Below are 288,358 nucleotides of genomic sequence, written 5' to 3'. Positions count from 1 at the left end.
GTTGTAGTTCGTCCCTGGCCCTGGTCGGGGTCGTGCAGGAGGCAACCAGTTGATGTGGCTCTATCACATCGATGTTTCTTTCTGTCTCTCTTTCTCCCTCCCTCCCACTTTATTTGATGATAAATATAAAAGTATCCTTGGGTGAGGAATTAAGAAGGAAGGAAGGAAGGAAGGAAGGAAGGAAGGAAGGAAGGAAGGAAGGAAGGAAGGAAGGAAGGAAGAAAGAAAGAAAGAAAGAGAGAGAGAGAGAAAGAGAGAAAGAGAAAGAAAAGAAAAGAAAAGAAAAGAAAAGAAAAGAAAAGAAAAGAAAAGAAAAGAAAAGAAAAGAAAAGAAACCTCAGAGAACAAAGCTGTTGCTAAGAGAACTATGGTGCATACCTTAGTGTTGCTGAAATGATTAATGTACATAGTCCATGTGAAGGGGTACTTAGTCAATAGCAGCCTACCCTAGGCACATGTTTTACCTTGCTTTCCATCTTTCTGACCCCTTTTACTCTGATTTCAGGGGTGACCCAACAATTTTATCTCAATAGATTTGGGTAGTGGAAGAAGCAAATTTCAGCTAATAGAATCTTGTATACGATGTGGATTACCTTAAACGTAGCAAATCCCCTGCTGAATATGTAAAGCAGCTTTATTATTATTTGCACCCATTTGCCTGTTTTTTGTGTGTGTGTTGTTTTGTTTGTTTTTGCAGAAGTCTCCTTTAGGTCTTTGTGTGGAGAAAGAGTAATTTAGGCCGAAGTAGAATTCAGATATTCCACAGTCCCCTTTCAAAATTAAATTATAATCCACTAACACTGTATTATCATGCTAATTTCTAATAGCTACTTCTGTATGGAAAACCAAGAAAATAAATAAGTATCATTTCATTTAAATGTATAAATACATATCAATATATTTTTGGCATACAAAAGCAAAAGGGAGAGAAAAGAGCTTCCTGGTAAAGAGGAAAGGAGATAAGATTATGTGCTCTATTGATGGTGGTCACATCTTCGAGGGATATTACTCCTGGCATTTCAAAGGTGTGTCAATGCACGAGAAAAATGGACAAGGCTGGCTCAAGAACCATTATTCACTAAAGAAGTTAGAGAGAGAAAAAATGGTGGCGGAGTGAATGGAAGCTACACAGATGACCTCCCAGGACCAAACGAGAATTACAACTAAAATAAAGACAAATCACTAGAAAAAAGCAACAGAAAAGCAGCGGGACAGGACCATATAACCAGGGACACTGGTAGGATCTGTGGAGGAATGAGAGGGTGGTGGGCTGGGAGCCCACGGACAGCAGAGGTCTTAGCTATCAGCAGTGCCCTCGGGGATAAAATACCAAGCCTGCTCCACAGTGCAGAGAGCCAGAACAGAGCACTGAATTGGCTGCAGCCACTCACCTGGGGCTCCAGCAGAGAAAGGTGGACTGGACTAGAATTCTGTGGGGACGCCCGGGGTTTGGAAGGTGCTCAGAGTTTTTGCTGAGTCTCAGCCACAAAGGATGGTGGTCAGCTTGCTCCTTCTCAGAGCTGTGCGGAAAAGCAGCAGCCCCTCCCTTGAAGATTCAGCCCCTTTCAGGTCAGGCAAAGATATGCAAATTGAGGCTCATTAACAACCAGCATCCTTCCCACACTCTAGAAATCCTCTTACACAGAAAACCAGGGCTACATTCCAAGGCGCTGAGTAACTGAGACTAATAGCCTCCAGAGAAGAAGCTAGAGAATAACTGAACCTTTTCTGGGCTTGCAAATCTACCCAGGAAAGTAAGATTTGACAGTGGTGTTTAACAAGGGTCCACACAGGCTCATCGGAACCCAGTAGAGGGAGCCACAAACTGCAGAACACCAACACCCACAGGGAAAATTTGGCAGGCTCCAAAACACACTGAGATAGTCAAAATGGTGAAACAAAGAAACAAATCCCAAATGAAAGAACAAGAGAACTCTATTGAAGATGAGATAACTAAAATGCAGTTAAGCAAATTATCAGAGGTAGGGTTCAGACCATGATCTTGAGGGAGCTCAACAGCATGAGTAAGGTCACCAACACCATGAGTAAAGATATAGAAACATTGAAAACCAACCAAGTGGAAATGAAGAATGACATAGCAGAAATAAAGAACACATTGGAAGGACTAACCTGCAGAATAGAGGAAGCTGAGGACTGGATCAGTGAATTAGAAGACAGGGTAGGAAAAATCAACCAATCAGAAAACCAAAAGGAAATAACAATTAAAAAACAGGAAGACAGCTTAAGAGAACTGTGGGACAACTGGAAACATAATAACATTTGCATCATAGGAGTCCCCAAAGAAGAAGAAAATGAGCAAGGTTTAGAGAATATATCTGAAGAAACAGTGACAGAAAACTTTTCTAACTTGATCATAAGGCTATCATCTGACTTCTCAACAGAAACACTACAGGCCAGAAGGGAATGGCATGAGGTAATTAAGGTCATGAAAAACAAGAATCTGAATCCAAGACTACTCTACCCTGCAAGGCTATCATTCAAAACAGAAGGTCAAATAAAGAGCTTCTCAGACAAAAAAAGGCTAAGGGAATATATTAGCACCAAGTCAGTATTGCAAGAAATGTTAAAAGGACTGCTGTAATTAGTAGAAGAAATAGGAAGAAAAATAGAACCACACTAAACAAAAATGGCAATAAATAAGTACATATCAATTATCACCTTAAATGTAAATTGCTTAAATGCTCCTATAAAAAGACAAAGAGTAGCTGACTGAATAAGAAAGTATGACTCACATACATGTTGTTTACAAGAGACCCAGCTCACAACAAAAACTCACATAGGTTAAAAGTGAAGGGATGAAAAAAAAAATTTTCCAAACAAACAGAAAGGAAAAAAAAAAAGCTGGAGTAGCAGTATGCATATCTGATAAATTATATTTCAAGTTGAAGGCCATAACTCGAGAAAAAGAAGGCCACTACATAATATTGAAAGGATCTATTCAACAGGAATATATAACCTTGGTAAACATATATCCACCCAATATAGGAGCACAAACATATATTAAAAATCTTCTGGAGGACTTCAAAGGGGAAATTGACATCAATACAATCATAGCAGGGGACTTCAACACCCCATTGACATCACTGGATAGATCCTCTAGACAAAAAATTAACAAGGAAACAGAGACTGTAAATAAAGCACTAGGTCAAATGGATTTAATAGATATCTACAGAGAATTATACCCCAAAACTATAGAATTCACATTCTTCTCAAGTGCACATGGGACATTCTCAAAGATAGACCACAGGTTAGGGTACAAACGAAGTCCCTACAAGTTCAAGAAGATTGAAATCATATCAAGCATCTTCTCAGATCACAATAGCATTAAGCTAGAAATCAATTGCAACAAGAGCATGCAAAGACATTTGAAAACATGGAGACTAAATAGCATGTTACTGAACAATGACTGGGTTACCATGGAGATCAAGGAAGAAATTTAAAATTTTCTGGAAACCAATGAAAATGAACACACAACAACATAAAATCTATAGGATGCAGTGAAAGCAGTTCTGAGAGGGAAGTTCATAGCACTACAGGCCTACCTCAAGAAACAAGAAAAATTTCTAATTCACTACCTAACCTCACAATTTAAAGAACTAGAAAGCAAACAAAAAGAAAACCCCAGAGCAAGTAGAAGGAAGAAAATAGTTAAGATCAGAGCAGAAATAAATGACATGGAGACCAAAAGAACAATTCAAAGGATCAATGAAACAAAAAGCTGGTTTTCTGAAAAGATAAACAAGATTTTGGACCCTTAGCTAGACTCACCAAGAAACAAAGAGAGAGAACCCAAATACACAAAATCAGAAATGAAAGAGAAGAAATAATAACTGACACCACAGAAGTACAAAAGATTGTTAACAAATATTATGAACAATTATACGGCAACAAATTCAACAATCTAAGCGAAATGGACAAATTTCTAGAAACACATAGTCTCCCAAAACTGGACCTGGAAAAGATGGAAAACTTAAACAGACCAATAACAATGGAAGAAATTTAAGATGTAATCATGACTCTCCCAGGAAACAAAAGCCCAGGCCAGGATGGCTTTATGGGGGAGTTTTACAGAGCATTCAAAGAAGAACTAATACCCATTCTCCTCAAGCTATTCCAAAAAATTCAAGAAGAAGGAAGACTTCCAAACTCATTTTATGAGGCCAGCATAATTCTAATTCCAAAACCAGAAAAAGACACTACAAACAAAGAAAACTACAGGCCAATATCCCTGATGAACATAAATGCCAAAATCCTGAACAAAATACTAGAAAATAGAAACCAGCAATACATCAAAAAATTATCCACCATGACCAGTGGGATTCATCCCAGGGATGCAAGGCTGGTACAATATTTGCAAATCAATAAATGTGATACACCACATAAACAAAATGAAAGATAAAAACCGCATGGTCATATCAATAGATGTTGTAAAAGCATTTGACAAAATCCAGCACCCATTTCTGAGAAAATGCTCAGCAATGTGGGAATAGAGGGATCATATCTCGACATAATAAAGGCCATATATGAAAGACCTACAGCCAACATCATACTCAGTGGGCAAAAACTAAAAACATTTTCTTAAGAACAGAAACAAGACAAGGATGTCTACTTTTGCCACTCTTATTTAACATAATACTGGAAGTCTTAGCCACAGTAATAAGACATGAAGAAAAAATAAAAAGGATCCAAATTGAAAAGGAGGAAGTGACACTGTCATTATTTGCAGATGACATGATGATATACATAGAAAACCCTAAAGACTCCATCAAAAATCTACTAGACTTAATAAATGAATCTGGCAAAGTAGCAGGATACAAAATTAACATCAATAAATTGATGACATTCTTATACACCAATGATAAACTCACAGAAAGAGAAACTAAAAAAGCAATCCCATTATCATCACAGCAACAAAATTAAGATACCTAGGAATAACTTAACCAAAGAAGTAAAGAACTTACTTGTAGAAAACTACAGGACATTAAAAAAGTAATAGAGCAAGATATAAAAAAGTAGAAGTACATACTTTGTTCATAGATTGGAAGAATTAGCATTATTAAAATGTCCATACTACTCAAAGCAATTTATAGATTCAATGCAATATTCATCAAAATATCAACAACATACTTCACAGAACTAGAACAAATACTTCAAAAGTTCATATGGAACCAAATAAGACCCCGATAGCCACAGCAATCTTGAAAAAGAAGAACAAAGTTGGCAGGATTACAATACCAGATACTAGATTATACTACAAAGCTACTGTAATCAAAACACCCTGGTACAGGCACAAAACAGGCACATAGATCAATGGAATAGAACAGAGAAACCAGCAATAGACCCAAAACATTATGCTCAATTAATATTTGACAAAGGTGTAAAGAGCATATAGTGGAGTAAAGACAGCCACTTTAATAAATGGTGCTGGGAAAATTGAACAGCTACATGCAAAATAATTAAACTAGACCATCAACTTACACCATACACAAGAATAAGCTCAAAATGGATAAAAGACTTAAATGTGACTCATGAATCCATAAAAATCCTAGAAGAAAATGTAGGCAACAAAATTTCAGACATCATATGCAGCAGAATTTTCACTGATACATCACCTAAAGCAACAGAAACAAAGGAGAAAATGAACATATGGGACTACATGAAACCCAAAACTTCTGAACAACAAAAGAAACAACCACCAAAATAGAAAGGCTAGCCACTGTATGGGAGAGCATAATTGCCAATGATACATCAGATAAGGGGTTAATTTCCAAAATATATAGAGTGCTCACACAGCTCAACAAAAGGAAGACAAAGAACCCAATTAAAAAATTGGCAGAGGAACTAAATAGACAACTTTCCAAACAGGACATACAAATGGCTAAGAGACATATGAAGAAATGCTCAACATCACCAATCATCAGAGAGATGCAAATTAAAACAACAATGAGGTATCACCTCACACTGGTCAGAATGGCCACCATCAAAAAAATCATCAAACAAGTGTTGGCAAGGGTGTGGAAAAAAGGGGACTCTAGTACACTGCTGGTGGGAATGCAGACTGGTGCAGCCACTATGGAAAACAATATGGTGTTACCTCAAAAAATTAAAAATTGAACTGCCATTTGACCCAGTGATCCCACTTCTAGGAATACACCCTAAGACTCCTGAAACACCAATCCAAAAGAATATATGTACCCGCATGTTCATAGCAGCACTATTTACAATTGCTAAGATCTGGAAACAGCCCAAATGTCCATCAGTAGACAAATGGATAAAAAAGCTGTGGTACATGTACACAATGGAGTACTATGCAGCTATAAGAAAGAAAGATCTTTTATCCTTTGAGACGACATGCAGGGACCTAGAAAGTATTATCCTAAGCAAAACAAGCCAAGTAGAGAAAGACAAGTATCATATAATCTCACTTATTTGTGGAATATAATGACATAACAGTCTGAAGAACAGGGTAGTCCCAGAGATGTGGAAGTAGGGTACAGACTGACAATCCCCAGAAGAGGGGGTGGAGTGTGAGAACTAAACCACAGAACTTATATGCATGTACACATAACCAATGGACATGGACAACAAAGCTGGGGACAGGGTGGGAGGGAGTGAGAGGAGGGTTTCAATGGGGGAAAAAGGAGAAACATCTGTAACAAAAATAAATAAAAATAAATAAATACATAAATAAATAAATAAAAGAGAAAAGGAAAAAATGCCTTCTTTATAAATGCAGTAAAGTACAAAGTTAAATGCTACTGCTGGAGAATAATTTGACTCAAAATATTTTCCAAATACAAAAACAAACCACCCACCCTTTAGAACTGTTCTCTCCCAAAAAGCAAAACCAACCTTAATTATTAACAGCCCAGTAGATGTTGTTTGGGAAGTGAAAAGGTGCTATGTTGGTTTATCATTTTGTAACACACAATATGGTAAAAACCTCTCTGGGTCTAAAGAGTCTGTCCTTTTTTTGTTTTCCAAAGTTGTATATCCCAAGATATTTACAGGGTGTTAGCCACAGTGCCATGGGACAGATTAGGTCTACATACAAAGCTCTTTCTCCCTTCGTGTATGTAAAAGGAGAGAACTAATCATTCAAGTAGTCATTTCAATCATATGAAAGAAAGAAGAGGGTAGAAGGATAGTGATTAATGAAAACACCATCAGCCAGGAAAGTAAAGGTTTTATTTTAATATGAAAGGACTAGAAACTTATAAAAGTGTATTCGTTAAAAAAAAAGACATTTTTCCATGCATATAAAGTTACTATAAATTTTCCTTAAAAGTGAGCCCCAAAATATGCTTCTCTTTAGCTATGCATACAGAACACAGGGACTATTTCATGGAGCATTTATTCAAATGAGATTTCAGAAAAGTGCACATTAAAAGTTATTTTTCTCCTATTTATACGGTTCAAAACAACAAAGGTGATTATTCTTTAACCTTTAGCCAGGGTTTGGGTGCCCTGTGGACTTAGTTATAGACTCCGCAATTATGGGATCAAAGACAAACACTTGACTTGTATTCTATGAAAATTCTTATGGCCCCTGCTATGAGAATATTTATCCATTCATGCCTTTCAATCATTGTCAACACAAACCACCTTTGGAAGGTGGTAATGATGAATCTAAATGTTTGCAATACTCTGCAGAGGCATCTTGAGCTATAGCCATGTAAGTACAGAGTATTGTGAAAATGTAGGGTCACACAAACTAGGACTGAACTCAAAGCTCTGATGCAAACATCTGTGTGATCTTGTCATGGAAACAAGATCTCCATGTGTTTTTGTCTGTTGTTGACTTTTCATAGCAATGTAATAATACCATGTGTGGACTTCGGTAACTGGCTTCTTTTACATAGGATGATGTTTGCAAGGTTCATCCATTTTTAGAGCAAGCTCTGAGTCAGGTCAAATAAAGAGGAGCCCTGGGAAGGAAGCTTTCCCAGGGAGCTTCCAGAAAGGTACAATAGTCATAGTTCTCTGGGGATGGAGTTTCTTGGAGAGCACTAAACCTGGCCTGCGCTTTACATCAGTATTTATTTATTTTTTAAATACTTACCCAATGATATTTTCCCATTTATTTTCAGACAGAGTGGGAGGAAAGGAGAGAAAGTGAGAGAGAGAAACATCGATGTGAGAGAGACACACTGACTGGTTGCCTCCCACACGACTCCCACTAGGGTAGGGGATAGACCGCAACCAAGGTATTACCACATACCTTTGAAGACAAGAACGATTCGGCTACTTAGAGCAATTCTTTAAATTATGAGCTAAAGTTTTATTAGAATTCCTCTACATATGAAATTTTATTTCCTCCTCAAGCCCTGGTTAGCATCTCCAGTCTGCACTTAAGCTAAATGTACAAGTGTTGGTGGCTCCGTGTGTGTGTGTGTGTGTGTGTGTTCAAGTAACTAGTAGAGTGTTGGTGCCAGTGACAGTTAAATTTTTAACATTTTTTTCCTAGCCTGTTTGTTTTCAGATGACATAAAACAAATGTTCTATTTTCCATTTCCTATCTAGAGTCTTTTTTTTTCTTTTCCTTCAGTTGTAGAAAAATAGAAAATAAATTCTGCTAGCTAGAAAATCTACTTACTTCCAAATACTGTAAATTGTTGTCTGAACTAAAGTTAGACTAATCTCACTCAAAGATTCAGAGCTTAAAGGATTTTCTGTGCTTTTAATGAAGAGAGGGCAATGTTATAGTAATTTTTCACATTTCTATTGCCAAATGTTTTATACAGGACAATTATAATAGGGAAATAAAACTATTCCATGGTTTCATTAATAATTTGATTAATACTTGGTAAATCTTTCTACCTTTTTTTAATGGAGACAAGAAATGATTGATAGAGAGGAGAAGGTGATTGAGAAGGATAGAAGTCACTTTTGGCACTAAAATCTTTTTCTCTATGCTTTGTCTTTGTATCTTAATAAGTATAATGATATAACTTCCATTTTTAGCTTAGAAAAGCCATTTAAGTTGCAAAAAATACAAAGGATATCTCTAGGGGGTAGGGCAAAAGTAGGCTTATAGTTGTGAGTATGCAAAACAGAGTTTATTCTCATATTATTATTTATTAATTATTATATTATTTTCCATACAAACAACTGTACACCTACTTTTGCTACATCCTGTCTGTCTATCTATCTATCTATCTATCTATCTATCTATCTACCTACCTACCTACCTATCTATCATCTATCTATCATCCATCCATCCATCCATCCATCCATCCATCCATCCATCTCTCTCTCTATCTGAAATAAACTATTAAGCATAAGACAGACATCCTCTATGTACTCCCTGTCACCTTATTAACCTTCTTCTCTTCCCAGGGACAACCAGTGTAATAAAGTTAGTACTTATTCATGTTTATTTTTACTCTATTTCTCTTTCCAGGAAAAATACATAGTATTGTTTCTTGTTTTTATAATTTACAGAAAGGTTATATTATAGATGTATATATATATCTTTCTGCAATTTGCTTTACATTTGTTTCCAACTCCATGTGGAAAATGAGAAAGGGAGACACATAAACCATGAATATAAAATTACTCATTCTGTATGAAAAGTAATAAAACTGAATTCAAATTATACCTAGGAGCCCTGCAGAGAAGCGTATTAAAGTTGTATACACCAAAGGCCAGGGAAGGCAGAGATGGACAGGCAGAGCTCATAATTCACATTTACCATCTCAGGAAAAGAAGGAACATACCTGACTCCAGTCAGCAACATTCCACACTAAGAAGTTGATTTGTTTGTCTTGCACAAAAATAGGAGAACACCAAAAAGCATAATCTTTTAGTGTCCAGCATGTGTTTATTATTAATATTTATTTTCCAGGATATTTATTGGAGGAAATTATTCCATTAGTATTGGGTGAATAAATAGCTTATCTGCATATAAACTGATGAACTAAAACATATTTTGAATGTTTATTTATTCTAAAACATACTATGTGATAGTTTTATTTCTCAAACCCATAAAAACTAATGCATATTTCTTGAGCACCTGTTATTTGCTAATAACTAAACAATAAGAATGCGACAGTGAACAAAATGTAATAAAACAAGCAACGCTAACAGAGTTAATATGTTAATGGGATAAGGGTGATAACAAACAAATAAATATAATTTCGCCCTGGCTGGTTTGGCTCAGCAGTTAGAGCGGCGGCCTGCGGTCCAGAGAGACCCGGGTTTGGTTCCAGCTAAGGGCACGTACCTCGGTTGCAGTTTGTCCCCGGCCCTGGTTGGGTCATGAAGGTGGCAACCACTTGATGTGTCCCTTTCACATCAATGTTTCTCTCTCTCTCTCTCTCTCTCTCTCTCTCTCTCTCTCTCTCTCCCTCCCTCCCTCCCTCCCTCCCTCCCTCCCACTCTATCTGAACAAAAAATATAAAAATGTCCTCGGGTGAGGATAAAAAAAAAATCACAAATAAATATAATTTCTCAGTTGGTGCCACTTACTACCAAGTAAAATAAATCAGAATGAGAAGGCTAAAGAGTTAAGTGCCCTGTTAAAGATGGGATGGTTGACCAAGGAAGATCATTCAGATAAGCAGTGTTTCCATTTGAGACTTAAGGAATCAGGCCATGTGTATAACCACATATGCAAATACAAACATACATACAGATTTAAAAGAGAAAATAGAAATATTACTGCCCTGGCCTGTTTTGCTCAGTGGTTAGAGCTTCGACCTATGGTCCAGGGAGACCTGGGTTTGGTTCCTGCTAAGGGCATGTACCTCGGTTGCAGTTTGTTCCCGGCCCTGGTTGGGTCGTGTGTCCCTTTCACATCGATGTTTCTCTCTCTCCCTCCCACTCTATCTAAACAAAAAATGAAAAAATGTCCTTGGGTGAGGATAAAGAAAAAGAAATATTGCTAAGACAGGTAACATAGAAATCTTGGGGTGAGAAAAATTCTTAGACTTAGAAAAACAAAATCCACTTTTTTTTTAATGTTCAAACCATTTAAGTTGCAAAAAAATACTTATGAGAATTGGTAGATTATGTGTACTAATTTATTTGGAATTCTACTGGCTTAGTTCCTCTTCCTATAATTCATGTGACGTATGGAAAATAATTGGTGGTTACATCTGGATTGAATCTGAGAACAACATTTTGTAGATATAGAATCAATATCATCACTTTACCAAAAAAACAAAACAAAACAAAAAAAAACAAACACAAAAAACAACCAGAACTGAGGTTGTATTGGTTTAGATCAATGGCCTCAGTTCTCAGAACTCATAAGAGACAGAGCAGGTAACCAAACCAAGGCTGGCTGGCTCTGGAAAAAGAGATCTTCTCACTTCTATGAAGCAAAGTCTCACTCAGTCTGGGATGACTTGCTTCTTGGTTGTTCCACCAAGTGTTGTCTTATTTCTTGCCCTGGTGCTACCCCCCGCCCCCAAGGTGCCCCTTGCCTGACCGTCTCACCACCACCAGTGAATTTATCCATACGCCAGTCTCAGTCTCCCCCACTGTCATTCCTGACCATGCTCCTTCATGGGTCCCCTTCTGTGGCCAGTCTTCCCCATGGGAATGCATTGGAATACTCCCCTAAGTCCCACTATGTTTATAATCTTAAACTTCATGTGTGATTGTGATAGTATATTGTATGTAGTACTTCACATTATCCCAAATCTTTGGATAGCTTTGGTTTTACCTTAAAAATAGATATATATGGAGTGATTATTTTATGAAGACAATAAAAGATTACCAGATTGTGATAGAGTTCAATAGTCAATGGTTAGGACCTCTGGTTAGGACCTTGCCTTATCTCTAGATCCTGAAACTTTGGGAAGCACTTAATTTTCTGAGTTTTAACCCAACAAAGCTCACTCCAAACCCTTATGACTCTTCCCTCTTCATTTTTTTTACACCCACAACACCAATAATAATACTCTATATGATCAATTTGGCAGAGACAGGTGTAGAGTTATGCACATATAATTTATTTGAGTTAGATCAAACTTCAATATTCATTTCCAATGGAAAAACTCAGCTTTTCATTTTTAATGCTCTACTTTTATTTTTGCAGTTACAACATCTTGTTGGTCATTATTTAACATTTAAAATGCTAACTTATCAGTATAATAAATGGTGAGTCTCTTATGCAGTTTTCCCACAAAATAAAAGTTAAATTTTTATTTGCAATAAGAGTTTCAGTTTTTATATTGTTATATTTTATATAAAGAATATAAATATTTTATATTAAGAATTTGAGTTAATATATTATATTAAGTTTAATTTATTGATGCTAATTTGGAAAGCATGTTCAGCTTTTAGATTTACTATATTATACTGATGCTTTTATTAAAATGTGTTTTTCATTAAAATTAGTAAAAGGTTCAGAACTTTTATTATAGTTGCTAGTTTTCTGAATAATGCTTACATTTAAATAGCAAATAATTATTTGTATAGTTATAATCTAGATTTTATACCATTGCTTAAGAAAAAAATGTGTTGAATACAAATTTAACCTGATCATTAGAAATGTTCAAAATTTTCTAATCTTTTTATTTAGCCATTTTATAAACATTTTAGCTACTTGGAAAATAAAATTATCCCCCTAAGAGTAATGATTGGGGTGTCCATACTAGTTAAGCTTTTTAATTAGCAAAGACTTCATGTCTGTCTTTAGTAGTGAGCTGTGGCCAAAACAATACAATTTATTTTTTTTTTTATTTTTTTTTTTATTGATTAATTTTTGTTACAAATGATTCTCCTTTTTTCCCCCAGTGGTTCCCCCCTCCCCCTTCCCTCCCCGCCCCTTCCCCCGATTGTTGTCCATGTCCACTGTTCATGCCTATATGCATATAAATTCTGTTGTTCATCCCTCTCTCAGCTCCCCACTCCTTAGGGGATTGTCCTCAAACTGTTATGTTCATTATATTCCAGAAATCAGTGAGATCATATGAAATTTGTCTTTCTCTGCTTGGCTTGTTTCACTCAGGATGATACTTTCCAGGTCCCTCCATGTAGTCTCAAAGGACAAGAGATCTTTCTTTCTTACCGCTGCGTAGTACTCCATTGTGTATATGTACCACAGCTTTTTAAGCCATTCGTCTACTGATGGGCACTTGGGCTGTTTCCAGATCTTAGCGATTGTAAATAGTGCTGCTACAAAGATGGGGGTACATATATTCTTTCTGATTGGTGCAAAACAATACAATTTAAATATACTTGTATACATTACTGAATATTTTACTACAAAAGTATTCAAGCATAGAATTACTGTTTGCACATATGCATGGATGTTGCACTGATGCATGGAAGGAAGAAAGGAGAAGTGATATTCAAAATACACAGCAATTATTATGATACCAGCACCATCAACAGACACTGGACAGCCATCAACGACCAGTACGCCTTACCGATACGGATGCCTGCTGAAAATGAGCTAGAATGAATGAGGACACAAATATCAAAATGCAAATTAGAGGTACATGTTTTCTTTTATACAGTATTGTATATAGTACTTCACACTGTTCTGAATCTTTGGATATCTTTGGTTTTACCTTAAAAATAGACATATATGGAATAATTATTTTATGAAGACCATAAAGTATTACCAGAATACATTTACTTATTTATATGATTATTTTACATAGACTTTTTTTACTCTTGAGAAAAGAATCATGACTCTACCTCCAATGCTTTCCCTTACAAGCAGCATCTGGCCTGTGCTACATAATTCTGTTGGTAAAGGACAGTTTGAGATTACATGCTGAGTATATGCATCACACAGCCCTAGAATGAACTTCATTTCAAACGTCCCCCAATATGAGGTGGCGCTGATTTTACTCTTTTTGAGTCATGACCCCTTTGATACATGCCATTTTTAATGATTCCCCCCATCAAGCCTATGACTGCATATTACTGAGAGTCAGAGAGTTTGAGGTCTGGCCCTATGTCATACAGAAAGGTCAGAGTAGAGTCTGAATGAAAATCCAGCCCTTCTTAACCTTAGCTGTCTAAAACAGACAAGGCCTAGGTCAGCCCTAGTACTGAATTCACTGGGATAATAGAAAATCATGTTTTGATCAAGTTATCAATTCAAGAATATACCCATCTAGTGGGATGTTATTTTTTACTATCCCGAGACCAATGTAACTTTCCCACATTCTCATCTACTCAAGGGATAACTCCTCCTTCTAGCTCTGGCTCCTCTTGATACATCCTCAGAAAATAGGAATGAATTTTAATTATATTCATTAAATCATTAAAAACTATTTGTTTACAGCCTAAAAGCACAAGCCGCTGGACTAATGCCTATTAGAGTAAAACCTAATGAGGGCCATAAATCCCTGGCAACAAGAATACCAACCATAAAATCATTATATTCAACTTCCCTATTTGCCCAAATCAGTGGACTAGCTTACACCAGTCGACTGGTGACTCAGATTATCTAGTCTCAGAATAAACAGTTTGTTTTATCCATGGGAGGCCCTCGATGGAGCAGAACCGAATCGTAGTTGACCTTCATTGGATTCGGGGACTGCCGTCACTGCTGAATCAGTTACTCATAAGCATTTTTCATTTGTCTGCATTGTTTCTAAATCACAAGCAAGTCAAAGATCAACAATTATTCAGTACTTTGGGCTTTAATCAAAACAAGCCCAATGGAGTATATCAATCACATCTCATCTCACAACCTTCTATTTCATTGTACTCTCGATAATAGTTGCTCCAACATAGCGGATGAGTTTCTCTGAGATAATTTCTCTTTCTTACTTATCTACAGTCACAAAGACCACATTTCACTGCAGATGATCCCTTCATCACCAGCTTGTGACTCCCCCCCACCCCTTCATGTATGAAGGACTTAAGAAGAAATCAGAAAATAAAAGGTAAGCATTCTAGATAAAAGAACACCCTATTGATTTACTGCCTAATCTTATAAAATGCCTCGCTTTTCTAGAATGTCTCTCCTCTCCTTTTAAATATCAACAAGAAAATGACCTTTGCATGATTTCAAACTAAATTATGCATCATGGTATTATAATATTGTTTTATAAAAGGTCAAGAAAACAGTTTTCAATGCAAAGATTGCTGGTCTACAGGGTAACAAATTTTTTAAGTTTTACTGCTTCAAATTAATGAATGTATATATGATTATCTATGTTATACATTATATGTATGTAATGTATATATTTATGTGTGTATATATACATGAGTATATATGTATATATGTCAACACTTCATATGTTCATAGGCAAGATGATTTTTCTTTTTGAAATACCACCTGCTATGACTTTGCAATAACTGAAAAACACCTAAATTTCTTAAGGGTGTTATCTGAGTCTTCTATCTTTTGTATTCTTTCTAGCACACATATATTGGAGACAAGAATATGAAGGAATTACAATGAAAAGGATTATTCAGTAATGGTTTACTAACTACATATAAAAGAAAATTTAAAGAATCTATTGTCCACAGAATACAACTACTTAACATTGACAATTCTTACAGGCTTATATAAAAACATTAATGTCGAATAGCACAATATAATTATAGTAATAATTATAAGTAAAATAGTACAAATATTATACATTATACAATATATTTTAAATACCAATATTACATAAGATTCAATATCAGATAAAATCCAAAGTTCTAAGTACTGGGATAATACTAAAAAATTGTCTAAATATTGGGATAATACTAAAAAATTGTCTAAATATATTTTTGTTCTTCCACATATATAGTTCCTGTACAAAGTGTTTAAAAGGCTGCTAAAGATACAGACAAGACTTAGTTACATCTCAGATAAATTTGCAAAATGTCTATTTTTCTTAACTGCAGATTATAGAAAGAAGAGCAAGGTATTATTACATCATGACCTTTCAGGGAAGTAAAAATATTTCTTCAGGATCACATGCTAAAAGTTCCTTATTATCTACATTATCTTTCTCAGTAAATAAGTTCTTTGAGATGCAAAAGTAAGTGCTTTGGATCAAATATCTGGGCTTTCCAGGGAAAGACATTTAAGTGAAATACAGCAGAGCTAAGGGGAGGTCATTCCAACCATCAGAGCATCAGGAATCTCTGCGTGTGAGAGATTCAACCTATTAAATAGTGAAAGTACCTGACTGTGTATCAGTTAAGACAGGTTTCCTGGCAAGCAGCAGATACCAACTCTGTCAGCTGCAAGCCAATGAATGGCTATCTATTTGAGCAATAGTATGAGTTCAAAGAGCTCATGGGAGTATGGAGAGTCAGGCTTAGAAAACAACGATGCCTGTTAGGGTGGATAGCTACTGAACAGAAAACACAGATTTTTTCTTTTGAAGAAAAAATGTTGGGCACCATTCTCTAGCTGATGCAGTAAGTGACTTCTAACAGTATTTTACTACATCTTTGCAATATTGATCAATATTAAAAATTCTGGATAGGAGTATCCAATTAGCAGCGAATACCTCTTTCCATGCCCTGGCTCTCAGGTTGGAGTGAGGGAGCATCTGATCACTCTAGCTTTGGATCTAGAACATGAAGCACAGCCTCTCACTAAAGCTTCTTGAGATGCAGAATTTCTCCTTTGTAGGAAGAAGGGTGTGAATACTGGACAGGTTTCTTTTTAAAGCAATATTCACTATACTTAGACATGGCAGTGAGAAATTATATCCTCCATTCTATATACAGATCATTTTATAATTATCTTCCAAGGTTATATTCTTTATTTACTTACACTTGACTTTCTTATTGTCATTTTCAATGGCTCAAGAATAGGTCCCACAGGAACCAGGATGTGTCCCTCTTGTTCAATGCTTTATACCCACCACCTAGATCAGATACTTACAGTCAACACATAGGTGATCAATAAATATTTGTTAAATCAATTGATTAATAAAGAAAAGAACACTGTGATGTGTGGAAAATACTATTTCCCCAATTTTTTTTTTTTTGCCCAATTTAATTCTTTTGAGTCATTTATAACACAACTTTGTAACCTACTGACAATCACAAAGATTTGTTTTCACATAGGTTTGACTAAAGGAAACATGGACATTTCCCACTGTGTCTTACACAGACTTAGAAGTTTTGTCTCTACACCCCCTTGTAGAAAGTGACTCTTTGACCTACTTTCTCTGATGGACAGTGTGCTGGAGTGAATTATGAGCTTGCGATGATGATGAATTAAGTGTGAAGCAGCTGCTTCCTCCTGGTCCCTCTGAAGTTGTTTCAAGCTTCGAAAAAAAAAATCTAATTATCAGTGGAATCTGCAAGGTAAATGTCAACTGGACTTCTTGGGGGAGCTTTCAGATTGAGAAGTTTCTAACATCTAATTCAGAAATAAGAGTCGAAGAAAATAATAATAAAGATTTGAAAAGAGTGATGATAATTTCTATGACCAAAAAAAGTATCAGAAATGTATAGTTTATTTATTTTTCTGTGGGACTCCTTCACCCTCTGCCTCCTCCCTGCCTTGAATGATCCTCTCTCAGAAATTCCCACAGCACTCCCCACTTCATCCAATCCTGATCAAAGGCCATTTGTTTCAGAGGCTCTTTGTGACTACTTGGTTCAAAATCACCCCACCATGCACCCACTTCACAATGTTAAGGTTTCCTTCCTAGAACCAATCATTACTGTTTGCTAGTAATAGAATCTTTGGTTTATTTTTGGCTTATTATCCATCTGAGCTATTGCAAAGTAAGTTCCGTGGGGGCAGAAACAACATCTGAACTGTTCTATATCTCAAGAACCTAACGGCAATGCTTAGTGAGCTGGGGCTCCCATAAATATTTAAGGAATATGAATGAATAATGCTTTAAGCATGTCAGTTTTTGCTGTTGAGCTCAGAATATTATCAGTTCCCCCCTTTTTCAGTATTATTTTCTTATTATCAGGAATTAGCAAGAATCCAACTAAGACTGAAGATTTTGTACATTATATAAGCTGGAATTGTTGGGATTATGGTAGCGTTCTTCACAATAATTGATTAATACTACCAATGCAACTGTTTAAGTTATAGAAGTTCAAGCTAGCTTCTGTTAGCAATTAAAGATGTAGTAAGATGTTTTCTTCCCTGCATCTGCCAGCTTTTTGAAACTATATCCAAAGAGCTTGTGCCCTCTTGTTGAACATGCTCAGAGTCCAAGACATCTGACCCCTCAGGGTAGCTTGCTTGTTAGCCCATCAGCTTTAGAAATGATATCAATCCTATACCTCACTCTTTTCCTTTTGTAGTTTCCAATTAATCAGTTATTTCTTTTTATTATTAATATTGATTTTCAGAGAAAGAGAAACATCGATGTGAGAGAGAAACATCGATTGGTTGCCTCCCGCACTTGCTCCAACTGGGGATCAAAATCACAACCTGGGTATGTCCCCAGATCAGGAATCGAACCCGACACCTTTTGGTGTGCGGAATGACACCCCAACCCCCCAAGGAAGACGATGGTCACAAAACACCTTGAAACCTAATTAAAAATGCTAGGAGTCAGGTCGTCTCATGAAGAAATATGGAATCACTGATGCAGCTCAATAAACACAGAGAGTCAAATAGCAACACCATCAACCAAAATTTGGAGAAAGCTGTGAAGGGAGCACTTGAACTCTGCACCGAAATGTTATCACTTGCCAAAGGTAGCCACCCAGGTAAGCCCAGCCTAAAGCCGAATGACAGAGGGCTGGCCACAGGACACCAGCATGGCTCAGTTCACAGCGAGAGGATCACCCGGGAGACAGAAAGGGAAGCTGTCAGGATGTATGAGGACCATGGTGGAAAGAGACAGCATTGGGTCAGGGAGTCGCGGAGGAGAAGCGTTAAGTTGATCAGCCAGCAGCATGATGGGGTCAGAAGGAACCGAGGTAGGTTCCTGGCAGGCCCTGAGCTCAGCTGGAGGCAGCAGGAAGAGCTGCCAGGGAGGGAGGCGGGAGCAGCTAATCAAACCGTCTGAGGGGCTGATTAGACGAGCGGTGGGACCCGCCAGCAGGGCCAGGAGATTCAGCTGCAGGAGGATCAGAAGGGTGAGTGAAGCAAAGACAGAACAAGGTCAGTCAAGGGTCCAGGTGCGAGGAGAAGTTGATTGGGCAGCGGCGTCTGACCAGCCAGCTGTGACAGCTCAGAAGGTCCCAGAGCCAGGGGAGGAGGAGCGAGGAGGGCTGAGGGGATGGAGCAATTTATAGAGCCGAGGAATCGGAGGCAGGAGAGCTAATCGAAGCTGACAGCTGCTCGGAGAGCTGGGGGTGGGGCGAGCAGGGAGTCTGCAGCCGGTGCCTTTGTCCAAGGGTTTATTTTTCACACCACAAGCTGAGCATGCTGCTCAGCTGCTTTCTCTGCTGTCCCAAGGCTCAGGGGACTGTGATTTTGAAGTCTCCTTGACAAAGTAGGGCAGAGGCCACCTGTCTCAGCTCCATCAATATGGCAACCTGGACCAGGGGTGAGGTCTGCTCTGGAACCCTGGCCAGCCTGACTCAGCCAAGCAGAGAAATATGCAGACATGCCTCTTCTTTCTGTCTTTCTCTCATGTCTCCTCCCACCACCACCACCCTCCCCTTTTAAAAACAATACCTGCGTGGTGGGAAGAGTTGCACAAAATATTCCGAATGTAAGGGTTTAGGTCAAATAATAATATATTTAAAATATGTCAGAAATGTCTGCCTCTTCTTTATTAAACTTCAGGTACAATCACTCCCGACACTTAAGTATTATGTTTCCTCCTACACTCCACCCCCCAATCAAACTTCTTTAATTTTTTTTTTTTTTTTTTGATAATACACGTACAAAGACACACAATTAAGTATTTTGAAGTCGCATTCCTGGGAAGCAATTTATAGAATGGATTTTGTAAAAGCAGAAAATACATATAAAGCTTGAACAGCAAAATGCCTCTGTATGTGCTTCCTGTTACTGTTTCCCGACTTTCTCAGAGGAGTGCATCAAACCCAACGCAAATGTCAGAGGACCGGGTGCTTTTCTCTACCCTGCGTTCTCCTCGTCTGTGACAGCTGGGACTCCAAAGGCATATAATAATCACAATAAAAGTTACCTTGTTTGAGTACTTGCTAGGAAAAATGATGTGAGTCAGAAACGATTCCTATCCCTACTTTATGGGACATGATGCTCAAAAGGTTAAGAAGTTTTACCAAACTTACACCCTAGGGAGTGGGTTAACTGGAACTCAGCTGCTAGTCCACGCATGGCCTTGCGTGTTTCTAACAAAATGAAGATGTCAGATGAAAACTAGCATAGGATTGTAGCCCTCTTCCCACTTTCGGTTTCTTTATGAAATGGACTAAGGAAAGCTTCCCATCGAGGCTTACACTTTCTGTGTGTTATGAAAAAGTATCCACATGTATTTAGAACGCAACAGGTAAAGCTCTTTCAAGAAGTGCGTTGCTATGTTGGGAAGGTGTTGCAGCAGGTGTGAATTGAGCATGTCCTTCTCATACCCCTTTCTGACCCCCTGCGTCATCTGGATAAGGACGTGGGCCAAGAAAGCCATTAAAAGTGTGATTTTAATGTATGAAGTAATTTGTTCCATATCAAGTGGGCTTGAAACTGCAATAATTAAAACAATGTGGTACTAGAACAAGAGTAGACAGATTGATCAATGAACCCAAATAGAAAAGTTAGATTTAAGTAAGTATAGGATTTAAATTCGTTATAAAGGTGACATTTCAGATTGCTGAAGGAAAGACAAATTTCCTAATAGTTCTGGGTTAATTTCTTGACTATCAAAAATGATAAGATCCTTGTGTTACAAAAAATACCAAACGGAATTCCAGATGGATTAAATTTAAAGTTGGTAGAATCTATGTTAGAATATACCTTATCCAACATGTACAAAAATTTTATAATATGCTTCCCTTTTGACCACTTTTACTTTTAGTAGATGTCCATCACATCACTGTTTAGTCCAATAAAAATAAAAGATTAATGCTAAAATAAATATCAAACAATAGGGAAATCATATAAATAACATACAGTGTACACATATAAAAATGGGCTTCTACACTATCATTATTAATGATCAGTGCAGCAAGACTCATATATTACTTTTGCAACTAGACAATAAACAAGACCAGTGTTTCATTATCACACTCCTAAAATCATTCCATAATTTTCCAAAGTTAATTTGAAAACATCTTTGTGTCATCATGATCCTGTTTGACAATGACTACGTAAATGCTTATAAGCTCATCCTTTAGCTCGGGCCAATGTGGTTCAGTTGGTTGGAGCAATGTCCTGTGCACCAGATCAATGCCTCTCTCTCACTCCCTCCTCCCCATTCCTCCCTTTCTAAAATCTTTTTTTTTTTTTTTTAAAGCTAATCATGAAATATTTTTTCCTAATTGTTATTTGAATCTTAATGTTTTAATACTATATTATAAACTGCTTCCTGTCCCATTGCAAACCTATGAATCCGAATGACTAATGCAAAGCAAGAAACACGGGGTGATTCTCTAATCTCTCTCTTCCCCAGCTAATGTCCAAGCAGCATTTCTTCCCATGTGAGCTTTGGGAGGATTTGTTGTTATTCTAAGCTTAGCTCTAAGTGAAGAATAAGACTCTGTGTTATTCTGTTCCATTATATATGAGTCTTTCAATGAAATAATACATTTTTATCTGTCTGCTCTCTCTCCAGGAGATGGAGGAAAAAACAGATATAATCATTCCTTACTAGTTACGTGACATGAATTATTATGATTATATTGGTCAGTGCTTCAATAACCAAAGCATATCTCTGTAAGAGTCATACTTAAACAAACACAAAATTAATAGAAATAAAAGAAAAATGCCCACTGTTCTAAAAAACACATTGATTTAATTGCTTTGAAACATGAATGCGATCGGTAATTATTAATAGTAATTCACAGTCAACACAAAGAAAACTTGGTCAAACCCATTTAATTATAAGCAGTGTGCTCATTTCTAAAAAATATTGATCAGTAGAAGTAATATGATTTGGTAATCTAATCTTGAGTATATCTGGCTCAGGAGAAAGTTAATTTGTAATTGCATAATGGTAGTTCTAAGGACGGAAGATCATCATCAACATGGCAGATTCTTTCAGTTAATATTTGTTTGCTTGTTATTTTGTCATTATTACTATGTTTCACTATGGAGGATCAAATGGTGTTGAGGAAGTTTATGCATTTATAATAGTGATGGTTTAGGAACATAATGCAAAGACATGGATCAGATAGAAAATAATTGATTGATTCTGGGATTGAATCCAAATTCTCATTAAACCAAATGGGCTAACCCATTAGACGTAAAATATACAAATCCATAGTTTGGTTAATGGAGGAATATCTAGAGCAGAAATGGCAGACTCAAGTATTTCCAGGGCTAGGAAGGTATCACAAATAAGAATGTTGAGTTGCAATCATAATAGGATGGTAAAATTCAATTAAAATAACCATGTTAGGGAGTGGGGAAGAATACCTAAGGCCACTTGCAGTCCAGAGGTTTTCAGTACTGATCTGGCAAAATGACTAGTTTACATAAATGCCTCCCCAGTTTGAGAGACCCAAATACTAGAATCTGTGACAACCAAGTCTGTGATCAGCTATCATTTATCCTTTACTCAAGAGACTGGGCATTTCACTTGCTGAGAAAAGAGGAATAACATACAGTCCTACTTCCCCAGAAGCTAATACTTTGGGGAGTTTATAAGTTAATATATAATAAATGGCAAGTAATTATGAGAAGTGCTATAATAAATGAAAGTACAGAGAAGAGGGGCAGCTACTGAAAATAGATCGAGTGGCATCTGTGTTGAATCATTAAGTATAAACAGAACTTATTCAGCAATGAATGTGAGAAGGACCTCCCAAGTGGGAAAACAGCATAGTACACATATCAGTGATTATCCCTCTCTACCATTCTCTTACATTCCTCAACCTATGATAGATAGGATAGATAGATGGATGATAGATGATAGATAGATAGATAGATAGATAGATAGATAGATAGATAGATACTCACTGAATAAATAGGTATTACAGTGGGCAGCATAAATTGATAGCCACACCTGTTTTCAAAACTTTTGGAGGCAGCTAGAGCTGGAAATCTGATTCTCCTTTCTGAGTATACTAGTTGTGTGACCTCCATTATGTCACTGACTGACTAGGCATGTTTCCTTATCTGTGTAGAGAAGATAACAATACCAACCCAGCTTCTACAACATAAAAATCACATAACATTTAAAATGTTTTAATTATCAAGGAAAATAAAACTCAATATCGAGAGTTGGACCAAGAAAACTGACAGCAAAGGAAGCATATGAACTCATCCACATCATTACTCCAGGCCACATCGGGTTCTGCGAGGTGACCCCTGGATGCCAGCGCTGGGCCCAGGGTGAGGGCTTCAGGACAGGGACACTGGTGAATTGCTAGCAAGACTCAGTGGGAGGGTTCCCACGTTCCAGTGAGCTGTGTGTTCAGAAACAGAGCCAGCTGTTTCTGTGCTGTGGTTTTGATCTACGAAATGTGGGCTGAGATGAGAGGGTTGGGGTTTCCTGTGCTGTCCTTCATCAGAGCCCTGACACACCTCCTGATCACCTGCACTCATCTGCCACGTGGTCATTTTTTGTTGTTGTTGCATCATTTAAAATTAGAGCCTTGATTTTCCCCTTGGATGAATAATTCAGAAGATTACAGTTTTAGTTTACACACACACACACACACATATATATATATATATATATATTTCTTATTAAATATTACCTTCCATCAGGCTTGCATAAAATAACTTTAGAAAATTTTAAGACTCAAAGATAGAGATAAGTTTCTGGGCGACCAATTTATGCTTACTTTTTAGGGAACTTAAGATAGAAACACAAATCTTTCATTTAGTGTGGCCATTCCTTTTTTTTTTTAATCCTCACCTGAGGATATTTTTTTGCATTTATCTTTAGATAGAGTAGGAGGGAGAAAGGAAGGAAGAGAGAAACACATAAGAGAGACACATCGAGTGGTTGTCACCCACCCACACAACCCCAACCGGGGCCGGGGCCAAATTGCAACCAAGGTACATGCCCATAGCAGGAACTGAACTGGGGACACTGGTCCACAGGCCGACGCTCAAACCACTGAGCCAAACCAGCCAGGGCTAGTTTGGCCCTTCTTTAAACCTAAAAGTGAATGCCGTGTGCATAGGCAGTGTTCAATAAGTGCAATTCTGTGTTCATTACAATGGAATGAAAGGGTTTTTCTTGCTTCCTCCTCCTTGCGTCCAGCAAACTAAACTGTGCCAACTTAGTAATAAAATAAATGATTTACTCATTTCTGTTGAATTTGGGCTAGAAGTATCAATTTTAAGAAGATCATGCTACCCACATAATTTTTCATCTAACTGAGATCACTAGCATTTTCCCATTATGTCTAGAATACTTTGGCCTCCTCAATTCTTTTGTAAGTAGCAGGGGGTAAAATGCTACTAATAGGTCGTATAATTATCTTTCTATTGAGCAATAAAAAATCCAAAGACTAAAAATAAAATTTGCCTTTGTATCCAAACTCTGATACTTATAGTGTGGCCCTGGTGTGCATTTGAACTTTACTTGTTCCGGATCCTAATCTAAGTACTGCCCTCACCTAAATTCATCTCTTTTAAAAATGGGCATAAAATTTACGAGGTCAAGTACGGTTCACTGGGACAACACAAATGTGTGCTTTTAATTGGAAAATTATATAGAGAATGATAAATTTGTCAACGCATTCATTTTATCCGTCCATCCTCTGAACTGTGCACATTGTAAGGCAAAAACAGTCCCCTGCCTTCTGAAAGATGGACATGACAATTGTTTTCCAAAACCTCCTTTGTAGCCATCAGTCAGGCTCAGGAGCTAAACTGTATCATCTAAATGAGCAGACCCCAAAGTCACAGGAGCCAGGAATGATTTTGCTCTTCTAGTGGTAAGTGTGAAGGGACTGGGTTCCTGAGGGGTCAGTGACAAGTGGTGCTCCTGGCCATGTAGAGTGTGCTGAGCCCCAGGCTCAGTGTGACATCCTCCAGGGACCAGGACTTCATGATCACGGTGCTCCCCCAGCTAGCTCTGCACTGGCCCAGGGCACAGTCCCAAACTTTATCCTTCAACCTCCTCAGTAATTCTCTAAGCTTTTCAACATCCCTTCAGTGTATTTGTTCTCTGTGTTAATCAGACACAGTATTCCTGACTATTATAATGGGAGTACGTAAGTCTTTGATCATTTTAAAGGACTCCTACAGCTATGAATGATGCCATAGAGTACCATCCTGGACCCAAGAGCAAATAACAAAAGAGCCCTCCACTCCCTGCAGAAATTTTCTGATCTCTTCGCAATGACAATGGGCAGTATCATTCTGACTTTCCATCTTTTTATGGTGAGTCTCCAGGACAGCAAAAAGCAAGTCAGGAGATAGAAGAAAGTAATGGGAAATAGTCCTAGGTGTGTTCTAAGAAAACTGATTTCCATGAGATGCCACCCCATGAATAAACAGCTCAGTGATCAAATAACTTTAGAAGATGGCACATACCATGCCTTCTTTTGGAAATATGCAAAACAGATAGACAAAATCTCTCTGAAAGGAAGTGGTAAAGAGGTATTTGTAACATTTTACCGTGTACCTAAAGTTACTTTGAGTACACTGTTAACACTCTGCCATCCAGCACTGTGCGGAGCACATTTTTAGGCATGAGTCTAAAAGTCTTCTCATCTAGTCATCTTGGATGAGGTCATCCCAGAAGTATGCTATGCATGGTAGCCGGAGAAGGAGCACGGAAGTGAGATGCGTTTGCACACCACGAGCTAGGAACACAGTCTTAGGGATACCAAGGCATGCTTCTGAGACTTCATTCCCTCTTCTGTAGAATGCTGTTGACAACCCCTTTTTACCAGCCAGGGCTATAGTAAGGAGCCACTAAAATAATTTATATAAAACTCTTAGCACATTGTCTAGCACACAGAGGACAATTTGTGTTATAAAAATTAAATGGGACCCAGCCTGTGTGGCTCAGTGGGTTGAGCATCATCCCATGAACTGAGAGGTCCCAGTTTGGGCTCAAGCCCCAGTAGGGGGTGGGCAGAAGGCAGCCAATTGATGTTTCTCTCCCACATCGATGTTTCTTATCTCTCCCTTTCTTTCTCTCTAAACAATAATATATATATATATATATATATATATATATTAAATCAATGTTTTATCATGGTCTTAGAAAAATGATCCAAATTATTAGTTTATTTTGTAAGGTCCCAGTCTGACACCATCTATAATAGATGAGTTAGGCTGTGTTGTGCTACAATAATAAACAACCCCCAAACATCAATATCCTAATGAAGCAAATTTGTATTTTTTATTTACGTGACGTTTGCCACAATGCCACTCAACCAGACTCCCAGATCAATTGTTCTCCAGACAGTGACCTACATCCCGGCTGCTTAGTTTTGGAGGATTTGCCAATACAATACAAGATGTCCTCATTCATCACAGAAGGACTAGATAATTGTGCATAAGCTTTAAGTCCCTCAGCCCAAATGCAACATTATTCACAAAGCTCACCCAACTGAAAGGGAGGAGAGACATGTACGTGAGTAAATGAACATTTGAGGAGCAACCCTGTCCATTCTTCACCTTAGCTGTTCATCTCTTCCCTCAACCGCTCTCCAAACTGCTCTGAGCTCTTAGCTGTACATGGTTTCTTTAATAAGTCATGCTCCCTCCTTCCGTGGGGCATTTGCACGTTTACCTGTGTGGAGAATATTCTGCCTGTCCCTCTCCCCAATCCCTCTGCCTCTGGATCTTAATTTTCTTGTAATCTCTGCTAAGCATCACTTTCTCAGGGAACTCTTCTCCGAACTGCTCCCCTCCCGCAAAGACCATTACAGGGACGTTTCCTTCAGAAGACTTATTACTCGGTGCAGATCTGTTTCCCGGTGTGACTATTTGACTAAGACTTGCCTATGCCACTAGAATAATGACTGCAAGAGGTCATGAACTCTAGTGATTTTGATCAGCTTTATATTACCCCAGCACATAGAAAAATAATTGGTATATAATACGAATTCAATAACTATTTGTTATATGAGTAAATGATGAAGACTTTGATGCTGAGATTATAGTTTATGACTAAACACACAACAAATTAATGGCAAAGCCAAGCCTCACACCTGGGTGCTCTGACTCTTAATCCCATTCCCTTTGCATGGCCCCAACGAGGCTAAATTTGAAAATGGGCAGATCCTTGGAAGGAGGTGACATCTCCCAGAGCGCCTTTACTGTCAGAAAGGGGGAAAGAGATATATGTTCACCATCTGCTTTCACAGAACCCACAAGTCCCTGGACCTGGACATCTTTGGGTGTATACATTAATTACAAAGTAACCTCTGTCAGCTTGAAAGGGAAAAGGAAGCTACTGTTGATGTCAGCCAGGAGAGCCTTCAAACTTTGAAGACAAAATAAGTGCTTCTTTCTGCTGCCCCTCCACATTTATTTTCAGACTGTGGGGACAGACAAATCACATTCCTTATCATGAGTCACCCTTTCTAAACACGGAACTCTGTTCGCATGAACCATCGTTATCATTCCAGCTCAGTGGTCAGGAAGGCTAAAAACCAATTCAGGTGAGTGAAAAGCTTTTTCTGTTCCTATGGATCACCTAAAACGAGATGAAATTTCACTATGAGCTAGTTAGGGAAAGCAAACAAACACTGTTGTCTAAAAGCAGATGCACAGTGGAAAAATATTTTTAAAGTACAAGGAATAAACTAAATTTCACTTGAAATCCTGCCTCCCAAACACCATCCTCACAGCTGAGATTTGGGAAAACATCCTTGCATACAGCTATCCCTCCACACCCTGTACCTTTAAAGAGTTGGATGGTTTCAGACACACAACCAAATATTAGCTAATGCAGGGCTGCAGTAAAGAGCCTTGGGTTTGAATAATAATTCTGCCACCTACTAGCTGTGTGACCTGGGACACTTACTTAATGTCTTCAACTTGTACTTTCTCCACTTGTAAAATTGTATATTTGCTTTGCAGGATGGTTATGAAGACAAAATGAGATGAGTTATGTAAACACCAGGGACAATGCCAGCCATGCTCAGGCATCCGGAGGGAAAGGGAAACACAACTGCATTTTCCCCGTGGACTGTGGAAGGGAGACTAAGCAACGCTTGCTGCACGGTGCACGGGAAGGTGGGCGGCGCAGCCCGGACGTCCTGCAGGGAGACTGCAAGGCCAGCGCCTCCGCTGCCGTTTGATTAGGAATAATGAGAGCTGAGTCTGAGCGCTTCTGGACAGCTCGGAGGCTTCAGTTTCCTGAAATTATCTGCACAATAATTCTCTGCCAAAATAAATTGTCCATCTTTGTGTGAAGACAGAACTATCAGTTACTGAGCAAAGTATAAGGCAAGGGATTATAATGGGTCCTTTATATTCATCATTCTATTGACTCCTCTCAACAATACAAAGAGGTAATTGCCGTTATTAACCACTTTTTATATATTAAAAAAAAAAAAAAAAGTAACCCGAGCAAGTTTAGGTGAGTTACTCAAGGATTTACATGTAATAATAGAGGACCTCAGATAGGATCCTATGGTCTGGCTGGCTACAAATTTGAAGTCCTAAACCACTGGATAGTACTGTTTTGCCAGGCATTGGAACATCTGCATTTATTTTTTAAAGCCTATAAAAATGTGCTTATAAAATATGTTACTATTTGAAAAGCAAAATATAATGTCTACTTCATAGACAATTAACTTAAGAAAATAGTGACAATCACACCACACATCTAAATTGTACAATAGAGTCTTTCAAACATCACATGATCCTTGCAACAGTGTTTCAATCTGGAGAGCAGACACTAACTACCACACCTGTTTCGTGTATAGAAGAGGTTAGATCACAGATTCACTTAGTATTAGAAGATACATCTAGACTTCCATACTTTAAAATCAGTCTTGTCTTTACAATACCATTTTCTTTCTCCTGAAAATAACCTAAACATATTTTTAAACTCCTTAAAATACATGTCCTGGAGGAAAAAAAAAATCCAGAACATTTAAAAATAGTTTGTACATTAGCTAAGGAAATTCTCTGGTTTGAGACAACACCATGTGCTCCTCCAATTGCTCTGCCTAAGGATTTATCGGGTAAGATCCTGAATAAGATTTATGACAAGGTTTCCCTGGGGTAGGTACAGCCTTCCTGGATGAGGAAGAACTTTTCCTACTAATTTTGTGAGATCTATACTTGAAGCTATTAGGGACTATTTTTGTGAGAAATCAAAATGACTGCCTTCATCACAATGAATGATATTTGACTTTAGAAAGAAAATGTAATTAACTGACTCGCAGTACAATCACTCTAAATTAGTCAAGAGTAGACAGACATTAATTCAGAAGGGGAAAATCCATCAAGAGCCAACCGAGTTAAACACTGTGGAATCATTAATATCCATTTCACGAGACGCATGCCATTGGCTCCAGTCAGCCAACAGCCTGGTACGCTCACCTTCCCTTCTCTCTGCCTCTGGTCTGTGGGAAAACACAGCTTACTGGGTTTGTTTTCTAACAACCTAATTTGTTTCTCATTAAAGGGTTTTATGGATGGTCACAATGGATTGGTGCTTAAAGGAGAAGAATTTAATAAACTAAAAAAGTTTTTCATTGAAAATATTTAACCTTACTATATACTTCAATTTTGATCAGAACTTATTTAAACCTTTATGCCTAGCTTGATTTACTGAAAGAAATACTGAGAGTTGACTACAACATTCCAGTAGTTAAGGACCCTATTCAACCCAGCCTTGTGGAGCAACCATAGTGTAGCTAAAAACCAAACCTGGAATAAAATGAAAATTCTACCATCCTTCAACTATATGTCATGAGCAACTCACTTGTCCTCTGGAGTGTCAGTTCCTTCATCTGCAAGATCTGGTGACTATCTACATACCAGGAAGTTGGGAGGCTTAGATGAAATAATGCGTTGAATTGTTTTGTAAACTTTAAAATATATGCTAATGAAGTTTTTGAGAAAGAGAACCATTGATACAAATCTTAGTTCCTGCAGCCTATTGGCTATGTGGTCTTGGGTTAAAGATATGTGGTCTATAAAAGGATAAGAATAACTCCTTGCAAGATTGTCGTGTAAAATAGAAATAAAGAACCAAATGTAACATATAGTTATCACTCAATAAAAGTAATCGTTGTTGTTGTTGTTGTTGTTGTATGTTCATGTTTAGAACGTTGATAGACTTCTCCAAGCCCAGCATTATGGGATTCTTAGACAACAGCATTTGGGATGATCATAATAGAAGGTACAAGATATAATACAAGAAATTTCGGGCAGAAAACAAAAAAAAGGCATAGCAGATTTGAGAGAGAGGAGCTTTCTCTGCTAGGTTGGAGATTATTTGCAGCACATAGATTTCATATTTGAAAAATTTTGTGAAGCATTCAGTCAGGCATGCAAAAGAATGTTAGACAAACCCTTGCTGCTGGAGAGAGCTTAATATCTAGTTAGAAAACTGCATAGATGTAGACGTTTATATTTTTATGTGCACATACATATGGATGCACATATTATCTGCACATGTGTTACATACATATATGCAGTTAATATATATTTATACGTTTGTATACACACTAAATTACATTTTTGTTTAAAAATTTACCAATAATATGTCACAAGACAGTATATAGGGACATGAAATAACCATGCCATACAAATAGTGCTCAAGTACAGGACCAAAACCTGCTCTTCATTGTATTGAGTGAATTCTTTCACCCACAGTGTTTTTCAAATATATCATTTACATAAATGAATCTATCAGTGCAGGGTTCATTCCAAAAACTGGATTCTGAGGACTGGAGTTGAGCTTTACGCCTTTGTTATTCTCCTGTTTTTCCTGCTTACCTGAAATAAAACTCAGGGCGAGTTCCTACCTAAGCCTACCAGTAAACATCAGCCAATCGGACATCACTCTTTAGCTTAAAGTCCTCCAATGTCACCCCCTTGGTATATGAAAAGGCAGAAGGGCTTCTTCTCCTGCTCCCTGGTGAGCCCCTACTTAGCTTCTGATGTGAATTCTTCTTCCACTTCGAACTTGCCTCAGGCCCTACTCTAGGAAAATGAAACACTGATTCCCTTGTTGACATCATGAATTACCATATTCCGATGATCTGGTTACCCGTCTATCTTCTCCACTAGATAGATTTTAAAAACAGGGACTGGATTTTTTTGTTCTCTCTCTCTCTCTCTCTCTCTCTCTCTCTCTCTCTCTCTCTCCCCAGGGCTGTCTGGTAGCAAGTACTTTAAAATTAAATCAGCAGTCAATGCTTCCCAATAACCTTTGTCTTCAGTAGGTCTTGATTTACAAGACATTAGAAAGAAAACATGTGTGTTGAGTAATGTCGGCTCCTATTATTGAGGACTTATTATATGACAGGTGTGATGTTGTTATTAAACCCATCTTATAAATGAAAGTCCCAAAGCCAGAGAGGTAACGAGACTGATCCCAGGTTATTCTAGCTGTCTGTGTGAGACAGAGCTGGGATTCAATCACTGGCCTGGCAACTCTGAAACACGCGGTCAAGTGAGGACTAATTTAGGATGATCTGCTCAGCTATCATTATGCTCAGAAAAGGGCACCAATTGGTGATTCAGAACTGTGGAAGCTGCAAAGCTTAACACAAGTTGAGAAGAAAATAAAGGTGTACAGAACCACCCACATTGCTGCTCAAACAAAACATGTGCTTGTTTATTAAAGAAAATGCAAATGAGTTTGCTCTATTTGGCAAGGTTAAGACAATCTGGTTCATAGAAATGAAGATGCTGTTCTGCTGGTTTCACAGAAAAGAGCTAAAATAGAACTTTTGACTGCTAACACAGTTGTATAAGGGAGATCATTATTTTCGTTAAATGTCACTAATAACTAATGGAGAAAATTTCATTTTTGCTAAACATGGAAAAATATGTGACTAATCGCTGTGTGACAAAGGCACTTAATCATCACTTATCAACTGGTGACTTTTAAAGCCACAGCTACACCTCTTTTATTTTTTTATTTGTAAAAAAGAAACATATGTTTAAAAATAAAGGCAGAGTTCTGTCAGAAAGGACAATGAAGAAAGCCCACAGCCTAGACTGTTCTTTGTGAGTAAACAGAGAAAAAACACAGGCCCTCCAAGAGCACTGAAGACGTCACCAGGAATTCCCTCCTTTCTTTCCTTGCACCTCGTATTTCCATGTGGAGAGAGTGTGTTCTCACCCTCAGAGTTTCTGCTGGACCATCTCAGGCGGGGGAAGCATCAGAAAAGTCATTGACTTCGTGAAACACTGTAGCTAACGGCTTTGAACTGTGGCTGTCCAACAACTTTGCAAAGCATATCTGTATGTCTGTTTTGGAACTGAGCTTCCCTTTCTTTGGAATAACAACACTGCAGAGGTGGCCAGTGACAAGAGAAGCAACAGCTAAGGATGTGCAGCCTACATTATTTGCTCAAATGCTTAAATACCTGTACATGTGCGTATTCACTTGAACACACACACACACACAGTATGCTTGTTCTAGAATTCCTACTCAGCAAACTACCATCAGATGGTATGAGTTGAACTGATTTCTTGTTGTTTTTTTATTTTTGTTACAGATGTTTCTCCTTCTTTTCTCCATTGACACCCTCCTCCCCATCCCCCGCACCCCGTCCCCGGCTTTGTTGTCCATGTCCACTGATTATGCGTACATGCATATAAGTTCTGTGGTTTATCTCTTCCCTCCCCCCACCACCCCCTCTTCTGAGGGTTGTCAGTCTGTACCCTACTTCCACGTCTCTGGGTCTACCCTATTCCTCAGACTGTCATGTTCGTTATATTCCACAAATAAGTAAGATCATGTGGTATTTGTCTTTTTCTGCAGAACTGATTTCTTAAGGATGATCTTTCTTGTTATTGAAAAGACTGGCTGGATGCTCACTGGTCCCATTTCGTCTTTGTGGGAACATAGGAAGACTACATTTCCCAGTCTCCTATCACTGCACCAAGCCTTCCCGCCTAACCTGCCTGGTGGGTTACACTCGCCTGACCTTGAAGCCTCAGCACCAGAGGCATAAGACATGAACGGCTTGGGTACTAGCACCACCTGCCTCAGACTGAGGAACAAATAAGCTTTTCTGATAAGCCACTGAGCCTTTAGAATTTATCTCAGTCCACTACAGACTGCCTACTCTAGACCGGAACATAATATGGCCTCACAGTGATGAAATCTCTCATGTATGTTTCTAGGATTTAGAACAAGGCGCGATCCATACCAAAGGACGCATTGACATCATGTGCCATATGCGGGGTGAGAAACCTCTCCGGGAAGGGGAAGAGCTGTGTTTTGGTACGGACAGGGTATTTCATACCAAAAAATCTTGGAGTATTTTATGGAGAAGAGAAGTAAGATATTTCTTCTGCTTAAAAATTTTTTCTAATTTGTCTTTAGGCCCAAATTTGTAACGACTTTTCTATTATTAACTATGAAGAAACCATAAACTGTAATGGAAAACCTTTTAGAAGGACATTTTAAAAGATGTGCTTATAATAGTTGACTTTTAAAACTAAAGGACTCGCCCTGGCCAGTTTGGCTCAGTGGTTAGAGAGTCGGCCTGCGAACTAGAGAGTCCCGGGCTCGGTTCCCACTAAGGGCACGTACCTTGGTTGCAGTTGGTCCCAGGCCCTGGTTGGAGTCGTATGTGTGGCAGCCACTCGATGTGTCCCTCTCACATTGATGTTTCTTTCTCTCTCTTACTCCTGTCTCTCTCCCACTCTATTTGAAGTGCAAAAATGTCCTTGGGTGAGGATAAAACACACACGCACACACACACACACACACACAAAACTAAAGGACTCATATTAAAAAAAGTGTTGGATACCTCCATTCAACGAACTTCCAATGTATTCAAATCTTTGATATGTTAATATGTCTTATGAATCTCCAAGAGTTGTCTGTTGTATGTTGCATTAGCCTTATTGATTTTACCTCTGAAATGTCCCCCCTCAGCCCTCCTCCACCTCATATGCAGGGGAGTATTTGTATTCTGCAGAATGTACTTTGAAAAGGAATGATTTAGAATCATAGCAAATTTACACCATTATGATGAATATTGGACTATATCCTAATAGGAAGTTACCAGTCTAGTCTTAAAAAGAATTAGGTGATTGGAATCGTTGAACTCTTGAAAAATCATCTACAACTTTATGTTTGGAATAGGAAGACTTTATTTGGAAAATGTAAAATGTATGTTCAATAGAACTTCCTGGTTAACCTCTTTATTCAGTGCAACTTTTCTCTGACATGGTTGTTCTTGCAGGAATAAAGAACATTTTCTCTGAAATGCTGCTCACTGTGCACACACGTGCTAGCTAAGCTTCCCGTTATATAGTTTGAAAACTACAGAACTTCACCTACCGCAAATCTTCAAAGTCACTGCCATACGAGTTGCCACAATGTCAACACAATTTGTGGGAGGTGAAGTTGCCTCTGACTAATTCTTCTAAGCAGAAGAAAAGTAGAAGAAAAGAAAAATATATTTTTTTCACATCTGTACTTTTGAGGACAATGACAGGTGTTTTAAAACCCATCTTTGATTAGTAATGTAGGAAGCTGGTGTTGGTTCTGACTAACAGCTGGTTAATTAAAGTGCTTATCAACTAAATTGATCATTAAAATGTAAAATTTAATCAGCTTCTATTAGACAGCAAAATAAATCTCCAATGAATCGAGGCTAAATCAAAATAAGTTCTTCTCCTTTCTATCAAAACTGCAGCATCACCTTGGAGAAAATGTCACAAATTCTAAGGAAATGTGGCACTGTTTTAATTTGAACTGGCTGACATCGGAATGGAATAATTCCCTGTGGCTACATGATACTGAACCCCATGACACTGTGTCCTCCTATGATTCTCGGGGATGTGTGATTAAGGCGACGCGGGGAGAAAGCCATGGATCCTATAGAGCAGTGGTTCCCAGCCTTCCCAATGCCGTGACCCTTTAATACAGTTCCTCATGTTGTGGTGACCCCCAACCATAACATTATTTTCGTTGCTAATTCATAACTGTAATTTTGCTACTGTTATGTCTTAGGCGACCCCTGTGAAAGGGTTGTTTGATCCCCAACGGGGTCACGACCCACAGGTTGAGACCCGCTGCTCTAGAGCATGCAGAACAAAACCAAAACAAACAAAAAACTCCCCTAAACACAGTGATGGGCAAACTCCAAACAGGATCACTAAGCTCAAGTCTTCTCATAACCTTGTACACACCACTTCCGTCAGCACTCCCAACCACCCCCCCAACAGCACGAATAACAGCAAATGAGCACTTTTTCCTACAAAGCTGCTCTTGTGTTCATTTAATAGAATGGTCGTTCAAGTGAAGCATGTACCCAAATCATCTGGAGTACATATGAAAACACGGGTTTCTGGGTCCCACCCTTAGGGTTTTGGGGATGGGTCACAAGAAATGTTATTTCTAACCAGTTCCCAGATGATGTTGGTGTGGTTGGTTTGGAAACACACACTTGGAGAGAAACATTTAAAACATGTGAATAGGATTTCACTCACTGAAATTTCGTGTGCACTTTATGATGATGCAAATAACAGTTATTCTAAGTAGTCTTATTTTTCAAAATTCAAAATAGAAAAGTATGACAATTAAATGTGATAAGAGAGAGAAACAACTACATTATATTGAATGTTAGATGATTGCCATGTCATACTGGACTTATCCCTGACAATGTTTGACTTGGCATCCTGGTAGGCATGCTTGGTGAATTAAACCAAACAACCCCCGATTTGCTAGTAGTACTTATGACCATATTTATTTTTCTCCTTCTTTCATATAATTATATGATTCTTCCTTTGTCTGAAATACACATCTTCAACCCATCACATGGCTAACTCTTATAGTGCTTTTTTTTTTATTATTGACTTTTTAGAGAGAGAGGAAGGGAGAGGGAGAGAGATGGAAACATCAATGACAGAGAACATTGATTGGCTGCCTTCTGCATGCCCCCTACTGGGGATTTGGGCCACAACCTGGGCATGTGCCCCCTGCCGGGATCGATGCAATGCAATGAACTACAAGCACAGGCTTGTTGGAGTGAGAGGGAGCTTTGCAAGGGAGCAAATGCTCCAGACCTTTGGACGCAGTCCCATTTATTTGCAGATTGGTTCCCCCAGGTTACAAGTGGATTTATGTAAATTATTTCCTTTAGATCGCATCTCTGCAAACCATACAGCCTAGCCTTGTCTCTCGTTTTTTATGGAGGAAAGAGACTTTAAAGCTAAAAAATAACAAACCCAGCCACAATTGGGCCTACGGCTCGGCTCATTATCTTGCCGAGTGGTCTTCCAATTCTTTGTCATGCAAACCTTATCTATTCACATATATACAACACACTCAGTTCAGACAGGGTGGTGTTCCTACCCTTTAGGCAAACCTTGTCTATCTACACGCATACTTTTGATCCTAGGCTGGCCAGGTTGCAAGAATGCATATCACAAGGTTACAAATCATCCATCCAACCCCCGCATCCCCACTTGTGCCCTAATGGAGAATCCAACTGGCGACCTCTTGGTGCATGGGTTGACTGCTCAACCACTGAGCCACACCAGCTGGGCTAATTCCTATAGTACATAAGAGTTAATCTTAAAGATCACCTTTCCAGGTCTGTCTTAAAGTATTTCTGCTCTCCTTTTTCCCAGTGATAGCATGCTGTGGTCATCTCTACCATAGTCCTTAGCAGAGCACATTGTAACTTTCTGTTTAAGTATCTCTCTCTTGCCTGAGAATGTGAGCTCCTGAAGAAAAAGGACCTGATCTTCCTGGTGTTTGTATTTCCAGCCATCAGAAGAAGCCTTTTGCAATATATTAAATTGTTTTGAAAATGTTTTTACCATTCTCAAGCTAAACCTGGAGATTTTGTTTTATTTTCTTTGTGGCTTCAATTAAGTAGCTTTGGAATATAAATGTATTTGTTGGTTCATTCAAATTTTAATGGAATTATCCCTATGTGCCAAACACAGTAGATACATTGGTAAAGACCATGAGATTTCTATGCTGATACATTTCTACACTTGGTGGGGATGTAGATTAATAAAAAGACAATTACCAAGTAGTGTGACAAAGGCTTTGACTGAGCTAGTAAAGACTCTGACAAAATTATAAATGAGGACCAATAAAACCTACTGGGGATAGAAAAGGATTTGTGGAAAAAAGTAATTTCTAAACTAGGGGTTATTGTGATAATGTTTTCCTTGGGTGTTTTATACATTAGTTTTCTATGGTCACATCAAGCATACCAATTATCTATGGGTCCATTGTTTGAGCATCCAGAAAGTTGTACTTGATAGAAAATAAGAATCAGAAAGAAGGAATTCATAAGCTAATTATGTATATCAGACATTTAACTCTTTTACATAAATACTTTCGGTCCCTTGTATTTGGAATTTTAAAATATTTACCATTTTCCCCACCCAAGATTTTTATCCACTCATTTTGCATGCAAATTGGAGAAGTTAATTGCTTTCATTACGTTTAACTGTCAAACCATGCTATTTTAAATTTTGAAGGATAAGACTACTCAGAACAACTATATTTGCATTACAAGAAGGCACACGTTAATAATCAGATGATTCATTACTCTATGAATATCACCTTTACTTCCAATTGTCACTTTAAAGTTCAGGTGTCACAGAGTGGTCTTCTATGCCCAGGGTATTGGTATTTAAGAGATTTATCTAAAATTAGGCAGTGGACAAAGGCATAAGAAAGGATGAAGATCATAAACTCAAAGAGTAAAATAAAAAGATTGAATCCACATTGTGTCAATAATTCACAAATACCAAACTGGTATTTGAAATTTCTCCCATCACCACCCATTTTCCTCACTTAGGACTTCTTTTTTGTCAGTCTACCTCACATCATGTATATCTACCAGGAACCAAGTAAAAACATATTAAAGAGGAGATTTTATATCCTCAGGCACAAAGAAATACACATATAATTATTAAAGTGAGGCATATTTGACAAGTATAAAAGGTTAAGTCTTCCTGATGCCTCTGGCTCATTTTTATTTCTCTCTGGTCTAAGAAACAATGCTCTATTTTGATTTCCATCCCTGGCTGAATGTAAGTATCACATGGTGAGGCAGGCGTAATGGCCACCAAAGATGTCTACATCCCTGTGAATATGACAGGTTGCATAGTAAAGAAAAATTAAGGTTGCCGATGGAATTCATATTGCTAATTAGCGAACATTAAAATAGGGAGATTATCCTGAAATATGTGGGTAGGCCCAGTGTAATCACAAGAACCCTTAAAAGCAGCAGAGTGATTATGTAAAAAGAACCAGAGAGATGACAGTATCAACGTAAGAAAAGTCCAAACCTGTAAGAATTTCTATGAGTTTATTTGAACCAAACTGATGACAATTACCCTGAAGCAAAAATCTCAAGGGACTGAGAAAATACTCCAGAAAATGGCAGTTTTGCACCTTACCTCATACGTTACAATCAAAGGAGGAGGCGAGAAGACAGAGCTTCATGAGATCCACTGGTGCTAGATTAGGAGGACAGGAGAAAGCAACGTGGAAAATCTGTGGGGTTGGATAAAGAATAAAATGAAACGAATACTTTACATGGGTGAGTATAGGATAGTTAACAATGAACATTTATAGCACATAGACACGGTAAGTGGGGGAACAAAATCATAGAAAAAGGTTTCCTGGTCTTGCCCTCTGATGGGAGATTGTGCCCTGAGAGGTCTGGAAAAGATCACTCAGACATGCCAAAGGTATGTTATCTTAGATGCAAAAAGACAATAGACAGGCTCAGTTAAGGTAACGAGTGACCTTTGTCAAGGAAGATATGGGTCTAGGACATGACTACCCACCATGACTCATTCTTAGTTAAAAAGCTTTTATTTCAGACTCATTCTTAGTTAAGAAGCTTTTATTTCAGACTCATTCTTAGTTAAGAAGCTTTTATTTCAGACCATCCTAGGTTTCTTTCATTGTCTGAGTCTCGACGTCTGCCATGCATGTCTACCCTGAGCTTGTCAGGTGTAGAATGTGGCCCGTTTTTCGTCCACAGCAGCATAAGGAAGACTTGGTCTGACTTATTACTGGTTTTGAAGTGGGCCATCAGTCAGGGAAAGTGAGCAGCCTCTAGAAACTGAAAATGGCAAGGAAATGAGATTTCCCCTAGAAACTCCAGAAAGGAATGTATCCTTCTGACACCTTAATCTCAGCCCAGCGAGATCTCGGTCAGATTTATGATCCACTGAACCGTAAGATAATACATTTGTAAATTTGTGTGTTTTAAGCCACTGAGCTTGTGGTCATTTGTCACAGAAGCAACAGAAACTTAGCCCGGGGACCTTTTAAAGACCCTGAAGCTCAGATCACACCCCACATCAACTACATTAAAATATCCAGGGGATGTACGGGGAAAGGATGAGATCCACTCATCAATAATTTGGAAGCTCCCAGAAGATTTCAATGTGCAGCCATATTTCAGAGCTGTGGCTCTAAGCATATTCACTGGTCTCCACAAAGAACTGAAATGCCTCAGAATGAACTTCTCACCGGTAGTGAGGCTGGATCCAGCGACATCATGTCACTCTCGTGTCGTTCTAGGGCACCAATGTCATCTTGGAGCTTGTTAGACACATACGATCTGCACCCCAACCTGACCGAGTCCGAATCTGTATTTTAGTATCCAAACAAGGTGCTTTTGTACACACTTTAAAATTTAAGAACCAAATAATGTGCATTGGCAGTTGCCTTACTAATGTAAAATGTTTCTGCTACGTGCAATAATTTTTAAATAATTACCTAAATAAAAATAAACTTTAAAGCTGGCCCTCAAAGCTATGGGTTTCTTGAAGAAAGAAAGTCTGTTTCTCTTCTTTCTTTCTTTCTTTCTTTCTTTCTTTCTTTCTTTCTTTCTCTCTCTCTCTCTTTCTCTCTCTCCCCCTTCTTCCCTCCCTCTTTCTCTCTTTGCTTATCCTCAGTGCCCAAGACACATCATTTCTAATTAATAATAATTATAACTGCAGTAATGATAATAACTCACTGAAATGCACGCTACTGTGAAATAAAAATATAACTTAAAATTCCAGAAAAAAAATTCTACATTTTAATTTAGACTCAGTGGTCTGTTTCTTTTTATCCCACACTAAATTCTCTTAGAGTCTAGAGATGGCGATTGATATTTACTAGCTTACTCTTAAAATTCCCAAATCATTCCAAACTTCTCTTGGGATTTCATTCCCATGAGCAAATAGTTGCAATAATCAGAAATCTCTTATCACATCAACTTTAAATTCCTCTGATCATAAATATATAATATTTTTAAATTCAGCTACCTTAAAAAGAAGCATCCTGTATTAGAATTGTATTATCTTTTGTTTAAAATTTTCCCCCAGTCTGGGGTTGGAGACACATGGCAGAGTCAGAGTTGAAGTTGAGAAATATGAAACCGCACACTGTACTGTCTCCCTCATCCTGTGCCCGTGGAAACATCCCCAGTCCACCAGCATCCCTCCTATGCAGAGCCCAACACTCTTATTTGAAATCTTCTCAACATTGTACTTTAGAAACCACCTACGTACTAAGCTAAACAAACAAACAAACAAACAAACACAACTGTTTTTCTTTAAATGATTTGACCTTAATCCTTTCCACTTAAGCCCTAGAACAAGCCAAAGAGCTAGCTGTTATGATTCCCATTTTACGAACGAAGTCACTGAAGTCTAGAGGGCCTCGGTAACCTATCCAAGGTCACGCAGTAGACATAGGTGGAGACAAGATTTGAGTTGAGGTTTGTCTGGTTCCAAGGCCCATGCTGTTAAAACAGTGCCTGCAGTTATATAGTATGATGTGTTGATCATGGAAATGACAGGAAGCCACATAGTAAAAGACTTTCCCTTGAGAGGTCTTAGAAAGAACCCCAATGGGTCACATTGACCATATGTTTCTTTTCCAAGTAGTAGAGTATTTGTAAAATGGTGCTATTTAAGTTCAATGAAGAAGATCAGTTATGCAACAGATTCCCACTCTAGACATAGTCAGGGCAGAGCATGGTGAGGCACTGCTTAAGTGACAGCCCACACTGAGAAACAAACCATGTTGGCCCGGGCAGTGTGGCTCAGTGGTTGAGCATCGACCCATGCACCAAGAAGTCACTGGTTCAATTCCTGGTCAGGGCACATGCCCAGGTTGTGGGCCAAATCCCCAGTGGGGGGCATGCAGGAGGTGGCCACTCGATGTTCTCTCTCCTCCCTTCCTCTTTCTCTAAAATCAATAAAGAAAAAAGAAATAAACCATGCTGGTTTCAGACCACTGGTCGGTCAGGCTGAATTCCAGGTATTTGCTAAAAGCACACAAGTGATTTCTAGTCACACAGGGAATCATCATAACGTATTTACATATATTTTGCCACCTGCTATTTTTCATAGCATCCAGTATCATTAAGATGCTGAAACAAATAACATGAGGCATTATCCAAATATTCGCCGTCTATCTGTTATCGTGGAGAAAGGGAAAATTCATGGAGACAGCCTGCTGCACTTAATATGCAGGTATGGATAAGTGGGTTCTGCTCTGAAATCATCAGCTAACACTGCTCCTCAAAAATAGGTCTGTCTCTCAGCTAGTTGGCAATGATGTCTGTCTCCCATCAAGGGAGGCTGTTTCTGCAGGAAATGTCAGGCATGCTTGCTGGTCTTGCTCATAGCCACTGGGTGTTAGAACTCACACCCCTGACTATGAGTATGTGACAGTATCTGATGAGACAGAAAGATGCTTTTGGTCCAACATGCCACTGATTCTTAAGATCCCCCAAACAGGGAAAGCAGAAGTTAACGATCACTGCCAGTTATGCATTAATTAATTTAAAATAGTTTTATTGCAAGGACTGAAATTAAAATGCAGGAACGCCAAGCTTTGGATCAGGTTCCACCAGCACTGGTTTTGTGACATTGGTAAAGTTATGTAACAGCTGTGTATCTCAACGTCTCCTTCAACGAAATGGAATAATACCTACATTTCAGGGTTATTACCAAAGGAAGTTAATATATGCCAAGGGCTTAGCACGCTGATTGGAGCAGAGTAGACCCTCAGAAAACAGTATCCTCCTTAGCACTTCCTTTTCTGGAGCCAGAACTTCAGATTATTTCCTTCACATCCTCAGTTGTATATACTTTGTGCCCTATAAGTCAAAGTGTTCAAGGTAATGTATTTTCACTGGGTACCTCAAGGAGTACATATTCCCATTTACATTTAATGTGTAATGTACTTAGCCACAGGGAACAAGAGATTAACAAGCCTTAAACAAGAGATTGGTGCTGCCACATATATGATAAAATACATTTCATTCAAGGGTGACCAAGTCCCTTTGAGTTTCTACTATAAGACAGTTTCTTTGTAAAGTAATAGGGGAAAAAATAAAAAAATCTCTGCTTTCGAGACACTTAAAACCTAGCATAGAAATCACATTAATTGAAAATATATCCCACAGAGTCAAACAAAAATGAATGTAAATAACAGAGGCGTGATCAGGAAATGAACCTAGGCAAGGTAGTATTTCAGATGAGCGTTGAATAATAAAGAGGATTTTAATAGAAAGATAGGAAAGTAAGGGATACATCAGGCACTTAACTTGGAGACAGACTATAAGGAACCCAGAATCCCAACATTTAAGTGTTTAATATTTTGACTGGCAGAACTTAATAAACTACATAAAGTAGGAGAGTGACAGAAGTATATCAAGAGAAATAGTTGATAAAGATGAAAGGCTACACTTTGCCCTCATACCCAACTTTCTATCCTGCAAATATTAGTGTGTAGAGGCTGCCAGATATTTTCCTACTCGTCTGTAAGCGTATGTGGGTATATATACATTATACATGCATGTCTATGCATGATTTGCTCATATGCAAAGATTTATATAGGACGAAGGACTTCTGAAATGTCAATGTAAGGAGCTCTGAGGACACTCTTCTCAGCAAAACAAAAATTATATTGTTCAAATTATAAAAACACAATTATTTAAAGTCTCTAGAAATTGTCCTAATGGCAAATGAAGATGCAGTCACATGAAAAACCTACTAAATCTCAGTATGAAAAGAGAGTCTGTAGTATTTGAATCATGACCTTCTCTTTCTCCTCCCATCCAGCTCAGTATGATAAAGACTCCATTGCAGACTGGTGCAGCCAAGAAATAGGGCTTACCATTCTCCTCCCCCCGCCAGAGCTGCTGCTGCTGCTGCTGCTGTTGTTGTTATCATTATTATTATTGCTACTATCATCATTATTATTGTTGGAACAGAGCATAGAGAACTCCATGACTAAGATAATTATTGAAGAAGAGGGGTATCTTAGCAGAGAGTAATTAAGAGTGGATGGGAGCTCCATCATACAATGTATAAGGCAAAGCAGCAGAGAGCCAGAATGATAAAAGATAGAATCAGGAAAGAGAGAGCCAAGAAGAGTGCTCCTGGAATCATGGTCAGCCCTGGAGTTCAGAAAGGTTGGGCATGTGCACTGGGAGCTATAAGGTCAGACCGTGGGCAGATGCGAAAGTGTTCTCCAAGCCACATGCACACCCATCAACACAAAGTACACTTCATTGGCACAAAGTGCTTAAATTCAACTTCTGACCAGCCCCTGGCTGAAAAATAAGCTTCCTTGACCCAAATGTTCCTCCTAGGAAACAAGGTTTAAAAATATATCATATCCATTACTGGCAGGCTGCATGACCAATGCTCTACCCTCCCAGTACAAGTAGAGAGGTAATTGTAGCCAAGTTACTAGTTCCAAGCTGAACGAGTTTCAAAAAAAATATAAGCATCCTGAACAGTAGTAGTAGGCTACAAACTACATGCATATCTAATAGCATAGGGTAAAATTCGTACTAGCTAAGAGAGTGTAGGCAAATGGTTTACAGTGATAATGGCTGAGTTCTAAGCAGCCTAACCAAAAGATTAAAGCAAAGAAAGAAATCATCTGAGCAAGAATATCAGAGACTGCACATTGCAGGGTAAATAGACTTTACAGAATTTGTCACTAAACAAATTAAAAATGTGGCAAATCAAATAGCAACAATAACCCTCTCTGCTGTAGGGCATGTATATCCAGACTCGCTACAACACATTGTTTACAAGGTATGGGTTTCAATAAAAAGCTCTGACATGGAAAGAACATGTATATGGCCCATACACGGGAAAAGGCAATATACACTACCTTTGAAGGGATCCATATTATACACATGTTCAAAGAGCTAAAGGAAACTATGCTTAAATAAGTAAATATAGATGTGGAAATCCTTAAAAATAAGCAAAATAAATATAGTAACATGTAAAATGGCCTATATAGCAACACTGAGTAGGATTTACCCCAAGAATGTATGGTTAGTTTAACATCCAGAATCAATTAATATAAAATACCATATCAATTGAATAAAGGACAAAAAACTATATAATCATCTCAGTAAATGCACAAAATGTATTTGACAAAAATCCATATTTCTTCATGACTGGAAAAAAAAACTACATATGAAAAAAAAACAAAAAAAAAACTACCATCAAACCTAATGGTGAAATACTAAATGCTCTCTCTGAAGATCATGAGAAGTTAAGGATGTCTACTCTGGTTTCTATTTAACATTGTACTGGGGGTTCTAGTCAGGATAATTAGGCAAGAAAAAAAATGAAAGTATCGAGATTTAAAAAAAGGAAATAAAACTATATTTGTAGATTACACGATTGGTATGTAGTTTAATCCTCACCCAAAGATATGGGTTTTTTTTTTAATTGATTTTAATCCACTGGAGATTAAACCCAAAACCTAGGTATGTGTCCTGACCAGGAATCGCACCCTGAACCTTTTGGTGTACAGGATGATGCTCCAACTAACTGAGTCACCTGGCCACAGCATTATGTAAAATATTCTAAGGAATAGACACATAAACACACAATTAGAACAATAAACAAGTACAGCAGGACCACAGAATACAAGGTCAATATGCAAAAAAAATTCATTATATTTATGTACACTGGTAATGAACATTTCAAAAATGAAATTAAGAAAGCAATTTTATTTAAAATAGCTCAAAAAGAACAAAATACTTAGTCAAACATTCATAAAATAACCATTAAGACTTTTGTACTGTAAACTACAAAACATTGTTGAAAGAAATGAAAGATCTAAAAAGATTGAAAGACTTCTATGTTCATGTACCAGAAGACTGAATACTTCAAGATGGCTATGGTATTCAAATTGATATACAGATTCAGTACAGTCACTATCAAAATCCCAGCTGTTTTTTTTGCAGACATTGACAAACTCATCCTAAGATTTACATGAAAATGTAAGTAACAAGAAATAGCCAAAACATCCTTGAAAAAGAAGACCAAAGTTGGAGGACTCACGTTTCCCAATTTTAAAACTTCCTACAGATCTGTAATAATAAAAACAATGCAATATTGACATCAAGATAGACTTTAAGATTGACATTAAGATCAAGGGAATGGAATTAAGAGTTAAAAAAATGAATTAATATGGAGGGGTGGGTGGAGCAGGGAGGAGAGTATCAATGAGGGGGAAAAAGAGACATCTGTAATACTTTCAACAATAAAAATAAAATTTTTTTAAAATGAACTCACACATCTATCTATGGCCAGTTGGTTTTAGATAAGAGTGACAAGACAATTAAATGGGGAAAGAATAGTCTTTCACAAATGTGCTGGGCCAACTGGATATTCACATACTAAAGAGTCGGCTGAAATCCCACCTCACATCATAGGCAGAACTTAACCTTGAATGGATCATAGATTGAACTGTATGCAGTGAAAATATATAATTCTTAGAGAAAAACATAGAATAAATTTCTTTTTTTCCTTGGGTTAAACAATGGTTTCTTAGATACGGCACCAAAAGCGCAAATGACATACATCAGATTATATAAAATTAAAAAATTCTGTGCTGCAAACATGAATTTGAAAAGGTGGAAAAAAACAACAATCCATAGAATGGAAGAAACTATTCAAAAATCATGTATCTCATAGGGATCATGTATTTTACAACTAATGATAAGCAAATAATAAAATGTAAAAATGATCAAACCATCTAAATAAACATTTCCCCAAATACAATATACAAATGCCAATAAACACACAAAACAACATTCAACATTAGTCATTGGGTGAATAAAAATCAAAACCATGATGAGCTATCTTTTTGTACAAACTAGATGGGTACACATAAAAAGCTTAAAGCATTAAGTGTTGATCAGAACACAGAAAGAAACATTGCTGACTGAAATGTAAACTGGTACAGCCACTTTGGAAAACATCTTGATCACTTCTCAAATTATTAAATATAGAGTTACTGTATGATCAAGCATTTTCACTATGAGATCTATAACCAAGACGATTAATCATTAGTCCAAACAAAACTTGTATACAAGGTCTATAGCAGCCTTATTCATAGGAGCCAAAACCAACCCCTATGTCAATAAACTGATGGATAAATAAATAGATGCATATCTATGCACTTTAATGTTAATTATTAATAAAACAAGTGTGGAACTTATCCTACAACACAAATGAACCCTAAAATATGCTGAATAAAAGAACCCACTCACAAAAGGCTACACATGACAGATGTGTGGAATGGTTTCTCAAGAAGGAATACCGTATTCTCTGTAGCAGACCACCTTCTGCAACGCGATGCCTTAAAACTGTTAGTAAGTGGGAGGGCTCCCTATTAGTTTGCCCGAGAGAAGAGCAGAAAAGGCGTCTAGGCATTCGCACAGTTCTCTCTCTCTATGTTTATTTTCATCTTGTTCCTGCGTTCCGGTCACTATTTTCTTCTCTTCTTTTGCTGCTGCATTTGTAGTCGCCGTTAACGCAACGCCATCTGCTTTTCATCTTCCCTCCACCGCTGGAGAAAACCCAAAGGTTTGAAGAAAGTCATTTGAAGTCATGATCAATAAAGAGATGCTCGCTACATATTGTATGGGTTATTTAGACACCTGAGAATATTATATTATCATTAAGCCAATGCCATAGAATGACAATGGTTTGCTTCTTGGGAAATCAAGTTAAAGGTGTTGTGCCGTAGGTTCCATATTTGTATCTTGTCTAGAAGCAGATGCCAGCATGACTTGGAGGTTTTCCAGGTGTAAAGACGATAAACTTTATCAGGAATCCTCAAGCAAAGACAGTTGCTTCCTCTCTACCATCTGTGCAGCAGCGCGATGCCATCGAGAAACCAAGCCAGCGTATGGTAATTATGCTACGATAGATTGGTGCCCTAAAGGACATCAGTTAGTTAGCATAATGAAACCTAATCCTTTTTATTTATTTTCTAATGTTGAAGAGTATATCTGAGCAAACTTTGATTCAGATCGGGCAGTGCCGCACGGAACGTGGTTGAGAATGCTCCACCAGCAGGGAGCTCCGGGAAAGGATTTTGTAGAGAAGACACGGAAGCGAGGCAAGAAAACAATTCGATTGGCTGCAGCTTAAGGTTACCTCGTCTGGGAAAGCCGACTTGGTTGTCTGTGATTGGTTGTTCTTAAGTTTTGATTTCTAAAACTGAGGCATTCTATTTCTTATACTGGGGCTTTGACTCTGGCTGAAGACTTCTTCAGTTTGCTTACAGAAACTTCCAAGGAGTCATCTGGTTTCGTGGCTTTGTCCAGTTGCTTTCACATTATTCACTTCTGGTATCACTGATTCTTAGGTAATGTTTGCATTATTCAATTTCCATGAATTATTTGTATTTTAAGAATACTTCTCTTTTATAATATCGTGGCATATGTTTTTTTTTCAAATGTTTTATGTCTTCTAACGTCATATTTTTGATAAACAGAAGTTCTAAACATTAAACTATTTTATAATATATTGAAAATTTTCTTAGTTCTATCAGTTTTATGGTTAGGAAGCATTTCTACTTTCAGAAATAAGATACTCTTTTTAACTTTTTTATATTTTAAATGTTATACTCTTATATAAATTTTTGACAGCAACTTAAAATATATCTCAGTATTGCCTTGCCAGAGTGGCTCAGTGGATTGAGCATCATCCATGGACTGAGAGGTCCTGTTTTGATCCAGATCAGGACACATGCCCAGGTCATGGGCTCAATCCCCAACAGAAGGCATGCAGGAGGCAGCCGATCCATGTTTTTCACATCAATGTTTCTATCTCTTTCTCTCCCATCCTCTCTAAAAAATCAATTTAAAAAATTAAATATATATATCAGTATCTGGGGTGATAAATCTCAATAATTGTATCTACATACAAAGTTAGTTTTATCAGTGACATAATTTGAATATTTCATTCCTTCTCCACTGTTTTATGATGCTTGTTTTATCACATATTATTTCATTTATTAAGGTTTCATGGACTATCTATATTGATTTATCCATTTATTCTTTAAATTATACATTTTCTATTGGCTCTCCTAAATTATGTTTGAAAAATTTATTTATTTATTTATTTTTACTTTTTTTTTAATCCTCATCGGAGGACATTTTTCCATTTTTTGTACAGCAGAGTGGGAGGGAGAGAGAGGAAGAGAGAGAGAGGGAAACATCGAAGTGAAAGGGACACATCGAGTGGCTGCCACCCACACGACCAACCAGGGCCGGGGACAAACTGCAACCGAGGTACATGCCCTCAGCGGAAACCGAAGCCGGGTCTCTCGGGACCGCAGGCCGACGCTCTAACCGCTGAGCCAAACCGGCCAGGGCATGTTTGAAAAATTTAAACATAGATTTCATCAATTGACTTTCAGTCAAGATGGCGGGTAGGTAAACGCGGTATCGCGTCCTCCCACAACCACATCAAAGTTACAACTAAACTACAGAACAACCATCATTCAAAACGGCCTGACATCGAGCTGAATGGAAGTCCTACAACTACGGAATTAAAGCAGCAGCCACATCCAGACTGGTAGGAGGGGCGGAGGCGCGAGGGCCGGTGGCGAGTCGGGCTGGTCCCACAGCCACGTGTGGCGGATAAAAATCAGGAGGACACCTCGGCTGGGAAGGTCCTTCCTGAGGACTGAGGGGTCCCCGTCCCACACCAGGTGCCCCGCTCAGGGTTCCAGTGCCAGGAAGAGAGTCCCCATCACTTCTGGCTGGAAAACCAGCTGGAACTGAGGCTCAGGGAGGCTGAAGCAGCTGGAGCCCCAGGCAGCTCCTTAAAGGGCCCGCGCACGGACTTATCGGACTCTCTCCCTCTAAGCTTGGAGGGGAGGCAGCTCGAGGGCTCCAGAGACATACAGGGAAGACCTGAGCTGTTTGGCGTGGAGAGAGGGCTGGAGAGGGGGCTTTCTCCAGGACAAATGTGCTGTCAGAGGCCTTTGTTCCTTTGGTGAGCCCTTCCCAGCAGACAGCCACCATATCTGGGACTCCAGCAACCTGGCTCACACTGGTAGCCCCGCCCTGCTGACTCCCTGAGGCCCCGCTCCACCCCACCCAACTTTCAAGCCCACCCAAGCTGTTGCCACTTGCTTAATAGGATTGGCCTGTCTGGGATCCTGCTTCTGGTTTTCCCTAAATTCTTTCAAACGAGCAGCATCTGGTCTCAGCTAGCCCCATACCGCTTGTTAAGTAATACACAGAAACAAATGCAGGGAGGCAGCCAAAATGAGGAGACAAAGAAACCCCAAGAAAAGAACTAAGCGAAATGGAGATAAGCAACCTAACAGATGCTGAGTTCAAAATACTGCTCATAAGGATGCTCAATGAACTTAGTGAGAATCTCAGTGAACTTAGTGAGGGCCTGAAGAGCATAAAAAAGGACCAGTCAGAAATGATGGATGCACTGTCAGAAATGAAGGAGGCATTAATTGAAATAAAAAATAATTTACCCAGATTCAATAGTAAAGTACGTAAATCCAAGAAGCAAACCATCGATTTGGAATATAAGGAAGCAAAAAACGCCCAATCAGAACAGCAAAAAGAAACAAGAATCCAAAAAAATGAGGATAGTGTAAGGAGCCTGTGGGACAACTTCAAGCGTGCCAACATTCGCATCTTGGGGGTGCCAGAAGGAGAAGAGTGAGAACAAGACATCAAAAATCTGTTTGAAACAATAATGGCAGAAAACTTTCCTAACTTGGTGAAGGAAACAGACATACAAGTCCAGGAAGCACAGAGAGTCCCAAATAAGATGAACCCCAAGAGGCCCACACCAACACACATCATCATCAAAATGCAAAAGGTTCAAGACAAAGAGAGAATCTTAAAAGCAGCAAGATAAAGGCAGCTAGTTACCTGCAAGGGAGTTCCCATAAGGCTGTCAGCTGATTTCTCAAAAGAAACTTTGCAGGCCAGAAGGGAGTGGCAAGAAATATTCAGAGTGATGAAAAGCAAGAACCTACAACCAAGATTACTGTATCCTGCAAAGCTGTCATTTAGAATCGATGGCCATATAAAAACTTTCCCAGACAAGAAAAAGTTAAGGGAGTTCATCATCACCAAACCATTATTATATGAAATGATGAAGGGTCTTTTTAAAGAAAAAGATAAAATATATGAACAAACAAAATGGCAATGAACACATATCTATCGACAATGGAATCTACAAACAAAATGAACAGGTAGAACAGAAACATTCTCATAGATACAGAGAACATTTTGTTGGTTGCCAGATGGGAGGGGGTTTGGGGGAATGGGTGAAAAAGGTGAAGGGATTAAGAAGTACAAATTCATTGCTAGACTGACAAACCTCAAAGAGAAAGGGGTTGGGGGGGTAGGAAGAAATAAACCAAAGAACTTATATGCATAACCAATGGACACAGACAATAGTGTTTGAAAAGGCAGGAGGGGGGCGGGAGTGGGTAGGAGGGTGTCAATGGGGGGAAAATGAGGAACATCTGTAATACATTCTACATTCAACAATAAAGAGAAAAAAAAGAGAAAAATGTAAACATAAAAGAAGCCAAAGAATAACATAATAATCATTCATATTTCCACTAAGCATTATATTAACATATTTCATATTTTTATTGGTACAAAATTATTTTAGTGATTTAGGTTTTATAATATTTTATCTTTACCGGTAGGGCAAATTTCTCATAAGTCTTTTTTCCTTCCCAATTTTCACTTATAGTTGAATACAAAAAAAAAAATCCTTTCAACTTCAATACCAAAAATAGATTACTGAACTTTTAATGCACTTCTAATTATGAATTTTAAAATAAATGAGACAATATTTGCTTTGGTTTCCATAGAAGTTATGGTTAAGTGCTAAAGATAAGTGAAGAAGGGAGAGAGCAAAGCAACGTTCATGGTTTTCAGAAATAGTCCTGTTTCCTAGCCCCAATTCCGAGTAGAAATGTAGAGCAGCATGTTGAGCCCGGTGACCGCAACACGACTTAAATTTAGAAAGCAAGAGGGTTATTGACCTTTTCTCTTGTCAAAAACTGCAGAGGACGTTTTTATTGTTCTGCCTGTTGAGTAAATTCTATGATAGAAAAGCACGAAAATAGACTTTCATTGAGACAAAGCGGGGAAGGCTGTTTAGCCACAGTAAAGACTGGGCTATAGCTCCTAGGCTGTAAATTGGTCATGGATTCTGGCGTCCATCCGACACAGAGTTAAATGCAGACTCAACCCTTGTTCAGCCACGTGTGTGACCTGAGAAAGTTATGGAATCCCAACTTGTTTTAGGTTCCTTGTTTTTTAACACATAAAATCAAGGACTACCACGTAAAGCTCTCTGGAGGGTTATACCAGGTAACACGTGCAAAGCACACAGCACGGTGCCTGCCATGGGCTGCGCTTTTAACAAAAGGAGCTATTGTTCTTCCATTTTGCATAGTAAATAAGTCTCTGAGACGGGGTAAAGATCCGTTCAACTGCTACATGGACTCTTGCTAGCAAGGCGTGATGTCTGAATTTCCATCTTTTCGCGTAGAAAGGGAAATGGTGTGCACAGACAACGGGATTTCCTTCTGCCTCATACCAAAACCAGGCCTGGGATGTGTAAACTCAAGAACTGTGTCACAAATCAGATGTATCAATTACAACAGAGGTCAGAGATGTAATGTACATTGCTTTGTGGCAATATCTATTTATTAATAAAACCTGGTAAATACTGAATGAATGAATGAATGAATGGCAGCAATGAATAGCCATAGAATGTATAAATGAACTGGGCTCATTCCTAGTCCATAAATCTCAGGTCTGGAAAGAAAAATTTGCTTATAATTTTATATAGAAAAGAAAAACTTTTATATTTGAATAATGATGGAACCTAATTCAAATAATATTCTGAATGTCATCTAAAATTATATAAAAGTCTCATGGATCATGATTATCATTTCATCTTCCTTTACTAGCTATTATGATTCACTCTCATTTTGTATGTCTATTGAAATAATACTACACAAAATTGGATCTTACTGTCCTCCCTGCTCACTTAAAAAAAAATAGGTAACTAAGACAACCCAGAGTGTACATTGTGTATATTTTCTGGAACAGAAAAGATAATGCCTAAAGTGGAAAACTGAACAGTTGGCATCCCATTAGGAGGGGCTTTTCTTACAGTTGCAACACTAACTTGATGAGGTTGCTATTATTTTCCACCTCAACTTGTGTTTATTAAACTGCTTTCAAAGGGCAATGGAGCAGAGAACATGTTGGCAATGAGGCTAAGGGTCTAGCTATTTTAATTCTCTGATGGAAAGAGCAAAGCAGTAAGAAGGGCTTTTTTTTGGTACATGCCAAAATAGATGCACTCAGAATGAAAATCTAAGAAGCCTCTTCTGCACTTAACTAAGCCCTTTCCCCTCCCTCCACGTGGCCACTCAGCGTTGAGCCAGGCATGGTGAAGGCACAAGAAGCACTAAGGTGCCACCACTGTGATATTGGTGACCCTAGAATGGAGTAACAGGAAAGAACCCAAACAACAAGAATGCAATGATAATGTTCACAGTACCGACTCCAGGTTCTATGTAAGACACAGAACTAACACCGCCTCAGCACGTCAGCGGAGGCTTTATGGATGAATATGAGATTCCGTTTGAGTCTTCAAGGATAGGAGAGAGACGGATGTGTAGGAGAGAAAGGAGCCAGGCTTGGAGGGAGACAAACCTGTTTGCCTCTCTGCTCCACTAATGACAAGCTGCAAGGGAAGTTAAGAACCACTCGGTTACTTTACTACGTGTTGGAATTATATGAGGATCTCTCACGTAAGTTTACTGTGGGATTTCGAGAGGATGCCCGTGAAGTGCTTCTCACAGGATGTGCCCTAGAGCAAGTTCTCAGAGAAATAGGAACACTATTTCTGTTCCTTTCATCCAGATTATTATTATTATCATCAACAACAACAACAACACTGACCTCAGAAGATTCATTGTATCAGAAAGCTCCTAACCCAGTAACTAGTTATTATGAATTTAATACAAAATCTTTATTTGCACATGTGTTCAGAGATGAGATAAGCTCAGTGTATTTATGAAATAATGCACAGAAAACCTTAGGAAAGCAAAGCATAGATGCTAAATTCAAGCTCAATGGAACAAAAAAGAAAAAAGATTTAGCACTGATAGATGTCGGTTAAATGTGTTGAGATGGGAGGCCTAGAGGCCTTTTGTTTTAGTATTAGATTAGCAATGTGTTTAAACATTTGTACCAACTGTATTACAATAATATAATGTCCCCCACACGAAGTGCAGACAGAGACTCTGAATATACAAGGTTGCGTACCAGGGTGTAATGGGGACATTATTTCCTTTGGGTAAGATTCCTTTCTCTTCCCCAAAAACATCTAGTGCTTTTTGTTTCACATTTCGATATTTCTAGTGGAAATAATTTATGTTAATACAGGCAGATAGCACAGAGCACATAAGGAACTAAAATAAATTTGATTCTCAAATGAGAAACATTGGAGTGTTGACAATAGCGAGATAGTTCTTTGGTAAGGAAGCAGGTCTCATTATTTTTTTCGCACAGTCAACAAGGGACTTAGTGGTAAGTGACTGAAGTTTTAGTTTTGACTTCCTCCACCTCCCCTGAGACGAGGATTGCCAGGGTCGATTAGTCTTCTCAGATTCATAGATAAAATTCCATGCAGTTGACCCCTTAAGGTATTATTAGAACAAGCCTCAAATAACACAGCTTGAGAAGGGCATTCAGAGAGTCCATGCCATATTGTCTTGTGGCTTTAGTTTCATCTTCTCTTTTTGCTTTCCTGGGTTGGATGTCACTTGAAATTAAAATAGAGAATGTGGAAAACACTTTTGCAAATTACATATTTTGAGTCATATATGATTAATAAAGTTTGAACTCTAATTGAGCTAAACTAATGTCAATATAATTTAGATAGAAAGATATCTTGACGTTCAAGTTCTATTTTCACTTACATAATCAATTTGTATTCCTATATCATTATCAAGATGTAAAAATGGTTGATTTCAATGAATTAGAACAACTGAAAAAGGTGATTCTAAAATTATTCTGAATATATACTATAATCTTCCTTCAAACCAAGAGATTTGATTTTAAATAGAGGAAAAACATTTCTGTAGACATTTCTCATTGTTCTGATCCTGACTTAAGAAGGAATCAATCCTAACAAGAGTGTCTAAGACCAGGCACACACTCCACAGGTATCTCTACACCATGGAAAACAGACATCACTAGTTGTTCATGGAACAATTAATCCTTTTGAGTCTGGATCCCAGGCACAGAAACTGTTTCAACCCAGGACTCAAGTCAGTTCCCACCATTCATCCCTTTACACCTATTGCCACTCTCTGCTTTGCAAAAACGATCTTCAAATCAGAGTAGAATGACACAAATGGTCATTATAAGAATGAATAAGCCCTCATAATTCTCGGCCAAAGAACAAAATAAAGTTGGACACCACGCATTTCCTCTTGACAGGTTTAGAAATTTGTTTTTAGGCAGATGCCCATCTGAATGCTTGTCCTGATTAAGCGAGCACTATCCCTGATCTGTGAAGATGGAATGATGTGACTTCACATTGTTTTGTGATACTCATTACAAGCAAGTCAGTGTGCCCCTAAGCAGTCTTTGAAGAAAAACACACGTATGCTCAGTTGCTGATTCTGTGACAAATACATCCAGTGCTAAAAGTGCGTTGTCTTTGGGGCATGGGGTGGGGATCTGAAATGCTCCATATGTCTAATAGCAAATGCTTCTAGATGCATGTTCTTCCCGAATCCCTCACAGCATCCTGTCAGCATTGAGATACAGACTGAAAGAGATTTCAAGGGAACCACTCATGCCTGGGAACAACTGAGAACTACTATCATTGCATAAACTGAATTTTTAAAATGTTACCTTTTCAGAGAAGTTTTAAGTTCACAGCAAAATTGAGAGGAAGCGACAAAGATTTCCCACATACCCCCTACCTCTACACATGCACAGTCTCCCCTTTTGTCAATAGCCCCACCAGAGTAGCACCTTTGTTACAACTGCTGAGCCTACAGTGATCCATCGTAATCACTCCAAGTCCGTAGTTCACATTACGGTTCACTCTTGGTGTGCGCTCTGTGGGTTTGGACAAATGTGTGATGGCAGGAATTATCAATACATTGTCTTACACAGTATTTTCACCGGCCTAAAAGGACTCATTTTGTAGAAGGCTATAAAAGATGATTATCATAAAGGGTCTGGAAGGAAAAACATCAACAATTCTCTGCCAAATAATTACTCACCACCCTTAATAAATACCATGAGGATATGGTGGACGCAGTGGAGATGCTGGTGATGAGACACCTGAGGAAGCAGAATTCCTTTGGCCTTGCTCTTCTATCTTACACAGCAAGAGGCTCTCAGAATCTTTTTATTTTGCAAGATAGATAAATAAAAAAGGGGGGGGGGTGAGGGGAGCATGACAGATCAAAAGGGGCCAAGCCTGGGAAATGAGAATTGATTGCAAAAAAAGAAATGTTATACTCATATAATGAAAGATGTTTTAGCAATTACAGGGAACAAAATATTGATAAATGCTGGGTTAAGAGCTCTCTAGATGTCAATTTGATGAAGATTTTTAAATGATCAAGTCTTCTATATCTGTACATTTTTATTTGCTTCACACTCAAAAGTGATGTCATAATACAGTAGTTTTAGTGACTATTTTCTTTGTGTTTTTGAAGCTATTTATCAGGTTCAAACAAGATAAAATTGTTATATTTCCCTTGGAAAGTGTACCGTTATCATGACTACCTATATTTCTATTGATGATTTTTCCTGATAAATTTTCTTCTTTTGGATATTAATGAAGCTGGTCAAACTTTATTTTATCATTTTCCTATGATATTTATTCTCCATCCTTGTACATTCAATATTCTGTCCTTATGTTTTAGATTAATCTCTTACAAGCAACATAGAATTGTATTTTTATCATTTTTATTGTTGAAAGTATTACAGATGCCCCCCCTTTTATCCCCATTGACCCCCTCCTTCCCACTCCCACCCTCCTCCTGCCTTCCCCAACCTAATGTCTGTGTCCACTGGTTGTACATATATGAAATTCTTGGTATATAACTAATGAATATATTCCCATGACAACTGTTGTGATTATGGGTGAGCTGATTTGTTCCTAATGTAATTTGTGGGTTTTTTGTTGCTGTTTGATTTTCTCTACATTTCCCCCTGCATGCCTTCTTTTCAATGACTTAAGATTTTAATTTGTTCTAATTTTTATTCTCTACTAACTTAGACAGTTTAAAATATGAGAAGTGTTTAACTTAAAATTGTTTACAGGTACACTTCACAAATTTTAAAGTTGTTCAGTATCTTAATTTTCTATACAGATGAGATACAATTTAGACATTTTAACTATATCTTTATACCAACTCACATAGTATTTTTGCCCAATATCTTAGTTACTTTAGTGTGTATCACCGTAAAATTAAGCATTATAAGTATTGTTTCACCAAAAGATGATTTGTTCATATTTGTCCAATGTTCACCAGTTGCTCTATTTATTTTTCCTCTTTGCAGCTCTGACTTCGTTCTCAAGTTATTTTCCCTCTGCCTGAAGGTTTCTTCAGTGAGACTCTGTTGTTGTTCAGAGTCTCAATTTTTGTTCATCTGATAATGTCTTTATCTTCATTCTTAAAAGATATCTTACCTAGTTACACAGTTCTAGCTTGACCAGTTCTTGCTTTTACAAATTTTATTATATTATTTCAGTACTTAATTGCTTCCATTATTTTCAGCTAATGACCTAGATGACTTTGTTGTCAGAAACAGTTATTTCATATTATAATCTGTTTTGGCCTGGTGTTTTCTAGAATAAGTTTTATAATTATGGTTAGGTATAGGCCAAGTGATTTTGTTACAGGTTTTAAAAAAATTTTTTAATGATTTGATATTAGTAATGCATACCTTCTGAATTGTAGTCCCTACACAAAATGCATATAATTTAATGTCTGATTGTTAAAGAATGTGTAGAGCAATCCAGACTGTCTTCAAAATCTAGAACATGTCTCATTCCATATAAAGTAGAGGCAGCTTACATGTGGAAAGAAGAGATGGGGAACAAATATTTACTGAATTATTTCTTGAGCTACATACAAAGCTACATGCTCTATACACAAAACTTCCCCCAAAACAAGATATGAGGTTGGTATTATCATTCCTGTGTTACAGATGAGGAATACGAGGCTCTAAAACCAAGGTTCAGACCCCGAGGAGATGGGAAGGGATGAGCAGGCCGCGGCTGAAGAGGCTGTGACCAAGGAGGAACTTCGGGTGAAGGGACTGCTGCCGCTCCTGAGTCACAGCCCTCAGTCCGAGGTTGCAGTGGGTCCAAAGGCCAGCAGGTCCCCGGCCTGCCATCCAGAGGTGCCCCGTTGAAGAGCACTCAGCCTGCCCCCGGGACTCGTGGACTAGGCCACCGAGAGGATTTTTAAAAATCTTATTAGAGAGGAAAAATGGCGGCGGCGTGAACGGAGCTACACAGACCGTCTCCCAGAACCAAACTGGAATTACAACTACAACACAGACAAATCGACGGGAAAACCAACAGAAAAGCAGCTTGGAGGACCATACAACGAGGGACACTGACTCCATCCCCGTAGGCTTGTGAAGGCGCGAGACGGGGCTGGGAGCCCACGGTCGGCAGCTCGGCAGCGGCCTCAGCTTGGAGCAGGGCCCTCGGGTCACACTCCCAGGCGGCTCCACAGCGCAGAGTTGGGACAGAGGCTAAAACAGCCACAGCCACTCACCTTGGGCTCCGGCAGAGGGAGGGCAGACTGGACTGGAACTGTGTCGGGACACTCGGGTTTGGAGGGCGCTCGGAGCTTTGGCTGAGATGCTGCCACCCAGGACAGTGGCCACATTGCTCCTTCCCAGGGCTCTGAGAGAGGCAGCAGCCCCTCCCTCAGAGATCCAACCCCACCCTGTGGGCCATTGAAGTGCTAATTGAGGCTCACTAACAACCAGCATCTGCCCCACCCTCGGGAAGACCCCTTGTGCTGAGCACCAGAGGGAGCTTTTCAATCAACTGACAACCCAAAACTCATCAAGTAACCTAGACTGCTAGCCTCCAGGCAAAAAGCTAGAGAATAACAGTACTTTTCCTGGGCTGGCAACTTTAACCAGGAAAGTAAGACTTGACAGTGGTGTTCAACGTGGGTCCTCCCTCGCTCATCTAAACACAGGAGAGGGAGCCACAAACAGCAGAACACCAACACCCACAGGGAAAACTTGACAGCCTCCAAAGCCCACAGTGATAGCCAAAATGGTGAAACACAGAAACAGAAGCCAAATGAAAGAGCAAGACACCTCCACCGAAGATTAGATCAATGTGGAGCAATTAGGCATGTTAACAGAGCTAGAATTCAGAGCCATGATCTTGAGGAAGCTGAACAGTATGAGTAAGGACATAGAGACACTGAAAATAAGCCAATTGGAAATTAAAAACCAACAAGAAGACATAAAAAATGACATATCAGAAATGAAAAACACATTGGAAGGTTTAAAAAGCAGAGCAGAGGAAGCTGAGGACCGAATCAGTGAATTAGAAGACAGGGTAGAAAAAATCAACCAATCAGAAAAACAAAAGGAAAAAACTATTAAAAAACAGGAAGACAGCTTAAGAGAACTATGGGACAACTGGAAACGTAATAATATTCACATCATAGGAGTCCCCAAAGAAGAAGAAAATGAGCAAGGGATAGAGAATATATTCAAAAAAATAGTGAGAGAAAACTTCCCTAATTTGGTGAAGGAAGAAGGCATTCAAGTTCAAGAAGCACAGAGAGTCCCAAGTAAGAAGAACCCAAACAGGCCCACACCAAGACACATAGTAATTAAAATGCCACAAATTAAAGACAAAGAGAGAATCCTAAAAGCAGCAAGAGATAAGCAACAGGTTACCTACAAAGGGAACCCCATAAGGCTTTCAGCTGACTTCTCACAAGAAACACTACAGGCCAGAAGAGAATGGCATGAAGTAATCAAAGTCATGAAAAACAAGAATCTGAATCCAAGACTACTCTACCCAGCAAGGCTAACATTCAAAATAGAAGATCAAATAAAGAGCTTCCCAAACAAAAAAAAGGCTAAGGGAATACATTAGCACCAAACCAGCACTGCAAGAAATGTTAAAAGGACTGCTGTAATTAGCAGTAGAAATGAGAAGAAAAATAGAACCACACTAAACAAAAATGGCAATAAATAAGTACATATCAATAATCACCTTAAACGTAAATGGATTGAATGCTCCCATAAAAAGACACAAAGTAGCTGATTGGATAAGAAAGCATGACTCATCTATATGTTGTTTACAGGAGACCCACCTCTCAACAAAAGACTCACATAGGTTGAAAGTGAAGGGATGGAAAAAAATTTTCCAAGCAAATGGAAAGCAAAAAAAAGCTGGGGTAGCAATTCTCATATCTGATAAAATAGATTTCAAAATGAAGACCATAACTAGAGACAAAGACGGCCACTACATAATATTGAAAGGATCTATCCAACAGGAAGATATAACCTTGATAAACATATATGCACCCAATATAGGAGCACCAAAATATATTAAAAATCTTCTGGAGGACTTCCAAGGAGAAATCGACAACAATACAATCATAGCAGGGGACTTCAACACCCCGTTGACAGCACTGGATAGATCCTCTAGGCAAAAAATTAGCAAGGAAACAGAGACTCTAAATGAAGCACTAGACCAAATGGATTTAATAGATATCTATAGAGAATTACACCCCAAAACTACAGAATACACATTCTTCTCAAGTGCATGTGGGACATTCTCAAAGATAGACCACATGATAGGACACAAACTAAATCTCTACAAGTTCAAGAAGATTGAAATCATATCAAGCATCTTCTTAGATCACAATGGCATGAAACTAGAAATCAATTGCAACAAGAACATGCAAAGACATTTCAACAAATGGAGGCTAAATAGCATGTTATTAAACAATGAATGGGTCACCGAGGAGATCAAGGAAGAAATTAAAAACTTCCTGGAAACCAATGAAAATGAACACACAACAACACAAAATCTATGGGATGCAGCGAAAGCAGTTCTGAGAGGGAAGTTCATAGCACTACAGGCCTACCTCAAAAAACAAGAAAAATTTCTAATTGACTGTCTAACCTCACAACTTAAAGAATTAGAAAGCAAACAAAAAGAAAACCCCAGAGCAAGTAGAAGGAAGGAAATAGTAAAGATCAGAGCAGAAATAAATGACATAGAGACCAAAAAAACAATTCAAAGGATCAATGAAACAAAGAGCTGGTTTTTCGAAAAGATAAACAAGATTGATGGACCTTAGCTACACTCACCAAAAACAAAGAGAGAGAACCCAAATACACAAAATCAGAAAAAAAAGAGAAGTAACAACCAACACCACAGAAATACAAAAGATCATTAACAACTACTATGAACAACTATATGGCAACAAATTCTACAATCTAAGCGAAATGGACAAATTTCTAGAAACACACAGTCTCCCAAAACTATTCCCGGAAGAGATAGAAAACTTGAACAGACCAATAACAACTAAGGAAATTGAAGAGGTAATCAAGACTCTCCCAGCAAACAAAAGCCCAGGCCCAGATGGCTTCACGGGGGAGTTTTACCAAACATTCAAAAAAGAACTAACACCCATTCTCCTCAAACTATTTCAAAAAATTCAAGAAGAAGGAAGACTTCCAAACACGTTCTATAAGGCCAGCATAATTCTAATTCCAAAACCAGAAAAAGATACTACGAAGAAAGAAAACTACAGGCCAATATCCCTGATGAACATAGACGCCAAAATCCTGAACAAAATATTAGCAAATCGGATCCAGAAATACATCAAAAAAATTATTCACCATGACCAAGTGGGATTCATTCCAGGGATGCAAGGCTGGTACAATATTCGCAAATCAATAAACGTGATACACCACATAAACAAAATGAAGACTAAAAACCACATGATCATATCGATAGATGCTAAAAAAGCACTCGACAAAATCCAGCATCTACTTCTGATAAAAACGCTCAGCAATCTAGGAATAGAGGGATCATATCTCGACATAATAAAGGCCATATATGAAAGACCTACAGCCAACATCATACTCAATGGGCAGAAACTAAAAACATTTCCATTAAGAACAGGAACAAGACAGGGATGTCCACTTTCGCCACTCTTATTTAACATTGTACTGGAAGTCTTAGCCACAGCAATCGGACATGAAGAAAAAATAAAAGGGATCCAAATTGGAAAGGAGGAAGTGAAACTGTCATTATTTGCAGATGACATGATTTTATACATAGAAAACCCTAAAGACTCCATCAAAAATCTACTAGACTTAAATGAATTTGGCAAAGTAGCAGGATACAAAATTAACGTCAAGAAATCGATGGCATTCTTGTAAACCAATGATGAACTCACAGAACAAGAAACTGAAAAAATAATCCCATTTACAATCGCGCCAAAAAAATTACGATACCTGGGAATAAACTTAACCAAAGAAGTAAAGGACCTATTTGCAGAAAACTACAGGTCATTGAAAAAAGAAATAGAGGAAGATATAAAAAAGTGGAAGCACATACCCTGTTCATGGATTGGAAGAATTAACATCATTAAAATGTCCATACTACCCAAAGCAATCTATAGATTCAATGCAATCCCCATGAAAATACCAATGACATATTTCATAGAACTAGAACAAATACTTCAAAAGTTCATATGGAACCAAAAAAGACCCCGAATAGCCACAGCAATCTTGAAAAAAAAGAACAAAGTAGGTGGGATCACAATACCAGATATCAGGTTATACTACAAAGCGACTGTAACCAAAACAGCCTGTTACTGGCACAAGAACAGGCATATAGACCAGTGGAACAGAACTGAAAACCCAGAAATGGACCCAAGGCAACATGCTCAATTAATATTTGACAAAAGTGGCAAGAGCATACAGTGGAGTAAAGACAGCCTCTTTAATAAATGGTTGGGAAAATTGGACAGCTACATGCAAAAAAATGAAACTAGACCATCAACTTACACCATACACAAAAATAAACTCAAAATGGATAAAAGACTTAAATGTGACCCGTGAATCCATAAAAATTCTAGAAGAAAATGTAGGCAACAAAATTTCGGACATCATATGGAGAATTTTCACTGATACATCACCTAAGGCAGCAGAAATAAAGGAGAAAATGAACACATGGGACTACATCAAACTAAAAAGCTTCTGCACAGCAAAAGAAACAATCATCAAATTGGAAAGGCAACCCACTGTATGGGAGAACATCATTGCCAATGATGTATCAGGTAAGGGGTTAATTTCCAATATATATAGAGTGCTCATACAACTCAACAAAAGTAAGACAAAGAACCCAATTAAAAAATGGGCAGAGGAGCTGAACAGACACCTCTCCAAACAGGACATACAAATGGCCAAAAGACATATGAAGAAATGCTCAACATCACTAATCATCAGAGAGATGCAAATTAAAACAACAATAAGGTATCACCTCACGCCTGTCAGAATGGCCGCCATCAACAAATCATCAAACAAGTGTTGGCGAGGGTGTGGAGAAAAGGGGACTCTAATACACTGCTGGTGGGAATGCAGACTGGTGCAGCTGCTATGGAAAACAATATGGTGCTACCTCAAAAAATTAAAAATTGAACTTCCTTTTGACCCAGTGATCCCACTGCTGGGAATATACCCTAAGAAATCTGAAACACCAATCAGGAAGAATATATGTACCCCCATGTTCATGGCAGCACTATTTACAATAGCTAAGATCTGGAAACAGCCCAAGTGTCCAACAGTAGACAAATGGATAAAAAAGCTGTGGTACATATACACAATGGAGTACTATGCAGCGGTAAGAAAGAAAGATCTCTTATCCTTTGAGACGACATGGAGGGACCTGGAAAGTATTATCCTAAGTGAACGAAGCCAAGCAGAAAAAGACAAATACCACATGATCTCACTTATATACGGAATATAATGAACATAACAGTCTGAGGAATACAGTAGACCCAGACACATGGAAGTAGGGCACAGACTGACATCCCTCAGAAGAGGGGGTGAGGGTGGGGTGGTGGGAAGAGATAAACCACAGAACTTATATGCATATATGCATGACCAATGGGCATGGACAGCTAAGCTGGGGACAGGGCGGAGGTGGGGTGGGGTGGGGGGTGCCAATGGGGTAAAAAGGTAAAATATCTGTAACAAAAATATAAATAAAAAATTCATAAAAAAAATAAAAAATAAAAATAAAAAATAAATAAAAATCTTATTAAAAAGTAAAAAAAAAAAAGAAAATCAAGGTTCATTCTATTTTACCTCTGTGTTATGACAAGATGCTCCGTCAGCCCTTTGAAGAAAAATGCATTGTCTTCTTCATCTTTCTATGTCCAGTACTTAACACTGAGGACAGGATTCATGGTGCTTCCTTCCAAGTTAAGGGAATTCACTTGGTGGGACACTCATGGATTCTTCCCGCCCCTTCCCTCCGTCCTTCGGAGGAATTAAAAGGACTTATCTGGTTGGTAGATTGGAGGAGAATAAACTAGACATGCTCACATTCACCTCTCTTACTCTTTCTCTTACATGAACTTGAGCTGCTGCCTACAGAGATAGAAGTACTTTCCCACTTGTCTTGAATCCCAGTCTAACGCTATCCTGACATGATAAGCAAATCTGCCTGATTTGAGGTTTAATTAACAAGCCCACTTGTTTTTACACAAGCCTACATTATTTAACTTAGTCTACATGAATTAAAATGGTGACATTTGCATCTGATCTCAGCCATCTTCCATTTTGTCTTATTTCTCATTGAAGTCAAAAGCTGGTCGGGGAAAAGGAGTAACCTCAGAAGACCACAATGCACAGTATGCCCCTTGTACATAATGCACTCTCAGTAAATACTACAGCATTACATGTATTAATGGACAGATGTGTCCTCCCATTCCCCTCTGTGTTTCTTTCCTTCAGAATCCTCTGTTGTCATGTAAAACTAAATTCATCCTAATTCAAGGTAGATTTACAGTAAACGTCCATTGAATGTGAATAACTTTGTTTTTCCTCTATCTAGAATTCTCATGTTTATAGATGAAAAGAGTAAAAGACCAAATCTCTTTAAAGATGAAATGTTAGGCATTAGGTAAAGGGCAGTGGGTAGACAATTTCAGGAGTTTCTTGGTGCTCCCAAATCAAATCACAGTAATCACCTTCTGATCTGCCTGAGTATGAGGTTAGCTCTCCTCTACATTCCAAGTGCGTCTGCCATCAATAATCAGCAACATTTAAATTGAAGGATACCTGAAACTTGGAGGAAACAGGAATCTAATTAAATCAACACAGCAGCAGGTGGAAGACAACCGTCATTTATTCCTTGATTACCCAATATTAGTGGGCACAGAGTATGTTTCCAATAACTATTTCTTGAATGATGAATGAATGATTGAATAAATAAATGAGACGGCTGGATAAAAATCCTATTTCATAGAACCAAATAAGATTCTAACACATGAGATAAAAATCATAAAGTACATAGCGTTCAAGCACTGATTTAGGAGTGGTACTCTCAAGTGGAAGCTTAATCTGTAAAGCAGATCAAAATAGCGCTCCACGTTCTCTCCTAAGTCACCTGCAGCTTCCAATCCTCTGTTTATGGGCAGAAAGAATCTGAGACGCGGAGAGGCACTGCCTGTGGCCAGACGCAATGGCACTTTGCTGGACTCTGCTTCTCGCCCTGGTCCAGGGCTTTGCTCTCACACTTTAGCACTGCACGGTGTTACGGGGAAAGCCCTTCAGAGCCTTTCAGTCTGAATGGCTGTTCATGTATATTATTAAAATAGTAAGTATCGCAAGTGATGCCAAGAACCTTTAAAGCCTCCTAGAGAAAATGACTTCTTTCTTTTCATTCTCAGCTGACTTAATATCATAAAAAAGGTGTCTCCAGACCTAACACTCAGCAAAAGTTCTTTATGGACAAAGATATGGAAGTGGGTAAAGAATGACATCACCCTCCTTTTATTTTCTGTGTAAACTCTAAGAGTAGAGGCATTTGCTCTTCAGATTAGGGCATTGAAATAGTCTGGGTTTGACCCATTTTGAAATAGTAAAGGAAAAGACATAAAGAATATACTTTCTTCAATCAATTTTCTTCTACTTCCCCATTATTTCTCCACCCCCATCTCGTGAATATAGGTTGTTATGGGGTTGTGTTTAGAGAGATGAAACAGATGTGAGGGGACTTGAAACATAACTGTAATTTTAGAGTTTATAAAATACTGCAAATGCATTTCTTTTGTGTTAAAGACCTGAATTTTGCTTGGTTCCAATGACATCGAATATATCATAGGAGTGATAAAAACCTTCTAAGTTTCTGTCTGACAAATAATAGTTGTCTTAAATTATGTTCCATTGGAACTTGAGGGTCACAGTCGCAGGGGAAACGTATCCCAGGTAGTTGTTACAATGTCCAAAGCAATAACTTCTGATATGACAATCATTCTGTTTCCAGGGAAATCTGGAGTCCTCTGGCAACAGGAGGAGATAGTCCCGGTCTCAATTTCTTCTGAGATTGAATTGGCACCGTGATGCTTGTCACATTTGTGGAGCTAGGCTATAGATATTCTCACCTTGAATAAAAGGGATGCTGTTAATGCCACAGTCTTTCACTGTTCTTTGCTAGCTTTGGTTCCCATCTTGCTTTATTAAAAGAAACACGGCACAATTTGAGGGTGGCTCCAGCTGGAAAGAGGTAGATTTCCTGGACATTTCTCTGAAGGAACAGGGATATCTGCAGGTGGCAGATTCGACAAATAATTCTTTGCCTTGTATCGTGAGGGTTAAGCACTAAAATATGTGACCCTCTAGCATACTTCACAAGTCTGACAATCTTCTCCTACACACATCGTTATGAATAACACACCCCATGAGCAGCATGGGCATCTTCAGGAATGATTAGGAAGTGAGATCAGTGGGAACTTGGTCTCCAATTAAACATGTTTTCCCTTGTATTCTCAAGTTATATGTATTTTTATGTGCTCCATGCACTTTGCTGCATCTGCCCATGAATGCTGAAAATCCGCTAGATGGCATTTGGTTGTACTAAATTACTTGGCATGAAGACTGATGCTTGGAGGTCCTCCCTCAACAGATCAGACGAAGAGCATATTATACAAATTTTGTATTTCAATTAGAAAGTAAGAAAAAGACAAGTATTCTAAGGAAAAACATGAGTGCAAATTATTACTGTAGTTAATAAATGAAGCATGGCGGGATGCCGTGTCTATGACTGAATCTGATATAAAAGGAGAACTATTAACCAAATTTGGCTTTGCCCTCACTACCCTTTCCCTAGACTCGTATTGCCCAGAATATCCGATTCCAACTGAAACAGCTTTTATAACTGCTCTTTTCCCCCTAGCTATTTTACCGTATAAGTACTGTATAGGACATTCCTATTTTATTTCTAACTGCTTTTACCTGTGATCTGAGTCATGTATAGTGATGCTTTGTGTAATGAATTTCTTGCATGGAGTAAACAATGGCTGTGCAAACTCTATACTGAACTTTGCTTACTCTCTAAATGAGGCAATCTTTTGCATACCCACATGGGTGTGTGAAGTTGTCCAGATACTCAAATATCCATATCTGAATCCCTAAAACCTTTAAATATGTTAGTTACCTACAAAGGGGATTTAAGGTTGCAGGTGAAATTAAGGTTGCTAATTAGCTGACTTAAAGTAGGATTTTCTAGGTAGGTCCTAGGTAACCCAAGGGTCTGAAAAGTTAAAAGAGGGAGACACAAGAGTTGGTGTTAAAGTGATACAGCATGAGAGAGACTCCGCTGACCAGGCTGGGTTTGACGATGAAAAGCAGCAATGAGCAAGAAAATGCACACAGCTGTTTAAAAGCTACAAAAGTTATGAAAACAGACTGTCCCTGAGAGCCTCCAGAAGGAACACAGCTCATCACACCTTTGAGGTCACTGAGACCTATTTCGGACTTCTCGTCTCTAGAGCTGTGAGATAATAAATGTTTGTCTTGAGCTACCAAGTTTGTAGTAGTTTGTTATAGCACGACGAGAAACCAATAAATTCACAGATACGTTTTTCTAGGAACTGATAACACATCCACCTTTCCTTAAGGCTTCCAGACACTTGGTTAAATTTGGGAATTTTGATTGCTTGTATAAAACTCAGTGCTTTATTGCTTCAATGATGGTTTTTTCCTTAGTACCAATTAACACCACCTGAGAGGATTGTGTTTGTTGGTTTATTGCTGTGGTTACTGGCACCATGTAAGTTGTCAGAGGACAGGTCCTTAACTTCTTTTCTTCATTGAGTTCAGTGCCTAGAACAGGACCTATCAAATATTGGGTGCTCCATACATATTTGTTAATAAATGAATTGATTAATAAATGAATGAGTGATAGCCATTCAGTAGTAATGAGTATATAAGTAAATCAATAAATAATAGCTAACTTCATTTGCCTCCATAAGTATGTAAGTGATAATAGAAACTCTGGTTGTTTCCTGATAGATTTCACATACATTTACATTTCCTAGTTTACCTTTCTTGCCTCAAGAGTAAATTTGCTTTTCTATTGACCTGAATATTTTGTATTCATGTGTACCAACCTATGCCTACATAGTCACTTTGTAAATCTAGGCTGACCCTATTTCTGGTAGTCCCAACAAATTCTTTAGAGAGTTTTTAATGTCAATACAGTAAGAAATATGTACAATCAAGGTTTCATGATGAAGAAAAGAGTGACCCCCTGATGAATGAGGATTTCTACAGCCTCTTGTTTTCTTGTGCAATGTCTCCCATGCTAGCAAATTTCTGCACCCTCCTACTTCCCTTGACCCATTAGATGTCCTACTAATCTCTATGTCCTTGAAATAGGCTGCCTGATAAGAGTGCTTTGATAGGTCTGGGGCTTTAGACCATGCTATACTAATTTGACTAGATTAGATGATCCTACAATGTGATTTACAGAATACATGATTTTACTCTAGGAGGATGACAGTCTGAGAAGCTGAAGTCAGTCACGGGGATGCTGCCTGCCTACATGGTTGACTTTCAATAAAAAAAACCCTGGTAACCAAGGCTGGGGTGACGTTCCTGGTAGACAATACTTTTCATGTGTTGTCACACATCCTTGCTGGGAGAGTTAAGTGCATTCCCATGTGACTCCTCTGGGATGGGAAGCTTCATGTCTGGTTTCTCCTAGGCTTCCCCCCATGTGCCTTTTCCCTTTGCTGGTGCTAATCTATATCCTTCCTCTGTCATACACCGTAAGTATTAGAATAGCAGCTTCTCTGAGTCTTATGAGTTCTTCCAGTGATCACTGAGCCTGAAGGTGGTCTTGGAAACTCCCAGCCCAATTCATCGTCTCATTTACCTCTATGACAACCTTTTGAAGTTAGTATAATATTTTATCCCTAGTTCAAAGAGGAGAAAAGCTGAAGCTTAGACTGAGAAATGATTTGGCTCAAGATAAAACGAATCTAAAGAACATCAAAACAATAAGATATAAAATTTGTTTATTTTTGAACCTTTAAATCTTACTGCCTTCAAGATAACAATAAAATCTATAGAGTTGAACATGAGATGGAAGAGAACAAAAGAGAAGTTTATCTTGCCCAGATGAGTTATTCTAATAAACTTCATTTTGAAGCTCTTATAAACCTAAGATACGGTAATCAGGTAGCTTATATTATTATTCTGTCTACGGGAGATGAATGCCAAAGCATCTAGCCTGCAGCTCAAGAGACCCTTAATAAAATCCACATGCAGACTCGATTTGTAACAATTATGTTGTGAACTGTTTCTTCATCTGCTCCCTTTCTTTCCATGTTGCCAATTCTCACGGTGGCAAGTACTGATCAATGTCTGTGTGTACATGACACAATGCATTCTGAATAGTTCACGCATGAGAATTTAAAGGAGGAGTCTTGGAAGGGCTAAAGGAACAGGCTTTCAACAGAGCTTCCAGAAACAGCACCAGGACAGCGCAGGAGACCTCACCCACTTACGCCTGAAGAGAGACTGAGGAAGTAAAGAAGCCACCAGCACCTCTGATGGCTGCACTGCATAACTCTGTTTGGGTTTGAGAATAAGGGGGCTGCCACCAGCAAAATTAATTCCCATGTTCCAACTCTCAGCAGTCACAATTAGGGACTTGGCCCAAGGCATCTCCTATTGCTTCTTCAGAAAACAAAAACAAAACATGTTTCCAAGACTCTGTTTGACAGGAAAAAGCTAAAAGTGTGGTTTCCATGGCATAATATAGAACTTCTACTTTCCAAATCTCACATTGCACTTCTGGGTTTGGATGCTAAATCACATCGATAACCTGGTTACCTCAGATGCTCTCCACCCTCTGAGTACGGAGAAGTAAACTAGAGTGAAGTGGGAGTAGACATTGAATGAGCCAATCCAGAGGATGTATTGTTATCCCCCTTTCTATGCGCTTGAGGTTTGGTCGTATTTTACTAGAAAGAGGGGACAGTGAAATTCAAAGGTCGATGTCAATTACATATTCTTTAACCCTAATGAGTCCCCCCCATCCCTAATTAGGGCTGAAGCAAACTTTCTACCTTCTCTTGCTACATTTTGAACTATTCTAAACTATTTCCAGGAAATAATCTTCTCTTCCATTAACCTAAAACTTTGCTTCAAATCTCATTTTAAGACCTTCCATGGTCATCCCCAGAGACAGTAGTATTTTTCTTATTTGAATCTCTAATTTTCCAGAAGTCTATGGTAAGCTGTCACATACTTAAGGTCCCTGTCTTTTTCTCTTCTAGAATAGTGTCAACTATGTTGAGCTTGGCCTCCCTGTTTAGATGACAAAATAAAAAGGAACCATGGCAGAGATGCATTTCTCCTCTCCGGTTCCAGAGGGGCAGTTTCTTGGATGTTTATATTAATACACAGCTTTAATTTATCTAGATAAAGTCAAGTTTTTCCATTCCTGCTATCTTAACGTACAAGTTAAGTAAATACTCTAGGAATATAAGAAATGGCTTTCTGCCAAAGCAGTGCAGAATACTCCCATTTATCTCCATAAGTATGCTTAACTACTTAGCAACGTTCAACTTACTAACAGAATAGGAAATTCAGTTACTTAACTCATATTTCTTCATCTCTCGTGAAGCTGAAGAAAACAAACAAATAAATAAAATCTATGTTTTCTCTGTTGTTAACTTTATTTTCTATTTTCTCAACCCAACAGCTCTCTTCCTTGCTGTTACTTTTTGATATAAAATAAATGTTGTTGTTTATTATAATCAGAATATGTGATCATTGTAGACATTTGGAAACATAGAAAAGTAGAAAAGAAATAATAAAATCACCCATAATTCAGAGATAAGCTTTATGAGCATATATTATATTCCTTCTGTATTTTATTGCAAAATTAATGGTAATTATAAAGTCTGTGTATCACATATAACTATATCACAATATATTTTTCTTAAATACAAAGAGTTAAATGTTTAGTTTTAAATATCAAAAATTTTCCAGTCTCAGAAATCACTTTTTTTTTGTATGTGCCCCTAGTGGGAATCGAACCCGGGACTCTCTGATCCGCAGGCCAACGCTCCAACAGCTGAGCCAAACTGGCCCGGGCTGAGATCACTTTTTAATAAAGAACATTAAGATTTTAGTATGCTAGCCTTACTTACTAACTTGATTTAAGAGCACGTAGAATTCTTCTACTGCCATATATTACAATTATCCTAACTAGATTAATTCTTTATAGATTGTAAATTCAAACAAATGCTACTGAGCCCCTACCAAAATGTTTGAACTAAATAAAAAGAAAAGTGTTTCTCTCAAACCGAGTATTTTAGTTTCATCTGCATCTTTTATAGTTTACTACATATTTCAGTAACAATTACATTTATGTATGCTAATAATACCTTTGGTTTTATTTTAATTCCCAACACCTTCCAAAAATTTTATTAGATCAATTTTATTAGATTACTTGGTACTAATGCTTCTAAAATTAGGACTGAAACCATTACTCATTTCTCCAGAGCCTGCCTTTATGACTGGGCCAGTATCCTCTTAGCATCCCACTATTTCCTTGGGGATGAGGTGATCATTCTTTGCCTCTGAAGAACCATAAATGTTATTTCTCACCTGAACACAAATCAACTGATACTGAACACTCAATAAATGTTACTTATCATTACTATTTATTGCATAAATGCTATATAGAACTGATTCCTCAATGTTATTGAAAAATATAGCACCAACATCCCCATTTAGTTGTTTATGGTTTTCTGTTAATTCTCAGAGTTTTGGTGCACATTACTTATGATTGTTTAAATAGTTGCATTCCCTCAAAAATTTTAATTTGAACAACCATCACTAAATTTGATGATTCCTCATGCAATAGTCATATGCCTACTATGACAGGCAACCACTGACTTCTTCTCCTAAGAGAAGGAAAAGGTAGATGGATAAGGACCTAAATTCCCTTTTTTTAAAAAAAATTCAGTTCACTAGAGTCAAAAGCCTGGGTTGTTCTTTCCAAAGAACTTTCCACTAAACAAAGAAAGACAAAGCCTATAAATTATGACTAAATCAAAAATTGGTATTTGGATCATGGCATATGTGGAAAGAAAGTTAAAAAAAAAAAAAGAATTTTGTGCATTATCAAACAGACCAGGTGGCAGAAAAAGAGGTCAAAGGCGAAGGTCATATTTTGATTTGTACTATTGTCATCCAGGGAGCATGACATGATGCATCCCAGGGTGGACCAGTTATCTTAAAATCGTTGATAAATATCAGACTTTGGGAATGGGTTGCAGGGAGATTTTTCTCATTCCACCCACCTTTTATGAAAACATCATTTTTCTCTGTTTTATCTTATTTTCCAAGTAAAGTTTCCTTTAAAACTTCAAGCCTCTTAAAATTTTATAAGAGAAAGTAATATTTCAATTTCTCTGCTATGAAAGTTAGCAACTCTCTAGCCAGTGAATAAAGCGAAAGGGCTTTGATTCTACTGATCAGAGGATTATCTAAGGCATTTCTATTTTCTGTGAATCAGGAAAGAGCAGACAAGGTGAGACCACCAAAGACAAAACAAATAGTCTCTAAAGGATTATTCTCAACCGATGAAACCCAAAGCAGAAGATAGCAAATATCCACCATATCTTTTCAGCCACTAATATATACAGTGTGCACATGCCCACGGCAACTGGGAAAGCGAAGTGTTTGCTTGTTTTCTCCCCCAACTCATGCGGCAGAGAGAAGGCAAAGGTGAACAAGAAGTGGAGACCCTGTTTTCAGCTTCATTGTTTTACCTGAACTGAATTTTCAGTTGAATTTAAATATCAAATAAAAAATAAATGTTATATTCAGATTTTTAAAATAATTATGCATTAGGGTAATTTTTAGAATTATTATTTCTTTTGAGTTGGATAATACAGAGATAATATTACATGGAACTGTATGAATTCACAACAAATATTGTCTAAGTACTAATATTACATCAATTACTCAAGTGAGAAAATTATAATACAAAGAAATTATGTATTTCACTCCAAATCATACCACTATGAGTCACAGTCAGTATTCATGACAAACATGTTGGTGTAAATTGATGTCAGGCACATAATACACCCAATTGCCTGCCAGAAATACATGCACATCTTTTTTGAAGGAATATGCTTTCCAACAAGAGTTCAAAGAAGTCTCATAAAGCCCCCACCAAACATAAAATGACAACAACAACAAAAACAAAAATCACAGGACTTACAAGTAAGCAAGGCATTATGATTGAAGGTCAGGAGACAAAACAAATAGCAAAATCACCACAATTTCTAATATTGGATTTATCTGAAATATACTACAACTAAACATGTTTAGTATGTTTAAAATTATTGAAAGGTGATCAATATAAATATTTAAGGAGAGACTATTAAAACTCAAGAGAGCTATTTTCAAAGAATAAAATAAAAATTTTTTGAAATTTAACACTAGCAATGAACTAGTTAGGTCAGATAGCATATTTACCACACCCAGAGAACACAGTGAACTGGAAGACAAATCTGAAGAAATTATCCACAGTTCAATATAAAAAGAGGATAACCATACATTTTCTAAGTTCTAGGAGGACAGGGTAGAATTTGTAATTTATGAAGTTAGGCAGTATTTTTAAAAAGTCATAGTTGAGAAAGTTTTATAATTGGAAAATATGCACCTATAAGTTCTGGGTTGTCAGTGAATCTCAAGCAGCATAAATAAATAAGAATCACACCTAGATGTCTTGCAGAGAATTCTTCAGAACATAAACACATAAAAAGTTCTTCCAAGCAACCAGACAGAAAACAGATTCTCCATCAGCAAATAACAAAATCTGTAAAGGAGTGAAATAATATGTAAATTTAAATTATTGAGAAATAACTATCTGGATTCTACATTTAAGTAAACTTTTCAAGAAAAATAATGAAATAAGGAAAATTTCAAATTACTAATAACAGAGTGTGTTCTGTTAAAAAATGCCCCGAATAAAGAAACTTTAAAAAATACTCCAGAAAGAGGAATATAATAACAAGAAAATAAGTTCTGAAATGCATAAAAAGTAGTAAGCAAAGAAAATAGAACATATGATATCAATACAAACAACTATGGAGTGTAGAATATTTGGACAGCAGACAGATATAGTAGAAACAGGACTTGATGGAATTCTAGATATGACTCTACCAGTGTGAGTGACATGAGTCAAGGAAGGCCAGAGACGGGTCAGTTTCTCCACTGGTCAGATAAAGATATGCACTGCCTCTTATTCCAAGAGTTATCCTGATGAAGACAGAGACCATCAACACTCAAAATCTAGAAAGGGATACTGTAATTCAAGTTAACTATGCTACTTTGTTCAGTTTCTAAATGGAAAAAAAAAATTAAACTAAACCTTTAAAGAATTGCAACCCTTACAAATACTTTGTAAACAAATTCTGTGGTGAGGGAAAGGTATTCAGTCTTATACTTGGTACTAGGAGAATCTCAAAATGATATAATAAATGGAAAATCCTCAACATTTGAACTCAGGAGTATAAAAGAGAAACTCAACAAAATAGGCTAAAAAGGAAAGGGGAGTAAAACGATCAGTAGAAAGAATCAACAGAGAGATTTTCATTTTGAAAGTAAAATAATGTAAACTGAGACATTAATTTTTCCATTTTCTCTCTTTCTGGTTTTAAAACACACTCTGCGTTAAAAAAAAAAAATTGCCACCCCCTGTGGGAATGAAAAGTAAAATTTCCATAGTTTGTAAATAGTCTCTTGGATATCCTGATATTCTTGACAAAACAGGCACACAGAGGCATCTGCTGCTGTGCCTCACTTAGCATTCCATGGTCTCACTTAGCATTCCATGGTCTCACTTAGCATTCCATGGTGAGCTCATAAATTAGCAGGGATATTAAAAATAGGAAATGAGAGCACTAAACCAAAACATCAGAAAACATTTAGCTGCATCAGACCCACTGCCTGAAGTATATACAGTAAGAAGGTGGCTGTGTGTGTTTATGACTAAAATTGGATATGAGGCTGAGTGCTTAACTTTTCTATTTTATATTAAAAGCCATACTATATGCGGCTGAGATTTTAAGAAGCTTAAAATTAATGTGTTTGAGGAAGTTGGAAGGATACAACATTTTAATACCTAATCAACTGCAGAAACTGGGAGTGTGTTAAAATTACACATTACGCCCTGGCCAGTTTGGCTCAGCGGTTAGAGCGTCGGCCTGCAGTCCGGAGAGACCCGGGTTCGGTTCCTGCTAAGGGCACGTACTTTGGTTGCAGTTTGTCCCTGGCCCTGGTTGGTCGTGCGGGTGGCAGCCACTCGATGTGTCCCTTTCACGTCGATGTTTCTCTCTCTCTCTCCCTCCCACTCTATCTGTACAAAAAATGGAAAAATATCCTCGGGTGAGGATAAAAAAAAAATTACACATTACTCTTACCATCTGGTCCGTTTACATAATGTCAGTCCATAACGTCTGTCCATCAAGTGGCATATGAAGTGTTTTTATATTTGAAATTGCTCACCAGCCCCCAGTGAGTTCTTAAAGGAAAACAGAAGACAACTATGTTTTTGTCTTTTAATTTCAGTGAAATTATGACTTTAATTGGACTGTGTTTTTAAAGAATTCTTTACTAATGGGATGCAATCATGATTACACTAGGCTTCTTTGTTATCAATGCATGAATCATTAAAAAATGTGAAAGTTGTACTTGAGACATTGTAAGTAAGATAAAATCTTACATCCCTCACAGTCACTGACATTATTTTATACCATTTTTTGGTCTCTGGTTCTGTTTCCAATTCTCATGCCGTAAATTCATGAGCTTTCTTACACGAAATCATGGAAAATATCTTCAATGCTTTTTACTCTTTGTGATTTTCATTTTTCAAAGTTCCATTTAGTGAATCAACAATCTGGTTGATAGATAGGATGTTTGAGGCAACAACTATGAAACTGGTATAATCAGGGGGAGAATACATAGACACTGTCAGAGACAAAGAGAGAAACTCCCTTTGAGACAGAATTTTTGTGTCCTTTCTGCATATTGAGCAGCTTTGCTCTTTCGAATCAACTCACGGTGTTGAGATGATCACGTGCCCACCCCAGGTGCCCTGAGTGCTTGCCTTGGAGGACTTCTTGTAGCTCAGCAGCCATGTTTCCCGAAGATGCACATTTTCAAGGATGGCTCTGCAGAGCTCAAGAGCAAACATTCTTCAGAACCTCAGGTTCTTCTCATCTGTACTTAGAAACAGTGAGGTCACATTGCAGTGTCAGGAGAAGGTGTCCACCTTCTAACAAGAGCAGAGAATCTATAACTCAATATTCCTACTGGAGATCCCATGATTTCTATCGAGTGAAAGGCCTGGTCACCCTGGATGTAGGGCTGTTTTAATCAAATATTATAGCTAGACATGGGCCCTCAAAACAAAGACTCACTTCATCGACCCAGGACTGTCAATAGACTACTTTCCAGCTTTTATAAAATCTTAAAAGTGTAAGTGTTCAGTGCTTCTCAGGATACAAGTGAAAAATACAGCGACACAATAATTACTACAAGGGCTTTCTCACATACTCTTTCCTCTGCCTGAAACAGTCTTTTAATATCTTTTATTCTCATTCAAGCCAAAAATGTCCTCCGCTTGGAAGTTTCTCTTAGTGGACTCTCCCCCAACAGAAATCTGTTCTTTTCTTATGGAAGGAAGACAAGAAGAAATGAAGCAAGGAAGGGAGGGAGGGAAAAGAAGACATGGATTGTAGGATTTGAAGATAATCAAGCCACTCTGAATTCCAGTGCAGGTAAGGAGACTCATATATACCTGTGCTGAACTTGGATGAGTTAGTACTAGAAGTCTATCTGAAGCTGTGATGGTTACAATTTGGGAAGGTCCTGGCAGGGTGTGAGTGTATTTTGCATGTGGGAGGAAGTTGGATTATTTGGACTAGAGGGCAGACTCTGATCATCAGCATTCCAGATGACCCCGAATTTGTGCACACATTCTTGTCTTGTTCTCTCTCTCTCTCTCCCTTCCCCTCCTTCCTCCCTCTCTCCCCCCTACTCAGACCCCATGCTCTGGAAGAAGCTATGTCACGAACAGCCCTCTGGGGAACCCCACATGGTAAAGAAATGAAACCTTATGACAATGGCCAGGGCAGTGAACTTGGAGAGGGCTCTTCCAGAACCTTCCGAGTGACTGCAGCCTTCTGAGGGCTGCTGAGCCAGAATTACTCAGCTAAGCTCATCCCAGATCCCTGAGCCTAAGAAACCATGTGAAATCATAAGTTTGTGTTGTTTGATCTACTACATTTTGGGTAATTTATTACACAGCAATAAATACTAACTATACCAGACCCTAACTTACATAACCAGAACAGTCTAGAAAGAAAGCATGACTTCTATCCACATACTTATTTCTATGGTATTATTCCTATGAGTGTTTTCAAAATGGATTCGCGAATCAGCCTCCCAAATTGCCGTTCTGTCTGTAAGTATGGTTGCTTCCCGAGCAAAAGGCTTTTCCTAATTTGGTGGCATAATTCCTTCGGTAGGACATGTTTAAGTAGAAGTCTCCGTGCTATTATAATCTATGTGCCAAACAGTTCTGTGCTTCTGTTTGGCCTTTGAGGAATCGGGTAGCTGACGGGAGTGAGGGGCTGTTCTCCCAACTCACCGTTGCCATGCAACACAGAGCCTGGGCTTTATCTTTCATTGTCTTGCATTCTTGTCCATTAACTCTCGATGGCATGCTAGGCTCAGTAGAAATCAGAAACCCGTGGATGCAGATGTTTTCCTGCTTTTCTTGCCGAGTAACAATTTGGGGTTCACGTAAACGGACCTATTTAAATCAGCCTCTGTTGGATAACAAGGTGATTTGAACAGAGTTTGCTTGAAACAGACCTGTGGTTCCTCATCAGCATGAAGTTGCCTTGTGACCTGGTTTAAAACACTCTTTCCTTTGATCCTCCCTCCCCCTCTCTTTTCCTCGTTTCTAATCACAAGTATTAGGACCTATTGCACAGTTTATCAATAATTCTGATATGTGCAGAGGGTTTTAGAATAAGGTGGGTTTTTTCTTCTTCCTCTCACTTTAAATGGGAGTAGAGATGGTTAGCGTGACGCCTCATGCGCTTTTGTTAAAACAGAAAGTCTAAACTAAATTATCTTTCTGGCAGATGGTTCCACAAACTCTTCGTGTTCCACTGGCAGCGTCTGTAAAGACGGGGGATTGTTTCTGGGGACAGAGGAACGGAAGCGCCTCTGTAAGGTGGACACACCAGGGAGGCATTTCCTCCACGAAGCTCTCTGCCACTGATTCAAGCAGGAGAGTAGACTGTGAGATGTTTGTTCATGTGTTCTTATTTGTGTTTTTGAATGTTGCACTATTCTTTCAATAGCAACATTTTATCCTGTGCTTTATGCCTCTCTCCACATATTTTTGTGCCATTGAAGTTCAGAAAAGACATGGACTTATAAATCACTTAACACTTTTTTGCCTATCTTTCCCAGATATATAGTGTATTGACTTGCGCTATACTAAAAGGCTTTCACAGTTTTAGACCAGGAATTACCTGTGTAATTGGCTTTCAGAAAGGGGCAGTTCCATGTTTTTGAAGAGTGAAATGGGGCACTTGAATGTATGTATGTAACTATACAACTATTACATTGTTATTACATTTTATTATTAATAAAATAAACTTTGCATCGCTAGGGGAAACATCTTTCTCTCTCTTGACTTCTGAACACTCTTAGGAAACATGGCTATCTTTATTCCTACTGCATATGGTGTTTAAGACAGAAGGTTGGTGTTTCCTCAAAAAATTAAGAATCGAACTGCCATGTGACCCAGTGGTCCTACTTCTAGGAATATATCCCAAGAAGCCTGAAACACCAATCAAAAAGAATACATGTACACCTATGTTCATAGCAGCACTATTTACAATTGCTAAGATCTGGAAACAGCCCAAATGTCCATCAATGCTGAATGGATAAAAAAGCTGTGGTACATGTACACAGTGGGATACTATGCAGCTGTAAGAAAGAAAGATCTCTTATCCTTTGAGACAACATGGAGGGACCTGGAGAGTATTATGCTAAGTGAAACAAGCCAATCAGAGAAAGACAAATATCACATGATCTCACTTATTTGGGGAAAATAATGAACAAAATAAGGTGAGGAACAAAATAGACCCAGAGACATAGAAGTAGGGTTCAGACTAACAAACTTTAGAGAGCGGGGGGTGGGGGGAGAGATAAACCAAAGAACTTATGCATCTAAGCATAACCAATGGACATAGACAAGAGTGCTGGGGGGGGGGGGGCGTGAACAGGAGGAGGGTATCAATGGGGGAAAAAGGAGAAACATCCATAACAAAAATAAATTTAAAAAAAAAGACAGAAGGTTGGTGGCAGGTAGATGTCAAAAAAAAGTTATAGCATTTTGATACAGAACAGATTTGCTCCTCCTTTCAAAGTATCATGCAAAGGGATGCTGAGGGACAGAGGGAGACAAGGCTCCTGGTCAGGGTAATGCTGCAGACAGCTTTCATTCCATACTTTTCCCTCTTTGATCCCTTTCCAGATCAAATAAAACTGACCATGACTAAGCACATGTTAATACGCACATCTATTCCATAAGGAATTATAGATAATTCTGCAAATCTGTTCCAAATCTTTTCTTCATGCTCTGAGAAACAATGTATGGATGCACTTGGCATATTCTATATGTTAAATGACCACAGCAGTGTTGCTAAGAGAAGAATCCTGAATGCCAAGAAAATCTCTCAGTTCTTCTCAAACTATCGGTGGTAAAAGATCAGTGGGGTTTTTTTGCTTGTTTATGTATTTATTTTTTTATTTTTTTTATTTTTATTTTTTGTTATCCTCACCCGAGGATATTTTTCCACTTTTTGCACAAATAGAGTGGGAGGGAGAGAGAGGAAGGGAGAGAGAGAGAGAAACATCGACGTGAAGGGACACATCGAGTGGCTGCCACCCGCACGACCAACCAGGGCCGGGGACAAACTGCAACCGAAGTACGTGCCCTTAGTGGGAACCGAACCCGGGTCTCTCCGGACCACAGGCCGACGCTCTAACCGCTGAGCCAAACTGGCCAGGGCTGCTTGTTTATTTTTAATACCCAATTCATTGTATATGCATTGAACTAAGGAATATACTTTTTAAAGAATTAGGAGTAAAACAAAACACAGAAAAAAAAACACGCATACAAAAAATCAACAACAAAACACAAGGCTGTCAAGGCAATATCAAATGTGTCTTAAAGTTTCTAAACACTGTCTCTCAATTTCTACATTTACAGCAGAAAGTCAGCGTGGCATTGGTCACAGGAGACACTCTAAGTAGCGTGAACATAACTGATCTAAAATAATGACTCAGCCCAAGCTCCAAATAATTTTTTTTTAACAAGAACAGTTTTTCAAAAGCTGTATCAAGCCCAATATACTTGAGCACAACATACTCCCATGAGCACCATCAGCTTACTAGGGGAGGAAAAATTAGGATCTTTTAGGGCTGTGTGTGAAGTTCAAAAAAGCTCCCACGTAATTCTGGTGGATTTCTCCTTCCCTCACTTAGCATCACTGCAGTAAAGGAATTTAGTAAGGAGCCAGTTTATGGTCCACAAACAAGTACTGAGCTTTTAATCCATAAGAGGCCTTACAAAATACACTTAAAAATATAAAGATATACAAGACCAGGACTTGAGTGCAACATTAAATGAAAGAATGGAGATCATGCAACGATAACTAACAATATAATATAATAACTATATCGAAAGGGAGTTTACGTATCCATATGCAGTTTGAGTAGCCACGTAATTGCACATTTATAATATGTATTTATAATTATAATAGCTAGAATGTACTCATGGCCTTTTTAACATCAGAACTATTCTGAGCATGTTCAATATGTTACCTTATTTAATCCTAAAAAAAATCCTCATTGGTTATGCATCCTATTTATTAATTTTAGAAATCGGGTACCCGAAGGAACCGAGAGGTGACGTCGTCTAAGGACACAGGGCTAGGGAGCAGAAAAGAAAGGGTCCAGACCCAGAGCCTAAACTTTTAACCCTTACCTTGTTCTCCACACTGTAAAGTATGAGAATGATACCTGATTTACACTGTCATCCATATTCTATCCCAGCCTCCAGACCACTACAGGAGTTTTCAGCCACTGACTTATCTAATGATTTTCTGCTATCGTCACCATCTCTGTGTCTCTGAGTGGGTAACCCATAGATAAAAATAGAACGAGAATGTGCAGAACAGAAGGCAACAAGCTAAAGAGGTTTTGATTCGGAAACAGGACCCACGGCAGACAAATCACACCGCAGAAGAGCACGTGCCATCTGGCTGTCGTTCTGATCAAGCGATGGTTTCCCCTTTGGGGATGGTCTGAGTCTCTGAGTCATCTCCAGTCAGCTGTCTGGAATGTCTTTCCGATAAGCAGAGTCCTTCCTGTGCTGAGAAGCGAATCCTATTTTCCTTTCCACACCACTGGATCTTCAAGATGGAGCACACAGCACACTGCATCTTGTTTTCTTAGTTATGTTTTACCCAGTTCTCCCGAGATGTGCAGAGAGGTGATCGGTGGGAGGGATGCACATAATAGTCACAATGTGGAGTCTGGGCCACGACACAAAAATATTTCTAATTAAAGACGATAAAATGCATGGAAACAGCCTTCCCACTTCATTAGTTTATCTCACGGTTTATTCTCATTGGTGCCCTATGGAGCCCATACAGTAGAAGCCTCATTTGACACACACAGCAAATATACTCTGGATCTCTTGCAATAACAATTGTTCACCCTACACTGTCTGTCTCCATTATGCCAACATTAAATAAGCATTATGTCCAGATTAAAAAATAATGACTGCTCTTTATTTCAAATGCCATTGATTCTCTATTTGTTTTTGAAGGAAATGTTATTGCGGGGGGAGGAGGGGAAGCATGCTACCATTGAAACTGGGTGTTCCGGATTTGCAAAGCACTCCTTATATGTTGCCTAAAGAAACTCAGACTTGTAACAGTGATACCCTGAGGGTACTCCGCCCCCAGCCAGAAAGCAGGCTTCCAAATTCGCTCTACCACTTACTAGCTCTGCAACGCTGGCTAATACTGCTAATTCCCAGGCCTTAGTTTCTTTACTGTCTATAATAACACTTCTCTAACCTAGTTCACAAAGTTTTTGTAAGGGTGAAAGGATAAAATGTTTATAAATTCAGGTCATTGGAAATGCAAAATCATTTTTTTTTTTTTTTTAATCCTCACCCAAGGACATTTTTCCATTTTTTTTTTTGTTCAGATAGAGCGGGAGGGAGAGAGAGGAAGAAAGAGAGAGAGAGAGAGAGAAACATCGGCGTGAAGGGACACATCGAGTGGCTGCCACCCGCACGACCAACCAGGGCCAGGGACAAACTGCAACCGAGGTACGTGCCCTTAGCGGGAACCGAACTCGGGTCTCTCTGTACTGCAGGCCGACGCTCCAACTGCTGAGCCAAACCGGCCAGGGCGAAAATCATTTTTTTTAAAATAATTGTTGGCTCATGTTATTTTGTTCATGAAAACTCTTCACATGCAAATTGGCATAGTTTTACAATGTTTCCTAATAATTATGCTTGCTGTCAATGCAGATTGCATTATAATCTTTCTTCTATGATTTTATTCTCACACTGAAGAGCCTCCTAATGGCCTCAGGTAGAATAGTTAGAAAGAACCAATGAAAAGTGAATCTGGCTTCACTTGGAGGTTTGGATTCTTTTCACTGGTGGTGCACAGTGAAAACATTTTGTACAAGAAGGAACATTCTGTAGGCATCAGATAAGTGAGGGCAAAAAGGGAAACTCCACAAAGGGGGGAGATAAATCAGCTGATGTAAATGGTTACGTGCCCGTAGGAGAAACAATGAGAGATTTAGAGCTGGACAGAAGCAAATTCAAATCCTGATCCTGCTACTATATACCTGTGGGAACACAGGGAAGACATGGACCTTAATTTACACCTGTTTCCTCATTGGTTAAGTGGACATAATAGAGATGCCTAGCACCTATTAAGTATTCCCTATGTTCAAAGCACTATAATAAACACACACCATTTAATTTTTATAAAAACACAATAAAGCAAATCTAATATTTCTTACGTTCATTAGGAATTTGAGTCCTCTGGAGTTGCTATTTTTAAAAAAGTGTTGTTTGAAACACATTCCATTAAATTGTTGATTTCTGAATAGACATTTTTCCAAGGAAGATATACAAATGGCCAATAGCACATGAAAAGTCATTCAACATCATTAGCCATCAGGGAAATAAAAATTAGATCACAATGAGATATCACTTTATACCCACCAGGATGGCTCTAATAAAAAAGATGGACAAGGACAAGTGTTGCTGAGAATGTGGAGAAATTGGAACCATCACGTACTGCGGGTGGGAATGTAAAATGATATAGTCACTTCGGGAAAAGTCTGGCAGTGAAATAAAATCTTAACCATAGAGATACCATTTAAGCCAGAATTCCACTCCAGGAGAAATGAAAGCATATGTCTATTCAAAGACTTGCAATTTGCATTACAGCATTATTCATAACAGACAGAAAAGTGGACAGAGCCCAAATGTCTATCAGCTAATGAATGGATAAAGAAAATGTGCTGTTCCCATAAAATGGAATACTATTAAGTGATAAAAATCAATGAAGTACTGATGCATGCTAAAATATGTATTAACTTCGAAAATATTATCTTAAGAGAATGAAACCAGTCACAAAGGATCACATATTGTGTGCTATCATTAGAGGAAGTGTACAGAATAGGCAAATCTACAGAGTGGAAATAGATTAGTGGTTTCCTGTGACTGGGAGAGAGGAACAGATTGAGGGGAGAATGGGTAAGGGATTTCTTTTTGGTGCAATAAAATATTTTAGAATTGACTGTGGTAAGACATGCAAATGTACATGCATAGGATTGGAAAAGCCATTGGATTATATACTTTAAGTGGGTGAATTGTATGGATATGTGGATTATACCCCAATAAAAGCATTAACAAATAAGCAAGGAGGAAAATGTTACATATCAGTAAGAAGGATGCATTCAAAGCCAGAATCATGAACTATGGACTTTATATGGCCCACAAAAGTATCAGAAAGATGATATAAACTACAGGAGTTAAGGCTTCAAAATGCAAATGAGGATAAGAAAGTGGCCTCGGGCTCCCCTTTAAAGGGGCGCAGCTTCTGAAATCCCAGCCTAAATTGAAAGCAGAAGTACCGCCCATTCTATGAGAGTCTAGAAAGTGTCTAACCTACCCTATGATCTACCCTGGAGAATGTCTGTTAGGTCTATTTGTGTATAATGTCACACAGGTCCTCTATTTCCTCATGGTCTTTTGTCTAGATACGCTATCCATTCTTGATAATGAGGTATTTAAATCTCTGACCATTATTGATACATTCTCTATTTCTCTCCTTCGTTCTCTTTGTTTTGGGTTTATGTATTTTGAGACTGTTCTTGCATAAATGGTTTTAATTTTTATGACCTACTCAGTAATTGATCCGTTTTTCATTACAAAATATTGCTTTTTATCTTCAGTAACCTTTTTTAGATCTAAAGCCAATTTTGCCTGATGAAAGTCTAGCCCCTCCAGTATTCTTATGATTGCAATTTGCATGATAACTTTTCCATCATTTACACGCAACCTATTAATATTTATGAATCTAAAATGTGGTTCTAGAGGGCACACAGTTGCATCTGTTCTGTTTTTTTAACCCACTCTGATAATCTCTGCCTTTTGATTAAATTTTTAATTCACTAGCATTTAAAGCTATTATTCATAGAGATGAATTTTTGACTACCATTGTATTTTTTCTTTTTTAAGTTTCATGTATTTTTTCTTTCTCTATTTCTCCTTTATTACTTTCTTTTGAATATTTTCCAGTGTAACATTTTCATTCTTTAATGATATTTTCACTTCTTTTTAGTTATTTTCTGGTGCTTATCATACACAACTTATCTTATCACAATCTACTTCAGATGTATACTAACTTAATTCTAGTGGAACAGAAAGCATTACTCCTATATAGTTCTACTTTCTCTTCCCCCTTTTTGTGCTTTCATTATTAAACACAGAATGCCTAATTTTATTACAAAGCAACATACAGTGTTATACTTATTATTTTGTCTACTAAAGAAGCTAAGACAAGAAAGAAGAGCAATATATATTTTTAGAGTTTGTTATATATAATTTAAGATTATTTTAGGTCAGTTTTAGGTTTACAATAAAGTTGAGAGGGAGGTAGAGATTTCCCAAATACTCCTGGCTTCCACACATGCATCGGCTCCCTCATCACCAACATGACTCTCCAGAATGGTATATATTTTTACCAAGGATGAATCTTGACAAATCATAATCCAGTCCACAGCTGAACTTACGGTTTGCTCTTGTTGTATGTTCTATGAGTCGGGACACAAATATGACATATTCATCTTTGAGTATCACACAGAGTATATTTAAGAGGAGATACTGTCTTTGAGAGTCCTTGTGGACTTTAATTTTCCAATATTTGCTTCAAATAAAGTCAATTCACATTATGAGAGCTTTGTAGTTTCTTTCCTTATTGATTATCTTTCCTCCTGAATAAACTTTCTGAGACGCTAACTGTACTGGTCTCTGGGAGAAACAGTAACCTCTGGTCTCCAAGGGTTGAATCTTCCCGATGAGAACCTTGGCCTTAAGCCTGAGGTGAGGCCATTGTGGCTGGGTTCCAATATTCTCAGCTTCCATGCCTGGAGTCGAGTCCCTGTCCTATGAACAGGGCTGGATGGTGGGAGGGAATTGCATTCCCGATGAATTTAGCCTCTTCATCTCAGGGTTGGAAAAGACAAGAGCTGGCAACCTGCCCTTCCCAGTAAGATACAGTAAACCCTGCTTGGTTGCTGAGGGGAGCTGAATCCCCATCCTCTTGACCACGTCTGCCCACGCACTTGTGTGGAGTGGAGCCTCCATCCAACAGATGGAGGGAGAAGTAGGTAATGGGTCCTGGCCCAAATGCCAGACTCCTGCAGTTCTTCCAGAGTTTTAGTTTATTTTCTCAAATAAGTGTTTCTTCATTTCTGTATGCACTTAATATAATGTCCAGAGACTTTAAATGGTTGTTTGTTTTTTGTTTTTTAAAGTTTCCCCCAGGTTGGCTTGCTTTTTCTGGGGAGGAGGTACATTATCATCCGGAAAGTAAAACCTCCTTCTTTCCTTTTGAACTCAGCTCTCATTTTGGTTCACTTCTTTTTTTCTTTGTCTGATTTAGTATAACATTTATACATATGCAGAGTTGGAGGCTGGGGGCTTCACATATCAGACCAAAAATGGTTTAAAGAGCTTTGCACCCCAGAGTTAATGCTCATAGGCACTCCACACCATAACACGCATTTGTTACTCACTTTTGACAAGAGATGACGGTGAGACAGAACAATCCCCGCCTGCCAAAGGTTAATAGAACTAGTTGATATGGGAGTTAGGGCTAGAACCCAGCAATTCTGACTGCTGGTCCAGCCATAGCCCTTCAACCAATATATTGTTTCTATACTCACGTTAGGAAGGACCCATCAATGATTGCTTTAAGGATTTTAAATAGTCTAGATGTTAAAGATTCAGTCAATTCACAGAGCACAAACTCTGCACAAGGTCTCTTCCTGAAACACTGTCGTCACCTTCATTATCCTGCTACCTTTAGTGTCCCAGCCACCAGCTCTCCACCTATGCCTGACACACAGATTGGAGTTAGGAGGAATTCATGAGCCTTGTAAAGCCTGATTGTGTTTGTATCTCAAGCAAAATCTTGGAAGAGAATACTGAAGGCTCTTACATAAGAGTTCCTCATCTCGTAATTTCTCTACCATTTAAAATACATTCCCTTACCCAGAAGAATTGCAACAGCAGTTTCCTTGTTATAAAACAAAAAGAGACACTTTTATAAAAAGCAGACATCATGGAAATACACAAAATCTCCATTTATGAAGTGTTAAAAACTGGCAAGACAGACATAGCAAACAAATATAGACATTTTTCATGGCCACCATCCAGGTCATCTAAGACACTTGTTCCTCTTCTTGCTGGTTTTTCTTATTCAATTTATTGGGGTTACATTGGCTAATTAAGTAGGTTTTAAGTGTACAATTCCATAATACATCATCCGCATACTATATTGTGTTCACATCCCATAATCTAGTTTCTTTACATCACCATTTATCCCCTCTTGACCCCGTCTACCTGCCCCCATCCTCCTTCCTCTCTGGTAATCACCACACTGATATCTGTGTCTATGAGATTTTTTAAATCCCTTTACTTAATTCACTAACCCCCAACCTCCACCCCTGACAGCTGTCAGTTTGTTCTCTGTCTCTCTGAGTCTGTTTCTATTTTCTTTCTTTCTTTATTTTGTTCATTAGATTCCCCACGTGAGTGAAATCATATGGTATTTCTCTTTCTTTGACGGTCTCATTTCACTGTTGCTGTTTTTAAATACAGTCAGGCTTTCTTCAGAAGCAGCTGCATAGTAAGGAGAATCCCTTCATTGCTGAAACCTAAGATTCCAAATCTTCGAAATGACTCATGTCCATATTTTAAGATTTTCTCTTTAGTATATTAAATATATGCAATACAGTATTCATTTATTTTTAGGTATTCTGTGTAGTATATTCAAAGGTACCATTTGAGATCATTTCTGTCCAATAAGCTTTCCCCATCATTGATTAAGGAATGATCTCAAATTGGAATAGGGTTTGACAGATTGGCTAAATTCTGAAGAGTGCCCTGTCCTAGAATGGACTGATACGTATATATAGATAGCCAAGCCTTCCATAGTAAAGAACATGCCTTTGCACTACTTGTCTGCCAGAGAAATCCTTCTGTCACAGAGGATGATGGCACTCTTCAGTATCAATGTAAAATATCTCTTTTTGGTGGGCAACTGTGGAAGAGAGAGTGGCAATGTTCAGGACAGCACAAATTAGGACAGAGACATTTTCATGGGACTCAAAGTACACATTTAGGTCTTGAAGTTGGTTTAGTATGAAAGATCTTTGATGAATATACACCTTTATATAAAAGAAGCAAAAACTCAGACTCACCAGCTAATATATTAGCAAGAATTCTCCAAGACCGAGGTACTTTGTGAAAGAGTCACAAACAAGCAACCAGAATCAGACGCCCAAAGAGCAGGACCCAGTGATTGGAAAGAGCAATGGTTTTGGAGTCAGGCAGCTCAGCTCTAATCCCCTCCTCTCCCTCACATCAGCTACAGGGTCTTAACAAGTTTGAATGACTTTACTCGAATGCCCCATCTTCAAAATAAAGACTATATGATTTACATTGCAGGACCACTGTGAGGAACTGAATCGATACATGGATAAAGCACTTTTGCCTGGTTTGCTTGCAGTACAGATTCTCTGGTAGAGTAGAGATTCTATTCAATGATACTTTGAATAATAATTAAAATCCTTTTTAATGAAAGCTAGGAAATATCCTGTTTTCTTTTAATGCCAAAAAACCCACAACTCGATAATTTTACAGATGCTAAATTCATGGTGAAAGACACCATTCATCCATCCATGCAATACTTATTCATGCATTAAAAATATGAGCAAAGTAAACTATGTGCCAAATACTGTGCTAGGTCAATCATATTTAAGCAAAATATATAAGTAAATAAATAAATGCCAGTCATTAATTATTAGATGAATGTCAAAAGAAAGTGAGATAGAATGTCAGGGGTAAGAAAAGAGTCCGTAGGGAGGTACAATTTAGATTTGAGTTAATGCCATCTGAAGCAATATATAAAAATAAAGTGTTTTCCAGACCAACAAAGACTGAGAGTAAGACGGTCCTTGACATATGAAGGCAGCAGTGCAGAAGCCAGCTTCAAGTGTCTGCAGAGTTTAGTTCATTAGGGGAACCGAAAGGCCGATAGAACTGTATTGTGAGACGGATATAAATGATCTCAATAAAATTTCCCACTGAGCCTTTGGCTGCCTCACAAATCTTCTCAGCTAACAATCCTCTACCCGTAGGATTGCATTGGCATACCAGATGGCTCCTACTTGTGTTTTTAGTTCCTAATTTTTTTTCCTTTTCTAATTTCTTTAAAAATTCTTATAATACAATAAAATGGAGACTGATAACATTGTACTAGCTGAGAACTAACATAAGGTCACCACTGTAATACAGGCGGTAGTAATAAATTTTTGTCATATGTGTGATTCAAAGAAATGAACAAAGTGAAACTGGGGCAGAATACTGACTATTAAAATGAGGGGAATTGGAAAGCTATGTAAAAAAAGAAAGAAAGAAAGAAAGAAAGAAAAAATAGAACTGCACAGAAGAGAACAAATCATAAACATCAATGAATATAAAATGCTGTTTATAAACGCCCAAGGATGACATACTCCTAGACTAAGACCACCATTAATACAACTTGTATTTATCATAACAAACAATAATACATACTTGGATACGTGTCAGAGATCAGTCATCCTCCTTCCTGTTTCAATTCCATGTAATGATTTCTTAGGAAGTTAAATCATCACTTTTAGTACCCATAAGGTGATAATTTCAAATTGTAGGAGCAATGATTCAGTTTGACTCAATCAGCACATAGATACTAAACATAATACTAGTATTTTGTCTTATTTTTTTTTCATTCATAAATTCTGTACCTTTGATGTGTAAGGTGATTTGCTTACAGCTGGGAATGCAAATATGAAGAAGATACAATCCCTGATCCCTGTCCTAACGTGTCAGCAGGGGAAATCAACAAGAATATTTGCAATGGGGAGTTTGAGATTTGGTATTGTAAAAATGTAGACCAAATATGCTGGTCAAAAGGAGGGAAGGATTTAACTCGAGAAGTCACAGAAGGCATCTCAGAAAACCAGTGGCTTAAGTGACGTCTTAAAAACGCACATGCATTTACAAGGTGGTCGTGTGAATACACAACCGTGATTCTCAGTCTTTAACCTAGACACAGAGGACACAACAGGACTTTATTACATGTTAAATACTGAAATACGTTGGATCAACTACGAAATGTTATTAGACCTCAAGAAAGACAGTAAAAAGTGTGAGCTATTCATATTGAAGAGAGCTTGTAAGAGAAGAACATTTAACCTGTGTCTTGGAAGGTACGCTAGGACACAGAGCTCGAACAGTCCACGGAAAGTTACGTAAGTGACTGAAACGGAAGCATGATTCACAGTCACGGAACAGAGATGACTGAGCCCACATGTTCCCGGCTCCTTCCCGTGATTACAAATGAGCTGTTAGCCTTCTTCTGAAAGCTGGCCCTCCCTTGGGCACCAGATCCCCCTGTCTTTTGCCTCTTCAGGGGCATGGGTCCAGATCTTTCCTCGCATCATTCTGACATGATTTCTACTCGCTCCTAGATACTTTCCTCAGCATATACACACATTGTAATTCTTCCACCACAAAAAACACACCCTATCCTGACCTCATTTTGCCCTCCAGTAACACCTATATTATATCCTCAATGACATCCACACTCTCTGAAAATTCTACGTGCTCCCTTTTACGTGTCTCTTTTATCTGTTCACCGCCAGCCCCCTCCAAACAGTCTGTTGTCTCCAACCCTCCGATACCAGTGCTATTGTCAAAGCGACCAAAGGCATTCTTCTTCTTTTTTAATCAAACAGAATGTCTAACCTTTGACCTCATCATTGTTCAATTTTCTACACACTTAAAATTTCATTCTCATTGAATACTTTCTTCACCTGGTTTGCAGGAAACTACCGACGCCTTCAATTGGATAAGAAAATGACTAAGTTTGAGAAAATGGTGATGTTTTATCCAGCCCAGACTGGAATGTTTACAAAATGATATTGCTTGGGCCTTAGCGTAAAAGTTAAGAAAACAGGATGGATTGACATAAAATAAAACCTCTTTATATGTGTCTCAATCCCTTGAGACACAGCAAGTAGTCTATTAGAATTGGTTAATACATATCTAATTAATGAAACTTGATACTTGAACATCATCTGCACTTTGCTCTTCATTTATTTTTTTCTCCAGTAAAAACCATCACACACACACACACACACACACACACATAATTAGTAGAAAAAGACTCTGAACATCTTCAGAGAAGACACAAGAAGGCATAATTGGTTTAAGATTAAACCTGCTTTTTTTTTTTTTTTAACTTCACTAGTTTTCCTTTCACTACAAGTCAAAGTTCAGTGCCCATAAATTAAAGATCAAAACAAAAGAAAGAACCAAAGTCATGACAAAGGTAACAGTATATGCTCCAAAGTTACGACAAAGATAATAGCACATGGTTTTGCATGTCATTTACAAATGCCAGTCCTGTTTTTTGGGGGGGTGGTTAGGGAGCTTGAACAGTCCCCGAAATGGACAACATTTCTGGATGTCTCCTCTCCACAGCTCCCCTTGGAGATGGATGATTATCATTGTCTCCCTTTTCTCGCTGTGGGCACACTTGCTCTAACCCTTCCTGATACATTTCTCCTTTCGGAATTGCCACCCGCATTGTTCTCCATCCATTGTGCTTCAAAGCCCAAATAAGATCCCGGTTCCTCTTGAAGGCTTCTTAGGTTATTTTAGACACCATTAGTCTCTCTCGCTGAGCTGTTTTTAATACCATTTTCAATCACAAAAGTAAACTTTAGTTATTAACAGGCTGTTTTCTAGCTTTCTGTTGCACAAAATTTGCCATTTATTACATACCGTCTTGTTCACAACAGTCATCAATCATTTTCTGTACCTAGCATGTGCTTTTCAATGGCTGTGGATTGCATTATGGCACTTCTGATCCCCATAAAACTTAGTGCGTGTATATAAAATGCTTACATTGAATAACTATCCAGCTGTGACAGCTCAAATTAACACATCTTTCTATAACATTAAGTAGAATGTTCTGCAAGACTGCACTGGGGTGGGATGCTGCATTTGCCAATTTTAGAACCTCTAGGAAAATAGGGCATGTTCCAGCTTCCATTGATGAGGTCATCGCTGTACCAAATATCAGAGGCTCTGTCTTCCTGGATTTCTAAGTATTATATTATTATTATTAATATTATAGTAAAAGTTACCACTTATTTATATGGTTACTGGATTCCAGACACTTAAGATTTTTACACATATTATGCTGTTTAATCCCCTGATTACTTTGTGAGATAAGTAATGATGACTACCCTGATTTTACAAGTGAGAAAACTGAGACCCATACAGTAGTATTTGATTTGTTATAGCTGTACTTGATCCCATCTTTATCCTCCTTTGCTGCACTTCAGATACTGCTTAGTACCATTTCTTACCAATGTATTTCAAGAGCATTCCCTACTGAGTATAGACCAGTTCCTCCCCATATATTCTATTCCTCATAATCCCTCAACCTGGCATAACACCTAGATTGCCATTTTCCATCTACCTAATCAACCCAACAGTCATTCACTAGATGACCTCTATATAGAAACCATAGTCCTAGCAATTGTGAAAGCCACAGAACGTCATAAAAGAGCTCCTGTCATCATGAAATCTTTGTGTGTTTGGATTTATGAAGGAGTATTAGTTTCCTATTGCTGCTTTAACAAATGATTACAAATTTATTGGCTTAAAACATTAGTGTATTACAGTATAATTTTGGAGTTTAGAAGTCCAATACAGATCTCATTTGGCTAAAATCAAGGGTCATCAGGGCTGTATTCTTCTCTGGAGGCTCTGGGAGAGAATCTATCCCCACGCCTATTCCAGCTTCTAGAGGCTGCCCACATTCCTTGGTTCATGATCCCCTTCCTTTATCTTCAAAACCAGAAACTTTGCATCTCTTTGTCTTTGTCTGTAGTCACATCTCCCAATGACCCTCCTGGTCTACATCCTTCTTCCATTTAAGAACTTTCATGGTTATAGCGGGCTTCCCTAGACAATCCAAGAAAATCTCCCTATCTTAAGGTCAACCAATAAGCAATGTTAATTCTATCTACAACCTTATTTCTACTATGCCATTTAGCCTAACATACTCAGAAATTCCAGGGCTTATGACAAAGACATATTTGGGGGGCTATGTTCCATCTCACCAAAGAAAGGGGAAGGGAAAAAGCATCAAACAAAGATGGGCCCATGGGAAGGAAGGCACAGAGGAGGGAACACTCAGATTACATCCAGGGGTCTTCAATAGAAGCCCCACCCCATGTTACATGTAGACATCTTGAAGATGTTGTAGATAACTTACAAGATTGCAAGAACATATAAGAATTTTTTAAGTTATTTCAATTCATTGGGTAATGTAAGTTATAAAATATTGATAGATAACTATGACAGAGGATGTAGGAGCCAGAAGGAGATGGAGAGAAGAGAGAGGAATCAAATGCTAGTGAGGTTTGCAGATTTATTTTAGCCTAAAATCCCAGTCCTGATCATTAAATTGTCATTTCAGCACTTTGATTCAATTCCTAGAAGGTGGGTTGTCTTCAAGCAATACTGGGGAGGGGGACCCAGAAATGAAGCGCTAGGTTGTAAGATGAAAATTATGGAATTATATGTGATGAGCTATACAGCTGCAGAGTACTTTTGGCAACAAATTATATAATAATTTTGAGATAGAATTAGGCATCTTTAAGAACTAATCTCCCACTATTCACCATGGAGAAAAAGAACTTTGGGGGATTGCTTATAGTTTGATTTTTTTTTTCTTCTCTTTAAAATAAAATCACCTAAATTCTCATCAAACTTGAAGACCCAAGCAAGATTTCTCTTTTTACGAACATTTTCTAAACTTTATTTTTAGTCATATTGCTTATATCTTATTATTTAGCATGTGGCTGTACTTCAACAGCTATTATTCTGTAACTATTTTGTGAGTTTAGGGCATCTTTCCAATTAATTTAATTACATACTAGTCAAAGGCCACTTAAAAAAAGCCCTCATATTTCTAACCACATTAATCAGTATATAATAAATATACGTGAATACAACTGAAGGATCTAGGTCAAAAACATTTCCCTTCATTTAAAAATGCATTTGGATGTTTTTATTGTTGTGACTATTATAGGTATTTATAATTATATATAATATGCTCATGTGTGCTTAAGTTTCAATATAATGATAGTAATAAATGAGAAAAAATAACACTGCCTTTGTCACACAACTATTATGTGCCAGAAACCATTAATTGAAGTATTTTATAGGCATTCGCTCACAGAACGTTCATGAAAGCCCTAGATCACGGACCACTGTACAAATTAAATGAAGGGAATTAAACTATGTCCCAAGCATGGGATCTTACCAGTGACCAGTGAGGAGTAGCAGAAAATACCACTCTAAAATATGACTGGAAGAGTTCAGGACATGCCACCCCAAAACATGCCACTTTGGTATACTGCTTATTTTGGTATATTGATGAGTTTTCTCTGAACTCCCCATATCCGTCTAAAGACAGAGCCTCCAAAAAATAACTCAATTATCATTGTCCCCTCCCTACAGTTTTATCAACCAGAGAAGCTTGACTCTTATCATGGGAGATGAGCCTAGAAGTTGACACCACACCAGACAAAGACTTTCTCACAAATGATCATACTTCCTACCTATCCTTAGGGCCCATTCATCTTTCCTAAAACCCTTTACTTCCTCTCCCCTAAGAGGTCAACATTCCTGGTCCCCTTTCCCTATTAAGTGGAGGAGTTACTCATTTTTTCCCTGGTATCTCCCATGTGCTTAGGAGGTTTACATGATAATATACTCCTATTTGTGCTTCTTTGCTAATTTATCTTTCATTCCAGGGGCCTAAGAATTCAGAAGAGTAGAAGGAAAATCCTTTTTTTCTCCCTTAGAGTCAGCCTTCAAAAACTGTTAGCTACGTTAACATTTTTATATCATTCACCAAACAACTGGAGTACAATAATTTCCATGTCCCATTTTTTAGCACTTAATAAAAATTAATAACCCTTCCCTAACTAAGAAGAGATTATCAACAGCATAATGAGTCACTGTGACCTAGTATGGCACCTTCTCTTGCCCTTATCCTCTTGCCAGACGCACCCGCATTTACCCCGTTTCCCAAAGAGAGTAGACAGCTTGCCTAATTTTGTTCCTGTGGCACCAACATTATTCCGCAACTAGAATTTCTCAGTGAAAGGCCTTGGGTGACTGAGCTATAATGACCAAACATTTCAAAGCATCCACCAAAGCAATCTGAGCCCTGAGAAAAGCTGAGCGCATTAATGAAAGGGCCTCCCTGTGGAGAGAAACACAGAAAGAGCTACATCCTCCTTGTGTTTTTAAAATAAAGCCTATCATTCGCAGAAGTCCAGAACACCGCAGAAGGATGCTGCTCTTTCGTTGGGACGACAGAACAAGTAGGTGGTGGGAGCAGGCTGCGGATCCTTGGGTGACGGCATGGAGAGAGACCTACTTTTGAGTTTGAGGAGGGCGGGCAAATGGCGTGTGTAAAGCTTGAGGCAAATAAGAAATGAGTTTGGGCATCTTTGAAAAATGCTGCATGCCGTAGCAAAACTCAAAAGGAAACAGGCATCTCGTTGATTTTTGGAATTAAGTATAGGAATTGCCATTACGATTTATCAATCATCAAAGCAAGCTTGGAGTGCTGTTCCTCAAAGCGTTTCTCCATTTCTCAGGACTCAGCATTGCCCTTCAGCCAAAGTCACCATACAAGTCCCACCTGCTAGCTCCGTGTAAAGCTAACAAATTAAAGGTGCTGACAAGCAGCATTAATGGCCTTGGGACCGCCATCTCTCCTCTGCTCCCATATTTTGTCATCCAGGGGACTGAGATACTTCAATACCGACGTAAAAAACAGTGCAGGGGGAAGGGTACATTTCTCTACTCCTTTTAAAGCCACACTTTTCATGAAAGGAAAGTGATCAAACTCCTTTGTAGCCCAGATTTTGTTAGGACCCCACCCCCACCCCCGGCTACGTTTCATGCCTTCGATATCTTCACCTGATTTCATCTCGCTCTTCATGGCTCTTCCTCCCTCAGCTCTACAATCTGAGGGCAAAATTTGAGATGCTTATTTTGATACACATTTTTATATGGGAACATGCTCATTTCAACTACTGGGAAAGTCACCTAGGCAGTAAAATACCCAACTTTATATTTTTAAATACACGTCCAAGATGTCGCAGGTTTGGTTCCAGACCACCACAACAAAACAGGCAGCACAATAAAACAGGCCACGGAGGGCCTTGCCTTCAACTTGTGGAAAACCAAAACAACATCTATTAAGCACAATGAAATGAGGTATGCCTGTAATGCTGATCAGTCCTTAGGTGATCAGGGAAGAAATATTTCTCACTTTTTAGACTGTTTATACATTCACTTTTCTTAGTTCTTTCACTAAATTCATAGGTGTGTCAATAATGAAAAATATTGGAAAATGATTCCCTCACTCAAAAGACATAACTAAACCAGTGTGAGTCGGGTGAAGAATGCTGCCCTTCTGTCACGTACAGATTTTATATTTTATTCAACTGTTATCTGTAACATACTAACAATAATAATAACAACAACATTATTGGAAAGCTGTCACGGCATGGTGATGGATAAGCCCTTATTATCCATTTTTTTTGCTTAATCCTCATAGCGAACATTATGGGTTAGAGACCATTATTTTACTAATGAGGACAATGAAGCCCAGTGTGGTGTAAGGTCCTTGCCTAAGGTCACACGAGTGCTTAGCAGTCAAGACTTAATCCTGGGCAGTGTGACAAACAGTGACCACACTCTTATTCATTTTGAAAAGAACTGCCTACCCTATCTCTTTTCTCATATGTGCAAAAGGAATTGGGAGTGGGACCTAATATTTAACGAAGACCAGCTTGTTTCATTCTGGTGCCTCTGTAATTTTTTTGTACAGCAGAAAATCAATGAGGTGCTTCCAAAATGTTGATGTTTCAGAGCTTCCCAATATTAACTTATTTAATCTGTATAATAGCCCGATGAAGTAGATATTGTTATTACACCCATTTTTTTAATTAAAGCATGTTTAGTACAAAGAACTTAAGTAATTTAACCAAGGTTATGTAGCTGGTAAGTGGCAAGATATCTTCATACGTATTTCCCCATATCCAGTGTAAATCCCATTATCTGTTCAATGAAGTGGATGTTCCTGCAACTCAGTGGAGACTCTTTTATTATCACCTGTACCTTAACCAAAAAGAAGCAGAGCTGTTACTGTTAGTAACAGGGCATATCTATTTTCTGTCTTCTGAGGCTCCAATTACACTTTTTCCCCCACAAGGTTCACTGGACTACTTCCATTTTCTCAGATAATTGCTAAATCATTCTTCTTAGTGTCTTCTACAACAGTGTTCCTTGCACATATCTAAACAAAGTAAAGCCAAGCAACCAGAAGTATATGAGGGCAGTGGGGGCCACATGCTTCTCCCGGAGGCTCTGATACCAATTTCTCCAATAGAAAAATCGCTTGAGAAATGATTCTGACAAGTTGCAAAATTCAAAATCATATTCTGTGAAATTCACTATCTGTATGAGCCGCATGACTTAGGAAGACAGGAAGAGTTATTGTTTTTGACCTTCTGAAGCTAGAGATTACAACTGTCTAGTAGAATTTAGTAAGACGTTTATTTTTTTAAATATTGTATTTTTTGTGTGTTTTTAGAACTGATACATATTTATCTGAATTATTTAGTTTGATAATAAAAATTGTGGTCATCGCTGGGAACTATGTTAGTAGTCTCAAAAGGTACAAATAGTCAAATACGCAGGCCAAGGTCACCTACGTGGCAAAGATGCAGCAGAGATGTGGACTATAAAAGTAAAGAGAATTTCCTCATGAAATAAGAACTGCAAGTGTAGTTTCACAGGCCTAATTGGGTCAATAGCCACAGTTAAATAAAGTTGTGCCCACTGACCACATTAAGACAAGGAGACAAAGGAGATGAATTCCTACAAAGTACCTCTCAGCCATTTCTTTCTTTTCTTTCCTTTTTCCTTCTTTCCTCTTTCTTTTATGTTGCCAACAGAGATTAATGAGCAGCTAGTCTTGCCGATGGAAGCAGTCATCTCTTCAGTTTATCTCCAGAAGATTAAGTACTGTTCCAGAAAATTAATCACTTTATACAATCTAAAAATCTACACGTTGCCTAAAATGTTTGATCGGATCATCTCCATGATGAATTTGGGAAAGAGAAAAATAAAGTCTTTTACTGACAATTACTATACTTTGACTTATTTAAACAGACACAAAACCTGACGTATGTGCCGTTGTAATCAGCTCTATAACCACATCATTTCCTGAGAGAGACAAATAGCTTATCAGTAAGAACTGGACCGAGACTTTAAGCTCCAGGAACAAGCATGATGCGTCCTTCCCCACAGCTGTGTTCCTAGCACTCTTACATGGGCTGTTCGTTGTATCTTATGCTTTTTGAAGTTGACTTACCCTTCCATGCAACAGCTCTCTGAAAATGGCCAGGTGTTAGTCAGTAGGGTACCATTTAAGCTTGCCCTGTCAGACTGGCTCAGCAGTTAGAGCATCAGGCCTTGGACCAAGGAGTCGTGGGTTTAATTCCCGGTCAAGGGCACGTACCTTGGTTGTGGGTTCAATCCCCGGCCCTGGGGCCATGCGGGAAGCAACTGATCGATGTGTCTCTTTCACATCAATGTTTCTCCCTCTCCCTTCCTCCCTCTCTCCCATTCAATCTGAAAAAAATAAATGGAAAAAATATCCTTGGGTAAAGATTAAAAACAAAAACAAAAAACATTTAAGCTCATCACTCCTTTCTGTGTAACCACAGAGCTCAGTAGGATGGCAGTCCCAGACACCCGCATCTCGTTTCAAAATCTCGGGAGTACACTCTTTTTCTTCCGAGATCAGACATGACGGGGCGCGTTCAGGGTGGTATGGCCGTAGACAGGAGTACACTCTTTTGAACTCTAGCTCTTATAATTTAGGAAACTTTGAACCCTTCCTTGTGACTTGTGAACTTGCAATCATAAGAAACACTTGTTGGAGGAAGTTATCAGGAGGACATGACTGCGGTTGACTCTCAAACTGGACCTGGGCAGCCAGAGTTTCCTCACCCCCATATTCTTGGAATGTACATTTTACCCCCACCCTTCCCACACTGGAGCTAATTCAAGGATGAAACCTTGAGAGAGTAAGGTGTTGCTGACACCATCTGGGCTGAATACATGACTCAGTCGCATTAAGGCCTCTATATCAACTTTTATGGTTCTGGTGGTCAGGTCTAGAGGTCTACTCATCTACTGCCACCCAAGACCAACCTCATATGTAAGTTCCCTTGCTGGCTACACCTGCCACCTACCAGTCTGGAGGGCTCTGCCTCTTTCTTCAGTCTCTCCTTGTACAGAGCCCAGTTTGCAAACCTAAAACCTCCCCACTGCCTGCTCCATCTCATCCCAACCAGGCCAGTTCACCCACATTTCACATCAATCGGGAAGAATGGGATCAATAGCTGATTCTTGGGAAAACAGTCAGGTATGGTTGTGGGCAATGTCTTATTATGGGTTTGTGCAAAACAGAAACGATTCAGGAGAAAGGGAACTTCCACAACGCCGTGGAAAGAAAACAGAAATTCCTTGTCCGGCCTGAGAATCCCAGGAGCTGTCTGCTCTGCCGTCGTAACCTGGCACAGCAGAGGGAGGTACTAATGATGCCTGTCACTCTGGTCCCGCCTCCGTGGAGCAAGCCCTTGGGCCTGAAATTGCTTCCCATCTGTGGTGGCCGTTCTCTTGCAACAATTTCATCATAGCTGGAGTCTGGGAGGATCCACTTGAACTGTGGAATCCTTATGCAAGTGCAATCTGCATACTGCACACCAAGCGTGTGCGTTCACACCAAAGCCCTGACTCTGTTGTCTTTAGCCTCTGATTTCTAAATCAGCAGTTCTACTCCTCTGATTTCAAGGGAGACCAGAATTCAAAACGTAAGTATAAATAGCACCTCCAGAGCTCGTGCGCCTTACGCATAACAGGATCCCACGGTTCTCCTTCGTGATCTCATGGCCAGAGGTCAGGTACTGAGTCAGTTACGTTCTGCAGGAGCTGCCCAGTGTTCCCCGCAGCCCACGCATCACACCCGCCATCATTTCCCACGGAAAACGTCTCGCCAGAATCACGCGTTCCAAGTGCAGCCTCACCCCCTCTCCTCCAGGGGGAACGAAAATAACTGCGTGCGGAGCCGCTCGCCAAGCGCATGCTCGGGCACGTGTCCACCCGAGACTCTCTGGAAAACAGTCCTCGTGGATTGTAAACAGTGGCATCAACCAATCACCACTGGGAAAAGGCAACACAGAAGCGGAGGGGATTTATTTTCCTAGAGTGACCAAGACAAAGGCTGGCCTATTTCTGCGATAATTAAAAACACATTACAGGCTCCCCGTCTCCTCCTTGGATCTTACGAAGTCAACAGCGCTTTGCTGTCTCTGGGTACCCTGTTTGGTGCGTCTCAACCTGGTTGTTTTTTTTTTTTTATGTCTTAGTTTATTAAAATACATGTTGTACATTCTTGGTGTGCCCCAAAATAAACGATGGCTCATCTTGTGCGTAGGTTGTTTTTTTTTTTTTTTTTTTTTTTCATGACAGCCCAGACTGCTAACAGATTGCTAATATGTTAACAGCTCTATTATAAGACTCTCAAAGATGTAATTTTTTTAGTGTCGTTTGTGAAGTCGAAGTCTCCATGTTAAACAAATATTGCACAGGAATGTTGGGATAGACGCTGGTGGCGCCGATACACTTTCTGCATGCACATGTCCACAGAAGGTGCAACAGGCCCAGCTGGCTGTAAGGTAACGTTCCTGAGGTGTGCTGCTTACCCAGGTGTGCCCACTCTGGGAGCCAGAATGTTGATCTGAAACAGTCACATCGATCTCTGCCTCCCGGTCCAGATCAAAATACAGCAAAACTAAAGGTACTCTCAATGCAGTTTTTGGAAATGATGGAGGTTTAAAAACTGTCAAGAAATACTGGACTCAAAGAGTAAAATTAGATTTTTTTTTCAGTTCCTCTTTCCAAAGATACTGGTAAAAACCTTTTTTTTTTTTTTTTTTTTTTAACAGACAGCTGTCATTGAGATCATCTCTAGTTCTTGTGTGATTCAGATTTTAAAGATATGCACTATTGCCCTGGCCGGTTTGGCTCAGCAGTTAGAGCCTCGGCCGCAGACCACTGAGTCCCGGGTTTGGTTCCCGCTAAAGGCACGTACCTGGGTTGCGGTTTGTCACTGGTCCTGGTTGGGGTCATGTGGGTGGCAGCCAGCCGATGTGTTTCTCTCACATTGATGTTTCTCTCTCTCTTCCTCCCTCTCTCCCTCCCCCTCTATCTGAAGCAAAAATGTCCACGGGTGAGGATAAAACTAAATAAATAAACAAACAAATAAATAAATAATAAAGATATGCACAATTTACATGTGTTAATATTCTTTTATCAATTCTATGCTGCTTGTCCCAGAGTCTTGGCACTGATATTGTCAGTGGGGAGTCTGGCTTTAGCATGGATGGTCCTAGGGTCATGAATATATATCTGATTCATGAAGTGTGCTCCATAAACGTATGCCAGTAAAATTTCTTGGGATGATGGATCCTAACTTGTTCAAAATTATTTGTTCTGTTTCCCAGTTGCTTGTTATTGCTAGGAAAATATTCTGTGGACATCACAGTCCCTCAGTCATGACATGACAGCGTCAGTGAGGTTCACCCATTGATTGAGACTGACACAGATAACAGACCAACAAATCATATTCAGTCCATACTTTCCAGGCACGATCGCAAATATTTTATATGCACACAATTCGTGCAAGAAGAAGATACATATCCTAATCTTATTCTGTGCATTTAGCACTCTTTTAATTAAAAAAAAAAAAAGAGAATTTTTTGTTCATGAAATTGAATCTGTAAGGAACTGGTTTGGCTTTAAGACCAGTAAGATTCAGGTGTCAAATAAAGGGAATGTATGAATTCCCTTTTCTTTCTAGTAGTTTTGTTTTCCACTATGTCAATTTTATTTGAAAGCAAATTTTTTAAAATAAAAATTTAACCACCCTTCCAGATTGGTCATTCTAGTAGATTTTCTTGTAATTCCAACTAAAGATCCTACCACTGTTTCTTGCTCTCTGAGACTCCTTTTGCCATACGAAGGTCATGCGTCTCCCTCTGAACCCACACAGCAGGTTCGGACCACCTGAAGCATAAGCACTGAATCTAAGGGAGGGCGGTTTCCAAAGAAACTCATGGAGCTATTGCTGGAAGAGAGTGGAATGGATGTTATACAGGCTAAAATAACAAGTACCCACTATACCCTCACATTATGAACATTCACATTGAAACTTTGGTGATATGCCAAGTAAGTCGCAATAAAAATCGCACACAAGCCTACTGACTCCAAAGTCACTCTTGACAAATGTACCACACCACCTGCCCATCGGTACCAATTTGACTGGCTCCTGGCACCAATCTTACGGTGGGTTGTTTATTCTCACCCATTCTCTAAACTCCAGTGACTGTAATTCAACAAGTGGCAGTAGATATGTGCTCTTCACAAATATTATCCTAAAACTATTTTTTTTTAATGAAATTCAGGTTTTATATGAATATCAAGTACTTCAGAGGTTTATCACACTAAGAGCCCGACATCCCTTAAGGTCATTTTATAAAGGTCTCGAACTCTCAGAAAACATGAACTATTAGTCAAATGCATTATAATCTCTTGTTGTAGCTTGCAGGTTTTTAAGATTACTTTAAATATAAGTAATGAATTCAAGACTGATCTTCTGTAAGCGTAGCTCTGAAACATGACAGAGAGCTAAGGCAAAAAAAGTAGAGGGTGTTTCAAAGACCTTCCTTTTAGAATTTTTCTCAAAAATCTCTGCTATTCCTAACCCTTTTTTGACCACTGACAATCACGTTTAAAACAGGCTCCTGAGACTGGAAAACGGGTGCAGATTCACAGACCTGGGCATGAGTGTCTGCTCACATAGGACTGGCTGTAGCCTGCCATCCGAGTCCTGTATGTCTTGTGCTCTAAGTCAGCTAACTAGCCTCTTATTACGACTTCTAATAAAAAAGGTTCTCATTATACCACAGCATGCTTGGCGGAGCTCACACTGCTTTGCATAAAGCATCTTCAAAGCGAGGATGAAAACATCATTGTTCCCTCACAGAAGTCATGTTGACTATGATATTATCATTCTCAAGATGAGGAAACATAGGTTAAGTGACTGTGGAAGGTCATACATTTCTTCTGTCTGAAGGAGGGTGACAGTTTGCAAGGTTAGAAGCAGAGGAAACAGCATCATCTGAGCAGTCACAGATCGACAGTCTCTGCACCCTCTGGCTGCAGCACACGATTTATGAGAAATGCATATACCCTCATATATCATGTGTCATTGTTGTTTTGCTCCTGCATGAGTCATTAATTAATCTTCACAATGATGCTTAAATTGTTAGATTTCCTTAGTTTTCATTTCATTTTTTTAAAGTCTATTAATTTTTAATGAACAATGGATTTCAATCGATACTTTTCCAAAGAAGGCACACCAATGGCCAATAAACATACAAAAAGATGCCCAATTGACATCAGTAGACAGTAGGGAAATAAAAATCAAAACCACACTGAGCACCTTACAACCATCAGGATGGCTATAATCCACAAGCGTGACAATAACAAGAGAGAGACTGAATGTCATCATGCATTGCTGGTGGAAACATGAAATGGTTCAGGTGCTATGGGAATGTTTGTATATGATAATGTACAGTTATCACATGATCCAACAATTAAACTCCTAGGTATATGCAAGAGAATGGAAAACATGCACATGCACAAAAAATGTGTACATGAATATTCCTGGCAGCATATTCATATCAGCCAGGGTAGAAACAACCTAAACATCCATCAACTAATGAATGAATAAACCAAAGTTCATATATCCATTCAATTAATGACTCAGCCATACAAAGGAATGGTACAACATATTTGAACCATGGAAATACAATGTTAAGTGAAACAATTCAGATACAAAAAGACCACATATTGCATGATTCAATTTATAGGACATGTCTAGAAGAGGCATACATAGAGAGACAGAAAGTAGAAACAAGTTTAGAGGTTAAAAAAAAATGGGTATGAAGGTAACAACTCTTCCTTTTGGGGATGACTGAAAACATTCTGGAGTTTGGTAGTGGTGATGGTTGTGTAATCTGGTAAATATACTTTAAAACCACATTTTAAACATGGACAACAAAGCTGGGAGTGGAGAGGGGGGGATGGGGAGGGGGGTGTCAATGAGGAAAAAAAGAGAAACATCTGTAACAAAAATAAATTAATAGAAAAATAAATAAATGTAAAGTAAAAGGAAAAAAAAAACCCACATTTTAAAAAGGCAGATTTTACGGTGTGTGAATTAAATCTTGTTTATATATATCTATGAAAGAATCTCTTGGCAGTTTTGTTTCCTTCTGTCTCCTTTGCTCATTGTGTAATTAAATAAGGTTGATGATTCTTTTCAGGGTATGTGATCTAGTTTATAGTTCACTGAAAAATAGTCAATTTATTTGAACGGTGTTAAATTGGTTTCAGAGGAGCAAATGACAGCGAAGAATATGCTGCAGCATTAATTAATTCACTTCTGGCTAGGGCACAAGCCCTTCAGAGCGGTGTGGTCACACAACGATTGATTCGGGAGATGGTGCCCATTGCCGTATAAATGACCCCTGAACAAATGGGAACCCCTCTGAGCTGGGACTGGGTCATACTGTAACTTAAGCAAGAAGAGGCAAGTTAAATATTTGGGTAAAATCTAACTGAAAGTAAACTTAATTTTTAAAGAGCTCAGCAGTATCTTGCTCACAGATAACCAAAAAGCTCTCTGTGTTAAAAACCAAAACTTTATCCTAAAAAATAAATTGTGAGTCCACAAAAGTCATATAACAAAGGCCGGTATACCTAAAAATCTGTAGCCACAGTCATTGGGCCAGATGCTGGCATTAGCTCTCAAATCCTTGCCTTCCTCATGGGCTTGTTAAACAGTAACGTTTGAGGCTGAGAGTTGCTTTGAAAGGATTTCCTGAGCCAAGTGTTAGCCAGAAAGCCCAGGTCCTGGGGCATGCAGTCTAAACCCCCAGCTAGATCACCAGGACTAGAGGAAGACAAATATGTCCACTGTCCTGGGCAGACAGGAGTCTTTTATACAGCAAGTTTGGAGAAGAAAGACTTAAGTTGTTCTGAAAGAACTTACACTGGCTACAGATAAGGAGATTGGGAAGTAAATTGGACAGTTCTGGGACAGGTGCACAGTCTGTAGAAAAAGAAGTACTTGCTGCCTTTGGATTGGTTGTTGGCAGTGGCCCGGAAAGTTCATGTGCAAACAGAATGTGGTGGCGTGTGGTGGTCTCTGTCCTCTAGATAACAGCTGAAGGGCAGCCTGGAAGTTGACTCAGAATTTAAATACATTCAGGAATCTGAACAGTCATTTGTTGGTTTTGGCCCTCGGCTCTGTGACCTGATTAACCTCCCTGCCCTCTCTCCCATTCTCTGACCGGCTGTAATTAATGAGGACATCTCAGAATTTTTCTCTTGTCATATTGCAGAGCCTACCCCAGCTTCCCTCCGTGCCATCTCTCCTCCAGTGACCAGGTTTCAGAGTTTTTCAGAGTTTTCAGCACATTTTACATAAAAAGATTTACATTTAAAGATGCCTCTGCTGCCCGGCCAGTGTGGCTCAGTGGTTGAGCATCAACCCATACACCCAGAGGTTGCTGGTTCAATTCCCAGTCAGGGCACATGCCCAGGCTGTGGGCCTGATCCCCAGTAGGGGGCATGTAGGAGGCAGCCAATTGATGTTCTCTCTCATCGATGTTTTTATCTCTCTCTCCCTCTCTCTTCCTCTCTCTCTAAATTCAATCAATCAATCAATCAATCAATGAATCAATCAATCAAGATGCCTCTCCTAAGTCTGATGAAGCATTGGTGTCTTTATGGTATCTGATAACTGAAATTCTATAACTTCTATTTTTCAGTCATTTAACATATGAGAAAAGATAAAGATATTTAGCTGATTCAATTAGAATCTGGGCCTTTTCAAATTACTTTATGTGTTTTCACTGATTTTTCCATGTCGCAAATCAGAATGTCATCAACAGCAAGCCTACCACATGAATCAAGAAATGGGTTAATGGGAAGAGTGAACTTTTATTATTTGAATCCCAGCTGACACTAATATTTTGATGTAGACTCTCTAATCTGTATAGACTCCATACTCTATAATCATATTAACCTTTTTTTTTTCCCCTAAACTTTTACACTGGCAAACTTTGAACACCTGTTTTCTGATGCTTTATAATATTTCAAGAATACTAAGATGTTTCAACTTTTTTTGTAGGTGGAGGACACAGCTAAATTCTTAAAGAAACCGTCCTTATGTACGAGTTGATCGAGAAGCATTTTTAGAACAGAAAAGACTTCACTCAAGATTATAATCACAAAGTGGCTAATTATTTTTACTCAGAAAATAGCATTGCCTATATGTAAATTAAACCTCATTGTGTTAAACACAAAATAAATTGCATCCATTTCCTGCCTTCATGTAGTTTTCAAGCTAGTGATGTTAGTTAAACATGTGTAAAATCACTTTTAATGCAGCTAACGTGTGATTCCTGTCATAAGAGACACGCTCTTCTACTGAAGTTTAGAATAAAGAGTGGTCCCTTTCCAGTAGGATGGTATGAAAAGGACAGAAAGGGATGACTCTGTGGGAGAGAAAACATCTGGAGAAGACCTTCAGGGGTGGTTACAATTTTTAATGTGGTGAAAAGCAACCAGCATGAAGAGAATAAGACAAGAAGTGGCAAGACATGTAAATGGAACCAAAGCACATAATGGTTGAAATAGAGCTCTACAGAATGAAGCTATATTAGAGACTGCAGATAACTTTTTGAGTTAGTGTTTTTCTTTCCCTTGGATATAATCCCAGATGGGGAAATGCTGGATCATATAGCAATTCTATTCATAGTTTTTTTGAGGACTCTCCATTCTGTTTTCCACAGTGGCTGTACCAATTTACAGTCTCACCAATAGTGCACAGGATTCCCTTTTCTACACATCTACACCAGCATTGGTTATCTATTGTCTTTTTGATCATGGCCATTCTAATAGGCATGAGGTGGTATCTCATGATTTTAGTTTGCATTTCCCTAATGACTAGTGATGTTGAGCATCTTTTCATGGACCTGTTGGTCTTCTGTATATCTTCTTCCAAGAAATGTTTATCTCTGTCCTTAGCCCATTTTTTAATTAGGGTATATGTTTTTTTGCTATTAAGCTATATAAGTTCTTTATATAGACTGAATATTTACCCTTTATCAGATTGAAAAACTTGCAACTATATTCTCACATTCTGTAGGTTGCTTTTCATTGTGTTGATGGTTTCCTTTGCTGTGCAGAAGTTTTTTTTACTTTAATGTAGTCCCAATTGTTTATTTTTGCTTTTGTTGCCTTTGCCTTTTGGTGTCAAATCCAAAATATCATTGCCAAGATGTCAAAGAACCACAGGCCTCAAGCCCTGTTCAATTAGATTAATGAAGTGATAGTTCTTCTTCCCCGAATAACAGGGTTTTATTCCTCAGATTCTCTTTATTTTTTTTTCTGTGATATCAACATATCTTATTTTTTCCATTACAGTTACATTTAATATGATTCTGTATTTTTCATATTGTCTTAACTCCCCAAATTCTGAATCGCAACTTGCTATCACCATCTTAATCATAATCATTGTGATAACTCACATTTGCTGAATTCTCATTATACATCAAGTGCTCTGCTAAGAGCCCTGCATGAATTATCTCATTACATTTCACACAAGTGCTATAATGTTCATTTAAACAACTACTTTTTATGCACATGAAGAAACTGACACCTACAGTTAAGCCACTGACAAGGATGAAGGAACTGAGGATCCCATGTGATACTTGTCCAAGTTCAATGGGAAGTCCCTTGATGAAGACCACTCAACTAGGAAGGTGTGGATTCGAGATTCAATTTACATTTGACTGTGCACTAAACCCTGTCTCTTAATAAATATGCTCTGTTCCCTCTCCAGATCCCCACATTCTGCCCCCAACAACTGGTACATTTCTTTGTTATTTTCAAAGCATGACTTTGGCCAGCTGACCTAGCCATTTGTACAAATCTCCCTGTAAGAAACAAGAACTTGAATCTTCTTGATAGGGCGGTCTTCGAGACAGAGCTTTGTTTGTTTGTTTGTTTTGTTTTTAATTACCCTATGTTAGCATGGCTTGTCAAAGTATCTCTCACTATCTCAAACTTACCAATTCTATTGTACCTCTAAAAACTTCACATAAAATTTGGGTTTAAGGCCTGGCTGGTATGGCTCAGTGGCTGAGCATCAAGAGATCACCAGTTTGATTCCCGGTTAGGGAACATGCCCAGGTTGTGGGCCAAATCCCCAGAGTGGGGCATGCGGGAGGTGGCCAATCAATGATCTCTCTCATCAATGTTTCTAGCTCTTTCCCTCTCCCTTCCTCTCTCTCTAAACTCAATACAGAAGTTTTTTTTTAGAAATTTGGGTTTAGGATCTTCTTTAGTATATCTCAGGCTATGTGGAAAATTATATAAATTATGTATATGAGTGAGAGATTGTTAATATATAGAAATGAAATCCTGAATGCAATACAGCAGCACTTTTTGTCTCCTTAAATATGTTTGTTAACTTCCAGTCTAGGCTCTGCCTCACTGAACCACCACAATTTCATTACATTAGCACCTCAGCTTCTGTTCCAGTTAGCTTATCAGATCAATAAAGTGCAAAAAAATTTGCTGATGAAACTATTTGAAATGGCAGATCAAATACACAGGAAGATTTAAAGGAGATTATGTAGGCTCTAGGCAATCATTTCTGGAGATAAATCTCCAATGGCTTTAGAAAGATGAAAAAAAAAATTGCTTAACATTCTGGAATATCCACTGAAGGACATAACAATGTTTGTAGAATAATCAAGAAAAGATAATGCGAGAAACAAAAATCTATTGTGTAAAAGCACAAGGATTTAGAGCAAATTTTTCCCAGCAAGAAATTCTTTAATCAGATTTATTGGGATGACATTGGTTGTTAATAAGATTATGTGGATTTCAAGTTGTCCATTTCTATGATACATAATCTGTACATTGCATTGTGTGCCCACCACCCAGAGTCAGATCATCTTCTATCACCACCTATTTGGACCCCTTTATCCTTTTCTATCCCCCACCCCTCCCTTCAGGTAACCACAATACTATTGTCTGTGTCTATGAGTTTCAGTTTTACATCCCACAAACAAGGAATATTTTAAAACCCAGTTTACTATGTATGATTTGGGGATAGAAATGACACTTCAATATAAGATGTACATTTACTCTGCAGGTAACACAAGCTCTAGGGTGAAAAAACTAGAAAGCTGATAAATGGAAGTATTTTTCTACTATATCTGAAAGAAAAAAGAAGGTAAGAAAATAAGTCAAATATAATGTAAAACTCCTAACTTGGTTCATTAAGACCAAAGCCACCTGTGGTGTGCTACTGAAAATAACCTCAGCAGCCCTGCGAATGTCTAATGTTTAGATTTTTTTAGGCCAAGAAAAGTTTCCCCCAGTAAACTTGATGTTATTCTGGACACTTTCATTGCAGAAACTCAACTCAGGCTTGCTTTATGCAAAAGATGAATTTGTCGGCTCATGTAACTGAAATTCCTATAGCTTTGGATATGATGTGCCCAGAGGTTCAAATCATCTCTTTATGAGCTGACATTTTTCTTTTTATCATGAAGCTCTGCATTCTTTCTTATTGGATTTGCTCTCCATTAAGCTACCTCTGTGCCACCCTTAAAAGCTTCCAACTCCAATTCCATTTGACAGAGAGATACCTTCTTCCCAAAATTTAGGCAAAAGTTCTGGGTAATAAGTAAATTTCTGAACCAGTCACTTTAGCGAAGAAGGTATGGTTAGCAGAATGGTAGGCAGGCTTGGAGCCAGAGGCAGATTTAGTTGTCAATCAAACCAGCTGGCTAACGGGAAGGCTGGGCCCCATGAAAAAGGGGAAACAATACTTGCGAGGAGAAGCAGGGGTGGGTATAAGAGAGGCCAAACCTACAAATGTAGTATTCCTGTCTCTTGTTTTCTTTCTCTAAATAAAACAGAAACTGATGTCTTTGTCTCTGTTCCTTCTGTATTTACCCTTCACTGTAGCCTACACAACTAAGAGTAGCTTGTTGAATGGATCATAATGTATGAATTCTGAGACTTTGCACACGCCACGTCTTCCTCCCTGAAACACCTGTCTCTCTTTTATTCACTGGGAGTGTTCTTCACTCTATTGCATAACCCATTCCATTAATATTCTATTTAAATGTCAGTTCCTCAAAAAGCCTTGGAGTAAAGGCCCAGAAACTTTGATGTGCCCATTACCCTGTTGGATTATAAACCAAATGAAAACAACCTTTGCACCATTGCTCATGAAAAAGTGCTTGCATCCCTGGAGACCAGGAGTCCAGATCTCGTGAAGGTGCTATATATCAGCATGATCAATACTGAATGAGAACAAAATGTACTGAATATGGAGATGGGCAGAGAGGAACACAATCTGACAAGAGTGAGTTATTATGACTGGAGGGCAATACATAGAAAAGTTTGTTGTTAAGTAAAAAGTTAGGAAGACAGTAATCCCATGTTGGGTCTTTGTATATATTACAGTGTTCTACAGCTACATTGAGCCAAGTATGAGCTGACATTTGAAAATTCGAAAAAACCCAGTAACAACAAAACCACAAAATCAAAACTGACTTACATAACTTAAAGCCCACAATAACAAAATTTTAAATGTAAACAACATTCTGATGACTATCTCTGAAGTACCTTCTCCTCTCTTTTAATAAATAATTTTAAAAAGACAGAGTGGGAAGCAATTTCAGGTTCTTCTCCTAGAAGTTTCCAAGCCATCACTCTTGGTTATATTATGACATTACTAATTAGCATCATGTTCAGCAAAGGCAATGATTTAAAGATTCCTTTTGTTTGTGTTTTGTTTTTGGATTTTTTTTTAGAGCAAAATTCTTGGAATAAAATAAGGTGAATTCTGCTCTTGCTATCTGGTGTGTTCTTCTCCCTGACTTTGCTTAGCTAACTTCCGCTTAACTTCAAGTCTCATCCCAACTGTCCTTTTTCCTAAGAGAGGTTTGCCCAGAGCCATACATAAACATTTTGGTCCATCTGCAATGCACTCTTAGAGCTTATTGCATTTTTTTCCTCATCACATATTTTTACTTGGAGATTATTTGTTTCATGTCTGTCCACCTCCCATGCTCTGAGCTGCATGAAGGCAGTGTCCATGTCTGTTTTGCTCCCCTACAGTGCATCCAGAGTTTAGCCTCGTTCTGTAAAAGTCACTGAACAAATATTCATGGAATGGATAAATTCAGCTCGTCCTCAAGACTCAGCACAAGTACCTGCCACACCAGGTAGCCGTCCTTGATACCGTCAGCCTATAGAGGCCCTTGTTCTCTGTCTCCAGAGAAATCTGTAGATACTACTGTCATAGCACAAATCGCATGGTGCTGACTCCATCATTAACATTCTCTTTCGCCTTCTAGAGGAAGCTAACACAGTGCCTAAAATACAATGAGCACTGGAGTGAGTGTTGTTGCATAAATTAACGTATGAATGAATAAAATAGTGACTGGGCCCTTCATTCACAGCCCCCCAGCCAGCATACTTGATGTCACAACCTGGCTGAGGGTCTAAGGAGCCACTACCCTTCTGAAATGCTCTCTTCACTTGAAAGGGCTATTACCCAGAGAGAAAAGATGCAATTATGACAGCGTTAGCACCTAGAAATATTTTCTAAAGGTTAGCTTTGAGTGTCCTCACTATCTTACACAGTGAGAAAATATTTTCAGCCACTTGACTCTCCATTTTTTCAATGTGACAATGGAACAGTGCCATTAACTGCACTTCCCATCATGTGAATAAGGACGAAACAGCTGACACTTTCCTGGTGGGGCGCTGCAGTCCCAGTATGATTCAGCTGCTTTTCACGACCACAAGGTGCGAGTGATTCACGACACCTGAGGGTCAGCAGCGTGACTCCTCTCGGAAAGAAATGCTAATAGAGATCCAGATAAAGGCCTGCAGGTCCCTTTCAAATAAAAGAGTTGGGGCTATCTAGTCATGAGTACCAAACTCTCTTTTTATTGGGGATCCTTTGCCTTTGACTCTAAGAGAACAGCTTTCATGACTAATAAAATGCACTTTTATTAGCAACTAAGAAATGACACATGTATTGGGTGTGAGGGGAAATGACTGGGTAATATGACGATCTCGTATATATATATATGGCATACACATACAATCTACACATAAATCGTGTATATGTATATATGTATGTATATAATGAACATGAATAGTCAGTCAACAGGTGGTATTGAACACCTACCATGTAGCAATAGCCACTGTTCTAGGCCCTAGGGGTATAGTGATGAGCAGAGCATTGAGAGTTCTTATCTTTATGGAGTAAATATTATAGTAGAGGAAGATATCGTAAACAAATAAAATTTAATAAGTGTTATAAGGGGTTGACCAGAATAATAAGTTAACTAGCAATGTAGAACCACTTTAGGTATTTAGATATACTGATGTCTCAGTGGAAATCTAGCAAATTTTAAAACAAACAAGAATCTAATATTTTCCTTTTTCATGATCCTCTAACTACTTTAGGGTTGTCCCATGTTTAGCATTAAATGGTGATTGTGGGGGGTAGGAGGTTGAGTGGAAATGGAAGAGGATATTGGGGGAATAAATGATGATGAAAGAGAATAAAATAAAATAAAATTCTGAAAATATATTTTCATTAACTCTGCTATATTTTTAAAAATGAGATAATTGCTAAGTGCAGATTTTTGCAAAACTGCAGAATATTAAAATGAAACTACTATTAATATGTTTTTTTAAAGGCATTCCCAAGTGTGGCTCTGACATGAATCAATCTGAGAAACTTTTGTAAAATATGGATTCTAGTTGCCCATTTTCAAATCTACATAATTAAATGTTCATGGATGATACCTAAGAATGTAAGTATTTTAAAAACTCCCAAAGTAATTTTGATAGCTAGCCAGACTGAAGATCTTTTCGATGAGGGCATATCAAGAAAACATTCAGAACAGAGCTTTCCAGATTCAGGTAAGCAAATTGTCCGTGTGGGTAGAAATTCAGCTTATAGTTCCCAGCTCAGGGATTTGGTTCACCAGGTTTAGAGAGCTGTTTCTCCAGCTTTCATGAAATTCCTTGGAGAATGCTGATGTGCAAATATATTTTTGAAAATCATTGTTCTGAAAAAAATATTTTGAACAGAATAAATGCCTACAGGTACAAGTATGGTAATCTTTCAACAAACCTGGGGCAGACTACCAGCAAATTTTCAAATAACTTCTTCCTATGAAAAAAATGCTATAGAACATGTCAACAACAAATGTACTTTCATAAGAAAATGCTGCTTTTGAGAAACGGGGAATAGATGCTCATGATATCTGATAGAAACATATATTTGATTAGCTGGTTTTCATGAGTATCTCTGGTCAGTACATTTAAAGGAGAAAAAAGTTTCTACTTACACGTGAAAAAGGAGCTGCCAGAATTGTTCTGACATTATTCTTTATGATAGTTGTTAAGCATGAAAACTATAACGATGAATTTGACATTCACTCAGACATGAAACTTGGTCTGCTTTGAGTTCTTTTCTCATGTTTCTTTTGTCTTGTTACTTGGAAAAAATAATTCCGCTCTTCATCCTTTCTCTAGTCATCTCGTTTCCTGTTGAATTTTTATTCCTCTCAATGAATGACTCACACCTATTAGAACATCCTGAGCTGGAAATTGTGGGAGAAGAAGGGGTTTGAGTGAGAGGCATCAATGTGGGACCAGGGAGAAGAGATGATAAAGAAAAATGTGCAGATGGTTAGAAAACATGTGACCTCCTTACAGCACTCAGTCAGAACAGGTGTCTGCATGGGAATGTATATCACATGACTCAATGTAAATATATGACCTTGGCCACACCTTGGGCATCAGACTTTGGAATGGGCAGATGAGTGAAGGAGGTTCTACAAAAAGCAAAATGAGACAGAGAGAATGCAGTATACCGTAACTTGACTGGAAAGCAAACACATTATAAACTTATAGTAACGGAAACTGTATGGCACTGAGTAAGAACTGACCTACATACAGCTCAGTGAAAGAAAATAGAGTTTCTAGAAAAATAACTGATTACATATGAAAATAAAGGAAGCATTTCAATTCAACTTAATATTGATTGTTGCAAGAATCAGAAATCAGGTAGGTAAAACACAGCAACAGTTTATGTGATTGCTATTATTAAATATATTATCAAACAGCCTGGCCAGTGTGGCTCAGTGGTTGAGCACTAACCCATGCTTCAAGAGGTCGCCGGTTCAATTCCTGGTCAGGGCACATGCCCAGGTTATGGGCCAAATTCCAGTGAGGGGCATGCAAGAGGTGGCCAATCAATGTTCTCTATCATCGATGTTTCTCTCTCTTTCTCTCTCCCTTCCTCTGTCTCTAAAAATTGATAAAGAAAAAATATTATCAAGCATAATTAGGCCCTGGGGGATGAACCTGGAGAAGGAGTTGGAAATTGTGGGTCCTTATCCCATTTTTTTTTTTTTTTTTTTTTTTTTTTAATCCTGGCTTTGGGACCATACATCTTGAACTCACCAAATAGTTGATAGCTTTGATAGCATCCCCTTACATACCTTTTATTCTTCAGGCTTCATTCTCTCTCCAAAGCTTCATTCTGGGAAGCCATGTCTTTATTCTGGAATCTCTGATTTCCTCACTATAGAACCAAAGAAGAGAAAAAAGATAGAAATTAGAAAAAAAAAAAAATAGAAATACTCTTTCTCATTACACAGTCACTTAAAATTTTTTTTGCATTGACCTCAGGTTGACAATCATTAATACAATCCATCTCAGATTGTAAATCTACCCTAAATTAGGTTAAAAAAAAAAGATTTAAAAAAATAGGATCATGAAATCAAGCATAAAAAATATGCCATAGATATTACCTATTAACATATAGCATGCCAGTTGATATGTATCAACATCATCTTTAGTTTTGCATTTACACTGAGTACAAATGGAACTTGATGTTGTTTAGCTTAAAATATTACAGATTCTTTTGCATATCCAGGGATGCTGAGAATCATTTCCTTCCTCCGACACAGTATCGTGAAACATGGCAGGAGCCTGCTCTGCTAGAGAAAGCAGTTTTAATGGGCACTGGAGCAAGCTCGTAGCCCCTAGTTTCTAGTTTGAGCTGCAGTGAAGCCAGAAACACATGCTTACTATAGGCCACTGCTAAAGGAATAACAGAAAGTAATCCACTGCAAAAAATGAAACAAATTCTCATTATGGTTGCTTATGTTCCTACTGCACCATATCAATGTGTGAAGCCTGACACGTTTAGGTTTACTGGTTTCATCTGAGTACTTACTCTCTCCGGGCACTTATAAATGTGCAAATAGATCAAAGAACAATATTTATCCTATGCTGCTCTGTTTTGTAGCAGATGCAAATACAATAAAATGCAGACATTTTTATAATTTATATTTTGACTTGATTTTAAAAGCACGTGCTCTATTGTTCGTTGCAGACCACTGCTCTTAGCAGTTAATTAAAAAATTGCTCCACCAGAACTGTTTAGAAAAGGTAAATACTACATGAATCTATAACTGATTTTATCCCAGTGGCTTGATGACAAAGGAGAACATGTTTCTAATTAAATAAATAGTTGTTTTGAAAAGAGTTCTTTCTATGTTATTGTTTCTCCGGTTCTAACAAAATTGTTTCCAGCAATATTCCTCTTTAAAATTAATCAACATTGAACTCATCATTCAAATATAATTTCAAACTATTGTCATGTTCCATTTAATCCTCTTATTTTTCTGACTATAAAGGTTGAATGTACTAACCACGTAGTCCTTCTATCTGATATTTCCAACAAGTCAAGCAATCTTCCTAGAAATTTACTTATATATGCAAAAGAATCAAGCCTTCCATTAATTTGTTTAAAGAGATTTAACTTCTACTTGGGAAGCCTTGACAAATATTTTAAATCCTCCTCTATTTTATTTTTTTCTCACTCCTTCAAAACTCCCAAAAGTCTAAGAATAGAAAATGAAAATCAGCTGCATTAACTTATATACATATCAGCTATTACTATCTATACTGGGAACATTGTTTCATCTCTTTTATCTGGTTTGGAATGGATTGAAATTTAATTGAAAAAGTATTTCAAAAGAAAGGTGGTAGTGCAAGGTCAAACTGGTGTTTAAAGATACAAAGTTTCCTAGTTTTATATTGGAACAGATGGGAAATATCTTCTAGTGACTAAAGAACATATGAAACTTCTTATGTAGCTAAAACTTGTTTAAAATGTAGAAGAAGTAGCCCTGGCCAGTTTGGCTCAGCGGTTAGAGCGTCGACCTGCGGTCCAGAGAGACCCGGGTTCAGTTCCTGCTAAGGGCACGTACCTCAGTTGCAGTTTGTCCCCGACCCTAGTTGGGTCGTGCGGGTGGCGACCACTCGATGTGTCCCTTTCACATTGATGTTTCTCTCTCTCTCTCTCTCTCTCTCTCTCTATCTTTCTCTCTCTCTCTCTCTCTCTCTCTCTCTCTCTATCTTTCTCTCTCTCTCTCTCTCTCTCTCTCTCTCTCTCTCTCCCTCCCTCCCTCCCTCCCTCCCTCCCCTCCTCCTACTCTATCTGAACAAAAAATAAAATAAAAAAATGTCCTCGGGTGAGGATTTAAAAAAAAAAAAATGTAGAAGAAGTAAATAAACCTCTGCAGACCCACTCTCCTTAGCAGGATAAGGATCATTTATTCCCCATTGAGCAATAAGGAAACAGTAATTACAGCCTTTAATCCCCTCTATTACACAAACTTGCTTTAAAAATGATCTTCATAGCATTCTCTGCTTATAGACTAGGACCTGCCCTGTTCTTGCCTAGGACCTGCCCTGTTCTTGCCCATGTTTTTCTTTCCATCAATTTTGCCTTCAATTTTGCCTTTTTTTCCTCATCTCCATGTGCACTGACATGTCAAAACCTTTTCTCAGGTGGCCTTCCCACTGCCTAACTGGATGTGCTATCCCCTTGCTGATGCCAAGAGCTTAATCTCTGTGGCATGAAACATGTGTGCCCTACCTATTCATCAGTATGTTAAGCGTCTAAAGCCTAAGATGTATCTGAGTCATTCTTGCAGCTCTTATAATACAATTGTGTTCACAAAGCAAACATGTTGCTTTAAATGATTTGAACACAGCCCCTTAAAACTGTGCAAAGAGCATGAAACTTTGATTAATTGTATCCCGATGCCCTACAGCTACAACCAATCCTAACATATGGCTACCTGCAGAACGAAACTCCAGGGTGAATAAAAATATTCTCAGTTATTGTGATAGAATCAAATGCTGCAGTGTTCCGAGCTATTGTCAAAATCTCACTCAGTGGGATTATAGCTGAATCACCAGGAGAGAAAAAGATAGAGGAAAGAAAAAACGTATCTGAAGTTCATGACAATCTTTTGAAGTGATCTTAAAAGCTATTATACAGTACCACAGAGAGTCTGTGAAAGTCTAGGAAACTACCATGAATAGCTCCCTTCCCAAGAGAACAGTAGCAACGGCGGTGATTACTTCTTCAGTGCTTGCTTAGGACAGACTTGTGCTAAGCAATTAGATTTATAATTTCATTTGTTATACAGTGGTCCTAAATTACTACCTAGCACTAATTTGTGATAATCCTATGCATTATTGTGAGCATGCCTATTTTTTTTTTTTTTTTTATCCCTTCACGTTTTCTCAGATCATGCTCATTTTACAGATACGAAAATGGACAGAAAAACTGCATACTTCTCCCCCATCCCCAATGCACCAGCAGGGAGCAGGGTTCGGCGACTGGTTCTGGACCAGGGACGATGTGTGGAAGGGATGGGTGTCACTTCAAATATTTAAAATGGGTGTGCAGAGTTGGCTAAAGTCCGTCTTCCCCTGGAAGCTCTCTGATGAGACGATGATGTCACAAGATTGAATCCCACTGTCTTGCTGAGCTGTACGTGGAGTCCAGCTGCGGGGAGTAGTCACCGTCTGCATCAGACTAGATGTGCAGGAAAGAACTCATCGTCCTGTTATGCCACTAAAATGTGGGGTTTATTTGTCGCCACAACATAACCTAGCCTATCCTAATGAATACTCTGAGGCTTTGAAATGTTTTGTAGGTTGCAATTTTGAAAGGAAGTTGAGTCGTTTTGAGAAAAGTTCAATTTTATGCCGGAGCTTATACTTTTGCACAGTGTGCTTCTTGCAAGAAAGCAGTTCCAAGTGGTTCCTCCCGAGCAGGACTGCTTTCTTTGGGGAAAGTAGCGAATACCGCCTAAGCCAAAGCCACTCTGTGAGGGCTGGAAGGGGGAAAGCCAGTGTTCTCAGAGGCGGCACCTGACTCCAATCAGATCCTCTCTCTGGGAAGTATAAAGTCCAGGTTCACAGGGAGACACTGACGACGGGAGTTCAGACTTAATTCTTTGAACACTGCTGAGCTCAGGTTCCAGTTCTCCATGAGACCATCTAAGATCCAGAATAAAGTCAGGATACCCTGCTACTTTCCTTTCTGCATGTCCTTATAATAAATCCACGGCAACAAAAATAACCCGGCTTTGCCTTTTCGTAGAAACCATAAGAACCAAAACGATAAAGGTTTCTATGTTTCTTATAAACAGCATACTTTTACTGGCGTGCTCATTAAGCTAGATGTCCTACAAAATTGTAGCCTAAACCTGTTGTACTTTTAAAAATGGTGTTTCACAATCACATCTCTTAGGATGGATATCAATTTATAGTTACTTAGAAAAAGTTATCTCAGTACAAATGACAACCAGTGGATTCGGAAATGTTATGAATTGTGTTGCTTTTCTAACTTCCAAGTTTGTTTGTCTCAGAAACTAAAGCCATCGTTGCTGTCTCTTTTTACAAGAAAGCTCTCTTTATTTTTAAAAGACAGCTTTGTGAGCAAGGAAATTTGCAACTAAAATGACCTAGAAGGACATGTGCTTCTTAGCATGTTAATTGCTTTTGCCATGAGGAGGGAGAAATACCTTGTAGCTGGCTTTGCATTTCCTAAGCTACATATGTAGGCACCCCATATCCAGGAGGGAAATTCACTTAATGTGCCTTGTAACTTTCAGAAATGATTACGCAGTGGACCTTCAGTTACCAGAATGCTTTGGGCATGTAGCTTTGCAACTGCAGTAATTATATATATGACTAATCAATTGAAAAATAAACTGAAAGAAAGGAGGAGAATTCAATGTTTATGGACACAGCAAGCTAGAAAGTTACTAAAATTTTATTTTTCAACTTTTAATTAATACACTTGGTTTCTTAAAACATTCAGATAGAAATTATAGATGCCAAGTCCTCATTGCATAGTGAGTTTACTGGAATCGAGATATAAAGGGATACACACTGGGAAAATCATTAAACATCCAATAGCTTACACTTGTTTTGTTTCTAAAAAAGGTTAGCACCAGCTTCAGAAGATGTGCAAATTTCCTCCTTCTCAGAGAGGGCTTTAAAATCAAGAGTATGGCTGCTCCTCCCATCTGCAAAGGACTGATTTACCCATTCTGCCTGCACAGAATCCATTCCCACTGTTATGGGTAATAGAACATATTTTATTTGGCAACCATCTCCTTCACCTACAGTTATGTAATTTAACTTATCTGACTACCTCTTGCTCGAGGGGGTGGTATGTGACCACAGCCTGTAAATCAGAGCACCAATTTTCCATTAGAAATGATTAGTTCAGGTATAGAAACACAATCCAACTCAGACTAATGGCGCTCAATTCCAGGACATTTGTGGGCATAAAGAAGAAAGACACTATTAAACTGAGAGCTTGGAGAATGGTTTGCCTGAGAGTGAAGCCCACACACACGCAAAAAGCAGAACCAAAAGATGGAGAAACAAATTATTCTTCATACCACTTAAACCCCCAGATTCAGCTACTACTGGACCACCCAGAGATGTTCAGTGACTTGAGGCAATACATCCCCCTGTTTTGTTTAAGTTAGTTTGATTTCAGGTTTAGTCTCTTCTATCTGTGTGTCAATTAGCTGCATGCAATTAAAAAAAAATCTGGCAAATAAAATTATACTTTACTACCACACTTTTTGGTAGAATCTGAAATCAACCTACCATATGTCATGAGATCCATTGCTATTGATAACACTAGTTTCCCCTGGCTTGCCACAAATGGTCTACCTCCTATCTTCATTCATTGAGAAAATATTTGAAGTCTACTACGTGCTAGGTATTTGTGCTGTCACAAGTAGTACAAGTCTATGAAGAACACCAAAATGCCCGGACCCTCACATGATTTCACAATAAAGGGGATTAGACAAGTGTTGTTATGGGAGCACAGAGGAGGGCTCAGAGCTCAAATCCAGGGGTTCTGTGAAGCTTCCTGGAAGAGGCAGCACACAAGATAAAAGGGGTGTATAGAGGTGTCAGAAGTGGACAAAGATACACTCAGCAACTGCATGCACAAGAGAATCTTACTAAGAGAGAAACTTGGAAGAAGCAACAGGCAGGAGAGGAACAATGATATAGCAGAATATCCAAGAATAAGTACTAGGTACTTGGCTCCAGAGTTCTGAAGATAAAGATTTGAGAATCAGCCCTGGCCAGTGTGGCCCAGTGGTTGGAGCATCATCTCATGCACAGAGATTCAATTCCTGGGTAAGGGCACATACCTGGGTTGCAGGTTGAATTCCCAACCCCAGTTGGGGTGTGTGCTGGAGGCAACCAATCAATGTGTCTCTCTCATATCAATGTTTCTCTCTCTCTCCCCCCTCCCTCCATCCCTTCCACTCTCTCCAAAAAAAAAAATCAATGGAAAAAATATCCTTGAGTGAGGATCAACAAAAAACAAAACAGTCCAGCTGGTGTGGCTCAGTGGTTGAGCATTGGCCCATGCACCAAGCAGTTCAATTCCCAGTCAGGGTACATGCCCAGGTTGTGGGCCTGATCCCCAGTGGGAGGCGTGCAGGAGGCGGCCAATTGATTTTTCTCTCTCATCAATGTTTCTATCTCTCTCCCTCTCTTCCTTTCTCTCTCTCTAAAATCAATAAAGGGGAAAAAATTTTTAAAGCAAAATTTGAGGCCCTTAGAAAGTGCAGAGACTTAAAAAATTCATGGTTAGGGCAGATCACAGGGAAATACTACCACTAATACGGTCAGAGGACCTTGAGAAAAACAACGGAAAGAAATATCCACAGCAGGAGACAGAAGAACAGGGAGTCTAGTATCACAGGAGACAAGAGAAAAACATGTTTCAAGGAGGAACCAGTTGTTCTCAAAAAAGTGACAAACAGTGTAGAGAGGTCAAGTACAAGAAGGCCTGAAAAGTGGTCATGACATTTAACATCTAGACAAGTGTTCATATCTTGGTTAAGACGAGTTTCACTGGAGGGGTAACTGCAGAAGACAAATTCGAGTGTGTTGAATGTTAGGTGAGTAGGAGGCGAGCAAATAGATATTCTTGCAAGTAACATGACCCTAGAAGGGAAGAATGAGAGATTCTGGTAATTTGATGGAGGTATTAGATTGGGAAAACTAAATAAGAATATAACCTATTACTTTATATATGTTGAATACATATTTGGGCAGATTTAAATTATTCTTTTAGCAAGAAGTTGGCAGAGGAAGAGGTTTAAGATCTAGGTGAGAAGAGAAAATGTTAATAGATAATTAGGTGGAGATGACCAGATTAGGAGATATGTGAAAACTGATTTATCTTTTCCTTTGTGCTGAAAAATACAGAGCACAGCAATACTGAATCTTCATAGCTCAGCTCATCCCTTCCTTGTACACTTTGTCTTCAAACTTCTTGAAACATTTCGACATCTGATAGTGGAACAGTCATGAATTGAGTAGTTTTACCATCTTCTTAAAAAAAAAAAAAAAAAAAGGAAACAGAGAGAGGCTAGTTAAGCACACACGCCACTCCCTCGTGTACTTTTAGAATTTACAAACAGACACATCTCAGATTTATGGAAAAACAAGCAAGGCAAGAATTCCAAACTGTATGATTTTTACAACTTTGTAAGTGCCTTTAGAAACACACAAACACACCACAGAAAAAATAGTCTCTCTTTCTTTTTCATATTATCTCCCTATCTAGTATTTTCACCCACTTATTTTCTGTTGAGCAAATGTACTGTGATTCTTCTGCATTTTATATGTATGTCCTTGTGTTTCTCCAGTAAATCTGTACACAATATATTTATAAAAATTATCTGATAATATTTTTTTAGTAAAAAAAAAAAAAAAAAGACAACCAGAGGTGGAGCCTTCAGCAGAACTTAAAAAACATATCTGAGGAAGTTATTCTATTAAAAGTACAAATCGGCAGATGTTCTCTGTAATACAAGTATTTGGCTGATTTTGGAAATCTACTTTACTCTTCAGGCAAAACCATTTTTTGGATTCTGCACTAACACGTTCAAGCACAGACAGATTAAATTCAGCAGACAATTAATTAGCTCTCTATACAACTATCTCATATTCCCAACAACAAAATTCTACAGTGCACAGTGGTGAACACTTAATTTATGAATAGCTCATTAATTCCACTGTTGTTTTAATCAGTGCTCAAAAAGAATATTGAAGATATTGCTACCACATGGCTCAAGACCATACGAATCTTCCACATTCAATCCAAATGTGTTATTTTATGACACATGAAGACAAAATGACAGACTTGCAGCAATCTGAACATAACCTTCCAGTTCAGTAAATGTACAAACCATGCTGCCTTAGAATGAAGAATTTTAAGAAGCAACATAGTCATATTGAACTTCCACATGTATCTTTCCTCAAACAGATGAAAGAAAGCCAAATAATCACCAACAATCCATCAACCACATAATGGAGTTTGTGCTCTAACAAATTGACTAAGTAATGGCTCATATTTAGAAAATGGGCTTTCTAAATGGCCTATTTATAGTTCTCATGTATATTTTAAAGATATTCTTTGCAAGGTTTTAAACACTGTGTAATTGCTTTGATAGGCAATGCAATCTATCATGTTTGGCTTTAGGGCAAACAAAACAGGCCTACCGTCTAGTGTAGGAACAAGAACTCCCAAGAAGGATGAGAGAGAAAGAGACTGGGAAATCTAGAAACAAAATAAATCTGGCACATTCCAGCCTCAGGCAGTGAAGGAAACCATCAAGAAAAGCAGAAAAACATAGGACAGTTGGACTCAGTTGTATAGTGACTACAATTGCCCCAACTTCAAGATGAATGTAAATTAAACCTAAAAAAAATTTTTTTTCTTTATTGATTTTAGAGAGAGGAAGGGAAAGGAAGAGAGAGAGAGAAACATCAATGAGAGAGAACTTTGATTTGCTGCCTCCTGCATGCCCCCCACTGGGGATCAGGCCCACAGTGCTTGGGTCGACGCCCAGCCACTGAACCACACTAACCAGGTGTAAATTAAACGTTAAAAGGCACTGCAAGACCAGCCACCATTCCTACAGGCTACTCCATAGGACTGGATTCTTGGAGACACTCTATACTTGACACTACCCTCCTACAGTCAGGGAGGAATGAGACTCAGTATGGCAGAGAATGTGTCCTTGAAAAGAAAATCAGAACGTCGAGTAGTAGCCATCTCTACCATTTTGAAAAAGAAAAGTTTCTTTTGCTTATGAATTAATCTAACGCTTCTACCTTTACAATTGAAGATGTTGACTTCAGCCTTGTTTTATCCCTTATGGCACATTAACCCAGAGAAAATAAACTACAAATCCCATAATTAAAAAATAAATTCTGTGCAAACCATATGCAATCATCTTCCCCTTTGCCTTGAATGTGGAGACTTGACCTCACTCTAGCAGATTCTGGTTTCATTTTCAGCTGCTGACTTTTAAATGACTCACCAAGTTTATCATATATCAGACACTTGTGCAAACACAGTCTTGGCCTTGATTAGCAAGGGTACGATTCAGTAGCACATGTAGTAATTTTTCTGGAAATTAAAGTTTAACATCAACTAACATAACAAATTATTGTTATCTGTTTAGCCACATTTACTGATTAGCAAAACAAAAATATTTCTTATTTTTTCATAAATAGGTCACCTGCCAGAATAAAAATGTTCTGTATTATCTTGCAGAAGCAATCAGTGTGTTCATTTGTTTATAAATATTTTTGTTTGCTTTGAGGCAAAGGGATTAAGAAATCAGTAATATTTTTCTCCATCATGGTTTATATTTATGTACTCTACATTTGGAGAGAAGTTAGTCTACAGTGGAGCTATTGGATAACAATTAAGTAGAAAGCTGCTCTTGTTAGGTAAAGTATAGTTATGCAATAAATTATAAATACACACACACACACACACACACACACACACAATGTCCTAAGTTGCAGACACAGAAAAACTTGGAGACTCTATGGAGCAGAAATAATTAGATAATCATTTTAGGCCAAACTTCTATTTACTACTCAAGATTCAATTTCCAGTAGGAAAACCTGGGCTTGGGGTACATGCCCATCTCTTGGCTGGTTGAGCATAGGTACTTTGTTGAAAAGTCCTCCGGAGATTACCTTAATGAGAATATGTAGCAATGAAGGGAATTTATAACTGGAAAACTGGCCTGAAACTTACGATATCTTTCAATAAATTTATTTCCCACTAAATCATCCATAGTTTATTTTTCTTATAATTTCAAAGACCAACTAACCAGGTTTTATAATCGTAAACCTATATTGTACATGCCTACAATGTATCAGGTAATCATAATATATATTAAGAATTGAAAATTAAATCAAATTAGGTTGTTGAACTCAGGACACTACTGATACAAATAAGTGAGCAACTAGGTTTACAGTGCAATAAGAGACATGCTGCTAGGTGCATATGGCTAGTAGACTTTTTGATGAGGCAACCTGTGATATTCTATAAGAAAGAGACAATAGATCTATAAATAACTGTTATGAGGCCCACCCCATATGCCAGTTTAGCTGCTGACTATAAGAAAGTAATTACTGCTTGTATGTTGACCATAAAGTCAAATTTAAGGCTGGCTACCATCTTTTGTCATAATATTTCTGGTGTATTCACTCCTCTTTGTCAGACTATTCTTCCATCCATTAGAGAAAAGAGGAGAAAGCATGACAGAGAAAACACCACCAACAAAACCAACTCCCTTGAACACTAAAGAAAACAGGAAACTCCCTGTGGAAATATGCCCTCTGAGCATTCTCTGAACTAACCCGTCTATACACAGCCTCTCAACGTTTGCCAAACACAACAGTTAAAACACATGAAATGTTTGAGAATATATTTCTGGACTACATGTTATGAGCAATATTTGGATTCTTAAAGAAGTAATAAATCAATATTTTTAGTGCAATAAAAAAACTCACAGTCTATTACACTTCAAAATTTGCTTCTATTGCAGAGCACCCTCTGTGACTTTTTAAATAAATTGTAATTCATATTTAGAATTAAGAGTAATAAAATAGCAGAGTTCGTTTAAAACACAATAAAAGGCTTATTAAACTTTGGTAAATTGGTTGGGGATTCTTCGGGGAGATTTATTTTCTTCCTCCTGAAAGGGTGATTTCCTTCTCTGCAGTTTCATGAACTTTATCTGCCTTGATGGGGATTAGAATTCCTGCTGCCTCAGTAGAGAACTCCATTCTATGTATTTTTCCGTAGATAACCAGAATCCCAATAGACTAGATTGAAACAATCGCCTTCGGCATCCCAGCAGAATATGGCAGGAGGGGAGTGACTACATCCTACGTGCCATTTGATCATTTATGTCTGCACTGTTTTTCATTCACTCTTGTCATGAAGATTAACACAGCAACAATATATTCTTTTTCTTGGAGGCTCTTGCAAATCCTCTCCTCTGAAAACCATGCACATTTTCATCCTGATGCAGCCAGTTTGCTAATCAGACAAGGTGCATGAAAAAATCAAGTGCAATCAGGTATTAAGAGACAAGTGATTAGGAGAAGTATTTAAGTATCAGAAGCAGAAGTCATATTAAATGTAAATGCTTCTGTCTCTAAACTTAGAAAGTTTTGCTTTGTGACATTTAACTTCTGTCTTGCCTGTATTATCCATCTGCCTTTCTAATTAACATTTAGCATTCACTCTCAAGATCAGCCTCTCTTATTGGTTCATGTCAATATGAAGTTGGTTCCTTTCCAGCAAAGTAGGTCTTGAAGCATTGCTAGTGAATCATAGTGGGGTCTAAAAAGATGGATTTTTTTAGGCACTAATCAATATGCTTTCTGCTCAGTTTCTCAACTGTGAAATAGAAATACTACACTTTTATACATAGCTGCTCAACATGGTCAAATCAAAGTTTATTTTGTGAAAAACTTCTGTTCCAATACCTTTTCATGCTAATATATGGTACTAATGATTAAAACAAATACACTAAAAAACTATTCTCACATCAACCCTTGGGGAATAAATTTGGATCATGGTTATAAATTTGGGGTTCAAAATCGGTGTGTCTCATATGGGGACTTCTCTTTACCATGTCCCTGACAATATAAACCAGACAAATATATAATTTAGCAGCATTGGGAAAGTTGTAAGGATTGCAAAGCCAAATGAAAATTGTTTTGCCCTAAAATAGATTTTCTCAACCTTAATAAAATATGAAAACTCATAGGGAGCTTTTAAAAACATACCTGTGTCTAAACTCCAACCAAAGCAAGCAAACAAAAAAGTCAAGATTTTCTGGAGATGAGACCCAGACTCTGGTATTATGTCAAAGTTATTCAGGTGTTTCCAATGTGCAGCTAGGGTTGGGTTTCCCAACCCAAGAAAGTACACACACACACACACACACACACACACACACACACACACCCCTAAAGTAGTAATTTCAAGTTTTCAGTGAAGAGGGTTAAAATTCATTCTTGGAGTTTCTAAGTGTAATAGATATAGATGCACAGAAGTTATAGTAGCAAAATTTCGCATCCATCTTGCTGAAAAAGAATTGCTTACTAATTTCCTAAGATGCATTAATTGGCTGCTAAATAAAGATGAAAAGGGCAATATCTTCACAGATGACAGAGTTGAGCACACTCATTCCTCAATTTAGACACTGGGTGGGGGGAATCTGAGTAGGTCCTCAAGAACCAAAGAATTTGTGCAGCAGAATTTTATTCTTTAATAACATGGTTGCTTTTATTTATTTATTTATTTTTCTTAACACTTTCAGATATTTTCCAAATATTTGTCAAACTGCTACTTGAAAGCAAATCATTAAACTCTTGGAGAACTGCTGAAATATGTTAAATATTAAATGTATCTTATCATTGAAAGAGAATATTATGTTTCACTTGTTCTTGTTGGATTTTCTTCTTCCAACCTGAATTTGTTATCAAACCAAGGAATTTCCTGGAGGTTATTTTTCTATTAGCTCCATTGATTCTTCATCAGTTTAGAAGAGTTTTTCAACATACTCTCTCTCTTTCGAATGGCTCTCCTTTCTTTAATATTCTTGCTTGTGGCTGTTGCCTTTCTGATTACTATTACCAAAATTCTCTGCAAGGATTTGAAGTCCTACCCCATTGGTTTTTGTATTGAGTTGTTCATGCTTCTTGGTGTGGTTCAGAAAAGCAGGAGTAGTTTCTATTATTCGTGGCAGATCTGCCCCAAAAAACAATGACTGCAGGAATACAGATGAAGACAGTAAGGCCCACTGGCTTTTGATGCTGCTGATGTCTCATTTATTCTTTAGTCCTCATAGTCCATAACAACTCAAGGATCTCTAATTATTAGATGTGCTTTATCTCTGGATCAGCCACAGTGAAGTGCTTTGGGCCCCAATATACTCTAAGTGATTTAAATCTTTTATCTAATAAATCTTCCCCTACCAAGATAAAATTGTTATCATTTTTCTTGATCAGAACCTATCATCAGTCACCATACCATATCCAAAAATCTACTTGCTTTTGAAGCTAATGTTCTGTTGTGAAATTTAGTTTATTGGGTCAGACCATACCATCTCTTACATCCTCTTTGTCATATGATTACCACTGTCTTCCCTCTCCCCAGTCTACAGTACAACAGTTGAACCCTTAGCTGCTTGAACCCTGGTCATTAACACAGGTTGAGTAGTTGTGCCCATGTATGTCCACTCATTGCTGGAGAGTTGGTAAGAGTTGCTTAGTTCCACCTTTAAGTTCTATAAAAGAGAAGATCAGTAGAAGAAATGCAGCTACACATGATTTTCTCCCACACATGATGGAAATTCTTTGAGAACAGGATTTGATCCTCAAAGCTTGACCTCTTACTACACCCCAACAAAGGAATGTGGGATGGTTGCACAAATTAAACATCGTGGGGCTGCTCAGAAGGAGGAAAAAGTTAGGTATATTTGATACACACTCCTATATTCTACAGAATTATTTTTCATGGAGAATCTGCTTGTTTCCCAGGCCTAAAAACATGTCAAAGACATAAAAATAAAAATAAAAAGCCATAAAGTCATCTTTATCCCCCATCACCTCAGCCAGCAGAGAGGGCATTGCTGTTCCTGTTGCCCTGGAAGATCATTTCCCTTGAAACAATTTAGACAGTGTACTCGTCCCAGCAATAAAAGACAAATCAACCCTGCGGAGTAGCAATTCTGCACAAGTAGGGCCACATGGCGTTAACTGGGTCAGAAGAACATGGGAAATGTTGATGTGATTTTTTTATTCAATCTGATTTCTGGGTGCTAAAGCTAATAAACTAACATACTCAGTCTGCCTTCTGAGTAAGCATATGATTCTTTAAGCTATATTCTTGACCCATTCAGGTAGATTTATTCTTCTCACCACCCTCCCAGGGGAGAAGGGGAAATGGTATTTTATGATAGCAGAGACAAAAATAAGTTTTCATTCTTAATATGCTTTACACTTCAACACCCAGCCAAAGTCATTGATGTTTTAAAATTCAGTGCCTAGCACAGTGTGCTCACACTTGTGGCTTTTTTTTCATAAATGTTTATTGAGTTTCTACTGAGTCCTAGCTAAATAAATATTTATAGTACTCATGAACTAAAGTGCTAAAGAAGATAAATAACAGTGTAGAAGAATACATGGAAGGATAATATTACTCACAACACTATGTACTCCTTCAGGATGAGAATCATTTTTAAATACCTAGCAAGGTGGCTGGTACATAATAAGTAATCAATAAAAATGTGTAGAAGTGCCCTGGCCAGTTTGGCTCAGCGGTTAGAGCGTCGGCCTGTGGTCCGGAGAGACCCGGGTTCGGTTCCCGCTAAGGGCACGTACCTCGGTTGCAGTTTGTCCCCGGCCCTGGTCGGTTGTGCGGGTGGCAGCCACTCGATGTGTCCCTTTCACATCGATGTTTCTCTCTCTCTCTCTGTTCCTCTCTCTCCGTCCCACTCTACCTGAACAAAAAGTGGAAAAATGTCCTCGGGTGAGGATAAAAAAAAAAAAAAAAAAAATGTGTAGAAGTGAATTGTGAAGCAATCAGAAAATAGGACTGAAACCAAGAGAGCACACTTAACTTTATTAGGAAATGAGTACAGTATGTCATTAAGGAACAGAAACTTTTGAAGTTAGACGTGGAAGACGCAAGATGTAGCAAGTGCCTACTCTTCTTGGAATTCTGCAGAAACGTGAGAAACTATTCTCTTCTTTTGCTCATCTTATAGTCTAGTCATAGAAGCAAGACGTAAAGGAATATTTGCTTTTGTTAAACAGTGAGCACATTTGCATAGGGAACTGTCAAGGAATTTAAGACCCAGTGCTAAATGAATAATGCAGACAACTTTGAGTATATTGGACTGTTATATTACTGTGGGTTTCATAAAAATGGTCAGACTTGCACTCTTCTTGTTTAATAAATTATCCAATTGTTATTCCTAAATATAGTTTCCTGGTGAACTACCATCTCCAAGAATACTAATAAAACATTCCCCATGAAAGACATCAACTGTGTGTGTGTGTGTGCGTGTGTGTGTGTTTCAGAAGTACCAAGTTTATTTTATGTGTCAATCAGAACTTACTTGCTAACCTGTGGTCAATTTTACAAGACAAGTATATGCTTGCCAAAAATCACCGATTTAAATACTTTGATACAAGTAGACTTATAAAATAGTTGGTAACTTATAAACCAAACTCTAAAATGTTAATCACTCACATTTACTTCACCTATGATTAGACCAAACTATATTGTAAAATATCTGAATATTGACAATATTCGATTTTTTTTTTTTTGCTTCCACACTAGTGTGATGCTTAGAATTTAACTAATTTATATAAATGGGTTAATTGTTGGGCAATCTAAATCTGATATGATATCTAGGTAATCAGATATTAAGAAACTCATCTAGAAAATTCTAAGAATGGAAAGAGACTATTCGTTTTTCTCTAATTAAAATCTCAAAGATTATTTTTTTCATATGTTGGTCTGGAAAAGATTCTAAAAATGTACAGCTTCTGCTGACCTAGAAAACAGGGAAAAAATGATGAACATAAATACTATCATTTAATATTCAGATTCTTGAAAATTACTAGATTATTTTAATCTATGTTCTTAGCAATTAGTTCTTTCAGCATACAAATACTTAGAAAAATCATGTGATTGCTGGTACAATATATTTTTTTTAAAAGCTTTAAGTGTAAGGGAAGCAATACTTAATCTGCTTCACAAACTTGGGGAAAATTAACTTCAAACAAAGGTAGGGTTAAGCACAGAGAGAGGCAGATGTGTCACGTGGCAGTCAACTCAGTCTGGTAGGCAAAGTCAATTATGCAACAATTTCCCTTAAATTACCTCTAAAATAGAGTGCACACAATTCAGTGTACCCAAGCTAGTCCAGAAAATTGTTTGCACATTAAAATTTGAGAAATATTGAAGTAGACCAAGGAAAGAACAAAAGAAAGCCTACAGACAGACATATGAAAAAAAAATCAAACCCAAACCATTCTGCTTTTAATATAATCATGAAATCCCTTGAGGTTAACGGGGGAAGTGGGGATTCTAACGTGTTTACCTCATGTTTCGGTTTAACCTGTTTAACATTAAGTCCTCATATTTTCATTTTAAGGAATTGATTAGCTGTTGTGAGAGGCGAGATTCTAAAGTTAGCACACTGATCTTAAAAGGACCCCCTACCCCTAAACTCTCCCCTGCAGCCATTTCAGTATACCTACCTGATTACCTCACATGTCTTACCAAGGCTGATGATGGTTGGAAGATATCAGTGAAAGTGCAAATGTTGAATAAAAAAGGTAATTGCATGACCTTTGGCAGGCGACCTAATCTCTCGAGATAGCTAAATTCATACTGTCTAGATCTCCATGTATAGTTAGTTCCATTAAGAACATGGTTATTACCTGCACTGTCAAATATGGAAGCCACTAGCCACTTGTGGCCTTTGAAATGAAAATTAATTAAAGATAAATAAGACGTAAAATTAAGTTTCTCCATACCAGCCATATTCCAAGTGCTCAATAGCTACTTATGTCTAGTGGTTACTGTTTGGGACCAAACAGATGAGTATTTTCATCATCACTGAAAGTTTGTTGGGTAGCACTGATATAACCATCAACCTAATTGCCTCATGATAACATTTCTATGAAAAGCTGCACAAATAGTTGAGGTAAATCTTGTAGAACAAAGAGATTAGTAACTTAATTACCTAAAATTTACTTTGAGCCATTTTTTCTCCATAAACATAATATCCATTTACAATAGATAATCTCATTTTGCTGATGAATGAAACATTTTATTTATAGTTCAGAAACAAAGAATTATTATACGATAACATTATGGAAAAAATAAGATACAGTATAGTCTACTAGGCTTCTTAAAACATTTATTTCTATCCTATATTCTTTGAGCGACAGGGGATATTTTCTATTTAATGCATTGTTCTAAAATTGACCAGAGAATTTGAGCCAAGAATAAAATTAAGTATGGTGTCTGCTACTGATGGGAATTACATGACCCTTGATCCTTTATCCTTGGTGGGTATTCATTTCTGGAGTACAAATAGCAATACATGTGAGTCTCTACAACAGAGATTTCATTTTCCAACAAAAAGCTTTCTGGTTTGACTTTCATATGAAATGTTTGGGTTCCAGGAAATAGGAGTACACGAGTAAGAGAGTCTATTGCCTGTTTCCCATCCAACTGCATTTTCACAGGACTCCCTCAGTTGGCTGTTTCCCCACTTGCGTTCAAAGCAAATAAATAAATAATAAATAAATACATAATAGCAGACAAACAAATCCTAAGAAATAAACTAAGTCAGCTTTTCACACCGGCTTCTTTAATGTTCATTCCAGCTCCGGTCCATTCATTCAGTAAATATGACGGGACACACACTGCATGCCAGACACGACTGTAATGGACAAGACAGAGAGGGCCCCTGACCATGGGCTTTAAGTCTATTGGAGCTTGAGTGAATGAAAGGTAAGGAAGACAAGATAGAATATAAACAAATACATACATGATTTCAAAATGTGACAAATTCCGAGGAGAAATTAAAGCAGGCTAGTGGGACAGAAGTGACAAATACAGAGGCTTCTTTTGGTGGGGTGCTCAGAAAAGTCCTCCGTAGGGGGTGATGATTGAGGTGACAACAACACAGGAGCAGAGAATCCCAAGAGGACAAAACAGTAAATGGAAAGTCCCTGCAGGAGAGAGACCCTTGGTGCGCATAAGGAATAATTATTGCTTGTGAAAAGTCTAGGCAGGAGGAGGACAGCGGTAGGGGATGAGTTTGGGTATATGTAGAAGGAGAGATAGCAGAACCTTGAAGCTAAGAATTCTTAGCAGAAGCTAAGAATTTATTCTAATCATAATAAGCCAATTGAAGCATTTTAACCAGGGAAGTGATACGTTCTGATTGTTATTTTTAATAGATCATGAAAGCAACTTTGTGCACAATGGATTATAGGCAAAAAAAAAAAGAAGCAAGAATGTCAACCAGGGAGAAAAGCAGGTTGTTGAGTATTTCCACCAGGTAAAGGTGACATGACTAGAATAACAACAGAGGAAATGGAGAAAATACATCCAGGATCGGTTTTGTACATGGACATGACTTGCTAATGGCTGTGGGCAACAAAAAAGGAGTTGGTTAAAGATGAACCCCAGGTTTTGTTCTGAGCAAGTGAGTGGATGATGGTTCCATAAACTCAAATGCACTTGTCATAATGTTTACTACCCAATTAAATGTACTGGAGGATGACTGGCAATGTCCATGTGTCCCAGCAAACCACAGAAGGTGACTTCTTAGTCACCAATTTGGTCATGGTCAGCAACATCCTCAGATTATAGGTGAAACTTCTTATCAGGATTGATATAAGTAATAAAATAGGACCCAGGGCTGCTGAACTATATATAATTCTATTAGCATAGAAACAACGAAACAACTCTTACCATGAAGATAAGGAAATAGTAAATGCTTATGGGAAAATATTTTCCACCTGAAATGCATTAGGCAATTATCTTCCAGAAGACATTGATAAAAGTCTTTCAATAATATAAAACAATAGTAATAGGTAATTGTATTTATTATAGCCAGTGGCTTTGGTTAGTCTTTGAAGTTAATTTGGTTCTGTCTAATGCTATTTTAATTAAATATGCACTGCAAGTAGGTCAATGTTGTTAGATGTTGGGTCAATATATTTATGAGTCAGTTTATACTTTTAATGATTGTCTTGCTCCTTTCTAGCAAAATTTAATAACCTATAAATTAAAACAATTGAATTGCCTTTTGAAAATAGGACAGAGAATTATTTTCAAAAAAACAATATTCAAAGTAGGCTAGCATACAATGAGTAAAATTATGAGTTGATTTATTTTACATATATGTGTATATTATATATATCACATATATATTTTTTATATATATGATATATATATACATACACACTGTATGTGTGTATGTGTGTGTTTACACTGACCTCAAGTTAGATGAGATCATTTATCAGGGAAAACAAACAAGTTTTTTTTGTTTTGTTTTGTTTTTAATCCTCACCCGAGGATATTTTTCCATTTTTTGTACAGATAGAGTGGGAGGGAGAGAGAGGAAGGGAGAGAGAGAGAGAAACATCGACGTGAAGGGACACATCGAGTGGCTGCCACCCGCACGACCAACCAGGGCCGGGGACAAACTGCAACCGAGGTACATGCCCTTAGCGGGAACCGAACCCGGGTCTCTCTGGACCACAGGCCGACGCTCTAACCGCTGAGCCAAACTGGCCAGGGCAAAACAAACAAGTTTTTAAACAACCCCCCAAGGCTTATGCTTTTTCAGATCAAGAGAGAATACCATCAAAGGTGATAGACATTTGGTGATAATAATGGGTTGAAAATGGACAACCTCAGGAGCCACCAAAGTCATAGATATAAAGACCCCAAAGCATTATTTCACTGCATTTGCAAGGGTCCTGTGACCACCCTCATAGGACCAGAGATTGTATTTACAGATAAGCTTCAAGAAGGTCATACCAACTAAAAAGTTCCATCAACTTAAACCATCAACTTTCAACCCTACATCAAAGGTGAAAGACATTTGGTGATGATAATAAATAAATATTCAGCCAATTACATTATGGCCTCACATTTCTTGTTCATTCAGGAAGACAAATGTTTGGCTGAGGCGGAGCCTGAGTACCCCTTCTTAGTCACCTGTGTCGTAGGGTACACACTCAGATTCTGAAATGGACAAAAATAATAACTTTAGGCTTTGTTTATCAAAGTTATAAACCAATCTCTTTGTGTGGTATGTGAAGTAATAGGAAGCAATCTCTCCCTACACAAATTCCTTTTTCTAAATGTAAAACTGGCTTTTAGATTTACGGAGTCATCTTTCTCCACCACAGGTTTCTATTTGAATAAGTGCAACTCAGATATCTAATGAATAAGCAAATTACCATCTAAAAGATAGCACAATGTCTATAATCTCAGGAAGTAAGTTTCCAGAAATGTGTTTATTTGTAAGTACATTCTGCAGGCCTATATTCTCTCAGGTATTAAGAAGAACTGCAGGAACGATGGCAGTAATGATGCAATGCACTTGAAATAGGAGCGCCTTGCTGTCATGGAACTATCCATTCCAATGGGGAAGATAAGACCTGTACAGCAACTGTGATGGGGAGACATGCATGCTCAGAACTCAGTGGTACAGTGGAACACGAATTTATGTCATGAAGAAGGGAGTCCCCATTAACTTTGCAATCCCCACTTATGCCCCAGATATCCATCACAAATACTTTGCAAACTTGTATTTTGGTATATCAGTCAAATATTTTCTAACTTCTGGTATACACATTTTTTAAAAATGTTAATACTTTCATCAAGAAAGACAATAATATGAGAGGAGGAGAGAGGAAGTTGGTTTAGCTGTCTGTTCTCTAAGGGTGCCAACCTGGAAAAATAGAAAAAATAAAATAAAAATCTCAGTGTTCTACAAATGTCAGTTACTGTGTTTGTGGTTATTATCAGTACTGTTTCTAATATTATTAAGAACCATCCCCAAAACCTGCATTAAGGTATAATTGAGACCTCTACATTCTGAGAAAAGATCAACATTTCCCAAGTGACATTTCTCAGAATACTAATTCTGAAATGTGTATATTGGGGTTATCTTTTAAAAGAAAAGTTTCAGTGTCAAACATGTTGGAAAGACTGGGTTAGTCCTTCAGGGAATATCTGCTGGACTTTTCTGAGCCTTTAATATGATTTCTCCAATTACAGGATGTAGCAAGTGCACAATTTATCTGAGCACAGAATTACTTTGCTCTCAGTTCATTGAAAACTAAATGTTCTAAGATGCACAATCTGAATTCATAAGGGACTACCAGGATAGAATTCACTCAACTGCCATTCCTGACCAGGTCTACTTTAAACCAATAACTATTTTCTGTTTTCTTTCTCTTTTCTTTTTTTCTTTTTCTTTTCTTTCTCTCTTTTCTCTCTCTCTCTCTCTCTCTCTCTCTCTCCTTCCTTCCTTCCTTCCTTCCTTCCTTCCTTCCTTCCTTCCTTCCTTCCTTCCCTCCTTCCCTCCTTCTCTCCCTTCCTCCCTCACACCCTCCCTCTTTCGTTTTTATTCTCTATTTATAAGACTTAGGAGAAAGGCCGATGATGTGGTGCCAGGTTGCTTGAAGTGAGAGTAGTTCGAGTATCCCCAGAGGATCCAGTATTATCGGCACTAATGTCACTCTTCTGAGGACAGACGTGGTCTGAGATGGCTCTAAAGAGGACAGAAGATGACTAAAGGAAGATATGAACTGAGGATTATGTTTACATCCAATATGATCTCCTTTAGTTTGTTTTTCTTTTTGAAATAAAAACATTAAACCAGTGTATTCTATAATATATAGAGACATAGAGAAATATATAATCAAGGAACTAGTTTATACTTGTTTCTGAAGAAGGCAGAGCTGGATTCAAAACAGGCTTGAAGCATGATTTATTAAGAAGTATTTCAATAGGTACCAGACCAAGAATTCAGCCCAGCAGGACACTCTGCTTGTGATGGTTGGAATACTCACCCCACCTTCTTTCCCCTGTCATCCCACCTCAACCTGGCTGTTCTTACGCTGCTGTGAGTCACCCGTATTTTGGTTTGAGTAGCCACCAGGGATGGATTAGGGTAAAGAGGGTGAAGCACTCACCTCATGTACAGAATTTAAGCCAATGCAAAAAAAAATTAAGTAATCAAGGTAAACAATATTTTAATGAATTTTAAAAGTAGAAATCGCCCTGGCCAGTTTGGTTCAGCGGTTAGAGCATCAGCCTGCGGTCCAGAGAGACCCGGGTTCGGTTCCCGCTAAGGGCACGTACCTCGGTTGCAGTTTGTCCCCGGCCCTGGTTGGGTCATGCGGGTGGCAGCCACTCGATGTGTCCCTTTCACGTCGATGTTTCTCTCTCTCTCTCTTCCTCTCTCTCCCTCCCACTCTATCTGAACAAAAAAAAAAAAAAAAAAAAAGAGGAAAAATGTCCACAGGTGAGGATAAAAAAATAAAATAAAATAAAAGTAGAAATCAATGTAAAAATCCCATGATGAACACTGCATCAGAATTCTGAACAAAGGCAGCATCACAACACTAACTTCCTTTGTCTTGGGCTCCAGCAGAGCTCGAAGGAGCGGGTGGTACCTCTTTAAGCAGCATCTCCCGCAGCACTCCGTCGGGTCTGAGGACCTGAGTCTGCAGCAGGTGAGTTTTACGTAACCTCTATGAACAAGCACATTTGAACACAAACAATTTAATCTAGTCATTGAAGGTGTTACTGTGTCAAAAACCATTAAATACTTAGTAGCTAGATTAAATTGATCTTCTTGTCCTCTAAACTTATTTGTGAATAGGCATACCCTATGTGACAAAATCAATGAAAAACATAAACATTGCTTATTCATGTTCTGAGGGAAACTTCAATGCCCAAGAAAGTGAACACAAGGTCAAGGAAAGACTGCCTAATTCTGAAAATCTCTGAGCTGACTTTTCCTCTCTCAGAATAAGCATTTCTTTTTTCCTTGGCAAATAAGAAGCAAAAATCATGACACCAACTTTTCATCTTTTATAAATATGTTAGACCTATTTTGATCATTTTTCTTGATGTTAGAATGAAGGATTTAGTTGGCTTTGTCTAAATAAATTCTATGAACCATTATGCTACTGCCCTCTATTGTAAGCAGTGAATAACAATGTCCTTGAACAGGGTGAAATATAGAGTGAAATATCTTTTACAAATAGGTCATATAGATCTCCCGTCTATATATTTATTGATAACCTAGAGTATTTCGTGGAAGGCAGAATATATGTGGTTTGTTTGGGAAATTCAAAATCCATCAGGAAATATTTTTATTTTGACATACATACTTCAGCACACAATAAAGCATATTATTAAGATTTATTACAATTAGTTTACTTATGTTTTTGTATGTTTTATTGCTATTTTAGAGAAAGAGAGCTCGAAACATCGATGTGAGAGAGAATCATCGATCAGCTGCCTCCTGCATGCCCCCAACTGGGGATCGAGCCCACAACCTGGGCATGTGCCCTGACCAGGTACCAAACAGGGACCTCTTAGTCCACGGGATGATGCTCAGTCCACTGAGCCACACTGGTCAGGCCAAGTGTACTTATTTTTATAAAAAAAACATAGACATGTATTTAAAAATAACTGTGCCATATAGAAATGTACAAAGGCGAGAATAATCCTATTATCCCGGAGCTAAACCTTAGTGATATCTGATGCTATACTTCATCATACAAAATTTTACTTTTAAAAAAATAACAAAAATTCTTAAGTAAACACTTTGTTTTCACGCAGTCTAAATGTATTTTTTCTTTATTTCTTTCTCCTTTTTTCTTTTTCTCTTTCTCTCCTTCCTCCCTCCCTCCCTCTCTCTCTCTCTCTCTCTCTCTCTCTCTCTCTCTCTCTTTCTTTCTTTCTTTCTTTTCCTTTGTCAATTTTAGAGAGGGAGAGAGAAATAGAAACATCGGTGAGAGAGAACATCAACTGGCTGCCTCCTGCATGGCCCCCACTGGGGATTGGGCCCACAACCTGGGCATGTACCCTGACCAGGAATCGAACCGGCGACCACTTGGTGCATGGGTCAATGCTCAACCACCGAGCACACTGGCTGGACTTCTTTCTTTCTTGAATGGTTATTTTTCATAATCTTAAATGTTCAATTGATTAAGCAAATTTTGCATGAGGGCCCATGCTAGAGGCCATGAGGACTTTCAGAAAAACTACAGAACAACCTTGAGCAACATACAACAAGCATACATGAGACAACCTACCAAAGAACACACATGGCAGCGTGACCTTGCAGAAATGACCCGCAACAAAGAAGTGAAATGCAGAGCAGCCAGTGGAGCGTTGCTGACACCGGCTCTCAGGTTGGTTCGAAAGGTTCCTCCCGTTTGGAGGGAGCATGAATGAAGAAGGGACAGGGTGACATTATTGCCTATCTCAGGTGAAAATTGAGTAAAGGTAACGATGGGTTGTACCACAATGTGAATCAGTATGAGTCTTACTGAGAATAGTAAAAAAATAAAACAATAAACAGTACCACAATAACAACAACAACAAAAACCCAGTAATAGTAAAAACACTGACCCGGTTCACTCTAGACTGCAAACTCTGTATGTGCTATAACTACTTCATGGTGCATGTGACATTCTCAGATCAAGATGCTCGAGCAAGAAATGCTAAAGAGAAAGAAGAAAGAAAAATATTATTTTCTTTTGTAATAAAGATATGGAGTGGGAGGGGTAAATGTAGTACAGGAAGGAAAAGGGAAGGAGAGAGATGGAGAGAAGCCAAGATTAGAAAAAAAAAATTAAATAATAAGGATTAGAGGAAGGAAGGGTGGGAGGGTTAGAGAAAGGGAGGGAGGATTACAGGAAATACTGAGAAGTAAAATATTCATATATTCAGATATGTGTGTCGCTTTATTGGATAAAGAACACAAGCTAATAAAAATACCATAAATGCAAAAAATTAAACTTTAAATTCAATCTTTAACACACCCAGGCAGATACTGAATTTTGAGCAGGTGAATGATAGGATGAAAATATAATTTGTCTTCGGGTGATACGTGCAGGTGCACAATAAATAAATGTTGACATTACCTGATCATGAAGAATGGTATTTGTAATAACACATTATTGCTAATGATAATCTTCCCATAATTGTAATGTACAGGATAACATTTCCCACACTTCCCAGCCTACTTAATCTGTCTGCTATGTATTTATCCATTTAGCCATAGAGCAAACATCTATGTATAGCTTAGGTGTGAGAGGCACTGTTCCAAATCTGACAGGAGAGTGAAGGTTATTTCTTTATATATGTATTTGTGTAACACCTTATTCCAAAAAGCATTGAATGCAAGGAAGTATGATGAGTATATGACTGTTTTTCTTAAGAAGGTTAGAGTCTTAGAAGAGACAGGTATGTGTACATAAAAAATCAAAGCAAAATAAAGAAGTTAATCGTTCTTTGGGACCTCCCAGAAGGCTAAGCTGAATTCCAAATTGCCGGATGGCTCTTCCCGGAAGATACGTGTGAGAGACAGGGAGGATGCATCGGATTTTAATAGGCAGAGGTCTCATGCACATACTAGGCACTGCTCATATAACGTGAAGTCCACATGACATTGGATGGTTTTGAGAAACAACAAAACATAAGATGTGGCTACAGCCCCAGAGGAGTGGATGTTGGTAGTGAGTGAAGAATCGGACTGTATGTGCCATTCTGGATAACGTGAAAAAACAGGGCAGGCTCAGATATTGAAAGTTCAAAATAGCATATTAAATTCTGTAAAAAAAAAAAAGAGAGAGAGCCCTGGCCAGTTTGGCTCAGCGGTTAGAGCGTCGGCCTGTGGTCCAGAGAGACCCGGGTTCGGTTCCCGCTAAGGGCACGTACTTCTGTTGCAGTTTGTCCCCGGCCCTGGTTGGTCGTGCGGGTGGCAGCCACTCGATGTGTCCCTTCACGTCGATGTTTCTCTCTCTCTCTCTCCCTTCCTCTCTCTCCCTCCCACTCTATCTGTACAAAAATGGAAAAATATCCTCGGGTGAGGATAAAAAAAAAAAAAAGAGAGAGAGAGAGAGAGATGTCTGGTCAAGGTAGAAGGGATTGATCAGATTAAATAAAGTCATACTAATGGGAATACACAGATCAAAGATAGGTAAAACAGGTGAGAGTCAGAGACCATACAGAATGCTATTGTAATATTCCAAGTGACCATGATCAAGGTATACTTTGGATATTTTTTTTTTTTGTGATGAAAATCAATGCAAAATTGAAAGAATCAACTAGATTTAAAGGCCAATTTTATGAGGGAGAATGAGCATAAGGAGTTGGTAAAATAAGATAGTATTTCTAGCTTTTGTGATCAAGAAATCAGTGGTTTAAGAAGAATATTAATTTAAAAAAGAGAAGGATAAAGAGGAAAAAAAGAACCATAATTAAATTGCTTTTGCTGTTGTAATTTTTTTGGACTACTGGAATACTCAAAAGAAGATATTATGCACAAAACTATAATTAGAGATAAAAGGATATTAGGACTTCAGGTACAGATTTGGAAGTAATCTTCCACAGAGAGATTTTAGGTCAAATCATTGGATTGAAGAATATTTTCCTGGGAGAGGATGCTGAGCTGAAAAAATTAACATTTAAGATACAACCTAGAAATACCTATACTTCAAAGCAAGTAGAGGAAACAGGCATGAAGAAGACGTAAAAAGATGGTCAGACTTGGAGGTACACTTATGATTTCTTGCTGATATGTAGTGTAGGTAATTAAAAGAGACATTTTCATTATATTAGACATATGTATTATATTATTCTATTAGGAACAGATGTGACCTTAAGTAGCTAGCTTGATTTTATGTGTGGGCACTAATATATTCTTTGACCTATGGAGAACTCAGAGAAAATATTGTGGCTTAATTTTTCTAAATGTGTAAATATTTTATTATTTTTAATGAAATTATTGTACAATAAAGTTGACTTTTGGGTCTATTTTTCTATGCATTTTAAAGTACACATTTGTGCAAACATCAGCATCATCAAGATACAGCACAGTTCTATCCCACAGAAACTTCCTCGTGTTACCTCTCTGCAAACATACCTTTCCTCCACCCCAGCCTCTAGTAGTCACTAATCTATTGTCCATCACTCATTTTGTTTTCTTCCAGAAAGTACTGTAAATGGAATCATTTAGTATATGACTGTTTAAGACTGGCATGTTTTACCCAGCATACTGCTTTTGAGATACATGCATGATTTTGCATGCAACAATATTCCACTCTGCTTTATTTCTGAGTAGTATTCCACTGAGTATTGTAATCAATAAAATTCACATTTGTACATAAGCATATGCACTTGCTGTAGAATCAAACAAAATGTTTGACTTTCTAGGACAGACTGGAAAACTGATTGTAGGAAGCAGACCTAAAAGCTTAGGGTAAGAGGTGTCTTGTAAATAAATATTATTATTCCCCCAGGCTCTGAAGAGAGGTTTTGGAACATCAGCCAGAGTTTAATTAGTCTCAGCACTGCTGAAACCCGGCTGCTTGGAGAACTGTCCAGCAAATGAATTGCTGAAAACCAATGTGGCATTTATGCTGTAATTAGTGCAAATAAACCTGCAATATTATGGCAGACCTATGACTTCTACTTCACATTTTCTTCATATCACTGGCTGTTTTAGAGCAATGAACATTTTCCAAAAAGATAATAAATATTAAATGCCAGTGATATGTTTCTTCTATTTTCTCAAAGTGACATCACATATCTTAAATTCTAAAATTCCAGTATCTCAATCTATAAAGGCATTATTTTCTACAGAGCTATAACAGCTTCAAAATTATATATGAATAAATATTAGAACATAGAGCTAAAAATATAAAATGCAAGTCAGAAAACTGAGTTGACATAATAAAATATGTCTTATTCAAATTTTGATATTCTAATACATTCATGTATAATGTTGAAATCATTGTTTACTAGTTATGAATAATAGGAAAGGAGCAAGGAAGCTCAGACAGAGGCATGACATTTGGGCAGCTTCATGAGGAAGCTGCAAGATCACATTCCCCAGGGAACCACCTGCCCATCCCCCACAGATCACTGGGGGAAGGGGTCCCACAAAGGGGAGATAGACACATGTAGTGATGTTGGGGTAACTAGGGAAGGTTACTATCAGTCACACCTGTGAACAGAGATAATTGGCCAGAATGGGCATGGCCATTGCAAACCCAGGAAAATTTGGGAATACACAATCCCCTAAATAAAGGAATTGGCTCTCGTGGCTCACTCTTGGCTTCCTGGTTCCTTTGGTTTTGCTTCTGCTTCCTTGCATTCACCCATGTTTCCTCTATAGCGACGTGGCCCTGCAGAGCCCACACGTAATGGACTGGTGGACAGCAGCAGGGAAGACAAGCTAAGCTAGCCTGATGCTGGATTGGACACTGCTCCTATATGGAACAGAAACTCTGGACACTGACTCTATTCTAGCCCTACTGAAACCACCGCTATACTTCTTACCCGGCAGGACAAGGGGAAATGAGACCTTGGAAACTCAGGGATATAATTCCACAGAAATAAAAATCACTTGTTCTCCCAAGCAAATCCCAGAAAATTCTTTTTCTCGGGATAGAACAAAAATTTCATTCCCATAAGCAATAGGTTGGGATGAAGACTTCTCCCCAAGGTACCAAATTAAGCAATATTTTTAATCAGAACATGATCAGATCTGTATATAACGAAAGACTTCCAAGAAAAAATACAATAGAAATTTAAAACAATGATATGAATTTATGTTTATAAATAAAATTAATGTTATCTTTATTGTACCTGCGTTTTATGTGAAAAATAGAGTACATTTCATTGAATTTATTTAAATTGTATTTACATAGAAAAATGTTTCTGACAGCTTTAAGTCAAACTTTAACTCTGCACCTCTTAAAATACACATCTTAAAAACTGCTTTCTGATATCAATATTTTACATTGAATAAAACCTTAATAAAATGCCCTTTATTAATCAATTTTTAAATAAAAATGCCATTGCCTGTGGCCAAAATTCTGATTCTTCTTACCCATGTTACTATTTGCTGGGGATAATTAGCAAAAGAATGAGATATCATATAGTCCTTAAAATTCACAATGCCCTTCACAAGAATGTCTGCGATGTTTTCCCATGCACTTGAAAGCGTGTGCAGAAATTATTCATTCTCCTCAATTTTCTGGTGATGTTTCATCATTGCAAAGAGGGGGAAAAAAAACAGAACACAATTTGAGCAAGGAGGTAAGGCCTTGCATAATAAACAAAAGAGAGAGAAAGCGAACAAGAAAAAAAAAAAAAAAAGAGTTCTGTTGTTGAGCTCTGAGCTACTGGGCAGGAAAGCAAACCAGGGAGTCAAACAGAGTGAATGATCTCAAGGGCCAGCCCTGATGCTTGCAAAATGTCAGCAGAAGGCAATGAGCAGCGAGGGACATGACATGAGACTTAAAAGGGAGCTGGAGTGACTGCAATCCACAAGATCTGAGGCAGGGACAGCTCCTCTTCCCTTTCTTTTCTTCAAGGACATGGATATGATTATATGTCTACATGCTTCAATGATTATATATATGACTAGGACAATATAACAATAATTACACATGCATCAACTCCATACTCACAAATGTTAGGTGAATACTAAAAACGGTGCTAAATAAGTGGGGAAATGAGATGCCTTGACTATCTCCTCCGAGAAAGCGTCAGTCTTTCAGCGTAATCTTTTGAGATTATTGTTCAGCTCTAGCATTTATCACAGGTCAGCTCGCAAACTCAGCCAGCAGCATCAGCAACACCTGGAAACTTAGAATTGCAAATTTGCCCATTCTCAGGCTCCACCCCAGGCGTACTATTGAATCAGAAAATTTGCATTGGTGAGCTCAGCAACCCGCAACCGAACCAGCCCTGCAGAGGATTCTGGTGCAAGATAAAATGTGAGAACCGAGGGTCTCGATAAAACTGTGACATGTTGGTATAATCCAAAGATAGTTTTCCACTCATTTGTTTATCTGTTTATTAGGTCAGGCACTAGAGACATTGGGAGCAACATAACATGGACCCTGACCTTGTGATGTTTATAATCTAGAGATGACAGACAGGCAGAAGGTAAGCAAATAAACAACATAATTAAAGTTGTGATACAGAGGCTATTATGAAATCAAACAGAGTAGTGGGATAGGAATATTAGGGAGACGACTGCTTTAAACATCAAGATGATGGAAGGTCTTTCTTTCTAAGGAAGTGATATAACTAACAGTCTTGAATGGACATCAGCATTTCTTAGGGGCTTCTTGAAATAGAGAATCTCAGAGCACCCCAGACTTCCTGAATCAGAGACTGCCTTTGAACAAGGTCTTCAGATATGAGGTGATTTGTAGCTACAATAAGAAGCACTCAATGTAAAGTAAAAAACAAACAAACTGACAAACAAAACACATCTAGATTCTAGGTGGTGAAATGGCTTGAAGGAGTCAGGTAAATTTTCATGTGCAAAGGCCCTGTAACCAGAAGAAAGTTCGTGTTGGTTTTAGAATCTCCGTGGGCTCGGACGTTTACTTCCAGGTCACCAGAGATAGTCCCATCAGAAGCAAATGAGAACAGCCACTTCACCTCTTGCTGTGATTAATCAGGTAAAATCATGAGCCATCCCCCTTCAATTTTTTCCTAGTGAATCCCAGGATATCTGTTCTAACAAGTATCTATAAATAAATGTAATTCCCTGACCCTTATTGTGCTTGATGACAAAGCTATGTGGTCATGTTCTGATTACCTTTGTGACTCAGGTTACATAAGACTCTCATGATTAGACTGACTTGTGGTAAGAAAAAATAAATAAATGAACCCGGCCAGTGTGGCTTAGTGATTGAGTGCTGACCCAGGCACCGAGAGGTCGCCAGTTCAATTCCGGGTCAGGGCATATGCACAGGTTGTGGGCCTATTCCCCAGTGGGGGGCATGCAAGAGGCAGCCAATTGTTGTTCTCTCTCATCCACGTTTCTATCTCTCTCTCCCTCTCCCTTTCTGAAATCAATAAAGAAAAATAAATAAATAGAAAGAACCCTGTAAGATTTGTAAAATGTCCCATTTTTTCATGTGTAAATACTAAGAGATTAATGATTTTCTGAGGTTTATACAGTAGAATACAATGATAGGACAATGTGTCAGAGGGTGGGGGTTGGGGGATTGACTGAATGGTGAAATTTAAACTCAAAGCTGTATAACTCCAAAAAACTATCTGAAATACAGTGTTTTCTGAACCTCACACAGTATTGAATTCCTGTTAGAATGTATTGCTATACTCAAATGTAACATACCAGTAATACTTAACTGACATAAATGAATTTCAATTTATATTATTCCCATCAGTGTAAAAAATAAGAATTCGATTGATAGAAAATACACTAACAATAAATTAAACAAAATAATGTTGTTCAATTCTACCTAGACATTCTTGGTTACCTAATTCTGAATGAAGACCAAGAATTCTGAGGATCACTCTAAAAAATGACACCTTGTGTTCAAAGAAGGTAGAGCAATGATCATCAGACTAACGCTTTCTGCTGCGGATAATTCTGGCTGAGCAAGAATAGAAAAGGAATTCACTTTCCCACCTTCACTGTTACGTAATGCCAATTCCGTAAACCTCTAAAATCATCTTCTGTTGTCAGAACTGAGCATCCTATAATCTGAGAATTATAAGATGATACCTTATGTTCACATGTTGTCAGAAAGACTTTTTCTCACTCAACTCCAAGAAACAGACGTATTTCTTAGTTAATAAACACTGTGTCAAATAATTAAATAATTTTAAACATAATGCTTATGAATATTCAGTGTTATATACTCAAATCAATAATATATATTCAGCCCTGGCCGGTTTGGCTCAGCGGTTGGAGCGACGGCCTGCAGTCCTGAGAGACCGGGGTTCGGTTCCCGCTAAGGGCACGTACCTCGGTTGCAGTTTGTCCCCGGCCCTGGACGGTTGTGTGGGTGGCAGCCACTCGATGTGTCCCTTTCACATCGATGTTTCTCTCTCTCTCTCGTTCCTCTCTCTCCCTCCCACTCTACCTGAACAAAAAATGGAAAAATGTCCTCCGGTGAGGATTAAAAATAATAATAATAATAATGATGATAATAATAATATATATTCAGATGAGAGGGTCCTTGTGCTCCGAGCCAGCTTTCACTACCCAGGACACCATTATTGGGCAGTAATATAAAGAGACTGAGGAAGGAGACCTGGGTTCAGTCCTGGTCTGCCACATATCATCAGCTGGGTGGCCTTGGGGAAGAAACAAATTTAAGCCATAGTTGCAAAATGTTAGGAGGATAACTGAAAATAAAAATGCATAATTGAGCCCTGGTTGGTTCGGCTCAGGGGTTGGGGCATTGGCCCACAGACCAGAGAGACCCAGGTTCGGTTCCCGCTAAGGGCACGTACTCAGTTGCAGTTTGTCCCCAGCCCCGTCTGGGGTTATATGGGTGGCAGCCAGTCAATGTGTCTCTCTCATATTGATGTTTCTCTTTCTCTCTTCCTCCCTCTCTCCTTCCAGCTCTATCTGAAGATAAATCAAAAAAATATCCTCGGGTGAGGATAAAAAAAAATGCATAATTGATAGCATTATTGAGAAGTTTAAATGACTAATAACAGGTGAGATTTGGCATGGTACTTACTATATGCTAAGTGCCCAATAAATACCTATTGCCATAAGAATCATTTTTATTATTATTTGCAAATAGTGGGAAAATAGGCAGGGAGAACCAACTTTTTGAATATATGCTATTCTTCTTCTGCAAATTAAACTCTAAAAATGAAAAGGAAGAAAATATTTTCAGTGCTGATTTTTAATATGATTTTCATCAGAAGGGTCACTGTATGTACATGGGTTATTTGTAGGACTATTTTGAAAATGCATGCTGCATTTTCGGAGTAAGTTTAGACCCAAATCAGTTTCAACAATACTTGGAGTTATTTGATCATCTCAGCATAGACTACGGTTTTCTTGTTTTGGTTCCTGCTCCTCACCCTCATAGTACCTCCACTGCCACTGTCATCTCGAATGATAGATTGCTTAAGTTGATCATCACAATGACATGGCTTAAAATCTGTCAAATCTGTCGGTCATAATTTAAAAATTAATTCCAGTGACTAGGACTTATTCAGCAAACCAGAAGAAGAGATTCATTTTGATGAACCTCACAAAATTCCAAAAAGTGGTTTGTTCTGTCACTAGTTGGATTTAATGTAAGGAGCACATTATATTTAAAATTATATATATATATATACTGGGCATGATTCAAATTATGACCATTCGAGTAGGTCTTTATTAACCCAAACAAAACATCCTGAGCTTTTGTCTGCAATGTTCTAGGCTCCAAACTTAGGAATAAATAAAATATTGGGGTAATTATAAAATACAGAATGCATATCTTATTTTGACATTAATTTAAAAATCAGCACTATAAGGAAGGAAAGGCACCATTTCGCTCCGTGATGTAGGAGCTAATATTAAGGAATTACAGTGCTTGGGTCCTCTCCTAAATTATGTTCTATGAATTAACTTAATCTTCTCAGCAAGTCTATAAAGCAAGTAATATGATTCTCTCCATGTTGCAGATGATGAAACCAAGATACAGAGAAGTCCCCAAACCAGCCAAAGTCAGGCAGCTAGCGAGTGGTGGCACTATGTTCAACACATTCTGGTTTAAGCATCTGTGCTCCTAATGACCTCATAATCGTAAACAATAATGTTCACGTTCCCATACATGATTGCATGTATACTTATACCAGTTTTCACAAACAACCTTGTCTGTCTTATTGTTCACAAAGGCCATATATAAATGGAAGACAATTCCGAAATCTATTTTCAAATTTTATCTTTGGCAAGACATGACAAAATATTAAATCTAGCCTGCTTTCATAGTGAGGAAATATTCAAGAAACAAGAGAAAAATTTAAAGTACGATAACGATAACAAGAAAAGGGAAAACAAATGTATTTTCCATACGCCAAATACTCGGCAAAGTGTATTCTACGCACTGTTGTGTCTTGTCTTCACAAAATCCCTCTGCCGTGAGGCCTGAGTGTGCTCCTTTGACAAATAAGAAATCTGAAGTTCAGTGTTTAAGTAGCTGGCCTAATGTAATACAGTTTGTATCAGAACTGAGATATAAACACAGCTCTGTCTGATTTGAGAATAAATGATTCCAACTCTGTAGCCAGTAAACAATAGAATTAAAAGTCTGTAAAAATAAGAGTACATAAGGCTCAGACAAAAATTTGGGTTGATTTTTTAAAAATGGATCATATATTAAAATTATTAGATTAGAGTTAAAGCAGTACCAGTATTTATGTTTTATGTTGCAACAAAGTTAATGGAAAATTATACTCCTGATCAGAAATGCAAATTACACCTTGCAGAGTGATGTGCGGTTGAATGTAAATGAGCCTCACTTTGCAAAGTGCCAATTGAAGAGCTCAGTGTCAGCAGAAGTGAGGTGCTCATCATTGATTAGAAAAGACCTTAACAGTTGCTTTGGATAAAAATAAATGATCAACAAGAGATGAAGTCAGTGCTATGAGGTAAGTTATTTTCCACTACCAGGGTGAAAAATCAAAGTTACTTAAAAAGCCTCCTGAGCAAATACATGAAGATCATCACATTTCTCATATTCTGGATGATGCTGGTTGGTGACTAGAACTCAAACTTGGAAACTATTTTATTAGCAACGATTTAAAAATACTAGTGTGCATTAATGAACTCAACTGTACTTAGGTAAATATCACATCATCATTATTATGTGGTATTGACCTAACTACATTATCATCATCATTATTATTACTATAGCAATCACCTGCACTATTTAAAATTAAGAACCTTTTTACATACAGAGATCTATACAGTTTTCCTAGAGCAAGAGCTACATTGAAAAAACTTTGCCACATCTCAGCAATTTCAAATCATTTTGCAAAACAGGAAGCAAACACAAAATGTTGAATCAGAAAAAAAATGGTCAGATTGGGAGATCTAGCAATGGGCCTTTGACTAATTGTATTAGCCTATGAATGCTTTAGGGACCACCACCAAGTAGAAAAATAAAATCTGCTTTATTCATTAACATAAGAATCCAAGGATGGCAATAGTAGTATGTTTACGTAATTCTCACTGTTCTGTTGTACATGGGAAATAGTATGGTAGGCTGAAAAGTTTGAATCTCCAATTTATCTCTTTCTGACTATCTACATGGCCTGAGACAATTGATGAAGCATTTCTAAACTGGTTTCTCATCTTTCAAATGGGAATAATATGAGAAACTATATCTTTGGGTGTTTGCTACAGTTAAATGAGATACATGGGCACCATGTTTAGCACGTCATTCAATAAATGCTAGACTTTGTTTCTCCATTTCCATTCAAAGTATTTGATACTGTTTAGTAAACTGGAGAGGTGATTTGACTATGTTTTTGATGAAGCTGACTCACCTGGTTAAATCTGTCTCAATAATCTGCGGCTGCAGATTCAGCCTGAGTTGCACATACCCTAATATTTGGTCTCAGTTAGGTCAGATTAATTACAATTTCTGACAGCTACCCTACTGGCTGTTTAAGATCAATGGCTTCATGGCTTTATTCCCACCTTTACACCCTTTTCAGGAGAACTAACTCGTGCAAGAAACTCATGCCACAGTGCTAAATAAAATTAATCTTTGTGAATTCTTCTAAAGACCTAGTATAACGAGCATTTTTCATTTATTTTTTTTGCTTATTTTTGCTGCTCAGTTCTTTGTTTCTAGTTTCTATTTTAGTTTTAATGTATCTCTGGGTAGCCGTGGTCTCAAAGCTTCAGGCCACCAGCACAGAACATTAAGACCTCATTACAACCGGATTTCCAACTAGTTTCTTACTTTCAAACCCTTGTTCATCTGTCTTGAGAGACAATTATTAAAAACAGTCAAGGCATAATCACAAGGATGCTATTTAAGTGATTATTCTCCACAGGGAGGCTATCGAAGTTTTTGAGCAAAAAGAAGAGAAAAAAAAAAAGCTGAAATTCAGGCAGCAGTTCGTGAGTCTACTTGGCGATTCTATCAGAAAAACGTGTGTGAGCACTTCAAGTCACAGCTATTTTTATCTTAGGGACTGTTCCTGCCTAAGAACAGAACTGCCCGAGAGAACCTGTCTTGGGGAGACGGCCTGGAAGAGAAGAGTGGTCAGTGACATTCATCCAGTTTACTTCTGTCTCAGGGAGAAGAGCACAACCGCGACCACTCCCCAAACCAGAGGTCCTGTGACCAAAGCCTGCAGGATGTTGGGGTGTTTTCTCAAGCCCATTATGATTTTTATGCTGCACTGCAGCTGAGCTGCAGGCTACCCTTCCCATTGTGCCTTTTTCTGTCAATACCTTTGACCACTATGCTGCCCTTCTCTTCTTGAGTAGAAATGGAAGTGTTCTTGCTAGTTTCTCTTCCTCATCGTTTTCTCCTGAAACTTGATCCATCGACTCTTCTCACTTTTATCTCTTGCACTCCTCACTCTATCAATAAAAAGACAGACTTATCACTATTCAATCTCTACATAAAGGAGTTTTAAAATTTTGTTACTTATGTCCATTGATTACCAGATTAACCTATTTTACCAACATTTAGCCACCTGTATTAAGCCATATTGGCATAATGTTGTGTACATGAAGGTATACAACATGGAGATTTTATTTATGTATATACTGCAAAATGATTAGTTTAGTTAAAACTCTCATTACCTCACAGTTATAATGTTCTGCATGTGTGTGGTAAGAACTTTTAAAATATACTCTTCTAGTAACTTTCAAATATACAATACAGTATTCTTAATTATAGTCACCATGCTGTCCATTACATCCCAGGAACTTATTTACTGTATAAGGAGAAATTTGTACACTTTGGCCCCCTTCACCCATTTCTCCCACAGGTACCCACCTCTACCACCACCACCAGAAAGAGGTACAGAAAGTCTATTTAAACCTTTTTCAGCAACATTTTTAGACAAAGAAGAAGTATATCTCATAACACATTTTCAATGCCAACAAAAAAAGGGTGGTTTGTGGCAACAACAAAAAAAAAAAAAAAGCCTTTAAAAAGAATTTATTTTTTTGCACACCTTTAGAAAAATAAGTGAAATTTATATTTCACATTGTCTAGAGTTATACGGAGTGTTTTGCCAAGTCACAGCTTTATTCATTTTATTCAAAGCTATGATATTGAAAGGGAAATGCTAGAAGAACAGGAAATGTAATGTGAAGTTTCTGGGCTTAAGGGAAGTGAATAACATTGTATATTTATGCTTTTTGTTATTGATTGGGCAGTTTAATCTAAACAGCAATTTATTTTAAAGCAAATGGAAAGCTCTCAAGGATAGGCAACAGAAAGGAAATGTAAATTTTGTGAAATCTGGAGGATCTGTGCATGCTACCAAGATCTTGAGGAAAAAGGAGATAGGAGGAAGAAGCCTTAAGAAAATTAGGGTGACATGCATTATTTGAAACACAAGAATGAGGAAAGCTAACAACACAAAGAATTTGGCCATAGGGTTATGTCTTAAGTTCAGACTGAGATGCATATATACACTCACATTTTCCTTGCATTATCCCATTTACCAACCTCATAGAGCCATGGCAAGAAACAGAAACAGCCACATTTCAGATCCACCTTGAAAGAAAGTTTGGGGAAAAATCTAGGAATGATTGGTTCCTCTAAATGGGACTGGGAGAATGAAGATAAAAGAAATTTAAGGTGAACACTTGGGGTAGTATCCAATTATCTTTTTTAGACTATGCCAAATCAGTGGTTAAAATCATGTGGTTGCATTTGCTTCTTTCTTTTACTTGGCACCATCTCAGAAATACATTTGAGAAAGGGTATATTCATTTGGATGAGAATCACACTAAAGCTAATTATATCATGACAACTAATAATATTTTAATTCCTTCACAATATGCTTATTTATTATTTGTCTTCTCTCATTGCATGGGCCAGCATTTTTAAAGCAACATTATATAACATGTTAATGGTAGGAAATCTTCATTTTACTTCTTATGTTAGAAATATTCTAGTATTTCATTGTTATATTTGATGTTTTCATTTTATTTAATATAAAAACTGTTTAATAACCTTAAAAATCCTTTTAGAGTAACAAACAAGAAAAATCTGTTCTATTTATTGGCATGATTCACTGGGCAGATGTTAAACCAACATTACATTCTTAAATAAAGCCAACTGAGTCATGCCAAGTTGTCTTATACCACTGAACACATTTTGAAAATAACTTGTCTAGTATATTTATGTCCATATTCAGAAGTGAGCTTATTCTATAATTTCATAGTTCAATGTCACCTTGATTATTTCTCAATGGGCTTCATTTCCCAGTTTTACTATACTCCTTTGTATATCTAGAAGATCATGTTTTATTTTAGGAATATAAGATTGACAGAGTATTTTAGAACCAGAGAAGAGAAAATGCAACAAAAATGATAGTCAAGAAATAGAATGCTAAACAGAGAGTGTGTTGCTACAGGGAGTGACTGTTCATATAATGACACAGGGGAAATCTTTTATTATCTCTCCAGAGTAAAAATTATCAATTATGCAGCATGGTCTGATAACACCTCTGTTTTGTTTTTTTAATCCTCACCGAGGATATTTTTCCATTGTTTTACAGATTGAGTTGGAGGGAGGAAGAGAGAGAGAGAGAAAGAGAGAGAGAGAGAAAAAAAAATCGATATGAGAGAGACACATCTTCTGTTTTTATGTCTACATATTATCACCTATGAAATAAATGAGTGAAATAAGCTTAAGAACAAAGGGCAAGAAAAAACTAAATTTAAATTTCACCTTTTGTGTGTGTGTGTTACCTGCTATTTTAGTACATAGCTTCAACTATTTGAGTGGCCTACTTATGAGACTTTAAAGGAAAAAAATAACTAATGTGATTTTTTCACTCTCAATATACACATTTAACACATTTAGCAGTCTAGATACATTTACCCTAAAATCAATAGAAAGACAAAAACAGAACTGCAAAACAGCTCATTTTTGAAAATTTAGGGCCTATTCAAATAGGCTGCTATGAAAAAATGAAAAGTTAAGAAAGAAATTAAAATGTTCTTTAAAGATCATAAATCTATTAAAAACTGTCAAAACATCTTATAAAATGAATTGTTTAAGCTTCACTGAATCTCAATAAGGTGGACATTTTTTGCCTAAATAACTGCAATTTATCACTTTATAGACAAACAGTTGGAGATTATACAGCAATTTATAATATAGATGTTTTAGTGTAATCCAATTACTTTATGGGAATTAAAAAATTCATGTCTATAAAGTAATGGTACCTATTAAGCCAGAATACATATAAACAAAAAGAAACTCCGTAAACATGTTAACATGGATGTCTGCAATGGGAAGATAAATAGAGGTAGAATTTAGGGATAGAAAACAAAAACAGAAATTTTATAAAAGCATTTCATTATTGACCTACCTCAAGTAAGTAAACTAGATATTTTTAAAAGCCACCTTTAAGCTTTTAGATCATAACTATGTTGCCTAAAACAGTTACCTAGTTATCCTAAATAATACAACCTCTGAATTCAGCTGGTTAAAAAAAAAAAAAGCAAGGAAAAATTAACATTTTAGGATAAGATGCCCTTATTTTGTCCGACTAGAGATATTAGATCATTCTGATTCAGAAATATACAATATATGTATCATGGAAAAAACTCCTCAACCTCCTGTATCCACCTTTTTTTCTCCAAGATAAACTAGAATATGTTGAGTTCATTTTACCTGAATAAAACTCTCTACATAGAGTTTACCAACTGCCAAAGATAGTGTCCTTTATTGAGCCAATTTAATATTAAAAACAAAATTACTATATAATCTAGTAACCCCACTTCTGCATATATATATAAAAAATTTTAAATCAGGATCTCAAAAAGATAAATGCACATTATATTTATTATAGCTTATCTATAATAGCCAACATAAAGAAACAATCCATATATTCACCAACAAATGAATGAGTAAGAAAAATGTGGTACATTCAAGGGGATATAATTCAGCCTTTAAAAAGAAGAAAATTCTGCCATTTGCACCAACCAAAATGAACCTGGAGGACATTATGCTAAATGAAATAATCAGTCACAAAAGACAAATATGATTTAACTTACATGAGTATCTAAAAGAGTCAAACTCAGAGGGACTAAGAGTGAAATGCTGTTTACCCATGGCTGGGAAGAAGGGAACGGGAGATGCTGTTCAATGGGTATAGACTTTCAGTTACGTGAGACAAACAAGTTCCAGAGATCTGTGCAGCCTCGGACCTGCACTTAACAAATGGTACCGTGCACTTTAAAAAATTAACACGGTAGATCTCATATTCAGTGTTCCTACCACATACTGTATTTTTTTAAATTGTAGATGAAGATTTTTATTTCTGGTCTGTCCTTTGGGGAGAGAGGAAGCCATGATACTGTCACCTATGGGCACAATTGGCAGGTGTTGAGTAGAAATTCCTCCTCACCTACCATATCCCCTTCCTGCCATGAAGATGGGAAGGAAGCAGGTAACTGTCACAGAGTCTCCCTCTCTGGTGCCTTCCTAACCCTGAGACGGAGCGTCTCTGCGGTCTTCCTGTGCTTACACTGCTGTTGTTCTAGAATGAGAAGAAATGGGATGTGTTATTTGTCTTCTCGTCTCTGAGTGCAGAAAAATGAATGACAAACTAAAAGGCCTATTCACTATAACTGGAAGAAAACAATTTTCTGCACACAAATGAAGATTCCACCTGGCCAGCTTTAATCGTTACCAGCCTGGCCCATGCAGTTTGGGACCCCTCTTCCATGTAATTGAAGTAAAGCAGATAACTCAAGTAACTACTGACATAATTAGGACTTTCTGTTTTTCATAATGAAATAGAGGATTGAGAATTATTTCTTAAGGTTCCTATAGTATAATATTTCAAACTCCTTTTAGTTTTTGTAAATTGACTAAATTACTCAGTTAAGTGTAAAGCTTTTAAAAAGAAATATTAGCAGCCCTGATAGACTACCCCTAAAATCAGAACCTCTCTGACTGCCTTACATCCATGGCAGCAAAATGTATTTAGTAACTTTAATGTCCATGGCAGAAAAACAGTTACTGAAATATACTTAGTATTATAGAATTGCATACCTGAAACCTATATAACTTTATTGACCAATGTCACCCCACTAAATTCAATAAAAAAGACAGATTCTGATTAAATAAGTAGGGTGAAAAAGTTCCCAAATAGTTATTTTTAATCCAGCATAACATGGCCACTGTTATACACACACAACACTGAAACTGAATAGAAAGTACTTCTTCCCTCAGCAAACATTCATGAAAAGCTATATAATGTTTGGTTGTCAAACCCCAGGAAACCCAAATCCTGTCTCCAACCTTTCCTTCACCTTCTAGCACCAACAGGTTATCTACTTTCCCTTGCAGTCCCTGGAGGTCTCTGCATTGGTGGCGGTTCCTTCCCGCTGCAGGATCCTAGCCCCGGAGGTGAGTCACCGCTCACCCCGCCTCCCACTGCGGCTCTGAAGCCCCCATCCCTCCACTCTCCACGGTGAAACCCCAGCTCTCACTGTGGGACAGGCACACACTCCCCCCACCTGCTGCTGCCGTCTATGCTATCCCCTCAGGATTTTAGCCCCTTTGCTCAAATACTTGCTCACATCACCTTTTCCTACCATTCTGATGTGTGATTTCACCATTGAAAGACAATGCCACCAATAGTTTAATTTTATGACTTCAAATGAATATTCCAATATCCAACCAGTGTCATAAACCCCCACGGGTTCTCCATATCAACAGCACCTGGGAACCATTTTTAATTTTAGTGTTTCAGTTCCAATTACTGGCATAATGTCACGGAATGGGGCTAGGCAACCATGTTCTTTAAAATACCAAATGAAGGAAAGCAGGCAGGCAAAAAAGAAGAAACACGGACAATGAATAGATAGATAAAGAAACAAATAAGTTTCCCAAGGGAGTCTAACGTGAAGTGAGAGTTGAAAAGGAAGCTCTCCTCTAGACCTCCTCACCCAGTAGCGACCCGTCCCTGAGACCCCTCTCTCCACCATGCCCAGTGAATGGGAACCGCCTTTTTTTTCCTCTCCTTTTTCAAAACGTTATAGGATTTCATTCCACCTCACAATGTCAATCCTTTGAAGGCTGGCAATAGAATTAATGTTGTCTACTTGGGGGACTTTATTGCAAACACTGATGTCTTGTGTCCACCTGGACAGAGATGGGAATATGAACTCCCTCACGGATGTCTCTACGGCACACCTTAGAGATGCAGCTACTGGAATACTCATCCACGCAGAATGAGCAACAGATGAAAACTCAATGTTCTAGTATGCCTACTGGAAAGAAAGCAAATAGTGAAATATGCAAAACGATGTCATGTCCGGCTCACGGGCTGTGATGCCCAGCACTTAGATATTCCCGTTAATGTGAACTCCATCCCACAGCAACGGCAGCAGAGGCTACAAGTGGTTTCATTTGCCATCTCCTGACACAAGCGTGAATGGAGTACTTGTCCTTAATGCCATCTGCTAAGTGAGTCAACATGCAGAGGATTTTACTTATGGTCCAATGTCATTTTTTCTCCCATATTTAATGACTTTTAAATGGTCTGTCTTCATTTTACTTGTTAATTATAGTCATGCGCACACTAAAGCTGATAAAAAAACAAAACAAAACACACACAAAAAAACCCTAACTCACTTGTATTCGGACTGTGTGGTATATTTCCAATAATGAGAAGGTATTCTTCCAAGAGAACAAAATAAAATAAAATAAAAAAGAGTTTCAAACCACCAGCTTGGTAGCTTGTTCTCTGAACCACTTCAGTTTGGAAGTCATTACATAGTAACTTCCAATAAGAAAATAAAGAATGGCCCGGCCAGTGTGGCTCAGTGGTTGAGCATCGACCCATGCACCAAGATTCCCAGTCAGGGCACATGCCCAGGTTGTGGGCCTGATCTCCGGGGGGGGGGGGGGGGGGCATTCAGGAGGCAGCCAATCGATGTTCTCTCTCATCGATGTTTCTACCTCTCTTTCCCTCTCTCTCTAAAATCAATAAAGAAAAACAATTTAATTAAAAAAGAAAATAATGACGAACTGAATGCTGATTTACACCAGGAGCTGCACTTCACGTTTCAGCTGCTTAAGCTCATGTAATCCTGACAATCTTTTGAAGACCATTTGATTCTCCTTTTTCACAGATGAGAAAATGGAAGATAAATGGGGGAATTATTCCGAGTCACACGGCTGGTAGGTAAGGAAGCTGCAACATAAGCAGTTCGGTTTGATTCTGAGACCCCAGTGCCTCACCGCTGCATTCGCTGGCCCCGCTCAATGGCTCCCCACTGCACCCCAGCACCCAGACTGAGCAGGCCACTAATTTCAACCCAGAGCTCTTTCGTTTTCCTAACAGTTCGTCTACAAACACAGACGAGCAGCATGTCAATGCTCATAGACATGTCCTTTCTAAAATCTCTTCTCAGTATGGTGAAAGTAGAAATTGAAATAAAAATTAAATAAAAGCTTCCAGAACATTACTGAGGATATATTTGGGCAAGGAATATGTATCTTCTGAAAGTTAAGTATAGGACTAAGTGAGGACACGACACTAATTCACCAGTTTGCCAATACTTATTCTTTGTTCACAACTTCTTTTTAATTAATTTACTTTTGTTACAGATGTTTCTCTTTTTTCCCCTCAGTGACACCTTCCTCCCAGTCTCGCCGCACCCCCCCCCCCAGCATTATTATCTATGTCAGTGGTTCTCAACCTTCCTAATGCTGCGACCCTTTAATACAGTTCCTCATGTTGTGGTGATCCCCAACCATAAAATTACTTTTGTTGCTACTTCATAACCATAATTTTGCTACTGTTATTAATCACAATCGGAAATACGTGTTTTCTGATGGTCTTAGGTGACCCCTGTGAAAGGGTTGTTCAACCCTCAAAGGGGTCATGACCCACAGGTTGAGAATCGCTGGTCTATGTCCTTGTTTACACATACATGCATATAAGTTCTGTGGTTTATCTCTTCTCCCACATCCCTGCTTCTGAGGTTTGTCATTCTGCACCCCACTTCCATGTCTCTGGGTCTATTTTGTTCCTCAGCTCATTTTGTCCATTATAGTCCACAGATAAGTGAGATCATGTGATATTTGTCTTTCTCTGATTAGCTTGTTTTGCTTAGGATAATACTCTCCAGGTCCTTCTATGTTGTTTCAAAGAATAAAAGATCTTTCTTTTCTACCATGCATAGAATTCCACTGTGTACATGTACCACAGCTTTTTTATCCACTCATCTACTGATGGATTCTTGGGCTGTTCATAGTGTGGCTATGAACATGGGGGGGACATATATTCCTTCTGATTGGTGTTTCGGGCTTCTTAGGGTATATTCCTAGAAGTGGGATCACTGGATCAAATGGCAGTTCAATTTTTAATTTTTTGAGGAAACACCATATTGTTTTCAAGGAAGACTGAGCTTTGGAATACTATGATTAATATTGTTACTCAACAAATGTATGACATTTCAACTTATCAAATATAAATAACTGATTAATAGCATATAATCAGTTTATGTCTCTCAAGAAAGTATACCTTATGAAACTGCATTGTTTTCTCTTTCTCCTATAAGTTACCATCAGTTTATGTAAACTTAAAGTAGGGACATCAGTGTTTGAACATGCCCAGTATTCATTCTCCCTTCTGCTAAACAGTACCTTGGTTTTCTTCGGCTGTACCACCCCATACCATGCTCAGACAATGTGCTGAAAGGGGTCTGAGACTAGCCCCAGGATTGAGAGTTTAACTTGTGGCCAATAAGAGCTACAGATCATGGTTTAGATACAGCCAAATAACCTAATACAAAGTAGGCCAGTGTGCTAAAGCTAGGGAGTTTTGTTTTGTTTTTGTTTATTTTTTGGTAGAACTGAAAAAGAAAGTTTCTTTCAAAAGAGTTACTCATAGCCTGCACCTGGAGATCCTTCTCCTACTTAGAGGACAGAGACTGACGTCAACTTCTAGGAAAGCAAATCCAAGAAAAGAAAAGGATACCTAAAGACATCTTTGAACACCTGGATCCGACTGTGCTAGAAGCTTAGATTTTTCCAGGTAGACTTCCATTCCCTGAGCCTATGCATTCTTACTTTGTGTAACCTGTGTGAGTTGGGTTTTTAGCACTTGTACTTGAAGGAGTCCTCCTAATGTATTTTGACCCAAAGGAAAGAAATATTCACTGAGAAGTGATGCACAAGCAGACCTGAGGGGATTGCTTATTTTTTTATGAAAAACAGCCTTCATGCAGAATTTCTCCTCTTTGTGTTAGAAGGTAACTATGGGAATGAAGGGTAGAAGTTGTATAAAATGAATTTCACGTCTTAGCCCTTAAATTCACTACATAGACCCAATATAACATTATTAAATATATCCACTTATTCTACAATTAACTCCCCAAATTAAAAAATTCTATACATTATTTTTTATTATGAACACATAGCATTATTAACTGGGAAAAAATAAAAACAGCTTTATTACAAGGAAAAGGTAATTATCAAACATGAGATAATGCACCAAGTTGGAGTTAAGAGCCAGTTGACCTGGTTCTAAATCCCTATGAATTTTTCCTCTCTGGTTGTCGATTTTCTCAACTATAAAATTAGAATAATAAAATAGTCTCAGTGTGCTACTCAGCTTTATTGAGAAATATAAAAGAGTATTTATGTATGACCAGTTGCAAGACAAGCTACAAAAACAGTAAAGCATTGTTATCTATTTTACAACAGAATGCTGACTTTATATCATAAACATAAATCATTTTTTACTATCCCAGTAGAAACATATTTTTTGAAATTAAAAAAAAAAAAAAAAAAGATTTTAGCCTGGCTAGGGTGGCTCCGTGGTTGAGCATCAACCCATTCACCAAGAGGTTGTTGGTTCGATTCCCAGTCAGGGGCATGCAGGAGGTAGCCAATCAATGAACTCTCTCATCGATGTTTCTATCTCTCTCTCCCTCTTGCTTCCTCTCTCTCTCTAAAATCAATTTTAAATTTTTTTTAAAGATTTTACTTGTATATTTTATGCCTCCTAAGTTTACCAGACACGTGAAAAAAGGAGGTAAAATGAAGCATGTCTACCTTCTGTGTGTTGGGAACCCTGCCATCTCTGAGCCTCTAGAAGCAGATGTCCCAGATCCCAGCCCCAAAGTTGATTACCGATGTTTCCCAGTGGTTCCTGCCTCATTCTGATAGGTTATTATGGCTGTCCTCTGTCAGTGCTACTGGCTGGTCTCCTCCCTGCTCCTCAGGTGTGGCCTCCTTCTGTTGCCCCACTGACAGCCACTTCTTCCCATGGGCTCTAGTAGCCCTGGACTGACAGTGATCTGTATCCCCAAATGACCTTGTACCCTTTGCCTACAGTCTGGGAAACTAAAGGCCAGCAGTGACCCAAATGACCATCAGAGGTGACCTGTCTGAGCTTTTCAGAAGAAACCATGAAGGAGAATACTTGAGTTTATGGCTATATGTGAATCACCATCCTCCTCACACCTCCTGCTGTGTGGCTGACCGCACAGGTGCCGCTGAGGAGCAAATGTACTCAGCGATGATTATAATTAATTACACAATTATGAGCATTTCAAGTTTAATTTCACTAAAGTTACTTCATGAATTATGTTGTGAAAGATATCTAGCTAAAAGAAAACATAAGTGAATACCTTTAAGTCACATTCAGTAAGTATATGCAAAGAATTCATGCAGCTAACATATATATATATATATACAAATTTCTGATCATATACCCTATTATTGATAAAACATTACTATCCTTAGTTTTACATTGTTTTTCCCCAAAGACATGGTTGGAACTTCATGTTGACTGTGACATTCAGGATTGCTTTGTGACCTCTTAACTTAAGTCATGTGCTGTAGTAGTAAAAGTTGCTTGGATGAAGCTAAAAATAAGATCTCTTCTCACACACAAAAAATGCTCTTTCTCCCTCCGTGCCTTCTTATGCTCTCTCTCTCTCTTCCTTTCTTTTTTCCCTCCCTCCTTCCTTCACTTCTTCTTTTCTTGAACTTTATTGAGCTTTTCAGATATCATGCCAGTATACAGAGGATGTAATATTGAACAATACAAAAGCTCCCTTTCCTTCAAGGGTATTGAAATTCAGCAGAAGACAGTAAACTGGAATAATGGATAAATTGAGGGATGAACAGATGGATAGATATGATACTGTAAATATAGCAAAATGTTAACTGTGGAATGTAGGTGGTAAATATAGATGCTCAATCTGCAATTGTTTCAATTTATCTCTCTGTTTTAAAATTTTCACAGTAAAATTTTGAATAATAATTCCATAGAAGAGATAGAAATAAAACAAACTATTCTATAATGTGTGATCATGGTTATGCTGAGAGATGTACAAAATATTGTAGGAGTTAACATTGTGTAAGGCAGCGATTCTCAATCTGTGGGTCGCGATCCCTTTGGGGGTCGAACGACTCTTTCACAGGGGTCGCCTAAGACATACCAGTAGCAAAATTACAGTTATAAAGTAGCAACAAAAATAATTTTATGGTTGGGGGTCACAACAACATGAGAAACTGTATTAAAGGGTCACAGCATTAGGAAGGTTGAGAACCACTGGCAAGGTGTCTGCTTCTCCAGTTGGGTAGAATAGCAACCAAATTATTTTTCCCATTATTCCCTTGGGTTCTTGGCTAAGACATCCCTGTGAAAAGATGTGGGAGGTGAAGGGGGAGTGAGTTATGGGAGATTACCAGGAAAAGCACATTAAGGAAAGGTAAAGTTGTTACACAGAAGTCCTGGCCTTCCTCATTGATAAGTGTCCAGAGATAAAGTCATCCCCCTGGTACAGGGTAGGAGAGACCCTTACAAATGTAAATGTCTTTTACAAAGGTTAACTCTACTTGGTTTTCAGAGCTTCTTTCCATGTCAGTTATTTCTTAAAATTAACAAGCCTAAAATAATTCTTATACCAAAGAGACATATTTTGGGATGACACATTCTGTTGCCCTACAGCTCCAAGGCTACAAACCTGTACAGCATGTTACTGTACTGAATACTGTGGGCAATTGTAACACAGTGATATTTGTGTGTGTTATGCTACAACACTAAGATGACTGCTACATCACTAGGCAATAGGAACTTCTCAGCTATGTTACAACTTTATGGAACCACCGTCATATATGCAGTTTGTATCTACAGTCCATTTGTGATAGTGAAAAACGCTCATTCTCTCTGACTCCTTCTTGTCCTTTGTTTCCATGGCCTTCAGGTAAACAGCTTCTTGCATATACATATGCTGATAGCATTGTATTTAAACTAGTTATTAATAATAGGAGAGGGGCAAAAGGAAGATAAACACATGCCCAGTAAAACTGGGGAGACTAGCAAAGGTGTTTGCTGACCGTCACACCTGGGAACAGAGGTCATAGGCCAGAATGGGTATGGCCATTGCAAGGGTGAGAAATTCGGAAATACATAATCCGCTAAACAAAGGAACTTGCTCTCTTGTGTTCTTGGTTCCTTTTGTGTTTTCGGAACCCTTGGGACTCTTGTTGTTGGGGAGTGCTCTTCTGCATTCACCCACGTGGGGCATAGCCAGGCGGACCTCCCACACAATGGGCTAGTGGACCGCTAGTAGCCTGATGCTGAACGAGACCCAGTTTCAACATGGAAAGGAAACTCTGGACACTGGCTTTGCTTCTAGCTCTCCTGACACCCCAGCTACATTTCTTAATTAGCTGATATCATTGTAATTAACCTAGTTAATAATAACAGGAAAGAAGTAAAGGAAAAGCCACACATTATAGGCATGTCATTTGGGCAGTTCACCAGGAAGCTAAAGCTTTGTACTCCCCAGGAAGCCACTGGTTTATTCCTCAAAGATTGCTGGGGGAAGGGACTGGACAGAGAGGAGAATAGACGTATGCCCAGGAAAATTGGGGTGCTGTCCAGAAGGTACTCGCCTGTCAGTCACACCTGGGAATAGGTCATTGGTCAGAATGGGCATGGCCACTGCTCAGGTGGGAAATTTGGGATATTTAATCCCCTACACAAAGGAGTTCATGATCATGGCATGTTGCATTTGATTCCTGGCTTACAGGACTCTCTCTCTCCAGCTCCCCTGTGTTCGTCCATGTGAGCCACAGCAATGTCAACCCTCGCACACAATAGATGAATAAACCAGCCTGATGCTGAACTGGGTCCAACTACAATATGGGATGGAAGAGATTTTGGATACTGAATTTGCTTCTAGCTCTACTGAAACCCCAACTACATTTCTTCTATGACTAGAATGGAACTTTGGAAACCCAGGGATATTAATTTCCCACAAATAAAAATTACTCATCCTCTAGTGCAAGTCTCAGAAAATTTTTTTTCTCAAGATATCGTAAGGACCCCATCCCCAGCATCTAGCAGGGAAGAGGATACCCCGATTTTTTCAATAACAACAGGACCAAGGAAAATGGGACTTTGGAAACCCAGGAATGTAATTTCAAGAAAATAAAGCTTTCTCATCTTCCTGTGGGGGGCCTCTGGAAATGCTTATTCCAGCAGTACCCCCCAAAATCCACTCCCACTGGCAACAGAGAAAGTCCACCCACGCTTTTCTACAATAACAATGCTACTCATTAGAAGAAATCTGCTTTCAGCGAGACTAGAGATAAAGGAAGGAGTCTTAGATTTCCAGATGACAATCATAATGAATATGAAGAAGGTCACTCCTACATCCACTGTGTAAGAGCCATGTGGTCTGTAGAGGTGGACTCCGCCCCCCCTCACCCCCCCCACCCCCCAGTTCTAGATGCTATTGGTTCAATCTAAACTAGGTCTAAACCAGCCAGCATGTGACAATTTCCAATCATCGGGGTAGGTAGGGCAAGAAATGTGTTTGTGACTGCTAGGGACAAAGCAGCAAGAGTGGGTTATTTTCAGGAGATATGGAAAAATTTTGTTCTCTGTGCTTTTGAATAACACTACCAGAAGCACCATGGCTTTCTCTTTGAACAGTCTGATATTATTTGTTTGACAACTAGAATGACAAAAAAAAAAAAAAAAGACTTAATATATGGCTGACGACTCAGTCCTCAATGACATCTGAAAACCAGGGATACCAACCAACTCTAACACATGTACCCATTGACTTTCAAATCATGGGAGCCAATGAGGTCCCTTTATTTATAAAATTACTCAGGTTGTGTTTTCAATGATTATAACAGAATCCAAACTTGTTTAGAGGACTATTTTTGTTGTTCGTTTGTTTGTTTTGTTTCTAATATATTTGGCTTCTAGTTTCTGTTTTAAATGAGTTGTTTTTTCAGTGTTTTACAGCCCTTGACATGTAGCCTTAGAAAATGAGTTCAATGACAATATGAATGAAAATACATTGTGGTATCAAAATCCTAGCTCTAGATCGAGGACTATATGGAGACAAAGCTGGTTCATCTTTACCTTCTCTCCCTACTTTTAACTAGCTTAGCTGCTGCAAACACCGGGAAGCAACAGGCACCCCAATCTAACCTTCCCCAACATTCAAAAACTATCAATTTGGTTATATATTAAAATTTACAATAAACTTTTAACAGTGCTATCGTCATTGGCCCAGCAGTCTTTATCTTCTTGTTATGGGTAATTTTTTTAAATGTCTATTTAGAAATAATGACCCATCTGTTGTACTTTGTTGCTGTTTTTAAACCAAAACCTTCCCAAATGTTTATAATCACAGATGGATAAACAAATAAAAACAAATGCTGGCATTGTTAAAAGAATAATTCAGTATCTGAGCAATGGAGGAGTCCTTTTCATATAAATACTAAGTATGTGATACTGGCTTCATTTATGCCTATGCCCATATATTCATTGAGAAGAACGTTACTTTAAAAGTTCTCAGCATATTTTAGGTGCGTAGATCAGTGCCGCGTATTTCACCCATGACACCAATCAGCAGAAATTCCAAACTATACATAGGAAACCCTGAATTCGGCCAAAAACATTAGCGCTAATAAACAAATTTAGTGGAAAAAAAAAAAAAGAATGAAAAATCCACATACTAAAATTAATTGCAATTCTATATACTAACAAGAAACTATCAGAAAATAAAATAAAGATAAATTCAGTTTGCAATAGCATAAAAATAATAAAATACTTAGGTGTAAACTTAACCAAGGAGGTGAGAAAGTTGTATACTGAAACCTACACAAAACTGATTAAAGAAATTGAAGAAGAATGGAAAGACACCCTATGTTTATGGATTGGAAGACTCAATATTTTTTAAATGCCCTTACTATCCAAAGTAATCTGTAGAGTTAATGCTGTCGCATCAAAATCACAATGAGTATTTTTATGTGCATGCGTGCGTGCGTGCTCACACATACACACACACACACACTCCTAAAATTCATATGGAATTACAAAAGACCCAGAAAAGCAAAAGCAATCTTTAGAAAAAGTGGTCACAGCTGGAGGTGTCACAAAATGACTTCAAAATATATTATAAAGCCACAGTAATTAAAATAGTATGGTTAGTATAATAGACACACAGACTACTGAAACTGAATAGAGAGCCCCAAAATAAACTCACACATATATCATCAATTGACCTTAGAAAAGAGATTTGCAAACACACAGTGGAGAAAAGATATTGTCTCATTAATGTTGAAATACATTCCTTCTATAAATATAAAATATCTGCAAAAGGAAGATTTTTTTTTAATTAACAACATTGACAAAACTTTAGCCAGACTAAATGAGGAAATAAAAAGAGAGAAGAATCAAATAAAATTAAAAATGAAAGAGAGAACATTACAGCTGATACCACAGAAATACAAGGCTCAAAGGGCACTAACTATAAACAATTATACACTAGCAAATTGGATAATATAAGAAAAGGATAAATTCCTGGAAATACACAACCTATCAATACTGAATCATGAAGGAATAGAAAATCAGAACAGAGCAGTAAGCAGTAAAGAAACTGTATTAGTAATCAAAACATTCCAACAAAACAAAACAAAAAAGCCAGGACTACATGATTTCACTACTGAATTCTCCTGAATTCTACTAAATATTTAAAGAAGGATTAATGCCAATCCTTCTTAAACTCTTCCAAAATAAAAAAGGACAGAACATTTCTAAAATAATCTTACATGAAAGCCAGACAGAGATATTACAAGAAACAAAAATTACAGGCCATTTTCCCCAAAGAACATGAATGCAAATACCCTCAACAAAAACAAGAAAACCAAATTCAACAGGATACTGACAGGGTCATACACCATGATCAGATGGGATTTATCCCTGGGATACAAAAATGGTTTAATTCACACAAATCGATAAATCAATTAATGGAATGAAAGATGAATATCATATGATCATCTCAAAAGATACAGAAAAAAGTATTTAACAAAATGCAACACATTTTCATGATAAAAATGCTCAACTTAGATAACTATTTGATTGCACAGTGAGGAGATGTTAATCTGGGGGTAGGGAGTCATCTTTAGACTTTTGACTATAATCCTCCATCTTTCAAAATGTAATCTTCCTACATTCTATGCTGCCAAGTAGGAGAAGAACTTAAATTTTACTTAAGATTAATGATTATAACAGCTGAATAGAATCCTTCCAAATTTGGATTTAATAGATACCTTCAAGGGTTCACTTTAAGTCATAGGAAAGGTTGATGAGAAACAAACACTTCAGGTAAATTGAAGCATGCATTGAAGTACTTATCTATAGTTACAGTCTACTTTCTGAATTCCCCACTGGTGACAAATTCTGTATTCCAGTTTGTAGAAAACAGAACTTTTTTTTCCATGTGTGGGGAATTCTTCAGCTTAATAACTCACACCACAAAATCTAGAAAATGCCAAATGCTCATTGCCCTGGGTTTTTTTGTTTGTTTGTTTTTTGTTTTCTGATCCTCACTCGAGGACATTTTTCTATTTTTTGTTCAGATAGAGTAGGAGGGAGGGAGGGAGGGAGAGAGAGAGAGAGAAAGAGAGAGAGAGAGAGAAAGAGAAACATTGACGTGAAAGGGACACATCGAGTGGCTGCCACCCACAGGACCCAACCAAGGCTGGAGACAAACTGCAACTGAGGTACATGCCCTTAGTGGGAACCGAACCCAGGTCTCTCTGGACCACAGGCCGACGCTCTAACTGCTGAGCCATACCGGCCAGGACCACTTCCCTAGGTTTTGACACTATGACACTGGCGTTGGACCTAAGGTCAGTCTGATGAGTGCATCAGAGCTAGTAGCTGGAGCAGCAGGGATGGTGAGGGTCTCTCTCTTTACAGCAACAGTAACAGTGTCTGAAAGGAATAGATCCCAGCAAAATTACCGGTTTTATGAACAAACTAGCCCTGAGATTTATTTTGACATGGCTTCCGACTACATAGCTGCGAGTCTCATTTTCCAGTGCCACGACAATTCTATGAATTCCTGACACCTTTATAATAAACTCTTTTCCTGAGGTCGGAAGAGACCCGGGTTTGGTTCACACTAAGGGCATGTACCTCGGTTGCAGTTGTCCCCGGCCCTGGTTGGGTCGTGTGGGTGGCAACCACTCGATGTGTCCCTTTCACGTCGATGTTTCTCTCTCTCTCTCTCCGCCTCCCACTCTATCTGAACAACAACAAAAAAATATATCAAAAAATGTCCTCAGGTGAGGATAAAAATAAATAAACAAATAAAATTATAATAAACTCTTTTCCTGTTCACTCAGCCAAGGTTGGCTTTGGTTGTTGTCAACCAAGAACAATGAGTAGAACAGACAACATCAAATGTCCTAATGGAGACTTGAAAGAAGCTGATGGCACTCTACAGGGGACCTGGTTTACTATAGTCCATGGCTCAGCTTCAGGGAGGAAGACAGCCTTGACCTGATTGTCTGCCACACATCCAGAAATCTCCATGTGAAAAATTTAACCATGCATTTAGAAATGGCCAATTTAATTCCTACTTTGTTTTTGATAGCAAGTCACCTTTTCTATTTACATGCCAAGTGTTCAAGAGTTATAAGCAAAACAAGAACTGTCGATTTTTGACATATTTGCATAGGACATTCATGTAATGATTTTAAATTGCATTTCAGTGAAATAAATTCATAGTCACAGTAATTCGGATGGAATACCATGCATATTTTTCCTTTAATGAAAAATGGAGTTTTTTTATTTAAAAGGCTAAAATTAAGCTCTGTATGTTCTTACGAAGCCTTGAAAGTAGTTTCATATAAGAGCATCAGAAAGAACAATAAAACGTCAGTGTCAACATTGTAGCTGGCCGAAATCACACATTTGGCTGCACCAGGCATATTTTATTCTTTGGTTGCCTACTCTTCCATTGTCTGCTGTAGATCCCATGGAGATAAAGAGAACCCGAATATCTACCTCCAGCTGGCAACATCTGCAACACTTCAAAGGAGAAGTAAAACTGGAGATAGACATTTCTTACAAACAAATGCCAATGAGAAATCGAAACAATGTAAAAGTCACATGCCAATATTTATGGTTCATTGACACTATGTCCATTTCATTTTAGATATTGACTAGATAATAAAGTTACCCAGGATATACTCTTATACTCCATCCTACCATAAAATAAAGCCTGGTTCTGAATATGGATGGTGGGTCTAACTGAAATGATTTCCTTCACTTATACTTGGTATATTACCAGATACAGTTTTAAAGATCATGATAATACTAACAAATTATTTAAGGCATGACACCTTTGTGAATTATGATTTTTCTCCAGTCTTTTCAAAAGAAGCTTATACCAGAAACACTATTTATTTGGTGTCCACTTAAAATTCATAGAAAAAAGATACCAGAACTCCCTATATAATCTGCATAACCAGCCTTGGTTGTCAAGTCATTTCAGATGTCTGTTTTGCTAAATTAAACACATTTACCTTTACTTATCTTAATTGCAATAAATACATATTTTCTGAGCACTAACTCTAATGTATGGTATCAAGATGGATGTGTGTGTGTGTGTGTGTGTGTGTGTGTGTGTGTGTGTGTGTGTGAGTGTTCAGTATTCAATGCCCCTCCTCCTTAGGAAAACCCTCCACTGCAAATATAATTGGTGAGATACTTTACATCACGTCCCTCTGTAGAAGGCTGAGGCTCGACAGGGAAGCGCTGTGGAATCCTTTGATCCTCATTCCACCCACTTCACGGGCAGCCATAGCAAGTACATGAGCCACGTGCCCCTGCAGGGTCCCAAATCTACTGGTATTCACTGGATTGTGAGGTAAAGAGAAAGAGCACCTGCCTCCTTCCAGATGGCTCATGCTTGTTACCCAGCTCTTTCTTCCCCTCCTGCACACATGTAACCTTAGAAGTCTGATTCTCCAGCCTTTATTCTGGTCTATAAATTCCCAATGCTTTATATAAAATTTATTTATTTTTCTCAAGATAGCCAGAGATGGTTTCAGTTCCTTGCAATAAAGAAACTAAACACTCACTACCCCTGACATATATACCCAGGCTTAAAATATGGTGGTGACTACTCAGAACGATGCCAGATATTCCGGAACAGTAATTGGAGGTGTGGATGAAAGGGATGCAAGAGTATCGCTGCTAGGTTTACAAACACTAACTGATTACCTAAAATGCTCCTGCCTTTCTATCTCCTTTTTTAAAATAGTTTTTAAATGACCCTATGCAGATTTCTCAGTATTCTCTTTCCCAAGTATTTTAAGGCAAAAAGTCAGGTATAAAGCTTTAATTTAGCAAATATGTACCCTTTAAAAAGAAAAGGCCCAGCTGGCTGGTGTGGCCCAGTGGTTGAGTGTCGACCCAGGCACCAAGAGGTCGAAGGTTCGATTCCCGGTCAGGGCACATGCCCAGGTTGTGGGCCTGATCCCCAGTAGGGGGCATGCAAGAGGCAGACAGTTGATGTTCTCTCTCATCGATGTTTCTCTCTCTCCCTCTCCCTTCCTCTCTCTCTTAAAACCAATAAAAAAAATAAATAAAAAGAATAAAGAAAAAAAAAGACCTAAGCAAATATTTATAACATCAATTTTGACTATATTACCATTCCGCACAAAGTTTTAGAAAACGGACTCTGTTTGCATCCCTAACCTCCCACCATTGAGCTTATGTACTTTGCCTGCTTAAATGTTATTTGACATAAGTGAGAAGCAAAAAAGTGAAAGTAGCTTTACAAAGACCTGCAACTAGCATCACTGCATCACAGTTGCAGACAGGCAACTCGGGCTCATGAGGTTGCCTTCAGATTTAATTCCAGATGCCCTTTCTCTCCTGCACATGTGAACAAATAGGAAAATGATTTCCGTTAGCTAGATCTCCGGTTTAAGCAGAAATGCAATCATCATGGTTCCTAAGTGTTGTGTGTACACTCTCTAACTCAATTTTCTCAGCATTATTTAGACACGCTCACTGCTTAAACCTGATAGGAAGGCTTCCCGCCCATACCAATTAACCTAACCCTGCAATTTAGTGTTACCCAGTCGTCCTTGAATCCTCCGTTGTTCTCCTCTGTGCTGTTTATTTGAATTGGTTTGAATCCTTTCCCAGAAAGTGTTTGTAATCTAAAAATTTTTCTTAATCTCTTTGGTCCATTTTTTCCTGTTCTTTAATTTCCCATGAGACCCCAGTGGATTTCCAAACTTTTCCACACGTCACGTGGCACACTATTCCTTAAGTATAATTTCCTTTCTGTGTTTTGCCCGTGGGAACTGGCACTCTAAAAACAGCAGTCCTTGGCCAAACCACAATAACAAGCCACTCTTCCTCCTGTTCTCGTGGGGTTTCTGGATGTTTCTTTTGGTAGGATCCATGCGGGAAAGGACAAAATGTTTCTTAACTGCCAAGCTAATGCCACTCTCTGCAGGTCAGTCATTGAAATGTATAAATTAGTTGAGAGTTATGAAGTCAGCTGTGCCCTTGGAGTGACAAATTCTAGGTGTACTTGGGACCCGATTTAAATAAATAAATGAAGCTTAGAGAAATCTCCGATTTCACTCAAATAGAAAATTAATTATTAACCTCATATCACCTAATATCCTAACAGCAAGATATCATCATTAGAGGGGATGAGCATGTTCTCCAAAACTTTCATTAACACTTGGGATTCTTTTAGGTCATCCTCTTTAGATCTTCTATGATTAACCTTGAAATGACAATATGAGTTTATGGGCTTAATTGGCTTATTTAGATGCATAAATGCAATGGTTTTCTTCACAAACATTGACAAATATTCATGTCACTTTGCATGTGTTCACATTTTTCTCAGGTTTCCCTAAGTTTAAACTTTTATGTTGAGATTTTCTCTATCCAGTACATAAATTGAACCCTGTACTAAGACGTAATAACACACCGGTTAACTTTGGTCCTAACATGTGCATCAAATAGATTTCCTATAAAAGTAATTAACAAAGTAACATCAAATTCACAGCAATATATCTAATTTCTCTTCAGCATCTTAATGATTTTAAGTGATAGCTCTACGGAGTGATTTATGTGAAGAGAAAACATAGCGTAAGTAAAGAAAATTCTTAGAACTCTTTGCTTCCAGTTCCTCAAAAAAGCTTATTTTGTATTGTTTTTCCCAGTAAGACCTGACAGAAAGACCCTAACAATAACTTATATGCTAGACACTGTGTTTGCACCTGTGAGTTCTCCTCATTATAACCTTATAAGCATTGCTTTAGCTTTAGTTTTACAAAGGGAGTGATTGAGATTTAGCAAGAATCGTCATCTGCCAAGAGTTGCACAGCTTGTAACAAATAGAGCTGGTATTTGAACCCGTGTCCACGTGGCTACAGAGTTCTAGTTCTTCCTCCCATCTCCATGGAAAGCCACACATGTCTACATCATAAATGTACTCATACAAAGTGCAACGTTGAGGATAAGTCTGTGCCTGATCAGAACAACTGTACTTTGCTATCTTTGGGTAATGGGGGGTTGGGGAGAGAGGAGCCATTCTTAGGTAGGCTAAAATTTTTCCATCTGTGTGATAATGATTTTTATTTCTCTCTAAATAAGTAGACAGGGGTTGAATTTCCCCAAAGGACATGACATGGGTATCAATCCAGACAGTGTGTATGTGTTGCTTTACCTGCAATTATATTCATCTCCATTTCCTAAAGCTCCAACTATACAAACATTCTTGCAAACAATGACCTGGTGACATAGCCTTGTTTAGGGTTATGTGATGGACCCTAGATATTCAAGAGGGGGGTTGCGACTGGCATGGTTTACTCTGAGCATGCATGTGAATATGTGTGGCTGTTTGGGTGCGGATATAGAGAAAAAGGAGAGTATTCAAAACCTTCCAGGCTCACAGAATTATTTTGAATTACTAAATGATACATGTCTTCGGAGCGCAGGGTATTTTCAATCTCTCACTTTAAGAACCTATGTATTCTGTAATTCATGCATTTGTTAAACTTTATTTAGTATTTTGAATATTTTGGCCTCTTCCAAAGTAGAAACAAAGACTTAAAGAAGATGCCAGCCTAAGTATACCTCCTTGACTATCAGGTGACTGTTGTCCCTTGAATAATAGACAAAGCACGCATTTGCTTCCCTTTTATTTTTTACTCTAGATCACGGATGCTAAAAATTTATTTAGAAATAAAATAAAAGCAGGGTTTACTGATGGGCATCAGGAGACAGAGGGGAAAGAGCAGAGAGTTCGGAGTGACCAAAGAATAAAGATGTTTTTGTTCTGGAGGACCAGGGAGCAGTGTAAAGGGCAACCCCATCCGTGGTTCTAAGGAACGGACAGTCCACTGTCTCAACGGTGCTGGGGACTTGTAATTCCCAGGGTGTCTAACTTTGGGAATTGTTATATAGTCCCTCCCACTTGCTCTAAACTAAGAGGCACTGGTCCCTATGATGTGTGGAAGGGTTTCATAAAAATGATCTCCATGTCTATATGTCTTGGGACTGCACCTTAATTATAAACCTGTAAGGGTACAGTCATTATCCTATTAAACAATATACTCAATTAACCAAAATGTTCCATTCATCAAAACCATGCTTAATGATGGAGGTTTATTTAGATAAGAGAAAGCACAGGCTACTGGAAGTCCAATAACTTCAGAAGGCAATAAGATAAGAAACATTTACAATCCATCTCTGTCCTCTGCCACCGAGGCAAACATCAAATTCACCCTTTTGATCCTAAATCACACAAAATCTTCACAAAGCTAACAACGTTAAAAAATAAGCAAGGCGAAGAACACATCTATTATTATGCAATAAGCTGGTCCCAGAAACTTAAGCTTGGTTTACTAGTCAACCAAAAGAATTAAACAATGATTTTAATTATTTTTATTCTTCCTCAGTTAAAAAGTACTAGTCAAGAAAGTTTTTCAGATTTGCCTATTGCATAAATTGTGACATCATTAATCATGAAGGAATTGATTATTTTTGCCACCTAATTAATGAAACAAACCTCCACTTAGAACTTTGTGCTGAAAACATGTCCGCACTTCATTACATAGATATTGGAAACTGCAATCTGGTTGCTATGGTAACAACAAGATTCCCGCGGGGATCTTTGTGTTTAGCCGACATACTTAGATCAGACAAAATATGATTAAAAGGAAAGAATCTAACTTAAAGCACTTTTGTGCTCAAAACACAGCAAAAAAATTATATTTTGAAACTGGCGATTTCACATAAAATGATTGCATAAGTCTTCATAGAAATAAATAGCTCTTTTTTTCCTTTTGTATTTTATTATTCTTGGACCTGTATTTTTTTTTTCACGTGGAAGATAAAAAATGATTATTATATAAATACTCCAGCCATGACCCCCATTGTTTCAATATTTTATTAATATAGTAATGTCTAAATGATGTTTGAGGTTATACAGTTAAACCAAAGCAAAAAAGACTAAAGATGTATGGCCTTAAAGCAACAAAGAAAGCAGAAACAGAGCTTTATGTCAATACGATTCAATGATAGCAGCTGGCAATGAAGCAGGTTGAAAAGGCAATCCATTAAAAGATATAGCTTTGTTTGGTTGGATGCTACATTTTTTTTCTGTCCATCCTTTACGCTATGCCTCTGCATCCATCTGTGGTACTTAATTTGTACAATTTGACATATATACAATTGAGCTCTTGGGTCCATAGGCACATATAAAAATGATCCCAGCCAGTAAAGAATTGTTGAACCCTTACTCAATCCAAAATAAAAATAACACTGTAATTTTTTATACTTTAATCCTCCTTTTAAAAATGTGGTTGAAAAAAAAAAATGTGGTTGATCTCAAAATATACGATGGCTTATTTGCATATTTTGGCCTGGCTTCTGTGAAGGCAAAGGTGTCATTGCCAACAGAGCACACGAGACCCGGAGACTGAGGGAAGCCTAGGGTGGCTGTGGCATGTGCTTGGGAAGTCAAGTCCAGACCAGGCACCACCAGCGAGGTAAGGCAGAGAGAAGTCACTGGCTTAGTTAGAGCCCTGGTCAGGAAGGCTCTTAGCAGCATACAGAATCTGAGGTTTGATTGCAACCTTGAACAAAGTAAAGTACTGGATAGGAAACCAAGGCATTAGCAAACCGCAACCTAGTTTGGGAAGCTGATTTTAAAAGTATGTAGTTCCTGCTAATTCAGGGTCAACAGGAGTGAAAGAGTCATAACTGAAGTCACGTACCACACAGAATAGTTAGCTGTGACACTGGACATGCAGACAGAAGTGATAACACTGCTCTGAGAATTTAACCACATAACATTGCAGATTATACTGGTGAATGTTGTCTCAAGAGAGCCCTAAAATAACCAAAAAATTGTGTTCATAGAACATCATCATACAGAAATCACTTTGCCAGCTTGAATAATGAATTAGCAGAATTATAAAAACAGGGAGATCGTACCACACGACTTTAAAAGTCAACAGCAAAGCCTTTAGCATAATTTATCTTGCTGGAGTCAACTTCCCTAGAAGCACAAAAGATAAATAATGTATACAATAAAAAATATAAAATTAAACCTTTGATAATCTAGATCCCATTTACTCAAGGCAAAATAACATATATTACATTTTCCATATTTCTGTTGAATTCTTCATTATTTAAAGTCAGTATTGGCCATGTATGTTGCGTATGATATGTCTTCAGGGCTACTTTGAGCGGCAGATTTGTGGCTTCCCTTTTAGCTGTCCTTATGTTAGCTAGAATTCCCCTAAGCAATATACTGATCTCTCAACTCAATGATTGGACTAGTCACACATAGGCTTAGACCTGTGGAGCTTTTAATTTTTGTGCATAATTTATGAATAAGTGAGCTTTAAATGTTATTGGTATTTATTGAGTCAATTCCAACTCATTACTGAGGAAGATTCCTGGCTATATTGTTATATAAGTTTATTTAAACATTAGTTTATAGACAAATATAAAAGGATATGCTGAAGATTTTTGTTTGTTTTTTAAGCCTTATATTTTAAAATAATTTTATATTCATATACAGTCTTTAGAAATAATATAGGGAAATCCTGTGCACCCTTATCCAGTTTCACTCAGTGGTGACATCTATAAAACTACAGTACAAGCCCTGGCCGTTTGGCTCAGCAGTTAGAGCATTGGCCCACAGACCAGAGAGGCCTGGGTTTGGTTTCGGCTAAGGGCAAATACCTTAGTTGCAGTTTGTCCCCGGTTGAGGTCGTGTGGGTGGCAGCCAGTCGATTGTCTTTCTCTCACTTCAATGTTTCTCTCTCTCTCTTCCTATCCTCTCTCCTTCCTGCCCTATCTGAAGAGAAATGCAAAAATGTCCTCGGTGAGGATTAAAAAAAACAAAACTGTAGTACAATATCCAAACTAGGATTCTGACACTGATATCATCACTTCTTCAAAGAAGACGTACAAATGCCCAATAAGCATATCATCAGTCATCAGGGAAGTGAAAATAGAAACCCGGCATGCCTCTTTATCTGTACTAGGATACTATAATCAAAAACACAGATAATAAATGTTCTTGAAGATGTGGAGAAAGTTAACTATCATACACTGCTGGTGGGATTGTAAAATGGTGCAGCCTCATTGGAAACAATTGAGCTCTGTCTCAAAATGTTAAACACTGAGTTACCATTTGACCCAGCAAGTTTACTCCTAGATATATATATACCAAAAAGAAATAAAAATACATGTTCACACTAAAAACTTCAGACACAAATGTTCTAGCAGCATTATTCTTAATAACCAACAAGTAGAAACAACCAAAATGCCAACTACCTGATTTGATAAACAAAATGTGGTCTATACATACAATGGAACATTATTCAGCAATCAAAAAGAGGGGTGTATTTATACATGCTACACACAAACAAACCTTGAAAATATGCTAAATGAGCCCTGGCCAGTTTGGCTCAGCGGTTGGAGCATTGGCTGCAGACCAGAGAGTCCCGGGTTCGGTTTCCTCTGGGGGCATGTACCAAAAAAAATATATATATGCTAAATGAAAGAAGTCAGTCACGAAAGACTATCTGATGTATGATTCCATTTATATGCTATGTCTAGAATAAACAAAACTATGGAAACAGAAAGGAGATGAGAGGTTTCCCAGAGCTGGGATGTGGATATAAAAGAGGTTGGAGAGAAATGGAGGTTGACTGCTTATAGGTACATGGTTTCTTTTCGGGGTGATGAAAATGTTCTAAGATTGCATTGATGACTGCACAATCCTGTCACTGTATTAACTCTCTTCCAAATGTGCAGTTCATAACTGTTGGCACCAAGGCCAAGTCGGCTCAAAACCCAGACACCTGCACAGTGAACAGAGCACCATGCTCGAGGGCAATCAGACTCAGCACAAGGATCAAGGACAGTGAGTACCAGACAGGAGGCAGAAAACCTGTTGGGGTCGAAGACTGAAGGGCTCCACAGTAAGAAGTGGATAAAGAAGAAATGAGGCCAAAGAGTTTCATCTTCACTGAATTATTTGATCTCTTTGACCCTTTGGAGCAAGGGCAAGGTCTCTATTTTTAATTTTTATTCCTTTGATGTCACAGTTTACATTCAATTAAAAAGACAACAAAAAATTTAAAAGATTTTTAAACTATTGAATTTTACACTCTAAATAGGCGAAATGTGTCTTGTGTGTATTATCTCAAAGCTATTATTTTGAAAATGCAAATTTCTGTCATTTCCACTGTCTCCATCTTGTTGATATGTTGTTAAACAAACTGGAAAAACAGGTAATAAAGTAGAACAGCCATTACTGACACAATTGATCACCCCGATGACCAGATTATGTTTTTATTCTTTAAAATTTCTATCAAGATAATGGCTCAACACTAGAAAAATCAGGTAAGGAATTACATTCTTTTAGTCCTCAGAACAATATTATTTTCATTATACCACTGTGATAGTTGATCTTGTTTCCAGTTGTATTGCACAACCTCCAAAGATGCCATTCACAAGACAGTACAGTGAATGGCGCCCCTTGGAGTTGAGCAGTGCACCATGTGAACACCATACACCATGATCCTCATTGGACCACCGCTCCAAAGGTAGAAGGGGGTCTACCATTAAGAATTTGAACTTCCCAAAGGCAATGTACACCCTAATTTGTTTACTGAGCTTTACCATGTATCTTGCATTCTATTATCCTTTCTCAGGACCACAAAATCAGCATTAGGAAATCAGGGCATTTCCTGACATCTGCCAAGTTCCCTCTGAAAAGGAATCCCTGGCTGGTAGAAGTCACAGACTGTCTCCGTGATCATCTGCAGTCAAGCAAACCCAAGCAACCTTCAAAGCAAAATCCAAACCACTTTAGCTTTAAAAGAATGAAAAAAAAAAAAAAATTAACATAGGATAGAATTTGGCTCTTTACTTTGTTTCCCTTAATTTAATCTTCACATGCCAAAAGTGCAGACTAAAGAGGGATGCGGGGAACAGCTTATAGAATTAGCCTTGCTCCCTGCGAGAGGTTATCAGGATGACATTGGTGAGCATTTCCCTGAACCGCTAAATTTTAATGCATGGTTGATTTGGGCATTTTGAGATGAAGTGTGTTAGGGGGCTGATCCAAAGATTTCACTGTGTACATACATCATAAATGCACATCCTTAGTGTTTCCCTAGGGTCTTATGTTGTCTGTTTAGAAGGCAGTACATCATACAGATGAAATGCTGATGACATGTTTACTCTATGCTGATAGTAAATATTTTTCTGAAATGATTCTTCTTCTTCAAAAGAGCCAGTGAATTTATGAATAAATACATTTAAATGATAGATTGAAACAGTACGCTGAAGAAATGGTTTGAAGAAAACATGTCTTTCCCCAAGAATAGTTATAGATAAAACAATAAATGATGCTACCTTTATTTTTCATTTGAAAAGCAATGCTTATTCCTTAAAGAAAAGCTTGACCATAAAGAACAATTTAATACCCCAACGATCACCATCATAAAACAATCAACATTAACATTTTGGTGCATTTCCTCCAGTTTTTCTTCCTCCTGTATAATCTGTTTTGTTTTGCAAGGAATCAATCATGTATTATAACCATACTGTTTACCTTTACAGTTTGGTTCCAAAGTACAATATTTAAGCCTGAATCATGCCATGTTCTTCACACGTGCGCGCGCGCACACACACACACACACACACACACACACACACATTTCACCCATAATTCTCTCCCAACCTGAGGACATGTCCTGTTTGTTCTCATTTCCGTACTTTAGCAAGACATATGTGTGTGTTCCCTTGAAATGAAAGATTCCATAATAGCTACCAGAGCTAATTAGTCTGGTCCAAACAGTTCCCAAAACATATGCCTGGGGTTGAATCAAAATCTGAGAAAAGGCAGCGTTGCCACTGTGGGTGTTGGAATACATCACCATCCTGCACATTTTCAATGCTTACGCTTGAACCTGAGCCTTCTTTCTTTTGAAAGAGGAGGAGGAGAAGGAAGAGAAGGGGGAGGAGGAAGAGAAAGAGAAGGAGTAGAGAGAGGAGGAGGAGGAATAGTTCTTATTCCCAGGCACAGGGTTTCTTCAATGTAGGGAGAAGAGAACATTTCCATTAGTACTATGGATGCTAAGGACGTTTCACACCATCATTAGCCTTGGATCCCAAGATTATATATCTTTGGATTCAGTCACCAAGTCTACTTCTCTGGGCCGCAGCCTGGCTAGCATAGGGCATATTCCTGTCACCCATCCCTGTGTCACCCACAGACCACATCACGCCCTTTTGACCTGTTGCTTTAGAGCAGTGAAGAGCTCACTGCACTTTGTGCCTTTCTGCTTTTACTGAGTTTATCTCTGGAGTCATATTGATCTTGCCTGATCCCAGGGCCTCACCCAGGGCCACCTCAGTACAAGGGTTGAGGAGACAGAAGTAAGGTCTTGATCTTGTCCCTCCCTAGAAGCTCCCTTGCACCTTATATAAATAAACCCATTCATTCCAAGATAATCTGCGAGGCACAGAAGTCAGTGCTTTCCTCACAGACCAGGTAAAACGTTAGCTCATCAAAAGGAGCCACTGTCCTCCAGACATAAGGCAACATCTCATGTCAGTTAAGAGTACGGGTCGGAAGCCTCAGTGCGTAGTTCAAATCTCCTCTTTGCCATTTACTTTTTTATGACCTTGATCAAGATACTACGTCTTCTGTGCCTAGGTTTCCGCATCTGCATAATAGGGACACTATCAGTGTCTTCACAGTGTTACGAGGATTCAGAGTTATAAATGTAATGTGTTCAGAAAAATTCCTGATATATAATAAACACCACGTATACACTAGCAATCAGTATCCTAATTTTTTTTTTTACCTAACAATATGAATAGTTTTCATTTTTAACAGTTGCTTATTTTCTATGAAATGAATATAAGCTTATTCAACTATTGCAATTGAATATTTGGTTTCTTTTCAGTTTTTTACTATCATGAACTATATAGATATGTTTTTGTGCATGTATTTTTAATTAATTTATTTATTTTTGTTACAGATGTTCTCCTTTTTCCCCCACTGATACCCCTCCCCCCTCCCTCCCCACCCTGTCCCCAGCTTTGTGGTTCATGTCCATTGTTCATGCATACATGTGCTGGTATTTTTTAATGTTTGGTGTTATATTTTGAATTGAAATTCCCAAAATGAAAATTACTAAATCAAGGAATAAACATTTAAAAGTGCCAGATAAAAGTTGCCAAAATATCTTTCCAGACCAATCTAGTTGTTTTCACAATTTTGATGCCAGTTTAGTCCCAGACTTCAGAAGGTAGAATTTGAAGAAGAATAAAGACTCTCCCAGGATGGTTTAAAGATAATGTTCCAACATGACCTTCAGACATTATTGCAACATTGTTTGTCCTCATCTTTTGCTCTGAGAGCAATAACACTAGACCAAACCCATATGTAGATGTCCCTTGTCTTCAGCTTTTCAGGGACTTAAATTTCAACTTGATAAAAATGCAAAGTAGTAGCTGACCTGCAATACAAACTCTCGGCCTATGCACTTGTCAGCAAATATTGCTTAAACATTCACCAAAAGCCTTACAATGGAATCAGAGGAAATAAAGGGTGACTCAGAGACAAATATCTGAGATAAGGCAGAAACACATAAATTCAAAACACAAAAATAAGTATATAAAGAAACCTTATAAATACAAGCCGACCCTGAAATAAAAATGATGCTTAGAATAGCCATATGTATGGTGCTTTAGGCAAGCTTTGGGTTAGACCGTTTAGTGTGAATATGAGGTCTATCACAAAGAATTTTTACTTTGAATTACTCTTAGCATTAAAGCCTCATGGAAGCTTGACCATATGTTTCCATTTGTGGATATTTATTTTCATGGTACAGGTATGGCTAAGTTTAAGTTGTGCCTTAATATTCAATCCTCCGCATACAATTTTGGATAGGCATGTGGACACCCAGTTAAACTACATTTCCCAGCAAACTTTGCATCTCAGTTTGACCATGTGATAGACTTCTAGCCATGGGGATGTGAGAAGAAATGAATTGTGCAATACATAAATATTGCTTTTAAAAGTAGTGGGCTTTGCTTCCCTAGGTTTTGCTTCTTCCTATAGGTTGATATACGGTAAGGAGTGGAAGATTTGCCTTGGTTTCACAAGCAAACAGCAAACATTGTAGATGACTGAGTTGGACTGTTATGTGAGAATAAAATAAAGTTTCAGGCATTTTCAGAGTAGGGTTTCTTTGTTATAGCAAATGAACCCATACCCTTCTTAATATAATACGACTCTAACAGAAGTCATTTGTTTTTATTTTAATTTTTGAAAAGAATGACAACAGCCCAGGCTGGTTTGGCTCAGCGGTTGGAGCATCAGCCTGCGGGCCAGAGAGTCCCGAGATCGGTTCCTGTTAGGGGGACGTACCCCCCCTCCAAGAAAAGAATGACAACAAACTATAATTCAAATAACATGTTCACTGATAACTTCTCCATTGTTCAGTGACCTTACCCCGCTTCTAGGCATACTAATGGCTCACCACTTCCATGTGTCAGTCTTCACAGCCTCTACTGCGTTAAGTTACCTGGCCCAAGATCACACCCTAAGATACAGCCTGCACATTAAACCCTTCTCATGCTCTGCTTCCTAGAGAGTTCACCTGCAACAGTATATACCAGGAGTGGTCCAGGGAAGCAGGCAATGACATGGATTTTGCAGCTGGATTCAGTTACTGCCTGGCTGGCAATTAGGGTCCCATCATTGGTAATAGATGGAGCACAGACAGGCCCTGGTACAAGATGGCTCAGTTACTAAAATGGTCACTGGTAGAGAACGGTGGTGGTGAACCAGTACAAGGAAGGCATGAGCTAACACACTGCACCAGACATCTGAAAAATACAGGGAAATAGTAATTGTAGTGACAAGGGAATGAAGTGGCTATTACTTAGCTCCGCTGATGTACTAGGAAAAGACAATAAAAAGCTTAACACAACTAGCGGCAATCGAAGGCCAAGTGTGAGTCTCTTTGGTGGCATACAAAGCTCTCATCTCCTGCAGCAGGAGATCAGAAATACTTAAGGAGCAGACTCAGGACTTCATTGTCACTTGAGGGATTTGTTCTTTCTCTCCAAAACTTTAAGTCCTACAAAGTTAGAGGTCTTAATAATCAAATAAGGCACACTTCCACTAGAGGACCAAGCAAGATTCCCTTTGACTTGCACACTATAGCTGCGGCCTCCGCACTTTGGATCCTTGCGCCCAGAGACCTGGTAGCCACCTCAACCAGGTGGCTATTACACAGTGGGGGCAAGAAAGAATATGTTTGGCATTCCAGTGACCCTCTTGGGTGCCACCTGATATTCTTCTGCCAAGACTGGGTAATAGTGAACAAGTGATGCCACACTGGCCTGAGAGCTCATGGTGACCGCAGTGAGGTGCTGGGCCATGCCACCAAACAAGCCCTGAAGTCACCAGAGAGGCCAACTGTTATTGTAGAAAATGTGGAATGGATACTCGAGGAGAGAGACGATGAGCTCCACTTGTGACCCCCAAAACCAGCTGCAGCAGCAGAAGCTAAGGTTTATCCCACCTGGACTTCTTCCTCTAAGCTCACCCCAGGCAGAGGTAGTTCGAATTATATTGCCAAGTGAATTCATTGCCAAGAGGAAAAGTTACAAGGCAAGTTTGGCCTTCGAGGTAGTGTAGGGAAGTGTTCTGAAAGTGTGACCCTAAGTCAGCAGCATTAGTGTCACCGGAAACTGTATATCCACATACAGTGTCAGGGGTGGGCTACAGTGTGCACAAGGATGTACCACTCAAAGGACTGGCTGCCTTAGCCATTAGACGGGATGTTATCCAACAGCCTTGGGCTGTCAGAGCCTTAAGGAATTTCCTCAGCTGCACAGTCACGTGGCTCAAAGTTACCCTCTTCCCAGGGTATCACACATTCAAAGACTAATTATAACAGGGTGTTTTGAAAAAGCCCAGCCATTTCAGCCCCACAAGGGACAATTCTGATGAACTGTTTTAACTCTGTGGGATCAACCAAAGGTGCCATCCTATCCGCACTCAGTTCCAGCTCTCCTTTGGTCTCAGGTTGCTCGTCCCTATTTCTCCCACAGGTTTCTGCCCACCCGCCCACCAGCATTTCCATAATAAATGGTGCGCATGTGAAATCGGTCTCAGAGCATGCTTCCCAGGGAATCCATCCTGTTATGACATGCACTTTATTCCTCAAACTCCTTGAAGCACATTATTCTGTGAGATTATAGAACACTATAGTCTTATAGTCTTCTGGTTTTTCATCTGTTTCCCTGGCCAGGATTGCTTCCTCTTGTTTGTTATTTCTCTAGCTTAGTATGCCCCAGGACTCACATTCCAGTCCTCTTCCCTTCTTTTATCTCCGCACACTCTACTAGCAATAGCTTATCTTGTGTCTTCAAATACCATGCGATTTGATCAACCGGTGTGGCTCAGTGCTTGAGCGCCAACCCATGCACCAAGAAGTCACCGGTCCAATTCCTGGTCAGGGCACATGCCCAGGTTGTGGGCCAAATCCCCAGGGGGGGCGTGCAGGAGGTGGTCAATCAATGTTCTCTCTCATCGGTGTTTCCATCTCTCTCTCCCTCTTCCTTCCTCTCTCTCTAAAATCAATAAAGAAAAAAATATATATATAAGTATATATATAATAAATAAGTAAATACCATGCAATCTGTTCTCAATAGAGCAGCCAAAGTAATTAATGTTAAAACATCAAATCGTGTCATTCCTCGCCCCAAAATCACCACATAAATTCTCATCTAAACCAGAATACAGCGCAATTTTTCTGCTGTTGTTTGCTGCTACAATGATCTACAAGGGTTGACACCAGCAGTTTTTAAACCTGAATATACAGGGTAAAGGGGGCAAATATATGGAAACAGAAGATGATTTGGCTTGGTGGTGGGAACGCAATGCAATGTACATAGAAATGTACACTTGTAACTAATATGATCCTTTTAACCAATGTCACCCCAATAAATTTAATAGAAAAAGATAACCATCTGGGGAGCTGAAACTCTAGTTAAAAAAAAATAATTACTCACCTTTACTAATTAAAAAGATTTGATAAAGCTGGTACATCATCTTATCACTAAATCAAGTATAGAAAATGTTACCAGGAAATAGCAGCTATGTCTACAGATATAAGAAGAAGCACATTCTGAATACTATTCAAGCCAGGTTTGTATTTATGTCAAGAACCCCTCCCAACCGTTCCCACAACTACTCAGGTCAAATCTTAGGAATCACCTTTGGTTTTCCACTTTTTCTCACATTCCTACAGTCCATCCATCACCAAATCCTATGGCTCTACTTCTGAAATATATCTTTTATAGAGGCGATCATTACTGTTCAGCAAAGATCCCCATTCCTTGTCACATTCCCCAGTCCCTATGCAGTTAGGTTGAAACCAGGGAATTAATTCAAGTCCAATAAATTAAAATGGCAATAATGAGCATCACTCCCAGTCTAAGATAATTAGGAGCTGATGTGCTTCCTTTATCTTGCTCTTCCCTGCTGTGGTGACCTTGAAGGCCATGTGTTCCAAACGGCATAGCTAGGAGACAGAAGATCCTTGGATTCCTGAGCCACCATTTGGAGGAGAGGGCGTCTTCAGAGCGCTGCCCAAACTGCATACAGTGGTGAGATGAGAAACACACTTTTATTGGGTTAACCCCAGAGATTGTGGGATTTGTGCTTTGTAGCAGCTAGCATTAATTACTCTAAAAATTAACAAGATGGACACCAGGAACAAGCAGGTGGTTTTCTACCAAAAAACAAAAGGAGTTAATTGTCAGGGAAGACAAAAATGTAATTGGAAGTTGAAAAGACAGCCATCATTAACAAAACACGGCGATGCTATTGCCTATAGTGACTTACAGTCATATCATTCCTGAGCTAGCAACTCTGGGAAAAATGGGAAAGTCGAGAATTAGTGTTAGCTGCCTAGTACTGGCTTTCAAAATGTCACCTCTCCACAGAGGACATTCCTCTCCCCACTCCCTACTTCTGCCCTTCTTTCTATTCTAAATCCTTCGTATTACTCACCATTATCCTAAATTACAATATGCTTTTTACTCATTAAGGTTGTGCCTTACCAAAATAAAATCTCCATGAAAAAGAGAGTCCCACCCTGGCTGGTGTGGCTCAGTTGGTTGAAGCACTGTCCAGTACGCCGATTGATTCCCCATCAGGACACATATCTAGGTTGAGGATTTGATCCCCCATTGGGGAGCATGTGGGAGGCAAACAGTCAATGTTTCTTTCTCACATTGGTGCTTCTCTCTCTCTCTCTTCACCTCTCTCTAAAATGAATGAGCATGTTCTAAGATGAGGATTAAAGAAAAAGAGAGAGTCCCATGTTTACCACTTTATCAGAATCTTTGAGAGTGACTGCCACATAGCAACAAAAATAAATGTTAACAAATGAAGAAAAGAGTGAATAAATACACTCCAATTATTTGTTTGAGATAAAGATGTCTCAATTAATACTCATTGGTATCTGTCTTTGCTTCTCGCTCTATTTCCCTTCATTTTCTTATTGTTTCTCTGTTTCCAAGTTCACAGAGCAGCCCCACAGCTTCCAAATTAATATGTTTTCTCACTAAACTGTAATTCTAAATTACCTTGAGAAATAGTCTGATTGAGCTAGCTTGGGTCATGATGACTAATCTGTGGTTATTTGTGGGAGCGGGGTATATATATTAAATATATTTTTAAAAGGACAGCACACATTATTCTATTTAACATTCATTATATTTATTGTCACATTGTCATTAAGTATTCTCCCAATAGAATTCTGCTTCAAACATGTAACTATGAATAAGTCCCTTCAAGTATTTTGGAATAATGCTTTATGTACAATTTGATTAAAATATGGATTATTTATCTGCTCTTTAAAATGGTCAATAATGCCACTCAGCTATCTATTTCTTTTTAGAATGCAGCTTTTATGACTTTTTTTATGACCTTTTTATGGTTGGCATCTTGAAGAACTATCTAATAAAGTTATGTCATAAACAGGGCACAGTTACTTGAAAATTCATTGGCCAGCTACCTCTTGTGTATTCTATTGTCAAGAGCAATAGTAGTAGATACCTTTCAAAAATACTGCTTAAGGACATGATATCATTACCTCTGTCTTTCATTTAGGAGAAGAAAAATTAAACAGCTCAAGCAGTTAGTTTCTGAGCAAATAAAAAAGACTGTTGGCAGCAATTGACTCAGATACTTTCCTGGAAAAGTCACAGATCACACTAAACATTCTGACAGTAAATACTCTGTTTATGACATGTGTGAAATATGTCTATGAATATAGCTACAAATTAAAAGTAAACTTAAAGCATATACTTTATAAAGGATGCTTTAAACATTATTCCAATAGGGTACTACAATATAATCAAGCCTATTTGCATACAGACTTGGGAAAATAATTTTAACATTATTTTATTATTATTTGGTCATTCTTTAATGTATAAATGGTATATATAATTGTTTGTGTATATAAAATGTATACAATATATAAATATCCAGATAATGCATAGTGTCTATTGGTATAAAACATTAAATTAGTTATAAAACTTTCATGAATGACTTAATATCTTCTCTTAACTCCTTCTCAAACTCTTCAGATACCCATTATCTTCAGCTGCCCAGAAGCTGTCAAATTTTACTGCAATACTAAGGTTATTAAAATTTTACTCCATAAACTGTCTCCTGTTCCCCTTCCCATACCAATCAGAAATACATTGCAGCATGTCAAATAAATGATTATCTTATTATTTTACATTGTAAAAGATTTAACATTCCCCAAAGTTATTCATTCATAAGTATGTAAACACACACACTCATACAGGAAAATGACCGTACACTAAATGTTGAAGAAACAATAGTGAACAAGCTGATTTCTTTTCCTCAAATTGTTTAGAGTCTAATAAATAAATTATTAAGCCCTTACTATATGCCGAGAGGTGACCTACTAAGTATAGTAGCTCATTTTATTCTTTAAACGTTTTGACTGAGGGTCAATGCCATTTTAAAAATGTGATAAATTATTTAACAAGCCCGTGTTCAAACAGTGTCATTTGCCAAATATCTGGACATCTAATCTTTAAAAGCAAATATTAGGAATGAAGAGTCTTTGAAACTCTACTTGATGAATTTCAATAAGAACCTAAGAATTCTAGAATCCTATTTTATCAAAATTTGTTTCCTTCTAGATGATCGCTAAGGAATCTAATTACATATATCCCTAATAAATGGGAAGCCAAAACATTACTCTTGTATTAGGCGGGCTAATAGTGAAATCCAAATGCAAGACTTTCTTGTAACCTGGGTCCGACACACTGCTTAGACTTGAGCCCTAAGCAGCCCTCTCTATGTCACAGGATGGACTCTAACCAGGGTGATTCCCTGAGGTTTAAGGCATGCTCTGGGAGGATACACAGAGATGCAGATGGTGACTGGTCCTCTCTTTCATGTAGGCGGGCGTTCCTTAGTCCCCTTATAGGTACTGGAGAGAAGAAGAAGAAAGTAGAAACAAGAGCTTCCCAGTGACTGTGATTACTAATAACAGTCCAACCATTGACCCAGAGTCTGAAAAATTAGATTAGAATTCTCCTTCCATAAATATATATATATATATATATATATATATATATATATATATAGCACTTCAGAATATAACCCAGGTCTTTTTCTGCTCCCAGAATTATTATTTTAACTGCTGTAGTTTAAAAACAGATGTTTTCCTTTTATTTTAGAAAGAGCTTTATTTACAAAAATGAACCTCTATCTAATGGAATACTCAAAGGATAGATTTTTTAAGCATGATTTTCTGCTTCTCTTTCTAGAAAACAGCCTCTTCCCATTACACTCATTTACTCCATTCATTCTTCACATGTGTATTCTTGCCAAAGTGGTTTTCTCAGATGTTAATAACCCTTATTAATCAGCCAATTTGAGAAATAATCTAAAACTTTATATCAGTGACATTTGAAGAAGAGAGATCAAAATACTTATTATGATTAAATATTAACCAATGCAATGATAATTTTGAAGAAAATGTATTTAACCTTGAGAGGAACATATTTCTTCTTGTTTTAACCTTAAACCTGTGACCATAATGAAAGTACATTGTAGCCCACCAAAACCCCATATCATTGTTAAGTAAGTTGTGTTGTGCTTTTCTGTTTTTAAATACTTATTCATTTCTCCTACCACCAGGTTTTGGGACAAGTCTGCTCTTCAACGTGTCTGTGCCTCTGACATTTCTTTTCCCTATTTCTAATGGACTACTCAAAGGATAGATTTTTAAGTATAATTTATTAAAGCGGGAATTATTTTTCTCTATTTTGTGCACTACAAATTGTCAACTTTAATCCTCAGATCATACGATGGGGCAGTGGCACTCTGCCTCACAAAATTGTGTGCCTAAAGTATTGTACCAGTGTTTCCTGAGCCCCAAGAATATGACATCTTTGAAGGAAGAGACCATATTCTACTCCACTCTAAAATCTTCCTCTCCCAAAGCCCATCCCAGTTTCTGTCTATGAAATGAACAGACAATGTTTGGAAGGGAGGGAGTACAGAAATCCACCATCCTCAAGTCCCAGATGATTATTTCTGTACCTCAACCTAGGAGTTCCCATATGAATATGACAAGTAAGCTCAGACGTGGTGTTTTGACCACTATATGGGAAATCTATATCTAATAAGGTTGGTACAGCACAAAGAGACTGTGACTCTTTCTGATCCATGTTAAGCAGGACAACAAAATATATAAAATCTTGACATTTTCAGAGTCTTGCTCTTATATGATTTACTAGAACAGAGATGGTATCCTATAAGAAATTTTACATTGATTGGCCAGCTCTTTGGTTATTTGATAACTCCATTCACGTAGGAAAATATGTTGATTCAACTGTTCAACTTTATAGACCATATAAAAAATACATGGATAACAAAACAAATAAATTACTGGCCCTTCCCCCCAAAATCTTGACAGTTAGGAATATCAAAGACCAACTCTTCTTAGTCACTGGTTGATTTCATGGGAAATAGTTGGACATTGCAAGACATTCAGACAGTCTGTGATCTACACTATGTAAATCATTATAGATTTAGAATCCTTTTTAAATAATTTTCTAAAAATATGGTTTGTATCATTTTAGAGGATTCTAAAAATTTTTAGAATCGATTTTAGATGATTCTTAACAGGCATTTTTTTATTCCACAGAGATATTTAAACATTTATCAAGTGGCGGGCAGCACTGTTTTATTAGGAAATGCCTGGCAGAAGAAGGCTTTGAAGAAGTATCTAACTTGTGTTGTAGGGCATTCGCGAGAGGAAGCTGGCCAAAATTTAGCTCTTTTCAGGAATAACTGATGAAAGATGGTTCTGGGAAAAGGAAGGAACTGTTCTTATAAATGACCATTCCTTGACTGGACAATGGGGACTTTATCAAGAGGGATACAGAGGAACAGTAAGGAGATCAAGTTGTGCGCACTGAGTGGGAGGCACCATTACAGGGAAGAAGGTCATGCATTTAAAAATGTCCAGTAGTAACAGAATGAGGTACCATTGAAGACATACATTGTCACCAGCAATATCAAAATAGACTCTTCATCTGAAAAAACAACAAAGTACACAGATGCCTCATTTCAGATCTAGACACATAAACAGTAAAAGTATAAGACATAGTTAAAAGTTGTTTATCAAAAAAAAAATTCATATAAAAAAAGTTTGGATGTTATCAATTTCTTATGTTTTACAATGTCCAGAGGGAAATCTTCCCTAGGGTCTCACATCCAGAAAACGGTTGCATTTCTTCTAATAAATTATTTTGGTTTTATTATATGAAAACAAATTTATGATATAAAACTAAAACATGTACTTGATCAGCACTCCCTCTTTGTGCTGATTGTTAGAAAGCTCAGGGAGCCAGGTTGCTGGAGTTCCAGATACTGCGCACGTCTGCCTCCCTGTGGGGGAAGGGCTCACCACAGGAACAAAGGTCTCCACCAGCATGTTCGTCCAGGATAAAGCTGCCTCCCCAGCTCTCACCCCAATGCCAAATAGCTCAGTTCTTGTTGAGATGAGCCAACTGAGGCTCCCAACTATAAATCCTGTCAGGATCATCTAGCAAGCCAAAGGAATATTTTACCCATTAGAGTTTAAAATGCAATGGCCAGAAGACAAGGAAGTGTCACTGGAAGAATGTGGACATGGACTCCCAAACTACTGATGATGACTGTCATCCTTTGCAGTCAGCCAGGGGATGGACAAGGCCAAGCCCATCTGCTCAGAAATAGGTGCTGCTTACAAAAGCCATACTCCAGATTTCTTATTCTCCAGCTGTGATCACAATCACGTGGATTTAAAAAGAACACAAGAACAATGGGATTTGATCAAGAGATCCTTGGTAGATATAAAACAAAGTTCCAGCTCAAATTCTAGGTTGCTATCGCGTTAACTCCGTGACTTTTGACAAGTCACCTACTTTGAAAAGTCTAAGTTTTCACATGTGAAAATGTATATTGTAACTCATACCTTAAAGGGTGGTTATTAATATTTTTTAAAGTGTCAGTAAGACTCTAGCATGGTGCTTGAAACAGAGTAGGTACTCATTTAACGATAATTGCTGTCATTTTAACTTAGACTTATCACTATTACTATTACATGGATTGTTTTGATATTTGAAAACCTTCTTAAAATGTATTTTTGTGATATCTAAAATATATACTTTTATTAAAACTATATCAAAAATTAAATATATCAATAGAAAATAAAAAATATATTTTACAAAATTGTCATAGTGATTTTGAATAAAACAAAATCTCTAGGGAAAAAAAACACAAAAATTATTAATGCTATGTTTAAGACAAACCACTTATATATGCATTATATGAATACTGGAAATTACCCATTTTTAAGGGGAAAAGTTGCAGGTAGTGAGGTGTTTTGATAATTGACATTATTGCCTGGCTGGCATGGCTCATTGACTGAGCATCGAACCATGCACCAAGAGGTTGCTGGTTCGATTCCAGGTCAGGGCTCATGCCCAGGTTGTGGGCCAAATCCCCAGTAGGGGGCGTGCAGGAGGTGGACAATCAATATTTGTTCTCATCGATGTTTCTCTCTCTCCCTCTCCCTTCCTCTCTCTCTAAAATCATAAAGAAAAAAATATTTTTTTAAAAAGATAATTGACATTATTTAGATGATTATTCTAGTACATGAAGTGTGTCAAAAACCATGGATAATAAGTTTAGCATAACATTTTTATCTGCATTGATTTGTTATTATATCCATTGTTATTAAATATATTCTTGTTATATATTGTCATTAATTGTATTAATGCAAAATTTTTAAAAATTCTTATACAGAAAGCTCAGGACCTTGTTATAATCATCCTCAGGCAAATACTCAGAACTTATAGAGTAAAATTTTGTTATAGATACCATCCTAGATTATTATATATATATATATATATATATATATATATATATATTTTGCTTTTCCTAAATATCTTTAATACAATTAAAAATACATCAGATGTGTTTTTATAAAAGACAAATCATTCTTAGAAAACTTTGAGGAATGAATGAATGATACATAAATTAAAGATTTCCATCACCTTAATTTTTTTGTAAATTCTGTTATTTTAATATAGCACTACATTAAGTTGAATATTAAAAACAAAACTGGTTATTATTTAAACTGTGGTGGTGGGCATTCTCCCAACACACATTTTCCACACCCGAAAGTTAGCATTTTACTGGCTTTAATTCTGTCTCTAAATTCATTTTATATCCAAACAAGCTGTTTTATTCAATAAATATTTATGGAGCTCCCTCCTGACATGCATTCAAAGTTGTTCTGTCAAAGATAAAAGGTTAGTGGAGCTCAATTAGACCAAGTGGAATGCTTGAGAGAACAGAACTGTCTTCGGCATTTTTTGAACATTAATACTGAGTTAGTCGATTCCATGCCCTTGAACAAGGAATTCTGTAGCTCTGGGCTGGAAATGACAAATTTGTCAGGAGCACCTGCCCACACCAATCTCTATGTGAGGATAGGTACTAAGCTATTACATCAGGGTTACACATGATAGTATATATTAAAAAAAAAGTATTTTAACGCAAGCATTTCTCAGCTATTTCGTGTCCTTAAGGAGCCTGCACTGTTGCTTTGAGACCGACAATCAGAGGCTCTATTCCACCTCAGAGGAAGGTATCATTTAATGCAGAGATGTTGGCAGAAGAGACAACTAAGCAAAACAGAGAATATTCTGGGGGGGTGGGGGAGGAAATGCTTCTCGAAACTCTATTTTCTCATCTTCTAATTGTGCCTCTTAAGTAAAAGCTAAGATGTGCAGGAATTCCCAGCTTGGTCACCAGAGAATTCTCATTTAAACACTGGATATAAACAGCTGAAACTGAGATTCAAACTGAGCAAATGTTCAGTTTAGTGGGACAAGTACATGTTAGAGCCACAGAATTGGAAAGAACCATGTGGATCTGAAATGTGATGCTGCCGTCTCTATGGGATAAAGCCAGAGCAGGTGCAGACCTTTTTGTATGTGACTGATTTGTGTAACTGCATAGAGAAGAATGTAACTGATAATTAAGGAGGTAGATAGAAACATAAAGGAATTTTTTAGAACAATGAAGTAAAAAGAGGGGAATAAATTGAATACCGATTCTACTTCTTTTCTCAACTATGTGTTACCAACAGAGATCACCACATAAATGTATTTCTAAGTCATTAGTTAATGTTAGACATTGTCTCACCAAATCAAAAAATGCCCAAGTTCTGGTGTTTAGCTATACCACTAACTTGCTATTTAAGTTTAAACAAGTTTCTTTGTAAGACACCATTTTTATCAATAAAAATGAATCTAACAATATCTTTCCTCTCTTACAAGATCATTGCAAGGAAAAAATTAGGTAGTAAATAGATGCAAAGTTCTGTATTTGAATACAAATTGTCAATTGTTCAAAATAAGTCAACCGTGGATGGGAGAAAATATGCTTAAAATTATACTGGAAAAAAATAAGATTTTTAACCTCATATGAATGCACATTTCAAGTAACTGGCTGCTAAAAAACTAATGAAATTCAAAATAACAAAAATAGGACTGTTGTCTAGTTCAAGGGACAGAACAGGGTATCATCATCCTTTAGTACTGGCCACGTCAGGTAGACATTGCTCATAACTTAGAGAGCTTCCTAAGAAGAGATAGGTGAAGGGTTTGGAAACTATGTAATAGGAACAAACTTTGGAACAATCAGGGATGATTACTCAAGACAAGTAAGGTTTCAGAAGTATTGGCATTAGAACATTACATGAGAAAAAGGAATCTGAGTTGAAATATGCCTTGTAATTACAGCTGTCCATAAGTGTAAAGACAATGCTGGAATGTAATGGACTTCCTGTCATTAGAAGGAATCAAGTGTACACTGGATAATCAGCTGTCAGCATGTTACAGAGAAGATATTACTAGATATGCTCCCAAGTCTTCCAAGTATATCATTTAAAAATTGTAAGTATAACAATAATTTTAAAATTAATGATATTACACAATGGAAAGACATGGTCATCTAGTGGAAATAGGTTTCTCTAATGAAAAAAGTTATTGAGTAATATGTTAATATGCCATTACTCTGAAGACAACGGTTCTTAATGGTGAGAAGGATCAGAAAATGTTTTTACAGATTTTTTTTTTGAGAGAGAGGGAGAGGGAGGGAGGGACAGGGACAGGGAGAGGGACAGGGAGGGAGGGAGGGAAGGAGGGAGGGAGAGAAAGAGAGAGAGAGAAACATTCCTGACCAGGGATCAGGGATCAAACCTGCAATCTGGGTATGTGCCCTACCTGGGAATCAAACTGCTGACCCTCAGTACATGGGACCACGCTCAAACAACTCAGCCACTCCAGCCAAGTCAAGAACAACCAGTTCTCGTTTACCATTTTTACAGTAAACGCTACAACTTAGATGCTACTGTCAGGTATATGATCAAAAACATACTTTATAATGTGATCATGCAATTTATCTCTTATTTTTATTAGTGGAAGCATGAATTCCTTCCATTTTGAAAATCATTTTATAAAATTTTCTCAGAAATAATTTGAAACAAGGAAATTTATATTCTTTGGAGTTAATATGAAAAAAATAATATTGATGTCTGTATTTAAAAGTGGCAACTGTTTGATGAAGTTAGTTGTAGCCCAAAAGAAAATGACGAGCATTTTTTAATTTAAAACTCTATCCCATTTCAGATTAAAACTATTAGTATAAGTTTTCAGAATCATAACTTTCAGTGAGTTATATAATTTGAAAAGCTCTTGGGTTACATAGTACACATATATTTATCCAAAGTTACATTTAAACAAACATACTTTTAAACAAAAATAAAATCTAGTTCTGTCCCTTGAACTACATTTTGTAGACAAATATGGAGAAAGAGAAATTCGTTTTAAAATAGTAATTGACTGTACGATAAAATTAAATATATAATTTAGCCTCCTACTTTTTTTGCTCTTCAAGTAAATGAGGAAGCTCACACAGGGTTAGTTGGCCTATTCCAAACCCATATAATTAGAATCAGGAGATGCCAAGGTGATAACTGTCCTCAGAGAACATCTCCTGGAAAGAATCACATTATGAATTACCAGAGATCAGGCAGGTACTAGGAAAGACACGACATCAGAGAGTGACTGAGCTTGCAGAACATAACAAACTATCCTGACCAACTGCATCAGGTTCCATTTATGAAAATTACGTATGATGAAACAAACATTTGTCTGTACTAGATTGACTCAGAGCCAACTAGGTGCCATGCTGGATTTAAGGTTTGGCCATATGACTGTATAGATAGAACACGAAAGTGGATGTTGGATTAAGTAACTGATTAGAAGTCATCAACCTCCCTAATGCCGAGACCCTTTAACACAGGTCCTCATGTCGTCTGTGGGCACATCTGCACGTGGGCAGACCCACCTAGAGACGGATAGAGGAGTGGTGTCTCGGTTCCTAAGACCATTGGAAATATGTGTTTTCCGATGGTCTTAGGCGACCCCTGTGAGAGGGTCGTTCAACCCCCAAAGGGGTCGTGACCCACAGGTTGAGAACCGCTGCGTATAGTAAGTCATGGCAGCTCTACGTCTAGATTCTAAGTGTCTGTCTTTTGGTTGTATGACTTTTATGTTATAAAATTGACTCTCTTTCCAAGATCAAAGACTTTTATCTGTTCTTTATAATACTTTCATGTATATAAAAATCATGTTCAATTATGCATTGGTGTCTTTTGTAATCCTAATTCCCTGTTATTTTCACTTTTTTCTATTTACAAAAGCCTACTATGTGAAGAAAATACAGTGAAAAAATCTCATGACCATATTTAGAAGATATTGCTCTACATTTTTGGTGATAAAGTTACACTACCTTGTAAGTTACAAAGCACCAAAATGTCCTGTTCTGAGAGCCAAACTTAACTAATAATGAAAACTGAGCCTACCATATTCTTATTCATATCTAGTTCTGCTATATTTACACAGATATTTTCTTGAGGAGAAAACTAAACCATCTTATAATCCCCCATGAAGTTCCTGTCATGGATCTTCCCAGTCCATTATTAATTAAAAAAAACTTTGTTAGGACAAACCAAAGCATAATAAATGCTTGCTTACTAGAATGTCATTTGCAGATAGACTATTGTAACACTTATTGTTTGTTTGTATTGTGCACAAGCTAAACATGAGTCATTGCATCTTGGGAAAGATTCATTTTTGCTTAGAGGAGAGATGGCAAGCAATTGGAGCCTTCATCTGGCGATCTGCAAGAATGACATCGTACCAGGAATAATCACTGTGTTTATGTTGGTTATGTCCATCAGGACATTAAGCAATCGTTGCTTCTCAATAGACTGGAGAAGAGAAACAAAAATATCTAATGAGTATCATTATTGAAGTGGCTTCCATCTCTGAGTCCAAATTACAATTATTATTTGCCTTTAAGGCTTCTGATTATACAGAAATTCCTCAATAAGAACGTATCTCTTCTAGAAACTTGTTCTTGAATCTTAAAATAGAGGCATAGCTTTAACTTGAACACAATGATGAAAGAGAACATACAGCCCGATCTATTTGTGTGAATAAGTTGGTTTGATTTCCTTTTTGGGGACTGTGAACTCAAAGCATTAGGAATAAATGTGTTCATTCAACAAAAAATATGTCTCTTTTGATTGAATAATGCTCTGATCCAAGCAAAAGAGTCTTAGAAAAATGGGGAAAATATGTGAGGAAGTGAGTGAGATATTCTGTCATGAGATTTTATAAAACCATTCACTGACATTTCATCGAGACATACTTAGATTCTCATCTAGACTATAGGAATGACAGCTTTTTTCCATTAAGTCATGGCTGCTAAACAGTTATAGTTATGCAATTATTCCCTGGTCCCAAAACTAACTGTTTACATCAGTATTAGTACTGCCTGTGTTAGTTAGGATTTTATTGGTTGTAATCAACATTAAGCAACCACAGACAATAAGAAATGTACTAAAAGGTTGTCATGTAGAATACAGATTCAAAGATAATACTAGTGAGCCAGATTCAAAAAAGAACAAGAAGCAGAGAAACTAAATATGCACTCAAATTTTCAAAGGAATGTATCTGATTGGCCTAATTTGGGACAATGTGGGACAAGAAGGCACATGCCTTGATTGGTAATCCCAACAAAACTGCACAGAGGAAAGGTAATGCCTGGTGAGAAAAAGGGGGTGCTGCTATACAATGGGAGGGAGGGGTAAAAATAGATATACAACATACTGCTCTTAATATTTTGGCTATGATCAGTACAAGATTAAAAAGGCACAATGCAACACAAGCCCAGTTTCTATCAGGTTATTTATTACTAAGTTGTATAAATTCTTTCTATATTTTGGATAGGAATCCCTTTTCAAATGTGTAATTTGAAAATATCTTTTCCCATTCATAAGGTTGCTTTTATCATTTTGGTGATGGTTTCCTTATCAAGCTTTATAGCCATGAAATCTGAAATTACAATAGTAACAACAACCAAGATATAACACCTTTATTATGAACCACATTCTATTCTAAGGACTTTACATACATTAATAAGTTTATCCTCACAACAGCTCTAAGAGGTAAATATTAATTTTATGTCCCTTTCATAGATGAAAATACTGAGTCCCAGAGTCAAAAGTGATCTGAAAAGATTACACAACTATGAAGGGTCAGAGTCAGGATTCAAATCCAGGGATTTGGGCTCTAGATTAACAGTCTAGACAATCACACTATTCTTTCTCTCTCATTAATATGAGTTTTAACTATCTCACAAAATATGCACCAGGATTTTCATTTAACTGAACTTTCTCTTACCACTTTTACTGGGATAACTACTATAAAAGAAAAAAAAAAGGTTTCTAATTGCTACCATTTAAGAAACATTTAATATTTTCAACCACATGTTTGTCACAGTAATGTCCCTTCTGAAGCACTATGACATGGAAGAAGAGTTTCGTGCAACTAACTATAAAACACAATGCATCAGGAAAGAGAGACAAGAGCTTTGCTGAGGATACAGAATGCTCTCAAAGCTACAAAGCTGGATGAGATATATTACAGCTTCTAAAGAAAAAGGAGGCCTTGAAGGAAGAGGGAATTCAAACAGTATACATTTTCTGTAAACAACCACCACCAACAACACTAGAAGGGATGATATTTATTGGCTATTTATTTACTAGGGAAAAAAAAAAAACTGACTGGAGCCCTTCATGTGCGGTAACAGATTTGCTTCTCACAGTAATTCTATTTGTAATAAATATCATTACCTGTAATTTACAGGTGAGTCAACTGAGACTAAAAGACAACAGAGCTAGAAAACCTCCAGGCTGGAATTAGAACCCAACTCAGTGATCATTAAAAAATAAAATAAAATAAATTTTACTTCTTGCAGAAAAAAATTAAACACTAAAGCATACTGATGCAAGTATCAGTTAGTCCTTTCTAGGTCTTGGTCCAATAGTGAGACTGTCTTGCTGAAAAAATGACAGAAAAATATATGAGAAAACCTTCAGGGGCTTAAGAAAAAGGAGATGGATTTACTTATACAACAGCCTTTTTTTTTTTTTTTTGCATGCTCTTCTTTTTGCTTCTGTTCTGCTCTGAGAGTTTGGTAATTGGCATTTAAAGTAGAAGTTGTTCTCTAGCAAAAGGCATTGGGTCCCATCTTTAGGTAGATTAATTTTTTAAGCCTTCCCAGCTTGTTTTGCAAACACGACTCTCCCGCACTATCTGAAGAAGGCAAGAACTAAAGACCTTAGACACACAGACATTCTGGGCAGTATTTCTGGCCAAACAACAACTAAAAGGAATGAATGATTAAATTTTTAAAAAGGTGAATGGAACATTGCCCTCTATTTTTTTTCTGACCTTGGAAAGCTTGCCTGAAAATAGCATGTATCCAAATTGCTTGAATCAGAGACCACCCTTCTGATGGACGCAAATATAAAACATGTAATATCGTCAGAAGACCCCTTTGAGTGACAACTCCTCACAGAAGCCTGGATGTAGAATTCCTCTCAGCCTGACCATTAACCTCTCCCTCTGAGAAACCTGTAGTGGTAAGATAACTTATTATGCACATATGACAAATTCAACTTCCTGAGACTACCAGGAATTTAGGAAGAACAACAGTATCTGGTTGTGAAAAAACATATATTGTCTTATACTAGGGGACGTATGTAAAAAGGAGTGGTCTTTTCCTTCAGAGAGATTCACGACAGAGCATCTCTCAGACGCAGAGATGAGGCGCATGTCCAGATGGCAGTCAGCATTCATTCATCCACCACGGAGCAGACGAGAACACCTAAGAGCTTGATCAAAATGTTTCTGTAGCAGAAAGAAGTCTGACTTAGGTTCCCAGGCCACAACTCACACCTAATTCTAAACCCATGCCATAAGAGTTCTTAAGACGGCTTCTAAGTCGCTTGCAAGAGCACGTAAGTATCTGAACATGTTTTATAGAAGATAACATAAAAGTATGTTCCACTCTAATTATTATAAAATAGAATCCATTTTGTGGATAGTAGAAATGTTGATGTTAGGCTAAAATACTCCAAAAATAAATACAAAAACGCTACTATCACAAACACAGTAGTTGCTTATTTCCTTCTCAGGGCAAAGCAGGAGAGGTGTGTCTTCCATCCCATTCTGCCACCTCTAGAAGTGTGTCCGTACCCACACCCCACCGAATGCAGGGAATAAAGAGCACACCCACATTTTTTTTTTCTTGGTCAGTTTGTGAGTAAAATGTATTTCATGTTATAACAGTTTTTGCTCTCTAATTTATGTAACAGGGACTTACAGCATTATCATTAATACCTTTTCCTGCGTGACTTTGCACACAGGCATGAGACGTCAAATACAGTCTGCTTGTAATAGGTATGATTGTATTATTTTGTACAAAGGACATTGGCTGCTTGTTCTCCCGGGGAAGCTGGTTTGCTGCAGAAATGCCTCCATCCTTGTTTCCAGGGATTAGTAAGCAGTAAGACCTTAGGCTCCGGAGTGGCTTGGTTGCCATTTTACTCCAGCCATCACTACACCTGAGACTAGGTAAGGCACTTACCCTCTTCACACCACAGATTCTCATTTATAAGATGGGCATAATGATAGTACTTACCTCCCCGTGGCCCTAGCCCAGAAGGACCACACAGAAGTGCCCCTTCCATTCTATAATGCAAACCAGGTGCATGGCCCTGTATAAGTGACAAAGGGACTGGGAACAGTCGTCCCTGTTTGAGAAGCCACCACACAATCATGCTTCCGTTGACACAGAAGAGGAAGAAGGGTTTTGATGGTCACAGTCATCTCCATCACCAATCAACAGGTGTGCAAACAAATTCAGCTTGACTGGCAACAGAATTTCAAAGGCAGAATATTAATAGTTTGGTTTCCAAGGACCAATCATTCAAAATCAATGTAAACATATCAGGAAATAGTAGACACAATCTTAAAATAAAATAAAAATGTTGGTATGACTTTCTACAGGAGACAGAAAAATTTAATCTTGTATCAGTGGCCAATAGCTACTCTATTTTATGCTGTTTTATTGCACAGAGACAGTGTGTAACAGGGAAGGCAGACGGACCTCATTGAAAGGTTCTCTATTTCCAGGTGTGTGAGCTGGGGAGACCCATAAGTTCACTGATTCTCAGTTTCCTGTTCTCTAAAATGGAACTAATGTCATCTATTCATATGACTTTTAGTAATTAATACATTAATATATAAAAAGGACTTGGCAGAGATCATGGTACAAATAAATGTTAAATGAGTTAGTCATTCCCATCCTTATTCTTTGTCATATAAGTTTTAATTTTAGAGGTTACTGCAACATATCCAAAACCAAGTTCATTATCTTATCTGGCACTCATTTCAAATCCTTTGCCTGAGAGATATTTCTATTATTGGGGGGGGGGGGGTTTGCTCCTGAGCACAAAATTTTTATTTCCTGATGCCTCTTTATCCAAAATCCAGGTGTATATATACCCATCATGTGTCTATGCAACCTCCCGGATTCAGATTTCTATGCTGTTTTCTGCTGACTACTGCCACCTTGGTCTGCCTGCTACGAGCCTTTTCCTGATCCGTGGCAGGTCAACTTGAAAGACAGCAAGAGAAAATAACTAAAACTATATTCCACTCTGTCTAGCCCATACTCGCCCAGTCAAAACATTTCAATTGTATGATTCTACCAAATGTGTTCATTTTAAATCAAGGCTGAAATCCAAACTGTGGTCTCAGATTTCAACAACTCACAACCGAACTTCCGAAGCACAGGGTATTCATTGGCGCTGCACTGTAAAGTGTGTGTCATTTAAAAGTAAACCTATAAAATCATTTCGCATCTTTGCTCACACCCTACCTAGCATAAAGTCAACTCCTGCCATAGTCAAACACCATAAATCTCTTTTCCAAGTTCCTGTCCGTGTAAACTTTCTTTCATAACTGAACTGGCTTCAGCAGGTCTGACATGTGCTCCTAGCCTCCTTTCGGACAAACGAGGCACTTTTCACAAGGGTTATCGCCATGCCCTGGTTTGTCCCCATGTTCCCCATGTTTCCATGGCACATTCCAAATGAGCAATATTGAACGATATAATGCAGATTGTCATCTACAATGATAGCTGGAGGATAAAGACTACTTTTTCCAAATCCCTCCCTTTTGCAGCAGTCAGCCTGAGCCTTTTGAGCCCCATTTTACCTGTGAGGTGTGGAAGGTGTTTAGTAGATGTAACAGAGAGAGCATGGAACGGGCTATGGAATCAGATCTTTGAGCCTTTCTACAAAGTGTTCCCTGTGTGGATTTGTATGTGTTATTTCATTTTGAGACTTATTTTCCTTATTCAAATATCGGGATATAATATCATACCCTTAAAAATTACTATGAAGTCAAGATAAGCTAGATTTTAAGTTCCTTAGCATCAAATACATTGCCTTGATTATTCAATCACTCATTACTACATTCCCAGGGCTGATCAATGCCGTACACATGACAGAACGTTAATAAGGCATAGATCTTTATCACTGACAAACGTAGGATATTAAAAATAATACCTGGAGCAATCATATACAGCTCTAGGTAGAAGTAAACTCTTATATGACATAGACAATAAATGCTATTAAATAAGATTACATGCGCAGCCAGTGTGGCTCAGTGGTTGAGCATCGACCCATGCACCAAGAGGTCACCGGTTGTGGGCCAATCCCCAGTGGGGGGCATGCAGGAGGTGGCCAATTGATGTTCTCTCTCATCAATGTTTCTCTCTCTCTCTCTTTCCCTCTCCCTTCCTTTCTCTCTAAAAATCAATAAAGCAAACACAATTTAAATATATATAATGATATTACAGAAGCAATGAACCAACAACAAAAGCTTTAAGCCAAAAACTACCCTTTACAAGTCAGTAAACTTAAAAAAAAAACAAAAACCTTCAAAGTTGCAGAATTTAGTATTAGCACATGGCCAAACAACCTATCTAGCCCTAAGATCTAAAAACCCAAAATATCATAAGAAAAACACCTTCAAAATGGAAAAGGAGAGAAAGTAAAAACTTGTTGAAATATGTTAAAACTCAGAAAAAAGAAAGTGACTCTCTCGTATCTCGCTTTGAAGTCTGGAAATTGGTAAGAATTCGTCTCCGAGTGAATAACCAAAGGTATCAGACCCTTTACCCAGGATTCTATTGCAAAATGGGCTTTCTCTGTTCAATTCCTGATTGTATGGCCAGCACACTAAACGTAGGGCAATATTAATAAAATCCTCTTTAAGTACATTATGCAGTGAGATCATCAAAATGTGGTACAGGCCTGACAGCACCGCGGGCTCTTTTTAATTTTATTTTTATTGATCCCTGAACTACTGTGTTCTATTCACATGCAGCGTTTACTTAATCAACATCTCATGGTTGAAAACATACATTGGTCTTTTTGGCCCCCATTATTTTCTATGGAATTGCGTGTTCCCATAAAACAATAAGGTAGCCTTCCATTTTCATGCATGACTGGACACATTCGGCTCCAGCGACTTGCACTGAGACACTTACGTTATAAACAGTGGTTCCAAGACACAAATGCAAACTATGTCTGGACACGTTCCCTTTATTCTGAAATACAGGCGAATGGCAAGTGGAGCAGGCACCGATCAGTGTCTTGTGAAGCCTGTTGCCTGGCAAGGCCACACGGGGCCACAGACTCAGCGAGGCTCCTCCCCAACCCAGTGACTGACAGCTTCCCAGGAAGACACGCTCTGGTGCTGCAGACTCGGTGAGCTGGGTATGACGTTGTCCTATTTTCTGAAACCTCAGCCCTTTCTAGCCCCTTTCACAGTGACTTTAACAGCATCACAGAAGACAGCCTGCAGTTCTGTTCCCTCTCGAGTCTGCGCTTTCAGAATATCAAACCGAACAACAGAGACCAGAACCGGAAAAAAAGGAAAGTAAAAGAAACATGTCTAAAGAGAGGCAAAGACAGAGTGGCCTGGGTTTATTTTTCTCCCTCCAGTGTGATCTTTTGCAATGCTAAAATGACGGGCAAGCCTGGCCGGTGTGGCTTGGAGGTTGAGCTTCGACCCATGCACCAGGAGGTTGCTGGTTCGATTCCCGGTCAGGGCACATGCCCAGGTTGTGGTCCGATCCCCAGTGGGGGGCATGCAGGAGGCGGCCAGTCAATGTTCTCTCTCATTGATGTTTCTATCTCTCTCTCCCTCTCCCTTCCTCTGTCTCTAAAATCAATAAAGAAAAAATAAATAACAAATATAATAAAATGAGGGGCAAGTGTCATGAAAGCAGGATTATATGGTGGAGGACTTTGCAATGGACAGATGCTGCCCCACAGGCTTAGTAAGCAAACCGCTGGAGTGACCAATCACTGGGCTAAAATCCACACAGGGAGCCCAGGTTCTCTGAAACTGTAGCAATATCCCCACACCCTCTCTTCAGTGATGCAAAGAACAGTTGCCTGAAAAAACGGAAGTGAGTAGGAATGAAATATTATCTATATATCTGTATCACTCATAAAAAAATCTTCTATGTGTAATCAGATGTCTCAAAGTCCTCTGGTCTTTGGGGGTCCCATTTGCAGCATCCAGATTAGGTGGACCCATTCCATGCACAGTGGTAAAACATGTAGTAGCTTCATAGTCTCCCAGTGGGCTTACATCCTCCTGGTTCATTTATAATCTAGCCTCATTTCTAACTGTTACTCTCATCCTCTTACTTGTTCTCGTTTGTGATTTATTTCCTTACTTAACGACAGAGTTGGAAGCACAGCACATGGGAAAATGAAAACTGAGAGAAGATCAGGGTTCAAGTATCTGCTCTGTGATTTATTAACACAACTCATAGGATTAAAAATGGATTAAATTTGATAAAGGTTTTAATGCCCTGGTAGGAAGTTCCTCATAATTGGGTATTATCAGCTCTGTATTAGGATTTATAAATTATGAGTTTTATGGGCAATCATCCAGTTTAACCTTATCACACACGAAGAAATGAATCATTATTGCAAAATTTTTACTCGTTTAATGAGTTTACTTAAGAAGTTGTGCCCATAGTTTTATGAAGGCCTCAAAAGGAAGGTCAGAATGCTTATTTAAAGAACATTATCTATTTTATTTTAACCCTAGCAATTAGCTTGTCCTGTTTTAGAAATGGAGAGAGTAATGACCAGACATGTTATGTTTCTAGTTTCAAACCACAGATGGAAGTGGGAGACAGCTTTAAAAATATGGTCTCCTGACTGGTAGGTTGTTTCTTTGCCGGGCAGATGGCCCTTGGTTTCTGAATCAGCTCCTAGATCCCTCTCCCTTCTAGAATCTACATTTCCCTGAGCCCAGCAAATCTTTCAGATTCCTGTTTACCTTAGGACATTGATTCTCAATCAGACTAAAGCCAGCAACGGGACAAATACAAAAACCCCTCCAGAGAATTATGCTTGGGCAGGCTTGAGTGACATCTTGACTTTGGGCCATATGCGCTTTTTATAGAGTCTTAGAAAATTAAATTCATGTGGGGATACTAGAGAGGAAGGTTGCTTCAAAGGTGATAGGGTTTCATAATGAGAATCATTTTTACGCCAAAATATTACGCTTTATTCTTTGACTGCTGGGGGGGGGGGGGGTGAAATATAATGCCTGGAAATTTCTAGGTGCAAAGAGAAGATGGGCTTGGAAATCTTGTTGTTATTGCTGTTGTTGCTGCTTTAATATTCTCAGTGACATAAAGCCAATTAATGTTTCCAAAGAAATCACCTGAATGGCAAACATATTTAAAAACCAATTTCCTACCTATATATGTCAGCAGTTTACAAGTCATCTTCAATCAGTCGTTCCTTCAGGAACATTTTAACACAAATGAATAGCAGGTATGGGGTTATTAGGTGTATAATATATTTTATTTGGCTCAATTAATTTATGGTACTAATAGTTACCTTTGTTTTTTTAGTTTTGCTGTGTGCTAAATTATTGGCTAAGCACTTGATATCAAATATATAATTCCTCCAGAAATTTTTTGAGGGATGAGCTTAATAAATATCTGTTAGAATAAATAAATATAATAATCTCTGGGAGAAGTCATTTTTCTCTGTCTACCATGCCCCCTCCTTTCTGGTAGTTCTTCTAGATACCTTCCCATACTCCATGTGGTCCTCTGGGCATTTTTAATTCCCTATATTCTCCAACCAAAGGAAAGAAGTACAAATCCCAGACTGGCCATGGAGAGTACCATCATCCATCTGACCACAGTAATAACCCAAGAAAAATCAATCAGATAATTTCCTAGGTCTTGGAAACAACAATTCCTTTGGGCTTTCTAATGTGAGGATATAAGTCTGGAAATGACAGAGGATTTCTTGCCTGATACAGGGCAAATATGAGAATGAAGCAGAGCAGAGCCCAACCAAGCCAAGAGGTAAATAGAATCACTGTCCCAGAGACATTTTTTGAACCTCTGCACCAAACTGTGCCAAAAGCCAAACTACCCTTAGATTTCAGTGAGGTGGCCAGTCAATGCAGTTAAATTTAGAGTTCTGTCACTTGTTTATGAAAAATCTAAAACTTTATTCCATTGGCAATGAACTGCCAACAGGTTTTAAGCAGAAGTGTGACTACACCATTCTGGTTTTAGCTCCAATTTGGAAAATAAAGCTAAGAGGAGAAAACTGAAGACTAACTTGTTAGTAAAAAGGCTAGTGAAAAATCTAAACCTACTGGGTACATTTTCAAATCAAATTTGGGTAGCAGCTAAAATTAAGAGGCATTCAGACTCTGTTCTCTATTAGTCAAGACATGGGTGCAAAGCTGTTAATATCCTTTGGCCTCTCTGAATTATAAAAGCAAGATAATTGCTCAGTTGACTGTGCAGGTTACAAATGAAAGCCCTATCTAAGGTAGACATTACCTTTTAAGTGAGTGACATCAGAGGAATGGCAGAGATCCCCTTTGTCTCTCCTCTTAAAGTTTACACAGTTTGGACAGATATAATTTAACAATGGATTCCCTGCTCAATGCAAAACCACATCTGAGAGATCTGCACATTGAAACCTCTAAACATGGGCAAGTGGGAGCGAACCGGGGAGGCAAGAAGGGAGAAGAGATCAAAGGAGGCACAGACGCAGCCCCGCAGCCCTGCAGCCTGAAGTTCACTGCAGGGCTCAGCACAGAGGGGAGAAACTAGGTTATGGATGGCACTCCCTCCAGCCGGGAGGAGCAGAGATTCAGTAAGCATTCCTGCAGGAGTGGGCAGTATGAGCTGCAGCCAAGGCCCAATGCCCTGGGCAGGGACAAAGCACCTATGTCTGGCATTTGGCATTGCAGACAGAGAAACAAAGCCACAGGGCCTGGTCGCTTTCCTGTAAGCTCCCAGAGCTTGCCTCTCCTCACCCTTTGTGTGGGGTTGCAGTGTACATTACCTGCAAACCTGAGACCTGGTGCTATAAAAACACTTTTTTTTCTTGAGTGAAATGCACATTCTGCAACTAATCGCAAGGTTGGGTAGAAGCATAGCGGGGATACATCAAGGCGGTCTGCTGGTTGCCATGCCTGGAAGGGCAAAGCTCTCCCCACCCCAATACATCAAAGCTGCACTGCTGGTGATGTCTGGCTTTGGAACACAGCACTAGGATTTCATAGATTTGGAGCCTCGTTGCCCACCATGTTCCTCTGTGAGGTTGGCCTCCTGAAACCAAAATAAATGGATTACAGTGAGGTGCCCACTTTCTAGGGAACACACAGCATTTTCCACCACTCTGCAGAGATCTGAAAAGCCAGAGAAGTGCAAGAGGACTAAAAATCCTGTGATTGAGAGCCACCTACTGTAAAACAATAGAAAGATTTCTTATCAATCTACTAGAAAAATGCCACTCATACACAGATGCCTAGAGAGAGGTGGAATCAATCAAATACCATGAATAAACAAGGTAACAAGGCAACTAATAAATAAAACAAAAAATATCCAGAAAATAAACCTCAATACATAAAAATACATCATTTAAATGACAGATAATTCAAGATTGCAGTGCTGAAAAAAACTCAATGAGATGCAAGAGCGCACAGACAGGCAGTTTAATGAACTCAGAAGTCAAATCAACAAACAAAATGAGTACTTGACCAAAGAGATTGAAACTTTAAAAAGAGAACCAAATAGAAATTTGGTAGAGGAAGAACTCAATGAAAGACATCAAGAATGAACTAGTAAGAATAGGAAATAGAGCTGACCAGATGGAGGAAAGAATTAGTGATAGTAAAGATAGAAATCTAGAAAAGACACAGAGGGAAGAAGAGAGAGACTGGAACATAATAAATAAAAATGAAAGAGCTGTACAAGAGCTATCTGACTCCATTAGAAAAAGCAACATAAGAATAATAGGCATCCCCGGCTGGTGTGGCTCAGTAGTTGAGTGTTGACCCATGCACCAAGAGGTCGCTAGTTCGATTCCCAATCAGGGCACATGCCTGGACTGTGGGTGCAACCCTCAGTGGGGGGCACGCAGGGGGTAGCCAGTCGATGTTCTTGCTTATCAATGTCTCTATCTCTCTCCCTCTCCGTTCCTCTCTTTCTAAAACCAATAAAGAAAAATTATTTTTTTTTAAAAAATAAGACAAATAGGCATACCAGCAGAAGGGAGGGAGAAAGGAACAAAGAACCTGTTCAAATGGTTGATGAGAACTTCCCAAACCTATGGAAAGAGCTAGATCCTTGAATCCAAAAAGCAAGCAGAACACCTAATTACCTCAGTTCAAAAAGGCTTTGTCCAAGGCACACTGCATTAAAACTTTTGAAAATTAATGACAAAGAATTTTCAAGGCAGCCAGAGAAAAGAAGAAAGTAACCTATAAAGAAAAGCCCATTTGGTTATCATTGGACCTCTGGGCAGAAACTCGACAAGCTAAAAGAGAGTAGAGCCAAATATTTAAACTGAAAGGGAGAAATTATCAGCCAAGAATAATATATCCAACAAAGTTATCCTTTATGTATGAAGGAGAAATACGACTTTTCCAGATATACAGAAGCTAAAGAATTTGTCACTAGAAGACCTAAAACAAAGAACAAAAGGTCACAAAACTATGAGTAAAGATCACCAACAAAATTACAGCAAAAACAGGGATAATTTGTGACACCAAAAAATAAAAATAAAAAGGGGAGAGGTAAAGGGTTGACTTTGCAAGGGAGGATGGAAATCAGAAGCATTCATAAGATAGACATTAAGAAAGCCTCTCCATCCATTCAATATTCCTCTACTCAGTAAAGGATTTTACTTGGTTCTCCCTTTAACAAGTCTAACCAAACTAAATATTGTTGTCAGGGAAACAAATTGTGCAGTTCATTGCTCAAACCAATTCAATAAAATCAACTTGTTCAGATGGTCTTTTGTTTGTCATAGTAAGCTCTTGTAACAACTCTGAGGTAAATTCCAGACCCAGATCATTTCAGAGTTGGGCTGGAATAAATATAGAGTCATTTATCCATTTATCCTGGTTTATTTATTTATTTTTTTTGTATATGCCCTAGTGGGAACTGAACCCAGGACTCTCTGGTCCGCAGGCCAATGGTCCAACCACTGAACCAAACCAGCCAGGGCTGGTTTATTTTTTTAATGAGAGTTTTGGGTTTTTTTTCCTAGAAGTGTGAAGTTTGAGTACAGTATAAAACCCATAATCACCACTATAGTAAGTACAAAAAGTAATGGAGAGAAAGTGCTCTTCACAATGATCACATTCAAACTAACTGACATCTTCAGAGTCAGTATAAAGTAGGAGGTAAAGAGGACCTGGCTTTTTGGAGGAATTGAAAGGTCTAAAAATTCTATAAGAAGCTCGGTGTAAATTCTCCATTTGAGAGTAATCTGTGGCTGGTCATGTGGCGAAGCCATCCTCTGAGAGTCTTTCAAGTTGTAGAGCTTATAACACAGTGGGGACCACCAGTGTTTATCATTATAGCACGTTCATCGAATTCAGTGAGTTTTAATTGAAGAATTCAGAGTTTGGACTTGGGTTATTTTGTCACATTAGCAGTGACTGAAAGGCAATTCAATTTTTCTCATGAAGAGAAATAATATTTGAAATATACCGGTTTATCCCATAAAGTTCAAAGAAAAGGAGGACTATCAAGGAGCTAGATGTAGCTGATACAGATAATGTGGAGTTATTGGTGGATCACATAGGTATTGATTTTACTGTCCCTCGTCTATTCAACCATTTCAAGAACCAGAAAATCCATTAAACACCAGACTTTGTGCAAACCAAATCCCTACCTTCGGCCCACACTTGTTGAGCTGATAATATCATTCTACCTGCATCTCCTAGAAAAGTCCTATGGCCTGTGTTTAAACTACTCAGCATACTTTACTCTTTTGACAACAGTGATTTATTTGTTCAAGGGTGGGCCCATTTTATAAAAATCACAATCAGAAAAACTCAATTCTAGGGGTTCTTTTTAAACTGAAGTTGACTCTATCCACCAGGATAAACTAGATTATGTTCTATGCTAGCAAGGAGCTTCCCTGCCCATGTCATGTCTCCAGGACTCAGGGTTATGGAAGCTCTATCTTGACTTCGGCTTCCATGATCACAGAGCTGGGGAAGAGAGGATTCGGCCAACTACCTATGTCTTTTCCTCTCAATCCGAAGGCCTGAAGAAATCACATGAGTTCTAATTTGCATTTGTAATGCAGAGCCTGCATCAGTATTATTTTTTTACCCATTAAAAAGGAGAGTCAATAGCCTCTTCCAAATCTAAAACTTTCTGAAATTCTAGACTCTCTCTTGCCCCTTTTGTTTATGCTTGCATACTGACCAATAGCATTCTGTTAGCTATCTCTTGAAGTTTCTTGTTTGGCTCAGCGGTTGGAGCATTGGCCTGCAGACCAGAGAGTCCTGGGTTTGGTTCCTGCTAGGGGCATATACAAAAAAACAAACAAACAAAAAATCAAAAGACAAACAATAATAAGCAAATACCCCAATAACGTTCTGCTTTCTAACATCTGCGCCTAGAACTCCAGGTTATTATTAGGTGTATTATATGTTCAATAACAAATAATAAATATCTAATAAATTACAACTATCTGATAAATAAAACTTTAGAAGTAAATTTTACTTAAGCATCTTATTGTTGGATATAATTATAATTAAGTAAATTCTATGAAACAATTCACACTATATTACACACTTGATGTATATACTTTTGCTGCAGCAAATCACCACGAGTAAGTGGGTTAAAACAGTACAAGTGTATTCTCTTTCACATTGGACTGTAGGAACTCTGGCACAGGTACCGGGGAGCTACAATCAAGGTGTCAGCAGTGCTCTGTTCCTTGTCTGGAAGCTATCGGGAGACTCTGTTTCCTTACCATGTCCAGCTTTGAGGTTGCCCACATCACTTGGCCCAAGACCTTCAGAACCAGTAATACTCTATCTCCTCACTTAATCACATCTCCCTCAAAAGCAGCAGAAAAATCTCAACTCTTCAGGGCTCTTGATTCGTTTAAGCTCACCGAGATAATCCAGGATACTCTCCCCATCTCAAGGTCCTTACCTTAATCACATCTGCAACCTCCCTTTTGCCATGTAAGGTTACATATTCATAGGTTCTGAGGACTAGGCAGCGACGATTGGCCGGGGAGGCATTATTTGGCCTGCCGCTGTGTACCTGATTCTTTTAGATGCTTCAAACACCTTACAGAGTACACGAAACTGTATGATTATAAGTATTACAAAGCTTAGCTCTATACTTAGACAAATCTACTCTAAAAATAACACCAAAAGTTTAAGAAATTGGTCCTGCCCAGCCAGTGAGACTCAGTGGATTGAGCATCCTTCCGTGGACTGAAAGGTCCTGGTTGGATTCTTGGTCAGGGCACATGCCCAGGTTGCGGGCTTGATCCCCAGTAGGGGGCGTGCACAAGAGGCAGTAGATACATCTCTCTTTCTCACATGGATATTTCTCTCTCCCTTTCTCTCAAAAAAAAAAAAAAAAAAAAATCAATAAAAACATATTATAAAAAAAGATTTGTCTTTATTTTAAGCTAGTTTTATGTGATCCTAAAATAATAGCCTTGGTTTGAGATTTTCATAGGATATTGGAAAAATTATTGTAAAATACTTTGGTAAGTGTAAGAGGAACTTGGAATGTCCCACTTACTTGACATTACATAATTCATTGTGCTGTCGGTTTGCCATACTGACCTGGTGTGTTAGAATTATTTAAAAGTTGATGCATCCCTTTTAATATAATATTATCATTAGCGGGGGCATGTAGAGGTTTCATCTCCTAGGAGATGAGGGATTGATTCTACATAGTTGTCTTTTTTTGAGTAATTTGGCTTAATATATTATCCAGGGACAGGCTTTAAAACTTTTGCTACTAGATAATTGTGAAGGAACTTATCATTCCATATCTCACAATAGAGTTCCAGATTTCCAGGACTATTTGTCTTAAGTTGTAACTCCTTGTGTTTATTTTTTATGGCTTATTAATATTTTAAATGTATAAAATATAGACAAATATTTAATAAATACAATAAAATTGTTAAAAACATGTATACACAAACACATACACATGCATTTGTGCATTTCTCGATAGATAGATAGATAGATAGATAGATAGATAGATAGATACTCCTACTTATAAAAGTCCATTCAAAACAATGAATACTACTTAAAAATGTTTAACAACAAGGTATATTCCAGGGATGAAAATAAAACAATAAAGCTTTTAGGTAAAAAGTATAACAGCTGAATGTCCTCGTGGTAGGAAAATATTTCCTAACTAGAACAAAAAGTACATCAAAATGGGGGAAAATTGGCATACATTGAAATTAAGAACTGTTATCAAAATATTTACAAACCATATATCTGATAAAGAGTTAATATCCAAAATATATAAAGGACTCCTAGAATGTGCCCAGCTGGTGTGGCTCAGTGGTTGAGCATCAACCTATGCACCAAGAGGTCACTGGTTATATTCCCAATTGGGGTATATGCCTGGGTTGTGGGCTCAATCCCCAGTAGGGGGTATGCAGGAGACAGCCAATCGACGATGTTCATCCACGTTTCTATCTCTCTGTCCCTTCCTCGCTCTCTAAAAAGTCAGTAAAAAAAATTTTTTTAAAAAGAACTCCTACAACTCAATAGGAAAAAAAGCAATACAATTAAAAATGGGCTGAGGACTTGAATAGATACTTCTCCAAAGGAGACATACAATAACCAACAGATATATGAAAAGATGCAAATGAAAATGACAATGATGACACCTCACATCTATTAGGATGGCTAATATAAGAAAAAGAAAAATATATATTTTACAACTGGTAGATTTAAATGCCAATTCATCAAAGTAGATGCTAGCCCTAAAACAATGGATGTCAGCAGCAAATAGCAACACATGCTTATTGGATATTAAATATTGTTACAATCTGTAAGTTATTTATTTTATTTTATTTTTTTTTGTGGTACGTGCCCCTAGCGGGAACCGAACCCGGGACTCTCTGGTTCACAGGCCGATGCTCAATCGCTGAGCCAAACTGGCCAGGGCTGTAAGTTACTTTCAACTCTTTTTTTTTCTGCTTTAAGTATCATCATGAACATATAATACTTGAAAAACTAAAATTATTTTAATAAACCATAACAACTTTGGTTGTTATCGTTATTTTTACTGATATTATGCTCAATTGTACCCTTCTAGGTTCCTGGCTGAGACCTCCTTGTAATAAAAGACAGATCACCAGGAGAAAAACAATCAGAAGTTTAATAAAATGTATACAGTAGTCCGCCACATCTTCTTCACAGTGGATACGTTCCAAGACCTCCAGTGGTTGCCTGAAATTGTAAATAGTACCAAACCCCAACATTCTAGGTTTTTCCCCCATCTGTACATACTATGCAAAGTTTAACTTACAAATTAATCACAATAAGAGGTTAACAACAATCACTAACAACATAGAACAATCAGAACAATATAGTGCGATAAAAGCTATGTGAAAGTGGCATTAACTAAGTAAAAAAGGATTATCTGAACGCAAGTACACAGCAATCAGTCAATGGCCGAGACTCTAAGTGACTAATGAGCAGGTGTCGTGTACAGCATGTTGATGTTGGACAAAGGAAAGATTCATGTCCCAGGTTGAATGGATTGGGATGGCACAAGGTTTCATCATGCTACTCAGAAGGACGTGCAATTTAAAACTGAGGAATTGTTTATTACTCGAATTTTCTATTTAATATTTATGGACCGGGGTTTACCGCAGGTAACTGAAATCGTGGAAAGCGAAACCGCAGGTAGAGGACTACTGTGCCTTCTGTGTACATGGGAGATACCCAGGAACCCTGAGTGCCTCCCGGAAAAGGCCTGGTCTGCCACCTTAAAGAGCATGTTCACTTGAAAACCAAAGAAAGATGTTTGGGGGTTGTGGGAAGTTATGGGAGGTTACCAGGAGAAGCAAAGTACTAGGAGGGCATGGCTGTTAGGCAGATCTAATTCTCTACCTTCTCGACTTGTAAGAGTCTCTAGAGATTTCCTCCTCCTCCTCTTCTTGGTACAGAGAGATAGACCCCCTTACAAAGGGAGATGTCCCTCATGCATGTAAATGTCTCTTACAAAAGGGTAACTTCTGCTTGGGTTTTCAGATCTCCTCCTGTGTCTGCTGTTTCTTAAAAATAACCAAGTTTAGAATAATCTTTGTGCCACAGGCATATTCTGTGGCGGCAACTTCTGCTTTCCTTTACTACTTTCTTCCTAACTTTTCAACAATTACACTGCTCACTTAAACATGAAGAGTCTGATGACTGTAAACTTACATACGTATTACAATACTAGTACGAGGCCCAAGGATGTTTAGTACACATTGTAGTTATTTGGCTGGGAAGAGACCATGAAAATTGGGTGAACGGTGCTGAAGACCTATCCCTCTGACAGACAAGACGTGACATTTATGAACAATGGATTCATGAACATACCTACTTAGGCAAAATAATCACTTTTTTTCTGGATTTCATAAGCCAGATAGAGAACATCAGGTGAATAGTTATTAGGGGCTTAAAAGCTTAATAAATGGCATGATTTAGGTTTAAAATGCATAATCCTATTTCAAAGTTCATGCATTTAGCCTCCATACTTTTCAGAAATGTAAAATGCACACTAGAACTACATATACCATTGCAGCCAGTCACTGAGAACAACATATCTTGAAAATATATTCTCCAAAGTGAGAACCCACTAATTATAGAAAACAGTGAATCTTCTTCTCTTCTCTTGCTAATATGACTAAGTAGCTATTAAAAATAGTAGGCATACTAATTATTCTATATTTAGTAGAGTTCAGTCTCTTCAATTTGGCACCAGATTTTTCAAATTTACCTACCCAATCATTCAATAAAAATGCATCTATTATCTTTCTAAGTACTGGGAATAAAATAATGAAGACGGAAAATGCACATTTTTTTTTTTTTTTTTTTTTGGTCTTTTGCTAGCCTACTCTAGCCCCCTTTTCCTGGATATTTCTTATTAATACTTAAGAATTCTACTTAGATATCATGTTTTCCGGAAACATCTGGACCCCCCCTAAGACTGAAAAATGTCCCTTTTGTATGTTTCCATAAAGCTTTCTATTTAGTTCTATTATAATATTTTCATCCTACATATTCTCTTGTCCGGACTCTCCGTGTGCCCCAGTGTCCTCCAAGCAATCACTGTGTGTCATTCACCATTATGTTCCCAATGCCTAAAATGTGCTTAAAACAATCAGCTCTCCATAAATATTTATTAACTGAATTAATGCCAGGGTGCTGTCTCTACCTTGCAAACACTTACTCTTCAACGAGTCAAGCAAAGGGACATGGGGATTGCAGGATTATAAATGCACCATTATAGTAGGTATGAGAGCACAAAAGAGGGCAATTAACTGGGCCTTGGAGAGCCAGAGTCCTCTGCAGGGAGGTGACATCTCCAGCTGTCAGCATCTCTGAGCTGGGCAGCGCTCAGGACCAGGGCTTCCTGAGTAATTGCTTTCTTGCACCTTAACAAAACAATACATAGCTTTTTCCTGTTTATCTTTACCCAAAAAAAGCATCATGGAAAGCCCTACTCTGAAAGACAGATGAGAACAGAATGTCTTTCTCTTTCATGCTAATCAATGTTTTGCTCTGAATTGAACAAATAAGCAGATAAATATCCCACCCCAAGGGCTAAGTGACTGGAAGACAGAAGCTTATCGCTGTCACTCCCATCAAGCTGTCTTAATTTCACAGTCGGACACTCTCCCTGTCATGGAAGGGAAAGATACCAACTTGGAACAGTGATCAAGAGAAGCACAGACTGAAACAAAACTGGTTTTTATAACTTATCCTCAGAACCGATAACTAAAGGCAGACCTTAGAAATTCACATTGAAATAGAGACAGAATGACATCTACTGGTTGAGAGAATTTGGCCTGTGGACAGCTGGTAAAAATGTGTGTTTTTTTTCCCTTATGAAGTTTAAATGTTTCCCTTTTTCCTTACACATGAAACTCCAATTAATAATAATGGGAATTATCTATACACAATGGGGGAGGATTTGACCTACTATCTGTGCAGTTCTAGTAATCATGAAAGAAAATCAATCCTCAATTGGCTGGCTTTGCGGTTGGAAGTATTTTACAAGAGGCTTTAAATGACTGACTTTATTTCTGTACCTAAAAGCAGTACTTCACGACCATCCTTTGTATAAAACTAAAATTCACCATTTTTTTTATAAATAAAAAATTGATTTGTGTGTTCGTTTTGTGGGTAGTTTTTATGTGTGTGTGTGTGTTTTCAGAGATTTGGCAAGTTGATATGCTCTTTTATTATATATTAACAACAACTCTAAGGCTGTATAAGGCTTATAATTACATACTCTTTCATTTCCCTGCTATTTACCCTTAACCTCTGTTAGTATACTAAATTCATCATTAAATTATTACTTTTATGTTATAGGTATAATCTTTCAAAAATAGTTTTCTGTTCAGCTCGGCGTCTCCACTTACAGTTTTTAGGTGCAGTTTTTGGTTTAGCTGGTTCCAGTGTCCATTTTTGCTCCGTTTCAAAAAAAAAAAAAAAAAGCTGATTTATTTCTGAGCACTTAATTTTGATTCTGCTCTTACTACTTTTTTATTATTATTTTACTTTGACAAAAATATTTTTAAATTAATTTATTTTTGTTACAGATGTTTCTCCTTTTTCCCCCCTAGACACCCTCCTCTGGATCTCGCCCCCCCCCCCCCAGCATTGTCGCTGTTTCTGTCCACTGGTTACGCATACATGCATGTAAGTTCTTGGTTTATCTCATCCCTTCCCCTCGTTCCCCTCCTCTGAGGTTTGTGAGTCTGAACTGTACTTCTATGTCTCTGGGTCTATTTTGTTCATCAGCTTATTTTGTTCATTACATTCTACAAATGAGTGAGATCATGTGGTATTTGTCCTTCTATGATTGGCTTATTTCGTTTAGCATAATACTCTCCAGGTCTCTCCATGTCGTCTCAAAGGATAAGAGATCTCTCTTTCTTACAGCTGCATAGTACTCCATTGTGTATATGTACCACAGCTTTTTTGTCTACTCATCTATTGATGGACATGGGCTGTTTCCAGATCTTAGCTATTGTAAATAGTGCTGCTATGAACATAGGGGTACATATATTCTTTCTTATTGGTGTGTCAGGCTTCTTAGGATATAGTCCTAGAAGTGGTATCACTAGGTCAAATGGCAGTTCAAGTTTTAATTTTTTGAGGAAACACCATATTGTTTTCTATAGTGGCTGCACCAATCTGCGTTCCCACCAGCAGTGCACTAGAGTCCCCTTTTCTCCACACCCTCGCCAACACTTGTTGTTTGATGACTTGTTGATGGCGGCCATTCTGACAGGTGTGAGATGATACCTCATACTCGTTTTAATTTGCATCTCTCTGATGATTAGTGATGTTGAGCATTTCTTCATATGTCTCTTGGCCATTTGTACGTTCTTTTGGTAGAGGTGTCTATTTAGGTCCTCTGCCCATTTTTTAATTGAGTTCTTTGTCTTGCTTTTGTTAAGCTGTATGAGCACTCTATATATTTTGGAAATTAGCCCCTTATCTGATGTATTGTTGGCAATTATGCTCTCCCATACAGTGAGTTCCCTTTCCATTTTGATGGTTGTTTCTTTTGCTGTGCAGAAGCTTTTTAATTTGATGTAGTCCCATGTATTAATTTTTTCCTTTGTTTCTCTTGCCTTAGGCTGTGTGTCAGTTTTTTAAATCATTTTTCTAGTTATCATAGGAGCTTCCTGCACTAAAACTTATTGTACTCTTTAACATAAACATCAGGAGAAAATTCTTATGCCCTTGGCTTTAGTGACATCTTCTCAGATACAGCACCAAAGGCAAAATTCCTGAAAAGAATTAATAAGTTATATTTCATTAAAATTGAAAGCTAATTCTGTGAAAGATGCTGTGGAGAGAATGAAAAGATAAGCCACGAACTGGGAGAAAATTTTGAAAATTGCATATCTGATGAAGGACTTGTATCTAAAATATACATAGAACTCTTAAAACTCGACAACAATAAAACAAACAACTCTATTTTAAAAATAGCCAAAAGTTCTGAACAGACACTTCACCAAAGAACAGATACAGATGATAAATAAGCACATGAGAAAATGTCCAACATCATTTGTCACTGGGAAAATGCTAAGTAAAACATACCACTGCATGCCTATTTAAATGACTAAAATTCAAAACACTGAAAATACCAATTTGTATGGAGCATCAGGAATTCTTATTTGTTTCTGGTGGGAATACAAATGGTACAGCTGCTTTGGAAGTTTGGCAGTTTCTTACAAAGCTAAGGAATGCCTTATCATATACCCAGCAAGCACACATTTAGGTATTCATGAAATCGAGTTGAAATGTACGTCCACACGAAAGCTTCCCCTGAGTGTTTATGGTAATTGTATCCAGAATCCTCTAAAACAGGCAGAAACCAAGATGCCCTTCAACAGGTGAAAGGAAGAGCCAACTGCAATGCTTCCATACAATGGAATACTATTAAGCAATAATAATGAAGGAGCTATTAATCCATGCAGAGACGTGGCTGAATCTTACATGCTTATTGCTAAGTGAAAGAAGCCACTCTGAAAAGCCTGCATTCTATGCATGTCCATTTGTGTGGCATCCTGAAAAAGGCAAAACTATAAAGACAGTGAAAAGACCGGGAGCTTACTAAATCTATTCTGTATGGCAATGTAGTGTTGGGTACATGATGAATGGTATCTAACTACATTAGACCTGTATGACACAATCTCATGGAAGGAGGTGGGAGGAAAATGTTGCCCTCAGTAACTTTAAGAGACTGTAAGACTAAAGACAAAAGGAATTGTACATAAACACTGTACTGTGGTTGGTAAAGTGCTTTTCCATAGGGGTGTGGTTTCACAATTTAAAACCATAGCACATATATACTGGGGTCGAACAAACAAGTTAATGATGACAGATGGCAGAAGCCAGGTTCCTCACTGTTGGAGTAAAGGGTTGTCTATCAGCAAGAAAGGAAGGCTACAATAATCCAGGATGAAAGTCAGAGACATCAGCATGAATGCATGTTTAGTTTAATACAGATACAGATATTCCATTACATATAGTATCCATTAAACATATATTATTACTGATATGTGTACCTACATAGGTTGGTATACACACATCCATTTCCTACCTCTATCTGTTCAGAGGGCTTAGAAGCAAGGACACCCCATAGCCGTTCAGCCCTAAAGTCCACATTACTTATCATCTCACCATATTCCACGCAGTGAATGGGTTCAGAAAAGGCCCTCCCAAGAGATGTTACTTTTATATGTGGGTTATTTTGAGCTGAAGGCAATTGAGACCTTGCAGGCTCAAGAGAAACGTTGACTTCTCCCTTAGATAATTTAAAGTTGGGATTTTGCTTAGAAAAGTTATTACCAGAGACAGCTTTTTATGACCCACCTACAGGGCAGGGCAAACCTCTAACTACTGAACATCTGCTCCTCTTGTTGTCCTATAAATGACTGTCCTCCCTGTAAAGTCCCAAGGCCCCTTACCTCATCCTTAGCTCCAAGTGCCATGTAGACATCATTTTCTTTTTCTGACTCTGGGTGTCTCATCAGACAGGGTCTCTGACTCTCTGGTGTGTGGGACTACCATACGTATGTAGAGAATGAAATCTGGTAATACTTGCTCTTGTTAATCTGTCTCCTGTTGATTTGACTATTAGACCAGCTGGAAGAACCTTGATGGGTATAATAAAATCTTTTCCTCCCCTACACCACTCACACATGTGTTTCATCATCAGCCTGACCTCAGACTGTAGAAAGAGGATCCACATCTCTTGTAACCAGCAGCCCGAGTGAGATGGTTCAAGGCAGCACCCACAGTTATATCCACAGGGAAAGTCCCCTATAATATTAAACTTAAGAACTTAGAGTTACAATCATTATTCCTCTACTTAGTCTTTCTACAGACATCTATCTGGTGCCTTCCATATTCTGGAAAATGTAGTAAGTGCTAGAAACACACAAAGGAACAACCACCAAGAAAGCAACATCTCTGTCATAGGGAAAATGAGTGTCAAGGAACAAAAAATTGCCCTGGCCGGTTTGGTTCAGCAATTAGAGCATCAGCCCATGAACCAAAGAGTCCCAGGTTCGATTCCAGCCAACCGTACGTACCTCGGTTGCAGTTTGTCCCTAGTCCTGGTTGGGGTCGTGCGGTGGCAACCAGTCGATGTGTCTCTCTCACATCGATGTTTCTCTCTATCTCTCTCTCTCTTCCTCCCTCCCACTCTATCTGAAGATAAATGAAAAAAATGTTCTTGGGTGAGGATTAAAAAAAAAGAAAGAAACAAAAAAATTAAAACAAGTAAAATGTAAAGCACCAAGAATATTAAAATTGTGACGAATGTTAAAAAGCAAGTAAACCAGGCTGATGTATTGAAGCAATCTGGGTTAGGCCTGTTTTAGAACAGGAACGGTTTCTCTCTGAAACTGGAAAAACTGGAAGATGAACAATTCTTCTATTATGAACATGAGAAATTTCAGGGAGAGCTTGTCAGAAAGGAAGCAGGTGCAAAGCAGCCATTCACTGAACAGAGAGGAGCCGGCGTGGCTGGAGCACAGTTAGAAAAGGAAGCCAGGGTGGCCCCCGGTACGACTGCAGTCGAAATGGGGGGAAGACCATGCAAGGCCTCGCCGATCATGGCAGAGAAAAGAGGAAAGGAGTGTGACACTGGGCATGACTTGGTTTATGTTTTAATGCCGCAGCTCCGGCCCTGGCCGGTTTGGCTCAGTGGTGGGAGTGTCTGCCTGCGGTCCGGAGAGACCCGGGTTCGGTTCCCGCTAAGGGCATGTACCTTGGTTGCAGTTTGTCCCCGGCCCTGGTTGGTCGTGTGGGTGGCAGCCACTCGATGTGTCCCTTTCACGTCGATGTTTCCCTCTCTCTCTCTTCCTCTCTCTCCCTCCCACTCTGTCTGTACAAAAAATGGAAAAATGTCCTCGGGTGAGGATAAAAAAAAAATACCACAGCTCCAGCTGCTCTGTGACAAATGATTGTGGCACGTCAAAACTGGGAGCAAAGAGACCCGGTAGGGTGCTACTTTATTATTGTTTTTAATTTTAATTTTTTTTATCCTCACCCAAGGACACTTTTGCATTTACCCTCAGATAGAGCAGGAGCGAGAAAGAGAGGAAGAGAGAGAGAGAAACATCGATGTAGAAGACACATCGAGTGGTTGCCACCCACATGACCTCAACCGGGACTGGGGACAAACTGCAGCCGAGGTACATGCCTCTAGCGGCACCTGAACCTGGGACTCTCTGTTTCATGGGCCAATGCTCTAACCGCTGAGCCAAACTGGCCAGGGCTAGGATGCTCCTTTAATATGCAAGTGATAGCTACCCAAACTTTGTCCAATGTAGGACTCCAAAAAAGCATCCTTGCCTTTCATTATTCTTCTACTAGAGAGATACCATGCGTGACTTTTTTTGAAACCTCTGTTTCATTGGATGTTACCGAGTCAACCTCCCACAAAAGCCAGGTTCAACTCCACTCAGCTCTACAGGCACATATTAAACACTTGCTACGTTGCAGCGGGACTGGTGCATGACAAGGTGTGTAGGCATCGACCCCTGCCCAGGAGGCTTCCTGATCCAAAAGAGGAAAATAGATACAAGTCAAGTCACACAATCTACTCTCTGCTGCATGACACGAGACTCCCACCTGTTTCTGTTAAATCTACCTCCTTCACACTTCAGAGGATGTTTCTAGGATTTGATAATCAGGTTCTAGGAGTTACGATTTTCAGAGTCTCCTTTCTAAATCCTATCCAACTTTTTAGTTCCCATACAAAAGTTTATTTTTACCTTCTATCCGATCCACACTAATGTTCTTCTTTCTCCAAGAAGATTTGAGGCTTCCTAATGACATTTAGACATATTCTTGAGAGGTTGTAGCCAAAGACAAGAAAGTAATTTAAGCAGTCTGTTTAATTATTTTTTTAATAAAGGCTTCATACGAGAAGCAAAAAGCTCAAAGATTAACCTTTATTCTCTTTGCTAGGATAAAGATATGATGGAAGCAAATTAATTTGAGCCAACATTCTGCTTTAAATATTACAGACCAATTCCATTCCAAGATAAAGTGGTGTCCTCCAGATATTGGTAATTTTATCATCAACTGAATCATTTAATTTTGACCTTTCCAGCCATTGCTTCCTTCTCATAAATAACATTTAAGGACACCAATTCAGATCAATAGTATCACACTCACCTAAATAACTCTAAGTCAAGCATCACTGCATCCAACCTAATCTCTCGTTTCTCACGTCCTGCATGTTTCAGGTGTTAAAATCACCTCCTTTAATACTGTTTTTTTTTAAAAGTCAATTGGAAATGTAAAAGTGTTGTTGTTTTTTTAATCAAACAGAATAAAGATATCTATAGCAAACTCATCGGGCATGGTTAGAGAAAGGAATTCACGGCCCTCTCAGGGTCGCATGTGCAAGATTTGACTTACAGGAAATGACACAAATCCTTTCAAGCAGCAGTGTATTTATTTTAAAAAAAACTTACTCTGAATTCAAATATGTGGAGAGAGAGATAGATGAGAAAAGAGCTCATTAGAAAAGCTAACTATGCCACAGCTGATTTAGAATATCAATTTTAAGCAGAAAGAAAATTTAAGATGCAAAATTTTAAAGGAGCAACACGGAGGATGAATACCCTCTTCTCTAGTCCTGGAGGAATGAGGAGCGTTTTATCTCCAATGCGCTGATGGCCTAGATTCCATGAAGAGGTTTGTGACTAGCACGCAGCGAGGTCCTTGAAGAAATTACAGGCAATTCCCAAAGGGGGGAGGGGAGCATGCTGACACCCGTGAGCAGCAGAGCATGCAGGAGCTCACTGGGCATCTATTCCAATTCCAGGACACAGATAAGAAGACCAAGCTTTCAAGTCCACAACAGAGGGAAGTAAAAAAAAAAAAAAAAATACTGGGGAAGTGAGGCGGTGAGAAGAGAGATTTTTTTTAATTGTCATAACCATTAGTGACTATAATATTAGCATTTAGCGGTAAGGCCCCAAATGCTAAATATCTATTAAAGGGCAGGATCACTTTCAATGTTTCTTGAGAAATGAAGCATTTCCTTTAATATTTCATTTTTAGTATTATCCATATCTATCAGAATCCCATTCTTTTTCCCAAAAAACATTCACTTTTATTTCTTTAAGCATAAAAGCAATTTATGTTGTTAGCACTGGGAAACTATTTAAAACCATATATTCTAATAATTACACATAGTGTCGCAACACCGAAAAGAAAGGCTATCAACCTATCAACATCCAGGGGAACACCAATACTAATACTTTATTTTATGTGTTTTTGCATATTTGAAAAATGAAATTGTGCTATAAGGGCTATTTTTCATCCAGTTGACATTGTTTTCTTATCAACATATTTTATAGTCATAAATTCGAACCCAAGCAGGATGAGGAGGGTGTCTGTCTAGTGTGAGCAGGCATCCAGGTGTGGGCAATCGGCTGAGCTGAGGGAAGGGCCTCAGTTCAAGGAAGGGTGCTAACGGCCACAGAAGACTGGCCACACAGCTGGGTTAGTCAAATAAGTAAATACATTGGGATAATGTGAGCCAGCCTTCTAACTGTCAGAGAACGGCATTGCAAATACACATAAGGGGAATTCTCTTTTTTTTTTTTTTTTCTTTTTTCTTTTCTTAATTGATTTTAGAGATAGAAGAAGGGAGAGGGAGAGACAGAACCATTGATGAGAGAGAACATCGACTGGCCGCCTCCTGCATGCCCCCCACTGGGGATCAGGCCCACAACCTGGGCATGTGCCCTGACTGGGAATCGAACCTGCGACCTCTTGTTGCATGGGTCAAAGCTCAACCACTGAGCCACACCGACTGAGCAGGAGAATTTTCTTATGATCCATGTGGTGGGGGGTTGAAATTGGGAACATAGTGTGAACTCATGGTTTTTAACATGTAGAGATAGATACAGAAATAAACATGTAGTCACTAGGTATACAGGGGTTGCCAAAGGAGGTTTACAGTTGTGAGTATGCAAAACAGTTTATTCTCATCATATTTATTATTGTATCTACCATTATTATGAAAATACTGTTGCTCACCCCTGTACTATATGTGTGCATACACACACTGCATTCACAGAGGTGGCCTAGCACTAACCATACACATGGCAATAAGCATACAATAAACATACCTAATAACCAGCTCTCAATACCATTCTGCACCAGAAGGCACCAGGACTCTCTACAGAAATGACTGCTTCCAGAGCTGAGGCAGCTAAATACAAGATGAGACAGGGACGTATTACCTGTGTCAAAACGCAAGCACATATTCAAGGAATGATAAGGTCATGTCAAAAAAAAAGCATAGGGGGCAGCCTGAAGGGACTCTTACTGACCAAATTTGAGGCAAATTGAGTATCAAAATCAATAAGAAAGCCATGGATTATAAAGCACTGACAAAAATAGGAAACCATGAGTATGTGGTTTGATGAGTAATGGTTAAGAGTAAGGTCCTACAAAATATCTGTTAATTTCAAAAGAGAGAAGAGTAGACACCAGCTTAATTAAGCGATCAAAGTGAATATCATTAGCAGTACCGCAGATCAAAACCGTGTGCCACCTGCTAAGACGCAGGAAGGATGCACCATCCCCTCTGCAATATTCCTCCTAAAAATGCAGAACTGAATATAATCATGAGCAAGCAAAACACGAACACAAATTGAAGGGCATTTGAAAAAAAAAAAATCACTGCTCTCATCTTTAAAAGGATCAAGGTCACGAAAGTCAAGAAAAAACTGAGGAACCGTTCCAAAGGGAGAGTAAAGCTTGTGAACTAAACTGCAGTGAAGGGGTCTGGACTGGATTCTTTTTGCATAAAATATTATTGGAGCAACCGTATCACTAGAATAGGATTACAGGAGCAGATGATGGTAATGTCTCTGTGCTCATTCCTGATTGGGGCAGACTATTATGATGGCAAGAGAATGCGAATGTACTGCATGTAGGCCAACATTCTGGTTGTTTCAAAAGAATAAAAGACAAATTTCAAAACCACAGATATCACAGGAAAAATTCTAAAGTAGTACCTTAAACAAAAAGCAGAGTAAACACACACGACGTATTAGGGGATCAGGGGACGTCAAATCAGCGCCTCTCTAATGTTTCTGGGACAAGACGTTACTTGTACTCTCCTGCAAATTTGAGGTTGTTTCAAAATATTTTAAAATTCCAGTCAAAAAAGGATCTGAACTTTCGATAAACATTTACACTCAATTCTTTCCACCATATACAGAAGCCAACGTGTGACTGCAGGCATCAGAAACCGTCCCTGCGGCTCAGGATGGTCAGTTTTTGATATTCACACCCGAGAGACGCCGAGGCATGAAGACCTGTGCCTCTTTGTCAGCCGAAAGAGAACATTCGCTAGTCAAGGCACAGCTCTCTGCTTCTTGTCTACAATGACATCTCACGCATTTGTCGAGTATCTCCTGAATCCAGAACCCAATATAGTGTTTGATGTACAAGTAGTGACAGAAGTCGTAGCAAACTCTTCAGTGTTGCTTACTACACACCAGGCAGTGTTCCTAGTACAGGACAATCATTAATTCATTTCATCTGCACCACAAGCCAATGGGACTGTTGCTAATATGATTCCCATTTTACAAATAAGGAAACCTGTATGCAGAGAGACGAAGCCACTTACGCAAGGTCATAAAGCTATTAAATGTCAAAGACAGAATTTAAAGATAAGATATTTGACTTCAGAGGCACATACATATTCATTTGCTAAAGCTGAAGACATTTATTTTCCTTAATTTAGTAGTTGGTTAAGGATGAAAAGGCTTGTTCTCCCAAGGGATTGCTTTTAAAATCCCCCAGGACATAATGTAGCTCTGATTTCCTTAAAAAAAATGTATATATATTGTCATCTAGTAGGAATATAAGTTGTACATATATTTATGTTTATGCACACAATATGAACCATATCTAACTGACCCACTTTTTTTGTTACTATAAAAAAGTCGCCAGTTTTTAAATAAATAGAAATATTGAGGTTAAAATATTTCATGCATTTTTCTCTTATAAGTATTAAAGCATTCAAAACTAAATTCTGAAAATGCCATGACATATCAATTCATTGCTTCACAAATGTTATTAAGCCAGCACTATGTACCAACTCTGTTCCAGGCGCTGGACAAGTGATTCCAAAGAGAAAGAAGCAGCCAATTAAATTAATAAGATCATGTATAAGTCTTACTAATAAATCCATATTTAAAAAATAAAATGCAAAGAGATTTATTCATTCATTGAAAATAAACTTATTCTCTATTTTGTCCCAGAATGTGGTTGGAGGTATGAGAACAGGACAAAAATGGCAAATAAGAACGCAAGTCACTGAGGAAAAACATCCAAAATATTGTTACAAAATCCAAAATAAACTATCTTAGCAAATACAAACAGAAGTACTTGCAGTCTAAATAAGAACGAGAGGGAGATAAAGTCACTATATAGACTTAAAATAACAATAGCTCCTATGTTTTCTAAGTATCAATAAAATTTTATTATTATCTCTTTAAGTCTTCACTTCCCAGAACTAGTATGGTAGGTATGTTATGAGACCTGCATGTCAAAGGAAGTAGAAATATTCTACTCTGTGTTAGTGTGAACTGCCTTTGAATTGGAAAGAGCACAATTAATACAACAATTAACTGAAAGTCAAAAAGGGTGAAGAGAAAGCTGCTTATAATTGGTCTGGTTTTTCAAGTGCAGGCAAACTGATTTCCAACGTGATTATGGAGCAGGTTACTGGTGCTGTTTTGAGAATCACGTAAAATGAAATCATGCAAAATGAACATAAACTAATTTTTTCCAAAGGAAAAAAAAAAGACAAATTTCTAAACAGAACTCCTATGAAAAATTTCAAAGCAAACTATTATGCAGACATTTATGAATATTATAAAAGCAAATTAGATCAAGAGGGTCACTAACATAATAGCCAGAGTAGCTGACATTCATTGAGTACCTGGCATGTGCCAGACACTATTCTAACATCAATATAAAAATGGACCCACCTCGTCCTACAAATATCCTGTGGGATCAGCACCGTCTGTAGCTCCATTTTACAGATGAGAACCCGAAACAGATCGGTTCAATCACTTCTCTAAAATCATACGAATAACAATGGGCGGAGTCAGGATTTAAATTCAAATGGCATGGTTCTAGAGTTTGCACTCTGGTCTACTTTTGTTAGAAAAATGCACAACAGAAATGCTATTGGCAACACGTGGTGTACCTCAGAATTACCCCAAAACGGTGCCTGGCGCATGCTTGGCATGAATAGGTATTTACTGAGCAGATGAATAAACAGCCTTCTAGCTTATTTCTGCCTCAAGATCTTCCCACATGTCTCTTCCCTCTGCCTAGAATAGCCCCCAACCCCCCCTTTTTTAAAAAAAAGGAGCTCTTTTCAACATTTTGATCTCAGGTTGATTTTTTTCTCCAAAAGAAGACCTCCCTGAAAGCCCTTCCAAAAACACCAAAATGGATGTTAGTTACATATATTGACATGTATCTGTTTATATCCAGGCATATATCACTTAGAAATCATGGTATTTGTCTACTTTATTCACTTACTTGTAGTTTGCTTTTTCCCAGTAGGATATCCACTGGAGGAGAACAGGGGCCCTATCTGCCATGTTCATCATTCTGTACGCTTACTGTGCTTTCAATAAATGTTTGCTAGCCCTGGCTCAGCGGTTAGAGCATCAGCCTGCAGACTAAAGAGTTGTGGGTTTGATTCTGGTGAAGGGCACATACCTGGGTGGCGGGTTCAATCCCCAGCCAGATCAGGGTTGTGCAGGAGGCAACAAATCAATGTGTCTTTCTCACATTGATACCTCTCTCTCTCCCTCCTTCCTTCCCTCCCTTCTACTCTCTCTACAAATCAATGAAAAAATATCCTTGAGTGAGGATTAACAAAAATAAACAAATAAATAAATGTTTTATAAACAATGCATGGACGGATGGATAGATGGATAAATGGATAGGTGGACAGATGGACAGATGAATGAATAATGTATTTGGATTACAGCCAGGCATTTGGTCATAATTCTTATGGTGTCCAGATGGACTATATATATGTATTTCCAGCTGGCTTAATAAGCAAACTTCAAACACCTTGACTTTGCCAAAGTAATAACAACTTAGGGAAGTTCTCTGGTTGCATAATAGTTTTATCTTTGATTAAATATTTGTCAAAAAGGTTTTGCTTTTTCTGTTAAAGGAATTGATATAAAATATACAGCCTATAAGCTATAACATAAGTGCTCAAAATATTTTAGATTCAATTATTTTATTTGATGTTCAAATATTGATAGACAACCTCTAGGATCATTTTTAGGCTCAAAAATATAGTTATCATTTCAATATAGTGCATGCTAAGGTTTCAGCTCTGCTTCTTTGTTGTTGTGTGTCCAAAAGTTAAGCAAGAGGAAATGATACACACAAAATTTGTTTTCAATTGTTTTGCAATGACCGTGGAGAAATAGTCACTTTATTAACATACACATTTGAAAATGTTATTGAGGAAGATGTTGCAGTTTATTAGCATTTATAAATTCTAGAGTTACAGAGAAAATATTGTGTTATAAATACATACTAAGGATTAGAAGGCATGAGAACTCCTGCTTCAAAGAGTACACATTAAACAGATATGTAAAATAAATATTCATTTCTCCCTGAACACGAGGATGTCTTCTTAGGTATAGCCTTGGACAATATGAACGTAAGAAATCCTGAACATGTAGACCCCTTCCTCTCCCCATTGCCTTCTTTCGCCATCACTCAACATCCTTACCCAAGGGCAGAACAGGGCCCTGAATTCCAAATCCTCTCTTCTCTTCCACAACCACTACATGCTCCCTCCCTACGCACAAACACACTCAGCATATTATTTTCTGATACAAAGAATTATATTGGCTATAATGAACCCACCCATCTTAAAACAGCTCTTCAAGAGCAACAACTGCTAACTTTGGGCAACGTGGGTGCCTGTTCAGGAAACTATTTTCAGACAAAGATCTTTCAATGTCCCTGAATCACACCACCATGGTGCTTGCCTCCTCCCTCTCTCAGTCTGTGTGTATTTCAGGTCCTGGGTTTAGTCAAAATGAAAAGACTGCCACCTACTGAATTACAAGTAAAGACATTTGGAATCTTAAGTTATGTTTAATGTAATGCTCTCAAGTCAATCATTTTTCTACTGCAGGCATCACCTATTCTGAGGCATCGCAGGAAGACGGCCAAAGGATGACTAGCACGTGGGTCGTGACTGGCAATTGGTCAGGAATAATTTCCACAAAAACCACTCCTTGAGTGACAAAATAAAGTGATGATAGGTAATTCTCTGTTCAATAAGTAAAAGCAGTATAATGAACTCCTTGGGATATAAATACTGACATTGTGTTTTCCCATTCCATTTGCTGAGTCTATTAACAACCTTTTCTTTGCTGAAACAGTACAATCAAAATGGTCAGCTAAAGGGCTATACAAAATATCACATCAAGAAAGGACAAATCAAAAAATTTCTTTATGCCTTTCTGTGTTTGCATCTTCATTCAGTGTCATCCCTAACTCCTGTTATCTATCATTTCACAAATCTCACCCCACAGATAAAAGTGATGTCTCTTCAAAATTCAGGTTACAGCCAGCAAGCAACAGTCACATTCCTGACAGTGACATGAATTGCTTTTATGAGCAACAAAAGAAAAATATGTATTTTCCTATTAACCATAATAACTTCAAGTGTAAAGAAAAATTAATGCCGAAAAAACAAATATTATGCATTAGGAGAAAATAGTAGAAAAGGGAGAAACTCCACACAGGGAAGCAGTTTCCCCAATCCTAAAGGAAACTGGTGAAAATTATTACTTATTCTATCATTTAAATTCTCTAGAAATGGTCCAAATGGCATAGAATAAATGAAGAAACATTTAAGAATATCTACAAAAACTTAGTAAGAACAGTGAGTGCTGTGGCATTTGAACAAAAAACTGCTCTCTCCCTTCTTCCACCCAGCCTACCAGGATAAAAGCTCCATTCTAGTATCATGAAGCAAAGGGCACTGGGCTCTCTCCCTCAGCAACCCATCAAGAGTTATGGTATTTTTGGTATATACCCAGAAGGAGCAGGAGGTCAGCATTTCTCATCCCATCCCCCCCAGCTCTCTGTTGCAGAAGCTAAATTCCAGAGGGTGCAGCGGAGAGGTCATTAAGCCTCCTCTCGTCAGGTAGAGATTACTGAGAACACTGGCACCCTAGTTTTCTTCAGCTGGTCCATTTGTAGGACAAAGATTCTTTGCCAGCAAAGACAAGTCAAGAAGGCAGTAGAAAACCACATCGCTACGCCCACAACCCTGCCCTCTAAAGCAGAGATGTCATACACAGAGAAGCACTCCAATACCCCTGCTCCCAGCTCCAGAATCCTAGTTCAGAGATCTGCCAGGATGGGGCAGGGGGAGAGGGGGTGGATAAAACAGAGACCTCTGAAGCTCTCCTCAAAAGGATACCTAAGAAAGACTCAAAAGACAATGGAGATTTTGTTGGAAAGCCATTAACAGAAAATTTGTGATATAATCATTAGTGATATAAGCTAAACCATTGACAAACTAGTTTACCAGGTAGAAATAGCAGAAAAACAAACAAAAAAACAAACAAACAAACAAACAAACTAAGACTCCTGCTGGTGTCAGAACCTGGTTTAATTGGATCAATCTATGGAGCAATTTATGCACCAAGGCATTGTTGAAAATAATAGATCAGTCAACTGGGATTCAGTGGAGCTTAACAGCTAGGTATGGTCAGGTGGGGGAAAGAGTCAAAGAGAGGCCTGCTAAAATTACTGTCATCTCAGAGTGACTGCATATCTCTCAGGCTCAGACTTCTCAAAAGTATGATCAGAGGCTTCACAATGCAGGAGAACGAGGGCAAATAGATTTTACTAAAATAGTCCAGCTAGTTACTAAACAAAATAAAAAAGGCAAACAATAATAACAAGTCCAATGGGGAACCAGTACCCAGAGTCACTACAATATATTATCCAAAATGACCAGTTTTCAACCAAAATTACGAGATATGCAAAGGAAGAGAAAAATGTGATCCACACACAGGAATGACAACAGTGAACTAAAATTGCCTGGGAAAGTGACCAGAAATCGAAATTAACAGAGACTTCAAATTTGCCATATGTCAAAAGAGCTAAAGAAAACCCTAATGATGATAATGATGATGTATTTTCAAATAGACAATATAAATAGAGAAATAAAGCTTATAAATGAAAAACCACATGGAAATTTTGGAGTTAAAAAATACAGTTGATGAAATGAAAACTTTACTGAAGGGGCTGAATGGTAGATTTGAACTGACAGAAGAAGAATTAGTGAACTTGAAGATAGAGTTTATGCAATCAGAAAAACAGAGCAACAACAACAAAAAAGAATAGAACCCCAGAAACACTGCAGCATCAGTAAACACACTTAACAGGAGTGCCAGGAAAAAAGAGAGAAATATATATGCAAAGAAATAATGTCTGAGAACTTACAGAATTTATTGAAAATTAATAGCCTACACATCCAAAAAGCTTACCAAACTCCAAATAGGATAAACACAAAAAGACCCACACACAGACCCCCATAGTAAAATTCTGAAAGCAAAGTCAAGAAGAAAAATGTTAAAAGCAACAAAAGAAAAACAATTTTTTACCTACAAAGAAACCCCTTAAGATTAACAGCAGGATTATCTTCAGAAACAGTAGAGACCAGGAAAGTGAAAAGGCTTACTCAGAGTAGTCAAAGGAAAAAACTGCCACCCAAGAATATATGAAAATGAAATACATTCCCAAGTGAACAAAAACAGAGGGAACTTGATTATAGCAGACATACATCACAAAAAATACAGGAAATTCTTCAGATTGAAAGCAATCACCCCAAATAGTAATCAAAACCACATTTAAAAAAATCACAGAGTACTGATAATGGTAATATGTACTTTTAAGAAAGTATAAATAAATATTTATTTTCCTTCATTCTCTTAACTACTTTAGAAATCAACAACATAGCCCTGGCTGGTTTGGCTCAGCGGTTAAAGGGTTGGCCTGTGGTCTGGAGAGACCTGGGTTCAGTTCCCACTAAGGGCACATACCTCAGTTGCAGTTTGTCCCCGGCCCTGGTTGGATCGGGTGGGTGGTAACCACTCAATGTGTCCTTTTCACATGGATGTTTCTCTCTCTCTCTCCCCCTCCCACTCTCCCCCTCCCACTCTATCTGAACAAAAAATGAAAACATGCCCTCGGGTGAGGATAAAAAAAAGAAACCAACTGCATAAAGAAATATGTGTTTAACATACAGAAATGTAATCATATATTAGAATACTTTCCAGCAATAAAACAAATTATATACTGATACATGCTACAACACAGTTAATCCTTGAAAATATTCTGCTAAATACCAGAAGCCTGTCACAAAAGACCACATGTTATACGTTTCTATTTTTTAAGGTCCATAAATAGAGACAGAAGGTAGATTAGTGGTTGTTTAAGTGTGAAAGAGATGAAGGGATTTGGGTGAAGGGCTGATAGCTAAATGGTATGAGTTTCTTTGGAAGGAGAAATATGAGTATTCAAAAACAGAGTATGGCGATTGTTTAACAGCTCTGTTAATATACTACCATTGAAACGAAGAATTGTATGGCATATAAATTGTATTTCCATAATTTGGTTACCAAAAAATTTTAGTTTCATTTTTTCTTTCTCTTATATCTAAGTATTTAATCAATAAATACAAATTTTTTCAGTCACCATACAAATTATTAGTGGTGGATACTATAGTAAATAATAAACAATCCTAGTCCTTGAGATACTGTTTATCAGGAGAGTGTGCAAACACACAATTATGTAATTATAATAAGAATAAAAATAATGGTGAGTACATATATACAGTATGTCTATAGGTCCTATAAGAAAACATGACTTAAAAAGACAGGAAATCAGAGAAAGTGATATCTGGTTTGATTTCTAAAGAAGTATGTGATAGTGGGCAAAGCATTCCAGCTGAATACCAGGGCATGAGCAAGTTCATAAGCAAGAGAAACCATAGGGCCTGCCATCAAATTACACTCATGCAATACGGCTAGAAAGCAAAAATCAAAGAAAAGGAGAAAGACCTGAGAATAGAAATGTAGATAGAGACCAAACGGTCTAGTTGATTTGCAGAAGTGGGGAGTGGGACTTGGTTACAAATGGGTACCACCAACTTCGTATCCTCCGGCTTGACTCCTCGGTTCACTCTCCTACAGGTGTGGCTTACAGGTGTCAGAGATTCGCAAAGCATTAGGAAAAGCTTTGCTTGTTGTGCATATTCATTATCTCTGAAATGCCATGTTCTCTTAATAATAGCAAGTGTTCATGTTTCCTCTTCAAACCAAATCACCTACTCTCATTTTCTGTATACGTCTTAGCACTGATATTTTTTAATATTGTTTTCTTCTCCTGCTAAAAATATAACTACCAAGGAAGCAGAAAATCCCATCTCTCTTGTCCAACACTCGTGCATCTTGTTCAGTGCCAAGAACAGCTCATGATACATGGTAGGCACTCAACAACTATAGAGAGAAGGAATAAACACTCATTAATTTCCCATTAATGTGAAATTTATTTATCTGTTTAAATTAAGAAATGTTGCAAGTGCATTGAATCAACACAGTTTTATGAAGTTTTCCCATGGTCGGAAGAGGAATTGGTGATGGGGAGGAGATAGGAAAGGGTCAAGAAACTGCTGTTTTCCTCCAACCTTATATTTTTTAAAGATAGCAATCATTATCCTTGAGAAAGCAGAGACCAAAACATCAACAGTTTCCTTGGTCTAAAAATGTCTTATCAAAGTATTGACTTTTGGTGCACATGTCAGACATGACTGATCTTCCCAGGTAAGCAAGAATCCAAACAAAGCTTCATCTGGATTGACTGTTTTCCTTTGCCTCATCAAACCTGACTTACATGGTTGCCATGGAAATGAGCACACTGTGAATCATGAAGTTTTTATAAGTAAGAATGCTACATAAATGTAAGGAAGGGCTATTTTTTGTATTTTTTTTTTTAATTGGCAACTCTCAGGATAAGGAAGATAGCATAGAAAAGGAGAAAAGTTGATTATTGTAGTTTGTACCCAGGCTATGTTTTGTAAATGCTGTGAAAACATAAAAACATTGTTGCAATCAATCAAAGCCCATACAGGAAGAATCCTTCCATATCCTGCTTTATTATTTTATAAATGTGAATGTATCATAAACCATAAACCCTCTCAACTGACATAACAGCAATTAGCTTGCACACATTTTCTTGTCCAATCTTGGCCTCATAAGCATTTCCTCTTTATTTTCAACTAGAGCACTCGGCTCTTTTTAAAAAGCCCAATATGCAATAAATAAATAGATAAACGGATAAAATAGAATAATTGAATTGGCACCTATCAAAATAAATTTCTTTTCTAAAATGCAGCTTCTGCTTCTGTAGGCTTCTGATTTAAGAAGAAACAAGAAAAAAAAATCTATGAATTCGATAAGGCAACTGTAGTGACAGACAAGGTAGTAAACCCGTTTCAAAAGTGTTGCATAAGATGCTTGTTGACCAGAATTTGGGACAATGAAGAAAGCCCCAATATAGGATCAGATATCCCCGATGGAAAAGGAACACCAGGGAACAACAGTAACCCTCAACTGTCTAGGGAATATTTTTTCATGATACTTTCATTATTTTTGGCTTCTCAGATTATATCATTTTAAATTGACTTTATTCCGAATGTATGTAATAGCTACAGTCCATCAGTGGGTAACTTCCCACCGTGATTGGTAAGAGTAGATTGTGCTATGCAGGCCACTGACTGAAAACCAAATGGTGTTATCTTTATTGCCTTTTTGAAGACAGTTACTATACCTGAATCGTGTGTATTGAGCCTAGTATATTTTTCTCTCTTGTTCCAAATCTAATTTTTAGAATTTTTTTGTCATACAGAAAAAGGAGGTAACCATGACGACTGACCGGCTCAAGCGAAACCAGTTCACTAGTTCTCTGGACGTTAAGGGATATTGGCCAAAAGACAGGCTTCGCCATATGATGTTGAAGAATCTAACATAAAACATTTTTAACTTACACTTTTAAGTCCTGACGTGTTCTGAAAGGCCTTTGCATGAGAACTGGAATTTTTCTTTTTTTTTTTTTCTTCATGAAGTGTAGGAAGATTTAAGAGTCAACTTAAAGGTTCCTGTCATTATAACTTATTTGAACTTGATGAGTCTCATTCACCCTCCTATGAATATTATATCATAAGATCAATAGATAATACAAAACACATTTGCCTGTTATGGAAGGTCAAGAAAAGTAATTTTCTTCTAGTGATAGGGAGAAATATTAGGAGATGAAAGTAATGTTCAAAAGATTGTGTGTGGTTTTGAAGTTACCTGCCATGATAGAATAATCAATAGATAACGGGGAAGGCCTTCATTTGATCATTCATGCCTCATTGCTCATGAGCATCATTAAATATTCTCTTGGTTTCTCAGAAGGTTGTCTTTGAAGTTACCACATGGAACATTTTTCTGCATGAAACATTATAATTCCCCCCAAAAATGTAATACTCATGTGTAGCTATTATATATATATATAAACTTGCACATAGCTCATCCATTGCTCACTGACCTTGGGTTGCAAGATTATTTTTACCAAAATATGCTTTTTTTCTTTTGAGGTCAGTTTTGACAAATAGCCAACCATACCCTATTAACCATGTGGTCATACTGGACCTAGAAAAAAACATTTAAACCATAGCTGTTACAGCATATGTAAAAATTTAATTAAAAAGCCAGTCATCTTTCTCATACAAATATTCTTTGTCAACCCTTATGGTAATTAAAAGCATTTTCTTCAGGCATGTCCTATTTGCCAACAAAATGATTAATGAAAGCATTTGCTGAGTCGAAATGAAAACTTAGAACCACTGTGCCATGAGCGTCGGTATTTCTAAAATTCTAAATATGTAGCAGACATGACACAGAGCACAGGTGTTAGTTCACACGGTGGAATTTTATGCACAACCGCAAAGGAGATGTAGCCAAAGGCATTGAAATGGTTCGTGTTGACAGAAGTCCAAGATCCTACAGAAGATGCTGTCGTTTGACCAGCTCTATGTTTCCATACACAAGACATCCATACATTCAATTGAAAAGATCTCCAAAACCCATTCTAAGGGGAACAGTGAGACGAAGTTTGCACTGAGAAGTTATTCCATAAGCCCTCAATAGTGGCAAATATTTCATTCTAAAACGTTGTTCCCAATTCCGCCAAAAGGCATACATTAGTGGTTACTGTGGGCCCAGAATTACAGTAGGAGCTTGCAAGGATAGATAGACAGACAGCGGCCAGGTACACAAGCAGATTGCACACTCCAGCCATGGAACCAGGCTCACAGACGCATGTCTGATCTACCCGCGAAAGCCAAGAGAGTGTCCATAGAGGAAGTGATACTTTAACCTAGTCCTGATGAGTCAGTTTGCTATACTGAGAGAATATGGGAAGACAATGCATGGAAAGAGTGTATGTTAGGGTTAGGGGACTCGAGTTTGGAAACTCATGGATGATCTGAGAACCGTGAAAAAATTCAGGGTTACGGAGTACAGACTGCAAAGGATAACAGAGCTAGTATACCAAAGAAAGATTTGTTGCCATATTTTCATTATTTTCAATAGTTAAGAGAGAGCAGGATGAACACAGGTTCAGTTCTAGTATAGATAACCTTAAGGGGCCTAATCAATAAACTTTGTAATGGGTTACAATGGGAAATGAAGGAAAAGGCAGAAGTTAATGATGACACTACTCTTCCCTGCACAGAATTAAAGTCAATAGTAATGCCATTAGCCGAGACAGGAAATAGAAATAAGAAACTGACAGGAAGATAGTGAATTCTACTTTGGACACTTCGAGTTTGAATGTCCTGAGGCGCATGTCTTAGAAATATAGAAAGTTTGTTACAAATACCAAAGTGGATCTCAAGCCCAGGAGCAGGGAAGGAGACATGCAGTTGGAAATAACTAATTCTAGACGGTGTGTGAAAACTTAGGAGCAAACGGTCTCAAGGATTAAATCTCAGAGAACTCCCCATTTTAAAAAATAAAGATGAGCCCTGACCAGTTTGGCTCAGCGGTTAGAGCATTGGCCTGTGGTCCAGAGAGACCCAGGTTCAGTTCCCGCTAAGGGCATGTGCCACGGTTGCAGTTTGTCCCCGGACCTGGTTGGGGTCATGTGGGAGGCAGCCACTTGATGTGTCCCTTTCATGTCGATGTTTCTCTCTCTCTCTCTCTTTCCCTCTCCCTCCCTCTCTCTCTCTCTCTCTTCCTTTCTCTCCCTCCCACTCTATCTGAACAAAAAATAGAAAAAATGTCCTCGGGTGAGGAAAGGAAGGAAGGAAGGAAGGAAGGAAGGAAGAAAGAAAGAAGAGTGAGGAGGTGTTACATTTTGGAGACAATCAGAGGGCACAGGGGTGTGGAGAGGACAGGTGTGGAAATGGAAGGATTTTCTGGAAGTCCAGAGAAGATTCCGTCAGTAAAGAAAGGCAGGAGAACTTTGGCAGCACCATGAAAAACTGAAGAAAGGTCAAAGAAGAGGCTAAAAGAGGTCGCAGGATTTAGCAAATACAAAATAAGCTACTGCACTGCGCATGACAACTTTCTGCGAAATGGGAGCCAGTGGGCTGAAGAGCAGGGATGAGGTTTCGATGGACGAACAATAAATACATCTGACTTGGTCGAGAAGTCCCAGGAGGACGGAAGATAGTGACTGAATAGAAGTTAGATAAAGGCAATGATAAGTGTGAGTACAGGTTTGCTGTTGTTGTGTTATCTATTTTTTGCAGAGACGGGTGAGCTAACAGTGTGCTTCTAAGCCAATGGCCTTTTATACAAAGTGACTACAGTAAGAGGCAGACCCTAATGCACAAGGTCCTAAAGAATTTGTTAATAGAATAGAGGCTTCATCTTAGAAAAGGGAAATGTGTCGCTTGCTCTTAGACAAGAAAGATACAATGATTCGTGAACATTTTGGTATGCTTACAATAGATAGATGAGAAGTACTAAATGCTGTAAACACAGAGCTTCCATTTTCTTTGGACTCTAAGTGCCTCATCTTCTGAGAGGTGTGCATGAGAAGGAGAAGAATCTAAAAACCATATTAGAGCAATACATTTGTTGATCTAGTGATCAGAAGGATGAAGGTATATTGGTTTTGGGATTTGGGTTATGAAAACGGTTACGTTCAAAATGACTCAAAGTGACAAAAGTAGAGGGTTAAGATCAACAACTGTGGGTCATTTTTCATGAGATATATAACCTTCCCATCACTCACACATGCATTTAACCCGTCTCTGTGCAGATAGGTGCTCAACAAAATCAAGGTATCTGGGCTTGGAATCTAGAACACAGAGCCTCTAAAATCATAGCAATGTGAGTAGTGTGAGGATATTAAAAACCATCAAGCATTGTATTGCCTTTGTATTGAATCACGTGATACTGAAAATGAGAATATTTAACCAAGAATTCTTAGCATAAACAGGAGCTATTGACTAGAAATTTGTATATGGAGTTACTTGCCTTTTTTAAAAATATCATCCTCTCATCCATTTTTTGGTTTTGTTTACTTTTACCTTAAGAAGCAAATCTGGAGAATGAATTCATTCAAATTTCATTCCTTCAAAGTTAAGTCAAAGTCAGGAAAATTTTCCAAAACTTGGACATGGGCAAGGGAGATCACTAGGTGTCTTTACTGGGCATGTTTTATGTTTTCTAGTGGGTCCTCTGGGCATCATCTCATTGTATAAACTGAACATATCGTCTGACTTTATATTGAGTGAACAACTTTCTGTCAATCTAGTGGCAGAAGATAACTTAAAGAACTGTGATAGGAATGCAACTTATCCTTGTCCATAACAAAGCAAACGAATTTTGTCTGGTAGAGAATCAGTTGATTTGAGCCTTGTAAAACAGACACATTATTGTCCAATATGATATCATTAGCAAAGTCATTGTACATTCCTGCAAGGCATGTCTGCACAAATACACAAACACAGAGATCAGTTCTTTCATGTCTTCTTCGAACTGGTAAGATGTTAAAACCCTCACTAATTAATGAGTTAAATAAAATATTTGGTATGTGTGTTTATTTTATATTTTTAAGAGAATCATCAGCTTACTTTTTTTAAAAAAGTGAGCTTTAGCCCTGGCCGGTTTGGCTCAGCGGTTAGAGCATTGGCCTGCGGTCCAGAGAGACCCAGGTTCGGTTCCCGCTAAGGGCATGTACCTCGGTTGTAGTTTGTCCCCAGCCCTGGTTGGGTCATGCAGGTGGCAGCCACTGGATGTGTCCCTTTCACGTCGATGTTTCTCTCTCTCTTCCTTTCTCTCCCTCCCACTCTATCTGAACAAAAAACAAAACAAAAAAATATCCTCGGGTGAGGATTAAAAAAAAAGTGAGCTTTAGCACAAATAAAATGAACTGAATAACTACATTTAAGAAATGCTTGTCTAGATACCTGTTCTCCAGACCTCCCAAAATATACCTCATTCTGTTACCCCTACAGCAGTAATAAAATAAACATAAAATCATAGAATTCCATTATATGGATTAACCACTTGACTATGTTTGTTTTCGTCAACCAAAAATCAAGGAAAATATATCTAATCATATTAGGACTATACATAGTTGTGTAGTAACAGAACTTCCGTTTTATAGAGAAAGAAATGTTATAAAGAATGACTATTAACCAGAATGCTGAAGAGCATATTCTTAGTCATATTGGAGCTATTTTTATAATGAAACCTGTATTTTGTCTAACAAGTTCCTTTGGGAATTAAGAGAAAAACACATTAAAATGGAAAAAATGTGGCATGAGCACGCGCGCTCGCTCTCTCTCGCTCGCTCTCTCTCTCTCTCTCTCTCTCTCTCTCCAGCGACCATTCCCCTCTTCTTCCCTCAAGCCACATACCTTACTCTCCTCTCTCCTAAGCTCCAAGCGCTCTTCTTTTGCCTCTGTAGCTGGTTTCCTAAGCCCACACAGACCAGCTCGCTCCCTTTTTGCTATCTCTGTGACTTTCTAAATAAACCCTTGTTTATATTTGAATGAATGAATGAATGAATGAATGGGTGAATGAATAAATAGATAGATGAAAAATTGCAGTTGGAAATTTCAACATAATAAGTCTAGGGTCTAGTTTCACATTTTAGGATAAATATTCACAACATATTCTTAATGTACTAAGTTGTCATTTAATGTAATAAAAAATATTATTCTGCCCAGCCAGCCAGTGTAGCTCAGTGGTTGAGCATTGACCCATGCACCAAGAGGTTGCCAGTTTGATTCCCAGTCAGGGCACATGCCCAGGTTGTGGGCCAAATCCCTAGTGGGGTCATGCAAGAGGCAGCCAACCAATGTTCTCTCTCATCAATGCTTCTATTTCTCTCTCCCTCTTTCTTCCACTCTCTCTAAAATCAATAAAGAAAAAAAAAATTTTTTTAATTATTCTATCCTTTAATTTTATCTGTAAAATAAAATGCATGTAAATTATGCTATTTAAAAAAGCATGTATAAATTAAGAAAACATAAACTATGATCCTTTTAAAGAATTTATTGTTAATTCATCTGTGCCATAGAAATGACTTATTATATCAACTTGATTTTACCTAAAAAAATTTTCATGATACAGGGAATGAATTATTCTTTTTTTATAATTTATCTTTATTGTTAAAAGTATTACAAATGTCCCTCCTTCATTCTCCTATTGACCTCCTCCTCCCCGCTCTGACCTCCCATTTCCCCACATTGCTGTCTGTGCCCATTGGTTCTGCATATATGTATATGAGTTCTTTGTTTTGTCTCTTCCCACCCCACTTCCTGGTTACTCATAAGTGCTCACTTTACAGAGTCAGTGATTCATATAGATACACTCACCACTGAGACACATAGGAAAAGCCATTTATAAAATGACCATAATGACAAGAAATGAACAAAAAAAGTTATACTATGACTTGAATCTAAACACATTTGTGCAGATGGGGTATTCTAATTTAATCTTACAGGAGACAGTTCTGAGGATAAGATCAATATGCCCCATATTTTTTCAATACTGGGGAAATTTTGTCTTCATCTATGTTTTAATTTTTTGCATTATTTATATTTATGAAAAAGTAGGATATAATTTGACATAAAATTTATACAAAATAGCACATAATATCAAATGAGCAAAAATATTATATATAACTATATATTAGATATACACACATAGGCATATATATATGTTTATGCATTACACGTGTTTATATATATATATATTTTTTTCTATCCTCACCCGAGGACATTTTTCGATATTTTTGTTCAGATAGAGTGGGAGGGAGAGAGAGAGAGAGAGAAACATCGACGTGAAAGCGACACATCAAGTGGTTGCCACCCACACGACCGACCAGGGCCGGGGACAAACTGCAACCGAGGTACATGCCCTTAGCGGGAACTGAACCCGGGTCTCTCCGGACCGCAGGCCGATGCTCTAACCGCTGAGCCAAACTGGCCAGGGCTACACGTGTTTATATATAAAACTAAAAGGAATCTCTCTAAACTCTGAACTGTTAATATTAATATTTCCTAAGCTACTTTATGGTTGGTATGTTTTGTCACCTTCTTCATGTTTCTTTTTTCAAATTTTGACAGTGAAATGAAAATTATAAACAAAAAAATCCATGTTTTTTTTCATTTGTCACACACTGAGCTACAGACACTTCTCTTTTCAAAGTTTTCACCTATCATTTTTTCACTTAGGTGTTTCAAAATCTCCAGAAAAACCATGACTCACTATTTTCACAATTGTTTCTACCCTTGCAATTGAATTGAATTCTGTAAATGTGGTTCTAGACAGGTTTGCTTGTTATCACCTTGCCCCGGATGCATTATAAATGTTTTCACAACTTTTTGTACTCATTTTGTGTAAGTAACATAGCACAAGTCTCCACCATTACCCCAAAAAATCCACTCTGAAGCCATACCCATGACTTACTGGAAGAATATCGCCTTGGCAGTTGCAGCATCGGCATGGAACTGATTATTTTCAAGGAATTAAACAGCATATTTTCTAGGAATAAAACTAGAAGCAAATAGACTTGTCCTAACAGACACTTTAGTTACTAATTATTATATTCCATGAGTCCCATATGGTTACAAAGTAAACATATAAAATGAAAATGGCATTTATAAACACCCTATTAGTGTACATCAATGATTGAGAAGTATTACATTAAAAAGTAAATAATGTGAAACATCTCCCTTTATATGCCCAAGCATAGCCTTCATTTAATTTTGAGCAGTTTATATTAAAAAAACAAAGAAACGGGGATACTTGGATGCATCCCAATAAGTTTTAATGCCACAATTACCACTTACATAAAACTGAAACTTTCCTTACAATAATAACGACTGATTTAAGTAAAATGTATATCCTATAAGAGTTATATAATGAAGATAAAAGGAATTCCTGTAAGCAGAGCTTACACAAATCCACTGAAAGAGAAAATTAATTTCCCCTTAATGTATCCATCCATAGCCAACTAAAATGTATCAAAGGCGAAAGCCAATTGAAAGTAAAATTTTTATAAGCTGTAAGTTCAAAGAATGACATAATATGAACCACAGAAGCACAGCAAGACAAATCAAGTTTTCTTGGCCAAAAATAATTTTATAAATATTCTACTGTTAGAAAAATACTGTCACAGCTCAAAATATGGATCTCTGTCTTCAGGGTTTATTATAGATTTTATTATCATTCATTTTAATTTCCTGCAGCTAACCTTGGAGTCTCTAGCAGAAATATTCAAATTCTTGGGATTTAGCTATAATTTGTTAATAAAATAATAGTGCTTTGAATATAGAGGGACTTTAAAAATGAAAACTCTGAAGGTATTATATCTCTGTAGATTAGGATTTAAGTAACTGAATGAGATCTGTTTTGTTGCCAAGAATACATAATATTTGCTAAATCCATTCTCCATAATCTCTTCCTTGATCACTCTAGCTGCATTGGTTCCATATTTTTTTCTGTTTTTGTCCCTATTATGCTCATCATCAGAGAGCAGCCTAGGGATTAGCACCTCGCTGCATGGTGTGGTTTAATCTGGTTCCCCAGCCCAGTTAAAAGCTCTGGAAGTGAAACCCACATTATTTAGATCCTTTAAATACATTGTGTATTCTGGCTTACTGTCAAATGAGCTTGCTAAATGCCAAACATTTTCCTAGGGTATTTTACATGTAGTGCCTCATTTCATTCACAATACAGCCCTGAGAGATGGGTATTGTTATCACACCCATTTTCCAAATGGAGAAACTGAGTCATGGTCAAACCAGCATAGAAAACAAGTACCTGGGAACAGAAGGAAAAGGTAAGCAGATCTTAGATTCGTATCCAAGTAATTCAATTTTAATGTCTCCTTTTACTAAAAATCTAATGGGTATGAAATAACTAAAAGGATATGGAAGGCAGTGGAATTAAATACATTGTAGTCAAGTTTATTGAAGGTAATTTCAAAGTTAAATTCCTCTATTTGGTATTCAAGTTTTTAAAAAAAATCTCCTTTAGGCCCTGGCCAGTTTGGCTCAGCAGTTAGAGCATCGGCCTGTGGTCCAGAGAGACCCGGGTTCGGTTCCCGCTAAGGGCATGTAACTCGGTTGCAGTTTGTCCCCCGCCCTGGTTGGGTGGTGCAGGTGGCAGCCACTCAATGTGTCCCTTTCACATCAATGTTTCTCTCTCTCTCTCTCTTCCTCTCTCTCCCTCCCCCTCTATCTGAACAAAACAAAACAAAACAAAACAAAACAAAACAAAACAATATGTCCTGGGGTGAGGATTAAAAAAATCTCATTTAGGAATAATTCAGACTAGGAACAAGCTGCAAATATGATATGAAAAGTTCCCATATAACCTTTCCTGAACATCCCCCAACATTAACATCTTGCGTAACCATAGCACACTATTAAAACCAGCTGACTGACATTCATAACCTCCTATGTTGCTTTTGGATGTTATGTTTTATGGAAATGTATATGCCACATGTTCTAACATTGGTAAAAATGTGTAGACATGCTGAACTGTTGCTAGGGAACTATTTCTTAAAACTACTAATCAAATTCCTACAAGAGAAAAAGCATAGGAGTTCCCAAATACATTTTGTTTTTGTTTTTTATTAAGCTGAAATTGTAGAGTTGTGCATATGGAAAGAGACATTGTAGCATATTCATGGATCTGTAGACATGGAAATACTCTTAAAAATATTGAGTATACACCTAGCCAGTGTGACTCAGTGGACTGAGTGTCAGCCTACAGACTGAGAGGTACCAGTTTGATTCCCAGTCAGGGCACATACCTGAGTTGTGGGCTCGATCCCCAGTAGAGGGCGTGCAGGAGGCAGCTGATCAATGTATCTCTCTCACACCAATGTTTCTATCTCTCTCTCTTCTTCTCTCTCTAAAAAAAAACCACTATGTATACACACACACACACACACACACACACACACATTGAGTATAACCCCTCATTTTATCAAATGACATAAAATGCTAAGAGCGTCGCCCACCATCACATAGCCAGTTAGTGATGTACCTGGACTAAATCGCACGCATTTCCAACCAGCATGCTTCCCATGATGCCCCACTGTCCTGTCACAAGTGGAAAGGAAGGATGTGTGTGTAGACTGACTTCTGAAAAGGAGCAGAGAGCCCCCAAAGAAGTCTAGCTTCAAAATCAGACCAGGTTTAGGTTACATGGGAATTGAGAACATTTAAAGATTAGTGAGAGAGTTGCTAATTGCATACAATATTAAAAACTTTTCAATTTTTCATTTTAGATTTGGTAATATTTGAATTGGGCATTTTCATTGGGAGTAACTTTTGATGAGTAAGCTGAGCTATATGAGCTAGATTTGTAGTCTAATAATATTTAAACCACAAGGAGTCACTGCAGTGTGATAGGTAGATATACAACATACTGGACCAATCATTTAAAGATTAATAGAATTCATGAAAATTAAACCTGCAAACCTACCTTTACAAGAATCATCCCCTTTTATCCAAAAAGTACCCCTTAACCCATTTAATTTCTGGTTTCTCTCTTGCCTTAATTAGTTTATATTAATCTAACTCTGATCTACCTACTACTTATAATCTATATCAAATAGGTTTATAACTAACTAAATCCTTTCCATATTATTCTTCTGTATATGTTTTCTCACCACTACGAAGAGCCCTTTTGGGAAGAAGCTTTTAACGGATTTCTGGTCCAAGCTGGTCACAGAACAGGTGGTCACTAAATAAATCCAAAATGATTCTGACAAAGGTAAGACACACAGATTTTACGTGTTCAAGCGGAAAGCATTTTATTCCATATAAACTCTGAAAATATCCAATCGAGACACAACAGAAAAGAAAATTAATATTCTGAAAGGGTAAGACAGGACCAAGCAGCTAACAAATGAAGCATCAGTAATTTACGTACAGAGTAGCTCTGCAGGAGTCACCGCACGCTGGCCAGGGCTTACTGCTTCACAACGTTGGTGAGGACAGCTCTAGGGTCAACTTGAGAGAAAGTCATCTCCAGCAAGTTGCATGACCTTGGGGAAGAGTCATTGTTTCTTTTGGCCTCAATTAGGATCGATCGCTATAGGACTTCCAGCTTTAAAATATTATGATTTTTTTTTTTATCCTCACCCGAGGACATTTTTCCATTTTTTGTTCAGGTAGATAGAGTGGGTGGGGGAGAGAGGAACAGAGAGAGAGAGAGAAACATCGATGTGAAGGGACACATCGAGTGGCTGCCACCCGCACAACCGACCAGGGCCGGGGACAAACTGCAACCGAGGTATGTGCCCTTAGCGGGAACCGAACCCGGGTCTCTCAGGACCGCAGGCTGACGCTCTAACCGCTGAGCCAAACCAGCTAGGGCTCTAATGATTTTTTTACCAGATTTATTCCACAAAGTAGAGGAAACCTGCAATGAGATACCTGTGAAATTACTACTTATGTGTTTTCTTATCACGTTGCTGATTTAGACTTATAATTTTATTTCTCATGCCTCAGCCGTGTCTTAAAACTATTTCATCTAACCATAGACCTTATTTTATGCATAAAACATTTCAAGAATCCAACATTAGTATCCTGAGCATTACTTGATGTTTTCCTTTTAAAAAAAAAAAAAGTTTACTAGAGTTCAGAGTTGCAAATAAAGGTCACCGATTGTATTCTGAAAGCTCTGAGAATATTATGGAATACACTGAACACAAACACAGGATCATGTACCACTGACATGCATACCACTTATCTTCTAGCATGCTATGTAATTTACTTCTTTAGGATAAAAACCAGTTTTCTAAGGAGACTGTGCAATCAAATTAAGCTTGCTTTAATTTGAATCAAGTAATTTGATGTAACTCAACAGAATAGCATTTCCAGCCCTGGCCAGTTTGCTAAGTGGTTAGAGCACTGGCCTCCAGACAGAAGTCTTGGGTTCAATTCCAGGTCAAGGGCACGTACCTGGGCTGCAGGTGCTATCCCTGGACCCGGTCGAGGTTGTGCAGGAGGCAACCAATTGATGAGTCTCTCTAACCTCTCTCTCTCTCTCCTTTTCTCTCTCCCTCCCTCCCTCCTTCCTCCCTTTTCCCCCTCCCACTCCATCAAAAAATGAATGAAAAAATTTTCTCAGGTGAGGATTTTTTTAAAAAGAGGAAGAAGAATAGTGTTTCTAGCAACAAAAAAGTAAAATTTTATTTAAAAGCTTTTAGAATAAAGTTGTGTCTGTGTTCATGTTGTCATAATTCAATTTTAGACAATCTTTCATTCTCAGTGGGTCAGTTTTTATATCCTACTACAAATTAAAAACAAGTGGGGAAAAAAAGAGTAATATAAAATTAATCCACTGTTCAAAGCAAGGAACCTGAGAATAGGCCTATTTACCTTTGCTTAATAACTTTTCTGTGACGGGGTTTCAAACAAGGTGATTGGATTTATATAACACTTTTACCTGCATTAAGAGTAGCTGGGGTCACAGAAAATTCTATTGCATAAATTTTCCTTAAAAAAAAAACTAACTAACATCTTTAAAAAGCTACCAATTAAAACTAATACTCACAGTAAGTTGCAGAAAACTGTTAAGAATTAATTAACTCCCATAGTCTAAGTAGGAGCTGATTATGAACTGCAAAAATGGTAGACTCTGCAAATCCTGCCCCAGGCATCTCAAATCCAAGAGTGATAATAAGTAGTCAGAGAAAGTTTTCTTAAAGTAGTCCAGTTATATTTGGATTTGGGAAGGAGAAAGCATGATATTTATCACTGTTCTAAGGAACTTTACTAATTTAAAACAGAAAGAAGTCAACATATTTTTCACCATTTTTTTGAAGGGTCCAGAAGGAAACTTCATCACAGATATCTACAGAGTCTAGAACATAGCCTAAGAGTGAGTAGAATACAAGGTGGGAAGTATTCTCAACACAGCAACCAGAGTAACCCCTTCAACACATAGTCAGATCCTTCGCACTCCTCTGTGCAAAATCTTGCCATGGCTCTTTCTCTCTCTGGATCAAAGCCAAACGCTTTAAAGAGAACTTCAGGGCCTTCTGTGATTGTCCACCCCTGTAACCTATGCCGAGCCCGAGCAATCCCAGGTACCTCCAACCTCACCTCCTCCTGCCTTACTCCCCACCCGCCAAGGTGGTCTCCGTGCTGTTCCCTGAACATTGCAAGCACACGCCCACCCAGAATACCTTTATTTCAGCTGTTTCCTTTACCTGGGATGCTTTTCTCCCCATGTTCACAAAACAAATCCCCACCTCCTTCATGTCTTCTCATATGCCACCTTCGCATTTGAACTTGCAACCCGCCCCACGCTCCAAATCCCCACTTCTTGCTCTAAGTTTCCACTATCTCCATGATGCTTCTCAGCTCTCCAACATGCTACATAATTACTTCTTCATCCTATGTACTGTTGACTGTCTCCCTTCCCTTATTAGAATATAAGCTTCATGGAGATAAGGATCCTTATCTATTTTATTCCCAAACACCTTGAAAAGTGCCTGATGTGTAGTGGGCATTCAAGACATGTGTATTAAATGAATGAAATGTTAAGTCCATGATGTGTCTCCCACAGAAAATAAAGTCTGTGGGAGGAATACATAGCCTGAACCAGGACTTGAAAAAGTGGAAAGGATACAGAAACACTAGGGAAACTTAGACTAGAAGTTAGTTGACACGGACTGGCTGGACCAAGAGGTTCTAGAATGAAGAAATTTAAAACTCTAAGTTAGCCAAAGATGGGCTTTTTCTATAAATTTCTTACCTCTAGTTACCTTTGATATCAGGAAGTTTGCAGTAATATTTTTAACACATTTTCTGTGAAAATATTGCAGATGGCTTCTTAAAGAAAAAGAGGTAAATGAAGCTATATCCATTTGGCCACAAACCAGCAATCCAAGTATGAGTGGCAAGAAGCCCTGGAGTCAATGAACCATTGTGTGAATCTGTAGTATTTTCCTCATCCCCTTCCTCTTGGGATCTCAATGACCATTTAAAACAATTTTCTTCCATCCAAATTGGCATTTTATTCAGAAGTGGAATTGTGTGTGAAGCTTTAAGATGCTCTCCATCTTTTTTATTTCCCCAATTAGAACCACTGCTCTATCCAACAACTGACTTTAAAATTAGGATAGACTTAGAGCCTGAGATCTATAATACGCTCTGAAGATTAAAATTACTCCTTCTCTAATCTTTATCAGTTAAGTCTCAGACATCTTTTTAAATATCTATAATAAAAACAAACCAAGGTCCCTAGAAATCTCATGAATGGGGTAGGCAGGCAGCGCGAGAGAGAAAAGACCAGCGGAAAGGCAAGATCCCACCACTGGTGATAAACACGCAGTTCTTCTGCGATGTTGAGAAATTAGAGCTTCATTCCAAATCCCATTCTCTCATCATTGCTTGTCTATAACTTTATTTGTAAAGACACATTTGCACAATTTCTTGCATATAAATTTATTTACTTCTTGACTTTAAGCAAAGAGGTATGTCAGGGAAGTTTCATTCTATACAGAATCCAGAAACTTTCCAGTCTCTGGATTGGTCACGAGGGCCAAATCAGAACCAACCAGAAATGTGCTATCATGAGCTCTTACTTTCAACTGATTTTTACAGAAAGTAAAATGTAAGGCTCAAGTATGTATAAAATGATGTGTATTAGTCATAAATTCTTTAATTGGGTGAATACCTATATCCGGGATTACTCTAGTGACTGGATGTAAATTTAACATGACATTATTTTATAATTATTTTTTAATATAATTTTATTTATTTATTTTTTTAGAGAGAGATAGAAACATTGATGTGTGAGAGAAAGATCAATTGGCTGCCTCCTGCAAGCCCCCCACTGCGGATAGAGCCTGCAACCTGGGCATGTGCCCTGACCGGAAATCGAACTGGTGACCACTCAGTCCATGGCACAACGCTCAACCCACTGAGCCACACTGGCCGGGCTGAAATTTTTATGGTAACTCTAATATATAAAAAAGGCAGATGATGCAAGTTTTCTACTCTTTTCTTAGTAATACCAAATGATAATTTCATATAACACACAAAAAATTAAATATTTAGTTAAGCTATTTAATTCCTTTCAGAGTTCATAATTTTTAATACCTGACTGGGAGTCTTAATAGGCATTTATATCCCTAAGGTGGCACTAGTGTTCAACAAGGAATCATCTAAATTAGAATCACAGTTGTCTACATTCCACCAAGTAAGCAGTGAACATCATAGCCAATGATTGGCATCAGATAAGTACTGAAGGTTTGTCTAAGGGATTTTTGAAATGGTCTTAATCCTATACTATGGGAAATAGTCAAACAACTTGAACAGAGAGATACATTAAAAATAAGAGAAATTTCTCATTAATAGGGAAATCATAGTCTGCCTATTAGAATATTCTGAGGTCATTTTAAAAGATATCCGTGATGTTTATGCATTGACTTGGAAGATTTTTAGTAAAATTTTATAAATAAAGTGAATAGCGATACTCCACTAATACCAGTTTCTACAGCTGCTTTGTGTAGAATACCACATAATTTGATGAGAACCTTTATGTTTATCACATCACTGGAAACTTATATTAAGCCTATGAAGTAGGTACCATTAGAAATTCCATTTTATAAATGAATAAACTAAAGCTCAGAAAGGTTAAGTGACTTGCCTAACTTCACTCAGAAAGACAATACTAGAGCTTGAACTGTAGCCCGAGTTAGACCAAATTCAGAAACTGCGTAAGAAAGATAAGCTTGAGATTTCCCAGTACTCACAGTGGTTCTATCTGAGAAGTAGCATTAAGGAATGGATAAAAAAGAAGCAATTTTCATTTTCTAGAATCTCTCTTATTTAAATTTTATATTATATGCATTTTTTTTTTTATCCTCATCCGAGGATATTTTTCCATTTTTTGTACAGATAGAGAGGGAGGGAGAGACAGGAAGGGAGAGAGAGAGAGAAACATCGATGTGAAAGGGACACATCGAGTGGCTGCCACCCGCACAACCAACCAGGGCCGGGGACAAACTGCAATCGAGGTACGTGCCCTTAGCGGGAACCGAACCCGGGTCTCTCCGGACCGCAGGCCAACGCTCTAACCGCTGAGCCAAACCGGCCAGGGCTATATGCATTATTTTTAAATAAAAAATGAATGTACCAACTAAAAATAATTTTAAGAAGAAACTCTTAGGTGATGTTTTTCAACTGTGCTTTTCATCTTGGAAGCGAGGGGCATGAGCACTTAGTTCCCCAGTCCCTAGAAATGACTTCTTTTTCTAGGATTAACTTTGGGAACCCTTCCTGGAGGAAAAGCACCTGTCGTAAACTATAGGTATGTCTCTGCCCTGAGGTGGAAAGGAAATGACACATGGGGGCATGAGCAACATCAAGTGGGTAAGACGAGAAAAGAAACTGCCACCGGTAATAAGATGTGAGATCAATAGAGTCAAGGCCCTTAGAAACTAAGATGGCAAAGACACTGAGGGTGCACGAAGGTCCAAGCTTTCTGCAAAGAGCAGTTAGTGAGATCTTCAGAGGAGATGAGTCCAAATGACCAGTCAAGATGCCTATCTGAAGAGTCTGAAGAGCAAAGCTGAGACACTATCAGATGCTTGGCACCCGCAACAAGACAGCTGGTAGTCCATCACTAATTACTTTTATTCCTTTGCTTTCCTGGCCTCCTATACATGACACTATCTGGCTGTTATTTAGCAAGATATGGAACAGACCCAGTTCTCCAGCAGAGACATTACCCTAAGGTGCGAAGTTAAATTCTTTCAACTGCTCGAACAAATGGTTTCAGAATCATGCTTTTACTTAAGTGCTTTGTCTCTAACGCCTTGTCAAGTTATGTTTCAGAATTAGAAACTGCCCACCAAATTCCATCCATAGAAATAACAATTAATTATGCATCTTTCATTCAACAAAGAATTATTGAAAGTTTCTAATAAGTCGAGCACTGTGTGAAATTCTTAGTATAAAATGGGGATCAAGATACAGAGACTTAGCCATAAGAAATTTTAAATGTGTAGTGGGAAAGAGACTAATTGAATATTTATACAAATAAATATTAAATTTCAGGTGTAAAAAGTGATTTAAAAAAAAAAGAGATACATAGGGTACTATGAGAACAACTTCTTAAATACGTATATAGCTGTCTTTGGATTCTTGCTATCTTGGAGGGGGATTTGTAGGATAATAACTTGTATTTACAAAGCTCTATATTCCAAGGAATTTGAACATTAAAACATCTGCTTTGCTCTCTCTCTTTTACAGTGAATAAAAGAATAAATACTGCCATGACCTTGTATTTCCTTGAGAGGGAAAAGAAGGAATTAATGGAGGCAGCAGTGAACAAGAATTACATCAGCAATGCCTTGGAATCTTCATCACACCCTGCTCTATAGAAAGAGGAAAGCAATGAAGAAATCAGACAAAACACCCTGAAAAACCCTAGGGTCACTGGACTTCTCCAAAGGCCTTCCTTCCTTTTGGAAGGCAGAGGGGTCACTTAAGGAACACGCACACAAACATTCTTGACTTGCTCAGCTCCAAACTCATGTTAGAACTCGCTCCTCTCCCACTCCTACCCCATCCCTCTCACCTCAGACTGTTGGCGCCAAGATTTTTAAATTCAGCTTTATTGATATCCTCAGTCACTTGGAAAAGATCCATCCAAATATTGAGGGCAGGGGGATTTCTTTAACAATTGCCCAGGCAGATATTTGTTTCATTATTTAGACTTGCTCTTTCCAGTGCAAAACAATTCCACACCAAGAACATGATGTATTGTTCACTCTTCCTAAATACTGCCCTGTCCTCATATGCAGCAACTGTCATTAAATGTAAAATATCGGAGCGGTGCCTTTACTCGTATTCTGAAGTAAAAACATTTGTCCAACGTGGTTCAATAAATGGAGGAGAGAAACTCCATAGCAACTGAGGCTATGAGAGAAACTTGACGAAAGGATTGCATGATAACATTTATCCCTGATAAACGTCTGCAAAAAGGGAGGGTTATTCTTCTACAGCAAACAGCTTTGTTGGGTCCACTGAGCTCGAGCAAAAATAAAGAAAGAAATGGAGTGAGGCAGAGTGAAGGACAGAGTGGGGGCTAAGGGGAAGACGTATGAAGAACGAAGCAGAAATACTGAAGTCAAGGTCACCGGAAGAGGGATGGAACCCAAGTGGACCCTGGGTGTTCCCATCTAGTTCTGCCAATGTCAATGTTTAGATCAATGGTTGAAACCACGAAAGTCAACAGGGAAGTTACATGTTGCAAATGAGTAAAGTGGTGTATCATGCAAATATATAAACACGGATCTTAGGTTTCAACCAAATGGGGCCCCTACTACTCAGCTCCATTCCAGTGGAGCCAAACAAAAAATGTGCTCAGAAACATGAACTTCTACATGAAATACCTCTGTCAGATTCCTTTTGCTGCCATAAAAAAAAAAAATTACCAAAATGTTGGGGGCTTAAAACAACACACTTATATAGTCTTGCAGGTCAGCAATCCAGTTACAGTGTGACCCAGCTGGGACCTCTGCTTACAATCTCTCAAGGCTGAGATCAAGGTATCAGCAAGGTATGTTTCTTTCAAGAGGTTTGGGGAATTCATCAGCTTCCACACTCATCCAAGTTTGACCAAAATCAAGTCCTTGGGATTGTAGAACGAAATCCGTTTCCTTGCTGCTCAAGTTCCTTCTTGTACTTTCCTTACGGTCTCCCTTCCACAACAATGACTTGAGTCTCTCTGAAGCTCTGACTCTCTCAGAGTTTTTCTGCTGCCATGTCTCTCTGCCTCCCAGGTGAAGAAAGTGTTTTATTTTTTTAGGGTTCATGTAATTAGAATGGACCCATCTGGATAAAACAGGATACTTATTTTTTTTAATTTAAAGGTGGAATTCTTTTGCACTAGCAAAAGCAAGTCTATATAATGAAATAAATATCTGCCTGAGCAAGTAAGGACCATAACCTAACGATATCTGCCAAGCCCCTTGCGCTGTGTAATTAAACATACGCGGAGTCTGAGGACTCGTGGATGGACCCCTTGGGGAGCCTTACTCTGCCTGTCGCAATTCCAATTTTAAAATGTGGACAAATAATGATCAACTCTACTTAAGCCAAATCAAACATGTCTGTGGTCCACATCTTGACTCAGGGACAAAATGTGTGACCTTACTTTAGGAGATAAATGTTAGCAACATAACCAATACTGTACGATAGCTTTTAAAATAAAATGTTATTAAAGTAACTGGTGTGAAGATAAATATCTTATTAAAAAGAAAATGGGTATTTGGTATTACAGTCTTTGCTCCTACATGCCTTTGGTAGTACCATCAGTATAGCAGTCCTTTAGTGTGAACTTTGTAAATATTTAAATAATTAACGATCACTATTGGTTGATACCCCTTCTTTTTTTGCAACACTATTAGAGTCATTACTTTTATGCACACTGGCTTGGAGGCAGTTTAAATACGTTGTCTTCTTGCTGGGTTTGATTTATATAATCTATTAGATATGTTTTACTGGGTCAGGAGACAGAATTAATATTAACCCGAAGAGTAATTTGCCATTGGTGTATTCTAATTAATTGTACGGCAAAATGAACCATGAAACCATAAGAAAATATTAAAAGTTTTCCTTAATATTCCACTTACATTTTATATCTTCATACTAAATGTCAGTGTACATTTGAAGTGCTAGTAATTTAAAAAAAGAAAACAAACAGCAGGACCAGGAAAGGCAGACAAGAGAATTTCAACCCCTGTTCACCCCATCAGAGACAGTTGCCTCTGAACATCTCTCGTAACAGGATGTAAGGGTCTCGACTTAGGAGACAGACCTGGATTTGAGTCAGGAGAAGGCGTTATCCAGTCAGCTAACTTCAGGCAAATTGCTAAACAAACCGAGCTTCCGATTTTTCCTCCGTAAAAATGAAGAGTTTACCCACTGCTCACAGGTTGTTGTGAGGTTTGAGTGTGATAATCATGGAAAGTGCTTAGACAATGTCTGATGTTTAGTGCACGCTAGGCAACATGTTAACATAATTCTGGTTTTAGCTCAGATAATATGTTTGGTTCATAGGGAGTCTACAACTCAGCATACTCATTTTCTTTCCGGAAAATCTTTTCTATTTCATTTCTTTTCAAATTTCCTCTCAAAATTCACTCTGCTATTATTATTTATTATTATTGCTACTGTTTTTGAGAACTGACACATTTCCAGATACTAGGTTAAGAACTTATATTATTGCATTTATGATTGCGTTAGCTAATAATACTCCATTTATTAAAATAATCACTACACAGTCCAAAAAGAACTGAAAAAATAAAAAAAAATAGTCCAGCTGGTGTGGCTCAGTGGTTGAGCGTCGACCCATACACCAAAAGGTCACCGGTTCGATTCCTGGTCAGGACACATGTCCAGGTTGTGGGCCCAATCCCCAGTTGGGGCATGCAGGAGGTAGTCAATCAATGTTCTCTCTCATTGATGTTTCTATCTCTCTCTTCCTCTCTCTCTCAAATCAATAAAGGAAAAAAAAAATTTTAATAAATTAATTAATTAAAAATTGTACATAAATGCAACTATGCAAAATATATACAAATATGAACAAGACCAAGATGCAAATAAAAAATAATTTTGTTAGGGAACATAGGTGGATTATTTTCCTTTTTAATAGTAATATACCATGTTTTCAATTTAAAATCCGTAAGAATTGGCCACAGGCTTTTAACAGTATATATAGTTGCTTAATGAATTTGAATCATTTACAAACACAAGTTTAAAGTTGGAAGCGACCTCAGACGTCATGTGGGCAGGCAGTTTTCACAATGTGCACAGCAGAAGCCTCGATGGTCCATGGTCCGCCTGTGTGCAGTTACGTGGCATAGTTGCTATGAAGCATAGAACAAATAGGCAGATTCCGTTAATGACTTCCGCTCTTATTTGTTTCATGAATTTATGTAGTATCTCATTACACAAAATGTTTCCACTGGTCAAGAATACATTAAAAAAAATACCTCATGGAAAATCCAGTCATCCCCAGCAAATATTACATTTGTTCTCCATTTCTCAGCTCCCTTCATTTCTCTTACTGCTTCTTACCAATGAAATGCACAGTTCTCCAATCTCTCTCTTCGAATGATGAGACAAGAGGGCATATGGGAAAGACGGATGTTCACAATGGTTCAACTTCAAGAGAGGGGACCTCGGCCAGCTGATCCCTGAGTGACTGTGTGGAGCGGAGCCTTCTGTTCACCCACATGAGACATGCAAAGTGAGGGGAAAATTAGCTTTGTTGGTTACATTCCTGAGTTCATAGGGTGACTTACGGCCGACCTCTGGATAACCTAATCTATCTATACTCTGCTCCCATTTTTAAAATGAGGTAACAGGATTGTTGATAATAGAAGTGAGTAGTTCAAGGATGCTGAGATCTAGACTGAAGTCCAGGTCTCCTGACACCCCAATGCAAAGCTTTCACTATACTAATCTGTAAGGTCTTAGCACAGCAGAATAATAAGCCATGGTGTTTGAGTAGACTTAAAAATCACCTATCCTAAACTTCTCTAAATTTGTGATAACAGAAGTCCATCCAGATGTTGGTGAAAACAGTGATGGAGAACTCACCACTTCGAGGGTCAGTCCATTCTTGTTTGATGGTTGTTATTATTGGCAGCTCCTTTTCTAAAGACACGGCATTGCAAATAATGTAGCAAGGAGAGTGAAAGCAACAATTAAATTTTGAGTCCTTACTAAGTGATAAACACTTGGCAAAAACAGATATATAAGCACTGATGAGCAAGTATACACATGAGCCTGGCTGGTGTGGCTCAGTGGCTGAGCATTGACTCCTGCACCAAGAGGTCACCAGTTTGATTCCTGGTCAGGGCACATGCCCAGGTTGTGGGCCCAATCCCCAGTGGGGGAATGCAGGAAGCGGCCAGTCGATGTTCCCCCTCATCAATGTTTCTATCTCTCCCTGTCCCTTCCTCTCTCTCTAAAATCAATAAAGAAAAAAAAAAGTATACACATGATTCCTGTTCTCAAGAAGCTTGCAGGATTATAAAGTGCTATATATTTTTTCTATATATATATGATATACATATATCATATGTAATATGAAATATGTATGTGAAATAGTCACACATATAAACCTATGATTACAAATGTTGATAAACTCTATGAATGAAAAATCACACAGTATTATGAAAGTACAAAACAGGGGACCTAACTCAGTGTGGGAGGCATAGGGGTGGAAGAAGAGGGAGGTGGTAGGAATTTCCTACCCATCTCTGGTTTCCCCACCTCCACAGACCAGTGTCCTTTGCCGAAGCAGGAACACTGGAGGAAGACCAGGCTTTGGCAAGTGAAGGGAGAGGGGTGAGGAAACCATGGGTTTAAATTCAGAACATCTGCAGTGAGAGGTATCAACGTAACTGCCACAAAAGAAGTAGACACGGAGAGATGAGGATTCCAGGACTCTTTGAAGGAGTGCGTATCTCTAGAAAATCTGAGAAAAAGATGAACGTGTGCAATGCCGGCCTATTCAGTCAGCTGGGAGCACGGGCCCTTCCTGCCGTTCAGTTTTGAGTCACGGGCGACACAGGCTGACAGCTGCAGATGTTGCTTCTGTCCCCGCTCCTCTGGCCTTTGCCAGATGGTGTCATTCTGTGGGTGATGTCTATCAGACAGCAGTGCAGGCCTTGATTTAACAGGCTGCCTACGTCAGGAGATGGGGGTGACTGGCCTTTTAATTCGTACCCATCTCCGTCATCACTTAGGCCAGGCGTGTCCAGTGCTAAATACGGTGCCTCCCTCTGAGTCCTGGATCCACCGCAGCAATGTGACCCTGCGGTGTGCAACAGCCCACCTGGTCCTGTTTTAAAGCCCTTAAATACACTACCCAGTTAGCGCTAGCGCCAACCAATTATTATTTTCTTTCTTTTTTTTTTTAAAGAACAAAAAAGCCCTTCATAAGTTTACAATTAGAAAATTTAGAGGGAAATCTCTAGAATATGAATTAATAGGCAAACACATGAGATTCAAATCGACTGAAAAACTGAGTTATGGAAGGAGGCCACCGTCAGTGATGAGCGGTGTGGCTTTGAGTAAGTGACATAATTATTCTGGGACCAGGTGCTTTTGTCTCGAAAATTGAGATAAAGTCCAATTTGGGGTTGTTGTGATGACTCTAATTAATAGAAAGGCTTATTTACGTATGGCACTTAGAAGCTTAATGCATTTATAACCCAGCCTCTTTCTTGCATGGACTTGTTTCTACTTGCTACTGCACAAAAGAACAGCCAACACTTGCTAAGTGCAGAGAGTGTACCAGGTACCTTCCTCCGGGCTTCGCGGACAGTGGCTTACTTAATGTTCCCCCAAATCTCTGAAGTATTTACCATTAACGACCTCAGTTGTTTGTTGTTGTTGTTTCAGATGAGAACACTGAAGCAGAGAGTCGCTTGCTCAAGGTAACAGAGATGACAAGAGAGAGCAGTAGGCGTTGAACCCAGCAGTCAGCCTTCAGAACCCACGCTCATCCATTAAGCCCCAGTATCAAGGATGAACGGTTGGCATGTGTCATGAAGCATCCATAGCTGTGTATCTGCACACCTCTATTTATGGTCAGTGATAATATCTGAAAACATTTCTGTAAAATTGCAAGTACACCCTTCTTCTGCTGGCTAGGGAGGGGGACATCCGTGTTGGAGAGAGAGATGGAAGAGTGGAGACAAAGGTTTGCATGAGATTCGCAGGCAGGATGGAGAAGGTGAATAGCCACAGACAGCCTCGTGGCTTTGAGGTGCAGTTGGAACCACACTGAACGGGAAGCAAAGAGACGTAGCCCCCCTCTTCCAACTCCGCCACTAGTAAGCGGTGTAGCATCATACCTCACATAATCTGCCACCCCACCCTGGTCTCCTCAGCTAAAATGAGGAGTTGAATCTGGCATCTAGACCAAATTAACTGAGACAGACAGTCTCTAAAGATTGCCCGTATTCTAATCTTATTGTATTATTGTATTAAAACCCACAAACACCATCTTCAGCCACAAGAACCACCAGTGATATCTTCTCATCCTAGCAAGGGGATTTTTTAAATTACATTTTTCATTAAGTTTAATGAATGCATGTTGAATTATTCATTTCAAAAAACTGAATCGACGTGACTTTGATCCAGACTCGAGAGCTGAGTATTTGTGTTTCGGTTGGTGACATGCCACTAGTTCGGGGACTCCTGGGTCTGCTCCTGCTTGACCATGAACTTCCATGTCCTGACCAAAAGGGATCATTTCCACATGTTTTCCTGATGTGAAATTACTCACAGTCTTGTTTTGCCCAAGTGAATACATTTTTGGGAAGTCTATTATATCTAGTTCCCTGTTTTAGAAAAGCATCTTACAAAAGCATCTACTCCTTTCTGAAGAAACAAAACCCGGAGGCGCCCTAGCTGGCGACACCACATGAAACAAATCCACCAGTGACAGACAGAGACCCTCTGGGGAGTACTCCTTTCTAAAGGCGCATGGCTAAGTGGTGGCTAAAAGTCTCAGGGTTTAGCCTCCTGACTTTCTGATGTGTCTGGGCAGGAAATGTTCCACTACCTAGTAATTAGTACCCTCTAGACATCTGCTTCCCTGGGGGGGAAAAAAAATACAAAAGCCACAGAAAGATTACATCTAATTATTATGATTTCCATTTCTGGGGCAAGGCCTTTTCATAAATAATTACGTCTCAGTGCAAAACTGGCAAATTTTAAGCACTGGCCCTATCATTCATAATAATAAGTAGATTTATAACCCACAAGCTCATTAGCTAGAGCAGGCTGATGAGGACTCCAACTAAAAACACCACTATGAGAACTGCTCACTGAGGTAATCACAGCATGTTGACTCTGAAAACATCCGCTTCTTACCAAAGAAACTCCATATGCAGCCCCAGCCCAAGAGGGAAGTAGTAACTCCAGTAACTACAACAGCAAGAAAGAGGGTTAACCATTCTTTATGAAGTGACCTTCAGCTGGGGGGAGGTTTCTGTTTTCCTGAGGATGTGTACACTTAAAACATGAGAGAATGGAAATCATGGCAGAATGAAATCTATAAAGAACGGCAAACATAGGCATGAGAAAGACCTCCCGTCTAATTCTGGCTGAAACCCCGCCCCCTCTCTCAGCTCCATGTCCTCCCATTTAGTATGAGAATATCGAACTAAATACCTCTCGAGTCTGTTTCTAGTCCTCACATGCAATGGGAAAGAACTCATGCAGAAGCACATTTCACTTCCTGGTTAATAAGATGCGTTTATTAGATTTTATTTGATTCATTTCATACACACACTCCACTTAACATGTGTCAGGCATTGCTCCCAACTCTTTACAGATATAATCTTCAGGGAAAAGCCTTGAAGTAGGTAGCATTAATACCCTTGTAATTAACCCAGGTGTAAATAACTGGACAGGAGCAAAGGGAAGGCCAAGTATACAGTCATGTGTGCAGCTTTGCCAGGAAGCAGCAGTTTTAACGCACGCCCAGTAAAGTCTGGGTGACACTGGCAAGGTAGTTGCCTGTCAGACACACCTGGGAACAGGTCACTGGCCAGAGCAGGTGTGGCCACCGAAAGCATGGGAAGATTTGAGATACCAATCTCCGAAACAAAGGAGTTTGCTCTCTTGGTTCACCTTCTGGCTTGCGGGGCTCTCGTGCTCCTGATTCGCTCACCTGGCCCACAGCCAGGTGGACCCACACAATGGACTGATGGACTACAACTAGCCTGATGCTGTGGCAGACCCAGCTCCACCAGGGAACAGAAACTCTGGACACTGGCTCTGCTTCTAGCTCTGCTGAAGCCCCAGCTGCACCTCTTCCAGGACTGGGTTAAGGGAAAGGGGACTTTGAGATGTAATTACACACACACACACACACACATTACTCATTCTCCTGGGTGAGTCTCTTTTTCCCAAGATATCTTAAGAACCCCACTCCCACTAGCAATGGAGAGACGCCATCCACACATTTCTCTGATAACAACATAACTATCCTACCTTACAGATGAAGACACTAGAGCATATGAAGAGGTTAAACAATTGGCCCAACATCACAAAGCTAGTGGTTCTCAATCCACGTGCCACAGCACACCTGATGTTACAAGCCCTTCACAGCCAAATGCTAATTATAGCCAAATGTTGACCAAGGTCTTCATTTACTTTCATTCCAGTTGGTATGTACTATTACTGAGATGTCTGTCAGAAGGAGTAGCTACTTGAGTGCCTCACGAGATAGGATGATTTTTTAAAGACAGAAATTAGCAATATTTAAAATTATACTGTTGATTTCTTTTGCTTTTTTTATTTACCCCCTGTCACCAAAAAAAAAATCCATGAAGACAGATTTTCCTCTGGCTTGTATATTACTCTATCTCTAGAATCTGGAGTTAATAAATAAATGAATATCTCTTTTATCTGTGATTTGAAGGTAGATTACATTTGTAGAAATAAACTCTGAGGAAGGGAAGGTGGAAATAATTAAAATAACACTGCCAAAATACCTATAGTATGAAAATTTAAGTCACATCTCTTTTAACATGGAAATCTACATTTATAAATTAACTCTTATCAACCCTACCATAATTCATCTTCATTAACCAGCATTCCAATAACTTCCACCTTTGTATCATTTTAACCTATATTCTTTGCTCCTTTATTTCTTGTAGTTGACTCATCCATGTCATCTCTACCCTTAATGAATCTTTTAAACCAATAACAGTGAGTCTCTTCCTTTTCCAATATTTGGCTCAAGAACAGGCTTGTAATATGATTCTCTTCAGATACAACTAGGTATTTATTGGGTGGGACTCAACAGCAACAACAACAACAAAGGAAATACCTCCTCTGCACTTATTGACTGCTGCAGAAAGATACAGTATCTCTCCTGATCCTGTCTGGATGTGAGGCCTATAATTGCTGCCACTATTTAGTAATTGGAAAGGTTGCACAGAGAGATAGAAAGAAAAGTAATTCTGGGTGACATCACTGAATTACGGAACAAATACCCTCTGTGTAGCCTACTCTACCTCAGGATTTCCAGCTCTATCAGATAATAAATTTTCTTATTGATTAGAACAGTTGTCATTGAGTTTTTGGGACGTGCAGCCAAATTTATTTAGACACTCCTGCAAAAGAATATTTCTTTAATTACCATTGTTACCCAATGCACGCTTTCCTGTGATAACAGATGGGTTTAAAATGAAGCAATTGGTGACAACAGAAATGCTTTTCTATCCTGAGCCAGTGTTCTATAGCTTTCACAATTAACTTGTACCCCACCGAGCCAAGACTCTTCTACCGTGTTCTCATCAAACACCGGAGAGAGTCCTGCTTCTCATATTTTCATTAACCCAGTGTTTGCAGATGGTCATTGGATTCGGATACTTTCAGTTCTCTTTGACCAACTGGTACAGTGCTGATCTTGACTCACTAATAACAATGTTAGTATTTGACGTTTGGCTGATACAGTCTCAAACTTCATTTCTCTATTGGTCACATCTGCAACAGTAGCTCTTTTTGATATTTTCACTACATCTTCGTAGCCCTAAATTGGACACAGTAGGTAGAGGTGAAAAAACAAGATGATGTTATATAATCAGGTAAAAAAATAAATGGGGAAAAGATAAAATATCATTTTAATTAAATAAGGAGCCTCTGTGCATATTATATTCATCCCCAACCAAGCAGTTTAGTTGAACTTAGCAATATGACAGAAGCCAAATACTTCACTCCAAACTTAGAGGCTTTCCACCAATAGTCATTTTTTTTCTCCTCATTTCCTCTTCATAAGAAATCTACCTTTGATGACATGTCAAATCTGTTTCTGACTCTGCCAAGCTCAGCTTCCTGCTAACCTCTGGCTACCTCCTCACCATGTCTTGAACATGCTTTTCTTCCCATCTAAAAAACTTTCTCTTGCCCTGGCTGGTTTGGCTCAGTGGTTAGAATGTCGGCCTGCGGTCCAGAGAGACCCGAGTTCAGTTCCGGGTAAGGGCACGTACCTCGGTTGCAGTTTGTCCCTGGCCCTGGTTGGGTCATGCGGGAGGCAGCCACTCGATGTGTCCCTTTCACCTCTCTCTCTCTCTCTCTCTCTCTCCCCTTCCCACTCTATCTGAACAAAAAATGGAAAAATGTCCTTGGGTGAGGATTAAAATAAACAAAAAAACTTTCTCTTACTTTTGCATAAATCCAGGAAATATATTCATCTCTTTCAATCTAGCTAATAACCAATAAGATGAAATGAGACAATCTGAACAATACTGGAAAATTGGAAACAATGAATATGTCCAATAAATGAGAGTAGCTCTCTATAGAATACGTGCTCTGTGAACAACTAGCAAAGGCATTCTGTATAAGAGCATACATAATCCATTCGTAAGTGAACAAAAGAGGTCCAAACACTGCACATTCATCCACCGACAATATTTAGTAGGCTCCCTCTATGTGCCCCCTATTTCTAATATACTGAGCTAACTGTACGTGTCACCTGCCTTTCACATTCTAGTTGACAGTGACAAACACCAAACAGTTATGTGATATGAAGGAGAGCTACATGCACCTATAACTAAGTGTAATAAGGATACTTGACCCAACCGAAGGTCCAAGGACTCTGCAGAGATTTGAAAGATGGCTTTCAGCTCACGGATAAAGAGGCAATGGAAGAATATTTTGGGAAGAACAAAGAACAAGAGTAAAACATCTTATGGTAGAAAGGGGAGTATACGTTTGAGAACGTGGCAGAAAGCCAGGAGTTGGAAAGCAGTGTGTCTCATATGGCTCATTGGATGTGTCCGTTGTGATACTGGAGAAGCTACGGGGCTTCTTCACGTGCACCAAGATGCATCAAGTGCTTCCTGAAGTCCTGCAGTCCCAACATACACAACTCCACATAGCAGCTTTGAAGGTCAGTGTGGTACAAGATGATGCTAAAACAGTAAGATGTCGCAGGGTCATAAAACATGCAATGAAGAGTTTTATCCTCATCTGAAGTGGAATGAGAAGCCACTGAACGGTTTTAGGATCAAATGCATGGTTCATGACGATCACTCTGGCTACAGTGTGGAGACTACTTTGGCGGGTCAAGTGCGTATGGGCATTCAACAGCTGCAAGGTGGTTGTAGCAGGCCCGGGAAATGCAATGGTGAATTAATTGACCACGATAGCCACAGTTGTAGTACCCTGGAAAATAACATGCTGGGTGGAGATTTTAAGCAACAAAATCAACAGGACTTGGAGTGGATTGGATTTGAAGAGAGGGGGAAAAGATGTTACAAATGACACTGTGTCTTGCTTATATAACTAGAATCTACTAGATGATGGTGCTGCATTCGCAGAGATGGGAAAGGGTCAGAGAGAAGCAGACTCAGGGATGAGACTTCAGGGGGGTCATCACGTTCTGTATGATCCTATTTTCACAAAAAAACAACACAAGAATAACATGCTCAGGGAGGGACAGGATTTTGAAGGGGGAAAAAAGGCAAAATACTAACATTTTTTAAATAAGCACAGTGACATCAAAAAAGACTATCAAATTTGTGTCTGGTCATTTTTATATATCTAATTTGTTGTCATAATTTTTAAGAGGCTTTTGAAAACCATGTCATTCCAGTCCTTGTATACCCAGACTAACCCAGCACTACTCCGGGCCTCCCCTGCTATCGTGTACTCCCTTGAGAGGAGGTTATGAACCCCACACTTGCTAGCCCTCTGCTCTGTCGCTGCTGCCCTGGCACGGGAGAAACTGGTTTCTGCTGGCTTCTCGCAGTATCCCCCACGGAGCCTAGAGCAAGGCTTGCCATTCAGACTCACTCAGTGGCTTTTTATCTTCTTCCACAGTTACACTGAGAACATTCATGAGGGATTGTTCTAGTTCCATCCAGGGAACAGCCAGTGTTGTTTAATTTAGCCTATCAGCCCTGCCGGTGTGGCTCAGTGGTTCAGCATTGGCCCAGGCACCAAGAGGCCACCGGTTTGATTCCTGGTCAGGGCGCATGCCCAGGTTGTGGGCCCAATCCCAAGTGGGGGGCACGCAGGAGGTGGCCAATTGATATTCTCTCTCATGAATGTTTCTCTCTCTCTCTCCCCCCCTTCCTCTCTCTAATATCAATAAAGAAAAAAATTCTTTTTTAAATTTAGCCTATTATAAAATCTACTGCAAAAACAAAAGGGCTCTGGCTGGTTTGGCTCACCTGTTGGAGCATTGGCCTGTGGACCAGAGAGTCCCAGGTTCGGTTCCTGCTAGGGGCACATACCAAAAATAAAAATTAAAAAAAAACCCTTAAATTTCAGCATTTCTTTCCTTTTTGTTTTTTTTTAAACCCTTCTTTTTTATCCTCACCCAAGGACATTTTTTGATATTTTGTTCAGATAGAGTGGGAGGAAGAGAGAGAGAGAGAAACATTGACATAAAAGGGACACATAGAGTGGCTGCCACACACACACGACCCAACCAGGGCAGGGAACAAACTGTAACCAAGGTACGTGCCCTTAGCAGGAACCGAACCCAGGTCTCTCCAGACCGTAGGCCGATGCTCCAACTGCTGAGCCAAACTGGCCAGGGCTCAGCATTTCTTTAAAAAAAAATAATAAGAGGAAGAGAGAAACTAGCCAATGAGGCTTCAGCTGTGGACAAGATATGTTTATGATTTACGAGGTGCTCCCACCCAGAATTTACTCCCAGGAGGTAAGGAATGGCATGCACGCCCACAGATCCAAATCCTCATTCCCGCCATGTGTCCTGCCCAGCTCAGCGCACTGGTAATCCACGGGCTTTCGCTCAGCTCCGCAGTATAATTTGGTAAAGTAGCAATATGCTCTGGCCTACGTGCATTTCACATGTGGTTAGCAAAAATAATGCATATGCTATGCTTCATTTACGCAATCCGTTACACCGATTTCCACTGGTTGGTTTCACCTTTCATTATTGTTTCAATGTTATTTCAGGAGCTCAGATGAATTGATACCTGAACAAATTCATCCAATGGCTCATAGAGTTTCTGTGGAAGGCCTCTTTGGACTTCCTTTGAATTACTAAAGACAAAGGTAGCAATTTCTACCCCCGTATATGCCACCTGGCATTAACCATTTTCACTGTATAGAACTCTATTAAAGACCTCCAGGGCGCTTTTATGATTGAAAAGCAAGCTGAAAAAAATCAAAATAAAACTAAACAAAGAATAAGAGATTCTCGGTGCTTCAAGAATCTGTTGTGAGATCAGTGGCGTGGTAGCCTTGCCGCTCACTTCCCCTCCAGCCTAAAACCCTGGCAGCTGGGCATCCAGGACTCGGACACAAAGGCTTAGCTCTTCCCGAGAATGGTTCTTTCTCAAACTGTGCCCTGAAAGAAAACGTGTTGTCAAACTTTCACTGCAGAAAAGGCACCTCCAGGGGGAAAAAAAAAAGCAAATCAGATGTGCTGCTATTAATTTTCAGGAGGCCACAGAGAAGAGCTGATCGCAAATTTACGATCCCTTTATTCCCTCAAAAAATTACTGAAGACCCATAAGAGCTTTTGTTTATGTGAGATTTCTCTGTCTATAATTAACCATCAGCCTAGCTAGAGGCGTATCAATTTTCTTGGTCTTTCAAAGATCCAGCTTTTAGTTTCACTGACTTTCTCTATTGATTTCTCGTTTTCAGATTCATCCATTTCTGTTCATACTTCTTCTTTCCTTTCTTCTGGTTACTTTTATTAAGTCTGTTTTTTTTCCAGTTTATTAAGGTGGACAGTGAGTGTATGCAGTCAAAAGCACAACACCTAGAACTATTTGCTGCCACGGAATTGATTTATACTAAGGCACCCGCAATTTTCCATGCGACTGTTTTTGTAACATCACAACTTCCAAACACCCAAATAGAAAATACTGTCTTAATATTATCATAAAAATTGTTTTGATTCTTGTGGCTCCCTGAAAGAATCTCAGGGTTCCCTAGGGTTCCATGGATATACCACTTTGAGAACCACCGTCTTAGAATTTATACAGGAAAAACAACTTCGTACTTTGTGTGCTAATCTTACATTAAGATTACATAGGAAAATGGAAATGGTTAAGGGTCTTGACCTCTTTTTCTCTAAAAACGTTTTTGCTCAATGACGTTTTTTTCTCTAAGAACAAAAATGACCCTCCAGGATATTCACTCTTGACACCACTAGTTTCCTGTCGCTGTCACAGAAATGAAGCTAGAAATAACCAAGGAAATTGCCTAACCTGCTTTTACACATGAGGAGATGAGGCCAAGAGAGGAAAAGTCACTAGTGTTCTACTGTGATTTGAAGTCTCCTGATTCGCAGCCAAATCATATTTAATGTTTGTACACAGGACCTCACTCAACACTTTATCCCTCTCCCGTGGGCATGTACATTTCCCTCTCTCCTTTTCCGGTCATGTTCTTTCAATCAATCACACTCCTAATCACGCACAGCAATGTTCCTCATAGATGTTTTGCTAGTTTAAGCTAAAAGATCTTTAAAATATTGTCTCTGGGTGGTCTGACTACATTGCAAAGCTGCGTTCAAGTTCAAAGCACTTAAAAACAGTTTAGTTGAAATCTCCGAATGATCGAGTTTAAAGAGAAAACAGAATACATATATAACTCCTAATTATCATGGTATGAATGTGAAATCTTTCCGGAGGACAAAATGTTGTTTAAACGTAAACACTTGCAGTGGAGAGGAAACGGGTCCACCTTAGAATGCTGTCTCTGAAGATAGCAGTGACTTCGGCCGCTGCAACCTTGCCTGAATTAAATGTAATGAGTAAGAAACTGTGGAGAAAAGAAAGGGGAAAGGGCAAGAGGAGAAAAATGCAATAGATATTTTCAGCCCTAAATTACAGGTTCACTAATCTAGCTGTGCCATATTGCAGATGTTTCTTGATCCATTATAAGTGAACCAAAACAAATTTCCTCCTACGCGGAATAAAATTGTTACCTTAACTGCAACCCCTCTCCCCTGCAAACAAAAAAAAAAAGAGTAGCAAGCATTGGATAACAGCTTTAAAACTGTTCCCATCTGACATCTGTGATTTTAGTTATTAAAACGTGGATAATAATTCTCTTGTCAATCATTTGAGTGCTAGTGAGGTCTTGATCATTGAATTTCAAAGAGCATTTTATCCTAGACAAAGGGCAAACTGGGTTTGAATATCTTCCCCGAAATAAATGGCTACAGGGCCTTTCTGGGTCCAGTGTATGGAACAAACTGGTGGCCCGTTTAAAATAAAAATATTTAGCCAGTTTGGCTCAGCGGTTACAGCATTGGCCTGTGGATTGTAGGGACACAGGTTCAATTCCAGTCAAGGGCACATAGCTGGGTTGCAGGTTTCCCAGCTCTGATGCAGGCCATGTGGGAAACAACCAATCAATGTGTCTCTCTCACATTGATGTTTCTCTCTCTCTCTCCCTCCTTCCCTCTCTTTGTTTCGCTCTCTCCTAAAAAATCAATGAAAAAATATCCTGGGTGAGTTTGTTGTTGTTTTTTTAAGTAAAATAAAAATATTTAGAAACTGAAGAGGCATGTTTTCTTGAAGATCTCAGGACAGCCCTGGCCGGTTTGGCTCAGCAGTTGAAGTGTTCGCCTGCGGTCCAGAGAGACCGGGGTTCGGTTCCCGCTAAGGGCACGTACCTCAGTTGCAGTTTGTCCCCGGCCCGGGTTGGGTCGATGTTTCTCTCTTCCTCTCTCTCCCTCTCACTCTATCTGAACAAAAAATGGAAAAATGTCCTTGGGTGAGGATAAAAAAAAAAAAATTCAGTAGAGTAAGCTGATTTCTGACAAACTGAGCACCAAGGACCCTACGAGAAATGGATATCGTGAAGCTGAATTGTATTATAGAGCTTAAAAAACAGGGTTTTTATACTTAGTTGTAAAGTATTTTTTAAATTTTCATTGAATTTATTGGGGTGACATTGGTTAATAAAATTAAACAGGTTTCAGGTGTAAAATTCTATAATAATCATCTGTATGTTGTTTTTTTATACTTTTGAGAATTATACCTTTGCTCTTCCTAGGTTTTAGGTAACAGATATCAAAGATGGCTCTAGTGATGCCAACCGAGCATGTCATTCAGCACACAGTCGTGGTGTGTGTTACAACAAACACACAGTGAACTGCACACTTCCTGTGGGTCTTCCACGGCCTCTATGGCTCAGATTCCATGGGGACAGTGCTACAGATTTGTTTGTTCTGTTGCAAAGGCACATTAACTAGGCGGCCACTATTTCAAGTTTGCTTTGTTACCCAGTATTCAGGTTTTAGCCACAACAAATTGTTAAAAATTGGAACTCCTTCTGTGTCATACGTTACACATTGTGAGGGATTATCTAAAATGTCAACCTCCTTGTGAAACACTGGCTTAAAAACCTTTCTGTGTGTGTGATATCTTTCTCCGATCCAACAATTGTATAGACATTATGTGTCTAAACCTAACATCCTACCATCTAGGGGGAGAAAGGGAAACCGTGGGTGTCAGCCCTGGGGGGCCCTCAATGTGTTAGTGTCGCTTTAAGGCAATAAAAACAGACCGGAATCCTTTCCTCCTTTGGGAATGGACTGAACAGTTTGGGGAGAAATGATAACATAGAAGGACTCCTGACGAGAGAACTCTCTTCAGGCCAATTTTGTTTGATTCCTTAACTATGGGGGGACAGGACACTACCAGACACCTTCCAAGGAGCCACGGTAAGAGGGCACACAGTGCCAAGAGGGATGATTTACAGGCAGAAACGATCACCCCAAATCGAGGAGAAGGCCCGACCACAACAGGTGTGAATGTTTGAATAGTCAGCGTTGCTGGGTAGAGAGGAGAAAATCACCCTGGGAACATAACTCCACTCTCACCAATAAAACTCAGGTGAAATCAAAACAGGGAAAGAGGACCCTGCCCAGTTTGGCTTAGCAGTGCGAGTGGCAGCCTGGAAACTGAAGGGCTACATGTTCACTTCCCGGTCCCGGGCTAGTACTTGGGTTGCAGGTTCAATCCCTGGCCCTGGTCGGGGTCACGCGGGAGGGACCAATCCATGTGTCTCTCACATCGATGTTTCTCTCTCTCTTCCCCTCCCTCTCCTCCACTTTATCTAAAAATAAATGGAAAAATATCCTTGGGTGAGGACTAAAAAATAAATAAATAAAAAATAAAGAGAAAATGTGGCAATTTACCTCCCTTTTATGAAGAGCAGAACTTCTTTGGTTCGATGGTTACCCAAAGTGACAGAAGCCGAGTATTTGAGATGAAACTGACTCCAAGAAGCAGACAGCTGAGAGGAAGGGTTAAAATGTATGTTCCATGTTCTAGGCACATTCCAGAATATCAAAAGAGTATGGGTAATAACAGCAGCATTTATTGAGCATTTGTTATAAATACAATTCTGTCCCTCATGTTCCAAAATGAAACTAAAGCAAGGCCGATATTAAAATGCTCCTTTTACAGGTAAGGAAAAGAGCGAACACCGGAGATGTAAGAATTCAATAATAAAAATCACCAGAGGCAAAAAGCATTGTTTGAGTCTTCAATACTCCAAACGCAGATTCCACTTGGTGAGTTATTTCATCAAACTGTCAGCCCATGAAGGTTAAAAGAATTTGTACTTATCTCTCTACATATCTATTATATATGGTTTAATGTCTGTACATCTGGATATAGATAGGCAAGTACACAGAGATACACAAACAAACAAACACAGGGGCAGGCCAAGGTAGGTTTACAGTTACAAATAACTATACAATAATTAATAAATAATTTTACAAGAATAAACTGTTTTGCCCTGGCCGGTTTGGCTCAGCGGTTAGAGCGTCAGCCTGCGGTCCACAGAGACCCGGGTTCGGTTCCCACTAAGGGCATGTACCTTGGCTGCAGTTTGTCCCCGACCCTGGTTGGGTCGTGTGGGTGGCGGCCACTCGATGTGTTCCTTTCACATCGATGTTTCTCTCTTCCTCTCTCTCCTTCCCGCTCTGAGTAAAAAATGGAAAAATGTCCTCGGGTGAGGATAAAAAAAAAAGAATAAACTGTTTCACAGTCACGGCTATAAACCTACTTTTGCCCACCCCTGTAAATATATGCATATTTCATAGATAAATATACATAAAGACAGACAAATAGACAAAAAAGATGTTGTAAATTTTCAGACTCATTCCATAGCTCAGTTGCCTGAGTCAGGGGGAAAGAAATTGGGCCACAGCTCCTTTTTATTAAAATTGCATTGGAACTATGATATTTGGCCTATAATAGATTATCTTCTTTTCTCAAATTAATTTTATTCTTGTGAAAAAAAAAAAAAAAAAAGGATTTCCAGCACCGGATCACAACCTTGAGTCCATCCTGAGCACACTTTATCAAGCAATCGTGTTGACCATGTCTGCAGGAATTATAAAGATATACCATGCTTCCCCAAGGAGTAGAATAAACTTAGACTCTGTGCCAATGGAAGGGCAGTAAGGAGCAGAGCGTGGAGACTTCTCTGTAACACCCAACCCTGGCGCACAATCATCAGTGAATGTCCACGCAAAAACGAGGCGGCAGGGAACCGGCCTGACCAGAGCTTCCTGTTTAAGCAAACCCAGGCCCAAGTTGTACCGGAATTCCCTAAGCAAGGTCATGCAGCAACACTTGAAAACCACTTGAGTAAAATAGACAGAGATCTCATGTATATGTGGAATCTTAAAGAACCAAACCCACGGAAACAGAGAACAGACTGGTGGTTGCCAGAGGCAGGTGGTGGGTTGTATAATGGACAACTGTACTGTTAATTTGAAAATAGCTGAGAAATACATCTTAAAAGTTGTCATTGTTTTTATAAGGACAAATATTTTTTAAGTGTAATTATGTGAGGTGATACAATTTAACTATGGTAATCATTTTGCAGTAGGCACATATATGAAATTATGTTGTACACCTTAGACTTAATGTAACACAATGTTATATGTGAATTACATCTCAATAAAAATGAGGCAAAAAGTAATAGGTAGACTAATGTAAAAGAATATAAAAAGTTCCTTGTATGACTTCAAATTCTCTATTGCAACTAATCTTTAAGAAACCATCACATGCCTGGCCAGTGTGGCTCAGTGGTTGAGCATCGACTCAGGCACCAAGAGGTCACCGGTTCAATTCCTGGTCAGGGCACATGCCCAGGTTGTAGGCCTGATCCCCAGTGGGGGGCATGCAGGAGGCAGCCAATCAATGTTCTCTTTCATCGATGTTTCTATCTCTCTCTCTCTTTGTTCCTCTTGCTCTAAAAATCAATAAAGAAAAAAAAATGTTTAAAAAACTATCATTTGATCAGTTTTGATATAGTACAAAAGAAGAATATCTACAATTATTTGAAAGAACTCTTCAACTATTGCTCCATATTGTAACTATTAAAAGCAAAACAAAACAATATGAACACATATCAATTTTAGGGGCAATGACTAGAAATAAATTGGAAATCATTTTGTTGTTTGACCCTTGCCAGATTTAGAAAGTCACTGAAACAGGAAGTAGAGATTTTTTTACAGATGTTTCAACTAAAGTGATGATAGGTGTGGTGCTCAACTGTTCCTTTATAAGTTATTGTGAGGGAGACTTTTTGCATATGTTCAATCATCAGAAAACTGTAATTTAAAAAAAAATAATATTGTATAATCATTTTGTGTTTCAGAACCTAATATATCCTTTTTTCCCCAAGTATATACATTTATTTCTTTTTTAATTATTGGTTTTAGAGAGAGAGGAAGGAAGAGGGAGAGAGAGAAACCTCGATGAGAGAGAACATTGATTGGCTACCTCCTGCATGCCTCGCACTGGGGATCAGGCCCACAGCTTGGGCATGTGCCCTGAACAAGAATCAAACCGGCGACCTTTTGGTGCGTGGGTTGATGCTCAACAATTGAGCCACACTGGCCGGGCTGTAATTTTATATTTTAAATCAAAATTATTTATATTCAATAACATTATTATTTGTTTTCAAATAAAATGCATTAGAACAAAACACACAAACTCATACCATGATATCAAAAACCTAAAAGACTTTTCTTTTGAAAATGAGGCAAAGGAAGTCTTTAAAGACATACCTCATAATTTGACCGCAATATCTAATAACACTAACTTTACCTTGATCAAGGTGAGCGATAAGGAATAGTCCCAGGTTTATGGAATAAGATATATTTGATTGTTGAAATGCTCCTAAATACGTTCTTAAACAAAGAACATTACACAGGTGCACACCGCTAATTAAAGAAATAAAAAGTAAATAGTAAAGCATATTTTAAATATGAAAAATTAAAGTTCAATACAAATACTGACCTTGCCTCCGACTTGGGACAATACTTTAAGCTTGTTGAATTAAAAAAGATAAATAAATTTTACTTCAAACAAAGATCATTTATGCAAATAAAACAAATATTGACCCAAAATATGGACCTTTGCAAACTCTAGATAATCTTCTAGTAAAAAGTCATGGGTTATCTTAGAGACATTTTTAAAAATTAACTTCATAAAGACATATTTCTATAATTTTGCTCTTGTACCTATCCTTGGGTGAAACAATAGACTGAAGGAACTGTGTACATAACCCAGTAACCTAATTTTTCCTCATTTCTTTTTTTTTTTTTTTATCTTCACTCAAGGACATTTTTGCATTTATCTCAGATAGAGAGGGAGGGAGAAAAGGGGGAAGAGAGAGGAGAGAAACATTGATGTGAGAGAGACACATCTAGTAGTTGCCACCCACATGACCCCAACTGGGGCAGGGACAAACTGCAACCAAGGTACATGCCCTTAGCAGGAACTGAACCCGGGACTCTGTGGTCCACGGGTCGACGCTCTAACCACTGAGCCAAACCAACCAGGGTTTTACTCATTTCTTTATAAAACAAATACTAGGGTACCAACAACATGTCAGGCATTTGAAGCTTCCTGCTGGGATTAAATAATACATAATACATATGGTTAAATATTCAGTGGACAGTATATTATTTCTAAAATTGAAGTATTATTTAAAATTAAGTATGAAACAGAGCATCTTTTTCTAATGTTGAAAGATACAACTATATATAGTAACAATATAACTGATTTATCCATAGGCTGAAGATCATAGTAACAAATGGGTCAAAACATCTGGGTAGTGTCTTAACACCGCTCCTATTATTTATGTGAATAAAATAACCATAAATTACATAAGAGCTGAATAAAAGAAACATAATAACAATTGAACTAAACCCAGTACTCTAAAAAACCATGCTGTTTCTTTTTAAGTACCATGAAAAATTAATCAAATTTTGTTCATATATTTTGGTCAAAGGAAAAACTCAATAAATCCTTTAAAATAGAAAGAGTACAAATTGCAGGCAATGAGACTACAGTCTAATTTTAAAAAGCAGGAGAAATTAAAAGTAATAACTAGATCCAGCCCCTCAGATATTTAAAAGCACTCACCTAAATTTCTTTCGAAGCAAAAAGTAAATTGAAACGTCAGTTGCTGAAAAAAATTCGTGAGAATAACATTTCATTTCAAAACTCATGAGATGCAATCCAAGAGCGCTGATTTGGAAGGAGGAAATGAAAGGAAGGCAATCATTATTTTGTTGTGTAGCCATGATCATTTTTTAAAAATGTATCTTTATTGTTGAAAGTATTACAGATGTCCACCTTTTTCCACCGCTGACCCCCTCCTCCCTGCTCCCACCAATATTATCATCATTATTAAGGACAAAGACAGAGACAGAGAAAGGCAAGTTGACAAAAAGGACAGAGAAAAGCGGTCAGAGAAGGCTCTGGTCACCGGGTTGTCACCTCTGCTACAACGGGGAGAATATGGCCTCCGGGCTCCGGGCCAGCGATCAGATTCCTTCTCCCATGTGCTCACTGAGTGACCATGGGCACAGTTCTCCATTTTTTTTAATTAATTAATTTTTTTTCCGATTACAGATTACATTCAATATTACTTTGTATTAGGTTCCGGAGTACAATACAGTGGTTAGACAATCTCCCCATTTTAAAAACAGGGATAAGTCCTTTTTTTATGAGGTTTTCATGAAGAGTAGATAAGTTATCAAAGACTAGAACAGTACCTGGACAAAGTAAATTCTCAATAAAATTAGCCGCTTGAAATTACAAGAATGCAACCTGAGAAGAGAGAGGCGAGATAAAGGTGATAGACTGCAGGAGCTCGTAGTGTTCCCACATAATGATTTTGGGGGGAAAATCTGCAAGATAGGTAGTTCTTAAAGATTGGTTCACAAGAATCATTTTGCAAAAAGATTTCAGAAAGGAAAAGATCCTATCAATTGCTTTCTCTCGTGTCTTCTGTTGACATCCAAAATGCCCATCAACATTAATTTAATCACAATCAATTTGTGTATTTGTTTAGCATAATCATTCTTACATATGTTTAACAAGTATCTATGAGCACCTATGAAGTGACAGCCTCTATATTTACCTCAGAAGGTAAATCAGATCTGATTTTTAAGACCAGCCAGAAGCCCAAAGATTTATGTAAAATGTACTGATTTTTTAAGTGTTGGCTCAAAAATATTAAGACTTATGCAAACAAAATAAATAAAAAGTTAAGTCTTGTTCATACTTGTTCATCATGATGATTTAGTTATTGATATCCAATTTCTCACCTTTTTTTAACATTTGACCACTTTAAATGTTTTCTATAAGTTTTATGTCTTTTTTTTTAATTAAAAAAATAAGTCTAAGATACAACAGATTCAGAAATAAAGTCAGAGAAGAGTGCTGAATGCCCTTAGGGCGTTTATTTCTTGTCCTTGGGTTATCCCATTTAAATTCCAGTTCTGAAACACCATGCTGACCAGAATTCTAATTAAAGATGGATTTGTGTGGAGCAGAATGTTAGAAAACTGTATATAGGAACTGATCAAAATCCATTCAAATTGAAGAAAGTACACCTTCCTCTCAGGTACAATTCTCTCCTAGAAGTGAGAATATGTCCTCAGTACTCAGCAATTCCCCAACCTCTTAATTTCAGGAAATCTGTAAAAGACTATTTCATAATTACATAATATAATAGAATTAAGTAAGTATCACATGCCAGGCATTATCCGTCTAATTTTTAAAATAACATCAGAGACACACGGAAAAGAAAGATTTAGTCCAGGTCACATGGCTATAACCAGATGGGCTGAGATTCAAATCCAATAATGTGATAATTCCATAAGGACAAAAAAAAAAAAAAAAAAAACAGTGCTAAATTGCAAATAGTAAGAGACTGTGGAGTAAGGGACAAAAAGAAAAGAGGAGAAAATAAGTAAAAGCAGCACACAGAAAGGGTGGCGGTGGCGATAACAGACATGAAAGCCAACACTAAAGTCTACTTCTATGAGGCTCTACTTCACGTTTCATCCCGTACAAAGAGACAGAATGTTCAGACTGTGCCTCTTACTATGTTGAATAATGGTTTGTAACCTGCAAAGGACAACTGATGACAGAATTCAGAGAGATACTGGAGACTTCCTGATCATTCCTGCTCACCCCCCAATCACTGAGTAGGAAAAAAGAAAGAGCAAAATGGGAAAATGGGTGTCACCTTTGCTCCAAAAATGTGGGGTAGGGAGACCATATTCCTATTTCTAGCATCCTCATGCTTCACTGCTGAAGGTTAAAAACAGTCCTGGGATTCTCTTTCCTGGTGAAATTATGGCATTGCTATTTTTTAATGAGGTTCACATCAGAAATCTTTGGGCACAGAAAGATTTACACAAAAGGTCAAGTGTGTCACGGTGAAGGTGGGGTGATCAAATAAGGAAATACGCTACACTACTATCTATTAAAAAGGGGTGGAGAGAGATGCTGACCATTTTTGTAACTTTCTTCATAGTTGGGAGTAAAGATATAATCTTTCCATTTTAAATATACTTTTAAATCAATCAATCAAGATTATTCCCTTGGAAATAGAGAAGATGTCACTTAAATCAATACCAGAGTTACATAAAAGTCAGGTAATTGGAGGCACAGAGTTGTTCTTGATGGTTTTATTAACCATTGCCTAGACAGCAAACCATCACTTACCAAGGTTATCGAGAATTCATGTGAAAATGTTCATAAGAAATGGGATCAGTTGAGAGAGGGAATGTTTGATGTCCACATGAACATGCTGGGTCTCTCTGGTGAAGGACAAAATAATTTAGCCCAAGATTCCCTCTGTAGCTGAAAAGAAAAATGCTTCACCCATTGTCACAGGCTGGACTGCAGTTCTAATTTGGGGGCTGTAGACTGTATCTGCTGTTGAGAAGCTGCTTTGCCCTGTGTCTCTAAATCTTTTGACATTTCGCAATGTTGTAACAATTGCCAAATCTATACTACATGCTGAACTTTGAAAAGAGAGGTATGTTCAGTCATTTCTTAGGAGTGAGTGGTACACAGAAAATAATATGTACCCGAGAGCGATAACAGGAGTAAAGAAAGGAGCTAGCCTATCTTTTTATTTCTTATTTACTTCCATATTGGTAATTTAAGAAAAACTGAGTAGGGTTATAATTTTAAATCTAATTTCTAACGTACACCGATGCCCTGTTGGTACAATACAGTCTGACCAAGCATTGTAAACACAAATGTTTTCTGAGGCTAGACAGGTAAAGTCAAGAAGTAACATGGGCTCATTTGGAGAAAACTCACACAGCCATCTTGGTCTATATTTTTGTGATCCATCTTTTAACAGAGCTACAGTAAGGATTTATATGTACCATATAAATATGACAATAAATGGCAAATGATGTTCAATATCAGTGCCAGAGTCGAGAAGAAAGGGTTTGGCACTTAAATCAAAGTGAAAACCCATATCTCACCAAAGATACCAGCTATTGCTCAGTCCCATTTTATAGCTGTCTTTAAGAAAGTTTGTTCAGCCCTGGCCAGTTTTGCTCAGTGGTTAGAGCATCAGCCTGCAGTCCAGAGAGACCCGGGTTCGGTTTCCGCTAAGGGCATGTACCTCGGTTGCAGTTTGTCCGTGGCCCTGGTTGGGTCGTGCCGGTGGCAGCCACTCAATGTGTCCCTTTCACATCGATGTTTCTCTCTCTCTCTCTCTCCCCCTCCCACTCTATCTGAACAAAAAATGGAAAAAAAAAAAAAAAAAAAAAATGTCCTCAGGTGAGGATAAAAAAAAAAAGGTTAGTTCAGAGCCTCCTACTCTTTTGATTTTTTTTTTTTACATTTTTGCAAATGTTTCTAAAATGCCATGCTAACACAAATGAAATGCATCTGTGAACTCTGTTTAGGTCATGAGCCTGGTCTAGGTTTGTCTAGTGGTCAGGAGGCATAGAGTACAACTATAACAAAAATCGTGTAGTTGTATGCGAATTAGTCAAGCTTGGGCAACACTCCCATCATGAGTCTATCTAGATGTCTGTTTCATTCTTGAAAGCTTCTCGGTTGTGTATTCAGGGGGGACAAGGGCGAGGAGTGAAGAGACCCACAGACCAGGCTGCAGGAAGATGGCAGGATGGAAATACTGCAATCGATTCTGTATACCTGCATGCTGGTCACTGGTTTCATGACTCTCTGCAAGCCATTTAACCTCCCAGCCAGTGCGTTCCTCTTTTGAATTGACATGGATTAGACTAGGTAATATCTAACATTTCTCCTATCCCCAACAATAGAAGTAGCAAAGTGTTTCACAGCTTCTCGGTGACACCTAAGGAAGTCATTAGTCATATTGTATCAAGCCTATAATTTATCTTTATATCTTTTTATATAATCCTTTCTTAAATAATTTTCATTTTCAACAATTGCCTTTATTTTTATACTTCCATGTATTAAAAAAAAAAAAAAAAAAGACTCTTACTATGCCTATGCCTTAGGAATTGGCAACAGATTTCAGCTCGTGTGTCAGGTCTAATACTGGAGTAATCTCCCAGAGGGCTGTGTTGAAAAGGATTGTGGGAATTCTAGATGTGGTACTCAGTGTCTTGATTGGTTAGCAATGTGTGCACGGGGGAGGGACAATGATGTACAGTATATAACACAGAAGTGGGTTTAGAAGCCTTGATTTTACAACCTAAAATTTTAAAATTACCTGAAACCTGGATTAAACATCCCAGATTTATGACCATTTTTCTCTCTACACTTTAAAGGACTTTAGAAGTAAAAATATTTTTAGCCAAAAATATCAATGTCCCTTTTATTTTATTGGAGAGGTGGTGAAAAGAAAAGGGAATGGGTACTTTTTTCTCAAATTATAAGATATATTATCAAAAATGTCATTATTTTAAGTTTTATTTCAAAGTCTTGAAAATTCAAAGGCAAAAGACACAAATTACATGTTGAATTGAAATTAAGCAAAGTTAACTGCATAATTTGCAGTTGCATTCTCAGTTAGGAATTCTCTAATTTAATCAGGAATTGTTTTTCTTATTCTCTTCTCAAGTTAGTGAAGAAAAGTGATAGGAAGCCCTGGCTGGGCTGCTCAGTTGGGTAGAATGTGGTCCTGATGTGTCATGGTTGTGGGGTCATCTCCCATTGGAGGGCATACAAGAAGTGACCAATGAATGCATGAGTGGGCGGAACAGCAGATCTCTCTCTCCCTCTCTCTCTCTCTCCCTTTCTCCCTCCTTCCTTCCCTCCCTCTCTCCCTCCATCTCTCTAAAATCAATCAATAAATAGAAAGAAAAGTGGTACGAAGTGTAGTAGGCCTGTCAAAATTTAGCAGATAGAAGATTTTTACCAGGTCTTTTCCACAGGTATATGAGATAAGGGATACCATCTTCAGAATCATTGCAAAGGAACTGGATGTTTCCAGAAATGTCAGAATTTAAAATTAAAATTAAATCTTGATATACTTTAGGGAGAAAAAAATCTTTTTGCCCAAGAGTTTCAGTAGGGACTTACAGCTAAACATTTATTCAAGAAAAGAAAAGAAAAAGAAGGGTAAAAAAGAAACTGCTGCAAATGTCATGATCTCTAGAAATAGTTTTTTAAAGAAAGTTGCTAATTTTTTCTGTCAAAAATTCATTAACTGTATGATGAAATTTCATTGTTTTTCAAGTAGTTTTTTTAATTTTAAAATATCCTTATGTTGAATTTTTAATACCTACAATTTTATTATTTGTAGTACATACTACAAACTAAGATTTAAAAAAAGAATTGCCTAATAGAGTTCTCATCTTTTCCATGGTAAAGAGATAAAAATAATTTGAAATTTATTCTATTAATGCTCAGTTGATTCAGGTGTGTCAATCTAGGGCTTTAAGATTCCTGAAAAAAAAAAAGGAAATTGTTCTGTAAAAACAAGTAACCTGTGCCTTGGCTGGTTTGGCCCAGCGATTAGAGTGTCGGCTTAAGGACTGAAGGGTCTTAGGTTTGATTCCAGTCAAGGGCATTTACCTGAGGTCCAAATTAATCTCTGACCACAGTTGGGGTTGTGTGGGAGGCAACCAATTGAAGTGTCTCACATCAATGTTTCTCTTTCTCTCTCTCTCTCTCTCTCCCTCCCTCCCTGCCACTCTCTCAAAAATCAATGGAAACGTATCATAAAGAAAGAGTTTTCTAAATAGAGGTAAATACTAGTTACCACCACATTCAAATTACTAAATTAGTAGAAAAAATGATCATGAATGGGTTCTAAACATACTGGGTGATCACTTCGTAAGTTATATAAACATCTAATCACTATAAAGTAAACCTGAAACTGATATTGTATGTCAACCATAATTTAAAAATCTTTAAAAATTAAATTTAAAAAATTAAAAAACAATGTTATCATGTAGTCATTTTACCACTCAAGTTTATACTTATTAATCCATACAATTAAAAGAAAAGCAACAACTTTTGGGGGTGGGGGGAGAAATAGCCACACTGAAAATCCAGGCACTCAACAAAATTTTCCCATAAGACTTGCCCAGTTGCATATTCCAAATCCCACCTAAATTTCTACCTGATATTAGAAACCTCTCTCTTTTCCCCCAAGAGCCAGAGCCACAACTTTTCCAATTACAGCGCTATGTCTGAAATCCCCAAATCTCTAAATAAAAACTCTCCCTGGATGCTGCGGGAAAAATTTCTGTGTGGGTTGCACCACTTCGACTCTGACACGGTCTTTAGGCTAAAAGACCTGTCATTTCAGAGGGAGAGAAGCCCATTTACTTTTCATACCTGCAAAAAACAATCCCGTCCAGCTTCCCTGGTGGGGGAGCACACTTCATTCCTCATTCTGCATGGGTTCCTATTACCAGCGGGGCGTCTTCTACCCATGACTATCTTCTTTCTGGCTGAAAAACCAAAAATGTTTCCAAATTCTACAATATTTTTTTTTTAATCTTTATTGTTGAATGTATAATGTATTACAGATGTTCCCCATTTTTCCCCCTTTGACACCCTCCTACCCACTCCCGCCCCCCTCCCGCCTTTTCCCACACTCTTGTCTGTGTCCATTGGTTATGCATATAAGTTCTTTGGTTTATTTCTTCCCACCCCCCAACCCGTTTCCCTTTGAGGTTTGTCAGTCTAGCAATGAATTTGTACTTCTTAATCCCTTCACCTTTTTCACCCATTCCCCCAACCCCACTCCCATCTGGCAACCAACAAAATGTTCTCTCTATCTATGAGAATGTTTCTGTTTTACCTGTTCATTTTGTTTGTAGATTCCATTGTCGATAGATACGTATTCATTGCCATTTTGTTTGCTCATACATCTTGTCTTTTTCTTCAAAAGGTCCTTCATCATTTCATATAATAATGGTTTGGTGGTGATGAACTCCTTTAACTTTTTCTTGTCTGGGAAACTTTATATGGCCGTAGATTCTAAATGACAACTTTGTAGGATAGAGTAATCTTGGTTATAGGTTCTTGCTTTTCATCACTCTGAATATTTCTTGCCACTCCCTTCTGGCCTGCAAAGTTTCTTTTGAAAAATCAGCTGACAGCCTTATGGGAACTCCCTTGTAGGTAACTAGCTGCCTTTCTCTTGCTGCTTTTAAGATTCTCTCTTTGTCTTGAACATTTTGCATTTTGATGATGATGTGTCTTGGTGTGGGCCTCTTGGGGTTCATCTTGTTTGGGACTCTCTGTGCTTCCTGGACTTGTATGTCTGTTTCCTTCACCAAGTTAGGAATGTTTTCTGCCATTATTGTTTCAAACAGGTTTTCGATTTCTTGTTCTCACTCTTCTCCTTCGGGCACCCCCAAGGTGTGAATGTTGGCATGCTTGATGTTGTCCCAGAGGCTCCTTACACTATCCTCATTTTTTTTTTTTTTGGATTCTTTTTTCTTTTTGCTGTTCTAATTGGGTGTTTTTTCCTTCCTTATAATCCAAATCAATGGTTTGCTTCTTGGATTTATGTACTCTACTCTTTACTCTGTGTAAATTATTCTTTATTTCAGTTAATGCCTCCTTCAATTCTAACTGTGCATCCATCATTTTTGACTGGTCCTTTTTTATGCTCTTGAGGCCCTCCCTAAGTTCACTGAGGTTCTCACTAAGTTCATTGAGCATCCTTATAAGCAGTATTTTGAACTCAGCATCTGTTAGGTTGCTTATCTCCATTTCACTTAGTTCTTTTCTTGGGGTTTTGTTCTGTTCTTTCATTTGGGACCTGTTTCTATGTCTCCTCATTTTGGCTGTCTCCCTGTGTTTATTTCTGTGTATTACTTAACGAGAGGTATGGGGGTATCTAAAACCAGATGCTGCTTGTTTGAAAGAATTTAGCAAAAACCTGAAGCAGGATCCAAGACAGGCCAATCCTATGGTTAAGCAAGTGGCAACAGCTTGGGTGGGCCTGAAAGTTGGGCGGGGTGGGGCCTCAGGGAGTCAGCAGGGCGGGGCTACCAGTGTGAGCCAGGTTGCTGGAGTCCCAGGTATGGCGACTGTCTGCCGCCCCTGGGAAGCGCTCACCAAAGGAACAAAGGCCTCTGACAGCACGTTTGTCCCGGAGAAAGCCCTCTCTCCAGCCCTCGCTCCAGTGCCAAACAGCTCAGTTCTTTCCTGTGTGTCTCTGGTGCCCTCGAGCTGCCTCCCCTCCAAGCTCAGAGGGATAGAGTCCGATAAGTCCGTGCGCGGGCCCTTTAAGGAGCTGCCTGGGGCTCCAGCCGCCTCAGCCTCCCTGAGCCTCGGTTCCCGCTGGTTTTCCAGCCAGAAGTGATGGGGACTCTCTTCCTGGCACTGGAACCCTGAGCGGGGCACCTGGTGTGGGACGGGGACCCCTCAGTTCTCAGGAAGGACCTTCCCAGCTGAGGTGTCCTCCTGATTTTTATCCACCACACGTGGGTGTGGGACCAGCCCGTCTTGCTGCCGCCCCTCCTACCAGTCTGGATGTGGCTGCTGCTTTAATTCCATTCAGCTTGATTTCAGGCAGTTTTGAATGATGGTTGTTCTGTAGTTTAGTTTTAACTTTGATGTGGTTGTGGGAGGACGCGATACCGCATTTACCTACCCGCCTTCTTGACCGGAAGTCAAATTCCACAATTTTTTTAAACTATCATATGACTTGAAAAATATGCAAGCAGTAAAACATCTCCATGCTATCAAGTATCATATTCAATTAATGCAGAGTTGTTTATTTTTATCACTGCAAAGTAATTAATGCATTGATTATGGAGAAACACCAAGAAAGATACCATCAGACTATGAGATTAGTCTTAGCATTAAAAGGAATCACGTGCCCTGAAGTGTGTCCTTAATTATTCAGAAGACCAAGTAATTATCTCCATGGAATTTAGCAATAATTATGATTACCTTAATGCAATTTAACTGAACTCCCCTTTTATGTACTGAATCATCCACATTCAACAGCATAAAAGTTTAAAATTTTAACAAACTTTGATGTGATATCAACATGAGAGAGAGGTCTCAGGCTTGGATCTTCATCTAGTCCTATGTCTCAGAATACCAATTATGTGCTACTGTTGACCCGAACGTGTATTTCTCTGACTTGGTCCTCTCCACTGTACTTTGTATCCACTCACTCAACTACTGGTTTGAACCTTCCACTTGAGTATATGTCTAACGAACATTTTAAACTTAATACTTCCAAACATCAGCTATTCCAACTTATAAAATTCACTCCTCTACCAATTTTTTTGCGTTGGGGTAAAAAAGGGGCCACCATCTGCTCCATGGTACAGATTTAAAAATCTGTAAATTGTCCCAGATTCCTTGATGACCCTCATTCTCTTCACACAATCCTCCAGCAAGTCCTGTTTGTTCTACCTGTGACATATGACTCCAAAGTGCCCACTTCTCTCCATCTGCACTGCTACTACCCTGGCCAAACCACCATCCTCTCTTGCCCAGCAAACTACAGTAGTCTGCGAAATAGATCACTGTTTACCCTTGCCCCTTCCCAATGCGTTTTCCAACTAGCATCCAGAGTACTCTTGTGAAACAATAAATCACTTCAATGCCACTCTGTTGAATCCAACCTTCCCTCATTCCAGTCGCATCTTCTTATCCATGGAACTGTCAGAGGCCTGTCACAGGTGACAAACAAAATCTGATTGCTAAATCTTAAACATTTCGATGACACATTAGGATTATGAAACCAAAGGGCAAAACAAGATAAAAATAGCAAAGCATGCATAACACATAAAAATATAAATCAACTAGATTATGTACCTTTGCAATACATTGCATTTATGACATTTAGTACAACAGTAATTATAATGTACTTCTGTCTGTGTACTTTTAAATAAACTCAACTCACAAAGGGAACTCATCAACACTCATTCCCAACAACCACGTTTAATGACATCGTTAAGAATGAAAAGTCTGAATCTCGCCATTAATTTTTAACGTAATGTACATAAATTTCATTAGTAAACTCGAGGTACTGATTAAGCTATCTAATTGTGTGTGCATTGTCTACCAGAAACTCATTGTAATTCAGCAGCATCATTAACACTAATGGTCACTGCTGAAAATGAGCATGGTGCTCATATCATGGCCATGAGCATTAGCACATTGAAGAAACGTACCCATCTCATCCCCAGGCTTTAGTGACTTCATCTTGTTTTGACAGCACAGAAAAGTATTTAACGGGATCTGATAATGATGTACAGCAGCAGCACTTAAAAATGCAAAGGCAAACTTTATTCTCCAGTAGAGGAATATATGAATTAGTTCCATACTGTCGGAGATAATGCAGCGACGAAAAAGTATTTTCAGTATCTAAACATGAAAGTGTTCCAAGTTATATCATTAAGTAAAAAGGAAAACTAGATAATAACCCTCTTTTTAAAGGTAAACAAAAATCCCTTCATAATATGTGCATAAGCTATTTTTTTAAGAATAGAAAAAGTATGAAAAACATTTCCCAAACTGTTTACATCAGTTACCTTAGACTAGATGGCAAAAGAATAGATTAATTTGTTCTTATTATTAGTACATTTTACTTTCATACATGTTACTTGTATAATTGTTATAAAATCTAAAAAGAAATAATATCTCTTCAAAATACTTGAAAATTCAGAAGTCCCAGAAAAAAAGATCTCCTCTGAAAGTAAAAATACCTATACAACATTATCAAATTAATAAAGTTATTTTAAGGAATCACAGGTATGTATGCTCTCTAATTTTTAGTAACACTGCAAGATAAGCACCATTATCTTCATTTTACAGATGAGAAAATTAAGGTTCAGAGAGATAAGTATTATTCCCAAGTCACAGAGTTACCAAGTATCAGAAGCTAATTTAAATACAAGTCTGGCTCTCAAGCTTAGGTTTTGACTATAACATATTACTTTTTTACACTTACAGCCTGTTTAATATATTTACAGAGCATTCCAACACTGCAAATATTACAAAGAACTAAATGTTATATAGCAGACTCTCTACCTTTAAGAGAAGGTGAAGGGATTAGCTAAAGAACATATCTGCATAACCCATAGACACAGACAACAGTGTGGTGATGGGCAGAGGGAAGGAGGGGTAGGTGCTGGGTGGAGGCAGGCAAAGGGGGAGGATGGGGACATCTGTAATACTGTCAATAATAAAAATATAGAAAAAGAAGAAACAATATATCTTAGATAGATAAGACAGAGCCAATTGAAGAGTAATATAGTATTCAGTAACCAAATCATGATAGAATGGGCCACATGTATTTCATTCATCTCTGCTTATCTCTATGGCTTTTATTTAGTGGTTTCTTAACACACATATGTTAAATGAATGGTCTTTCATTATGTAATAAAAACATGTTAATATCTCATAATATTCTAATGTGTCCCACCCAAAACATATGCAGATACTGTGTCAGTGCAATGTGGACAAAACACAAGCTGTGAAGCATTTCTCTTCACCTACAGCTCTGATACTACGCCAAGTACACAACCTCATGTGTGCTCTTTTGACATGAGAAAACATGCAAGAGCTTGCCAGGTGGGGGCTATTCGTTGTCCAAGGTCCTGAAACAAGAGAACGCTAAGCTCACTGGTTATTTCTCATGTCAGACTCCCAGAAGCCACATGTCAACTGAACAAAGCTATGTTGCATATAGTTAAATTGTTCATAATACCCAAAGCAATATACAGAAGTAATGCAATTCCCATCAGAATCCCAATGATATTTTTTAAGAAACCAAACAAAAATCATCAGCTTTGTTTGGAACCACGAAAGACACAGAATAGCCAACGCAATCTTCAGGGGGAAAAAAATAACTGAAGCCAGAGGTATCACACTACCTGACTTCAAATTTTACTACAGAGCAATGTATTCAAAGCAGCATAGTCTTAACAGAAGAACAAACACACTGAACAATAGAATAGAATTAAGAGCCCAGAAATAAAACCACATGTACATGGGCAAATAATTTTTGACAGAGGAACCAAAAACACACAATGGATAAAAATAAGACTCTTTGATAAATGGTACTGGAAAAATCTGAAAGCCACATGCCCAAAAAAAAAAAAAAAGAAAGAAAGAAAGAAAGAAAGAAACTAGACTACAGTTTGTTCCCTTGTATCAAAATTAATAAAAAATGGCCCTGGCCAGTTTGGCTCAGCGGTTAGAGCGTCGGCCTGCGGTCCAGAGAGACCCAGGTTTGGTTCCCGCTAAGGGCATGTACTTCGGTTGCAGTTTGTCCCCCGCCCTGGTTGGTCGTGCGGGTGGCAGCCACTCGATGTGTCCCTTCACGTCGATGTTTCTCTCTCTCTCTCCCTTCCTCTCTCTCCCTCCCACTCTATCTGTACAAAAAATGGAAAAATATCCTCGGGTGAGGATAAAAAAAAAAATTAATAAAAAATGGATCAATAACCTAAAAATAAGATCTGTAACAATAAATTACATAGAAAAAAAATAGGTACTAAATTTATAGACCTTGGTCATAGAGAACATTTTATGAATTTGACACCAAAGGCAAGGGAAATGAAGGCAAAAATAAATGAATGGGACTATGTCAAACTAGAAACCTTCCACACAAGCAAAAGAAACCATCAACAAAACAAAAAGGCAGCCAACCAAGTGGAAGATGATATTTGCAAACAACAGGTCTGACAAGGGGTTAATATGCAAAGTATGTAAAGAACTCATACAACTTAACACCAGGCAAACAATTCAATGGGAAAAAAATGGGCAGAGGATCTGAACAGACATTTTTCCCAAGAAGACATACAAATGGCCAACAGATATATGAAAAGATGCTCAACCTCACTAGCTATTAGGGAAATGCAAATCAAAACTACAGTGAGATACCTACCACCTCACACCTGTTAGAATGCCTATTATCAACAAGACAAGTAATGACAGGAGCTGTGGAGGTTGTGGAGGAAGTCTCATTCGCTGTTTATGGAAATGTTAACTGGTGCGGCCATGATGGAAAACAGTATGGAGGACCCTCAAAAACTGAGCTGTACAGTTGAAACCTGTATGGTATGGTTTTTCGAACCAATGTCACCCCAATACATTAAATTAAGTTAAATGATTAGAAAAAAATATAATAGAATTACCATATGACCCAGCAACTCCTCTTCTGGGTATCTACCTGAAAAATTTAAAAACATTTATTTGCAAAGATATATAAGTACCCTGTTTATTGCAGCATTATTCATGGTGGCCAAGACATGAAAGAACCAAAGCCTTCAATAGATAATTGGATAAAGACGATGCGATACGTGTATACAATGAATACGATTCAGGCATAAGAAAAGATGAAATATTGTCATTTGCCACAATGTGGATGGACCTTGAGAATATTATGCTAAGTGAAATGAGTCAGTCAGAAAGAGCGA

Source organism: Molossus molossus, unplaced genomic scaffold (genome assembly GCF_014108415.1).
Source record: "Molossus molossus isolate mMolMol1 unplaced genomic scaffold, mMolMol1.p scaffold_m16_p_4, whole genome shotgun sequence".
NCBI classification, from domain to species: domain Eukaryota; kingdom Metazoa; phylum Chordata; class Mammalia; order Chiroptera; family Molossidae; genus Molossus; species Molossus molossus.
The sequence above is the reverse complement of the archived record's forward strand: the minus strand, read 5'-3'. Positions refer to the sequence as shown.